We start from the raw sequence: 206,777 nt of genomic DNA on the forward strand, positions 1-206,777 counted from the left end.
AAATATTGCAATATCTCATTGCTCTCTAATACTAATTTTTAACACCATCCCTTAGTCATGCCTTCCTCCACGACAAAATAGTCTCTCTGGGATTCAAAGAACCAGTCCTTCCTTTCCTTTTCCCACGTTTCCTCAACAAATCATGATGATATCAAAATAGCAATGGCCATAGCACTTAGACTTATATACCGTTTCATCATGCTTTATAGCACTCTCTAAGCAGTTTACAAATGTTAGCCTATTCCCCCAACAATCTGGGTCCTAATTTTACTGACCTTGGGAAGGATGGAAGGTCGAGTTAACCTTGAGCGAGTCAGGATTGAACTCCTGGCAGTGGGCAGAGTCAGCCTGCAATACTGCATTCTAACCACAGCGCCACCACAACTCTTGATGGCACATAGGTCATAGTGTCTGCAAGGAATCTTGTGCCTAATTTGATGCAAGTACATAAGTGAGTTGATTTGTATATTGATACCACAATGCATACATTCTCATTTGCTCTCTCTTGCTGCACCACGGATGCCCCTCCCAGTTACAATTCCTACTGGTAGTTGTTTGCAGTTTCTAATCATTCACATTTTTTTTAAAGAACAACTCTTGCAAATGTTGGTTTTGGACCATGCTGATCTCTCTTCTTCAGTGTGAGTCCTGCTGCTCCTCATCCTTCAAACTGGCTTTTAATAGGAATGATTCACATTCCGTGACAATTTTTCACAGTTTATGGTTGCTAATATTATTTGCCAACTCAACTGCTAAAATTTCTGGCTTTCCAATAACATCAGCTATCATGCGGTAGCGAAAACTAGGAGATAGAGGTGAAAGAAGCTGTACATAGCTACTTCTGCTATAGCAATAGCAATAGCACTTAGACTTATATACCGCTTTACAGTGCTTCACAGCCCTCTCTAAGCAGTTTACAAAGTCAGCCTATTGCCCCCAACAATCTGGGTCCTCATTTTACCCACCTCAGCAGGACGGAAGGCTAAGTCAACCTTGAGCCTAGTAAGATTCGAACTGCCAAATTGCAGGCAGCCGGCAGGCAGCAGAGGTAGCCTGCAGTACTGCATTCCAGCCACCGCAGCTCATAGAAGGGATCTTCCTCTGTTGGCCCCGATAGGAACATCTACTCCTAAAATCCAAAACAGTAGAGAAGGCAGGCAAATTCAGCTGAATAACCTCGTCTGCTCCTTAATGCACGAATCGTGTTTTCTAATAAAACAATAAAAACAAAAATGGGAAAGTGCTCAAGTTTTAAAACTTTAAAAGTGTTTTCAAGTATTTTAAGCAACGTGTGTGCTTTCATATAGTACGTACATTTGTCTAGCTATTTTAAGGGTGTGTAACATAATTCTACTACACATATCTGTATAACAAGAAAGCCAAAGTACTCTGAGTAACTTTCTAGCTGCAATTCAAGGCTGAGACAGATTGAAAGTGCTTCTTGGAGTTGAAAGGCTAATGCATCAGTGGTGGGTTCCTCCCGGTTCGGCCCGATTCCGCCAAGCCGGTAGCGGTGACGATATGATATCACTGAACCGGTTCTCCGCCCCCCCATGTTATTCTTACCTTTTATTTGGCCCCACCCCCAATCTATTGCTGCCTCCTGAGTCCCAGCTGATGGGCTATAAGGAAAAACTGTTTAAACTCTTGCCGCGGGGCTTCAAAGGGCCGCCCTACAGCTGATCAGTGGTAAAAGGCAAAAATAAATGGGTAGACCAGTGCCTGCAAAAAATACATGAATAGACCAGTGCCTGCAAAAATAAATGGGTAGACCAGTACAGCTCTGCAAGCAGTTAAAAGCCTGGTAGACCAGTACCTCTGCTAAATCCTAAAGAATTGTCACATGACCATCAAGCCATGCCCACAAAATAAGCCACACCCACAGAACCGGTAGTAAACAAATTTAGAATCTACCCCTGTAATCAAACTCAATTCATTGGTGGCAGGGGGCAGGGCGGGTGTGGCCAGCTCAATATCACTCATGTCGAGGGTGCCTGTGGTGGCCTGAGCACTCTGCCAATTAAAACAGAGCTGGGGAGGGCCACGTGCGGCCCTTCCGAGCTCCATTTTTGCTGGCAGAGGACTGCAGGACCTCTGTTTTCGCTGGCAGAGGAACCGCGGGCCAGTTCTTTGCTGTTTCCAGGACAGCCCCGAGGGCCAGATCTAGGCACCATGTGGGCCACATCCGACCCACAGGCCTTGAGTTTGACACCCCTGGGCTAATGGATATAGAGATGAATATCCAGCCTGGAACGTCCTGATTTGTTGCCTGGATGCACTGCAGTTGTATTGTTGTTAACCTAGGGGACACAAGTATGTAAAAAACATGAATCTGATTTCAAATTTAACTTCAATACCCCACCGTGCATCCGGTACTATTTTCCCTACACGATATCTCTATAGCTTCTGAACATATAATGTATTCTTTATGCAGAATAGACAATTAGAGTCAATCAATCAGTCAACGTAGCCTAATAAACATGTACCCAAATTAACTATATATTCTATTATATTCACACCCAAACCTATACATATATTTTGGTTCAGGAAATGTTTCTTTCTTTCTTTGCTTTCTGGTGACCTATTCTTAAAGCAAAAAGAGAGAAAACCCCTTAAATTCTAGATTCAATTTTCTGAGAGAAAGCCTCATTGGACTTGATGGCGATTTTTCTAAATATACATGATTGCATAGTAGTTTGTATGCTTGGATAAAGCAATTTATGAATAATATACTCAAGTCAAATTAAAATTGTTTTCTTTCATCAGATAATTTTGAGTTATGTGACAGTACATTATTTTGATAACTATGCTTTCATAAAACAATACAATATCCTCCTAGACATGTACACAAACACACACAAAGATACACAAAGATACACACACACACACACACAAACAGACACACACACTGCCTCTATGGTTAAAATAATCCCATTATTCCTAAAATGTAGAAATAAAAGTTATTATAGGAATGCTACTGCAGAAGAAGAAGCAGAACTGATAAAAGACAAACTATGCGTGATAAATTGATAAATATTGTCAAATGAATCTTTAATACTTGTTAATCCCGCTGGAATCACAAAACCTGCTTCTTCATATAATTAGACTGTAAATTATACATATGCCATCTTCACAAGCCTTTGGGTGTTATAGGCATACATTTTCCATTTGCTTTCTGTAAATAAAATATATTGCCGTTTTTTGGAAAAAAAATTAAAAATAGAAATTCCAGAAGAAACTTTGAAGTACAGAAACCAGGTAAAATTATTTTTAATAGACTCAACTAGATAGAAGGCATTTGCTGCATACTGCTCATTCATTGGAAGAGCCATTGAACTGAGTCCATATGCTTTATTCCATTGTCCCCAATGGAGATTTTAGTACAGCAATACACTCAATACACATGCACACACGCATTTGCCTATATCCTACATGCATTTTTTATGTGCAATATTATAATCACCTGCTCAGTCCCACCTTCAGAAGGCTCCTCCTTCCTCTCCTTTTACGCTTTTAAATGTTTATAAGACTTACTGACAAATGGACTGAATATGCATTAGTGAAATGATTAAGTTCTTAACCAATTGACTAATTCATCTATGGATTTTTCAAGAAAGTGCTGTAAGAATTACTCCAAATTAATACTGGTCAACAATGAAAAGCCATAAGAAATTCTGGCCACCAAGTCTCAGAAATAATGAGCATTGCTAATCTGGCTGCCTCTCTTGACAGTATAGATCCGTGATGGCTGTTGCGTCGGCACGCTGCCCTGACGATAGAGCCATCGCGTCCTGATTGGCTGGATCATAACCCTTGTTTTGAATGGGAGTTTCCGCAGTTCCTGATTGGTTAAAGTGATCTGACAGCAGCTATATAAGAGCTGTCAGGGGAATCTTCTTTTGCCGACTGTTACGGAGTTGTGGTTACGGTTATACAATAAAGAGTGTTATCTGCAGCTCCTATCACCTCAATAATTACCACCCTCACCAACATTATAATGGCGAACCTATGGCACATGTGCCACAGCTGGCATGCAGTGGATATTCGATCTTTGTCTCATTCTAACTTATGAAAAAAAAGACGAAACGTGATTCTCCTATCCTTATTCTCTTAGACTGTACAGCTTTAGATTACGTACCATTTCATCATAAAGCTTTTGAATAAAAAAAATGTCCACTATTTTGTGAAAAAAAATAGTGAACATAATGTGAAAAAAGCGGACTGTCCGCTCAAATAGTGGACACCTGGCAACCCTACGACGCAGAGCCCTCTGCAAGCAAACGAACTGTCGTCCAGCTCAGCTCCACTGCGCATGTGCGCACGCACCTCCCGCCAACCAGCTGATTTTCGGGATTTGAGAGGGGCAAGGCGCATGCGGGAGACATGTGGCATGCGCAGAGGGGTCACGCACACATGTGCGGGGTGTGTGTGGCACGCCCCCCGCCACGGTCTGTTTTTGGCCCAGGAGGCTGCAGGGAGGCCTGCTAGGCCCAAAATGGGGTGTGGGAGGGTCATATGCGCATTAATGGGGGGACGTGGTGGGGTTGTGCACACATGCACAGGCGGGGGGGGGTCACATTTCATTATGGGTGCCAGCACATGCGCTCTCTCTCTCTCTCTCTCTCTCTCTCCCTCTCTCTCACTTTCGGCACATGGCAAGAAAAAGGTTAGCCATCACTGGTATAGACACTTTACTCCAGACTTTTGAAAGAAGATTTTGAGTATCAGCCTCCAACAAAAATAAAAACAAAAGATAGTTCTTAACTTATGACCACAATTGTGTCTGGAACTTCCATCACTAAGCAATGAGTCACACCCGATTTTATGGTGTGTGGTTTTTAAGGGAATCATTCAGTCACTAAGCAAATTTGGTTTCTCCTATTGATTTTGCTTGTGTGAAAGCCCTTCGGAAAGTTACAAATGGCCTGGGATACTGCAACAGTCATAAAATTTGGGGCTTGGTAACTACAGGTCAGTTGCCAAGCACCCAAATTTTGATCACGTGGCTGTGGAAATGCTGCAATGATTGTAAATGTGAGATCAGGTCATAAATCACATTTCCCCCCCAAACTGTTGTAACTTCAAATCGTTGCTAAACGATTGATACATTAAAATGTACAGATTTATATATTTATTAATATGAATCTCTATAATTCCATTTCCTAAGGTCCCAGGCCATGTTTTTTAAAAGTAAACTAGGCAGAAGTTAATGTTGGAAGCAGTAAGCAGTTTGAAAAGGGGAAATTCAGAAGTCTTCCTGTTTGCTACTTACATTGTGGACAAAATTATTTCCAGGTTATTAAGTTAATGAAGGATGACTGTCAATTAGTAGGCCTTTCAATCTATTAATGGGAAATGGAGGAACTGATCTGATGTGACGGCACAGTGGTTAGAATGCAGTATTGTAGGCTAATTCTGCTGACTGCCAGAGGTTCGATCCTCACGGGCTCAAGGTTGACTAAGACTTCCATCCTTCCAAGATCAGTAAAATGAGGACCTGGATTATTGGGAGCAATATGCTGACTCTGTAAACCGCTTAGAAAGGGCTGAAAGCACTGTGAAGCAGTATACAAGTCTAAAGGCTATTGCTGTTGCTGTCTTCTAGCCCCAACTCTCATTCCATCAAGAGCTTTCCTCAAAATTAAAGAATGAGCATGGGCATTGGGAGACAGCATTATCAAGAGAAACTGAATATCTCATGCCATATCTATTGTTATTTTTCAAACCGCCATTGCCCATTCCAAAGGGCTCAAATTAGGCTACATTCCTGGGTTGCAAAATTCCAGATTAATACCAGGTGAAAACAAAACGTTAATTATCCCTTTCCTCCTTACTAATAGTCATTGGATTATTTTTTTTAAGCCCAGGTATTTTGGGTTCATATTATCGATCCTGTCAAATGCTACTAAATAATAATATGAAACAAAATAAGCTTTCTTTATGCCTTAATCACCATGCAAGAAAAATGCCCGATGTCTCATTCAAATTATAAATTTATTTTGATGAACTCGTAGAGAGAAGTTGCAGTGGTCCAGGTTTTATGTTCAGAAGATGTCATGCTTGCTACACTTTCCACTTCGCATTAAAAAATAATGAAAATTACTTCACCTCACCTCACTTCCGAGCAATCTGTCGCCAGTTGTCCTCAGGGGTGCTATTCAGCAGGTTCTGATAGGTTCTGGAGAACCAGTAGCGGAAATTTTGAGTAATTCAGAGAACCGGCAAATACCACCTCTGGCTGGCTCCAGAGTGGGGAGGGATTTTGCAATATCCTTCCTGCAGGAGTGGGGAGGGAATGGAGATTTTGCAGTATCCTTCCCCTGCCATGCCCACCAAGCCACACCACGCCCACCAAGCCACGCCCACCGAACCGGTAGTAAAAAATTTTGAATTCCACCACTGGTTGTCCTCTTATTTGTCAGTAGTTTGCTCAATGCTCAGACTTGAGCAAACAGGCCTCTAAAGCAACAGTGGTGATTCTTGTAAAACACTGGAGACCATTTCTGAGTGAAGCAGCTCTGTAGGTAGGTGTGTGGTGACCATAGGTGGGTTTCAGCAGGTTCTGACCAGTTCTGGAGAACCGGTAGCGGAAATTTTGAGTAGTTCAGAGAACCGGTAGTAAAAATTCTGACAGGCCCCACCCCCATCTATTCCCTGCCTCCTGAGTCCCAGCTTATCGGGAGAAAATGGGGATTTTGCAGTAACCTTTCCCTGGATTGGGGAGGGAATGGAGATTTTACAGATTAACAGAGTTGGAAGGAACCTTGCAGGTTATCTAGTCCAACCCCCTGCCCAAGCAGGAGTCTGATGGCTCAGCAGACTGATAGCATTGTGATTAACACCAGCTGTCTGCAATTACTGTAAGTTCGAATCTCCCCAGGCTCAAGGTTGACTCAGCCTTCCATCCTTTCTAAGGTAGGTAAATTGAGGACCCAGTTTGTGGGGGCAATAAGCTGACTTTGTATTAATATACAAAAGTATGAAGGCTATTGCTTAACGCATTGTAAGCTGCCCTGAGTCTCCGGAGAAGGGCGGCATATAAATCAAATTAAAAAAAAAAAAGCAAGAGACCCTACATATGGCTTTACCTAGGATTGAACTCACAACCTCCTGATTATGAGGCAAGAGCTCTACCTCTAGGCCACTGGGTCTTGTATATCCTTTCCCTGGAGTGGAGTAGGAAGTATCCTTCCCATGCCATGCCCACCAAGCCATGCCCACCAAGCCACACCCACAGAACCAGTAGTAAAGATTTTGAAAACCCACCACTGGTGTGACACAGTATCTGCCTGGGGCTCCTTATCCACCTATCCTGCTATTGTAGATAACTTAGGATCTCCCTTAGGGATGTATGGTCAAACTCTCCAGCTGACCATAATGGTCTTTTTGTTGCTTTGTAAGATGGGGGACCTACCTCATGTTGGATTCCTCACCTCCACCCACCAAACTGTTTCTTTAATAGTGTAGACCAGCAAGAAAGGTTACCTTCTTCCTACTTCCATCTCTATGTTGCTGCCATTAAGGACTAAAAAGGGGTTAAGGCTGGAATAACCAAAGACAATAATGCCCTTTGGACCCTGTCCATGCTAAATAGCTCTGCTGAATAGCTCTGGAAAGTTCTTTCCCTTTTGATATACAAATACAGACAATGCAAATTCTTGTCTGTTGTTTCTGCTTCTCCCTGCCAATTAATGTTTGCTGATGTTTAATAAATAAATGTACAATCTATATCAGTGATGGCTAACCTTTTTGCCGTTGTGTGCCAAAAATGGGGAAGCATGGGGGGTCACGCCCTCGTGTGCCCACACCCATAATTCCATGCCTCCCTGTGCCCCTCCATGCATGCATGCTTGACCCCTCCCCACATGCGCATGCGACCCCACTGCGTCCCACTGCGTCCCACTGCCCAGTAGGCCCGTTTTTCGCCCTCCTCTGGCTCCAGAGGCTTTCTTGGAGCCTGGGGAGGGTGAAAACAGCTTTCCCCATTCCCCTGGAGGAAACGGCCCATTTCTCGACTTCCAGTGGACCTGGAAGGCCCGAAAATCAGCTGGCCGGTGCACACATGCATGATGGAGCTGAGCTAGGGCAATGCTCGTGTACCCACAGATATGGCTCTGCGTGCCACCTACGCGTGCCATAGGTTCACCATCATGGGTCTATATCTTTGCTAGCGGTACTGAGTGATGAATGTGTTTCTCCTAATTTGGATAGGGACATTGGCTGCTAGTGAGGCAGAGGCAGGGGAGCAAATACACCTGAAATTATTCAGAATAATATTCCTCTGCTATCATAGATAAATATGGTAGACCAGTGGTGTCAAACTCAAGGCCTGGGGACCGGATGCGGCCCGCTGGTTGCTTAGATCTGGTCCATGGGGCCGCCCGGGAAACAGCAAAGGACCAGCCCGCAGTGCCTCTACCAGCAAAAACTGAGCTCTGTTTCTGCTAGCAGAGGGTTGTAAGCTGCAAACGGGGCTTAGGAGCCCGTTTTCACTGGCAGAGCGCTCGGGTCACCACAGGTGCCATGAGTGATGTCAAGCTGGCCACATCCACCCCGGCCATGCCCCCTGGCCCCCTCAAGGTCAAACACAACTCTGATGCGACCTTCAATGAAATAGAGTTCGACACCCCTGTGGTAGACGGTACTTGGAGAAACGTGACTCCAGACTCACTCCCTCTGGCTGATCCCAGGTCAAATACTGTCTCAGAGAGCACCAAAGACGTCTCATTTCAACCCTGACTTACAAATATTCTCCTTTATTGGCACTGTCCTTAGCACACTCCACAATAGTGATTTGCATAATGAAATGGAAAAATCTATATAAGCTATCAAGTGCACGTGAAACTCCTTGATGGTCCAGATCAAAGGACGAAAACAGATCCAACCGCAGGCCAAATATATCAATAAAGATAACTTTCTGCTGTCAGTGGGATTCTTATATAGCCATGATGGCGAACCTATGGCACGCATGCCAGATGTGGCATGCAGTGCTCTCTCTGTGGGCATGTGAGCTGTTACCCCAGCTCAGCTCCACCGCGCATGCGCACGCGGCTCCCACTGGTCAGCTGGTCTTCGGGTCTCTGCTGTGCATGGGGGGGCAGCGGCCCATGCGGGGGGCCCATGTGCATGCACGAGAGTAGGGCGCATGTGGGGGGCATGCATGCATGGGGTGTCAAGTTTCTGAAAGATGCCCTAATTAATTCATGAGCCATGATCCAAACTTCAAAGGAAATATAGTCATTTATTAGGAGCAACATTCCGGCAATACTGGGATGCAGTTAGGACTGATCCCACGTAGATTTATGTTCCCCTATGACCCTGTCTCTCCCCTCCTCTCTGGCCATGTCATAAATCACATTCTCCAATTACCCACTTTGGCTGGCTGTGAATCCTAACATCCTCCTTCTGATTGCGGTCAGAAAAAATGTATGGAATTTACTTCAGTTCTCCCTCCCTCCTGCTCATGGCAACTTGAAAGCTTTGCAAGTTGATATGGGGTGGGGTGTATGCAGGGGCTTGTACATGCACAGGAGCGGGGTGCATGTGTGGGGGGTGTGCATATGTGGGGGGCAGGGCGCATGTGGGGGGTACAAGTGCATGCGTGGTGGGGCGGGGCGGGGCGTATGTGGTGGGGCTGCACATGCATTGCATTTTGGGGGTTCAGGTGCATGTCTATGCACGCTTTGGCCAATTGGTCCAGAAAAGTTAGCCATCACTGTTATATAGGAATCACCTAATTTAAATTAAATTGGAAGTTAAATTAAATTGTTAAATGTTGCATTGTTCCTCCAGGCATCAAGAACTGAGAACCTCATCCCAAAATTGATTCAAGGGTTTTTTTTTTGCGGGGGAGCTCAAACCTCTCCTAGAGACACAATTTAGTCTCTTGTTGACAAGTATAAGTAGCTAAGAAAGGGAATAGATGCTTATTCACTTGAGTCAGCTTTTCAGAAGTTCCAGACCGTTAAACAAATAGGAATTATGAGTCTCCACCAAATAAGGAAATGATCGGGCTGTCACAGAATTAATACCAATGTTGTCCTTGCAGACAAAGCTTTCTTCATTTTTAAACATGATTCCCCTGATGTTTATTTCCAAAACAATAAGGGATCATATCAATGTCTCATGTAGTAGCAAAGCATTAAGCATAATTATACTTTGAAAGTATAATTCAAAACTGCACGTTCTCTGTATTTAAAGCTGTTTTTCTTTCATGTACATGTGTGTGTATGTGTGTGTTTTCTGACATGGAGGGAAATGGCATTCAATTCACAGTTTGAAAAACTCAGAGGGAATGCGTGTTCAAGAGGAGACAAGCTCCAGAAGATAAATTCTCAACGTATGTCATTGGATGTAAAGGCATAAACAAGTTAATTACAGTGCAACCAATGGTTGCATTTACCTGTTATTTTTAAAAAACAGCAGCAAAGCTATTGGGTAAATCAGATCTACAGCTCAGGTGTCGTAACTTGTTTCTTTTTAGGTACAACAAAAGTGATTGATGTGCTGCCAAAACTTCTCATTCAAAAAGCACGGGGCTCAGGGCTGTTGAGAACATTCCTTCAGGCTTTCAAACAACAAGGATTTTTTTATGAACCATTTCCCAGGGGCAGACAAGATTAGAATGGTTTCTCCAACTTGGATAATGATCACTTTATTCTTTCTCAGACGCAAGCAGCAAAGTGAATATCCCTCTATCTATCCCATGGTCTTTCAAGAAATAACATGGATCGTGTCTTAGTGTTACTGTGAGAATAAAATGGCATCAGTCCTCAAAGAGCAATGAAAGAGGCCAAGAGACTGTATTCTTTGTGCAGGAACCCCAGATTTCATCCTTGCTACCGTATACATTTATGTATTTATTATTTGAACTTTAAAATTTAATAAATGTGTGAAAAATAAATGTACAGAATTAGGACTTCTGCACTTCTTTCCATCAAATAGTTATCAACTTAATCTTTCCCCTCCTTCTTTTTAACATTATAATTCCTTTCCTTTTTCTATTTGCTTTTAACCTGCTTAATCCCCAAATCCTATATAATCAATTCATTGTTTTCTTCTTTCAACAAAAAGTCTGTATAAAATTTCCAGACTTTCGAAAAAGTCTTTGTCATGTGGTCAGCTTCGTTATTTCCACAAGTTCTGCCAATTTTATAATCCAATATGTATTTTATTATCTTTCCATCTTAATGCAAACAGAAATCGTGTCACAGTTACCATATATAGAATTAATTTTTACATATTTCATTTCTAATTCCATGACCATAAGACCCAATAGAAACAATGTTGGTTTCATCGCAATATTATATGCATCAGTGTATGACTTGCACCAAGAATTTCTTTGCTTTTTCACATGCATAATAAAAAGTCCGGTCTTTCTTTTCATTCTTCCAACATTTTTTTGGATAATCCTTTCTAACTTTTTTACAGCTTAAGCTGCTTAACTGTCATATACCAACATCACATCATTTTATAAAATTTTTCTCTTAGATTAAAACAGAATATTACATTTGCTTCTCACATTTTCCCCCATGTATCCATATTTATATTATAATCAAAATCTGCAGTCCCAAATTTTATCTGTGCTGTCTCTAGCTACAGTACTTAGCTGGATGGATTGAGGATCTGATTTGACAGTGCACCTTTCTGTATTCATTTTGGGTGGGTGGGGATTCATAGTACAGAGAATCGTAAGGATAGAAGGGATCTCAGAGGTCTTTTAGCTCAACCCCCAAGGGAAGAGCCCTTATACCATGCCAGTCAAATTGTTGTACAATCTATTCTTGAAAATCTTCAGCCATTGAATATCCACAATCCCGGGAAGCAATCTGTTCCATTAATTAATTGTTCTGTCAGGAAATTTCTCCTTACTTCTAGGTTGGATCTCTCTTTAACAAGCTTCCACTCATTACTTCTTACCCTGCCTTCTGGCACTTTGGAGAATAAGTTGATCCCTCTGTGACAATCCCTCAAGTACTGGAAGACCGCAATCATGTCACCCCCTAATCCTTCTCTTCAATAAGATAAACACATCTATCTTCCTCAACCATTAATCATACGATGAGGCCTCCAAAAACGCCTCATCAGCTTTGTTGCTCTATTTTGCAAATTTTCTAGGGCCTCAGCATCTTTTTTGTATGATGACAACCAGAGCTGGATACAGTATTCCAAGTGTGGCTTCACTATTTATTTTATTTATTTATTTATTAGTTTGATTTATATGCCGCCCTTCTCTGGAGACTCAGGGCGGCTTACAATGCTTATAAGCAATAGCCTTCATACTTTTGTATATACCTGCTTAGTAGGGCTTTTGCCCCCCCCCTCCCCAAGTGGTGTTCTATTTTATACAAAGTCAGCTTATTGCCCCCACAAACTGGGCCCTCATTTTACCTACCTCGGAAGGATGGAAGGCTGAGTCAACCTTGAGCCTGGAATTGAACTCGCAGTAATTGCAGGCAGCTGGCAGCTAAATACTACTTTAACAGTAGTTTAGTCCACTGTACCACCAGGCTCTTTATACTTCACTAGTGAAGTATAAAGGGGTACCATCACTTTTATTGATCTAGATACTATCCTTCTGTTCATGCAGCCTAGGACTGTATTGGCTTTTTTTTTTTTCTTTTTGGCAGCTGCAGCATGCTGCTGAGTCATAGACAAATGGTGGTCCAGTAGAACCAGAGGTAAGTTTCAGCAGGTTCTGACCACTTCTGGAGAACCGTTGGCAGAATTTTTGAGTAGTTCGGAGAACCGGTAAATACCACCTCTGACTGCTCTCTCCCCCCCATCTATTCTCTGCCTCCCGAGTCCCAGCTGATCGTGAGGTGGTAACCTGCCCCTGGAGTGGGGTGGGAATGGAGATTTTACAGTATCCTTCTCCTGCCACGCCCACCAAGCCAAGCCATGTCACACCCATCAAGCCAAGCCATGTCATGCCATGCCACGCCCACCAAGCCACGCCCACAGAACCGGTAGTACAAAATTTTGAATCCCACCACTGCCTAGAACCCTTTCACAGTTACTACTGTTGAGCCAGGTACTGCATATTCTACACCTGTGCATTTGGTTAATTGCAGTAGCCAATGGTCAAATCTGTCAAGATCCTCCTGAATCCTGAGTCTATCCTCCAAGTATTGAACCCAAAACACAACCCTCAGGTACTCCACTGCATGCTTCCTTCCATTAAGGACTACATACTGAGTGTAGTCCAAATCCATCTGGTGGTGCTACTGTCTATTCCACATGGTTTTATCTTATCAAGTAGGCTGTGGTCTATTTTGTCAAAGACTGAAGACCAAGTATATTATGTCCACAACATTTCCCTGATCCAGTAATTTCATCACTTTATCAAAGTGAGTCTTGGTAGTACAGTGGTCTAAAGCACCCTGTTATTAAGACCAGCTGCCTGCAATTACTGCAGGTTCGAATCTCGCCAGGCTCAAGGTTGACTCAGCCTTCCATCCTTTCTAAGGTAGGTAAATTGAGGACCCAGTTTGTGGGGGCAATAAGCTGACTTTGTATAAATACACAAAAAGGATGAAGGCTATTGCTGAGCACATTGTAAGCCGCCCTGAGTCTCCCGAGAAGGGCGGCATATAAATCAAATTTAAAAAAAAATAAGAAGGCAATAAGATTTGGGTGGCATGATCTGTTTTGAACAAATCCATGCTGGCTTCTAGTAATCACCTTGTTTGTTTCTAGGTCTCACAAATGTGCCACTTGGTTACCTTTTCTGAGATTTTCCCAGGCGTTGATGTCAAGCTGATTGGCCTATAATTTCCTTGATCCATATTTCCCCCTTTTGAAAATTACAACCACATCAGTTCTTTTCCAGTTTTCTGGTAATTCTCCTGTGCTACAGGAGCTTTGAAAGATTACATTTAGGGGCTCCAAGGTTATGTCTGCTGTGGCCTAGAGATGGAGCTCTCGCCTCACAATCAGGAGGTTGTGAGTTCGATCCTAGGTAGAAGCAGATGTAGAGTCTCCTGCTTGGGCAGGGGGTTGGACTAGATGACCTGCAAGATCCCTTCCAACTCTGTTAATCTGTTAAATCTGCAGTTCCTTCAGAGCCTTGGGATGTAAACCATCTGATCCAGATGATTTGTACTCATCCAGGGTGGATGGATAGGTATTCTGTTACTAATTCTTTGCCTATTTTGACTTACATTCTTCTTCTATCCCTCTTGGTGCAACAATTATAACTATTTGCTTCCATTCCAAATCTTGAGAGGGTTCCTTGCACTTAATTTCAATCTTTCATATCTTCTTTCCAAACAAATACTCTCTATATCAGTGTTTCTCAACCTTGGTAGCTTGAAGATGGGTGGACTCTGGGAGTTTAAGTCCACCCATCTTCAAGCTACCAAGCTACCAAGGTTGAGAAACACTGCTCTATATTGTCTATAATATTGGTTGTAGCTGCCAGAGTTGATCATAGATTCAATTTAATGAATTGAAATATATTCATTTCATCAAACCCAAGGTAGATTTCGTACAATATGTAGCATTGGCACAGTCCAAATAACTGTACATAATTATTTATAGTGATTTATTTATTTTATTTATATATTATATTTCACATTTTAGGCACCCTGGATGCAGTAAAAATATTAGCACATAAATAAAAATAATAATAATATACAGGCAAACAATAGATACAAACTCAAGGTAAACTGCTCTAAACTCGATTGCAGAAAATACGACTTCAGCAACAGAGTGGTCAATGCCTGGAATGCACTACCCGACTCCATTGTTATATCCTCAAATTCCTTAAAACTTTAACCTTAAATTGTCTACCGTGGACCTCACACCATTTCTAAGAGGTCTGTAAGGGATGTGCATAAGCCTACCAACATGCCTACCATCCAGTGGTGAAATCCAATTTTTTTTACTACTGGTTCTGTGGGCGTGGCTTGGTGGGTGTGGTGTGTCTTAGTGGGCGTGGCAGGAGATGCAAAATCTCCATTCTCTCCCCACTCCTGGGGGAAGGATACTGCAAAATCTCCATTCCCACCCCACTCTGGGGCCAGCCAGAGGTGGTATTTGCAGGTTCTCCAAACTATTCAAAATTTCTGCTACCAGTTCTCCAGAACCTGTCAGAACCTGCTGGATTTCACCCCTGCTACCATCCCTGTCCTACTGTCCCCATTTATTTGTACTCATTTCATGTGCTCATGTCCATGTTTATACTTCTACCCGTTATCTCATACATGTTTGACAAACTAAATAAAATAAAATAAAATCAATGGATATAAAGCCAAAAGAATGACAATAGTTACAACAAAACAAAACAAATTTAATCACACAATGTAGAAATCAGTAGCTTTGCTTCATTCCTTGCTAAATTTATCTAGAAGAGACTCATATACATTCAGTATGTCTGACTTCCAAATAAACATTCATTGAATTCAAACTTTACGTTCAAGTGTGAGATTATGTTTGACTGGTTTTAACAAGAACTAAAGTTTTATTGATGTAAAATGAATCCAAACTCCACCTAAATATGTTTATCTTACATCTTAAGTGGTCCAAGACATGCTCAAACAGTTTTTCTAAGGATTATGCCTGCCAAACATCTGTGATTGAAGTATTATCTATTACTGCAGCTATAAAACAATCCAAAATGCAACCCTAAAATTAAATCAGGATACCTTGGTGGAAAAGCAATTCTCTTATTTGCCCCTGGAGGTCACTATGGCAGTTTAAAACTCATGCAGCATAAAATGCAACTAGAGAAGTCCAAAATGCCGTTTAAAGCATATATTGAATCTAAAAGTTTTCATGCATTTTGTGGAGGTACAAAAATGCAAGAGTTCGACTGAACAACAATTATGTTTCATTGCAATGCTGTGTCATTAGTAATAACATTTTAGATAGCTGTTTGCTGAATTTTAATGTTTTGTAGAAGGATGAAATTAAATCAAAATTTAATTAGAAGAACCTGAGAAAAAAGACCTGGAATCTCAGTACGGGGAGCTAAAGGAAGAATAGATAGAAAAATATTTTAAACATGATCCCAAATCTTGTGCAACGCTCAGTTCCCTAATCTTGTCAAATTAAGGCTGCCGATTCAACTTCTCAATAAATCTGGGCATATATCGCTCTTTTCTGTGTAATATATACCAGTGGCAGGAGCCATGCTCCAAAATGAGGCCATAGCAAAACATTTGCTCTGGCCACTAATTATAGTAGACATTTGGTCACTTTTTCCAGCATTTAAAGTGGTTTGACAGATCTGATCCTTATTGGGTAGAAAGGTTAAGTTTTATTTTATTTTTCTCTCACAAGAAACTGACACTTTAGAGCAGGGCTCTGCAACCTTAAACACTCAAAGAGCCATTTGGACCCATTTCCCACACAAAAGAAAACACCGGGAGCCACAAAACCCTTCCCGTGCCTGACTATTTCTTGAGCAGCCACAAAACTAGCATATGTAGTTGAATTAAACGTTCTGTTTTCTTCTGAAACTTTTTTCTTTTCTTGGATTTATTCATGGTTAGCCTACGGGGGGGGGGGGGGGTGTTTGAAAAACTCAATAAATCGCATGCCAGCGGTTGTTGCATATTGTCGGTTGTGTGATGCATATTTTGAGTGACAGGGAGCGTGAAAGAGCCACATGCAGCTCTAGAGCCACAGGTTGCTAACCCCTGCTTTAGAGTACCATAATTCCTGTTTGAAAATAGCGGGTAATAACATTTTCTGGAAAAGTGAATTCATAATAGAATGATAACTCTCAAATTACATTTGTTGGAAATGTAAACAAGATCAGGGTACTTTCTTCCATACCTGGTGGCTTTGCCCGGCAATCAAGAAATATTGGAGGAAAATAAAAACATGGATAGTAGAAATAATAGACCAAGAAATTGAATTAGAACCAGAAATCTTTTTATTAGGCATGATCAAAGGAACATTAGACAGGATATAAAATACTTAACACTACATATAATTATGGCGGCTAAACTGGCACTAGCACAATTGTGGAAAACAGATCGTTGGCCGACGGATCAAGAGGTAATTAAAAAAATTTATGCATGTGCAGAAATGGATAAATTAACCTTAAAATTAAAAGACAAGGAAGACTCAAAATATTTCAAAGTATGGAATAGATGGTACAAGTGGATAAATCAAAAGAAAAAAGGGTAAAGACAAAATTCAGGGAAAATCAAATGAAATAAGCACCGCTAGGTAGATAGAATAGGTAATAAATTACTGTTTATATATGTAATTATATATATAATTACATATATTTAGTTTGTTTGTGGTGTTGTGTATTGTATATGTAATTTTATGATTGAGAAAAATTTGTATATCTTTTGTTTTTTAATATTTTTAAACTTAATAAAGTTTGTTTATTTTTTAAAAAAGATAACTCTCAATCATCTACTAAGTACTCTTAGAACATTTACCATCAACATTATTCAGCCCTGATGCTTTGTGGCCTCAAAACCCCCCAGAAGTACCACAATCACCTCTTGCCTTCATTTTGCCTTTTGAAGGATCAACATAATCTTGTTCTCTCATTTCTCCTTGTAACTATTAAATGTCCAGATTCTTGCAAGTTCTGGAATTTCCTGCACATGCCCAGTTTTTAGTCTGTTCTGTCCAATTGGGAAAAAAGGCTTTCTGAAATATTGAGTGGTGGTGAATGTGGTCCATGAGGAAGAAGAAGAGCAGTAAGCTATTTCTTGGTCTCAGCTAGTCCCTATTGACACCTGATCCCTGGAAAGAGGTCTTTTAGTCCAACCCCCTGCAGATAACAGAAGTTGGGAGTTAAGGATTTATAAGACTGTTTTTTGTTTCTTCAAGAGAGAACAATTTAAACAGTTATTTAAAGCAGCAAAGACTTGCAAACCAGAAAGTACTAATTTATTCACAAAAACATTTTTTTTAAAATCAGAAATAAAGATCTAAGACAGAAGCTTACCATTTACATACATTTAATTTAGAGAAATTTGATTTTATACCACAAATATCAATGAGTGGCAGAGATTTGCAGTTACAGGTAAGCCCTCAACTAACTGGCAATTAGGATGTCAGGCACAAAGGATCAGGACAATATGTTAAATTGCAGCATGGAAAATTTATTCAAGCCTATACACAACAGGGGTATGTGTATAGGATGTGTCCCTCCCATGTGTATGGGAGGGACACGGTAGCTCAGTGGCTAAGATGCTGAGCTTGTCGATCAAAAGGTCGGCAGTTCAGTGGTTTGAATCCGTAGTGCCGCGTAACGGGGTGAGCTCCCGTTACTTGTCCAAGCTTCTCCTGCCAACATAGCAGTTCGAAAGCACGTAAAAAATGCAAGTAGAAAAATAGGGACCACCTTTGGTGGGAAGGTAACAGCGTTCCGTGCACCTTTGGCGTTTAATCATGCCGGCCACATGACCATGGAGACATCTTTGGGCAGTGCTGGCTCTTCAGCTTAGAAAGGGAGATGAGCACCGCCCCCTAGAGTCAGGAATGACTAGCATATATGTGCGAGGGGAACCTTTACCTTTACCTTGATACATAATAATTTAGTCAATAAAGATAAAGGTCAAAGAAATTCAAGGAGGGACTGCATCTTTTGTGGCAACATAAGGAATCTAAACTGATGACACTTTTAAGTGCCTGCTCTTATCCTACATGGGACCAACAACTATTGCTAAGAAACGCAATCATAAAAAGCAATGTCACATAATTGCACCAACTTACACAGCAGTTGTAGCACTCCCAGTTGCTGTCTTTAGGCAAATCCCACACAATCGCGCCCAATGGCCGCGTGATCACTATTTGCAACCTTCTTGCCAGCTTCCTCATTGACTTTGCTTGTTGGAGGCCAACAATGAAGGCCACAATCACGTGACATGGGAGACTGTGACTGTTGTAATTATAAATTGGTTGCCAAGTACCCAAATCACAATCATGTGACTGCACAGACACCATATTGACTGTAACTACAAGGATCGTAATTTAGCAACATCATAGCTTCAAATGGTTGCTGAACAAGTGAGCATTCAATGAGGATTACCTATACTATCTGGGAATACTAGATACTGGTAGATTTGCTTTTTTTTGGTACCACAAACACTGTGGCCCTTAATGCAAACACTGTGGAAAAGTAAAGATTTACTTTCCAGTACCACAGATACTGCTTTAATGGCCATAGAGCAGTGATGGCAAAGAGTTTGCACTCAGTATGTCAAAAATTCAGAAAATGCCTATCTTGATTATGTTGGCATGTCACACACACACCCTTCCCAGACACAAGAGGCCTCTTCGGATCTCCTCACAAGACTCTCTTCTCCTTTCCTCTCCTGATTCTCCAGAACTTGCACAAGAGAGCTCTCCTCAAATAGGGTCTCTGGCACCTCAGAAATGTGCATGAAAATGCTTGTACAATTTTCTCAGAGGCTGCGTGAGACCAAGGCTTTCTAATGCAGGGGTCTCCAACCTTGGCAACTTTAAGACTTGTGGACTTCAACTCCCAGAATTCCTCAGCCAGCAAAGCTGAGGAATTCTGGGAGTTGAAGTCCACAAGTCTTAAAGTTGCCAAGGTTGGAGACCCCCTGTTCTAGTGAGGATCCAGAACAGAGGTGAAACGCTCCTGGTGTTACTTAACACCAACTGGATAGGAGCCTGGATAGCTCAGCAGACTAATGCATTGTAATTGAACTCCAGCTGTCTGCAATTAGTAAGTTCGAATCTTGCCAGGCTCAAGGTTGACTCAGCCTTCCATCCTTTCTAAGGTAGGTAAATTGAGGACCTGTTTGTGGGGGCAATAAACTGACTTTGTAAAAATATACAAAAGTATGAAGGCTCTTGCTTAACGCACTGTAAGCCGCCCTGAGTCTCTGGAGAAGGGCGGCATATAAATCAATTTTTTTTAAAAAACAGTGCTTTAGTCTGCTGCGCCACCAAGGTTCTTGGTTCTTCCGTAAGATCTCCGATCTCCGGGTGTTCCGCTGTGCACTGAAGACCCTGTTGTTCCGCCAGGCAGGGCTGTCAATATAATAATTTTAAATTGGGGTATTTTAATTTTTGGGGTTTTAAATCGGCCAAATCTATTTAATTATTTTAATTTTTAATTATTGTTGTGTCTTGTGTTTTTAAATTGGCTGTACACCGCCCTGAGTCCTTCGGGAGAAGGGCGGTATAGAAATAAAATAATAATAATAATAATAATAATAATAATAATAATAATAATAATAATAATAATAATAATAATAATAATAATAATTTTCCTTTGAGGGAAATATAATCTTCTGACTCGTTTAATATCCACCAAAGTATTTCATTCTCTGGGGGGGGGGAAGAGAAGGGGAGGCTTCCCACATTACCGTTTGATTGATCGCCACCATCCCTGCCACCAAGCTCGACTTCTGCCCGTCTTTGCAGAAGCCGGGCCAACAGAGAGCGCTCTGTGACCAGCCTCGCCAGAAAAGTTAAAGCGGCATCAGGAAGCCGCTTCTTTCGCCAAGAGGGAGCTCCCGGGCGGCTTGTGCGCTCCTTGAACGCTCCGCTTTGCAGACACTCCCCGTCCCATTCCACCTCGCCAGACACACCTCTCTGCCCCCGCCCTCCAAGCGCCGCCGCCGCCCTGTTTTGGTGTGTGCAGGTTGGGTTGCCCAGGAAGGCAGGCAGGCAGGCAACTTTGGCTGCGCCGCGTCCTCAAGTCCTTTTGGGGACCCATCTGCGGTCTCCATAGAGACTTTTTGAGCAAGCAGATCCTTTCAGGTTTGGTGACAAATAGGCGAGAGAGAGAGCAGAAGGGGAGGAGGAGCCGGAGGGAGAGGCGAAGAAAAAGCAAGCCGCAAGGGAAAACGCAGCTCCCCCGCCGGGCAAACTTTCCCAAAGACGAGGCGCTCCGCGCGCTTCCCGGATCCGTCCCGACTCTCGCCTAAAAAGCCCAACTTTTCTCAGCCCTCCGATTGAGAACCGAGAAGAGCCCGGCCGGGGGAAAAAAAACCCACGCGGGAAAGTTGCGCTCCTTTGGGAAGGCATAACTCTTTGAGCCCCGAGAAGAAGGGACGCGTGCGCCGGGCTTCTGGTCGGGGGAGAAAAGGAAAAGAGGCGCGTCCCCGGAGGGGAGCCGCTGGATCTGCGCCACGCCGGATCTCTCTTCAACCTGCCGTCGGGCTTCGGGGGCATCTGAACTCAGCAGCCTGAGGGGGAGATCGGGCGAAGAAGCCGCGGCGTTCGCAGCGCTATAATGGCGAAGCCGGGATCCGCTTTGGGCAGCTGCCGTCCAGGGTGAGCCTCGGCCAAACGGCCGGTTGGGAAGCCAGCTTGGGTGGCGAGGAGCCATTTTGAGCGCCGTTTCGACGAAACCTCGACGCAGCCAACTTTGGAAGGTGGGCGAAAAGTTCGGCCTCCCCCGCGCCGGAGGGGAAGGGGGGAGCCTCACCCCCCCCTCACGCCCGCCTTTTTCCAGGCTCCCCAACAGCTGCTTGATGGACGAGGCCGGATGAGCAGCTCAGGGGGGTGGATGGATTTTGTAGCCCTTCGGCCGTCCTCCCTGCTTCCTAAGCCTCGGAGATGCTCCGTTTGCCGGGGGCCGCCTGCCTGTCGTGGATCTCGCTGCTGGCGCTCGCGACGGCGGGCTGGGAGCTGCATCTCCTGTGCGGCGGCGGCAACAACGGCAACCGGGGCCGCTTGCTTTTGGACCTGTCGCTGGGGCCGGAGTGGCTCTGCGCTCTGGACGAGACTCGGACGCCCCGTCAGCTGAGGGACGCCGTGGAAGCCACGAGCGACGGGCTGTTGAAGACGACGGAGGCGCCGGTGGAGTGCGCGGGCCTGAGGAGAAATCCGCTCCCCCTCCATTTGCGCCTGGCTTCTCCGGCCGGCGGCGTCTTTCTCGCGCTCCGCCTGCCTGTTTACCTGCACGGCTGGGGCTCCCCCGGCCGTTCCCCCCGCGTTGCCACCCTGCCTCGCCTGGCCGTTTCTCCAGCTCTTCCCCAAGGGCGGCGTTTGGCTTCTCTGCTGTGCTTCCCTCCTCCCTCCGGGCAGCAGGTGCTTCCCAAAGTGAGGGAGGCGAAAGCAGGAGCCCTGCTCTGGGCTCTCATGACCCTGACCAGTTTCCCACAGTGTGTCTGCCCCGACGGTCGGCCTTGGGGGGAAGTTGGGGAGAAACCACTAGACTGCCGTCTTCCCCAAGGCAGCTGCCCCCTGCAGCTTCTTTGTCACTTGAAGATGACCCAACAGAATGTTCTGGTAGATCTGGGAAGGCCTAGGCATTGGGGAGTGGAACAGCCAGTAGGGGGTAAATTGGAGGTGAATAGAAGCAGGCAAGAGGTCTCCCCGCCATTGGTGACTCAGGGTGGTGGCAGTTGGGATTCTGGCCCTCGAGGACCTCGGAGGATGAGGAGTGTGAACAGCCCACCTCAGTTCAAACTGCCCAATTACCAAGTTTCAATTGCTGAGAACCAGCCTGCGGGTACCCCGGTCATCACCCTAGAAGCCCATGACCCAGATGAAGGGGAGGCAGGCCGATTGACCTATTCTATGGAAGCCTTTTTTGACAAGAGATCCAACGATTACTTCTCCGTCGATTCTAAGACGGGAGCAATAGTCACCAGCCGTAAGCTGGATCGAGAGACAAAAGACACCCACGTGCTTCAGGTGACGGCGACGGATCACGGGTCTCCACGGCATCGCTCGGCAATCACCTTCCTGACTGTGACGGTCAGTGACACCAATGACCACGATCCTGTGTTTGAACAGCCGGAGTATCGAGAGACCATTAGAGAGAACCTGGAGGTAGGTTACGAAGTGCTAACTATTCGTGCCACAGATGAGGATGCTCCGGACAATGCTAATTTGCTCTATCGTATCCTAGAACCAGGCTCTGGGGAAGGGATTTTTGAGATTGACCCATATTCTGGTGTTGTGAGAACCTGTGCCACTGTGGATAGAGAGGAAGTCTCAGAATACCATCTTGTGGTCGAAGCCAATGACCAAGGGAAAGATCCAGGTCCACGAAGCGCCACAGTTACGGTGCATATCACAGTGGAAGATGAGAATGACAATTCCCCACAATTCAGCGAGAAACGTTACTTGGTACAAATACCAGAGGATACTCCAATCAACAGTCAAGTTTTGCAAGTAAAAGCCACTGACCGAGACCGGGGCAATAATGCCCAGGTCCATTATAGCATCGTCAGTGGCAACCTGAAAGGCCAATTTTATATCCATTCTTTCTCTGGCTCTATTGACTTGATCAATCCCCTGGACTATGAGAGCATTCGAGAATATACCCTCAGGATCAAGGCACAGGATGGAGGGAGGCCTCCACAGATCAATTCGAGTGGGATGGTGTCCATCCAAGTGTTAGACGTCAACGACAATGCCCCTATTTTTGTGAGCACTCCCTTTCAAGCCACTGTGCTAGAAAATGTCCCCATAGGATATTCCGTGTTACACATTCAGGCAGTAGATGCTGACTCTGGGGACAATGCTCGCTTGGAATACAAAATCTTTGAGCTCTCCCATCTTCCTGCCTTGGCATCTTCGATACAGGGGAATACAGGGTTTCCATTCCAGATCAACAATAGTACAGGTTGGATTACAGTGTCAACTGAGCTCGACCGAGAGACTACAGAGAATTACCATTTTGGGGTGGAGGCCAGAGACCAGGGAGTCCCTGTCATGTCTTCCTCTGCCAGCGTGTCTATCACTGTCCTTGATGTCAACGATAACAGTCCTACTTTCACTGAAAAAGTATATCAACTCAGGCTGAATGAGGATGCGGCAGTAGGCAGCAGCGTCTTGACCCTGACTGCAATGGACAAAGATGTCAACAGTGTAGTAACCTACCAGATCACGAGTGGCAACACAAGGAATCGCTTTTCCATTACTAGTCAGAGCGGTGGTGGTCTGATCACTTTGGCCTTGCCCCTTGATTATAAGCAGGAAAGGCAGTATGTGTTGACCGTCACGGCTTCAGATGGAACTCTGTTTGATACAGTGCAAGTCTTCATCAATGTCACAGACGCCAATACACACCGACCGGTTTTCCAAAGTTCACACTATACCGTGAGTGTCAGTGAGGACAAGCCCATTGGAACGTCCATTGTCACCATCAGTGCCACGGATGAAGATACTGGAGAGAATGCAAGAATTACTTACATCTTGGAAGACAACATCCCTCAGTTCCGCATTGATCCTGACACAGGAACAATCACTACCTTGATGGAATTAGACTACGAGGACCAAGCTTCTTACACATTAGCCATCACGGCCCAGGACAATGGGATCCCCCAGAAGTCTGATACCACCTATGTGGAGATCCTCATTCTAGATGCCAATGACAACGCACCTCGTTTTCTTCGAGATCGGTATCTGGGCTCTGTTTTTGAAGATGTACCTCTGTCCACCAGTGTTTTGCAGGTGTCTGCTGTAGACCGTGACTCGGGTCCCAATGGCCGCCTGGTTTATACTTTCCAGGGTGGGGATGATGGTGATGGAGATTTTTACATTGAAGCCACATCAGGGGTGATACGGACCTTGCGCAAGCTGGATCGTGAAAACGTGGCGGTCTACAGCTTGCGTGCTTTTGCTGTGGATAGGGGTAGCCCACCTCTCAAGGCATCCGTTGATATCCAAGTTACCGTACTGGATATCAATGATAACCCCCCTGTGTTTGAACAAGACGAATTTGACATCTTTATTGAGGAGAACAGTCCTGTTGGTTCAATCGTGGCCAGGATTAGTGCAGTAGATCCTGATGAAGGAACCAATGCGCAGATCATGTATCAGATTGTAGAGGGGAATATTCCGGAGGTCTTCCAGCTTGACCTTCTTAATGGAGACCTTACAGCCCTGATGGACCTGGATTACGAGAGCCAGACAGAGTACGTAATTGTGGTACAAGCTACATCAGCCCCACTTGTGAGCCGAGCTACTGTGCACATACGCCTTCTGGATCAAAACGACAACCCTCCTGTGTTGCATGACTTTCAGATCCTGTTCAACAATTATGTCACCAACAAATCTAATAGCTTTCCTTCTGGAGTGATTGGCAAGATCCCTGCCCATGATCCTGATGTATCTGACCAGCTTGACTATACCTTTGTCCAAGGCAATGAATTAAACCTGCTGGTTTTGGATTCTGCTACTGGAGAACTGAAGCTCAGCCGAGATTTGGATAACAACAGACCCCTTGAGGCCATCATGAAAGTATCCGTTTCTGGTAAGTGTATTTCTTTTGGAGTTTGTGAAGTCAGATAATGGTAGCTGCACTCCATTTATTTATTGGATTGACAACATAGGCAAATGGGAACTTTATACATTTTGATTTTTAATTTTCTGTACTGGCTGAGCAATTCTGGGAGTTAGTTCATGGATCTTAAAACTGCTGAGGTTGAGAAACACAGTTCTATACTCATATGTTTTGGTAAGAAAGCTGAAAGCAGACAAGGAAAACTTCAAAATTGTTGAACGAAGTCATGCTTAGTTTTGATACCCTTTAGGAAGATTTAGCTAGTCATGTTGTGATCCACAGAAACTTGAATAATACAAGGTAAATCAAGGTATAACGGTACTGTCTATTTCTGCTGGTGAGCTGTTACCCATGTTTAAATCATTCAAATGTTGAACATATATTAAAAATAAGCTAATAATAAATCAGTAATAAGTTGGATCCTTCAAAATAAGATGTAGTTTCTGTTTCAGAGCTTAATCCTAAACACTAGTAGTATTAGGAAAATTGTCTTAGTTCAGATGAGTTCTAACTGCCTATATTGGATAATTCTTTATAATTATAATGAATATGTCTGTAGGAGCAAGTGCTCAACAAACACCTTATTTGTGAGACCATAACGATGTATGATGTATTTATCTAGAATATTTAAGTAATTTAACTATTTTACATGCTTAGCATTTTAAGGCCAAAGTTCATTAATGTAAATGCAGGAGATGGCAACAGTAGTATTAATAACCTTAAAGCAAACCAGAAGCCTGAGACTTGGCAAGCCAGGATTCCTTCTTTTTGTATATATCTATTGTCATTATTTCCAGACATATTTTAGTAGGAGTAGAAGACTTTAAGGGCAAATTCCATAGCATCCTGTTTGATGATTAACATAATAGATTTTGCCTAGCCAAGATAAATCCAAATGCATTTGCAGTATTAACAAGGATTAGTTTGATATTGTTGTTGGTGTAGGAAGAACAATGTATCACTTATCTCTAAAGTAGAAAAAAAAAAGATTAATATGATGCTCCAAAAATATGGGGTAATATTTTGGCTGTAAGAGGCAATATTATGGGGGATGTAGTTTTTATGGACTTTTTGTCCACATTTCGTGGACAAATGTTAGGCATGTAAAAGCAGTTTTACAAACCTTCCTCTGAAATTAAAGGAATTTAGGCTGGATTTTATCTTTTAATAAATTTATTTTGGCATCAATTTTCATAGGCAAGACTGGCTCCATCCATTGTATTTGACTCTATGAAGAGTTTAACAAGTTAAAGAGTTTAAAAACACTTGTATTGAATCTGACTAAATGGCTTTAAGTGCTCTTGAATACTATTTCATTATTATTTTGTAAGCAACTTTGAAAAATATTAGGAAATTAAGAATTGTAGAAGCAATCTCATTCATTATACTACATGTCTAGTTGCTGCCTGCAATAGCTAGTTGCACACCAGGTAGTTAGTGTTAAACAAAATTTACACTGGATCTTATTTGGCAAGGTGATTCATATATGTTTAAATGTACCAGGTTTTGTTTTCTAACAAACTTTAATACATTCTACTAGCTATCGCTAATCATTTCTTATGTTAAAATGGCTTTAAAATATTCAAATAGTTTACGTGCTTAATAGATACTGCAGTCAATTTTACTATAGATTTATATCTGAAAAACACACAAGGCACATTTTGTAGGGAATAATCAGCTCTTGCATATGGACTGTCATTCAAACTGTGCCATTGCTCTTTATAATTATAGCATCAGTGTGGCCAAGTCTAGCCTTTTCCAGTTTCATTCTTCTGGGTTTTTTGTTTTTTTGCAAGCCTCTCAACCAGCTGCAACTCTCGTTGACCTTTTGAGCCTTATTGTGAACTGTATCTTGTTAGGGATGCTTTTCACTCCCGATGGTCTTTTCGCTTTTGTGTGAAATGGCTTCAGCGTGTGTATTAAATTTGGAAGGTGTTTTTCCTTGCCCTCTTTGTGCTGAAATGTTACTCAAATTAGTCTGATTCTGTCAGCACTTAATTAGAATGTAGTGCCAAGGAGAGAAGTCAAGTCAGTGCAACAGTAGTGTGCTCTCTCATGCTTACACAACTAGTGCTAACACTCACCCTTAGCCAAAGCATCAATAATAATACTCACTGTTAAAATCGATGACTTTATTCAACTTATCCTTTCTTTATTTCATTAGATTTAGATGCCAGTTTACTCTGGGTGGTTTGCAATTTAAACAAAAGAAAATTATTCCATATGTATTATGGGGGGAAAAAATCAACTTCTGTCAAGACAGTATACTAAGTACCCTTGATAATTGAGTAAGATTTCATCCAGATCTTTACCAGTAATTAATTGCAGTTAACATAGTCATTACTTCTGTGTTAGGTAGAGATTTCCAGAGATAATATCTGAGTTGGCTTGATTATCTTGGCTTGTAGTGACTTGTTTTTGGATTATGCCTATGGTCATAGTCAAGCTGAATCAACTGATAACAGTATAATAATATCTAATGTTGAAAGATAAAAGGACATGTCATAAAACAAACCTCAAACTGTACTACATGATTTGATAAAGTTCAACACAGAAGGAAAGGAGAATCTAAGTTTGGATTTTCACTATAATCATCCTAAAGATTCCAGTGGATGTAATCAGGTTGATTATATCTAAAAAAATGAATTGAACATGTTAACGTTTCAAGTACCATTCTGTGTGTTTATTGTATTCAAGTTATTGTTTGGGGAACTAAGCGTCAATCTAAAACAACTCCTTCTTTCAGACCAAAATTTAAGCTCTTTCAAATATGATAATGACTGCCTTAGTTGAAGGAACAAAACAAAACACATAATTATTTATAAAGTTATACACAGGGGTATTTTGTATGTTTGGGACTTTATAGTGGTATAAGTATTATTTTTACTGTAGCTGTAAATATATTACAGTGTATATTGGTTCTATTGCTTCTGGGCAATTTTAACTCTAGTTAGTTTTTAACTTCTTAATTTTAACTGCGGCTGGATCAAACCTTGATCCTGCGGTGGCATGGTATAAACACAGGTAGTCCTTGACTTATGACCACAACTGAGACTGGAATTTCCATTGCTAAGCGATGCAACCATTAAGTGGGTCACACCAATTTAATTAGCAATAGCACTTAGACTTATATACTGCTTTACAGTGCTTTTACAGCCCTCTTTAAGCGGTTTTCAGAGTCAGCCTATTGCCCCCAACAATCTGGGTCCTCATTTTACCGACCTCGGAAGGATGGAAAGCTGAGTCAACCTTCAGCCTGGTGAGATTTGATCTGGCAAATTGCAGGCAGCCAGCAGGCAGCAGAAGTAACCTGCAGTACTGCATTCTAACCACTGTGCCACCGCAAAAAAAAAAAAGAAGCCTTTTTTGTCATGATCGTTCAGCAAATCATTCCGGTCATTAAATAAATTGGGAAGTCCTTAAGCCAGTTTGGCTTCCTCCTTTGGAAAACCCCTGGAAAGGTTGGAAATGGTAATCACATGACACTAGTATCCTGCAACTGTCATAAATCCATCATGGTTGTCAAGCACCTGAATTTTGGGGGCATAGCAATGGTCATAAGCAGGGGTGAAATCCAGAAGGTTCTGACAGGTTCTGGAGAACTGGTAGCAGAAATTTTGAGTAGTTCAGAGAACCGGCAAATACTACTTCTGGCTGGCCCCAGAGTGGGGTGGGAATGAAGATTTTGCAATATTCTTCCCCCAGGAGTGGGGAGGGAATGGGGATTTTGCAGTATCCTTTCCCTTCCACGTTCACCAAGCCACACCACGCCCACCAAGCCATGCCCACAGAACTGGTAGTAAAAAATTTGGATTTCACTATTGGTCATATGTAAGTGGACTATATGTAAGTCACTTTTTTCAGCACTGTTATTAATTGTTAAATAGTTGTAAGTTGAGGACTATCTGTAGACTTTATGTTTCTTATATTACACCCTCAGTATAAATTTGAAGGGTTAAAATTGTCAGGAAATTTTAAATTGTGAGATATTGAATAGTTTAGACTACAGCAGTTAGTTGTAAAGTGGATATTACCTATAACTGTAAAAAACATTAATTATATGAGAGATGAAATATAAATACATTGGATGAGATTTTGGCCATTGAATTAAAAACTTCATCAAGGTGAAACTTTTCTACAATATTGTTGCAATAATTCAAAATGTAGCCAAATTATGAAGAAGTTACTGAAGATAAAAAGAGGCTGGAAACTAATTTTTTTTAAAAAAGTTTGATATCATCATTACAGATCATATTAATTTATGATATTTTAAATATTCTTGTAATATTTAACTTCCTTACTTGTTTCTTGATTTTAATGGAGGAACCCATTAAACTCATCTACCTGCAGGGAAAAACATACACAAACAGCTGTTTGCTGGATCCATAGTAGAACCTTGAAAGTGGTACTTTAAGTGACAAAGAAAATGTTACGTATCTACAGTATTTGACAAGTAATCTCTTTTTAATTAGAGTAATGCATGGAAAAAAGTAAGATATCTACTGGTAATGCTTGCAGCAGAAACAGTTTATGCTACTATAGAAAATTCAAACTGCATTTTATGAATAGGAATGGAAATTGAAACTTGGTTAAATCGATATTTCAACATCATCTATAAAATAATGTAACACAAAGATAAATATAAGAGGTATATTGTGTTTGCATGCATGGATATTTATGTCTATGCTGAAAGGCAGACATAGTAGACATCACAGCCTATTGATGTAGATATCAGTCAATCCAAAAAAAATATTCAAAATCCTATTTTACAATGGCTTCAGAACTAGGTGTCTCTTCTAGTGGAACAGGTTTTCTGGAAGCACTTTTGCATTCAAGCACACTCTTGAATCTATACTTTAAAAAGTCTGGTTTCTATGCAAATTAGTGGTGGTTGAATTCAAATACTTACTGAATTGCTCTCTGAATACCATTGTAATGTGAAACAACTTAGTTAAGTATGTAAACTTTTCAGAAATGGATTAATATGAATTGAGATAAGACTAGATGTTTTCCTGTTACCCCTGTTCCTACACATGCGGATATCCCTCATATGTTTTTTATAATTGCACTGATTTTTTTTCTTTATAATAGTAAATGTAAAGGTTCCCCACGCACATATGTGCTAGTCGTTCCTGACTCTAGGGGGTGTTGCTCATCTCCGTTTCAAAGCCAAAGAGCCAACGCTGTCCAAAGTCGTCTTCGTGGTCATGTGGCCGGCATGACTAAATGCTAAAGGCACACGGAATGCTGTTACCTTCCCACCAAAGGTGGTCCCTATTTTTCTACTTGCATTTTTTACGTGCTTTCGAACTGCTAGGTTGGCAGAAGCTGGGACAAGTACCGGGAGCTCACCCCGTTACGCGGCACCAGGGATTCGAACCGCTGGACTGCTGACCTTTCTATCGACAAGTTCAGTGTCTTAGCCACTGAGCCACCGCGTCCCTTTTTATACAGTTTTTAATGTTTTTATATAACATTTATAACAGTGGTTCTGCTTTATTTAAGACCTTGCAATTGCAGGCCACTGTCTCATGCAGGTGCTGAATTTTGTTAGAATTATGCAGAGTGAGCTGTTCTTTTATTTACTGCTGTTTTTACATACTTTTGCAAAGGCTTATTTCAAAATTTGGCTGTCACCTTGTTGCACAGGAAAAGAAAGAGCTGCTTTAGTTGCCATCAAAGAATGGATTAAGACATGAACTGTCTTAGTAGCCTCTCCTCTGTCGCTAGGGAATTAAATTCCATTAATGTAAAATGTTGCTGTCATGATATCCTTTTAGGTCAAACAATTATCTGATTGTCCCTTTCTATTGAAAGCAGGATATAATTTATTCTGATTATGAATCACTTGTTTTGATATGATTGTTAGATAAAGTTGTTCTCCGTACAGAAAGAAGCACTCACCTATCATCTGCCATATTCTAAATACAGTAAGAAATAAAAATTTAATGTATTCTGAAATGTGATGAGGCTTGGTGCCTGTACGTGTTAGTTTAAGGATAATCTGAATTACAGAGTGACTTCATATACAACAGCAATTCTTATGAATCCAGTTCTTGGATTCATAAGAACTCTTAGGAAACCATATTGCCTATATAAGAAGAGATTTTCTTCTGAAATAAATTCTACTGAATTGAATTCCACTATGGAGAATTCTTAAACATCAAGTATATGTTCCTAATATGACAGTGAGAAAAGGAAATGAGAAAAGTTGTGCTTTATGAACAAAATTCCATTCAAAATCCTTAGGATTCATAATGTTCTTATTGTGGTTAGAAAGTGTGCTGTTGTGTCTATTCTTGCCTACAAATGTTTCCTTTTTAACCATGATGTTTCATTAGGTTCCTTGATTATGAAAACTATATTTAGGTGTATTCTGGGGGAATAATCTGATTTGCAAAACCAATATAATTAATTGTTATTTATTGAGGACATTGCTGAAAATCTAATTCAGAAGAGGCAAGGCAAAGCGATTTTAGATTAGTGGAATGTTCAAGATATTCCTGTGTCATGTTGGATGTTATGATATACCTTTTCATATTGGCTAGAAAATATATTGATAAATGAATGAATGCCTTTTCTGGAGTTACTTGTATGTTACTGATAAATTGGCTGTGTTTGTGTGTGTGAGAGAGTGTGTTTCACTCTATGTTACTGATTTGATTGCATGGTATAATACAGGGGTCAGCAACCTGCGGCTCTGGAGCCGCATGTGGCTCTTTCATCCCTCTGCTGCGGCTCCCTGTTGCTGATCGGCTCCACAATTGATAGAGTTTTCTGTTAGGACAGGTAGAGGAAAATGGATGCCGCGCTAGGAGGAAACTCTATGGTGGGGAAACCGACTTCTAGTTGGCAGAGGAAAAAGGATGCCGTGCTAGAAGGAGACTCTATGGTAGGGGAACCGGACTTCTGGTCGGCTCCAGAATTGAACAGGGGCTTCCGGTTAGGACCTTTGTGGCTCTTTGAGTGTTTAAGGTTGCCGACCCCGGTATAGTATATGTTCAAGTTTCCATGTGTTGAAGTTTCACTGAAAATAATCCAGTTCATATGCAATAGAATTGTAAATTCCCAAATCTTCCATCCCACCATTGCATCTATTGGGGCTTAGTTCTATATATTAGTTCGTGCCCTGACTATATCTCTTTACATTTTGAGAACTCCATGATTTGTATGTATGTTCAGGACTGCTGGATAAAAGTGCTGATAGCAGCTATAAATGTTTTAACAAGCAGTTACTATTTATCCACATAGAAGAGAAGCCAATGATTCCTGTAAGACTGTGTGTGTTCTGACATTTATATGCACAGTCTAAGGGAGGGGAGGAACATGCAAAGTAAATTTATGCAATATTCAGAATATCATGCTTTTCACTCTTTTTTCTGCCAATTGATTTGAGAAAGAAAAACATTTCACGTTGAACTACATTCAGATGATACCAGCATTTTCAACTAAACTACAAATCAGTCAAGTAGATTTCAACATTTATTTTCAAAGCATTTGCTTGTTCAAGTTTTATTAATTCGGTTGCTCTGAGAGTAGCTAACAATCCATTTGCCTATACAAGGACAGTGAATGTGTGTAAACGAACTTGTTAAGATGTTAAGGTTATAATGACTGTACTTTGTCACTTAAAAAGGCAAGCACTAAATAGCAATGACATGGAAAGTGAGATCTCGCTCACTGCTGACATATGTAATTATAAACATACAGCTCTTATCATCTACAAAGCATGTGATGGGAAGCCAAACTGTTTTCAGCACTGTTTGGGAAAGCCTGATAGATCCCCTTGGTATAGCTTTGAAACTGCAGATAGCAACGGAGAAACTGTCCAAAATATTTCAGCGGTAGAAATAAGAGGATCTGTCAGTGAATAACAGCTGACCAACTGGGTAGTTGTGGTATTCTAGGAAATCTGTTGTGTAAATGGAGTCCCATAACTGTTAGCTGGTTCTCTTGATAAAGGGAGGGAACGAATGACACCCGGAAGAATGAATAGTTGTGGTGTCAACCGTTTGCTTCATTTAAAATCTGTGCTGCATAAATAGAATTACTTTCAGTCCCAATGAAAAGAAATGCTTATATCAGCATTAAAGAAGACATATGCCTGCAACAGGAAGGGTTCCTGCCAACCTAAGAAGATAAAAGAAAACTAAATGATAGATGCATTAACTTATCTAATGTGGGAAGCCCCCCCCCCACCCCGCCACGCCGAAGAATGAAATATTTTGGGAAATATTAAAAAAGGCAGAATACTATATTTCCCCAAAAGGAGAAATGGAGAAACATGGGCTTTTTTTTTTGAGGCAGAAAGCAGCTCCCACTTTTTCTTAATAGCCCACAACAGATGTCAACACTTAAGAGATAAAAGAGCTTATTGAAAGAGGAAGACAGGTATCTAGATAGCTCCATTCATAAGCAAAGCAAATAGGCAGAAATCCATTCAAGACAGGATATTTTGAAGCTCCCTGCAGCAAAGTCTGAACAAAGGCAGAATGGTAGGATTAGAAGCAGCCCCATACCCAAGATCCATCACAGGGCAAAAGTCATTAAGCCATAATAGGAATTGCCCAACACACTTTCAGAAGACAAGCCTCTTCATTGCACCATCCCAGAGCAGGCCAAACTTCAAACCTCAGATAAGCAATAAGCCAGAGGTTGACCAGATTAGCTCAAACAAGCACCTAGGATTTGCATTTCCTCTTTTGCCTATAGAGCCAGCTATGACCCCTGCGTAGCTCCATGGGAGTCAGACAACAACCAATAGAATACATGTTCTTGCACAAGAACAGGAAGCTCAAATACAAAGCCCAAAGAAGGTATAAAAAGCCCTTGTCCTCAACTCCATTTTGTCAGGTGCACCAGAACAATAAATACTGGTGGTTCTGTTCATCATTAAACCATCTTTCCAATCAGCCTCTATGTTTCCAATGTCTTTCTCCCAGCTTGGCACTGAACCAGATGGGTTTTCCTTCCAATACTGATAAATATGTATTTGCATGCATGTATACATACATGCATTGATACCATTTAACGTATGTACAAATTTTTAATTTAGTGGGAAAAAAGGAAAGAAAAAAATCAACGGAAGGAATAACCATTAGTATTAAAATGTTTAATACATACAGAATATGGTACACATTAATAGCCAAGTATTTTTGTGTGTGTGTAGAATAAAATACATATCAATAGTAACATGATCCAGGTGTCTTTTCCTATTAACTTGTCTTTTCTCAGGAGTGGATATAATTTCCTCATTATTCTTATAATTGTTTTATCGCCTGAGCTTTTATGGGAAATTTTTTAAAGCATCAGGTTCCCTCTTTGCAGTATAGTTATCCTCCTCTACTGAAGCAAAATTGCTTCGCTTAGTTTCTAGAGGTCTCTTACTTTGCAAACAAAAGACCATCTGCCTTTTATCCTAATTTAAACTTTGAGAGCAAGTTATACAACCCGACTAAAGCCACTGTGAAGTGTTAAATGTCTATCTCACAATGATCTTTATTAATGAATTTGAATGGTTGTCAATAACTCTGTATTAGTGTTGGTCACAGAAAGCCCTCCATAATTTTATTCAGAGACTACTCATCAGAGTTGGCTTTCTGCCTAATTTATTATTTATAGCAGAAAAATAAACAATTATTTGAAAGACAAAATCTAATAGTTTGATTCACGGTTTGTTACAGAGTGAAAAGGAGGGTTTTTTTCTATTGGTAATCCTTGTCGAAATGGTTGGACTTAAGTAGTTTGCTTTCCACTTCTTGACTTTTTTTAGAACAAACTTGTTTTTAGCAATTTTCCTGCTGATACTTAACGGGTATTAAGAATGCTGAAGATTTCATTTAATATTGACTTAAAAGTAGAAGCATCATAGGGGCAAATGACTAATATGTGGTCACACAAATATTTTAAAATACAGATATAAAGAAATGGTTAAGCTTCATTAAAATGATGAATTGCTTATCCCATTCCTTTGAGGACCTGTTTTATACAAATAGAGCAGAGCACATAAATTGCTCATTCTCTTTCTCTCAGTTAAGCTATTAATATTTTGGCCTTGTTTCCTGCAGGAAAATATGTTTGATAACTAAAGTCTTCTGTCTGAATCAGGGGTGCGTTCTACTTACCTTTACTACCGGTTTGCAATGGGAGCGTCCATGCGTGAAGCTTCTGAGCATGCGCAGAAGCCCCTTGATGACGTCGGGGCAGGTGGGCGGAGCCTCCCGCCGGTTTTACTACTGGTTCTATAGAACCGGACAGAACTGGGAGCAACCCACCAGTGGTCTGAATAGAAAGCTTTACCATTAGTTCAATTATTGAATTTAATGACGAGGCAGCTTATTTTTATTTTATATTAAGTGAAGCAGCTTGCCTTATTGGTTATTGTGATTGTGAACTGAAATCTATTTCAGTGGGCCTTTATAATTTCTTTGAGAATGATAGAAACTTTGACATCAGTAACAAAATGGCCTGTTTCCCTTTTTAAAATATTGACATATGTGATATCTGATATAACTCTATGCATTCTTACTTGTTGTGATTAACTTTGTGCAATATGAAGTTTATTACATGAAGGCAAGAGCATGAAACTTGGTTGTGGGTGATGCTATTGGATACTACTATAAAATGGCAAAATATTCAGGGATTTCTTGAGGAAATGTTTTTTAAAAGTTTAGAAAACAAACCCATAGGGTTTAACCTAGATCAACTGTGGAGTTCTTGAGGCAAGATATAAAGCATTTGAATAATTTTATCTTACTATCAGTAATGGTTTAGCCTCAGTGCCTTTGTTTGTTGTGGTAATTCTTTCATTACAGATAGCATCACTTCTTCTGATGTGGTGTAAATGACTGGTTTATTGTTCCTGCTCTGTGTTGTCAGACTAGACCATAACTTTTCAAAGTCCCAGTTTAAGGCCTCCAGGGCTAGTTAAGTGACAGCATTTCCTGCTGTGTCTGATTTTAAAATCTTACCTCAGGCCTAATTATTACATGTGTTGATACAATAAACATTTCTGGAAATATCTGTAAACCGTTTTTTTCTATAAAATGATAGGACTTGTAGTATTGGAAGATGTTTTTGGTGAATATTTTTTTTAAATAGTTTTTATTGAATATTTTACACTTTTAAAACCAAAAACATAATAGAAAAAGATGAAAAAATGAAAAAAAAAGTCAACCCCCCCAAAAAAACACACACATACACCAAATAGTAAAATACAAAGCATAAATAACAACATTACATAATAATAATATAAATATTTTATAGATGGCATTTAGCACCAGCGAGATTGGCAAAAATGTATTCCAACCTATCACCTAAATGTTGGAGATGTGGCCATAAATTAGGAACATACTACTACATGTGGTGGATGTGCCCAAGTGTTAAAAAATTTTGGTATAAAATCAGAAGGTGGTTAGAAGAGATTACACTCCAAAATACTGATTTCAAACCGGAGTTGTTTCTTCTAGGAATGATTGATAAGAAAAGTTTGTACTACATAACTTTGCATATACTAACGGCGGCCAGAATTGCTCTGGCGCAAAACAATACACATCTGAAAAAATAGTAAAAAAAAGATCCTTGAATGTGCTGAAATGGATAAAATGACAATGGAGATTAAAGAAAGAGATGATTCGGACTACTATAAAAGTGTAGAATAGATTCTATACGTGGCTAGAAAATAGAAATCAAAACAAGAAATAAGAATGTAAATCGAAATTTGATCAATTGGAATCTAAGAGTATTGAATACTGGTAAGGATAAAATATTGACTATGTTAATAAATAGGATGTAAGTATATATAACAATTTAATTTATAAGAATGTTATACAAGAATAAGAGAATGATTAGGATGATTGAATTTAAAAGTAAAGATAATTGTCAATGCAGAAAGTTGTAAAATATTGTATAATGTTGTTGAATATTATTCTATTATAATAATTATCATATTATATTATTCTCATGAATAATAATAGGTGTGCAATATTTCTTTCCCTGGAATTTTAGAAGATTGCGCAAACTGTAACAGTAAATGAATAAAGTATATAGTGATATTCAGAGAAATTAGCGAAAAAATATTATATAGAGTTATGCTTAAATGTGAGATTTTTAGCAAACACGAAATAAGTTAATTCTGAATTGTATGATTGGATCACACTGCATTCTGTTTATAATCGGGTGAAGATATGAATCCATATTTGAGTGGGAAAATATTAACATCAGAAAATAATAATCAATCCCTGGGTGACAAAACATCCTTTCACACAAAGATGGATAAATGTCATTAGCAAGCAATGAAAAAGTATGCTTCAGCTTAATCAATTCTCCCAGTACTACAGTATGTCTTGCATTGTGATCATAGCATTTGGGAGGTAAGCCTGCTCTGGATAGGATTACATAACTCCTTAAGCAACAAGAATTAGAGCTGATGCCAGACAATCATGGAAGTTCAGGAGAACCTTTACCACTTTTACATGATGAAGTAAGGACTTCTGAACAGAAGGGCTTGCATTGGAGCATTGATGTGCTAATTACAGAGGAATTATTGAGTCTGTCATCTGCACCACTATAACTGGTTTGGTTCCGCAACCCAACAAGACAGACACAGACTTCAGAGGATAATTAGAACTGCAGAAAAAACAATTAACTACCAACCTGCCTCCCATTGAGGACCCGTATATTGCACGAGTCAAAAAGAGGGCTGTGAAAATATTTACAAACCCCTCACATCCTGGACATAAACTGTTCCTACTCCTACCCTCAAAACGACGCTATAGAGCACTGCACACCAAGACAACTAGACACAAGAACAGTTTTTGCCCGAACACCATCACTCTGCTTAACAACTAATTCCCATAACACTGTCAAACTAATTACTAAGTCTGCATTACTATTAATCTTCTCATCGTTCCTATCACCCATCTCCTATATGATTTTAACCTTGTTGCTGGTATCCTTAAGATTTATATTGACTGTTTCCCTATGACTATGTATGTGTTGTACCTTATGATTCTTGGCGAACGTATCTTTTCTTTTATGTACTCTGAGAGCATATGCACTAAGAAAAATTCCTTGTGTGTCCAATCACACTTGGCCAATAAAGAATTCTATTCTATTCTATTCTATTCTATTCTATTCTATTCTATTCTATTCTATTCTATTCTATTCTATTCTATTCTATTCTATTCTATTCTCCCATGAGATGTTGTTACAATTTGAATGGATTTACAGTAATGTTTTTGCTGTCCTTTGTAAATTGCTCAAAGCTGTTACCATGTACAATATATAAAATGTGTAAATAATTGTCTGCCAAGTGCATCACTAATATATAACTGTATAGCATACTGGTTCATTTGTCTATTAAACTTAGTCGGGTGATATCTGAGCTGCAAAAATCCAGACAGATGCAGAAAAACTCTTTGCCGATGTCTACCACAGTGTTTAAAATGGGTGGACTTCAACTCCCAGAATTCCCTAACTAGCATGTATGTTAAAGCTGCTATGGTTGACCAACTCTGGTCTTTAAGGAGTTTCTTGGATTTTTGCAATCCAAATCGAAATACATTCACCAGGCTTCCAGTATTAATGTTCTTATTTCAGTGCAAAGCAAGAAGGAATTGAAAGCTGACCCACTCTCAAACTCAGAACATAAACTACCTGTGCTATTCAAGCAAGGTCAAAGATCAAAGCTTTTTTAAAAAATCTGCAGTACTGTAGGGCAATGAACATTTATTAAGCTATCTGCCAGGGAGAGGGGCCTCCAGTTGTAGGATATATGGAACATGTATTCTTTGCTTTGATGCCTTGTTTCAGCAACCAATCTTTGTCAGTCTTGCATAGTGTAGATCACTATAGTCTGAGCTCTAAGCCCAGTAGATGCTTCATTAAAACTGCAGAGTAATTCAATCGTTTTGGGAAAGCAAGATACTCAATAATTGAAAGACACAAACAAAGCAATCTTTTTTCACCCTTTGGGGCATACATTGCATTTTCAAAAACTTAACTGAAATTTTATCCTATTTCATTTGGTTCTTTTAACAGTTTACAGATTAGATTTTTTTTAAAAAAATATTATGTGGCTACCATCTCGGAACTTCCCATTGTCAAATTGCACCAAGAGAAAAATAAGATTTCTGCTTTTGCGTCAGACTTTAAATATTATTAAAAATAAAGACAAATGGAGAAGTTTTAATACTACTTATTTTAATGAAAAAAAAAAGTTTTATGTAGAATCTCTAGGATCCATTGAGGACAGCAAACTTTGAAAGGATGTTTGTAGATAAATAATGAAATTAAAAGATTAATTAAATTTACAGATCACAATTGGAAAGAGGCAGCAATTGGTAACAAGATGTGGATGAAACAATACAAATGTGATAAGGATCTATCGATTCTGAAATGTGATAAAAGAGTGCTATAGATTTCCTTCCCACTTTATTTTTGGAGTTTTGTACTTCAGTTCTCACATAGGAGTGGCAGTCATGCTCTGGCGGTCACATTGAGGAAGAAAAATGGAGAGGGTGAGAATAATAAATCTATCTGAGATTAGAGTAGACTTTTATTTTTCAAACATTTTCAGGTGCACGGTGAATTCCTGGTTTAAGTTAATACCTCATACCTTGTGGTATTTATATTAGCTGATGAGTAAACTTCCTTCTTTTATTTTCAAAAGAAATGGGTGTGCTGTGCTGATAGGTAAATAACAGAATAATCTATTTTAGTATGTTCTGTGATTGGGGTTCGCTTATTTCTGTTGCAACAGGCTGCGTAGATTTATGCTGCCTTTCTGATTAAGTGTGTCTGACTGGAAAGCCTACAAAAGTATGATTTTAAAGGCGAAAGTAATCAAAGCTGTGATGGCACAAATTGTGACTCATGCATTAACAATACTTACAGGAAATTATTAAAGTGTATATGGGTATACTGTACATGTGTATACATGTGATTGAGTGTATAGAGGTTAGTTGGTTAATAATCGTGTTGTATTAAATTAGCCTCCAAGCACTGGCACATTAGAATTTTGTGACAGGGGAAAAAAAAGAGTTGTTTCAGTCCTAAATACTTATAAAATCAAATGAAAAAACTTTCTCATTGATTGGTTTGGTTCAGCATTAGTATAAATTACCTCCTTTAACTTGATGATGTCCATGTATATCCACTTCAGCTCATATAATCCATCTGTTAATTATGCTGCTGCGGGTAATGATTTTTGAAACCATTCATCTGGCCAACATCAGTTTCGGAAGTACTAGCAAGAAATCATTGAGTATATGAAAACTTTTCCTTCTCTTGCTCATCATTTCCTCAAAGATACATTAGGATTGTGCAGTTTCCCAAGAAGTGGGTGGCCATAAAATTGAAGTAATAAAATAATAAACTTCAGATTTGAAAGCAAAAAGAGTTTTCTAAGTACATGGAGGCATTCCTATTGCATCTGTTGGCAATTCTTTAAAGTCATTGTATTATTACTATTTTTTTACAGAGTGCTCAACTACTGTATGCAGGTACAGTGCAAGGAAATGATGTGTTTGGCTTAAGGAGTTGCTGACAAGTGCTAATCTTCATAAGGGTAGCTAAACTGAAGATCCGCTCCCTAAAATAGAATTTGGTTGAAAGAAATAAAGGAAGTCCAAACATTTTATCTTTGCTGCTCAGCGTGGGTAGCATTGTGATGATTTTCCAATAGACAAAGATTCTTCAGTATATGTAATGGAAAAGTGGAGTTCCCAAAATATTTTAGAATGCCTAATGATTGGAAAAGGTAATTTGAAGGAATAATAACCTGCAGGCATTGATACCATCTGGGCAGACGTGTTGAGACAACTGGTGTGAAGGAAAATGAAACATGTTTTGGGATCTTCAAAACAATATAAGATAATGAAGTCAAGTCAGAGGAAATTATAACTAGGAAAGAGAAATCCAGTCCGTTCCTCCACCAAGTCTTCACCTGCAAACCAAATTTCTGCTATCACTGGGATAAAGTGAAACTTTAAACCATGTTTCCTTGGTATTACCCTGCCTGCCTATCAGATGTATTTTGCAATGAAGCTGAGTCCCAAACTTGGTGCCCTTGGATATCTTCCATGGGCATGCCCATCTGATGTTTTGCTTTGTGGTGGCAGTTATTTGTAAATGAGGAAGCATCCATCCCATTATAAACAAAGCATTTACACCATGCTCTCAAAAACAGATTATAAAAATCTGTATTAAATGTTGTATTTAAGATACTGCTAAAATAAACACATAGTATATTCTAAATTAATTATTGGAGTGAAATGTGCTCCTGGGGAGAAAAAAAAAACAATTCAGGTTGATTGAGACTTTGCTAAAGGCATGTCAGTTTTGTTACTTGACAAATCATGACTGATTTTATGTGGAATTTCCAAAGAAAGTTTGACTCAAACTAAACACTATTCATTCCTTGTAAAACGGCTTGTATCTCAACAGACTTTTTCTAGAACAGTAGTACGAATAATTAAAGAATGTGCACAGGGAGAAGATTTATCTTTTCCTGCCAAAATGAGAAAACTTTAGCAAAGCTCAGAGAGGGAAACCTATCACTGTAAAATAGAGTTGTCCAACCTTGGCAACTTTTAAGACTTGTGGACTTCCAGAATTCCCTAGCCACCCCTGCTATAAAAGCTGCTTCATTTCCAAAGCAGTTTACTGTCTGTGATCTTACTAATATGTTCTATCCATTGCAAGAGCTCTCTAGAACGCAAGTCGAGAAACAAATTCTTGCTTTTTTCCACTAATAATACCATGATTGTATGTCACCTTCATAGCTCAGTAATGCCCTTTTCAAATTTGATTTTTCTCTCCATTTCTTGAAGAGTATCTTGTAGCTAAAAATGTGATCAGTGCTAAGAATGCTATAGCATTCAGAGCTTCCCATAACTCACCCCATCTTATTTCTGTTTCCAAATTTTTGCAGAGATATGATGCAAGTTAAGACGTAAGTAGAATGACTGGAGAACATAAAGTCACTTTAAAATAATAGGACTTAGTTTTAAATACTCAGCGGACTATTGTACCAACAGAAATTGATCATAATTTTTCTCTTAACCCTTCATCAGTTGGAGAGTCTTGGTTCTGTTGCAAGGTGATAGTTAATTTTGTAAAATAGTAGTGTTGTTTATTCTAATCTAATTGTTTTAACTTGCAATTCTAAATGTACAAGAATAAGCTCCATTAAAACACTCAAGCTTCCTTATAAACACATATCCTTACTCTATTACAGAACTGAAGTCTGCCTTTGGGAACATTATTTAGTATTGTTTTATAATGCTACAAAAATAATTAAAGAGAATATCATTTTTAAAGAGAATATCAGTTTTAAAGTAGATTAGTAATTATGCTTACTGTTTTTGAATTATTTATTTGGATGATTCCTTCATTATTCAGGATCATTTTCAGCTTGTAAATCTGGACTCTTGACGTGATCAGCCATGGTATTCTTCTGGATCACTTGATGAGTTAAGGACCCTCCGTTTTACAGAAGTTTCATCCTTTCTCTTGGAGCATTTCCAAAAGAGGGTGCTGGTTGCTACAGATTACTTGCTACTAATCAAGTAATCTGTAGTATCCCCAAGAGTTCCATTTTGTCCCAATACCGTTTAACTTCTATGTTAAACTGCTGGAAGTAATCTTCTATATTGGAACTTCACCCTATTTAGTTTTTCTTGTGAACCAAAGAAGCAATTGTTTGAGTGTCGTATAAATTGAGTCATGTCCTGAATGAGGGAGAACAAACTGAAATTAAATCCAGACAAGATGGAGGCACTACTGGGATTCAGGATTTCAAATTCAACTTAGATAATATTTTTTCCTTGGGAAGGAACAGATTTCCAATACAGGTGATCCTCCATTTATGACCACAATTGAGCTCAAAATCTTCTGTTGTTAAGTTTAGACATTTGGTAAGTGAATTTTGCCCCATTTTACGACCTTTATTGCCACAGTGGTTAAGTGCAACATTGCCGTTGATAATTTAGTAACCCGGTTGTTAAGTGAGTCTTGCTTCCCCATTGACTTTGCTTCTCAGAAGGTCGCAAAAGGGGATCACATGATCTTGGGACACAGTGACTGTCATAAACATGAACCAGTTGTCAAGCATATGAATTTTGATCACATGATCATAGGGATGTTGCAAAGGTCATAACTTTGAATGGTCATTAAACAGTTATAAGTCTGTAGGTAAGTATTCCCCAAACTTCTTGGTATTCTCAAATATTTTTTGTTATAGCCACCACCTGTGATTCCAGTTGGTCATTGAATTCATAGATAGTGACTATAACAAAAGAGTGTTTTTACACAATTATGTTCTGCTGGATCAATTCATCTTCATGATCCAGTTGGATCTGTCAGTGATCATCCATGCCTTGGCTACTGTATATCCCAATTTGATTACTATATTCTATCTGTGTCTATCCATGAAAAGTATCCTGAAGTTAAGCTGATGGAAAATGTGGCAGCTGGGCTAATCATTGCTAATCATATGGGGATTATATGGTGTGTGTACTAAAGATATGTATTAGCTGCCTATTCTTTACTAGACACAACTTAAAAGGGTTTTCATTGCCTGTTAAAGCCATAAATATCTTAGGACCTGTCTAAGGCCCTGTCACCTCTTCTCTTAGAATCTGTTAAAATCAATAGAAGCCTTTGCTTCACTTTCTAAAACATTTCTTCTACAATTTTAACATGACTAGTTTTTATTGTAATTTTATTGTTTATAGCTTTGATTTTATTTATAGAATATTGTTAGATTTTTTGATTAGTTAGCAGATGAGGTATAGATATTTTTAAAAATCACCATATAAAAACTAAATTTTGTATAGTTATTACTACACAAAATATGTGGTGTAGACATACTGGGCAAGAATAATTTTCAGAGCAACATTTTTATTTCTTGTTTACTTAGCACGATTAAATTCTTTCTCTAAATTCTTTCTCTTTCTCTAAATGATATATAGTAACTAATATATAAAATATATTGCAGTTATGGTGTCAAACTCAATTTCATTGAGGGCCGCATTAGGGGTGGGCGTGGCCAGCTCAACGTCACTCGTGTCGCGGATGCCCGTGGCTCTGCCAGAAAAAACAGGCTCCCAAAATCCATTTTCAGCTGCACCGGCTTCCTGCAACACTCTGCCAGCGAAAACAGACCTCGGGAGGGCCGTTTTCGCTGGCAGAAGCACCGTGGGCCAGTCCTTCGCTGTTTCCAAGGCAGTTCCGCAGGCCGGATCTAAGTATCCCGTGAGCCAAAACTGACCCCCGGGCCTTGAGTTTGACACCCCGATGTAAATAACGTTGCAGATATTTGTAACAAAATCTGTAACTTGTCTGATGCAAGTACATAAGTCACAGCTTTGGTGTGATATCACCAAGCGTATGTTTTCATTTCCTTCCTGGTTGCCAATCCCATGGATACTAAGGATATTGGGTTTATAGAAATCATTCTTACTCAAAAACATCACACCTTTACATGCTTGCTAAAAAGAGATTATTTATAACTAACAATTAAATACCAGTGTATTGTACAGATCAGTATCCAATGCAATCTCAGCTTTTTCAAAAGCAAATTTCATTTTAATCAGTAGTAGAACCCATTTCCAGGTACATATATGTTAAGGATTTTTTTTTTTTTTTTTTTTTTTTAGTGTGGTAGTGACAATAACAGATACATTTGAGAACTTTTCCTGCAGATAAAAATAATCCTTAGTGGAAACTTTTGCTTGTGTTTTCTGAGACTGCACTTTTTTAAAAAAATCCACTCTATCATTACTTTTTATAAGGCAACCATGACTCTCTCAGCATTAACATTACAGTCAAGATTTGAGTTTTGCCAAATAAGAGACCTCATAGATTCGCTTCTCTTCATAAATGCTTGGAGACCATTTTGGCAGTCTTGTAACATGCTCCTTTTCAAGAAAGAATTGTTTGGGCTAGAAAAAGCGTTGGCGCGAGAAAGAAGTGTTGTCATGGTGACTGAAACCTACACTTAGCTATCCCTCAAGAAAAGTAAGCTGCAAGGCACATGTTTGTTGTGGGCTTTTGAAAGTAAGGGACCCTTTAAATTGAAGAGCCCGTTTTATTGTCCCAATGCAGATTTCTGTCACTCGCAGGAGAATAGAACTCTGGAGTATGGTTTGTGTATCAATGCTTATTTTAATCACTTTTCAAACAGAAATGTTTAATGACAATGAGAGACCCCTTTTTGTAGTTCTGCAAGCCTCAGATGCTGGGGGGACTGAGCTTCAGATCGCAGCTTGGTTTCCTAGAGTTACGGAGAGAGCTCTTAAAAGCTAGCATAGAGCCTTGAATAGCAATGATAAGCTTGAAAAGCACAGCTTGGGAAATCTCCTGGGAAGGGATTTTTTCCCCCAACATTTATGTAACAACACTGCCCGTTAATGGCTGGGGATATTTCTGCTTCTACCCTGTGATATGTGAAATGGTTGTACTGGTTTTTCTGGTACACGTACATTGAAGAAATGCCATTATGGAGAATTGCAGTTGGCACTGGATTCTTAATTGTGTTCCATCATTGTGTTTCATAAGACTTGTAACTGCTTTTTTGTACTATGGGAATGTGTACTATTTTTATTAGATTCCAGTTCTAAATTTTGGACAGTAGCTAACGATGGCATATATACTGCTCTCTTTTCCTCTTTCTTCACTTCAAAAGAACAAGTTAGGTGAGGGTGAGATAAAAGTAACTGACCTCAAAGTCACTTGATAATGACCAAGGGTAGACTAGAACCAAAATTTCTCTGTTCTTAGTTCAGCATCTTAGCCACTAATTCAAAGGCTAGCAAACTATAGGCAACCTCAACTTATAACAGTTCACTTAGTGGACCGTTCGAAGTTACAACAGCACTGGAAAAAGGGACTTATGACCATTTTTCAAACTTACAACTATTGCAACATCCCTGTCATGTGATTTACATTCGGATGCTTGACAACTGACTTAGATTTATGATACTTGCAGTATCCCATCGTTGTATGGCAGAGCCATAAGTCAATGGGGAAACCAAATTCACTTAACAACTAAATTCACTTAACCAAGGATACTAATTTAACACTGCAGTGATTTACTGAACAAATGTGGCAAGAAAAGTTGTAAAATGGGGGCAAACTCAACACATTTCTCACTTCGCAACATAAATTTTGGGCTCAATTGTGGTTGTAAGTTGAGGACTACCTGTACACCCCACAAGTTAAATATGGCCTGCTGTCTGTATTTATGTGGCCCTCAAGCTAAGAACTAGCTGGTGAGCGGGTGGCATATTGCAACACCTGAGCTCCCAAGGCTAGAAATAATGGCCTATCGATGGCCTCTTTGCTAGCAGGTTGGTCCAATGGCTGTCACTCTCCTTGGCTTGCAGACCTACTAATTGTGCTTGCAGAAGTGGTGTCAGCCCTCCGAGTTGGTCTAGCCAAGAAGCCAAACCATGAGTACTAACACTACCGTTAATGTAAGGTTTCAGTAACAGAATCTTGCAAGTCTGAACATGCTTCTCCCCTCCTTTGTGTTTATTTCCCAAAGAAATAGGGAGTGTCCTTTTTGAGATTCTTTCCATGCTCCCATTGCTTCTGTGGGCTGAGATTTCTCTTTTCTGACAGCTGTCTTGTCTGTGGCTCCTCCTCCTATGTCCCAAAGATGCTTTTTTCAGGAGGCAACTGGACTTTCTTGTTTTTTCTGTGAAGACATTTCGCTTCTCATCCAAGAAGCTTCTTCAGCTCTGAGAGGATAGTGGCGAATAGAAGGATTAATATTCCTTGCAGACAGCTGGTCATTTGCAGCTTTTCAGGGCAGGGGTGTTAAACTCATGGCCCGTGGGCTGGATGCGTCACACACTGGCCAAGCCCACCCCCGATTTAGAAAGGGGAAAAAAATCACATGACAACAACATGTCGCCGTGAGTTTTACACCCCTGTTTTATAGGGTCATTGAATGACCAACTGTCTGCAAGGAATATAAATCCTTCCATTCCCCACTATCCAGTCAGAGCTGAAGAAGCTTCTTGGATGACAAGCGAAACATCTTCAAAGAAAAAACAAGAAAGTCTGATTGCCTCCTGAAAAAGCACCTTTGGGATGACGGTGATCTGGATGACTGAGAATCTCTACAGATTCTTCCTACTATACACTAGTAAGTAGGTTATTCTCACAGCCCATAATAGGAGGGATGGGATGAGGCCCTTTACAGAAAAAAAATGCTTACCCTCGTATTATTATTGGTTTTCTGGTGTATTTTTATGTGATCCAATATAATATAAAAAGCTTCTTTCAATTAAAAAGTGTCTATGATGGACATTGTCAGCCACAGAGTATCTTTAGGCCACAATCTGGGATGTTGAGAATTGTCCTCCAATCAATATCATGAAAGAGTTCTTAGGATAGGTCCTACAACATGCAAATCAACATCCGGTGTGCCACAAATTTTGGTGATGGCGGCAGCTGGAGCTCTAATGTAGGCTGTCTTTCAGTATTAGCACCCCAGCGGTACATGCAAATAATTGCATCATCAATGAATATCGAATCGGTTCCTGTATATATGCTAGTTTGAGCTAGCGTTTTACTAAATGCGGTAACTTTCTGTGGACTTCAGCTCCCAGAATTCCCCAGCCAACGTGGGAATGCTGGGAGTTGAAGTCTTAAGGTTACCAAATTTGAATAACTTATATAAAGCAACATAGTGCTTGCTTTTTGCATAACTGTTAAAACAATCTTATTCCAATGGACTTTTGACATGGAAAGTAGACCTTAATAATGAATTTTTGTGGGTTTGATGCTGCCGATCGTTTTATATTGTTAATAGCATAACAGCATTTGACAAATCCAAGTACAATATTCCCTCAGAGATCCAGTTGGCCCTGGCATTATATAACTGGTTATTTTGCCAGGCCTTACATCTGAGAGTGGTATGAGCCACTGGAGGTGGTTTTTCTCAGCACTTTTTGTATTGATATATTTCCATTTTGGTTTATGGTTCTTATGCTTGTATTTTATGTGGTTTTTAAGGAATTTATTGTTATTTGATGATAATACACCACCCTAAGTTGTGTGCTAAACAATCAGTTATATAAATTATGTAAATAAATACTAAATGGTTGCTTGACTAGATATATCCATGGTAAATATTTTGGTCAACTCTCCCACTTAATTCTTGGTATTCAGAGGATGAATCTGTTGCCCTTCATATCATGATGTCTTTTTTTTTTTTTTTACAGTTCAAACCAACTTTGCAATGAGCCACTTAAAATTGTGATCTAAGTTTCACTTTCTCTAGTATTTTGGTATTAAGGACAAATGCTATTTGTTTGTGGGAATGCATTGTTCATACTTTACTTTCCTTGCTATACTTTCCTTTTCTTTTTAAAACACAGCCTAGAATCTTATTTGCCAAACGTTAACTTAAAATGAATGTATACCCACATTAGTACTTCAAGTGTTATTTATTAAGAGAAAAAAAATCAATTATTTGATAAGAGCCGCTGGCATTCTGCAGATAGTACTGAAAGCTTTCTCATCAAATACTATTTTCAACAGGTGCCCAGTAGAAAAAAAGATCTGAATGACTTTACACGGAAAGTCAACTATCCATTTGTTTTTTCTCTAGCGCTTTGAAAAACCTTTCCATGCTGCAGTGTTTATGCCACTTTTTGTGAGATTCTTTATAAATTCAAATAAACAAACAAAAAATAAACAAACAAATAAATAAAACAATTCATTCAGTACGTGGTGAGCCCTGTCTGTTTCCATTTGTGCTTTGCTCAGATGAGAAATGTTTAGAAATAATGCACATCCTATTAAAAGGATCAACCTGCAAGAGATCAGATAGATTCATTTTAACGTAACATTAAAGCTACTATAAGTAGCAGTATTCTAGCCTGTACCTAATATAAACCACCTGCATTCCTATATACTTTTGTCAGCCATCATTCTTTGCTTCCTTTTCTGTTCCCCTTAGCTTGTCTGGCATGTGGTAATTTGAACAAGCATTCAGAGAATATCATTGTTCCCCTTAGTTACTCATAAACAGGCTGACTGGCAGAAGTGTGAAACTCAAAAAGACCAAGTCTTTCAGAGGACTCCCCTTGTTGCCGGGGCAACCAGAGAACTGGGCTTCATTTGTAAATGTGATCTTTGACCATTTTGCATGGATTTTCGCAGCTCCAAGGGACAAAAAATTCCAACAGGAGCAATGTATAAGGTTATCTGATACAAATCAGTGGAAAAAAGTCTCTGAGAACAGCATCTACTTTTTTTTCCCCCCTGTAGTGAGAGAAAGTTTTCTTCTCTTACCTCACCGTCTCGTCGAGTGAGATTTTTTTGTATTTATAACTTGAACAATCAGTTTAAAGCAGTGGGTCTCAACCTTCCTAATGCCGCGACCCTTTAATAAAGTTCCTCATGTTGTGGTGACCCCCAACCATAAAATTATTCCTAAGATCATTGAAAATATGTGTTTTCGGATGGTCTTAGGCGACCCCTGTGAAAGGGTCGTTCGACCCCCAAAGGGGTCCCGACCCACAGGTTGAGAACCACTGGTTTAAAGGATAGAGGGTGCTCTTTGAACTGGTGAGCCAAATATCAAAAGTGTAGAGATAGAAACAGTGGTGGGATCCTGTCGGTTTAACAACCGGTTCGGTGATTGTGTGCTTTGTGCATGTGTGCTGCGCTTTGTATGTGCGCACTGTGCTTTGCGCATGCACACACCTGATGTGCACTGTGCGCATATGCACAGTTTTATGAAAACTTACCTTCTGTGTTACTGCTGGGGAGTAACACAGCTGAGGCACGGCAATCCGCTCTGCCACGCGAATCAGCTGAGAAGGTATAGGTCAGTAAAGCGCAGGGCTGGGCGGGCGGACCCACCTGATCGTCGAAGCGAACTGGTTCATTTCCAGCTGATCGTCGGAGCTACCGGTTTGCCCGAACGGGTCCGAACCAGTAAAATCCCACCCCTGAGTAGAAAATTCTTTCTCTGACTTTTGCCAAGTACCCAGAAACTTAATACATGTGTTCCTATTGATATAAACCGGGTGTACCTTTGCTCTGATAGGAACTATCAAGGCTTCTGTATAATTAACATATCAAATACCATGAATCTGAGAATTGTCTCTCATTCATTGCATACTTAGTTCGCCCTCAGATAAAGTTGATATGCAACGTGTAGTTACTGGAGGGAGGACAACCAAGCTTGATTCCTATCTTCTTTTCTTGGTTTGGATAAAATTAAATGTATCATAAAATCAATAATCTCTACCATGTAATCAGGGTTTTAACAGTATCTAGAAAAGATAACCACAGCACCCCCCCCCAATACAAATTCTAGAACAAACTTTTTATAAACAGACCAGCCAGCAACTTTTATTTTTTGTTGGCTGTTTCCATTTTTCATGTTCCAGTCTGGAAACAACAGCCAAAATAATGGTTTTCCCCCCTTAAAGATTACATCTGGGAAATGCAAACCCGGTTTGAGCTGCCATTGTCCCATTTCAATTTTTCCCCCTGAGCTCAGTGGTGTAAGACTGTACTAGAAATATGCAGTCAGAAATTGCAAAGGGTATCTTGGAGGAATAGTTAAACAAAACAATTCACTTTATAAATCAACTATGTTCCAAAAACGTCATGAAACAGGAGCAAGAGGAACAGATTACTCAAGTAGTTGGAAGAAAGAGGAGAGTAACTGAGAGTTGCAAGCAAGTGCAGAAAGTTATCAAACCACTGAGGCTATTGCACAAGTATTTGACAATGCAGGGGACTTAACTGTGATTTTGGAATATAAATTTGACACCAACAGTACATATTATGAAGAAGGTTTGATTACAAGTCCCTCAGTGAAATTAAAAGAAGAGTTGCAAGTAAAGTCTACAATCCTCAAAGAGATCCCAAACTTGAATGACTGGAAATTGACAATATTGACATATTTGTTTTAAAAATCATATTGAAGAATCTCTGGAGAAAAGAATAGTTTATGATTATTGAGTAGACATTCCAAAGAAGAAGAAAAAACTTATTTTATGAGCTCAAGCTGGAGGGAATGACTTAAATTTAATAATTTAATTGGAGTTAGGATGGGATTTCTATTGGTATGTCATGTATTAAAAGAAAGTTCCAATGCATTGTTTTGTGCTTATAAAGTGGGTTTGAAAATGGATTGGGTTTTTTTTCTTTTTCTTTTCTTTCTTTTTTATATATAATTGGGTAATTTGTAAAGTTGGGAAAAGGTTAAAAATACAAATAAAGAAGAAAAAAATGAAAAGATTAAAAAAACTTGGAAGAGTATAGTGATTTTTGTTAATATAAATAATGATAGATTGTTAATGTCTATAAGCCACTAGTGTCACCCTTGGCGAAATGGGTAGCATGCAAGTTTGATAGATAAATAAATAAATAATTTAGAAAAATTAAGTGTAAATACAAATACATGCCACCACTCACAATAAGAAATAAATGGATTTGGTTAAGATGGCAATGTAAACTGGTTTAAACAAAGAGATTGTGCTTGAAATAGAAAAAAATGAAATTCAGAATTTAGTTTGAAGATTTAATAATTGTGTAGTTAAAACTGGCTTGTAATAATTATAGGTAATGTAAAAAATTGAGGTCATAACAGTATTAGTCAACACCTTTTTCTTTTGTTTGTAGTTATGCGCCCCCTTTTTTTCTTAATCTTTATTTTTATTGTATTTTATGCTATAATAAACTTCAGTAGAAAAAAACCAAAAAAGAAATGCTGTTTTTCCAGTAATGTGTGGCAAAATCTCTCTCTCTCTCTCTTTTCTCTCCTTCCCTCCCTCCCTCTCTTCCATCCATCCATCCATCCATCTATCTATCTATCCCATCCCTACTCATAAGCCAATCTTAGAGCACTACCACATAGCCCAGTTTTCGCTCAGTTTCCATCCCTAATGGAAATCTCTTTGAAGCCAAGCCTCATTGAAGCCAAACTTCAAATCGTTTTCACTTTCTCCATGCCAAGAACAGCCTGAAAACATTAGGAACAAATCTCTTCTCCCTCCAAATGGCCTATAAGAATTTGTTCTTCCATGAGTTGACCAATAGGAATGTTCAACTAATGGTACTCAAACATTTGTTCTGGAGTAAGACAAATTTTCTTATTTAGAGAAAGGAAAGTTATACGGTGAAGATACCCTACTGCAAGGATGTTTGTTTGTTAATTTGTTTATTATTTCAAGGCTAACCAGCTCCATAGCAACTCTGAGTGGCTTACAGATAAAAGTTGAAAGAAAAAAGGAGAGTTGACTGGAAGGTCAAACCCCAAAGCAGCCAATAACAAACTAAACAACCAGGTATTAAGAAGTTTGCAGAAAGTCAGAAGGATAGGACCAGTACACATCTCAGGGGTATCATCCTATATATCTGATAAACTGGAAATATAGCACAATATCATTTTTTAAACCTATAGCTTTTTACAGTAATTCTAACCATGGTTGCAATTTGTAGTGTAAACTTCTATATAGGGTACAGGTCAATGGTGGGTTTCAAATTTTTTTACTACTGGTTCTGTGGGTGTGGCTTGGTGAGCATGGCATGGCTTGGTGGGCGTGGCAGGGGAAGGATACTGTAAAATATCCATTCCCTCCCCAATCCAGGGGGAGATTACTGCAAAATCCCCATTTCCTCCCGATCAGCTGGGACTTGGGAGGCAGAGAATAGGTGGGGGTGGGGCCAGTCAGAATTTTTAATACTGGTTCTCTGAATTACTCAAATTTTCCGGTTCTCCAGAACTGGTCAGAACCTGCTGAAACTCACCTCTGATACAGGTGGGACACTGAAAGTATAATGGCTTACTTGAATCCAGAAGCTGGAAGAGAAGAGCCTTTAGTTTTTCTGCATGAGTCAATCATTTGAGATTTGATTTCCATAAGATAAAAGCATAACAAATGCAAAAGTAGTTGCCAGATTAACAGTTTATACTTTATACCTCTGAAGCGGCCAGGGCCTGTGGCTCTGGAGGTAATAGTTATAAGGAGCATGCTGCTTTATCAAGCTGGGTAGTTTTTATATAGGGATGTGAAACTGATTAGAAACTACAGTATTAAGTTTGGGTTCCCTGTTGATGTTACTTGACCTCTTTCCCTAGTAATTAGGTTGGAATGAGCACTCTGTATTCCATATGTCAAGGCGCTGAGAATGGAATGAAAAATAGGACAGCCAACAGAAAAACAGATTACTCTCAAGCTCTTAGGTTGCCAACATTTTTTGAAGTTCAGTTTTGCTCTGCTTCCAAAAAAACTGGTACAGAGTCAGAAAAATATGGCGATGGATAGATATACAGTCAATCCAGGAGGTGTTTTTAGAAAAAAAATATTGCCAGCTATTTGTTTGGAACTACATTTATCTACCCAGAAAAAAAAAAAAACACCCAAATTTCAGTTTACCCATTGAGCTCCCCAAATTGCCAATAATAACAACAGTTTAATAAAGTAAAAGTCTTAATTGTAACTACTGTTTGCGCTGATATTTTTATACAGTAGTAATGTTATCCTAAGTGCTGGGTGTTTTATACAATGAAATAGAAAAATAATCTTCTTGCCTACAGTTGCTATAGTCATAATCTGTACTCTCTCTAGTGATTTTTTTTAAAGCAGCCCAAATAAGAAGTTACCAAGAAGTTTTTATTATGAAGTACTGAATCAAGAGGACACTTTTTTATTATAAAAATGAAGTGCTTCTTTATACAGCACTTCAAATTCAAATGATAAACGGTGTTTTAGAGTGAGCAGAAATGCGTGGTACCAGTTGTTAATATATATTCTGGCCACAGTATTTTGAATGCAGTGGACTTTTTCATTATTTCATTTCACTACCCAGAATCCCTCTATGTCTATTGCATCTAAAGTCCACCACATGGCTTTCCAATGCTGACAGCCTATGCATTCAGTGTGGAAGAATCCACAGCTTAGTTTGTAAAATATAAACTGTTCAGTATCTAAAACTTACGTGTATTACATTGCTGGTGGCAAAGAAGACAACCATCTATAGCAGGGGTGTCAAACTCGATTTCATTGAGGGCCGCATCAGGGTTGTTTTTGACCTCAGAGGGCCAGGGTGGGCATGGCCATCTCGACGTCACTCGTGTTCGGGGGCGACTGTGCTGGCCCAAGTGCTCTGCCAGCAAAAATGGGCTCCTGAGCTCCATTTTCGGCAGAGATGTCCTCCTGCAGCCCTCTGCCAGTGAAAATGGATCTCGGGGGGGCCACCTGCAGCCCTCCTGAGCTCCATTTTTGGCTGTGATGGCCTCCTGCAACCCTCTGCCAGCGAAAATGGAGCTCCATTTTCGCTGGCAGACATAACGCAGGCCGGCCCTTTGCTGTTTCCAGGGCAGCTCTGTGGGCCAGATCTAAGCATCCTGCAGGCCGGATCCGGCCCCCAGGCCTTGAATTTGACACCCTGATCTATAGTATTTGCCACTTCTAAATAAAATATTTCCTGGCAATCTTCATTAAAAAAATATTCTTATCAAAGAATGCCCTAGCACACCAACTGATTGGCAGCAGTTCTGAACATTAATGGTTTTATTTAATTTCTGTGTTTGCTTATCCTTATAAATCATAGCAAATAGTATTTATGCTCTAATGCTGTTCTTGGCACATTACAATATTTCATTTCCTTTTCTGTGCCCAAGTTAATGTTCAGTTCTTTTCTTTATTCGCCGAATGATAAAAGCAGGGACGGGTCAGTATTTGGAAGTTTTGGAAGCACAGGATGGGCCCTCTCACCAAATGACTGACATGGGGAGAGGTTGCCTATTCACAAGTACAGACATGAAAAGCAGGGTCACTAAAAAAAAATAATAAAAAAACATTTACCAGAAAACAAACAAATGAGATTGCTCGTCTTTTATCACCCTGCAAGATGCAATTAGAATCCAATCAGTGTAACAGAGGCTAAACGTATTAACAAAAATGATGCTGGAAACGCTAAGGTGTTTCAAAAACATTAATGAAGTTGCACAGGGTAAGCAGAGCCAAGTAAATTTCCATTAGTGGGCAGAAGGTCCCACCCAGGTTCAAGATGACTAATTTATGCCTTGCTTTCTGCCTTGGCCCAGGAGTGTTATTTCTTTTGATTGGAAACAGCCTCTGAAGTCTCCACAAAGGTCTGTCCCAAATCTGTGGTCAAATATGCCAGCTTGTCATCAAAAGAAATAAGAGAAATCCTATGAGTGCTGACTAAGTTCAGTATGGTTTATTCCAAAGATATATGCACAGTGTCACCTAAATTTTTTACAGGATCCTTCTTAAATGTAGCAGGCAGAGTCCAGTGTCCAGATTTCTTTTTTTAATAGTGGTTGGATTTTTAACAGATACCAGAGTTGGAAGGAACCTTGTAGGTCATCTAGTCCACCCCCCTGCCCCCCAAGCAGGAGACCCTTCACCAGTGATGGCTAACCTTTTTGCCTCCGCGTCCAAAAGCGGGAGGAGTGCGGGGGGTTCACTCACACGTGCCCACACCCATAATTCAATGCACCCCGCACCCCGCTTTTGGCACGTGCACGCATGTGCGCGTGACCCCCTGCACTCCCCCCCCCCGCTTTTGGCACGTGATGGCAAAAAGGTTACCGGTGGGCCCGTTAGGCCCGTTTTTCGCCCTTTCCAGGCTCCAGAGGCTTTCTTGGAGCCTGGGGAGGGTGAAAATTGCCTCCCCCCCCGAGGCCCTCCGGAGGCCAGAAACAGCCCATTTCCTGACTTTCGGTGGGCCCAGAAGACCCAAAAATCAGCTGGCCGATGCATGCTGGAGCTGACCTAGGGCAACACTTGCGTGCCCACAGATATGGCTCCATGTGTCACCTGTGGCACATGTGCCATAGGTTCGCCATCACGGCCCTACACCATTTCTGACGAATGACACTCCAATCTCTTCTTTTCCTACTTTCTACTTTCCTCTTTCTCTCCTCCCCCCAAAAGAAAGCAAGAATAAAACCTGTCTCTTTTTCTTAACACACGATCTTGAATTCCTTCCATTGGTTCCTAAAGTGGTTTGTGCCTCTGCCTCCTTCTAAGCTTACGTGTCTTTTGCTCTAAAGAAACACATATATTTGTAATTTAACTAAACACTATCATGCTGATCTTCTAGTCTAAGATGAAAATAATTATGTATACATATGATGTTAGATAACTATAATCATGAGGAGACACTAAAGGCCAAATATAGGGTGTGTTACACACTTACAGCTGGCGCACACTTCCTCAGCTTGGTACCCTTCAGTTGTGCTTCCTCTGTCTGAGTGATGTTAGGAATTTTTAAATTAACACATGCAGTTTTTTCACATTCTTCTATTGGTCTCTTATGTTGAAGCATTTTATTTTTCACTGTCTGTCACTTCAATACTCGTTATTCTGTCTAAAATTTATAGGCAAAAAATAAAAATAAAAGGTGACTCTATTGCCTGTGAGCTTGCCATGCCACTATAATGCTTCAATAAATCAATTATTTTTCAGAATTATGCTATAATTCCAAATTATAGCATAATTGCTATAATTTTCCAAATGATGTGACATATAAGCATCTGAATCTGAATATATTGTATTTGTTTTTGATGTCTTCAGTAGTATGTATGTATGTATGTATGTATATATTTATTTATTTATTTTAATCCCACCTTTATTATTTTTATAAATAACTCAAGGCAGCAAACATGCCTAATACTCCTTGGGCCTTCTCTGCTGTTGCTCCTGTCCCTTTGGAACATCTTGTTTGCATTGGTTATTCTCTCTCAGCTGTAACTGACAGTTAAGTATGCTCATTTATTTCAAGACAAGAGTACTCATTTAATTCAGGTTAAACGGAGCTGTATTGAATAAAAACATAGAAACCTGAGTGCAGGAAAAGATCTAGAGGTTCATCGAATTTGCCCTTTGAGTTTATTTTCTCTTTAATCTATATCATTTATAATTTTTATTATAATTTTTATATTTTAATAATGTTTATTTTATTTTTAATTTTTGTCAGATGATATTGCAAGCATTAGGGTTCAATTCAGAATATATAAAATCTTCTTCAAGTTAAACTTGACTTCTGGCAATTTTATCAACACATCCAAGAGGTTTCCTTGCAACAATATAGAAGTGATTTTTTTAAATTGCCTTCTTCTATTATATTGTTGTTGTTTACTTCTCAGTCAAGCCTACCATCCTGGTACTTCTTAAATGATTGATTGTGTAATTTCAAGCTGATGTCATCTCTTAGCAACCATATGGCTAGATTTTCTTCAGGATAGTCTGTACACTAGAACTACTACTATTTCAAACCTCTTTAATTCTGGAAAAGGAAATTCTGTCTAGGAGTTTTCCAAATTGTAGCTTATTTTGTGTGTTCTATTTGCTACTTAAAGTAATATAGCTATGTTTGGGCAAGGTTGCAATGGAGATGTTCAGGAACCCTTAAAATACATACATTTTCATCTTTCTCTGTATCCAAGAGTTGGATACACTCCCAACTTAATTAAAATTTCAAATAATGCCTTGGTATCCCTAGCCTCAGTAAGTATTTTTTTTTCCAATATTTTATTAAGTTTATGAAAATACATTACATTTTCATACATTTCATACATTTACAAAATATATTAAATATCATTTCTAAAATACTCAGTATTTTAATCTTGTTCTAGCCTTCGTTTTTTTTTTTGTATGGTTATCACATTAAGTTGCTTATGTGTTCACATCATAGAAACCTGATGGATTGTATATAAATATGCAAGTATAAAAGAAAAAGAAAACTTTACTTGGATTTGTGCCCAATCTCTAGTCAGGCTTACTTACCTCCATTGACACAGAAATTGTTCTATTGTTATTTTCTGCGCAAAGCAGAAATCCCAAGAGTTATAGGCAATTAAGCAGAGTTCTGGTCATGTTAAATTTCCAACTGATATTTGAAAGCATGTCAGTAAATAAAAGTGCTATTGAATTACAAACAACAGGGTACATTTAAGCACGATAAATTTCAATTCTTTGAAGTCCCCGTTGACCGGTTTAAACGACAAGAGGCATCAGACCAAATATATTTTAATTCAGTGTCTTCCTCTTTATGACAAGACGTAATCCACAAGCAGCATAAATCATTTTAATTTCTGTAATGTCATTTTGAAAAAAATGCAAGTAGGAACATGTCAGATTCAAGAACTTGCAGACTTTTGCAATGTGAACAAGTACAGCAAGCAAATGCACTGAACTGGCTGCTTCTCTCCCCCCCCCCCTCCGAACATACCAAATGTATTGTCCATTTTTTGGCATGCTATACAATTCGTGAATAAATACAGTTCCAAAAATAGCCTTCCTTAATTTCCAAAAACCTTTCAGTTTGGGTTTAAATAACATGACTTGCTTTAAAGTTGATTGGCAACAAATCTTGCAGACTCTTATTGAAGTACTTGTGTGACATGTGCACCTGTTTAACTTGAGGGAAAGATTCCTTCTTCATTGACTTAGTGGGAGGGGAAACTGTTGGCAGTAAACTTTAGAAGCTCAGTATTGTGCAGAGGGGCCCTGTAGAATTGAGTGCTACTTTTCCACCGGGTATTGTGTCTGTGGAATGAAAATGCTGTCTGTGAAAATCGTGGGATCTGATACACCAAGTTGCTTGCTAGCATGACAAAAGGTATTTTGCTTTTTTGGAACGTGTACTGAGGAAATTACAAATGAAGACAAAAAGGATTAACTTTGATTTTGTGGGGAAATGATGAAAAGCTAATTAATGCCTTTAAAAATTGACATTGTATAAGAATAACATTGCTACATTAAGTTTGCAATATTAGCAATATACTGAGTGCTTTAGCAATAACAACAGCACTTAAGATTTATATACCACCTCACAGTGCTTTACAGCCCTCTCTAAGCAGTTAACAGAGTCAGTTCCCAACAATCTGGGTCCTCGTTTTACTGATCTTGGAAGGATGGAAGGCTGAGTCAACCTTGAGCCACTGAGGATCGAACTCCTGGCAGTCAGCAGAATTAGCCTGCAATACTGCATTCTAACCACTTCCAATAGATTAAAAAGGCAAACCTTTCTACGTTTTCTCACTTTAAAACACAATTGATTAGTCTAGGACAGCAAAAAACAATCAATTTGAGAGTGGGATAACACTTTTTGTAGATGTCTTTGCTTATAACTCTGTATGTAAAATGCATCTATTTTATTTCCACAAAAAAGGTAAGATTAGATTTGATGTGTTCATGGCTGAATGTATTATCAAAATTCTCACTTCAATTCAGCCTTGCAACCTGCTTAGTAGATACCAAGCTGTTGGTAACTCAATTCAAGAGAAAGTAAGGTTCTTCCAGAGTTTCTTATTGAAAGAAAACAGTATAAGGTTATGGAAATTTCAGCAACTGGATAGCGTTTAGGTTTTCACCAAGTTTATCTCTCAGATTGTTAGTCTTTTAATATCAACTTCTGTGTAAATTGGAAAGGAGACTAATCTCTGAACTGATAACAGAGATATTTGTGAATCTCTTTCAGCCTGTATGTGAATCTCTTTCAGCCTGTGATCTACTTCAGTAGAAAGCTAGACAATTTGTGCTGCACAGAAGTAAATGCAGGCGTTTATTACAATTGTGGAGCCTGAAGTGGTCCTTGTTGCCTGAAGACCCAGAAGAATTGAGAAAGAAGTTAGCAATCGCCCAGAGAAGGAAGTTGGTGGTGGTGTCCATCAACAGATTGGCAACCATATTTGGTGGCAGGATGGCAATGCAGAGGTTAGAATTTGGCAAGCCTTTGAAACAGACTGGGTACTGTGCTATTTGCCCATCTCTCCTCACATCCCTCATTGCAACAACTCCAACTGGTAGTATTGCTGTTGCAAAGAAAGTCAAATGGCTGTATCTCACAAAAGGGGTTGAAGTTGCTGACAAGCAACTGTCAGGCAAGAAAGCAAATGGACAACTCTAAAAAGAGTCAGTTAAGGGAAAGTAAAAGTAAAAATCTCTTAAGGGACTAATTAGAATAGTGAAGTGGGGGAAAAGGAAAAGAGAAAGGCTTAGAATTAGAATTAAGAGATCAACAAGAAAAATACCAATAAGGAGTAAGGCTGTTGGATGAAAAAGAATAATGACATAACACTACAGCAAAGCAACCTAACATTAGTCGTACAACACAAGAGTAACTTAGGAAATAGTAACAATTAGGATAAAACCAGCTAAGGGAAATAGGTTATGATAAAGAACTAAACAATATTTAAGAGGTGTAATAAAGTCCCTATAAATAACAATTCACACACTAGTTAAAGGTTTAAGCGAAAACATTTTTGTAAATCACCGTTTTGCTAATAAAATACTGAATTGACTGAGGTTATCACTGTCCCAAATCCCATGACAGGAACTAGGGAATGAGACATTAAGCTGCTGAATTTTATTGAATCACAATATTTGCACTAGCCTTATTCGGATTGCAGCTATGGTGATTAGCATCAAATCACTTGGGTTCATAGATCGTGCTAAAGTGGTTTATAATATTGGTTGCTTAATTTTAATTTGGCGTTCATGAAACTAGCCATTGTGATTTGTAAATCATAATTTATGGCTTATTGCTTTTTATGAATAGGATGTGTATGAGTAAATCAAGTAACCTATGACATAAAAGCATTTCTTAGAACCGTGTACAATATTCAGCCTTTATGTACAATACAGTAGTTTAGTCTTAATTATCTGAACTGTAATTATGAAAACTGCTGTATTGTTAATTATTTTGTAAATTAATGCCCACAAATCCTAACTGCCAAACTTACTAAGTTCATTTTCTTTTGTTCTCCAACACAGTTGAATAAACAGGAAATGTAATTTTGGTAGTAAATGATATGTAATTTTCAAAACAAACATTTTAAAACAATATAAGCAGTAATAAATGATCATTACAAAAAAATACTGTTAAGAGATAGCTTTGTTAATTTTGGTACCCTACCGATTGTCATATTTAATTTGGCATAATCTTTTATTAATAAAAATCTACATAATCTGATATATGTAAACATGCACTTTCTTGTAGTTATTATTTTTTGCAGTGCAAAATTCTGCTTAGAGCTATAATTTTGCACTGCTTACAATTTTGAAATGGAAGTATATTCATTTAAATAATTTCTTGATTCCACAATTTGGCCCCACATGCATGTTAGATCTAAAACTACTGAACTATATCAATATTGGAAAGTATTTTTGATTTTTGTGTGTGTATGTAACAGTGGCAATGATAGCCTTTTGCAAGAACTCTGGAATAAAGAATTGGAATATCCCGTATTAACAAATCAAGAGCTTAGAATCTTAAACAATATTAACTACATATTTCTTATTATCTTAAAATGAGACTACAGTTCTATAACCAAAAATGTGTACAGGATTATATAGGATACACAAAAGCTTTATAAGATTGGCTTGAAATCATTATGGGAGTGCAGATAAAAGCACTTGTCTACAGCATCTTAAACTAGTTGTATCTTTCCCTGTGAGGATGTAATATCTGTGGAGGGAAATCATGTGATCCTATAAAAAGATGTTGTTGCATTGTGATCTGGAATTATGTTCTGCTTGATTCAAAATACCTTTGGGGGACTAAACCGAACTGCTAGATAGCTTTGTTGTGAATATTTATCAAATCATTTCTTGAACTGGATATATGATAAATATAACTTATTTGGCAGTATGGCTATATGCATACAATCCTCTTTCCATTTAAAAAAAGATGGATTTTACACAATTTTAAATGACCGTGAGTTTGAAAAATATGCTTTCAAACCAGTTTAATTGTGTTAGCAATTTTTACAGAATTGTTTATCAATGATCTTTGGTGAATAAAAATTGTTTTCCAGTGATTAGGTGAAAAGCTAGGTATGTTTCTTTTCAAAGTTTAGGATTAAAAATGACTCTTTTATACTGTGTGGAAATACATGGATGGTAACATTTTCAGAAGAGTATTGAATGTTACCTTTTTATTTTATTAAGCTAGTCTTCCCCTTTTTACACATAGAAGAAAAGATTCTTTGGATCTGTTTAAAAGTTTGTGCTAGCAGTAAATGGTCAGTCAGGTGTAAAAATAACCATTATATTTACTTTCGTCTTTCTATTATAAGTCAGCAACTGAATTTTCAAAGGTAGCTCTACCTGATACTGGTATTTTATTTTCCTTCTCCCAAGTTCACATGCATGAATGAAATCAAGCTATAATATTACAATGTCGTTTTAATTTCATGCCTTTGTTCTGCAGTCTTTCACTCTGATCTATAGAAACAAGGAAATATTCTCTGAAGTTCATTTCACCTTTAAAATGTAAGACTGTTCATTTTGACCAAAGTAGTCTAATCTGTTGCTAACACTGAATACAAATCTAGAAAGCGGAAAAATTCTTGTTAATAAATGTTTTTTTTGAAGTGGCTTGAGAGACTGACCAAATATTCTTAATAATAATAATAATAATAATAATTTTATTTCTATACCGCCCTTCTCCCGAAGGACTCAGGGCGGTGTACAGCCAATTTAAAAACACAAGACACAACAATAATTAAAAATTAAAATAATTAAATAGATTTGGCCGATTTAAAACCCCAAAAATTTAAAATACCCCAATTTAAAATTATTAAGTTGATAGCCCGGCCTGGCGGAACTTACCTGTATGGTAAGTTAATGTATTTTGTTGTTGTTGTTGTTCTATATAGAAATGATAGTACTTTCAGCTCTCAAAATAGACACAGTTTTAGTTCTATCTAGGAAAGCTCTGAAGTAAGCTTTCTAATGAAATACCCATGATGGTACAACTAAAATTTTCTAATAATAGAGGAGAGATTCTAAAGAAATGTGCAGCCACATATCTAGGTCACTGAATGTCAACTTTGGGCAACTTTCCTGACACCAGTGCCTTTACACGAGTAGCAGTATACTTCCAAATCTCATAGTTATTGATTATGTAGATGGAAATGATGGGAGCTAAAGTCCAGCTCATGTGGAATTTGGGGAAGGAAGGCCTAAAGCCTATCCATTATTAGTATGAACATAAGGCATCTTAAACTTGTCAAGAGTACAGTGATGCTTAAAAGTTTCTGAACTCTTTAGAATTTTCAATATTTCTGCATAAGTAAAGGTAAAGGTTCCCCTTGCATATAATTGCTAGTCGTTCCTGACTCTAGGGCATGGTGCTCATCTCCGTTTCAAAGCTGAAGAGCCAGCGCTGTCCGAAGACGTCACCGTGGTCATGTGGCCGGCATGACTAAATGCCAAAGGTGCACAGAACACTGTTACCTTCCCAACAAAGATGGTCCCTATTTTTCTACTTACATTTTTTTCGTGCTTTCAAACTGCTAGGTTGGCAGAAGCTGGGGCAAGTAATGGGAGTTCATCCCATTACGCGGCACTAGGGATTCGAACTACTGAACTGCCGACCTTTCAATCAACAAGCTCAGCGTCTTAGCCACTGAACCACCATGTCCCCTAATTTCTGCATACATCTGACCTAAGACTAGATAAAAGAAAACTCAGCTAAGCAAAAGATCAGGCATAGCATATATTGTATTTTCTTTTGTTCCCTTGCTGTTGCTTAAAAGTCTGAAGACAGAATGAAAACTCTCAATTGGAATATACTGTTGGAAGGATATGAACTGTTCAAAAGAAACAGACCTAACAAAAGAGGAGGTGTAGTTGCATTATATGTAAAAAAAAATCACTACACCTCTACAGAAATGCATAAAAGCAAAGATGAAAGCCTCCTTGAATGCATACGGGTTAAAATAAAAGGAAAAAAGTATGACACTGCCATAGGGGTTACTATAGGTCACCAGCCATTTAAATATATCACAATGCTTCAAAACAGTATTGTTACAAGGTGCCTTTTAAAAGATAAATTTATTTATTTAGTGTATGGCATATCATACATGGACTAGCAATATATATTAACATTTCACCTAAATTAGTAACACACAATAAAATATAAATGTTTAAAAGATCTATGTTCAAATACCAATGTCCAGACTATCAAACTATTGAAGCGTAGCATCATTTATATGAAAAAAAAAGATATTGGATCAGTATATGCCCTCAATTTACAGCCGATCACGATGTAATTTACAGTTTAATGTGGGACTCTGCACTCACACTGAGGGGAGGATACTATGCCCAATTTATACAGAAACTCTTGGCAGACAACGTGTGAGATGTGAATCCTATTCAGGATTGTCCATAGTTCAAAGTCTGGCCCCCTTTTTGTGAGGTCATTTATATGTCTTCCTATGTCTGGGCATTCAAAAAGAAAGATAAATGTTTTTGGTTTATTACTAGCTTGCATAGATTCCAGTCTCATACTGTGAACATATCATGTTGGCTTAACTAAACACTGACAATCACAAGATTCAAGAAATAATTTACATAGTAGTTGTCATTTAATGTAACTAAAAATAGCAATCTATTTTTAGTAACTCTGTAACATAATAGAGTCATATAAAATAATATGTATAAGTCTTTTTAAAACGTAAGAGATCTATTCAGTTTGTAATAAACCTTCTTTCTATAGCAAAGGGTTGATCTGAGATACAGGAGAAACAATTTATGATTTATGCTCCAGACAGTATGTCAGGGGCATGAGGGAGAACTATTTATCTAGTAAAAAGTTTGCAAATAAAAGAATAAAGAATAAAAGTATTAAAAACTTGAAATAAAAGTTGATCCTGTTCACCCACTCTGAATATTTATATATGGTCCAGGAAAACATCTGGATTTTTTGACTTGAGTCTGTCCATATGACATTTGCTATTCTTCACTTTACAAAAGATCTTATGTCTTAATCTCATTTCAAATTCTTTTCTTAAACATATATGGAACTCAAGAGTTTCCCTGCATGGAAACCAGCGGTCTCTGTTGGCAAGAATTTGTGGACCATTCCATTACTAGATAATAAATCATGCCTTTTGTCTTATTCTTTGGTCTATCACACCAAAAGAAAGCAGTGCACAGTTCAAGTCTCCAGTTTGTACAATGCATATATCTAAAGAAAAGCTTTTGCAGTCAGAGCGCTTGATTGATAAGTATTCAATCGTCTCTATAATATAGGTACTAATAGCGTTTATATTTGTGTGGGCTTGTGCGCATTTATATATACACATGAATATTATCATATGAAGAATTATATAAAAATTTCAGATAATTTCTTGTTGGCTGGCACCTTTGAAATTAGAAGAATTTAGTGTTTCAGTGAGAAAATAAACAGAATACTGTCACTGTGTATTGGTTTTATTCATTTTTATTGTGTACCTCTGATGGATTCTCCTCTCTGTTTTTAAAAGCAAAATAGTCATTATGGGAAAATGATTTCATTGATGTTTCGTTTTCATTAAATTCAGAGGTAGAAATTCATTGTAATTTAAATAAATAGTTTTTACAACCATTGTGTAAACTTGCTAACACGATTGGTGAATTACTTACAATTCTTGGAATGGTAGCCCAAACAATAGTGTATGTAAGAACACAGCAACAAATGCACAAAATGTTCCCAGCCAAATGCTTATTTAAAAAAAGGGATTAATACAGGGCTGTCAAACTCCTGGCCCATGGGTCGGATGCGTCACGCACTGGCCACGCCCACACCAGTTTAGCGAAAGGAAAAAAAGTCCTGATACATCACGGTGACACCACCGTGACAACGTGAGTTTGACACCCTTGGATTAATATGTAGAAGCAGAATTAAATTGAAGATGCTTTAATTTTAATAACTGGACTACCTCTATTATCATGCAGACAGGAAAAGACATTGGAGTAAGGAAGTATAAATTAGTTATTGTTCCATTAGCTCAGGCTGATTTCAGCCATACAAGTGCAAATATACATGCCCAGTAAAGTCCAAATACTTATTTTGGATTTTCATAGATGAAATTGGTAGCTGCTCTATTTTTCTACCATCTGAAATATTAATTGATTAACAAATTGGTTGATTGATTTGATTTTAATCCACTGCAATCAATCAAAGCTCAGCACTTACCATTGATAATTTGTAATAAAACATTAATGGTATAACCCATCAAAGTAAAATTTCCAAAGTTAATATTACAAAATACAAGTTTGCTCTGACAAGAGCAAACAAAAAGGATAAGGAATAAATAAGAGAATGTATGGTAATAAGAAATATAGAATGAATTTTCTGAAATTGCTATTATTACCATTACTTTGTGTTTTCTTTTCCTTCTTGAATTAAGTTGGAACGTGTACGTTCATTCATTGTACAATTGCTGTAGAGAAAATCTGTTTATTTGGTATTTGCTACTTTTCTGTGGTGTATTCATAATGCACTGAGCACTCTTCAAACTGGTGTAGCTCTCAAGTAGGGAATAATTAGTGCTGTCAATCACTTGTATTTGTATAAGTGACTACACTATTTATCTTATCTTTCTCTACTTTGTCTTGTTTTTCCAGCCAATAGTGCTCATGTTCTACCATTTACATTGACTAGGTAGAATTATTATTACAACGTTGTTATTTTCTTTGATAATAGTCTACAAGGATGAAAAAATGTCTTGCACAGATTAAAATTTAATCTTGGATTTGGCACTATTTATAAATCTATTAACATTTGTATATTTCAATTTTCAAAGGCTTCCAATAAGTTAAATTGTAACTATAAACTATTTTTGTTTTGAGGAAATATAACTGATGAAGTTTGAATGTCAGCTTTTTAACAATATATTTGGATCCAGGGAGTACCTTTTAATATGCTCTTTACTCTATACTCTTCTAGATCTGAGCATCTTGTTTAGATATGTTAAGGTGATAAAGCTGCATTTGTATAGTGTTTGTCCAATTGCTTCTTCTTGAAAAATGGGCATTGAAATGGAAATCGGCATTTCCACTTGAAATATACCCATATATGAATTGAGTTCCAGAGTTCTTGGAAACTGTTCCATATATTATAGTTTTTTCTTTCCCTTTGGACACTTCCATCTTATTTTTTTTTTATAAGAAAGCAGAACAAATTTTCCTTGAAATGCAGTCATTTTCTCTAACCATTTATTAAATGTAATTCCAATATCTCATTATTTACACTGTGCATTGTATATTCTCCTATTTAGGTTTATGCTTGGAATGCTGAAGAGATACTAAACTTGAAATAGAGACTTATGCCCCCCTATTTAAATAGATATGTATGTCCCATGAAGAAAGGCCTTCTCCTGTGTTACCCTTCATCTTATGGAATTAATACACTTGGGACTATGCTTAACCTCCACTATTCCTCCATATTTTTAAAAAATAATTCAGCAGACCTTCAAGTAGGCATTTTGAGTTGAACTTGATGGGAGAGGGGATCTGGTGACTGGTTGTAAGTCAAGGACTACCAGTGGTATCTCAAATTCCCTGAGAGGAAAGTTAGGATATAAAAGACATACAAAAAATATATAGTCACAATACACCGAAGAACCTTATATACGTTAGAAAACTGAAGAAATTTAGCTGGTTCATACACAGTTGTTTGTATTACGTATATGAATGTCCCATAGCTAGAGCTTTTATATTACTCATCATTCACTTCTTCTAATAGATGTGATTCCTGTATTACACGGGTGTCAAATTCGATTGCGTCATGTGACATACCGTGTCTTTTTTGTCTTTGCAGATCCGGGGTGGGTGTGGCCCAGGGGTGAAATGCTCCCGGTTCAGACCGGATCGCCTGATCCGGTAGCGATGGAGGCGGGTGGTTCGGAGAACCGGTAGCAAAAATCCCTGCCCCTCCCATGCCCAGCTGAGCCGCGCAATCATCAGAGGCTTTTTTTTTTATTTTTAAAAGCATTTTTTCTATAACCTCTTTGGCCGAAAAAATGCTTTTAAAAGTAAAAAAAAAAGCCTCTGATGATCGCAAGGCTCAGCTGGGATCATCAGAGGCTTTTAAAAGCATTTTTTCTACAACCGAAGTGGTTGTACTTTTCTACTTGGCCGAAGTGGTTATAGAAAAAATGTTTTTAAAAAGAAAAAAAGCCTCTGCCGATCAGGCAAGTCAGCTGGGATTGTCAGAGGCTTTTTTTTTTTTTTTTTAAAAAGCTGCCAATCAGAGAAGTCAGCTGGGATCGTCAGAGGCTTTAAAAAAAAAAAAAAGAAAGTCTCTGTCTATCAGGCAAGTTAGCTGGGATTGTCAGAGACTTTAAAAGCATTTTTTTTTTCAGCTGAAGAGGTTGTAGAAAAAATGGTTTTAAAAGTAAAAAAAAAAAAGTTGGCCACGCCCACTCAGTCATATTACCACCACCACCACCAAGCCACGCCCACAGAACTGGTAGTAACAAATTTTACATTTCACCACTGGCGTGGCCCGTGTATAACACATCCGGCCTCCGGGCCACCAGTTTCACAGGCCTGCTCTATTATATACTGCATATAATAGCTGATCTACAATTTCAGAGTCTAACTTAGTAGTAAATAGATGCTATTACTAATAGTAAAAAATGCATACCAGAAAGAAAACGACTTGTGCTTAGAATGCTCCTGCGGAAAGTCCTATTTGAATGATAATCCCGTACGTCCATGTTCCTCACCCCACGTAGTCCTAGCTAGAAGACCTCCGGCATCTCTGAAGTAATTGCAGATCAAAGGTCAGTCGATGGAAACAGAGGACAGGGCTCTGACAATGAGAAGAGGTTTTAAAGCCTGCACCTTGTTTAACACTCCAGTGAGAAAACTCTTTTGACCGAGTGAGGCGGCTGCTTTCTGACAGGTCAGCAGGAGGCAAAGGCTGTAAACCCAGAATGACAGTGGCTAAAAGAGTTAATGGGAAGGAGCTGTTGTTATGCTGGCAGCTGCAGTTAGAACAGCAACAGAAGGGCTCTGGAATGCTGCCCCTTACAAGCCACTTCTGTATAACCGTAAGAAAGAAATTGGGAGGTCAGGAGAATGAAAACAGCCGAGATATGTTCCTGTTGATAGGATGGGCCTACCCTTATCACCACATGCTTTAGGAGTAGCTAAGGTGGCGAAGAATGCAGCATTGCATTGACCAAGAAAGTATTGTGATATGGCCTGTTGTTACGAGAATAATATCCATGGCATGAATGCTATGAATGTTGTTATTGTTTGCGTGAGTTAGTTTGCACTAGGACAAAGTGAGCAAGGAAAGTGATGTGTAGATAAACCTTTTGCTGTATCTACTCCAATAATACACTGTAGGGAAACCACTAGGTTATTGGTTATTTCTGAATAGCAATCTGATTATCCAGAGGAAAGATGGTTTTTATGAAGGGATGCCTTAATAAGGATAATACTCATCAACTTTGTTCTTGTAGCAAGACTTACTACTTTTAATGTGGTAATGTTTACTCTCCTATTTAGGGGAGAACATTCTTGTTTGGAGATCACAACGTTCAACGTTCATACTAGTAGGATGTGCTTCCAGTAGTTTGATGGACTGCCTAACGCATTTGTCTCAAATACATGTCTTCTTCACCGTAGTGATGTATATAACAACTGTGTCAGGGGTGAAATGTAAAATTTGTTACTACTGGTTCTGTGGGCATAGCTTGGGGGGGGAGTAACGTGACTGGGTGGGCGTGGCCAACTTTTTTAAAAAAAACTTTTCAAAGCATTTTTTCTAATGGTTTGAAAAGCCTCTGCCGATCAGGCAACTCAGCTGGGATCGTCAGAGAGGCTTTTTAAAAAATGCCTCTCTGCCGATCAGGCAACTCAGCTGGGATCATCAGAGACTTTTCAAAGCATTTTTTTTACCACCTCTTCAGCCACGAGGTTGCAGAAAAAAATGCTTTGAAAAGCCTCTGACGATCCCAGCTGAGCTGCGCGATCATCAGAGGCTTTTTTTTTTACTTTTAAAAGCATTTTTTCATCGGAAGAGGTTGTAGAAAAAATGCTTTTAAAAGTAAAAAAAAAAGCCTCTGATGATCCTGCGACTCAGCTGGGCATGGTGGCAGGGGGAGGGCGCAGGGATTTTTGCTACTGGTTCTCCGAACCACCCACTGCCATCGCTACCGGATCAGGTGATCTGGTCCGAACCGGGAACATTTCACCCCTGAACTGTGTCTAACCCTTGCACTGCTTAGTCATTCCCCTTTAGTGTTGAACCCACAATCAGCCACACAGTTTATGGATTGCAATAATTATATAGTCAGACCATGGACACTGGATTTTATTATAGATTTAGCTGTTATTCATTATTTTAAACTAGAAGTCTTAAGTGTGTATATACTGAGTGCTTTTATTTGTTTCTGGTCTAAGACTGTAATAATAAAATTAATGCATTTGTATCAAATGGCCACTCCTGGGGTTCATCAGAAGTATATTTTTAAGATTTGTAGTAGGAGGTTTTTTTTATGAAGTGTGTTTTGTTAACACCGTTAACAATTTTATTGTGTAGTGTAGAACTACAGGATAACTGTAAAGTAAAATGGGATCTAACAATCCTCTAAATCAGCTTTCTGTGGGAACTAGTTTTTCTAGCATGTATGTTTCTAGCAATAAACAGGATATTTAGGCAGATATGCATATATTCACAGAAAAATAAGGGTCAAAAATTATTTTATAGGGCATGAACATTATGCAATATGCCCCAGTTATGTTCTCAGATATAAAAAGGTCTTAGATTAATTATTGATTGAGTGCCATCAAGTTGGTGTCCACTTTTAATGACTACACATAGATTTTCTGCAGGATGATTTACCCTTTGATTGGTCTTCAGGTCCTCCAAAGGTACACATATTCGCATTATAAACAAGCCCTTCCACCTTGCTACCCTAGTACAGGTCTCCTGCGTGAGCAGGGGATTGGACTAGATGACCTCGAAGGTCCTTTCCAACTCTGTTACTGTTACTGTTTGTCAGGACTTAAATATGTTCACTGTTAATTGTAAATTGGTTGCTGTGTCTGGGGTCACTTCGTTTTCTTTCATCTTAGTCCCAATTTGCTCACTGTACTTCTGTACTTTCATTTCTAGAGCTTCCAGATCCTTTGCATTTTAAGTTGTCAAACATGTACCATCAGCATAGTACAAGTTATTGATGTTTCTTCCTCTGATTTTTACAGTCATGCACATCTTCATCCAGCCTCCTTGTAGTGAATAAAGAGGGTGGCCTTGAAAGACAGAGGGGAGGATTCAGTATCAAGGAAACGATCAAATAGATCAGGGGTCTCCAACCTGGGCAACTTTAAGCCTGGCGGACTTCAACTCCCAGAATTCCCCAGCCAGCTTTGAAATAAATAAAACTTGAGCTCAGGGCAAGAAAGTGGCTTGCAAAATTACATGAATACCACGCACACACTTTCCCAGTTCATGAAGATGAAAGAGGGAAGAAAGGAAGCATATTCAGACTTGAAAGATTAAGATACTTCAGTATAGCAGTTTTACCCTATGACTATCATTAAGTGATTCTTGATGAACGTATCTTTTCTTTTATGTGCACTGAGAGCATATGCACCAAGACAAATTCCTTGTGTGTCCAATCACACTTGGCCAATAAAAAATTCTATTCTATTCTATTCATTGGTGAATGAAAATAATGTAAAATCTTTGCAGTGGCATACTGTTCAGTTTAATCGTGGTTTTTTTTTTAAAATTAGATTTATATGCCGCCCTTCTCCGGAGACTCAGGGCGGCTTACAATGCGTTAAGCAATAGCCTTCATACTTTTGTATATTTTATACAAAGTCAGCTTATTGCCCCCACAACTGGGTCGTCAATTTACCTACCTTAGAAAGGATGGAAGGCTGAGTCAACCTTGAGCCTGGGGAGATTCAAACATGCAATAATTGCAGACAGCTGAATGTTAATAGCAGGCTTTTAGTCTGTTGAGCTATCCAGGCTCAATATCAATAGCAGTGGACAGTCCTCTTCACAATCAGTTAAATCGAGTTTCACTTTTAGTAGCAAACTGAGGTTTGCAAAAATGAGGAGAGAAGGGAGGAAATAGAAGGAAGCAAAGGAGCATGAGGTGTAAGCTGCATTAATTAGATTTTGCTTAAGCAAATTTGCCAATTTGCTTAAGCATGGTTTGTCGAGCAATTCATTTAGTTCTCACACATAATGCTAATCAGAATTGTTAAATGCATAAAGAATAAAGCATATGTTTAATACCTAGAAGAAAGTGAAAGCTATTTAAATATCAAAACCAGAATTTAAAATGCATATTCTCTATTCAAGCAACATCATTTTTTTTTCAGATAACAGCTGGAGTAGAATGGGGAGAGATTGTTCTTTTAAATCAAATTCCAAATTTGTAGATAGGTGGACTTTTACATCTATATCTATCTACTCTTCTATATAGATTACATTTTCCAAAGAACATAGTATTCCATTGGTGAAAAGGTGTGTTTATTTTAGTAAAAAAAAGGGTGAGAATGCAGCAGAGACGTAAAAGCAGTGATGATTTTCATGTAGCTTATATTTCCTGTCTATGGCAAAGAAATTGACTTCTGCCCTTTTTTTTCAGAGTTTAGGAAATATAGTTCTTGTTCCAAATATTTTTTTTTCCCCTTAAATGAGGTCATATTCTTAATTTAGTAACATTATTCATGATTCCACAGAGTGGTATCTTTAACAGCTCCAAACAGTTCAAAACTTGTCTCTATTGTAATAAAGGCTTTGTAGATCTCTGCTATAGTCCCTAAAGAGGAAGATAATTTTCTTTTTTAAAACATTATTTAATAGACAGTGCTTGTTACGAATGGTGACAAAATAGCTTCCTTGTGATTTACATAAATGGAACCAAGTATAGAAATGAGATAAACATATTCACAGGGATATATATGTCTGCATTCATAGATAAATATTAAGATAGGATTTGTACACTACTGTTGAATATGTCCCAATAGCTGGGGGGATGCAGATGCAACTTCTACTCAGTGTTGACTTTTGCCTACTGCCTGGACTTGTCCCTGCAGTTTTCTTGGCATGTTTTCCAGAAAAGGTTTGCCACTGCCTTCTTCCTAAAGTTGAGAGAGAACTGGCTCAAAATCACCCAGCTGACTTTATGCCTCAGGCAGGACTAAAACTCATGTCTCCCTGTTTCTAGCTTGGTGCCTTAACCACTGCAGTCATTACAATGTGTACTGCATATTTTATATTTCTGTTCTATTTACTTTGCATTCAGGTATATGTTTTCTATCCCTGAAAACTCAAAAATAGTTAAATTTAGCAAGATCAAACTGTCAGGGGTTTCTGTATTTCACATGTATCAGAATTGTCTCTTTCTTAAATGAAGCTTCAATATTTCCTTTACTTAATGTAACATTAAAATAGGTTACTAAACATAGCACTTGAAAGTCAGCAATCTTTGTAATTTTTCTGCTCTCTCTTTTAAAGAAATTCTGCTTTGAAAGTTTGCTTACCAAAATGCTACCCTGTATTTCTCCCTCCATTAAATCAAACCCACATCACAGAATCGGCTTTTGATTTGGCCTTATGTGGGAAAACACTTTATTTTGGTTGAAGGTCCTGTATTTCAAACTTCTAATTAATCTAAATATGCTGTGCACTATTATTTCAGTACTGCAAACGGAGAATATATTCCTCCAAATATTTGGAGGAGTGAATAAGGTATCTGCTTGCATTAATCAGCTCTTCAAGAAGAATGGGCTTTATTGTCTAAATTTGATACTGATTATTTTTTGAGCATCTAGATCAGGGGTTTCACTCGATTTCAATAAGGGCCACATCAGGGTTGCGTTTGACCTTGGGGGCCAGGGTGGGTGTGGCTGGGGTGGGCATGGCCAGATCGACGTCACTTGTGTAAGGGATGCCTGTGGTGGCCTGAGCGCTCTGCCAGTGAAAACGGGCTCCTGAGCTCCGTTTTCGGCTGCGATGGCCTCCTGCAACCCTCTGCCAGAGAAAATGGAGCTCGAGAGGGCCGCATGCAGCCTTCCCGAGCTCTATTTTCGCTGGCAGAGGCACTGCGGGCTGGTCCTTTGCTGTTTCCAGGGCAGCCCCACGGGCCAGATCTAAGCACCCCGTGGGCTGTACCCCCCCCCCCCCGGGCATTGAATTTGACATTCCTGATCTAGATAGGCAGTGCTAATTGTAATGAGAATAAGGAATCTATCCAGCAGCTATGGAGCACTTTGAAGAATTCAAACTATGCAACTGGTTTGTATTCACATTTCAGAATGTTCAGTGCTAAAACATGTGAAAGGCACTATTGATTACTTGACAAGCTCCTTGATAAGGACCTTTCAAAATAGACCTATCTCTAATGAGTAATAAATATTTAATATTCAAAGTTCCTATCTTAGTCTGAAATGCTTTTCTGAAGGTACTCAGCTTTCAATTTTTAAAACAGTTGCAAAATATAAATAAAATGTTAACTCTGCTTGCATTTAAGGAGACTTAACAGAAAAACAGAATAATGCAGTTGGAAGGGACCTTGGAATTCCTCTAGTCCAAGGGTGTCAAACTCGATTTCATTGAGGGCCACATCAGGGTTGTGTTTGACCTGTGGGGGCGTGGCCAAGTTGACATCACTCGTGTGGGGACGCCTGTGGTGGCCCAAACACTCTGCCAGAAAAAACAGGCTCTTGAGGTCTGTTTTCAGGTGCAACGGCCTCCTGCAACCCTCTGCCAGAGAAAATGGAGCGCGGGAGGTCTGCCCGCAGCCTCCTGTAACCCTCTTCCAGTGAAAACGGAGCTCGGGTGGGCTGTGTGTTTTCACTAGCAGAGGCACCGTGGGCCAGTCCTTCACTGTTTCCAGGGCGGCCCCACCTTGAGTTTGACACCTCTGCTCTAGTCCAACCTCCAGAACAAGCAGGAGACCCTATATGATTCTGGACAAATAACTAGCCCATCTCTTCTTAAAAACCTCTAGTGATGGAGCACATACAACTTCTGAAGACAAGTTGTTCCGCTGGTTAATTTCACTATCAGGAAATTTGGTTCTAGTTCTAGGTTGTTCTTTCCTTAAATAGTTTCCATCCATTGTTTCTTGTCCTGCCTTCTGGTGCTTTGGAAAATAGATGGAAACACCCCCGCCCTTCTTTGTGGCAGCCCCTCAAATATTGGAGTCCGTTGTGATTTTTCTGGATTTTGAGCCTATCTTCTCTGGGGTGTTGGCTATTCCTGCCAGCTTGGTATCATCTGCAAAATTGACGAGTTCCCTTCTATTCACTCATCTACCTTGTCAAATGCTCTACTGAAATCCAAGTATACTATGTCCACAGCATTTCGCTGGTCCATTAATTTAGTCATTTTGTCAAAGAATGAAAAAAAAATTGTTTGGCATGATCTGTTTTTGACAAGCCTGTGTTGGCTTCTAGTTATTACTTTGCTTGCTTCTAGGAGTTTGCAGATGCGTTGCTTGATTATCTTTTCTAGGATCTTCCCAGGTATTGATGTCAGGCTGATTGGTCTGTAGTTTCCTCAATCCATTCCTCCCCCCACCTTTTTTTTTTTTTTTTTTTTGAAGATGGGAACCACATCAGCTCTTTTTCAGTCTTCTGATAGTTGTCCATGTTCCAGGATCTTTGAGAAATACGATACAATGCTTCTGAGATCACGTCTGTCAGCTCCTTCAGACTCTGAGATGTAATCCATCTGGTCCTGGTGATTTGAATTTGTCTAGAGCGGACAGGTGTTCTCTTATCATTTTCTTGCCTATATTAATTTGTTTTCCTAGTCTGTCTTTTATGGTTATGTTTTTGGTACCAAGTTGTGCTATTATTTCTTTTTGTGTGAAAACAGATAAAAAGAATGAATTAAACAGCTCTGCTTTCTCCCTGCTACCTGTCACTTCCTTTCCATCTTCTACCATTAGTAAACCAGTTGTTTTGTTGACTTTTTTCTTGTTTTTTTTACAAAAAAAATTTTGTTTATTATTTTTGACATTTGTACATCCTGAGCCTTAGCTTTCCTGATTTCATTTTTGCAGATTCGGGATATGTGCTGGTTTCTGCCTTACTTAATACTGTCCCTCTTTCCATTTTTTATACTTATCCTTTTTGTCTTTCAGTTTATCAGAGAGTTCTGTATGCAGCCATGCTGGTTTCATCTATTTCTTAGTTGTGTGTCCTGTAGTATATCCCTATGGCAATGTCATTCTTTTTTCCTCTTGTTCCCTATGCAATTGAGGACCCAGTTTGTGGAGGCAATAAGCTGACTTTGTAAAAATATACAAACGTATGAAGGCTATTGCTTAACGCATTGTAAGCCGCCCTGAGTCTCCGGAGAAGGGCGGCATATAAATCAAATTAAAAAAAAAAAATCAAGGAGGCTTTCATCTTTGGTTTTATGCATTTTTGTAGAGGTGTAATGATTTTTTTACTTATAATTCACCTCCACTTTCTCTGTTGTTAGGTCTGTTTCAGTTTATGTCCTTCTGGCAGTACATTCCAGTGGTGAGTTTCATCCCACCATTTAGCAATTACATGCATTCTATGACTCAGGTTTGTACGTAATTTGCATGTAATTTTTCTAAGGTGTTATGTACCAGTATTTCCCCATAGCAGTAGATCAATTATTTTACAAATTTCCCAAATTTGTATTATTCTCTTCTGCTTTTGCATGCTGGAAATGTAATCAGAAAAGCAATAGTTATAATTAAAAACAAGATTGCTTATTTATTTAATGTATTAGAGTAACTTATATTTCACTTTCCACTATGGAATCTAAAGCAATTAAGAATATCCAGAGATGACGCAAAATCAAAATCACTAAACAATTTTTTAAAAAAGTTATATCCATTGAAACATTGGATTTTAAAATAAATAAGTATGAAATTTCAAGAAACATCTTGGATTAGTAATGCAGAGATAAAGCAATGGAGAATTTAAGTAATCCTTGTTTTTAAACATGAACCTCTGATTTATTTACTAATTTTTACTTCCCTATTTGTATATTGGTGTCCATTTGTATGTTTGACAAGAAATGACGACATTCATTACTTCTCAATTTTTATGGGGAAACCCGAAGGTGCTTTTTCAAGAGGCAACTGGACTTCCTTGTTTTTCTTTGAAGATGTTTTGCTTCTTATCTAAGAAGCTTCTTCAGCTCAGAAACAAGAAAGTCCAGTTGCCTCTTGAAAAAGCACCTTTGGGACAATTATGGCCTGGATCAGGGGTCTCCAACCTTGGCAACTTTAAGGCTGGTGGACTTCAACTCCCAGAATTCCCCAGCCAGAAAAGTTGGCTGGGGAATTCTGGAAGTTGAAATCCTCCAGGCTTAAAGTTGCCAAGGTTGGAGACCCCTAGCCTGGATGACTGAGAATCTCCATAGTCATTTTGAGGGGAAAGTTTCAATTTTTCTTTCAACTCCCCTGCCAAAAGAATTGCTCTAGCTGGCATGATAAAAAAAATAGTAAAGATTCCTTAGTTTCTCATATGACACAGGATGCTGCCTTCAAGAATCATTAGGAAAGAAACTCCTGGAAAGACACTTGCAAAGAGATGAAAAAGGTGAAATCACACTTTGTGCAACCCTGGCTAGTGTCAATTTTTGGAGGGATTTTGAAGCAATAAGTACGGTACCTTCAGTGCCTCTTGCTCCTGTTTAGAATCCCCGTTAATTAGTAATAATTATGCTATTGCTTAACACTTCTCTGCAACATCTGGAGTCTTCCTTGTAGTTCTAGTTTCTTGAAATTAAGCCTCCTGCTAATTGTTGTTGAAAGGGATACCATCATAACTTGCATTATAACGTTCTTATGCTATGCTGTATGTGGCTGCTCTTATTTAAAGCTCTAGATCCGTGATGGTGAACCTATGGCATGCATGCCACAGGTGGCATGCGTAGCCATATCTGTGGGCATGCAAGTGTTGCCCTAGCTGAGCTTCAGCATATGCCTGCTGGCCAGCTGATTTTCAGGCCTTCCAGGCCCACCAGAAGTCAGGAAATGGGCTGTTTCCGGCCTCCGGAGGGCCTCCGGGGGGGACGGGGAGGCTGTTTTCACTCTCCCCAGGCTCCAAGAAAGCCTCTGGAGCCTGGGGAGGGTGAAAAATGGGCCTACCGGGTCCACTAGTAACCTTTTTGCCATCGCATGCCAAAAGTGGGGAGAGCGCGGGGGTTGCGCTTGCACGGTGGGGTGGGGAGGCATTGAATTGTGGGTGTGGGCACACGGGTACCCCATGCTCCCCCCGCTTTTGCATGCAACGGCAAAAAGCCATCACTGCTCTAGATGATGATACCAGAATGGAAATGTTGCCTGATCTACTTATTAATTCTGTGGGGGGTTTTTTAAAGAAAAAAAATCTTTCATAGAACAGGGAAAAATAGCACTGAACTTGGAACAAAATTTCAAAATTTAGAAATAGAGCATTCAAAATGTCTGTTTCAAGTTCAAAAAGTTTTATACCCCCCTAGAATGGAGAGTTTCCTGGTTTTTCATATGCCTCTTTGAAAAAGAAGATTTGTGCCACTAAAAGAGAGGACATTGATTAGTGCATTCTAATTTATATTGTTTAGAAATAATGACTAAAAGATACGTATCAGGATAGGCAAACCAGGTAGCATCTACACCATTCAGTTAATTTGTAACCCACCTGAGATCACCTGAAATAGTTTTTACCCACCCATCAGTTCCAACTTCCAAATACCAGTAACATTTTTCATAAATATCCCTTCCAGAGTCATATCATTGTGCCCATACATTAAAAATAGGAAAGATGGAAGGCTGTGAAAATATTTACAGACCCCTCATATCCTGGGCATAAAGTGTTTCAACTCCTACCCTCAAAATGACACTATACAGCACTGCACACCAGAAGAACTAGACACAAGAACAGTTTTTTCCCGAACGCCATCACTCTGCTAAACAAATAATTCCCTCAACACTGTCAAACTATTTATTAAGGCTGCACTACTATTAATCTTCTCATTGTTCCCACCACCCATCTCCGTTTAGGTATAATGTGGTCCTGTGTTAGAGTGTTTTTGTGTGTGTGTATTTCATAGATCACTTTGGAAAATTCTTTGGGTTTTTATAAATGACTACTTTCTTGTTCAAAAAACAGGTTTTGGAAATAAACAGGTTAATGGGAAAGAACATTTCATGCATTTATGTTAGCAAAAAAAATGCTTCAGGGTTACAGGATCTTCTTTTCTATCAGTTGTACAGTGGTCTGAAGAATGCTCTGTCTTTCTATATTTCAATGACTTATTGTTGAAGCTTTACAATAAATCTGGACTATCTGTAGCAGTTTATTTAATTTCTCATTTTTACATACTATTGAACAAACTGACACTTTTAATGAATTTTATGAGTGTGAATGAGATTGGTGTTTATAGTTTTTTCTTCTTTTGCATTTGAAATATTTGCCAATGACATAAAAAATAGAATAAAATAAAATAAATAAATAAAGGGCAAGAAGCAATGGGTAGAAACTAATCCAGGAGAGAAGCAACCTAGAACTAAGGAGAAATTTCCTGACAGTTAGAACAATTAATCAGTGGAACAACTTGCCTCCAGAAATTGTGAATGCTCCAACACTGGAAGTTTTTTAAGATGTTGGATTACCATTTCTCTTAAGTGGTATAGAGTTTCCTGCCTAAGCAGGGGTTAGACTAGAAGACCTCGAAGGTCCCTTCCAACTATTCTATTCTATTCTATTCTATTCTATTCTATTCTATTCTATTCTATTCTATTCTATTCTATATTGCAGTATATGATTGAAATTTGTGTGCTCATTTCAGTACGGAGCAGCCTAAATGACTTTTTAACTTAGCACTCTGTTTACATTACCTGACTGCACACTGCCTGATTTAACAATCATGTATTATAGGGTGTTTAGAAGAAAATGCATGAAGTTGGTTTTGGGATCCTTTTTAATTCTTCTCTCTTTTACCCTATAGACGGTATCCACAGTGTCACAGCATATTGCACCTTAAGGGTTACCATCATCACTGATGACATGCTTACAAACAGTATCACGGTACGGCTGGAAAACATGTCCCAAGAGAAGTTTCTCTCCCCTCTGCTGGCTCTCTTTGTGGAAGGCGTGGCTACTGTACTGTCAACAACCAAGGAGGGCATTTTTGTCTTCAACATTCAAAACGACACAGATGTTAGCTCCAATATCCTGAATGTGACATTTTCTGCCCTACTTCCCGGTGGCATTCGAAACAAATTCTTCCCCTCTGAAGACCTTCAGGAGCAGATATACCTCAACCGGACACTGCTGACGCTGATATCTACTCAACGAGTATTGCCTTTTGATGATAACATTTGCCTGCGGGAACCTTGCGAAAACTACATGAAATGTGTATCTGTACTGAAGTTTGACAGCTCCGCACCGTTTATCAGTTCAAATACTGTGCTTTTCCGACCCATACACCCTATCAACGGCCTGAGGTGTCGCTGCCCCCCTGGGTTTACTGGTGACTATTGTGAAACGGAGATTGACCTCTGCTATTCTAACCCATGTGGAAACAATGGCCTTTGTCGAAGTCGAGAGGGAGGCTATACTTGTGAATGTTATGAAGACTACACTGGTAAGTTATTCCTTGGTGCCTTAAATATTGAGCATGCTTTATGAATTTAGGAAAGGGCACTCTTTTGCTTTCTCAATTAATCATAATTGTCTAATGGTCGTGTAACATTAGATAAATTTGAACTTTATTTATAAATACAATTATAGGAAAGGCCATAGTCAGAAAATACAACTTTCATAGAAACCATGTTGCTTCCATTTGGTCACTCCCAGCCCCACGTCTCGGTAAGGTAAGGAACGACCTCCTCTTGAACTTCTCCTACCTGCTTATCTCTCTTCCCTATCTTTGTCCTTTTGGGTGCAATGGGGGCGTTGCTGAGACTGAAGTAGAAGCTCTGGACTTTCAACAGTCTCAGCTGGCCATGCAATGGTGGCATTGCTCTGCAATGGTGGCATTGCTGAGACTGAAGTAGAAGTTCTGGACCTTCAACAGTCTCAGCTGGCCGTCTATGCCCTGGGCCTCAATGAGGTATCTCATTGTATATAAAATATATGGTGGGGAATCCAGTGTAGCACAGTTCCCAAGGCAAAATATGCTACAGACAAGCTGTAATCCTGGAGATAATTTCTAGGAAGAGCTTTATGTTTAGGTAAAACTTGTCCATGATTGTATTTTAAATATAGAAAGCAAGATTCTGAATGGAAACTCTAGCACAGAGTGTAAGATAAATTGATTTAATCTAAATCCGATCTGCATTTCCCATCTCAAAACTTCCTGAGGTAAAATTCAACTTAACATTCTTTATTCCGAATCACAGTTAATGGAATGCGTTGAAAGTGAGAAATAGAACATTGCAGGTAATTCTCAACTTACAAATGGTCATTTAATGACGGTTTGAAGTTATGGTCTATAAAGCACTTCTGGCCATCATAAAACATCATACCACCCTCACCTCCCTCATGCTCACATGCTCATGATCTGGGTGCTTGGCAACCACTTCATACTTATGACTGGTTGTCAAGCACTTTGCGATCACCATCAAGAGCCGTGGTAGTATAGTAGTTAGAATGCAATATTGCAGGCTAATTCTGCTGACTGCTGACTGCCAGCAGTTTGGCAGTTCGATTCACCAGCTCAAGGTTGACTCACCCTTCCATCCTTCCGAGGTCAGTAAAATGAGGACCCAGATTGTTAGGGGCAATATAAACTGCTCTGTAAACTGCTTAGAGAAGGCTGTAAAGCAGTATATAACTCTAAGTGATATTGCTATTGCCATGTGATTGTCATTTGCAAGCTTCTCTGCCAGCTTCCCCAGAAAGTCAGTGGGGCAGGTAGCAGGAAAGGCTGCAAGTTATTGCCGCCTGCCAAAGGATTTCCACTCTCCTCCATGCATGAGGTAGGGTGGGAGTAGAAAACCTTTGTTGAGTTGCAGAAACAAAGCTAAGGTCTTTAGGATCCCTGCTTCATCTCTCCAGGCCAGCACAGGAGTTCTTTCCCCTCTGTGTGTGGAAGGGAACTTGTGCACTAGACAGAAGAGATAAAGCAGGGATTGCGAAGATTCTTTTCCCATCCAGCACAGCACTTCCTGTCTCCTCCATCAGCAGATCCCTATCTTATCTCTCCATCCCAGCATAGAAGTTCCCTTCTGAAGACAGAGGGGTGCTACCTGCCCTCCTTTGGCAGGCAGCTCTTTCTGCTCCATCTGCTCAACAATCCATGCAGTCAATTAATGATTGCAACTTGGAGAGCCAAGATTGCAATCATTGAGTGAAGCGATCGTGTGAGCATCCCACTCAACGAGCCCATCACTCAAGCCCATCACCTAGGATTCCAGGCCCTATTGTAGTTGTAAATTGAGGACTACCTATGCTTTCCTACTGAATGGTTTCTCTGAACCAAAAATAGATTGACATTTCCTGCTATTGAGTGTGGTCTTACCCCTTGTTGGTATTAATGGTGTAGGAGCAGGCACATTATCTGCTGGATCCAACTTACATTATTTCTTTGAACAAAACTGATTAGGCATGTTACCTACAACAGTCAGGGAAACAGCATGGATTGTCCACCTTCCCTTAAAGAGCCGAGGTGGTGAAGTGGTTAGAGTGCAGTATTGCAGGCTACTTCAGCTGACTGCTAGCTGCAGTTCAGCAGATCAAATTTCATTGGCTCAAGGTTGACATAGAATAGAATAGAATAGAATAGAATAGAATAGAATAGAATAGAATAGAATAGAATAGAATAGAATAGAATAGAATTTTTTATTGGCCAAGTGTGATTGGACACACAAGGAATTTGTCTGGGTGCATTTGCTCTCAGTCTACATAAAAGATACTTCATCAAGAATCATAAGGTACAACACTTAATGATAGTCATAGGGTACACATAAGCAATCAGGAACAATATCAATATAAATCGTAAGGATACAAGCAACAAAGTTACAGTCATACAGTCATAAGTAGGAGGAGATGGGTGGTGGGAACGACGAGAAGGTGAGAAGATTAATAGTAGTGCAGCCTTAGTAAATAGTTTGACAGTGTTGAGGGAATGATTTGTTTAGGAGAGTGATGGCGTTCGGGAAAAAACTGTTCTTGTGTCTAGTTCTTCTGGTGTGCAGTGTTGTATAGTGTCATTTTGAGGGTAGGAGTTGAAACACTTTATGCCCAGGATATGAGGGGTCTGTAAATATTTTCACAGCCTTCCATCCTTCCTAGGTGGGTAAAATGAGCCAGATTGTTGGAGGCAATATGCTCACTCTGTAAATCGTTTAGAGAGGGCTGTAAAAGCACTATGAAGCAGTATATGTGCTATTGCTATTGCTAAATGGTATCAGTTGAGGGAACTGTAAATATGTAGCTCTGCCAGTCCATAATTGTCATTTTTGTCTTGTTGTTTGTCTTCGGGGTTTCTATACTATATAACATCTACCTTTGTAGGTGCTTTATCTTCACTGAGAGATTGAGAGTTTATGTTTAAATATGGGTTATTTGAAGCTGGAAAAGATAACATGGTAATTGAAAGATAGTGCCAAAATAGTAAATAGGGCACATTGTGTAATGAAAAGGCTGTGGCCTTAAAGATTGCTTTTCAGATGATCCCTGCAGATAGAAAAATCTGCCCATGAACCATGCAAACTTACATGTGGATGTGGGGTGAGTGATTCACCGAGGAAGCATAATCTTTGGAAACAGACCAATCTGATGGGCATTGCTCCAGAAATAGTTCACTGTGATTCAATACTTAAATCAGGATTGAGAATCTGAAAAACAGAATTCCGTAGTCTAATAAGAGAAAAGCACAGAGTGCTGTCATTTGTTTCAGAAACATTATGCCTTAATAAGCAGGTAACATATATCACATTTTTGTATGTACTGGTACGTTGATTTTGAACTGCAATCCTGTAAAATCTGGAGTTTTAAATAGCGAGTTTGGGACAGAATGTGATGAAATTTGCAGTGAGAGAGGTCAATGTTGCAGGAACAGCATATAGACTGAAAGAATTTTGTGCAAAAGAAACAGTTGATCATAAGGAATAGTACTATAAACCCTTTTCAAAAATGTGGTGCCGTTGATTCTGGATTTTGAGACAGAAATAAAGAAAGATTTACCTGCTGATCTTTGCCATTTACTCCTGTTGCCATGACATTGTAAGAATTATTTTTTAGAAATTCTATATTAGAGTTGCGCCTAAAGAATATAATAGATTACCGATGTGGATAAATAAAATACCAGTGTAGCAGTGGTGGGTTGCCCCCGGTTTGAACCAGTTCTATAGAACCGGTAGTAAAACCGGCGGGAGGCTCCGCCCACTGACCCTGATGAAGCGATCTGCGCATGCATGCAGAAAGCTTGTGCGCAAGCAGAGCGAGCGCGCATGTGCAATCCCATTGGGAACCCGTAGTAAAGGTAAGTAGAACCCACCCCTGCAGTGTAGGTAGTCCTCGACTTACAACATTTTATTTAGTGACTGTTCAAAGTTACAACGGCACTGAAAAAAGTGACTTATGACCGTTTTTCATATTTACAACCGTTGCAACACCCTCATGATCATGTGATCAAAATTCGGAAGCTTGGCAATAGACTCATTAATGACGGTTGCAATGTCCCGGGGTCATGTGATCCCGTTTTGCGAACTTCTGACAAGCAAAGTCAATGGGGAAGCCAGATTCACTTAACAACCATGTTACTAACTTAACTACTGTGATTCACTTAACAACTCTGGCAAAAACAAAAAGTTGTAAAGTCGCAAAACTCACTTCACAGATGTTTTACTTAGCAACAGAAATTTTGGCCTCAATAGTGGTCGTACATCAAGGACTACCTATATGCGAACATCAGCATAATCTGAGATTTGGCCAAATTTAGTCTATTCCTGTAATATTTAAATATGATGCTCAAAGGCCAAACATTGAGAATGTAAGAAATATGTAATGATATCACATACCAGAGCCTTCCTATTCTTCTTTTTTAATGTTGTCATTGACTTAAAAGATTGAGTTATCCACGTTGAAATGGTACTACACCAAAGAATGCAGCATTTTTTGGAAGATCTAAAATGTCACTTTATCCCTTTAAGAAATGTACTTGACAAATAATCAAAAAAATATTTGATTATTTAGAAAAATATTTCTAAAAATAGAAATAAAAATTTCCAGCTCTTTGCCACGATATAATGCTGACTTATAAAGGAAATATATTTTTCTAACCCTGAACATTTTGAGTTTCTCTAGAATACAATTATGTCCCAATAAAAACCCTCCTTTTCTCTCTTGTTTCCATTTTCGCTAATGGCCTGAAGCTTTTCATTGTTGGATGTAATTTATACATGATGAAAGTTTCTCAGTTTTCAGGATTCTTCTGTTTCAAGGAGTAAAGTATACAGAGGTTTTTACAAGGCTATTTCTGAAATGGAAATACCCCCTAATTATAATTATCTGGAGCAACTGCACTTCCTATGATACAAGGAGGTGAGTGATAAGGACACATAATATTTGTGGGTTTAAATCAGATCTGGAACAACATTTTTTCAACATTTCAGGCACCATCTATCTACGTGCTAAGAAGAACAAGGGAAAATTTCCAGGAGGATGTTTTTTTTTCTGTCTCTTTTAAGTAGAAAGCAAGGCCTAAATTTCTTTAGTTTTGGCTTAATGTGTTCCATGAAAATACTGTATATGCTTTGCTGTAGTATACCCATGAAACATTTAAAATCATGATCTTTGGCTTCATTTTTTTTTCTGATTTCAAGTTAGAACTGTTAACCTGACACATTTTTCTCAAAGATAGCACATGGTCTTTGAAACATGTGCTGGGGCAATATGTTATTAAAAGTACACATAGAGCTGAGACCAACCCCCCCCCCCCACCACCACTTTATTTAATTCCGTTAACAATTTCTTTATTTAAAAGATTTGCATGGCACCCATCTTGAAACATCTTTTTGACTGGTGCAGTATACAGGTCCTCAATGGAAGGCAGGTTGGTAGCCATTGTTTTTTCTGCAGTTCTAATTATCCTCTGAAGTCTGTGTCTGTCTTGTTGGGTTGCAGAACCAAACCAGATAGTTATAGAGGTGCAGATGACAGACTCAATAATTCCTCTGTAGAACTGTATCGGCAGCTCCTTGGGAAGTTTCAGCTTTCTGAGTTGGTGCAGAAAGAACATTCTTTGTTGTGCTTTTTTGATGATGTTTTTGATGTTAGCTGTCCATTTTAGATCTTGCGAAATGGTAGAACCTAGAAATTTGAAGCCAGGTCTTGATGGCCTTCTGCAAGGCAAAGGGGGGGGGGACTGCTGGATCACTGGGGAGGGGGGAAGGTATTCCATAAATTGTGGCAGTCACAGACAAGGCATACTTCCAAGTTCTCCCTAAGCGGCAAAGTTTCATGGAAGCCAATCTCATTGTACACGTGTTGTGCTTTGACAATAAAGGTTGAATTGAATTGAAGGGACTTGGAGTGTGCTTACCCTATCCAAAGTGGTAGGATGGGAAGATACTCTCAGGGAAGAGGTGGTCCCACAAATAATCTGATGATCTTTAAATCTTTAAAGATAATAATCAGCACGTTGAATTACACTTGAAAGGAAACTGGAAGTTTGTGCAAGAGAGGTGTAACATGGGCAAAGCTACAAGTTGCAGGATCCCAATCTGGGTCAGTCACCGGGACCAGGGGTTTTGTCTTCCGAACTTTCGGACTCGTGCTGGTGCCCATCTTCGGAGAACTTATCTCTAGCAGTTGCTGGAGATTGGATCCTGCAACATTATCCCGGGACACCTACATTTGCCTTCATTTGTGAAAGTTCCTAGATTGTGCATGCTGCTAGCTAGCTATTTATTTGTTTGTTTGTTTGTTTGTTTGTTTGTTTGTTTGTTTGTTCAATTTATATGCCGCCCTCCTCCGAAGACTCAGGGCGGCTTACAATGCACTTATAGCAATAGCCTTCATTCTTTTGTATATACCTGCTTATTAGGGCTTTTGGCCCCCATAAATGGTGTTTCTACAAAATCAGCTTATTGCCCCCACAATCCGAGTCCTCAATTTACCTACCTCGGAAGGATGGAAGGCTGAGTCAACCTTGAGCCTGGTGAGATTTGAACTTGCACTAATTGCAGGCAGCTGGCAGCTAAGTGCTACATAACAGCACTTAGTCTGCTGCACCACCAAGGCTACATTCTGGACCAGTTGTAGTTACTACAACTGGTCTTCAAGGGCAGACCTATGTTAAGTGCATAGCAGTAATCCGATAGGAAGTGACTAAGGCATGAGTAACCATAAGAAAGAGTCCTGGAACAATGGCACAATTGGCATCCAAGATACCGTATTTTTTGGAGTATAAGACACACCTTTTTCCCCAAAAAAAGAGGGTGAAAATCTGGGTGCATCTTATACTCTGAATGAAGGAAACAGGATACATGTCTTCCTGGAAGGAGCGCTTTCCATATAAATTTGGTCAATTCCCATGATCCCCCAGCCATATTGGCTGGCAGGCAATAGGAGCTGAAGCCATCATATTGAAGAAAGAAGGTTGGGAAAAATGGTTGTTGAACACTGCTAGATTCTTACCTCTCTACACTCAGTGAGTCAACTTGAGCCAAGGGCTCTCTATAATCTGAGAATTGTTGTGAGAATACACTAAAAAAAAGAACAAGGTGCACTGCCTTAACCTCTGCAGATGAGTCAGGTTTTAAATAAAGGAGTAAACCTATTTCTAATGAGTAAAATAAAACATTTTTTATTTGGAAGCCAAAGTGTTACAGTAACTGAAAAATTAATATATATATATTTTAAATATGTGATAATTTTATAGAACACCTTGTTTCCCCACCATCAGCTTAATGAGAAGTATTTGATTTCGGGGAGTGGGGGGTGAGGGGGTTTGTGTCAAAGGACTGTTAATGGTTTCTCAGAGAGGGCCTCCTCAGGGTGCCGTCGGTCAAGCAATGTCGGCTGGCGGCCCCCAGGGGGAGGGCCTTCTCTGTGGGAGCACCTGCCCTCTGGAACGAGCTACCTCCCGGAATACGGCCGATTCCGGATCTCCGCACTTTCCATAAGGCCCTGAAGACGTTTTTATTTCAGCAATCCGGCCTGGTCTGAATAGGTTTTAGGGGTTTTTAATTGTATTGCTAGGGGTTTTAAATAGGGGGGACCGTTTAATTTAATTTATTCTTAATTATTTTAACTTTTATATTGCATGTTATTTTAATTCTCGGCTGTTCACCGCCCTGAGTCCCTTCGGGGAGAAGGGCGGGATATAAATTTAATAAATAAATAAATAAATAAATAAATTACTCATTCTGCCAAGATATTATTAAGTGAGAGTCAGGGGTGGGTTCTACTTATCTTTACTACCGGTTCGCAATGGGATCGTGCGCACGCGATTGCTTCGCTCACGCACACGCCTTGCTTCTGCACATGCGCAGGTCGCTTCTGGTGACGTCAGGGCCAGTGGGTGGAGCCTCCTGCTGGTTTTACAACCAGTTCTATACAACCAGTCCAAACCGGGGGCAACCCACCACTGGTGAGAGTGTATATCTATGTATCTGTGTGCACAAACATACATATACACACAGAAAGAGAGAGAGAGATTATGGAATGCTGCTATTAAAAAAAACACATATTTTTCCTTTAGTCTCGGCTACTGAATTCTGAGCTGTCTCACTGCTTATATTTGTCTATTACGATCTTCGGAGGCCATCATCAGTTGACCTATTCCTAAGAGCCCCAGGTGCCATGCCATCATCCCAACATCTTCTGCACTCTCCCACCCCTAACCTTCCATCTGGGTTTTTTTGCCTCCAGAAATATTTTCAGAGATCAAAGTCTTGGACTGTCTCTTGAAGTCTAGTCCAGAGATTCAGTGTTCTTGTTTGCTGGTTTTTTTGTTGTTTTTTTTTAAATTAGTTTTCAGGTGGTTTGACAGGATTTCTGATGTTACAAAAGCCGTTTAAAGTGCTGGAATTAAGGAAGCTTTGTGTGTGAAAGTGATACGCCTAATGTCAATATAATCGCCATATTTTCCAATCTTCATCCACAGGACGGATTTTAGTGTTTCGGCTTGGTAACATGCTGCCATCGTGGGCAGGAAAAAGCCATTGCTGTTGAGAACATAATCGTGCGTTTATGATTATGTTCCAGGATAAGGGGGGAAAAATGGCTTTCTGTAACACATTGTGAATACAGATAGGAAAATGAAGACTGTGGGGATAAACATGAATGAAGCAGGGGTGGTATTCACTTACCTTTGCTACCAGTTCGCAAATGCGAGCGCGCGCAGGGCCTTTCTGTGCATGTGCAGATAATAAAAAACGGGACGCGATGACATCCGGGCGGGTGGGCAGAGCCTCCAGCAGCCACCACTACCGGTTTGCCCGAACCAGATAGAACCAGCTGAATACCACCACTGAACCAAGGATTATATTTTCGGAATGCAAAGGGTTCCAGGTATAAGAAGAAAAGGGCTGATTCCATCTCATTCAAAACAAGAACATTGCTACAGTAATCTTATTAACTAAAGGATCTCTGTAAAACTTTGAAGTCCAGTTTATTTGCTCATTTCAGTTTATTCAAATTGCCTTTTAAATGAACTACTGTAGATGACTCCAAAGAACATTATAAATAAATAAATAAATAAATAAATAAATAAATAAATAAATAAATAAATAAATAAATAAATAAATAAATACATACATACATACATACATACATACATACATACATACATACATACATTTATTGTCATTGTACATGTATACACAGTATACCCATACAACAAAATTCACTTAACACCCAAAGACCAGGTCCAACACACAACAATCTCCAAACACACTCCCACCCACTGCAATTCTCCACCCCTAAACCACCCAAACGTCCACACAACAGACCAAGTAATACTGTCCAACAGCTCACTGATGGTGGCCCTTTAGTTCATTGTTGAGTGCAATTATAGTTCTGGGATAATTATCCAATATTGTATTCCACAAAACCCACAAGAAGAAGAATATAACAGTATTATAGTAACAATCCCATACGTACAGTATGTTCATCAACTTTCGAGTGGGAAAGTATGACATAATGTATGGTTGCACCCTTATACTCGCCTGGTTCTCAGTGGCAAAAAAAAACACTACCTTACATCTAATGTTTACACAAAAAAGAAAAAAACAGACAAGCTCTAAAGAAAATGAATAATGTTCCTATTAAATAGTTAAACTAGGAGTTAATAAGTTAGCAGTAATCTGTGCTGCAATACTGCTTTTATCAAATTACACTTTCCCACTCGTGTGAGTAGTAAACAGTAACTCAGCAAGTTAGATTTCTTGCAGTTAAAAAATTTTCAGTTTTCTCAAAGTAACTTTTTCTTATTAGAGGCCAGGTGTTGGTACAGGGCTGTTGCCTTACTTTGGAAATAGGTCTAAAAACCACACACACACACAAATAAAGAGAAGTTTTCAAACACCGCAGAGCCATTCCTCCTCCAGTCTCATTTTTCTTGATGCATTCCTTAAAGAATTCTTTTATGAAGTAGGGAAACAGTGCAGGTTATGAGTGTTCTTCTTATATGATGAAGAGAATTGTTACATAAGACAAGAGTTGTTTAAAGTAGCATGTGTACAGTATTGTTGTGGTCCGCCAGCAACCTGTGGAGCCGGCAGCGGAGTCGGACAGCGATGAGGCTGAGGAAGAACATGGGCCAGTCCTGGAGGCTGGGGAAGCCTGGATGAGGGCTCTACATCGGAGGCGGAGATGGGGCCAGGGCCATCGGGGAGTGATGTGCGGACTCCGGAGCCTCCAGAGGCTGACAGTAGAGAGACAGAGGAACAGGAGGAGCCTGTTCCTAGTGCACGTCTGAGAAGAGCTGCCAGAAGGCAAGAGCAGCTAAAGCAAAGAGGATGTCTCGGGAGTAGGGCCAAGAGATGATTGGTCCCTCCCATAAGTCTTAAAAGACCAGCAACGGTTCTTGGGCTCTTTGTCGGAAAACAACGTTGATAGACTTTTTCTTGTCTTGCTGCATTTATCTCTTGTCAGTGTCTTCTGCTTCTGAACTTTTGCCAAGAAAAGCCTTTGGCAGTTTGCCTAATTATACCAAGGTTGGTGATTAGACTGAAGAATTTGTGTTATGAAGACTTTGTTTTGATTTAGTTTGGACTACGCTGAGAATGAGTTAATTCTCAGCTGTTCTAATAAAGTCTGTTTGTTTTGGAACTGTTGCATAAGTCCCCTACTACAGTATTCTGTAGTCTTTGGAGCTGTAGTCTAGGAAGTATCAGAGGTTTTTTGCTGAGTAGCAGGGGTGCTTATTCAGCAGGTTCTGACAGGTTCTGGAGAACCGGTAGCGGAAATTTTGAGTAGTTCAGAGAACCGGCAAATACCACCTCTGGCTGGCCCTAGGAGTGGGGAGGGAATGGGGATTTTGCAGTATCCTTCCCCTGCCACGCCCACCAAGCTATGCCCACAGAACCGGTAGTAAAAAAAAAATTGACTTCCACCACTGCTGAGTAGTAGTATTATTTACAGTAAACTTCCAGGATATTCTAGAAACAGTCAAATAGGGCCCTATATAGGTCATTCTCATGCTGTCGTCGAGGAATTTCTTGTGACTAATTGCTCACAAAGAAGACTATTTATTGACACGATGGTGCATCAAAGAATTCTGCATATTTTGGGCATTTGTTGCTCTGTAAGAGACAATGTTATGTCTGTAGCAATATATTAAAAACTGAAGGCTTACGAAGTGGTTTAGCTAGACTAAAAATGGCTATTTTGTACACAGCCATATCTGTAGTTTGACTTGTTTCCTGTTTTATATCAAATGCATTTTGGGAATACAGAAGAATTTGGGAGACTATATTAGCAGTACTTCAATGAGGCTGATTTTCTAGATGAAGTATAAACCGTGGGTACGTTTTATTGTTTTAAGCTACCCAGAAGCTAGATTTCTCTTAGCTGCTTATTCTGGCCTGCATTCTTCTTTCCACTGTGACCTTGAAAAGATGGGGAGTTTCCGTCTCCCACCTTTCAGAAGAGAAGTGCAAAAAGGAATAAGAGTTAACTGTCTCCCACCAGGTTCCCTTTGTAGATCAAGGTAGTTTCCCAATAATTTTAGAGAAAAAAAACCATGTTTTTTGAAGTACACTTTCAGCAAAATGTTTGGATTGGAGTACAGAATAATTTATCTGCTTTCAGACCTGGTAACCAAGGGAGATTTGAATGAGGCATTGCTCAAGAGAAAGGGTAACCCCTGATGATTTTTTTTACTCTGTCTTGAACAGTGGTAGATCTTTCTCCAGTCACTAATTTTATTTATCTTTGCTTCTCTTTTTTTATTTTGTTTCTTTTGATAATCTGGTAAATTACTATGACTAGACTGTACCAGTTCACTTCAAGATAAATAGTTATTTAGTTATCCTTGGAAGTTATTTTTTATTATTGTTCAATGACTGAACGTATTTACCCAGAGGCATTCTATAGAGATCAAGGCTATGATTTTCCCTGTTACAATGTATGGCTGTGAAAGTTGGACCATAAGAAAGGCTGAGCGCCAAAGAATGGAGGCCTTTGAACTATGGTGCTGGAGAAGACTCCTGCGAGTCTCTTGGACTGCAAGGCGATCAAACTGGTCAATCCTAGAGGAGATCAACCCTGACTGCTCTTTAGAAGGTGAGATCCTGAAGATGAAACTCAACTACTTTGGCCACCTAATGAGAAGGAAGGACTCACTGGAGAAGAGCCTAATGCTGGGAAAGTTTGAGGGCAAAAGAAGAAGGGGACGACAGAGAATTAGGTGGCTGGATGGAGTCACTGAAGCAGTAGGCGTGAGCTTAAATGGACTCCAGAGGATGGTAGACGACAGGAAAGCCTGGAGGAACGTTGTCCTCCAGGCAATGGGTTGCAATGGGTTGGACACGACTTTGCAACTAGCAACAACACAGTGGCCCCCAACCTTTTTGGGCACCAAGGACTTGTTCCTTTGAGAGACGCTTTTCCATGGACCACAGGTGGCGTGGTTTTGCATGCTGCCTGCATCCTGCGGATGGGGCTTCGCTTGTTTGCGTGGCCAGGTTTCTGGTATGCCACAGCCTGGTGGCGGTCCACAGACCAGGGGTTGGGGACCCCTGCCTTAGTAAATAACATATTATTTATTCAGTGATTTCTCACATTTATGTCCTACTTTATATCTAGGAGTTCAAGATAACTTACAAGGGGGTCTGTCTGAATTTTTTATTTTTTATTTTATTTTATTTTTTTTAATTTGATTTATATGCCGCCCTTCTCCGGAGACTCAGGGCGGCTTACAATGCGTTAAGCAATAGCCTTCATACTTTTGTATATTTACACAAAGTCAGCTTATTGCCCCCACAATCTGGGTCCTCATTTATAACAGTGGCTCTGGGATATTGACTGGATTTAGAGAAAGTAGCAGGCAATGCATTTGCACAATCTGTAGTTGTGCAGTAGTTTTGACTACGAAATCATGCCAAAGTATTGAGATACTCTGACTCAGAAAACTGTATTAAAGATATACTATATGAACAGAAAATGACTTCAAATATACTATATAATCCCCAAAATTATATTTGCTTTCTTTTCTTGAAAGCACACCAAGTTTATTTGTACTCTGAGTTGAGAATAAGCTACAGTTTTTCATTTGCACATTGTTCACAACTTAGAAACAATAGGGTGCTTATTTGCATCAGTTATTAGGAGATGAACATGACTGTAAGCTGCCAAAGGCTAAACAACGTGTATCAACATACTGCATTCCTGGTTCGAAGCACACTCATTTTGTACTTCTGAGAGGTACGGAAGGGTGTGTGCAAATAATTGAGTTACAGTAGGTTTAGTGAGGCTTGGATTTTCTATTATAGCTTCTGGCTAAACTGTTAGCCCCTCTTCCTCGCTCCTCAGATTCATCTTATGCTGTATCCATTTCTTTAGACTTTAGATCACAAGAATTAATAACCCTGAATTTACATACTTACACATATACATACATGAATGGATGAAACAAGAATCCACAAATAAGGAAATAAATAAATAACACATTTTGTAATGCTTTTGTTAGTTCATAACATTAGTTATGATTAAGTTATTAGATTAATAACTTAATCTAATTCATAGATTAAGAATCCTGAACAGCCTTTTTATAATTAGACAATGATTTTGAGAATGTATTTGTAATTTTTGCAGAATGGAAGAGATTCTTTCATGAGCATTTGTGTCCTAAAATCTCCTAACCCTAAGAATGATATTTCGCTTCTTTCATTTTTTTTCTAGTATAAATAAGAAAAAGAAAATCATAGGTGCTTATTCTGTTCTGTGATAATCTAAAATGAGAAGGAAAAGAGAACGGGGAAAAATTTGTGTACCTTTGCTTATTAAGAGAAGCTTGACTACAAGACTTTAAAATTTTTTGTTTTCATTTAAATTCACTAGTATTCACCATGAACTTTCTGTATTAACCACAAAAATGGTTGAACTTAACTGTGATCTGTTTCAAAAGAAAATAACTCCACTGCCCATGGCTTGAAGTGAGCTTTTTTCAAATAAGCCATAAAGATTAATTACAGGTTGGAGATTAACTGTCATGTAAGGATCAGTCAAAAAGTAAACAAAAGATTCCATTCCTCACAACCACACTGGGAAAGAACAAAACTAAGAAATTATTAACTATAGTTTATTGTGATATCTGAACCAGCCATTAAGGTTACCAATCCCCTTTAAACCTCGGGCTGTTTTAAAAACGGTGAGCTAAGCACGAGTTTACTGAATTGAAATGTAAATTTAGCTGGATTCTGAAAATTCTGAGGCAAGCATTTGCTTTAATTAAGGGAATTTATGTGAATTATCAAATGTGAACTGTCTTCTTTGACTGACTGTTCTATTGCTGACATTCATTGTTACATTATTCTATGAGAGAGAGAGAGGGAGGAAGAGAGAGAGAGGGAGAGATAATTTTCCAATTCTGCCTCTTTTTTGAGGCAAGATAAATGTCCCTTCTCCAAACTTAGCTCATATTTCAGTATTTGCAAAGGGTAATCTTTAACATCCTAAACGCTTTCACTAGCTTATCTATCTACAACTCCAGAGTTTCACTCCTGCACCAGTGGCATACCATCACGGTGACACATTCTTTCCAAAGGAGTCATTTGCAAGCCATACCGTCTTATCTGATGATTGAAAAAATAATGCCTTCTGGTATACATGCTTTAGGGTTAGTTCATTGACGACATCTTTGATAAATTTATGTTAGCTTTACTTATAATTTACTTATGTGTTTTACTTGTCTTCCCAGTAAGGCTCAAATTTGTGTGACCACTTTCAGTACTGGAAAAACAACTAAATTCTTACAGTATTTAGTGTAAAACCAAGAACTCGGTGGGATCTTAAGGAACTGTGAAGCTGAATCCACAAGGCTTAATTGTGTCGCTGAAATAGTTTAATGCTCCCCCATGGTATTCTTTAGTACATACCATGAGAAAGTACTGATTCATTCATGGATTCATCATAGTATAAGCGTTTAATTCAAGACCTTAGATTGTTATATGAACTTTTGTGAATTGTAGCCAATTTACATGCCTGTGGATCCAGAGATTATCATGCCATTGTTATCATGAGATAACAAGTCTAGGCCATACCATCAAGGAATCCACATGCTATTGAGTCTCGTAGACTTTTCACAGTTCAGTGTACTCTCCAGTCAATTTAGTGTTCAACCAACCACTTCATCCCAATTATATTGCTTGCAAAGAATGAGCAAAAGTTCTCAAGATAGCTCAGTAAATTGGAGCTTCAGCTGAGGCCAGGAGGTAAAGTTTAAGGATAATTACTGTGTTCCCCCCAAAATAAGACCCTGTCTTATATTTTTTTGACCCTGAAATAAGCGCTTGGCCTTATTGCCGTGCGCTCAAAAGCCCAATTGGGCTTATTATCAGGGGATGTTTTATTTTGGGGGAAACAGGGTATTGTGTAAATGCACCCTCAGCAAAATAAAGCCTGCTTCTTGTTTAATTTATTAGTCCCTTTTCAATTATAATTCAATTACAATTGGATTCATATATCAATATCAGATTAATGACAGTTTAAGTGAAGAAACAATAGTCAGGAAAATGTAGTCTATGTTGCTAAGTTACATGCTGTATTTTTGACGGCTGAAATTTTGCAAACTCACACAAATGATTATTTGCGATTTTTATTAGGGGAAGTATGGCCTTTCACCGAATGGCTAAGGCTTTTAGGTAACTAAGATCTGCATCAAATGTGACAGCGTTTATCGTTGTTTTTTATAGGGTTTTTTTTTTTTTTTGTGGCTTTCAGTCGGTAGTGACTCCTGGCAATCGCCAGGACAAATCTCTGAAGTTTTCTTGGCAAGATTTCAGAAGTATTTATTTATTTATTTATTTTATTTCTATACCGCCCTTCTCCCGAAGGACTCAGGGCGGTGTACAGCCTGATTAAAAGCACAAAGACAGACAAAATTTAAAAATAATTAAAATTATTAAATAATTGGCTCAATTATAAAATCCCAAAATGATTTGCTATTGCCTTCTTCCTACCGTAGGTTGAAAGGAAGTGACTGGTCCAAAGTTACCCAGCTAGCTTTGTGTCTAAGATGAGACTTGAGCTCGCTTCTTCGTTCCTAGCCTGATGCCTTAACCACTACATAAAAAATGGCTGTCTTCTAGTATTGTTATAATGCATTGTACTCTATCTGTATTTTGAATACACTTAGAGTTTTGGGTTTGAGGCCATTTATAAATCTCCTGGCTATCAGCTACAAGCCGTTTAGGAGGCAAACAAAAGATTTCAGCATAAAACTGATTAGATCAGTTAGATCAGGGGTCCCCCAATCTCCAATCTATGGACTGGCACTGGTCTGCGGCATTCCAGAAACCAGGCCATGCAAATAAGCGGAGGCCCATCCACGGGATGCAGGCAGTATACAAAACCATAACCCCTCCGGTCCGCAGAAAAACATCCCTCCGCAGAACTGGTCCCTGATGCTCAAAATGTTGTTGGCCATTGAGTTAGATCACTTAGACAGAAAAACTCAACATGGAACTAAGATGAAAATTTCCTGACCATGAGAACAACTAACCCAGCTTTCCTCCTGGAGTTGTGGGTACTACTACATTGATGGAGGTTTTCAAGAAAAGATTGTACAACCTTCTGTCTGAGCAGGGGAAGATTTCCAAGATCCCTTCAAGCCCTGTGATGTTGTGTCTTAATTTCAGGCCGCAGCTGTGATCCTGGGGAAGGATTCTAATCAACTAATTAAGATCACAGTGCTGAACTTTTTAATTCACAGATGGCACTTTTTAGGGACATGCAGTGCTGTGGTCAAAAAAAGGCAGCTTTTTAAAGGCAATCTCTGTGCTCTGTGGGGTAGGAGAAAAAAAAGTGGCTCAGACACAGAATAATACAAATTAGGTCATACATGTATGGTTGTAAATTCGTACATTGGTCACAAAGTTACTTTTTCATCACTGTCATCGCTGCAAGCAATTGTTCTCCAAGTTGTCACTAATTGAGGACTACTGGTATCTTTTTATTATAATCGTATGATTTTATAATTATTTATAATAGTGTGCCATCTGTCAGAAATGGTGTAGGGCCGTGATGGCGAACCTATGGCACGGGTGCCACAGGTGGCACGCGGAGCCATATCGGTGGGCACGCGAGCTCAGCTCCGGCACCCATGCGTGCGCCAGCCAGCTGATTTTTGGGCCTTCTGGGCCCACCAGAAGTCAGGAAACACACTGTTTCTGGCCTCCGGAGGGCCTCTGTGGGTGGGTGGGTGGGGAAGGCCATTTTTGCCCTCCCCAGGCTCCTAGAAAGGCTCTGGAGCATGGGGAGAGCAAAAAACGGGCCTACCGGGCCCACTGTGCCATCATGTGCCAAAAGCGGGGGGAGCACGGGGGGGCGGGGCGCATAGAATTATGGATGTGGGCACGTGTGTGTGTGACCCCAGCGTGCTCTCCCCACTTTTGGCACGCGATGGCAAAAAGGTTAGCCATCACTGGTGTAGGGTGTCCTGCCTTGGCTGGACTAGATGACCTACAAGGTCCCTTCCAACTCGGTTAATCTGTAATACGGTAATAAAATGTCATTATTTCATATATTTGTAATTTTGATTTTGATTGCAATTTTACAGCCATGCTTTAAGATTGATATTCATTTTGACTTTAAACTATCTTGGTTGGATAGTTACACGACTGGAATGGTGAGATACAAAGCCAATAGTGGTGACGATAGATGTAATAATAATTGCAAATCGTATAAAGCTGTGTTTGTTAAATTCAGATGAATTTATATATTCATTTCTCAAATCATATGTATTTTTATATACTTTTCACTTTTTGCCAGTCATTTTTTTGGCCCTATTTGTGTGTGTGTGTGTGTGTGTGTGTGTGTGTGTGTGTGTATGGTCCTATTCATGTTCTGTTGTCATCAGTTGCCTTTTATAAGACAACTGGAACACATTTCTTCAAACAGAAGCCTGGGTTTTCTCAGTAGACAAGCATTTTCAATTTAACTATGACAACTCTTTACTTAGCCCTTGAATTTAGCTTTAGCTGTCTTCATTGATTCAGAAGATTGCGCAAAAACAAGCTTGAGAGAGACTTACGATGATGACTAGATACCAGTAATATTAGCTCTGATTAGATAACATAACTGAAGCTCTTCTTGAAAGATGTGTAGAAAACCCTTTTGTCATTAAAGGGTTTTAATGATAGTTTTATAAAACTGTTGACTGTTTTGGGGTGGAGGAAATCAATTAAATGTAATTTACATGTTTCTTTTTTGCTTCCTTATTACCATAGGAAGTATTTTTTCTACAACAAGGCCAATTGCTTTCTTAAAAATGAATTATTTTGAAGAACGTGACATAGTGACATCTCCTAGCGTGGAGAAAAGTCTGATTGAAGAATAGAGACATAGTTTTTTTTTTTCCCAGCTGATTCATAAGGCCAGGATTGGCAACATTCTTTAATGGAATTATACATAAACATTTAGCCCACATCCCACTGATAACGTCTGTTTTAGTTCAGCCAAGATTATATTATGAGTTAATTTGATTTTGAATCATTAGCTGTTTTGGAGGTACAGAATTATTTTCTCATAACTGGTGAGTCTTGCTATTTTTACTTTTAGGAGAATATTGTGAAGTGAATGCTCGCTCAGGACGCTGTGCACCCGGAGTCTGCAAGAACGGGGGTACCTGTGTTAACCTGCTCATTGGCGGCTTCAAATGTGAATGCCCTCCTGGTGAATATGAGAGACCTTATTGTGAGATGACCACAAGAAGTTTCCCTCCAGAGTCATTTGTCACCTTCAAGGGATTAAGGCAGCGCTTCCATTTCACTGTATCTCTCATGTAAGTATCGCTCCTTCCAGTGTTGTATGAAAAATTTGCAAGTCGTTGCAAATTTGTATTGACCTCAAAACACAACGTAAGCATCTTGAAACTCATTGTTTTTGCAATGGCTACCTAATAAAAAAGTTTGTTGCCGATTCTTAATACTAAAAGATTCCCTTACTTTTATACTTATTTTTCCACAGTTGGAGAATTGTTTGAGGTTGACCAAGAATTGAGATTGAGGTTGTCAAAGGTTTTAAGAGTATACCTTTATGCTCAAGTTGGCATCTTCTTTTAACTTGACAGTCCCTGGAATATCAGGGGCTTGAAGATTTTATCTAATTAATTGCACCTTTCTTGACTGCAGTTTGTATTTTTTAAAAACATCACATGTCCACAAAATGTAGATAAGTAATAAAATTTTCTAGCTCATGAATTATAAATGGTATACAGATGTCATATAGTTAAAAAAAAACATATTGTAAAAATGTCTGAGAAAAAAGAGACACTAAAGAATCCTGTACTGTCTCATTTCTCTGTTAAGCTACTTATCACATTTATGCATCAACTCTCAAGTTGACTAATGCCTCTTTTAAGTTTTTCTCTCCTCCTTTTCCTTTCTGTCTTCCTTTTACCAAACTTAATTTTAATTTTTAATTTTAATGTCAGCATAAATCTTTCTAGGTGAGATTTCAGTTACATGTCTATGATGGTTAAGGGGTCATTGCAATATATAAGGCAGAGCTTGTTCAAGAAGGTTTTCTTTGTGTGACCAAATTTTAGGTCTACATTACTAAAAAGAGGTTCCTAGGCTCTGTGATTTCAGTTGGAAACCCATTTTCTTTAAGTAAGAACCAGAGATAACACTGAGCGCTATTTTATTTATTTTTAAATGTGTTTTTAGCTCATCTTCAGGAGTGCAATATTCTTAAGGCTGCTCATGTAGTGAAAAAAAAGGAAGCTTTTATTCTTTTGGTATCTACTGGACTTTAGAGCTCTTTAGAGCAGTGATGGTGAACCTTTTCAGCACCAAGTGCCCAAACAGGAATGCGCTCCCGCGCCACAGCCCCAGAAACTCAGAGACCAGCTGGCCAATGCACATGCGCTCACCAGCCACCTTGTTTTCTGGTTTCCGGCGCATGCATGCTTACCAGCCAGCTGCTCTTCACGTGTGCCAGAGCCCTGGAAACCCGAAGACCAGCTGATCGGTGTGCATGCACTGGAAACCAGAAGAATAGCTGGCGACAGCGCACATCAGGGGTGAAATCCAGCAGGTTTTGATAGGTTCTGGAGAACCGGTAGCGGAAATTTTGAGCAGTTCGGAGAACCGGTAGTGGAAATTTTGAGTAGTTCAGAGAACCAGCAAATACCACCTCTGGCTGGCCCCAGAGTGGGGTGGGAATGGAGATTTTGCAGTATCCTTTCCCTGCCATGCCCACCAAGCCATACCATGCCCACCAAGCCATGCCCACAGAACCAGTAGTAAAAAAAAAAAAATTGGATTTCATCACTGGCACACGTGCCCACAGAGAGGGCTCTGTATGCCACCTCTGGCACTCGTGCCATAGGTTCACCATCACAGCTTTAGAGTATGCTGAAAGTAATGCACTCTTAAATGACAGTGCTAGGAAAGTAACATGGATAGGGAACCTGTCTATTTCTCAAAGATGGGCTCTCAAGATTCCATTGCTCAGATAATTCTCTATAAGTAAAGATTCAGGATGGGTCTCCACACATGGGAACATTTCTTTAAAGGCAGTAATGTCACCATGGACCAGAGAAGAGTTTAGTTCACGCAATGGTGAACCATAGTTTAAGGATATAGAACATGATTTCACTGTAGGAAGGTCTATGTTTAAATCTTGGTATCTTCATATCAAAAGATTTAATACAGAGGTCTTCAAACTTGGCAGCTTTAAGACTTGTGGACTTCAACTCCCAGAATTCTCCAGCCAACTATGCTGGCTAGAGAATTCTGGGAGTTGAAGTCCACAAGTCTTAAAGCTGTCAAGTTTGAAGACCTCTGATCTAATAGCTGAAAATGTGAAAGACCCCTGCCTGCGATTCTAGATATTTGGACCTGCTATAATGCTACTTTCAATCATATTTTATTTATATAAATAACAAGGGCAGAGGTGAAGTCACTAGTTAATCCTTTCAACCTGGAAGCGCCTTGATGCTTCTGACATGAGTGCAAAATAAATAAGTAACAAATTGACATTCTCTTTGTTAGATTCTTGGAAGCTGAAATGTTGATGCCACTGGTAAGAGGATCTCCAAGTGAGGCAAATATGAGGAGGAAGGTTCCTCCTCTCCTGTTCCTCAAATACACTATCTACAATAAATATCACACCTTTTGTTAGATACTCTTTCTCTTTCTTTCTTTCTTTCTCTCTTTCCTGTCCCCATATTAGACAGCCAATGACAGTTTGATGTATTGCAGGGGTGTCAAACTTGATTTCATTGACAGCTGCATCAGGGTTGTGTTTGACCTCGGGGGGAGAGGTGGGGAGCATGGCCAGAGTGGGCATGGCCAGCTTGACATCACTCATGCCAGGGGGCGTCTGTGGTGGCCCAGGCAGGGCTGGGGGGGATTCATTGTCTCTAACGGAGAAGGCGAGACCAGGGAGAGAGCCAAATCCTTGTCCACCAGAGGAGCCTTGCCGTCTGCTGGTGGCCAAGTGCTAAGGCAGGATTTCCCTCCCTTCCTCCCTTCCTTCTCTTTTTTCCTTCTCTCTTCATTCATCTTTCTTCTTCCTTCTCTCTTTCCTTCATTTTCCTTCCTTGCTCTCCTCCCATCTTCCCATCTTTTTCTTTGTCTTTCCTTTTTTTTTTTTTTTTTAATTTATATGCCGCCCTTCTCTGGAGACTCAGGGCGGCTTACAATGCGTTAAGCAATAGCCTTCATACTTTTGTATATTTATACAAAGTCAGTTTATTGCCCCTACAATCCGGGTCCTCATTTTACCTACCTTAGAAAGGATGGAAGGCTGAGTCAACCTTGAGCCTGGTGAGATTTGAACTTGCAGTAATTGCAGGCAGCAGATGTTAATAACAGTGCTTTAGTCTGCTGCGCCACCAGGGCTCTTTCCCTTTCTCCTTTCCTGTTCGTTCTTGGATGCTCAAATGCAAAAGGGGAAACATTTCTCCTTTTGTTTTGTTTTGCTTTTAATTTGTTTTGCCAGCCCTCTGCCAGTGAAATCGGAGCGCAGGGGGCTGCACACGATCCCCCGAGCTCCATTTTTGCTGCCAGAGGCACCGCGGGCTGGGCCTTTGCTGCTTCCAGGGCGGCCCCACAGGCCAGATCTAAGCACCCCGTGGGCTGAATCCAGCCTGCGGGCCTTGAGTTTGACACCCCTGATGTAGTAGTTAAGGCACCAGACTAGAATCTGTGACACTGAGTTCTAGTTCTGCCTTAGGCACAAAGCCAGCTGATGACTTGGCACCAGTCATTCTCTCTTAGGCCTCAGAAGGAGAAGGTAAGGGCAAACCACTTCTGAAGATCTTATTAAGAAGACAGCAGGGGCTAGTGCAGGCAGTCATCAGGCATCAGCGCTGACTCAAAAACACATACACACTCAAATCTCCACAATGGTAGCATGTCTAGCAAAACTTACTTAATTTGTTTGACTGGAGAAGGTTTCTGTGTGACATGTTGTTGTTCCTTTCTAACGTAGGTTTGCAACAAGGGAAAGGAATGCTTTACTTCTCTATAATGGACGTTTTAATGAGAAACATGATTTTATTGCTCTTGAGATCATTGACGAACAGATCCAGCTAACATTTTCTGCAGGTAAGATACTTGCAATGACTGGAACTCTTTACTGAATAAAACATATTTCTAAATTTTGAAAAAATATTCATGATGTTCTATCATGATATTCATGATGCAATTTCTTTCCTAAGGCCACCGCCCTGTACATATCCTTGGAGAAAATAAAATTTCATTTCAAGATTCATGTTGTTGGAAATCATGTCTTATGGAGCCTAATATTAAGTGTAATCACTGATTATTCTTTGTTATATTTTTTGAAAAATTAAATATCACTGATCCTATACTGCTAAATTATGGCTCAATTAATCCATGCATACGTGTGCTAGAACAGTGCCATACTTCAGATTACAAAGTAAAAAAATGTTTTGGAATGTGTATGACCACTCAGAAGGCATCTGTCTGCAACTTCTTAAACTAAAGATATATTTACTCGGGGTTATAACAGGCAGCTGTAATGTCATGGGAAAAGATGCTTATACCATCTGCTATGTGATTGTCCCCATATGTTTCAACACTGAATCTGAAATGTGTCCAGTCTCACATTCATGCCCATATTTCTGTTGTCCAGGATGTATCAAAATTACAGATTTGCTATTCACTATTATGGTATTGTTACTCTCTGCTGTTAGGTGGTTAGGTTAGGTTAGGTTAGGATAGGATAGGATAGGATAGGATAGGATAGGATAGGATAGAATAGGATAGAATAGGATAGAATAGAATAGAATAGAATAGAATTTTTTTATTGGCCAAGTGTGATTGGACACACAAGGAATTTGTCTTTGGTGCATATGCTCTCAGTGTACATAAAAAGACAAGATACATTTGTCAATAATCATAAGGTACAACACTTAGTGATAGTCATAGGGTACAAATAAGCAATCAAATCATACTAGGAAACAATCAATATAAATCATAAGGATACAGCAAAAAGTCACAGTCATACAGTCATAAGTGGGAGGAGATAGGTGATAGGAATGATGAGAAGATTAATAGTAGTGCAGACTTAGTAAATAGTTTGACAGTATTGAGGGAGTTATATGTTTAGCAGAGTGATGGCGTTTGGGAAAAAACTGTTCTTGTGTCTAATTGTTCTGGTGTGCAGTACTCTATAGCGTCATTTTGAGGGTAGGAGTTGGAACAATTTATGTCCAGGATGCGAGGGGTCTGTAAATATTTTCAACAGCCTTCTTTTTGACTGGTGCAGTATACAGGTGCTCAATGGAAGGCAGGTTGGTAGCAATTGTTTTTTCTGCAGTTATTGAGTTACAAGTACTCCATTTTGTAAAGTATGGAAACTCCTAGTTTTCTTTAGGAGTCCATTGAAAACTCAAGTGCTTGGAAGGTTCATGTACGTGAACCAGAAGTGTGAATCTTAAATTATTCACTCTGCCTTGAAAAGAGAATGTGTGACAAAACGTAATCTATTTTACTTTATGTGAAAACATAGATAACAGCCTAATTTCGTGCATGTAAATTCAGAACAAACCCTGTTTTGTTTAAGGGCTCAGATTGCAGCTCTGTGGACACTGTCCTATAAATAAACCTTAGATTCACTTTCAAGTAAAAATACATTCATGATAAATTATCCCAAAAGAGAATTTAAAACCTGTTAATACTGAAATTAGTGCTTGACAAAATTATTTAAAGATTCGTGTTTTGTAAATAAAATTACAAATCTCCCTTTGTTAGAGTCCCCCTTTACAATTACATGTATGTTTAATTTAGAAAAGAAGGAAGGGAAGGGGAGAGGGAGTGGGAAAAGAAAAGATAGATAGATAGATAGATAGATGGATGGATGGATGGATGGATGGATGGATGGATGGATGAAAGCAAAAGAGAAAAAAAGAGAAGAAAAAAAGAAAAATGAAAAATTGTTAGAAAATACCGGAACCTGATTCAGGAAAGTAGTTTTCAGATTATTTTTACACCATGAAGCTGAAATGATGTAAATATAGAGAATCTGCCATGTATAAACATTTATGATAAATCCTCAACAGTAAATATGATTATGAATATGATTATATTCTGAATATATTTTTAATAGGACTTTTTTGTGTGATTATTCTGTGGATCATAGCACATTGAAAAGTTCAGAGTTCAAGTCCTTAAATGCAACAGTTAAATTTAGATTTAAAGCTTTTGCCCAAAGCAGTACTTTTCTATTTACTAAGTTTAATTGCAAATCAAGATAAAATATACAGTAGCTGGAGAAGATTTCTGTCTAGATTGTATCAACTGTTTGTTATGTCTGTAACCTGCAAACGCCTTCTTATCTAGAGAAGGAGAAATGCTAAGGTAGAACACTAATCCTGCAAGAACATCTTTGTTTAAAACCTTAGTAGCCAGATGCAATTTGCAAAAGATTTATGGCAAAAAACATCAGAGCAATTGAATATTCCTACACTCATTTTTCTAAATTCTATTGGATCTTCAAGATATTAAATGATATATGTGCATTTACAGTCCACAGAATATATGAGTTCATTGAATAAATGTCTGTTTTATGAAAAATCCTGTTTATGAAATAATACACAAGTTAGAAAAAAAACATACCTACCTCTGGAATGAAATAAATGTTCTGATCAGAAGATAAATTTTAGTAATAATAACCATAGTCCAGAGTTTATATCACATCAAAGTGGTAGCATCTAACTTACTGTGGCTTATTTCAAGAATAAGCCAGCTAGGTCAGATCAGAGAAATTCTTTTGAGACATTGGTATGAAGCAATGGCAAAGTGCTGTTCTACTGTTATCGAGAAAGCAAGTTGAATTTGTCTGTGAAGTTGCCAACAACTGCAATTGAGAGTGTCTTTATTTGACTCTACTACAGTAATACTTTCAGCCATCATAGATGGAGAGGATATTTCCATGCACATTGCAGTATTTGTTCCAGCTGCATTTAATTGCTTTTTTAAAACATGGATACCATTGTTCATACTCACATATCAGCAACTACTATAATCTATTACTTAAGGTGACTTAGGAGTGTTTTTTTTTCTCCTTAATTACTCATTGAGAAAATGTGTGGCATACTGTACATATTTACTTTTAATTTACGTGCAAATATAGATTAAAAATCCAACTCCATGTTTGGTCTTGTTTAGTTTTTGCTAGTTTTTCTTCTGTTGAAGTTTGTATCATAACTTTGGAAATAAAGTAAAATTTATTTTCAAAAAATCCAACTCAGTGGTAATCAAGAGATTATTTGTATGAAAATGGAACATATTTTAGACTCAATTCTGTACAATTCTGACAATCGCTTCTATAGGCTCACAAGTGCAACATGTTGCATTTGAATAATTACAACTGCAAATAGGCATTCAGACATTATAACAGATGTAGGAGAAAGAAACATGTTTTTGTGAGGCAGTATTAAGTGGGACGCGGTGGCTCAGTGGCTAAAACCCTGAGCTTGTCGATTGAAAGGTCGGCAGTTCAGTGGTTCGAATCCCTAGTGCCACATAACGGGGTGAGCTCCCATTACTTGTCCCAAGTTCTGCCAACCTAGCAGTTTGAAAGCACATAAAAAATGCAAGTAGAAAAATAGGGATCACCTTTGGTGGGAAGGTAACAGCGTTCCATGCGCCTTTGGCGTTTAGTCATGCCGGTCACATGACCATGGAGATGTCTCCGGACAGCGCTGGCTCTTCGGCTTTGAAATGGAGATGAGCACCGCCCCCTAGAGTCGTGAACGACTAGCACATATGTGCGTGGGGAACCTTTACCTATTAAGGAATATTAAAGTTTTCTCTTTTGCAAGTAATTTCACTTCTATTCAGATCCAAAATGCTTCTCAAAAAAGAATAGTGGGTGTTCCTCTTGAAATGCTCATAAAAACAACACAGAAGTATATTCACCATCTTTAGAGAAAGGCAATATTTGTGTTCCTTTCTCAGTTGAACACCTTTCTGTATGACCCAAGCAGGTGTGTGTGTCAAACTGAGGTAAATGTTTGCATTTGAATAGAATACTGGGGAAATACAGAGAGGTTTATTGTATACGTTGTTGGTCTTAAGTCTTAACCATTTTTTTTTTCTTATTCTTCTTTAGTGGAAACTTTTGTCCAGCAAGTCACTCATGATAAACCCAACCTGCCCATTTTGACAGGTCCTTGTGTACTTTTCCTGCAGATATTTGTTTTGCTATTACCTCAGAGAAGCAGTGAATAGTCACTGGGCTGGTTGTACTAGTCTGCATAACTTATCTGGCAGTTTGTTCTTTATCAAATCCAATCTTTAAAAGACATTTCAATGTGAAAGAAAGGAAGCCATGACATTCAGGGCAGGGGTAGAACTTCTGTAATTTTCTGGGAAGAAAAATGTTTTCTTTGTTCCCCCAACACCTTATCTGACATTCTTGTTAGATTCCAGCCTGAAGAAAACACACAGAAATTCCTATATCTTTTGTCAGTTTGCAGTTGTTTTCACTTTCTTGGTTTATCCTAAATATTTACTTTTTGCATATGATTTGTTTTCATTCCTTTTCTAAGTGTTTGATGAAGAACAATTGCTACAGCACAAAGACACCTTAGAAACATACAATATACATTTGTATGGATATATACTTATAGTTGCCATAAATTGCTTGTTGTTGCCGTTAACATTGTTTATGCCACTTTACAGCTAATGTTATTGTTGTCATTAATTGTAAGTGACAATTTGAGTGGCAACAAATGCTTTTCTAAATGTAATTTTATATGCTTGCTAATGTCTTGTATTTACATTCCTCCGATTGTAATCAGTATGTAACAGTCCCCTTGGAAAAGAAATTTGCAGGTTGGAAGTACTTCTAAATTCACATTTGATCCTGTAAGCTCTTTTAAGAGCCTCTAATTGTTTTTGTCCAGTTTACGCTAATATACCTGATTTTGTCCATTTAAAAAGAAGTCACAATGTGATATGAGATATGGGACTGTGTTTGAAACTTCAGCAGGAAAGACATATAGCTGCAAAGGTATTAGTATACATTCATTACTGGGAAGTTATTAAATTTCCATTCCAGTACAGATGAATTGGCAGAGTTATGCATATTTAGCTTTATATGGGTTGGTGGCTCCTGGATATCCAAAGCAGGATTTTTCAAACTGTTCCATGAAGTCACTAGTACAGGAGGCGAAAAAACCTTCACTCACAGTCCATTTTCTATCTTTACTAACTTTACCTTCTTCCATTTACCATAGCAGCGTTCATAACTCAAAAAACTTTGAAAACGCCTAAATAATCTCCTATCATGTACAATGCTGTCTGTATCTTCTCTAAATCTTCATTTCTGGAGACACACAACACTTCATTCTCTGTTATTTTGAAAGTGATGGAGATGGCTAGCAGTCAGGAAAAGGTCACACCAAAACTTGAGCTTTCTCTGCTAAATGCCTCTTTTTGTTCCAACAGATCTTTAATCTGCCAGATTCAGCATCGTTTTCAAACTGCTTTTATCTATGTAAATTGTTCTCTTTATTATTATTTTTCTACATACCCTTTCTAATCCAAGTATTTAACTTAATTTAAGTATTTAACCCTAACCCTAATCTTGAAAAACATGGTTCTGTTGAAAGACTTTGTTATATGTTGTCTTAATTCATAACTATATTAAGGGAACAATGTACAGTACAGATAGTCTTCAACTTACAACAGTTCATTTAGTGACCATTCAAAGTTACAACGGCACTGAAAAAAGTGACTTAGGATCGTTTTTCACACTTAGACCATTGCAGCATCCCCATGGTCATGTAATCAAAATTCAGATGCTTGGCACCTGACTTGTATTATGACGGTTGCGATCTTCTGACAAGCAAAGTCAGTGGGGAAGCCAGATTCACTTAACAACTGTGTTATTAATTTAACTGCAATGATTCACTTACCAATGGTAGCAAGAAAAGTTGTAAAATGGGGCAAAACTCACTTAACAGCTATCTCATTTAACAACAGAAATTTTGGGCTCAATTGTGGGTCGTAAGTTGAGGCCTACCTGTATATGCATACATATGTACAATGGATTTATCTTTAAAATCTTTGGTATTAATCTACTTAATATTTTGTTTAATATATTTTGCTGCTGATTGTACCAAATACGATTAACGTCTTTGTTAATTGCAGAAAATGAATGTTTTCAAAAATCGAACTTTTTAGTTGAACACTTTCTTCTTCTCTCTCTCTTCCATGCTATTTCTCAGGAGAAACCACCACAACAGTTGCTCCATTTGTTCCAGGAGGGGTTAGTGATGGGCAGTGGCATTCTGTCCAAGTGCAGTATTATAACAAGGTAAGGAATGCTCTTTTAGTGATATTCTCTATAAGTTCAATGGATTGGACCGGTTTCTCTGTTAACATAAACCAAGGAAGTCCTTATGGTTGAAAGCCATGCAGGAATGGAAAACTTGCTTTGGGGCTGATGCATTTTTTAATATTGCAATAGGTTAATTGGATATATTCCATAATGATGAATGAGTATTTTTGAACCATTTGTGACTATTCTTCACAAAGGCCACACTTGGAATATTGCATTCAGTTTTGGTCGCCATGATGTAAAAAAGATGTTGAGACTCTAGAAAGAGCGCAGAGAAGAGCAACAAAGATGATTAGGGGACTGGAGGCTAAAACATATGAAGAACGGTTGCAGGAACTGGGTATGTCTAGTTTAATATCTAGTTTCAATGTAAACTTAAGAGTTTTTGAATCAGAATGCTTGGAGGATGGACCTTTGCCCACAATAGAGAGACCTGGCTGAAAATAACACTAAATATATATAGTTCAGGATAATAAGGATGAGCCCTCCCCTCCCAAAAAGGCAGAGGGTAATATTTTTATATCATAACAAAACAGTAAATAACTTAATATTCATACCAGAATATTGGGGAACATCTCTTTCTGTTTGTAAATGAAGTTGTCATATGGACCTGGAATATAGGAACGAAAACGTTACTGAAAATTACGATTAAATTAAAATGGAGCTAAATTTCTAAAGTTTCTCACGGCACCATTGTCATCGGAATATGTGAGCCTGAGGCTGACTGCAGCTCATCCTCATAAAGCTTGTCTCTGTTTACTTCTACATGTCATGAGGTCATTGCCCTGAGTTCTTTATGAAAGACATCATTCTTTCTTATTCCTTTATCTTTTATTTTAACATTACTGGGAGAGGATAGCTATTTGCAGCTTATTTAAGTACCTACTTAGTCTTTGCCATAAATTTTCTTGCAATCTGCAGCTTATACCCTTGCATTTGGTTGTTACAGTTCAGTTGCTTTTGTTGAAAAAACACTGATAAAATGACAGATGATAGAGTAATCCATAGTTCTTTTACTGGAGTCGTTGGTTCATGTTGGCCAAGAATCCTGGGAAAAAGCTTATATATCAGCAAAAGTCTGGGTTTCATGGTGTGGTTGTTGGTTTAGAATTTTAAGCAGCTGCCAAAAAGATAACGACTTGACATTGCTCCAGGGTATTCTTTAAAAAGAAAAGTGATCCCGCACATTAGTTAAAAATAAAGTTTCGCCTCACTTCAGGATCCCAAGTTTGTTCAAGTAATAAAGCAGTTTTCAAACAATATGATTATTTACAGACAAGAAAAATCATTTTGTGTATGGATAAGACTGCTTATAAAAACACAAATTCCACCTCTTAGAACTCAGTAAACCAGTTTACTGGTTTAATAATGGCACCGGCATAAGATTTTGCAGGCCTGTTTGCCATCTCAAATCAATAGTTGACTTTTTGCCTTATTTATTCGCTTGTTTAATTTATATTCCACACTTCAGTAGGTTCCCAGAACAGTCTCCAAGAAGTTAAAACTACAGCAAATAGAAATTTAGAAAATGTAAATAAGAACATAAAAATACCATAGCATGAAAGCAATGAAAGAACTTGTACGATAAAGATTCCCTTGAGTCAGGCACAATTCTTAATTATAAGGACACACCCATGTAATTTTCTTGGCAGTAATGTACAAGTGATTTGCCATGGTTGCCTTTTGGGGCAGTTTTTCTATCTCCCTATCTATCCTACAGTCCTGACGTTTTCTGGTAATGTTCTATCCAAATTGAGATTATTGAGATACTGTGATTATACAAGGATATGTAACCAACACTAAGAAACAAAAAAGCCCAAATGGCTAAGCCAGTGTCTGCATTTCCTGCGTCGGATGAGGAGAGCACATCTTTTTCCTTCCGTCCTGGCTACTTTTTACAGAGGCCTGATTGAGAGCATTTTAACAAACGGCATCACTATTTGGTTTGGTGGCAGCAGTGCCTCATATAGAAAGTCCATACAGAGAGTGGTAAGGACAGCCGAGAAGATTATAGGAAGCGCTCTTCCTGTTATTCAGGATACTGCTTATAAGCACTATGTGCTTAGAGCTCAAAACATTGTTAGAGACCCCACACACCCACTTTATGGTCTGTTTCTGTTGTTCCCCTCTGGGAGGAGGTTTCAAAGTATTTCTAGCAGGACTACCAGATTCTGTAACAGCTTTGTTCCCTATGCCATCCGTCTGGTAAACTTGCAAGATTCGTTTTTCTCACCATGTGCATTTATACATCCGAACTTGACTGTGCTGTTTCTCCGTGTCATATAATATATGTGGGTATATGCATATTCATTCATTCATTCATTCATTTGTTTATTTATTTATTCATGTTTATGTCGTGTATATTGGAGGTGGTGACCCTTTGAGAGCTGTGTGCAACAAAAATTCATTTTAATGTATGCCGATTAGTGTACGTTCAAAGTGACAATGAAGTTATTCCTCCTTCTCCTTCTTCTCCTTCTCCTTCTCCTTCTCCTTCTCCTTCTCCTTCTTAAATCTAAAGACATCGTGGTAGGTGACCTAAATGCTACATTGAAAGGAAATTTTTAAACCAGATAAGTATATTACACAGTTTATATTATGCAGTTCACATTTTGGAGGCCCATAAGAAGTATAGATTTCCCCTAAGTGATAGCAGGGTGGAGAAGGATTATATTGAAATAACAGCTTGTGGTATCTAGATAATAACAAGAAACACAACTCCTTTTTCTTTTTGAAATAAGAGAAGCCTCATCAACTCTTAGCACCCAATAAGAAGGGAGACATATTTCTGTTGGGTATCATACCAGAAAAATATAATAAAGGGACTATGTATTTCCTATTACATGTGTTAACAGCAGCCAGAAATGTATTTGCACAACATTGGAAATGTGTGGAGATGAGAAGATAATAATTAAAAAACAAAACAAAACTAGAATGTGCAGAAATGGATAGATTAACACTTGAAATTAAAGAGAAGGAAGATACGGAATATTTTGAAATATGGGATTCATTTTATCTATGGTTAAATAACAGAAACAGAAGTTAGAATATTTAAAATTATAAGCGAAGGATTAATTTTACCATGAGGGTTTATTATGATACGTTTATTATCAATATGATTTAGCATTAACAATTAAGTACCGTGTTTCCCCCAAAATAAGACATCCCCTGATAATAAGCCCAATCAGGCTTTTGAGCGCATGGCAATAAGGCAATATAAAAATGTAAGACAGTGTCTTATTTTCAGGGAAACATGGTATTAATATTATGTGGAGAAAATACTGTTATTATACGATCACTACTAATGAACATTATGATGATGATGAAGAAGAAGAAGACTATAGCTCAAATTAACTGTAACCAGGGGTGGGCTGTTGGGGGTTCGCAGGGGTTCGGGAGAACCTCTAGCTAAGATTCTGTGCAGTTCGGAAAACCCCCAAATCCCACTCCTGGGTGACCCCGCCCCTCCCCTCCCAGGAGTCCCCACACAGCCCATTTTGGATGCAGGTAAGTGCAGGGCATGTGTGGAGGCTCGGGGAGGGTGAAAAATGGGCCTACCGGAAGTTTGGGAAGGGAATGGGAAAGGCCTGTTTCCGGCCTCCAGAGGGCCTCCGGACCCTTGAGAGGCTGTCTTCGCCTTCCCGGATGCTCAAGGAAAGCCTCTGGAGCCCGGGGAGGGCAAAAACACCCCCCCCTTGCAGGAGGCTGACTAGCCCACGCCCACCATGGCCATGCCCACCCCGCAACTGGGCAGAGAACCCCTTGCTAAAATTTTTGAAGCGCACCCCTGACTAACCAGACAACACACTGTTTATATAGACATTGAAATGGTTGCTTTTCCTTTATATAGTAAAAAATAAAAAATATATTTGAGGAAAAAAGAAGGGAGATATTGCACAAGTTCAGCTTAATTTGCCTGTGTTGGATTGTTGGGTACTGCAAGCAAAGCTAAACCACAAGCTTGCCTTGTTGTGCTCCCTTTTCCCTTAAGGCTTCCTTTCCAAATTCTACAGAACTGGAAATCAAGACTTGCCTGTAAGCAATATATGTTCGGAGGCAGTTTATTGGTAAGCTCTTGTTTTAACAAGGTCTTAAAGTACCACAGAGATTTTCTAAGACAAAGGTAATTTAAAAATTTTGGACTGTGCCAATAAATATATGGGATGTTGTGTCTAAACTTGATGCAGCACTGATATGTCAAAATCATCCAGGTGCATTGCATCACTTAAATTACATGCAGGTAGCAGATTTGAAATCAAGGTACTGGCTGTTATGCCAATAGCATATTTTACCACGTTGCTGTGTAGCTGCTGCAAATCAGCCAAGTTTGATACTTTACGATATGAATGCTTGATAATTTTATGACACTTCAAACATCAATCATTCATTGTATAAACTTCTATACATCTCTTATATATTCCTTTATGAATTCCAACTTGTAACCTGGACTTCGCCATATATAAATATAAATGAGAAAATACAGGAATAGATTTTTCCCATGCAATATGAAATGATACCTTTGCTGTTGTCTCTAAAGTGACTCTCTGCCTCCGGCATTCTCCAATATCATTGTTACCTGATATAGTTGCCTGCTTGGTTTGACATTTACAGCAGTGGTCACCAACCAGTGGTCTGTAGACCACTGTTGGTCCACGAGAAAATTTTGGTGATCCGCAGAAAAATTATTTGCATTTTTTTATATTGCACTAAATACTATTTAACTTCATATTAGTGGTCTGCGGGATTTAAAATTATGAATTTAGTGGTCCCTGAGGTCCGAAAGGTTGGTGACCCCTGATCTACAGGATAACTTTGGGTACCCTTGCCTGGATTTGATGTGCATTCCCAACATTCTTCACTCATTCTTACCAGGACCTTCCCCCCACCCCACCCCCGGCACAATAAGGCACCATTAAAAGACTTGGGAGGGAGGCGGACTATTTCTAAGTGATCCTTAATAGTTATAGATAGGCTGATGCTTACATTCAATTTTGTAGTTTCTGTGTGAGACGATATGCATGCTTACTTTCCTGTTTTTTGCTAAAATCCAGATTTCTCAAGTCAATTGGTTTCTCCTAATCTATTTACCAATTGTATTCATGTATCAACATATTTCTTGGGAAGCTTCCTTTACTTTTTGTTTCTTAAACATTTATTTTTTAAAATCTTCAAATGAAAGGTATTTTCACATTTGGCTTCAATTTATTGGGCTTCGTATATACGAGTAAAACTGTATTTATTTATTCATTCTGCAAAACGGCTTTATAAATCAGTTGTCTTTGTGTACATATGTATAACGTATAAACTCCAGTTTATACCTTGGGGAAGGTAGCAGTCGCCTTAATTAATATTTGATTGATAAAAGTAGTAATAGTAATAGTACGATACACACCACTTTCATATTTCTGAAGCTCTTCACAGAGCCTCCAAGACCCTCTTAGTTGTTTTCTATATAATTGTTGTTAGGGAACTAAATCTGAGTGGTTTATATAAGGTCAAGTTATGAATTCAAAGCAGAAAGAAAGAACTAGAGATTTAATTTATAGTTCGTTTTCCAGTTTTTGCCAGAAAATATTTTTTAAAATGTAGAATTGAAAAAAGCTATCTATGGTATTGAATCAGTCCTGAACTACTGCCATTTCAATGAATTAGTGATTCATAGAAGTACATAATTGTTTCAGTAAGAGTGGATGGACGGTGATCCGATAGTTAATGCACCCATGTATTTTGCTCATGTATTCCTAAGAAATAAAATCTTCCAGAACTTAAACATGGATGACACCTCAAATATTTTTCTCAGCAGCAAATTGGGAATTACAGGTAGTCCTTGATTTACAACCATTCAGCTACCGTTCAAAATTGCAAACAGCACTGAAAAAAAGTGACCACTTACAACTGGTCTTCGCACTTACAACTATTGCAACATCCCCACAGTCGTGTGATCAGATTCAGTTGTTTGGGAATCAGCATGTATTTATGAGAGTTGCAATGTCCTATGGTCATGTGTTCACCATTTGTAGCCTTCCCAGCCAGCTTCCAACAAACAAAGTTAATTCGGTAAGCCACATTTGCTTAACAATTGAATGATTCACTTGACAACTGCACAAATTTGCTTAACAACCATGGCAAAAAAGAAAGTAAATCAGATATGATTCTCTTTAACAATTGCCTTGTTTGGCAATGGAAATTCTGGTCCCAATTTTGGTCATAAATCAAGGACCACCTATACTTTCTTCTTCCAGGTTGATTGGTTGGTTGGTTGGTTTTACTTCCCAAGTTTACAGAACTCCCAATGCTTTTAACTCACTATGTCTCTTTTTATCTTTGTAATATTCCGAAGAGAAAATTGTGACATCTTGTTATCCTTCAGGGTGCTTGATGTAGGTAAAATACCATAATTATTAAAGTCCATTAGTCATAAACGCAGCTTCACAAACCCTTGTTTTTTTTTAACAAAGCAATTTTAAAATAGGAATGTATTTCCTTATTAAAGAATAGGAAGTATTTCTAAATTCCAGTTTTATTAGTAGTTTGGATGAGTTATGGGGTACAGTTTTAAGGCTGCATATGTCTTTAACTTATTACACCACCTGTAAAGAGTCTTAAAGGGAAAACAGGATTTTGACTGATTTTATAAAGTTGAGTGTTTTGAAATTAAAATCTTTGAAGCGTTTCCAAGTTCCCTTGCTGTAAAATATGCTATCTTTAATCTACTAATTAAATTACCTTTTTTCTTTAAATATATAATGAAGCTTTATCCAAAATTAAATGAAGCATGTTTTCATGGGAAATGCCAGATCAAGTTACACAATAAAATACTAACGTATTTTACATTTCTAATTCTATATTATGTGTGAGGATCAACAGGATTATTTATCTAGTTTTTCTTTTGTGAATATGTTGAGGAGTAGTTGAAATAGTTTGGCATTGTTTGAAAACAGTATTAAAAATATAACTCTATCTCTGCAATCTCTGATGAACAAATGGAAGCACCATTTGTAGCTGGTTGTCTGCGCAGCTGAAAGATTGATTATCTAATTTCCTGAGGGGAAAACAGGTTTTGTATGATGATAGAAGTCACCTGACATAATCAGCTTTAGGCTGGTGTAAAGCTGTATACCACCGTCTTCCTCTGGAAAACGAAGCTAATTTCCAATTTAATTCTTTCATTTTGTTTCTAGTGCTATTTATACAGATATTCCCATTTTGAAATTAAAATATATTCAAAGAAAAATGGTTTTATTCCAGATAAATAAAATTGTAAAATGTGCAAGGGACATTTCTTTTAAAATTTGGCTCAAAATGTAATAGTAATATTGATTGATTGATTGATTGATTGATTGATTGATTGATTGATTGGTTCGATTTATATGACACCCTTCTCTGGAGACTCAGGGCGGCTTACAATTCGTTAAGCAATAGCCTTCATACTTTAGTATATACCTGCTTAGTAGGGCTTTTGACACCCCCCCCCCAAAGTGGTGTTCTTTTTTATACAAAGTCATCTTATTGCCCTCACAAACTGGGTCATTTTACCTACCTCGGAAAGATGGAAGGCTGAGTCAACCTTGAGCCTGGTGAGATTTGAACTCGCAGTAATTGCAGGCAGCTGGCAGCTAAGTGCTACTTTAACAGCACTTTAGTCCTTTGTACCACCAAGGCTCTTATGTGATCTGAAGTTAGATCTGTGACCAGCCTCTCATAAAACATCATCTTATTTCTTAATATGCACCAGTAGCGATGAAGACAAAACAAGACTGCGGCGCAGGCTTTAACTCAAGGGTGAAATACTACCGGTTTGGGTCTGTTCGCCTGAACTGGTAGTAAAAAATGCTACTGGTTTGCCGAACCGGTAGTAAAAAAATAAGTTCTGACGATCAGCTGAGCGATGCGAGATCGTTGGAACTTTTTTTAAAAAAAATTTTAAAATATTTTTCTAATACCAGTTCGGGTGAATTGGTAGTAAAAAATGCTTTAAAAAAGTAAAAAAAAAAAAAAAGGTTCCGACGATCGTGCGGCACAGTGATTTTTAAAGCATCTGCGCAGAAAATTTTGCACATGCACAGATGATGGCACGCATGCAGATGACAGCTCGCAGGCAAAACGAGCACGCACGCAGCGCGTGCACATCAGCAAACCGATAGGAAAGGTAAGTACATTTCACCCCCTGCCGAGGACTATCTGTAGATTCTTTTGTATGGATATATGCAAGAGTGACTGGTGAAGAGTGGTTTTTACAGAGAACCATAACTGATACCTAGTTAAGAAAGAGAACTTTAGTTGTCAGTTTTTAAAGTATTCATGAAATCTTGGTATTTTGGTGGTGCCAATGAATAGGCATACTTGCAGTTTCCCTGTCATTATGCAGTACCATCCAGACATGATGTCAGCCTCCCACAAACCACAGTAGAATCCAGCCAGCTACCAATATATCGTAGTCAGAAAACAAATCTCTTAATAAATTGAGCCAAAACAGACAATGAGTGAAATCATATATAGCCATCACAAATTTTACTTATTTTGCAGATTAAAAATGCTAACAAAGCAGAAGGATACTTTCTAAATCCATTGTAGAATAATACTACAATCATAGAACAGGTTGCTCAAGAAAATGAGCTAAACCATAGAATTAAGGTCAAGTTATATACATGTAACTTGTGGTTGAAAACTAAATAAAGTGTAGGAAACTACAGATATATTATCTTCTATTGCACATGTATCCACCCAAACAAACATATCCATAGGCTGCTCATCCATTTCCTGCCGATTGGAAAACAGCAGATAATTTGTGAAGAGCATGGCTCACGTTATAAATAACCTGTGGAGAGTTCTTTATTGAGACTGTTTGTAAAAGGGATATATCTTTGCTTTAGTTTGGAAAGTTTAAAGAAGTTGTCTGTAACAGAATTTCAAACCACAGACTGCTTTGATGATTGCCATCATCAAAGCAAAGAATAGCAAGTGTAAATTTGTTGTAATTAGTTCAAAACACACCTTCTCTCAATGTAAATAAGAAGGCTGACACTATCCTAACTTGTGAGTGGACTTCGCCTCCTAGAAAACAGTGTGGTTGTATTCTTATAGTAATTAGAAGTCAAGCTTAATGAGGTCATCTTTAATTTAAATATACTATGGTTTAAAGAGTCTTGACAAATTAAAAAAACAAGCAGGATAAGTATCAGAAAGAAAGTTTGGTTTATATGAGCTGTCAACCAGTGGGATGGGCCACTACATGAAGTGGTGAGTACTCCTTCACTGAAGAACTTCAAATCTAGATCATAATCTGTCAAAGATACTCTAGTGAATCCCACATTGATGTTCAACTGGATCTTCAGACTATGCATCTATGATTCCGTCTGTACACAATGATTAGAAAATTATAGAGCTTAACGTACCTTAATGTATTTCAATAAGTTAACAAAACTACACCAGTTGGTACTATCGTGGACCATGTCCTTTTCCAAAACAGCCTTTCAAATATCTGTCTTGGTTTTTGTATTATTATCTATATATAAAAACGCCAAATATCACTCACTCATCATGAAATCTCCAGAGCGTTAAAGCCTACAAACTTGAAATTGGCACGTATGTTCCTCTTGTTTTCTAGGTGGCTCACTAAGAAAGGATTTTTCGAAATGACCATCAGATCATTAGTATTTCATATACAGTATTATATTCACACACTCTGATGCTAAGGAGTTAGATGTTCTACTCCCCCTCCCCACCTGAAAGGAACTCTGTCCCAACTGCCAGTTGCCTTATATTAACACGTTCTGATGCTACTCCTTTGCTAAACTGGGTGTGGGCGCGGCCAACACGTGACTCATCCGGCCTGCGGGCTGGGACATTCTATTCCCCTTCTCCTCTGTTTCAACTGCCAGTTGCCTTATTCTACATTAAGGCTTTAAGTGTCATTCAGGCTTTAAGTGTCAATTTATTATACCTGATCACATAGTTTTGTAGCGAATCACGGACGTCCAGCTAGTGTAATTATATGACAAGGAATTTAAGGGATTAAAGAGTTATTAGGTATACTGTTCTTAGTCATCTCCTGCAACAACTGCTATCCTAGGTCATTTTTTAAAGAAATAAATTGAAAGGAATTTTCTATTTCTAACGTTTCAATTGAAACATTTGTCATTTTAGTCTTAGTATCCTGCAACCTAAGATACAACCGCAAGCTATTAATAAGTACTTTGTATTTATGCACATCTCATTCACATTTGCATAAAACAGCCAATTCTTATATCTGTTGCTTAATTTAAAGTGGGAATTTTTTTTTAAACAAGAAAGAACATATTTACATTGTTGAATACCGAGATCAAGAAATTTATCATGGTGAATAGTTCCTCATACTCCTATGCCTAGCACTTGAAGAATTCACCATAAGAACTTTCAAGTGTACACTTATCTGTAGCGAATTGTGCAATAAACGTCAAGAACTCAATAGTTCTGTAAATCACATCACATCTGCCTGCAGAGGAGAAAGAAAAGAAAACTGGGAAATGATGTTTTACTGAATATTCATTTGTATCAACACAAGAGATCATGGAGCAGTGATGGCGAACCTTTTCGGCACCGGGTGCCCAAACCGGAACATGCGCGCACTGCCGGAAACCCAAAGACCACCTGGTCACCACCTGGTTTTTGGGTTTCCACATGTGCACTGGCCAGTTGATCTTCGGGTTTCTGGCGCTCCAGCGCGTGTGCAGACCAGCTGGCCAATGCTCATGGGCACATCATTTCCCAGTTTTCTTTACTTTCTCCTCTGCAGGCAGATGTGATGTTATTTACGGAACTATTGAGTTCTTGACGTTTATTGCATGATTCACTACAGATGAGTGTACACTTGAAAGTCCTTATGGTGAATTCTTCAAGTGCTGGACATAGGAGTATGAGGAACTATTCACCGTGATAAATTCTTGATCTCGGTATTCAACAATGTAAATATGTTCTTTCTTGTTTAAAAAAAAAATTCCCACTTTAAATTAAGCGACAGATATAAGAATTGGCTGTTTTATGCCAATGTGAATGAGATGTGCATAAATACAAAGTACTTATTAATAGCTTGCGTTTATATCTTAGGTTGCGGGATCCTAAGACTAAAATGATAAATGTTTCAATTGAAACATTAGAAATAAAAAATTCCTTTCAATTTATTTCTTAAAAAATGACCTAGGATAGCAGTTGTTGCAGGAGTTGACTAAGAACAGTATACCCAATAAGTCTTTTATCCCTTAAATTCCTTGTCGGATAGTCACATAATACAAAAACCAAGGCAGAGATTTGAAAGGCTGTTTTGGAAAAGGACATGGCTCACGATAGTACCAAGTGGTGTAGTTTTGTTAACTTATTGAAATACAGTATGTCACAGAAATGAGTACATCCCCTCACATTTTGTAAATATTTAAATATATCTTTTCATGTGATAACACTGAAGAAGTGATACTTGGCTACAATGTAAAGTAGTGAGTATACAGCTTGTATAACAGTGTAAATGTGCTGTCCTGGTGCACGTATATGCACCGGCCAGTTGGTCCTCATGTTTCCAGCGCTCCAGCGCTCGCGAAGCCCAGGTGACTGGTGTGAATGCGCACACCGCAAACCAGAAAAGCAGCTGGTTGTGGCGTACATGCCCATAGAGGAGGCTCTGTGTGCCACCTTTGGCAAGTGTCCCATAGGTTTGTCATCATGGTCATAGAGGATTCAGAAAGGGGAATCCTTATAAACATTAAATACCGTATTTTCCGGAGTATAAGACGCACCTTAGTTTTTAGGGAGGAAAATAAGAAAAGCAGGTGGATTGGCCTCCGGAATACCCACAATCAGCTGTTCCCAGAGGTGAATTTTAGCAACAGGTTCCTTGGTTGTGAGCTCTGTGCCTTGCTTTTTTTTTTTATTTTTCCTGCTTCTGAAACTTCTGAAACTCTGTTTCAGAAAAAACTTTTTTTCCTGCCTCTGAAAGCCTCTGAAACAGCTTCAGAAAAAAAGCCTCTGAAGCTCTGTTTGGAGGCTTCTTTTCTGAAGCTCTGTTTGGGGGCTTCTTTTCTGAAGCTTCTTTTCTGATGCTTTTTTCAGCCTCTGAAACCTCCGTTTGAGAAGCTGGGCGGGACTACATTCGGAGTATAAGACGCACCCAGATTTTCACCCTCTTTTTTGGGGGGGAAAGGTCCGTCTTATACTCCGAAAAATATGGTAATTATAATTGGAAGTGGGGGAGGCGTAGAAAAAAACACACCTTTGAAAGCACAGTAGATTCACATGTCAAAGAACTAGCCTTGAATTGGCAAAGTTCAGAAGGTATTTCGCCCGAGTTCCCATTTCATTGCCAGGTATGTTTTTCATCTTGCAGGTTTTTCTGTGTTGACATCTGCTACGTGTAGCAATGTAATATACTTTTGGTTACTTACAATCTGACGATTTCTCTCTTAGATGCAACAAATTGGTACAATATTTACTCATGTGAACCAGTAATATTGCTGGGGTTGTCCCAGGTGCTTTTCTTGCCCTTGGGTGGCTTTTTGGGGGATGTCGAGTTAATCCAGAAATTATTTGGCCTGTGGCAACCCAGGAGCTTATTTCAGAAGGTGGTGCCATCTTGGTTCCTCCCTTCCATATCTCTATAGCCATATATTAATTTTTATCTCTTTTATAGGTTTTTTTAGATGTTTGATTTTTATGTGCATTGCTTTTTTAAAATGTTTTTTAAACTTTGTGTATTTCATATTGTTTAGCTTTTAAAATTATTGTTTGTATTAATTGTTGACCCTTCTTATGCTGGTCTGTGATTGTAAAGATTTGATTGATCATGTGAATCAGGCCTAAATCATGTCAGTTATATGCACTGTAATTTTATGCATACTTACTTGAACCCTCATGGATGCAAAGGAATATAGCCAGAGGAAAACATGCACAGAATTGACTTGAAGGTTTCTGAAACTTACCAGATATTTTCCCCTTTAAAATACTTGGAATATACTTGTAATTTATAAGAAGAAGTGGCTGGGATTGGTTTTCCCATGGAACAATATGAGACAGTTCCTTAATAACAACTGTAGCTTTGAAGGCTGATTGATGACTATGTTAATTTATATGAATTTATGCACATGCAAAACTAGATAGTTTAAAATTCGGTTCCTATTTTTCTCCCTTGAGTTTATCTCTCTATTAATACTGAAAAACCTAGAAAAACCTAAATATATATTGCATCAGGAAAAGAAAATAGGTTTTTCTAGGTTTTTAAAGATCTTGGCTCATAGGGTGGAAAATGTCATTATGGGTGTAAATTCTTTTCCATCCCAAAACAAGCACATACAACATCCAGTGTTGTTAATGAGTTGGGAGGGGGGGAAGGGAGCGAATGAGACATCAAAGGAAGAAAGCCTTTATGTTCAGTATTTGTTTTTCCTGTTGGCCATTAGTAGAAAGTGTTTTCCTACCTCAAAATACTGTTCTTTTTGTGGTGGCTTGCTCATAAATGTATTTACCTTTTTTTGTTTTTTTGTTTTGAGTGAAAGAGCCTTAAAATAATTGTCCCCAATTAGATACCCCTTAAATGTGTGGGCATTGAAATTCCTCAGATTCTGAGTTACAAATAGCCAAAGGTTACCTTAGTTGGGAATCCTGAAGTCTCCTCACATCTGATAGATGGCAGATTGGGAAACTATTGCTGACTTTCGTGATATTATTCCAAATTGTGTAGCCTACAAACTCATAGGTCAGGGCAAAAAACCTCTGTCCTATTCACTGAACTCTTCCCTTTAGTTTGCAAATGTCAGAATTTTCTAAACTCTGATGACTTTATTTGCTGAATGTTTACAGACCCTGGTTTTGATGCTTAGTAGGAAACTGTGCCTACTGCAAAACAATTAATGATATTTTTGATCACAGAATCAGCCAAACTTCTGTGAATTCGAAGGCTTTCTCTTCATGTTAGAATATTGGGCATAGGGTAGACCAATAGAAGGAGGGTTTTTGTTTAACTCCGGCAGCGTGCCTAATGAGACTGAACATAATTGAACTGAAAGTGCACCCATGGTGTTTAAACATCTCCTATAGACTACTGCTTCTTGTTCTATTTTTTTATTAAAGGCTGCAAGGTGGAAAAAACTAGACTCCTGTGAGCATGATCCTTTAAAATCATAGTTACTGGTGATTATTTATTTATTTATTTATTCTGCCCACCACATAACTCTGAAAAGAAAACATTCATTTAGTTTTTCAAAGTCAGTAGGAAACAGGTTTTCCTTAACCTTTAGCCACTTGAAACAGTAAATGAATACATGCTACTGATTAACATACGTATAATCTGGCATGGCTTTCAAACTATGTAAAAAAAATTTCCCCTCTTCGTTATGGTTGCATTTCTTATTGTTACTTTCTATGCCTAAAGGATATGTGCGTAACAAATAATAATAATCACGTTTACGTATCATAACGAACAAGGGCATATTCTTAAAAGTAGATGTAAGGTTCAGACCTATATGTTATTTCAACCGCTTGGCACCAAATGAGAGGAGATAAGTAAGGTGCGCTAACTTTTGGAAAGAAACATTTAGAATTTTGAAAACATGTTATGGGCAGTCAGGCCACTGGAGGAAAAGGCTTACCAAATAACAAACTGGCAATAAGTATGCAAATATACAACTGAAACACATTTCTGACTACCTGAGTTATATTAAACCATGCAATTAAAGCAGAAGTTCTGATCAGTTCTGGAGAATCGGTAGCGGAAATTTTGAGTAGTTCGGAGAACCAGTAAATACCACCTCTGACTGGCCCCACCACCATCTATTCTCTGCCTCCTGAGTCCCAGCTGATCGGGAGGAAATGGGGATTTTGCAGTAACCTTCCCCTGGAGTGGGGTGGGAATGGAGATTTTACAGTAACCTTCCTGTGCCATGCCCACCAAGCCATGCCAACAGAACCGGTAGTAAAAAATTTTGAATCCCACCAGTGAATTAAAGTAAGCTCTGCTGTAAGGACAGCATCTTTTCATCACATTTTGTATACAATATCATGTCCAAATTGCATATATTTATTGACAGTTGCTCTCTTTGTCTGACAAAGAAGAAGTTAGACATTTCAAATCATTTAAAAAAAGTTATTTAAAGGAAATATTCACTGACATAAAGTGTGTGTACTGTATAATTAATTTATACATGGTGAGAGAGAATAATATTTCATGGGTATTTATTTGTAGTTTAGTGTGTGGCTGCCATGTATTTTGAAAGCCAAGAAAGTCTACTGCCAACAGTTGCTAGTTCGTTCAGTACACGCTATCGCATTATCCAGAGTGCACCACTAGGAGGAAAATTAGCTTCACACCCCATTTCATGAGTTTAATGCAATAACTCTGAGGAGAAAAGGAAAGGATGGAGGAATAGAGGGGAAAGATGAGAGTCTAATATTCTAAAACAGGAAATAATCATGAAATGTAGATTTTTGCAGCAAACCAAGTTTGAAATATAAAGATGATTTTCAAATATAAAATGTTATTTGGTGTGTCTGTGGATGTGCACATTGCACCTGTTGGCAACCTCCTTATATCAAATTTAATTTTTACCAAATCACGCAATGACTGTTGTGCAATTCAAAGAAAACATTTCATTTCTTTAAGAATTGCTGACAAACGTACTGTGCATGTTAATACATTTTTCAGTCGAGTACTGACTCATACTTCAGACTCCTATCCTAGCGGAAACAACAAGCTAGAGTATGAACTATAGGCTGGCTAACCCATAATCTTTTGAAGGTGAGAATCATAAAGTGATGATTGTGCAAATTGCTCCATAATCTAGTGAAAACGGGGAAGAGAAACGTTTAAGCACTTCATCTAAGATTCCAAACCATTGTAGCCTGGCATTTTTTCAACCTGTGAAAAAAGAATACAAATTATTGTTTATTCTTTAATACCCATAAGTGTCAGCTCTGCCATCTTCACTACCCTTCGCTAAGCTTGCTGGCATTCTGCCATAAGCATGGGGGAGGGGCAGAGTCATTTGGGGAAGATGTGTAGGGGAAAGAAGAAGGAAGGAAAGGGAGGGAGGGAATAGCATTAACGGAAACCAGACGTGTGAAAACCAGACTAATCCAGTTGCCCGAGGATGACTGGCCTGGAAAAGAATGCGAAGCCGTTTCAAGATGCGCCTGACATCAAAGCAGTTCTCAAAACATCGCCCTGGGATGCTATTGGACACTGACGTTCTGATCGAAGGGGGGGGGAACCAGGGAGGGAAAAACCGTGTAAACCTGCACAGGAATACTCAGTTCTATCCTCGTTTTTGCTGCAACCACTAAACCTTACTAAAAGAACCTGTCACTTCAACCAAATGGAGTCGAGGGTCTTTCTTTCCTAGGGACTTAGCTGGAGCAAGACTGACATTATGGGAGAGATATAGTAATATATTCCATTAATGGGATGCTTGTGTGCTTTGTTTCTACCCGCTTGTTTACCATGCACTCTGAGAGGAACTTCAGTAGAATAACTAAATATATGGACTGGTTTGCATGAAAAAAGGAATCTTTCAGAGCTCCTGGGTGTTAAAGGACTTCAAGGTGAAAACTTTGAATTACACTCAAAAAGTTGATCTATAATTAGTGAGGTTGTGAATCACTATAATCTGACTTAAACCATTTGATTCATTGAGTTGAGTAGGAGCACAGTGGTTCACATGGTTAGGACACTAGGTTGGAGGGTAGCAAGCCTATGTTTGAGATTTGAGTGCTGCCGTGAGGCGGGTGAGCTCCCGTCCTTTGCTCCAGCTCCTTTTGGGGACATGAAAGGAGCCCCCAACTGGGTGTCCCCCGGGCAACAGTGATGTCAACGGTTAATGCTTTCAACCTGGAAGCACCTCAGTGCTTTTGCCACGAGTGCAATGTGATTGAGTTGACTCGGTTTGAATTCTTGATTGAATAAATTGTGTTATCAAATCTATTCAATAAAAAGAATGTATGGTCATGCAGACAACTCTATTAGATTATCCAATTCATATTAACTCAGTGGGTGGCTTAATGAAATCCATGGGATCTTCAAAAAGAAAAAAACTTTTGCATGGCCCTTGTGACACGTGCCGTTTCTTGCATACAGATTGCATACATTTGAAAAACATGTGTACAGAAAGTAAGCATTTGAGAAAGATTTATAGGAAACAAGGGTATACGTAGAAAAGCTTTGTACAATCGAGTGTGCTTAAGTGTTCCTTAGCTGGTAGATGTTTCAGACTTGGGTATGGGAATTGAAATCTGTTGTGTTTGCAGGAATCCAGACTCAGGAAGGCTGTATTAGGATATGTTGCAAGCATACATGCACTCATTAACTCAATAAGCATACATGTGCATATCTTAATCAAAAATCTATGCACAGATATTGAAGATAACTGACAATGATTATTGCTTTTTTAAATAATGCTTCCCAGAACAATTGATAGAATGTACTAATACTTGAAGGTCTACCATTCTGATATAAATCAGATTTTTCTCCTTATCTGCTGTTTGTGAGTCTAGGCCTTGTATTACCTGGCAAATGTCAAGCTCTTTATATGAAGCACTGCCAAGTTATGTGATAATAGTAAATATAGCTGGGAGGAAACGAAAAACATTTTCATTGCCATAGCCTAATACCAGGAAATAGCCTTTGAAAAACTTTGCAAAAGTTTAATGTCTGTTAAGTATAATGGCAATGAAAGCTTATCTAAATGCAATGATTTAGTTTAGTTTAAACAAGTTAAATACCAATACTAATTTAACAACTGCAGCGATTCTCTTAACAAATGTGGCAAGAAAAGTCGTAAAATGGGACAAAACTCACTTAACAAATTTCTCAGTTAGGAACATAAATTCTGGGCTCAATTGTGGTCGTATGTCAAGGACTACCTGTAAATATTTGCCCTAGAAGGAAAATGTGTGCGCACATATGCATGCTATTGAAAATATACCAGCATGGGATCATTGTAGGCAGATAGTCCTTGTTTAGCAAGCACAATTGGGACTGGCAATTTGGTCATTAAGCGAACGGTCACTAAGTGAAAATGGCTGTGCTTATGATCTTATTTCAATGGGTGGAAACTAATCAAGGAGAGAAGCAACCTAGAACTAAGGAGAAATTTCCTGACAGTGAGAACAATTAATTGGTGGAACGACTTGCCTTCAGAAGTTGTAAATGCTCCAACGCTGGAAGTTTTTAAGAAGAGGTTGGATAACCATTTGTCTGAAATGGGATAGGGTTTCCTACCTATCCTGCCTAAGCAAGGGTTGGACTAGAAGATCTCCAAGGTCCCTTCCAAACTTATTCTGTTTTCTGTTTCAGCTATCCTTTGCTTTACAGTTCTGCAAACGTTGTGAATATGAGGATTGGTTGCAGTTACTTTTTTGTCACCATAATAACTGACCATTTAGTGACAAAAAGCAAAACAAGGATTATTCCAAAGAATGGCTGCCATTGCAGAAAAACCCGGTCTCATTGTCATTCTCTTGTTTTGATTAGCTTCCTTTAGAAGCCTTACTGTTCTCAAAAGCATGACTATTTCAGTTTTGGAGCAACTCAGAAAATGTAAGATTGCTAAAATCACTATAATGAAATTACTCAGATTTTTACTGCTTAAAAGCAATCGCTTGCTGGCCAAGGATCACAGTCCATATTGGATGGGGTGAGGGTCACAGTGAATGGCCCAATCAAATCACAGACATGTACTACAATGAGCATTTTTTTAAAAAAAAAATGCCATAATGGTAGAATACAGTTAGTTCTCAAATTACGATCACAAATGAGCTCCAAATTTATCTTGCTAAGTGAAACATTTGTTAAGTGAATTTTCCCCATTTTGCGACCTTTCTTGCCATTGTTGTTATGTGAATCACGGCAGCTGTTAAATTAGTAACACGGTTGTTAAATGAATCTGGCTGCCCCGTTGGCTTTGCTTGGCAGGTCGTGAAAAGTGATCATATCACTTCAACCGTCATAAATATGAACCAGTTGCCAAGCAGCTGGATTTTGATCATGTGTCATGGGGATGCAGCAATGGACGTGTAAAAAATGTTCATAAGTCACTTTTTTCGGTGCCATTGTAACTTTGACCAGTCAGTAAACAAATTGTTGTAAGTCAAGAACTACCTGTACTACCCTCACTTTCTAGCAGTCATGGTTAATATGGCTTCTGAGAGGTTCAGTCCTGGGCTTAAAGGGCGCCAGTAGCCTTGGCTGACAGGTTGTCCACCCCTAGCTTAAAGGTAAAGGTAAAGGTTCCCCTCGCACATATGTGCTAGTCGTTCCCGACTCTAGGGGGCGGTGCTCATCTCCATTTCAAAGCCAAAGAGCCACTGCTGTCTGAAGATGTCTCCGTGGTCATGTGGCCAGCATGACTAAATGCCAAAGATGCACAGAACACTGTTACTTTCCCACCAAAGGTGGTCCCTATTTTTCTACTTGCATTTTTTATGTGCTTTCGAACTGCTGGGTTGGCAGAAGCTGGGACAAGTAACAGGAGCTCACCCGTTACGTGGCACTAGGGATTCGAACCGCTGAACTGCCGACCTTTCAATCGACAAGCTCAGCATCTTAACCATTGAGCCACTGCATCCCTATCTTACAGTGAGGCAAATATTGTACAATGCTGGTGCTTGAAATATTTATGAGTTTAAGTTTTTAAAATTTTCGCATTTATTTTCAAGCCCAACATAGGCCAACTTGGCATTCCTCATGGGCCTTCGGGGGAGAAGGTGGCTGTAGTAACCGTGGACGACTGTGATACCGCAGTGGCTGTACGCTTTGGAAGTCTGATTGGAAACTACTCCTGCGCTGCTCAGGGAACACAGTCCGGCTCCAAAAAGTAAGATGTTGATGTTTTTTTATGACATGAATATGTAGTAGAATCAATCTGGCTGACAGAGACTTCGCTACTTTTTTTAGGTATGCCTGCATTTGGTTATTGTCAGATGTAAAGTCATTTTCATACCTGTTTGTATTCAATTAAACTTTACGTTTGTGCATTAAGGACAAAATGGTTGAGTTCAGAGAACCATCATGTAGAAATCTTTGCTAAATTGCCCCTCCTTGTGGCAAGTTACCTATTGCTGCAGATGTTTCTATTTCTTAAGCATCTTTTAATAGGATGGAAAAAGTCAACGCGAAGAAGAAGATGAAAAGTAAGTAAAGGCAAGTGTTCACACTTCCCTTCAAAAACGTTCCCTCAGGTGAGGAAGGAGAAAGCGTCAAAGTGAAAGAAAGACTAATGGAGGAAGAAACAAATCTGATTAGTTTTCCTCTGTGGTCTTTAATCACATTGAACTAAAGAGGCAAAATCCTGAATCCTAAGATTTGCATTAGAATAAATTGATATATTTCAGTTATCATATTTTTCGAAGTATAAGACGCACTTCTCTTCACACACACACAAAAGTGGGTGGAAAAGTCTGTGCGTCTTATACAGCGAATATTGCGGCGGGAGAAGGGGGTGGTCGGTGTGGCGCCAATCAGCTGTTCTAGAACGTGCCATGGCGAATGGGTGGTGGCAAACGGGCCACGGCAAACAGGCCAGATGGATCCTGGAAGCAGAGTCAGATTTTTTTTTCTTGTTTTCCTCCCCAAAAGTTAAGTGCATCTTATAGTCCGAAAATTACAGTAATTGGAAAAGATGCTTGAAAATGTTTGTGTCATTGAGGGCTTTTAATGAATTAATCCTGTTTGGAATATTTTCAGCTTAGTTTTGGATAGGTTTCTCAGGTTAAATCTACATTTACAAGTCAATGTAAGTTTGATTAAATGCAGCATCTTGATTATGTAATTTTTTTTGGGTTTTGCTATGTCTGTTGATTTGAAAAAGCGAAGGAGTGCATAATGAAACTATTAGGATGAAATTTAGAAGTTGGATTTACATACTCCTTTGTAATCATAAAATGTATTGGGCAACATCATCTCTCTAAGTATTTATGTTACAAAAGAATTGCTATAAACGTTATCTATATATCAAGTTTCTTCTCCAGTAACAACCTGATATATAAGAATTACAATGCTTTGTAATTGTAATTCTAAAAACTTGAAAAAATGTTTTTACCATTTGTGGCAATACCTTTTAGTGGTTTAAAAAAAAGAAAAAAAAACCTCTTAAAATAGTTGACTATTGGCTGTAAGTAACATTTATATCATTTTAATACGATCTATTAGAGATAGTTCTCATTTACCAACCACAATTGCGACTGGCACCTCTGTCACTAAGTGAAAAATCATGTGGCTATGCTGGATCGACAGCTTCACTTCTACTTCTGTTGTTAAGTGAACAAGGCTCATTAAGTGAAATACATTACATGACTGCAACTTGCAATTTTACTGCTGGCATTTCCATTGATTGTCAGAAGTTATCAGGGAAGCAATTGAATAGTGATTAAGTGACAGCAGGGATTCATCACAAACCTGTTTTTTTTCTCCCCAACTGTCATAATTTTTAACAGTTCCTAAACAAAGCTTTTGGTAAGCAAGGACTACTTGTAGTATTTCGTTTCAATGTCATGACAAAATCTGTAATAGCAAGAAGGAATAATCTCTAATATCTTAACTCCCAATAATATGGTTATTGTACAAGAGATTACATCTGAACAAAATATTACATTACATATCTGAGTCAAAAACCACTTTATTTCTGATTTCTTTAGGTCATTGGATTTAACCGGCCCTCTGCTGCTTGGAGGTGTTCCCAATTTACCTGAAGATTTTCCTGTACATAACAGGCAGTTCATTGGTTGCATGAGGAATCTATCCATTGACAGCAAGCCCATCGATATGGCCAGTTACATAGCCAATAATGGCACCCTTGCAGGTATAACTTCTTCAAGAATAAAAGTGGAATAAAAAAATACTTTAGGTTCTCTGAAAATTATACGCACAAAGAACTGTGTTTTCATCGGGAAAATGTAAAAAGAAGGAACTAGAGATGTATTCATGGGCTAACTTCTCAAGTTTGCTAATTACATTGTGCATACAGGTGATCCTCATTTAGCAACTATATTTGGGACGCAGTCATTAAGCAAAGTGTTGGCTGAGTCAAAAACTGTGTTATAATCTTACTTCAGCTTTCCTTTGCTTTACAAACCTCAAAGATTATAAATGCAAAGATTGGTCATGAAGTAACCTTTTCATTACCAGTGTAACTATGAAGGAAGACTGCTAAACAAGCAGTTGTTAAACAAGTTTACCTATATAAGAGAATATCTTTCTGCAGATATATTTAAGATAACATCCTATGAAAACCATTTCTGCACAGATATTATTGTGAAACGTATTTCTTGGTAGCCTAGGTCTCTGATACATGTACTAACCACATAGGGGAAATGAAAAGAGTTGAATATCAAAGTCTTTTGCCTTTGTTTTACTATAATATTAGTCTAGTTTTCAATGCCTCCCCTTCACAAAAGAGAACTGTTGAAGGTTGGATATCACCAGGGGTGAAATGCTACCGGTTCGCTCCAGTTCTTCTGAACCAGTAGTAAAAAAATGCTTTAAAAAAAGAAAAAAGAAAAGTTGGCCACCCTCACCCAGTCACATGACAGCCCCCACCAAGCCACACCCATCAAGCCACGCCCAAAGAACCGGTAGCAACAAATTTTACATTTCACCACCGGATATCACAGTATAAAGTATGATAAGCATTATGAACTGCTTTCTAGAAAATTAAGTTGCAGCTGTTCAAAAGCATGACATTGATCTAGAGCACAGCTTGTTACAACTTGAAAGTGTAATTACTGAATGACTTGAGGACAATTTTTTTTTTTTTTGAATTGCAGGTTGCTTAGCTCAGAAGAATTATTGTACCACAAACTGGTGTCAGAATGGTGGTACCTGTGTGACCAAGTGGAATACTTACAGTTGTGATTGCCCCCTGCGATATGGGGGAAAAAACTGTGAGCAAGGTAAACAATGGATCCTGCTTTTGATTGAAATATTCCATTGTGCGTGAACAAATTTTAATGACTATACAGTGCAATAGCCTTATTTATTAAATGTATTATAAATCCTGTCTTCACCCTCTTAAAGCAGGCATTAGCAGGAATCTAATAATCTACTGCATCTTTCTTAGTTTGGTGCCTTCCAAATATTTTGGAACTATAATTCCCAGTATGTGCACACCAATTATTTCCATGCTAGTTGGGAATTTTAAGAGTTGCATATCTGAAGAGTATTAGGTTGGGGAAGTTTGGCTCATTAGCATATCTGGATGGCAATCCATGCCCTTTATGTAGCAATAGCAATAGAACTTAGATTTATATACCACTTCACAGTGCTTTACAGCCCTCTCTAAGCGGTTTACAGAGTCAGCATATTGCCCCCAACAATCTGGGTCCTCATTTTACCCACCTCGGAAGGATGGAAGGCTGAGTCTACCTTGAGCCTGGTGAGATTCGATCTGCCAAACTGCTGGCAGCCGGTGATCAGCAGAAGTAGCCTGCAGTACTGCACTCTAACCACTGCGCCACCGCGGTTCATATGTAGCATATTCTTTAGCTGTACTATATGGCAACTCATTCCAAACACAGAAAATCAATCTTCAGTCGTTTTTAAGCAAAAATGCTTCAGTTTAATATGATCCCTGTCCCATTTAGTTCAGTTGAATAATACCGTTAGTTAACAATGTTGTCTTAATTAAGATTAACCTTTTTAAAAAAATAATCACAGGGGCAGGAAATCACTCAGACATAAAAGAATTCATTAAAATAATGACTTTCTTCAGTCACTTGTACAGTGCATTCAGAAAGTATTCAGACCTCCTTTACCTTTGTCAATTTTGTGATGCTGCAGCCTGATTCTATTATTTATTATTATTGGCATCCTTCAGTCTTAAAAGACTATGGTATCGTGCTCTGGAAAGAGGTCCTAAAACAGCATCTAGTGTGACTAAAAAGGCCAATTCGAGAGTGGCAATCCCTTCCACACTGAGGGCAGATACATTCTGTCCCCTGCCCAGCCCCCAGATTTCGCTGGCTCCGGGACTGCCTCTTTGCCTCAGCCTGCCGAACAAGTGTCTCTTCGAATTGGAGAAGGCCATGATGCATCTTTAGCCTCCAAACTGAACGATCGGAGGTCAAGGTTTCCCAGTTGTTAATGTCCATTCCCAGGGCCTTTAGGTCCCTCTTGCAGATACCCTTATATCGCAGCTGTGGTCTCCCTCTGAGGCACTTTCCCTGCACTTATTCTCCATACAGGAGATCTTTCGGAATCCGACCATCAGCCATTCTCACGACATGCCCCAGCCAGTGTAGACGTTGCTGTTTCAATAGTGTATACATGCTAGAAATTCCAGCATGTTCCAAGACTGCGCTATTTGGAACTTTGTCCTGGCAGGTGATGCCAAGAATACGTCGGAGACAGCGCATAGGAAACGTGTTCAACTTTCTCTCCTGCCGTGCGTAAAGGGTCCAAGACTCACTGCAGTACAAGAGTGTGCTCAGGACGCAGGCTCTATAGACTGCTATGATTCTATTGCACAGTGTTTGAAAATCACTTTTTTTCTCATTAATCTACACTTAGTACCCCATAATGATAAAGTGAAAACAGAATTTTAGAAAAGTCTGTAAATTTATTAAAAAGAAAAAAAAACTGAAATATGTTGGCGTAAATATTCAGAACTTTCACTCACTACTTTGTTTTATTTATTTATTTATTTTTACTTTATTGAATTTGTATACCGCCCTACTCCTGAAGGACTCAGGGCGGTGAACAGCCATAGAATAAAACATACTGATACAAAATTTAAAATAAACTAAAACGAATTAAAGAATTTGGCTGAACAAATTTAAAACCCCAATAACTTAAAACCAAATTTAAAATTTCCATTTAAAAAGGGGAAAGACTTAGGTCAGGCCAGCTTGATGAAATAAGAAAGTCTTGAGCGCGCGACGGAAGGTACGCAGATCCGGGATCCTCCGTATCTCCGGGGGGAGCTCGTTCCAGATAGTAGGTGCCCCCACAGAGAAGGCTCTGCCCCTGGGGGCCGCCAGTCGACATTGTTTGGCCGACGGCACGCGGAAGAGCCCCTCTCTATGGGAGCGTACTGGTCGGTGGGAGGCTATTGGTGGTAGCAGGCGGTCCCGTAAATAACTAGGTCCTAGGCCAAACCAAGACCTTTGGCAACAATTACAGCCTCAGGTCTTTTGGGGTATGATGCAACAAGCTTTGCACACCTGGATTGGGGGATTGTCATTATGGGACACTGAGTGTAGATTAACGAGGGAAAAATGAATTTCAACAAATGTGGAATCAGGCTGCAGCATAACAAAATTGACAAAAGTGAAGGGGGTCTGAATACTTCCTGAATGCACTGTATATCTTAACAGAGAACAACGTTCTCATTCATACTCTTCATTGCAATTCTTTGGTTCCCATTTGGCAGCCTCGGTCTTCAAGATTTTTTTTTTTCATTTGTTCCCAGGTTGGGAATCTGTATTCTGTACTACATCTATGAATCTTTAGCAGATGGCAATGAATGTGAGAGTGTATTTTAAAGTTCATACACATGGAAGATGCTGGCTAGGTTCCTTGAATTTCAGTGTGCCTCCCCTGCCCGAGAATACTTCCTAGATAATACTGTACTGTACAACCAACTCTCTCGTGTTGCAGGAGAAAGTCAGCAATAAGAACAACCTGTAAATATATATTTACAGTGAGAATATCAGCTTTCCACCAATCTTTCTGAGTTGCCTCCATATTGGCTTTAAAAGCAGAAGTTTGAAAATATTAAGTATTTCTAAATATTAAGAGTCGCGGTGGCACAGTGGTTAGAGTGCAGTACTGCAGGCTACTTCTGCTGATCACCGGCTACCAGCAGTTTGGTAGATCGAATCCCACCAGGCTCCAGGTTGACTCAGCCTTCCATCCTTCCGAGGTGGGTAAAATGAGGACCCAGATTGTTGGGGGCAATATGCTGACTTTGTAAACTGCTTAGAGAGGGCTGTAAGACTAAGTGCTATTGTTATTACACTGTACTTCTGCAAACTCCATCTACTTGATGACATTTGGGTACCATAAGGAACAGTGCTCTGAGAACTTGAGTTATCTATTCATAACTTACTAAGTGCATTTAAGAATATAAATGTGAATGCTTTATGCTTCCAAGAAAATGAGAAAATCAGATTGATGAACTGTCTTTCAGAAAACAATTAAAGAATGATTGCTCCCAATATTGCTAATTTGCCTTAATAAGATTCCAAAGAATTATTACTGTGAACAATACTTACGTTCTGCTGTCATTTCTGGTGTACTATGTTTAGAGGATTGGAAAGATCTTTTTCATGCTTTTCTTTCAGCTGATGCAAAATCATTTTGAATCGTTAAGCCGTCATTACTTCTTATTAAGGCTTCTTGTAATAAACTTTGACAGCATGTTAATCTCTAATCACGATTCAAGTCAGAATTTATGTGATGCCTGTTGCAAGCTCTTGTTCCCATTTTGTGATAGAAATTCAGCTAAAGCAAATTCTTAACGCTGTCCTTCTGCATAGCATAATTGTTTTTCTACAGAAATCTACTTTCAAAAACCATTTGATTCATGCTGTTGTCAAGTGTAGGTACATAAATAGGTAAAATCAATTACTTATTTCTTGTAAGATAGATACGTGGACCAGAATGTGCATAAAGAGAAATAAGTAATAAAGGAGAATTTTAACAAATGACCAAATTGAACCAGAAGTAAAAGCACTGAGGGCAATTGCACATTAGGGAACAAAATATATTCATAGGATCAAAGTGCTTTCTGCCTGGGGCATAGGTGACACAGCAGCCACAAATTTGAGCTTGTCAGATCCTTTATAAATGTGTTATTTTGCTGCCTCTTGGGGGCCATAAAACTAACACTGTCAGATTCTTAATAGACAGTAATAAATAGCATGCATCCTTGCTATTACCCAGAAATTGTCAGAACTGCATTCCTACATACATTTTTAAACATTATACTGGATTTTGTTACCTTTTATAAATTCATAACTAAGCTCAATGCCTTTTTATAACTACAGCTGAGAATAACATGCTTGTTATTCAATATATGGTATTGCTCCAATGGGCAGAAACTTTACAGATGAGCTGTACACAGTAAATATTGGTAAAATGTATAAATTCTCATACTTGTTATTAATATTTGTGTAGCATAAATAGCAGTCTCAGTGTTGCCACACAGAGAAGTATGATTCCTGTGGCAGAAGCCTTCAACTTTTCTAGGCTGTATGTGGACAATTGGGCATTCTCTATATATTATACAGAATCTGTAGTCCTTTGCTATCAGTATCTAGAGATTGTCTTTTAATTTTGCTGCTTCTTAATTAAATTGTGTAGGTTTTTCACTTTTTTTTTTGTACTATTGTCTACAAAATCAATAGGCCACAGATTTTTCTGAAGAAACAAGTTTCTACATGTAAAGATAATTTTGCTACCTAAGATAAAGCCACAGTTTATCTGTGCTGCTTGGTTATACAGAGATTCAAAAACATTACTATGAAAGCATAACTGTGGGAACATTGGAATCTATCCAGTAATAAACCCATTTTCATCTACTGCTGTATAGGAGATATTTCCTGTGTCAGCAGCGGGCACAAAATGTGATTGGGATCCACAAGCAAATTGAGGAATTTGGAGATTTCAGATTCTCAGTTGTTTAAAAATAGCAATAGAAAAAAATAAATAAACCCAACATAAAATTATATAGAAGAAATAAAGAAAACTTGAGATTAACCAAAACCAGTATTCTTCTGAAAAGGCTTTATTCTGGACAGAGAGCTCTTTTTTTCTTATTTCCTTTTTTCTTTAGACTTAAGTTAATAACATTTGGATTTATGCCATACGCTAAATAAATAAAGAAAATTGAATTTCTAATGAAAAGGAAGGGAGATCCCAGAAGCTAAAAGTCTCTTGACCTTATTTATCCTTACTGGTATCATGCAGTACTCATTTCTGGTATAATTAAGAATTTTCCTCTCATTCTAAAATACTTGATTAAGTAATCCTGCTTTGTCTCCTCTTTGCCTTGTGTTATAGCAATGCCTTTTCCTCAACGTTTCACTGGGGAAAGCATCATCACCTGGAATAATCTTGATATCACTATTTCTATACCATGGTACATTGGCCTCATGTTTAGAACTCGCAAGGTTAATGGTGTATTAATGCAAGCCGATGCGGGAGTATCATCTAAGATTAATATACAGGTATGTTAGCTTATCAACTCAATCACAACAAGGGAATGTCATTAGATAACAAATGGCAAATGGTAAAATGTCTTTGCTTAGCCATGAAGACAATTCAACAGTACAGTCTTATGCATATTTCATTTACAACCGGCTCTGGGGTGTAGCTTAAAAGCAAAGCAGATTGAACAAACCTGAAGTTGGCCATCCTTGAAGTTGCAGAATATCACAAAACTGTAGAGTTCACTTACCCTATAATCAGAGCTGTCTTAAATAGGGAGTGAGAAGAGTGAAATGCTAGCTTTTCAGTTCCCCCTGTTTGTTTTAGCAGAAGGATAAATACTTTTGCCACAGTGGTGGGATTCAAAATTTTTTTACTACTGGTTCTGTGGGTGTGGCTTGGTGGGTGTAGCAGGGGAAGGATACTGTAAAATCTCCATTCCCTCCCCACTCTAGGGGAAGGTTACTGCAAAGTTCCCATTTCCTCCTGATCAGCTGGGACTCGGGAGGCAGAGAATAGATGGGGGCAGGGCCAGTCAGAGGTGGTGTTTACCAGTTCTCCGAACTACTGAAAATTTCCACTACCGGTTCTCCAGAAGTGGTCAGAACCTGCTGAATCCCACCTCTGCTTTGCCAAATCAAGACTGTTTTAACTATTAATCAACACATATAGATCTAGAAGAGTGGACAATCTTTAATTGAGAGTTGTCACTCATAGTGGTCTTAATACTGAATATAAGTAGAATATTGGTCTACATATTAATTATCTGCTGAAGAATAAATAATAAAGTTGTCAAAATATAACCTGTATTTTATAATCATTTTCCAAGAATTGCATGTATATTTCAATGTATATACAGCATTTTCCCAGCAATTTAAGGTTGTTGTTTTTTCATCAACTAAAGTTATGTTTCAACAGATACTGAATAAATATGTGGTATTTGAGGTCTATGATGGACAGAATCAGGTGGCCAGTTTGAAGATGAGTCAGGTGCGGATCAATGATGGCGAATGGCATCATTTGCTAATAGAGCTGAAGAGCGCAAAAGATGGCAAAGACATCAAGTATCTTGCAGTTGTGTCCTTGGATTATGGCATGTATCAGGTAAATTGACATCGATAACCTTTCATTATCAAAATGAGACAGGAATGGCCAAACTAGGTGTCAGCATGCGAGAATGAAGTAATTTCTCACTGCTTCTATCATAGATTCAGAAATCTATTTTTCTTTAAAAGTTGTGTTATAATCTGCCAGCTATCATATAATATATGATAATATAATCTTAACCTGCTATCATTCAGGTGTCCATATTGAACTCAAGTACATCTGCAGCTGGGGAAAATTCTGGAGGAAACAGATTATTTAGACATGTTTCAATCAGATTTCAGATTAGGATTTAATACTAAGAAAGTTTTGATTGCAGTTATAGATGACTTGTGGTAGAACCAAGATGTCTGGTGGTGCATCAATTCGTGTGCTCCTCAATATCAGTTTTGATATTAATATATTTCTGTCCTGGCCCCTGAGGATCAGAGGATCATTTTTTAATGGTTCTCTTCCTTTCTCTGGAGACATTTCTGATTGGTTGGTGGGCAGAGGGTGCTTCATTCCATTGTGGGATGTTCCAAAGTTCTACTTCCTCTTCCTTTTCAGCATCTCTATAAAATCACAGGATGAGGTCATCTGCCAGTTTGTGGTCAGTGTCATCAATATGCTGATGATACCAAGTTATATCTTTCAACCCCAGTGAGGCTGGCAAGATTCTACCCCAGTGCTGGAGATTGTGAGGGTTTGGATAGGGAAGAATTATTGCTTGACTCAATCCTACCAATATTGAGTAGCTGTAGGTATTCAGGCCACCTAGATCCATCATTAGCCGTGGTGGCGCAGTAGTTAGAATGCAGTTCTGCAGGCTACTTCTGCTGACTGCCAGCTGATTGCAATTTGGCAGATCGAATCTCACCAGGCTCAAGGTTGACTCAGCCTTCTATCCTTCGGAGGTCAGTAAAATGAGGACCCAATACGCTGACTCTGTAAAACCGCTTAGAGAGGGCTATAAAAAGCACTGTGAAGTGGTATATAAGTCTAAGTGCTATTGCTATTGTTAACATTGAATGAGGTTGCATTTGGCCATTTAAAAGTGTGTGTGCAGTCTATATGTCTTCCTGGAAAAACAGGATACAGCGCCATGAGCAGTGATGACAATGGCTCAGTATGCCCACTTAACACAACAGCTTCACCAGCTGCACTGGGGGTGGCCAGTTTGTTTCTGGGTATGATTCAAGGAGCTGGTTGCTACCCATAAAACTCTACATGGTATAGGACATGGTTATACGAGAGACCACATGTCTCCCACAATATCTGTCCAACCAATTTAGTCTGGATTTGTGTGCTCTCAATTCCTTCAATTAACTCCAGCTGTTGGGATCTCAGAAGGATGCCTTCCTTATAGCGGTGCCTCTTTTGTGCAATGAGTTCCCCCCCTCCAAGAATTTGACACCCTCCCCTTTGAGGAAGGTTAGTGAAGTCCTCTTTGGATTTTGTGGGCTTGTTTCTTTTTTGTAACTCCCTTTTTTTGTCATCTTTGCCATTTTTAAAAAAATATTTTGTACTTTTTTCTTGTTTTTTATTCGTGAATTTGTTTATTATTTGTTGGAAGTTGGGTGGCAAACCTTTAATTAATGTTCAAGTCCTTCAAACCTTGCCTAGCAGGACAGGGAAAACCGAACTACATGGGCATATAATTCTATCAAGATGGATTTCATGATATCCAAAGCCTACATAGAGTACACTGGATTCTGTTGGAAGATTTAATACTACTTGACATCTATCTCTTAGTGACAGAAGATTTATTCACTCATGGAGGATTAATTACCATTTTCACTTATTTCTTGAAATTGCGTTGAACAGGGGAAAGCATTGTACTTTTTGGAATGGCTTCCTTATCGGAAGCACAACATGGATAGCTTCTATTACTGCTTTCAGACCTATTCTTGCTTTTTTTAAAAAAAAAATTATCAGTGAAATACTGTAACTAAGAATTTACGGAAAAGCTTTAATCATCTTTCCTCTTTTCCTCTTTTTAGAGCACTGTACAGATCGGAAATCAGTTACCTGGACTAAAAATGAAAAGCATTATTGTAGGAGGGGTCTCTGGAGATCTAGCCTCTGTGCAGCAGGGCTTCTATGGCTGTCTACAGGTGAAAATAGAAAATAGAAAATAAATAACTTTACATTAACTATGAGAAGAAGACAAGAGAAAGGGAAAGAGCTTCGTCAAAGACAAGAGAAGGGAAAGAGCAGAAAGAAAATGAGCAATGTTTTGTTTAAAAGTGCCTAATTATATGAGCTTAAGTACTTAATTATAAGCTTAAATTTCTTTGATTTTAATTGAATTTATTCCGTTGGAATTGCATTCAGATGTTTTAATTACTTGGGAATGTTATTCTGTAAAACATTCAGAAGAGGCTTCTATGCAAAACACATCGATGGAAACTAAGCACTATTTTTGACATATTAAAGCAGCTTTGTCCTCTGGAAGACTCACACAGCCACTTCAAAAAGTGTCTCCAGTTGTCTGCACATCCATGTGTAAATCATAGGCAATAGCAGGGGTGAAATCCAGCAGGTTCTGAACGGTTCTAGAGAACCAGTAGCGGAAATTTTGAGTAGTTCGGGGAATCGCCAAATACCACTTCTGGCTAGCCCCAGAGTGGGGTGGGAATGGGGATTTTGCAGTATCCTTTCCCTGGAGTGAGGTGGGAATGGAGATTTTGCAGTATCCTTCCCCTGCCACGCCCACAAAGCCACGCCCACAAAGTCACACCACGCCTACAAAGCCACACCCACAGAACCAGTAGTAAAAAAGTTTGGATTTCACCCTTGGGCAATAGGTTCTGGGGTTACCAGCAGAGTCAATGTGCATAGAGACAGACCTGCAGACGGTTTTGGAAAGCCTTCAAAGCAATTTTGTGAACCTTTCAAAAGATGCAGCTTCTTTTAGCACTTTGAGGAGGGATGTTCTGTTCATGGTTTATGAAACAACTTTTTTTAAAGATTCTTTGTTCAAATCTACACTTAACAACTTAGTTTTAAGAAAAATGGGGTTTTGATCTAATACTTCTCATTGACTGATTCGATTTTTGGAAAGTCAGAGATCTCATCGCATTAATTATACATCAGGATGGTGTCAGCCATGAATAAACCACAGTGACCATGGATATGGACTCTCAATATTTCCAGCATGGAAAGAGCAAGGGACATACATTAATCTCAATGTGGGCCTTTGTTCTAATCCCAAACTGTAATTTAGTGGAGTTCATAAACTAATGTCTGAAATAGGCTCATTTCTTTTTAAAACATCCACCAAAATCTTTAAATATAAATACCCGGGAATTAAAATGTTTGTATCTTTGGTTCTGGTTGGGGTGGCTATACATAGGGCAGCCCTTGAAGATTATTGGGAAGCTTATGGTGCAGAATACAGTGGCATAGGTATTGCCACTGTATTCTGGTACATCTCATTATGCCCACAAAGAAACCAATAGTCTCTGCACTGACTGGCTCCTGATAGACATATAGGTGGGATTCAAAGTGCTGGTGGTTTTCTTTAAAGACTTAAGTGGCATAAGAACATGTTTCTTCAGGGATTAAAAGTAAAGGTAAAGGTTCCCCTCGCACATATGTGCTAGTTGTTCCTGACTCTAGGGGGCAGTGCTCATCTCGGTTTCAAAGCCAAAGAGCCAGCACTGTCCGAAGACGTCTCCGTGGTCATGTGGCCGGCATGACTAAACGCCAAAGGCGCACGGAACGCTGTTACCTTCCCACCAAAAGTGGTCTCTATTTTTCTACTTGCATTTTTACGTGCTTTCGAACTGCTGGGTTGGCAGAAGCTGGGACAAGTAACAGGAGCTCACCCCATTATGCGGCACTAGGGATTCGAACCGCCAAACTGCCGACCTTTCGATCGACAAGCTCAGTCACTTAGCCACCGAGCCACCGCGTCCTACTTTCTTCAGGGATTACCTTCTCCCAAAAATATCTGCCTGCTCCACACACTTCTACATGGAATGCGTGTTCTGGTTCCCGCTTTTAAATCTTTTCACTTTATGGCAGAATTCCCTAATCTTTCTGGCTTTGTGGGAAGAGGGGATGCTTCTGCACCAGCTGCAGGCAAGTTCGTGCGCATGCATAGCTCAATTTGTGCAAGCAGCAGGCACGCTCACCCACCGCTCACGCAAATGGAATGTGCGCATGTACTTGCCCGCTGCTTGTGCAAGTGGGGTTGCGTATGTGCATACAAGAGTTCACCTACCTCTTCTGAGGCCCGGTAATGGGCCGCAGCCTGGGGGTTGGGGACCCCTGCTCTATGGGACTTAGGAAGTTTGCCTTTCCCTATGTTCTGGGACAATTTCCCTCCTCACCCCAAATACTACAAGCCCCAACTTTGTTTCAGGGAAAGCCCTGAAAACTTAGCTTTTCTCACAGGCGTTTGGGAACAGTTGAATGGGAGTCCCCTATTGGTTGTTTTATTACGGATCCTGTTTGCTATTTTAAAAGTCTTTCCTTCATATTTTTACTTTATGTATGTTTTAATGTTATGGGGGTTGTTTTACTGTTTGTTTTTAGTTGTGGTACACCACCCAGAGATATACTTTTAAAGTTGGGCAGTCTTATAAATCTAGTAAATAAATAGATACCGTATTTTTCGGAATATAAGACGCACCTTTTTCCCCCCTAAAAGGGGGTGAAAATTTATGCGTGTCTTATACACCGAATGTAGCCCCACCCACCCACTGACCCCCACCCTTTGGTCTCTGCCTCGCAGCAGTTTACCTCCTTGTAGTAAGCAGCAAGAAGAAACAGCTCCGTTCAGCATCAGCGCAGCCTAATTAGCACAAGTTGATTGGATTGGCCTCCCTACTCTCAGCTGATTTGCTCTCAGCTGTTTTGTGTAGGGCTCTGCTGCTTGCAGCAAAGAGGTAAATTGCTGGAGCAGATTGTTTTTCCCCCTTGTGCTAATCAAGCTATGCTGAAAACGAAAATGAAAGTAAAGCAGGCTGTTTGTTGTTTGCTGCAAGGAGGCAAAATTGCTGGGAGGCAGAGACAGAGGGAGATTTCTTTTTCTTCCTTTCCTCACCAAAAAAGGTAGGTGCGTCTTATACTCTGAAAAATACGGTAAATAAATGTGTTGGACTTAACCAAGATGCGTTTAAGCAAAAATAGAAGTGAAAGTTTGCCAAAGTCTTTCTGTGATTACAAGAAAGGAGTAAGTAAAATAGTTTCTTCTATAGCAGTTCAACTCTATGCTTTTTATTGGGATATATATTAGTTGGTTATTCCTTTGGTCTCTTTTCTTCTTTTCAGGGAGTGAGGATGGGAGAAACATCTACAAATGTTGCTACATTGAACATGAAACAGGCAGTCAAGATTAATGTCAAGGATGGCTGTGAAATAGACAATCCTTGTGATTCTAATCCTTGTCCCCTTCACAGCTCTTGTAGTGATGACTGGGACAGCTATTCATGTATCTGTGACCCAGGTAATTATGACTTGTAGCAAGTTGATCATAATATCCAGGGTTCTGGACTTTATAGAACTGCATGTTTAAGAATGTTTTCCTATAATTGGGCAGCCGAACAGAAATTCATGTTTATAATCTCATGCAAGAGAATGATGATACTAAGCTGGCAGGAATAGCCAGTACCCTAGATGACAGGCTCAAGATCCAGATGGATCTTGACAGACTTGAACACTGAGCCCTATCTAACAAAATGAAATTCAATGTAGAAAAAAGTAAATTCTTACACTTAGGCAAAAACCAAAAGTACACATATGGACTGGGTGAAACCAGGCTTCATAGCAGTAACTGTGAGAGGGATCTTGGAGTCTTAGTGGACAATTTGCTAAATAGGAGCTAGCAGTGTGCAGAGGCAGCCAAAAAAGCCAATGCAATCCTAAATTGCAATAACAGAGGAATACAATCAAGATCAAGTGAGGTACTAATACCACTCTATAAAGCCTTAGTAAGACCCACACCTAGAATACTGCATCCAGTTTTGGTCACCACGCTATAAAAAAAGATGTTGAGACTCTAGAAAGAGTGCAGAGAAGAGCAACAAAGATGATTAGGGGACTGGAGGCTAAAACATGAAGAACGGTTACAGGAACTGGGCATGGCTAGTTTAGTGAAGAGAAGGACCAGGTGAGACATGATAGCAGTCTTCCAAAATTTGAGGGGCTGCCACAGAGAGGAGGGGGTCAAGCTTATTTTCCAAAGCAAAGGAATAATGGATGGAAACTGAAGAAGGAGAGATTCAACCTGAAAATAAGGAGAAATTTTCTGACAGTGAGAGAAATCAACCAATGGAACAGCTTGCCTTCAGGAGTAATCATCTTCTGCACACACCCTTCTGAATGAGGCTCTGTAGCTCTCTCTCTTATTACTTTCTCAAGCGTCACCATCTTCATTCTTTTGGGGGGAAGTGAAGAAAATGCAACAATATCTATCCAAACTAAACAAAAAATCCAGAATTTCTTACTTATATTTGTAACTGTTTTAATTTGAAGAATTTCCAATGTCCACTTCTTACCCCATAACATGAGTGTTGAAAAAGAAAATAGATAATTTATATACAATTGAATATGATCACAAGATTAAACATGATCGAAATATAAAATGGAATTGTTATTTGCTTAAACTTTAAAACAATATTAGTTTTAAAAAAGTATTTTAACCTGCTTTATATAATTCAGGTTTTTTTTTCCTAGGCTGAGTTTTGTTTTGAGCCTTAAACTGCATAACTGACATGTTAATCCATATTTACTTTAAAAGTAAATCCCAATAATTATGTTTAATGTAAAATTTAATAGGGTTAATACATGCTTCCTATTATGCTACTACACAGCTTATTTCCAAACCCTTTTGTTTTGAGATTATAGCTCCTGAACAACTTCTATTTGTGAGGTACTTGTTAGGCATATCATTAAGCCCTTTTTTAAACATTCAGAAATCAAGGAGCATATTTTAAATTAGTTCCTTTAATATCTTAAGCAGCATAGTACTTAAGTTGCTTCATACGTAACTGCACAATCTTGGATCATTCTGTACTACAGTAGTGGCCAAAATTGTGGAAACCTTTTGGGAAAAGAGTATTTTTGAGGTTTGATGGCTAATAACAACACCACTTTTTTTGGGGAGTTTCAAAATAATCCTATTCCACTGCTGGAATGGCCTGGGAATAGCCCAGACCTTCACCCAATTGAAAATCTATGGAGCCGACTAAAGAAACTTGTTAGTCAGAAGCGACCCAGCAATAAAACCCAGTTAATAGAAGCAATCATTTAATCTTGGTTTCACATTATAACAGCTGCAGAACTAAAAGACTTGGTTCACTCCATGGGAAGATGTTGTAAGGCCGTAATTCATGCTAAAGGTTAGCCAACTAAGTATTAACTGGCGTGATAACTTTTGTATATCTTGTTTTTTTCTATGGTGATAATTTTTGTGTATCTCACTTTTTTCTACGTGTTTCACTTGTCTTCTTTATTCTGCAACTGCTATTCTAATAGCAAATCCTTCATAAAAGCTATTGCATTACAGTCTTGATTAAATTATCTTTCCATTGATATATACTTTTATGGTAGTACTCCAAAAAAAAGTGGTGTTATTGGCTAGTTTTAGAAAATACACTTTTCCTAAATGGTTTCCACAATTTTGGCCACTACTGTATACTGTATGTGGTTTTACCAGTAGTGGGTTGCAATTTCGGTCACTACTGGTTTGCTCGCGCACGCGCGATACTTCTGCTTCTGTCACTTCTGCCCAAGTGGGTGGGCGGAGCCTCCCGCCGCCACCGCTACCAGTTGGCCCAATCTGGAGCGAACCGGTAGCAATCCACCACTGGGTTTCACTCTTTCTAAACAGAAATAACTTTCTGATGACTGTACAAAAGGGTCTTGATAATTCAAGAAGTGTTATCAGTGTCCAATTTTGTTTATTTCTGAGAATTTTAAAACCATTATTAATTTCTCAGTTTTCTGTCTGCCTATAAACTTGTTTTCTCAGGGTACTTTGGGACGGACTGTGTTGATGTTTGTAGTTTGAACCCATGTGAACATGTCTCTACTTGCATTCATAAACCAAGCTCTTCTCATGGATACACCTGTGAATGTGGACAAAGCTATTACGGACAGTACTGCGAAAGCAAGTAAGCAAAGGACTTTAGCTAGTTTTCTTTTCCTTTCTAAATACAGGTAATCCTCAACTTATGGCCACAATTGAGCCCAAAGTTTATATTGCTAACTGAGAAAATCGTTAAGTGAGTTTTGCCCCATTTTACGACCTTTCTTGCCACATTTGTTAAGTGAATCGGTGCAGTTGTTAAATTAGTAACATGGTTGTTAAGTGAATCTGGCTTCCCAATGATCTCTGCTTGTCAGAACGTCACAAAAGGGATCACATGACCCTGGGACACTGCAACCGTCATAAATATGAGTCAGCTGTTAAGCATCCGAATGTAAATCACATGACCATGGGGATGCTGCAATGGTCATAAGTGTGAAAAATGGTAATAAGTTATAAGGTAATAAAGGTAAGGTAGTAAGGTAATAAAATAACTATTTTCAGTGCGGTTGTAACTTTGAATGGTCACTAAATGAACTGTTGTAAGTCGAGGATTACCTATACTCTCCACAATCTCTCTCATACACAAACGTTCATAAAAGTGAACCATTATGTTCCAAACAAAATATGTGAGATAATTTATTTAGTCTTTTAATTTTATTCATACCATTCTATTGTATTTTTTATTGGGAAATTTTCCATGTTGAGTTCAATTCCTAGTGACTTCTTGGCAACAATACAGAAACAGCTTGCTCTTGCCTTCTTCTGGCATGCATGTTTGTCTTCCCAATCTAACTACAATCCTGGGATTTCCTTGTGTTTTTCCATTCAAAGTACTAGCCAGTTCTGACTCTATTCAGCTTCCTGAGATAAGTCATGGTTGGCTAAGTGCCATTACACAATTGATGTTGGAGAGCCTTGGTGGTACAGCAGACTAAAGTGCTGTTAAGTAGCACCAGCTGCCTTCAATTACTGCAAGTTCAAATCTCACCAGGCTCAGCCTTCCATCCTTTCGAGGTAGGTAAAATGAGGACCTGGATTGTGCGGGCAATAAACTCACTGTATAAAAAGGAACATCGCTTGAGGGGGGGGCGAAAGCCCTACTAAGTAGGTTTATACAAAAGTATGAAGGCTATTGCTTAACGCATAGTAAACCGCCCTGAGTCTCCGGAGAAGGGCGGCATATAAATCGAACCAATAAATAAATATTGTCTTTACTTAATTTTGAAAGAAAGTAGCGATTCTTACATCTTTCAACATTCCAATTCCTCTGTAGAATTGATCTACCTTGTCCCAGAGGCTGGTGGGGAAATCCTATTTGTGGGCCATGTAATTGTGAGATCAGTAAAGGATTTGATCCTGACTGCAATAAGACAAATGGAGCCTGTCGATGTAAGGTAAGGAACGAATCATTCTTTCCATCACACTTCAGGCTGGTTAGGCAATTCAGAAATGAATAATATTGATGAGATTTAACTTAAATCTCCATACATCTTCAAAACCTCTAGATTCCTTTTTATATCCTTGCTTTTAACAGTTAAGTTTCAAGAAAAAAAAATAAGGGTAGATTTGGGAGTTGTCTGAATAAGAATTATCATTTTTTATTTCCATGTTACATTTTGAAACTTGAAAAAGTCCAGGTGTTGGACATGAAAAATATATTTTAAGTATCATTTTTCCTGGGGGAAAAAAAGTCAGGATTTGTGAGTTTTTTTATAATCCTAGGTTCAAAACATTTCATTTCTGGTAGCCTTGACTGACTGATGGGTTTTCCTCTTTCCAGATAAACTATTACCGACCACAGAAAAATGACTCCTGCTATCCATGTGATTGTTTCCCTTCTGGTTCCCATACTCGCACTTGTGACATGGAAACTGGACAATGTCCCTGCAAATCAGGAGTGATTGGACGACAATGCAATCGCTGTGATAATCCCTTTGCTGAAGTTACGCCTCATGGATGCGAAGGTATTTTCTTGGTTTGCCATTCGCTGCATTTGAAAATTTGCCCCCCATTTGGAGCAGTGTTGACTGCCATAGATGTAAATAAAACCTAGATATAGCCCCTTACGGATAGTCCTCAACGTATGACTACAAATGAACCCAAAATTTCTATTCTTAAGTGAGACATTTGTTAAGTGAATTTTGTCTCATTTTACGACCTTTCTTGCCTTAGTTGTTAAGTGAATCACTGCAGTTGATAAGTTAGTAACCCGGTTGTTAAGGGATTCTGGCTTCTCCACTGACTTTGCTTGTCAGAAGGTTGCAAAATGGGATCACATGACCCCGGGAAACAGCAACGGTCATAAATATGAACCAGTTGCCAAGCATCCGGATTTTGATCACATGATCACGGAGATGCTAGAAAGGTGGTAACTCGGAAAAACGGTCATAAGTCACTTTTTTCAGTGCCGTTGTAACTTTGAATGGCCACTAAGCTGTTGAAAGTTGACGATTACCTGTATCTATTTTTGGTCATCTACTGGTGAAGAATTTGAACTTGAGGATTAAATTGTTTCATGGAATTGGTTACCTCTGGGGCCTCTGGAAAATAAGATTGGTAGGCGCAAATGTTCTTCCTGGCACAAAAATAGGGAGAGGATCCTTCTGTTGTCTAGACACCAGCAGCTTGTGCCCTGCTGTGATTCATCTTTCATGCTGTGCCATTGGAATAAATAACAGTTCTATGGAGAAAATCCAAACCAAGCTACATTGGTATTGATTGAGAGCTAATGAATCAGTTGAGAGTGAAAAGGCTGGACTCTGAGCAGTGAGCTTGTCATCCTTTTTCCGTTCTGTACATCAGTGGTGGGATTCAATATTTTTTACTACCGGTTCTGTGGGCGTGGCATGGTGGGCGTGGCAGGGGAAGGATACTGTAAAATCTCCATTCCCTCCCCACTCCAGGGGAAGGTTACTGCAAAATCCCCATTTCCTCCTGATCAGCTGGGACTCAGGAGGCAGAGAATAGATGGGGGCGGGGCCAGGTAGAGGCGATATTTACCGGTTCTCCGAACTACTCAAAATTTCTGCTACCGGTTCTCCAGAACTGGTCAGAACCTGCTGAATCCCACCTCTGCTGTACATGCTCTACAGCTTTCGTATTTAAAAGCTTCAGTAGTCCATGTATTTCTTCTGATATTGGATTCTTTGAATCCTCCCTTCCACTTGCTCCCATCAAGACTTTTGTGGTTGGTTTTAGAAATATCCAAAGGACAAACACAGCTGTCATAGTTTTATATTTAAAGCATCTAAGCATATAACTAGTGAACCTGAAGCATTTTTTGCATCCATATATGACTATACTTGTATTGTATACATATATGATTATACTTGTATACTTGCAACCAAGAACTAAGGAGGAATTTCCTGACAGTTAGAACAATTAACCAGTGGAACAAGTTGCCTCCGGAAGTTGTGAATGCTCCAACACTGGAAGTTTTTAAGAAGATGTTGGATAATCATTTGTCTGAAATAACGTAGGGTTTCCTGCTTAAGCAGGGGGTTGGATTAGAAGACCTCCAAGGTCCCTTCCAACTCTGTTATCCTATTCTATTATATTAGCATATTTTGTGAATGGTTTTCTGTAAATTTTCTTTTATGTACTCCAAGAGCATATGCACCAAGAGAAATTCTTTGTGTGTCCAATTACACGTGGCCAATAAAGAATTCTATTCTATTCTATTCTATTCTATTCTATTCTATTCTATTCTATTCTATTCTATTCTATTCTATTCTATTCTATTCTATATGAAGTAGAAAGCTACTAGAAATAGCAGATTAGATTTGGTAGAATTTAGATTCCTTCTAATTAGAGATGGCTCATTATAGAATATCCTTCCTAGACTGGTTTGAATAATTTGTATTCCCAGTGCCAAAAAGACATTATTTTATCTACCATTCAGGATTAATGTTAGCCCTGTGATTGTTTTACTTGTCTGTTAATGTGTTGGAGGTTTTTTATTCTCCTTAGCAATTTTACTGAAGGATAGTTGATTCAGGAGTTGGTTCTGAAGCACCTTTTTTCCCCACTTGAGAAAAGCATAGTTTTGCCAAGCTTTTAATTTCGCATTCTTGTTTTAATCTGGGGTTTAAATTTCTTAGTATTTTAATCATTGTTCGCTATCTTCAATTCTCAATGAAGCAGCAAGGAAGAAGATAAATCAATTTTATAGAAAGGAATTAAATTTCAGGATAAATATAGGCTGATCGTCCTTGAGAGATCTGCTTTGATTAAATACTATCATGGTAAACTCAATTTAAGCAATATAACAATAAATTATAAATAATGGTACTTTTTGGTTGGAACCCTTGCAGAAAAAAAGTTTTTGGTTTGTTCTTTATTTCTTTTTCAATCCTTTCAATCAAATGGTGTTAATAACTTAAGAGTATAAACATTACACTACAAAATTATATACACTAATGCAAGTGGTCACCAACTGGTGGTCCATGGACCACTAGTGGTCTGTTAGAAAATTTTGGTGGTCCGCAGAAAAATTATTTGCATTTTTTATATTGCACTAAATCAGGAGTCCTCAAACTACAGCTCCTGGGACGGATACATGCAATGAACATTTGTGTTGCTGCAGAGAGTCTCCCCCTTCAGGGTTTTTTTGTGTCGGTTGGAGGAGGGCAGAAATTCCAACTTGGGGTCTGCTTTTTTTTTTTTTATTTGATTTATATGCCTCCCTTCTCCGGAGACTCAGGGCGGCTTACAATGCGTTAAGCAATAGCCTTCATACTTTTGTATATTTATACAAAGTCAGCTTATTGCCCCCACAACTGGGTCCTCAATTTACCTACCTTAGAAAGGATGGAAGGCTGAGTCAACCTTGAGCCTGGTGGGATTCGATCTTACTTTAATTGCAGACAGCTGGTGTTAAATTACAGAGCTCTGTCTGTTGAGCTATCCAGGCTCAAGCCTCTTGGTGCAGGGCTTTGGGCAAAGGCTGGAGGGAAGTGCCTCTGGTGGCAAAGAGCCGGAGGGCCTTGTTCTAGTGGGACTCCATCATGGCCTGGAACTGGCTGACCATCTCAGTCCGCTGAGCCTCCAGGCACCGGTATCTGACCATGCACTCCTGCAGGTCTTCCCTCTGCTTGGAAAGCCTATGCTCGTAGTCCTCAGTGAGGTGCTTCTGCTGAGCCTTCTTCTTGATCAGATCCAATTTGAACTGAGCTGTTTTGCCAACTCTTTCTCATGGTGGCTGCTTAACTCCAGCAAGTGCTTCCTGTTGGGGCTCTAAGGAGCCCGGGCAGGGAGGCAAGGAGTGGCTGGGAGAGGAGGTGCGAGTAGAGGCTGGCGAGGCACCCCTCGACAGAAGTGACATTGAGTTGGCCACGCCCACCCAGTCACATGACCACCTAGCCACGCCCACCCAGTCGATCATTAGGCAGATCATATTAGTGGTCCGTGGGATTTAAAATTACGAATTTAGTGGTCCCTGAGGTCCGAAAGGTTGGTGACCCCTGCACTAATGAGTCTTCTCATCTTTCTAAAACAAGACAAGAATAGTGATTATTTTTATTTCTTCTTTCTGCTATTGTTTTATATTGTTGATCTTTCTGTCTCTCTGTGTGTCCCTCCCTCCCTCCACCCCCACCTCTCTCTTTCTTATAAAATGTATACAAATATATATAACTTTTGCTTCAATCTCATGTAGTGGTCTACAATGGATGTCCCAAAGCTTTTGAGGCTGGCATTTGGTGGCCACAAACCAAGTTTGGGCAACCTGCTGCTGTTCCGTGTCCTAAGGGATCAGTGGGTAAGTAATTGTTATTATATATATAAAGTGTAATTCTAGGTCTGTGATGGCGAACCTGTGGCACACGTGCCCAAAGTGGCATGCGGAGCCATGTTGCCTGGCACCAGTGGTGGGTTTCAAATTTTTTTACTACCAGTTCTGTGGGCGGGCATGGCGTGGCATGGTGGGCGTGGCAGGGGAAGTATACTGTAAAATCTCCATTCCCACCCCACTCCAGGGGAAGGATACTACAAAATCCTCATTTCCTCCCGATCAGCTGGGACTTGGGAGGCAGAGAATAGATGGGGGCGGGCCCAGTAAGAATTTTTACTACCGGTTCTCCGAAGTACTCAAAATTTCCGCTACCAGTTCTCCAGAACTGGGCAGAACCTGCTGAAACCCACCTCTGCATGGGACACGCGGCGTTGCCTGTTCCTCTTCTGGGTTTCTGGCACCCATGCGCGCGTGACAATCAGCTGGCCTTCGTGTGTGTGGCAGTGCTGGAAACTGGAAAAGCTGGCCTTATGTGTTCTGGCATGAGCATGCACGCCAGTCAGCTGATCATCACGTGTGGATGCGCGCCAGTAACCAGAAGACTAGCTGGCCACTGCATATGCATATGCTGGAAACCGGAAGTTCATTTTTCAGTGTGCACATGCCCCCTAGGCAGCTCCCCTTCCGGGTTGCTTCCCAGATGAGTGCGTGCACGCGCTCCCTTTTCAGCACTTGGTGCCAAAAAGCTTCGCCATCACTGTTCTAGGTTAAGTGTTGGGAAAAATAAAAATTCAAAAAGGTTGGTTGACATACGGAAGAAAGTTGTCTACGAAAGCCTGAAGATGGAAGTCTGTTTTGCCAAAGCCAGAACCTGTTAAGAACATATTAAAAAATCTCATTTAGACAAAGCAATCAAAATATAAATTTGATAGTTGAAACGTAAGAGTGAGGAGAAAAACAAAACTTTTGAAAACATAATCGGAATCGTCTCTTTTATTCTGCAGCATAATGACGTATTTATAATGACATATATAGAAAATCAATTGACCAGTGAAACAGCTTGCTTCCAAAAATTATGGGCGCTCCATCCCTGGAGATTTTTAAGAAGAGACTGGACAGTCACTTGTCTGAGATGGTATAGGGCAGTGATGGCTAACCTTTTTGACGTCGCGTGCCAAAAGCGGGGGGAGCGCAGCGAGGTCGCCCACATGTGTGCCCACACCCATAATTCAATGCGCCCCACCCCTGCGCATGCGCCCCACCACTTTTAGCACATGATGGCACAGTGGGCCCGGTAGACCTGTTTTTCACCCTCCCCAAGCTCCAGAGGCTTTCTAGGAGCCTGGGGAGGGCAAAAACGGCCTTCCCCACTCCCCCGGAGGCCCTCCGGAGGCCGGAAACAGCCCATTTCCCAACTTCTGGTAGGACTGAAAGGTCCAAAAATCAGGCGGCCGGCGTACACATGCGCGCTGGAGCTGAGCTACAGCAATGCTCGCGTGCCCACTGATACGGCTCCATGTGCCACCTGTGGCACCCGTGCCATAAGTTCGCCATCACGGGTATAGGGTCTTCTGCTTGAGCAGGGGGCTGGACTAAAAGACCTCCAAGATCCCTTCCAGCTCTGTTCCATTCTGTTTGATGATTTAATTATTTCTTCATTCATTTACTTATATCCAACCTGTATAATTTTCACAAATAACTCAAGGTGGCAAACATATCCAACACACCTTCACCCACCTACTTTACCCACAACAATAGCCCTGTGAGGTGAGTTGGATGGAGAGACGATAACTTGTCCAAAGTCCCCCAGCTGACTTTCTCAAGGCTAAGCGGGACTTGAAGTCACTCTCGCTTGCTTTCTAACCTGTTGGCTTAACCACTAGACCCGTGATGGCGAACCTATGGCACGCGTGCCATAGGTGGCACGTGGAGCCATATCTTTGGGCACATGAGTGGTGCCCTATCTCAGCTTGGCCTTCTGGGCCCATGGGCCATTTCCTGCCTCTGGAGAGCCTCCTGGGGGAGAGGCCGTTTTCGCTCTCCCCAGACTCCTAGAAAGCCTCTGGAGCTTGGGGAGGGCGGAAAACGGGCCTTCCGGTCTCACACTGGAAGTTGGGAAAAGGGCCATTTCCGGCCTCCAGAGGGCCTCCGGGGGTGGGTGGGGAAGGCCGTTTTCACCCTCCCCAGGCTCCAAGAAAGCTTCTGGCAAAAAACGGACCTACCGGTCCCACTGTGCCATCGCATGCCAAAAGTGGGGGTCAAATGGGGGGGTCGCACATGCATGCGTGAGGGGCAGGGCGTATTGAATTATGGATGTGGGCATGCACATGTGTGACCCCCATGTTCCCCCCGCTTTTGGCACGTGACGACAAAAAGGTTAGCCATCACTGCACTAAACCAAACTGACTCTCATTTAACCGGTTAAACTGCCACCAATACCACCACCACCAAACTCCATCAACCTAGGATTCTGTTGTAAAATGCCCTTTTAAAAAAATTATCATTAGAAGTGCTTCTCACATATAACTGTACATAATCGTTAAGTATCTCTTTGTGTAAGGTAAAAAGTTACAAAAAGATAATTTACTTCTAAATGAAACAAGATGGTAAAACTTTTGAATTTCTCACCAATTGATTTTCTTTTTAAAGGGAACGCTGTTCGGCATTGTAGCAGTGAGAAAGGCTGGCTGTCCCCTGAACTTTTTAACTGTACCACCGTTGACTTTGTGACTCTTAAAATCATGGTAAGAGTGGGGTACCTACTGAACACGGTATTAATTGTTCCATAGAAACTGGTAATATTTTTGGAGGATGTGTCATTTACAAGTAGTCCTTGACTTAACAAACATTTGCTTAGTGTACTATTCAAAGGTACAACAGCACTGAAAAAAAGTTGCTTATGACCAGTCCTCACACTTATGACCGTCGCAGCATCCCCACAGTCGCGTGGTCAAACTTTGGGCATTTGGCAATCTACATGTATTTATGATGATTATAGAGTTCAAGAGTCAAATTATCTCCATTTCTGATTTTCCCAGCCAGCTTTCGACAATCACAGTCAATTTTCCCAGCCATCTTTCAACAATCACAGTCAATGACCATATGAGTCATGTAACAACTGAAGTGATTCTCTTAATAACCAGGCCAAAAAAGATCACAAAATCAAATGTGACTCCTTTCATAACTGCCTTGCTTAGCCATGGAAATTCTAGTCCCAGTTGTGGACATACCATATTTTTCGGACTATAAGACACACCTTTTTCCCCCCTAAAAGGGAGGAAAATATACCGATTGTAGCCCCGCCCACCCACTGGCCCCCACTTTGGCCTCTGCTTCCCAGCAGTTTATCTTCTTGCAGCAAGCAGCAAGAAAAAACAGCTCCTTTCAGCTTCAGCACAGCCTAATTAGCACAAGTTGATTGGATCAGCCTCCCGACTCTCAGCTCTTTCGCTCTCAGCTGTTTTGCGCAGGCCTCTGCTGCTTGCTGCAAGAGGGTAAATTGCTGGGAGCAGATTTTTTTTCTTGTGCTAATCAAGCTATGCTGAAAACGAAAATGAAAGTAAAGCAGGCTGTTTGCTGTTTGCTGCCACGAGGCAAAATTGCTGGGAGGCAGAGGCAGATTTCTTTTTCTTGTTTTCCTCACCAAAAAAGGTAGGTGCGTCTTATAGCCCAGTGCGTCTTATACTATGAAAAATACAGTAAGTTGAGGACTAGCTGTACAGGTAGTCCTCATCTTACAACACAATTGAGCCCAAAATTTATGTTGTTCAGTGAGAAATTTCTTAAGTGAGTTTTGACCCATTTTATGACTTTTCTTGCCACATTTTTAAAGTAAATTATTGCAGTTTTTAAATTAGTCACACGGTTTTTAAGTGACTCTGGGACACTACAAACATCATAAATGTGAGTCAGTGAGTCAAGCATCCAAATGTAAATCACGTGACCACGGGGATGCTACAAGGGTCATAAGTGTGAAAAATGGTCATAAGCCACTTTTTTCAGCACCGTTGTAACTTTAAACGAACTGTTATAAGTCAAGGACTGCCTGTAAATTGCTCACTCAAATCTCTTATGTGGGATTACCCTGTTATAATTTTGCTGAACCCCAAAAAAGTACCAGTACCCAGGAGCTTTCAGTGCAAACTGTCCCAAAGGTGCTTTTTCAGGAGGCAGCTGGACTTTCTAGTTTTTTCTTTGAAGATGTTTTACTTCTCATCCAAGAAGCTTCTTTAGCTATGACTGGATGGTGGGGAATGGAAGGATTTACCGTATTTTTCGGAGTATAAGACGCACCTACCTTTTTTGGTGAGGAAAAGAAGAAAAAGAAATCTCCTTTTGCCCCTGCCACTGAGCAATTTTGCCTCGTTACAGCAAACAGCCTGCTTTACTTTCATTTTCGTTTTCAGCATAGCTTGATTAGCACAAGGGGGAAAAAAATCTGCTCCAGCAATTTACCTCTTTGCAGCAAGCAGCAGACCCCTGCGCAAAACAGCTGAGAGCAAATCAGCTGAGAATCGGGAGGCCGATCTAATCAACTTGTGCTAATTAGACTGTGCTGAAGCTGAAAGGAGCTGTTTCTTCTTGCTGCTTGCTGCAAGGAGGTAAACTGCCGGGAGGCAGAGGCCAAAGGGTGGGGGCCAGTGGGTGGGCGGGGCTACATTCGGTGTATAAGACGCACCTAAATGTTCACCCCCTTTTAGGGGGGGAAAAGGTGTGTCTTATACTCCGAAAAATACGGTATATTCCTTGCAGGAATTGTATAGCTTTTTAGCTATACAATTTGGGAAGAACACCCTTTGAATGGTGTGGGAGTAGGAATGGATTTCCAGAGGGGAAAAAAATGCAGACTACAGGAACCAGGAGCAATACTCAGGTGACCCTGAGGACACGGATAAACCTCCAAGTTCTTCAAGGACCCTCTAAAAGAATAAGAGTATAAATCCTTCCATTCCCCACCATCCACTCAGAGCTGAAGAAACTTCTTGGATGAGAAGCGAACCGTCTTCAAAGAAAAAAACAAGACAAATTGAATCTAAAGGGATGAATCAAATGATTTTAAAAAAGAACAAATTAAATCTGTTTCCTAACATTTTGCCTTATTTTTCTGTTTCGGTCAGAATGAGAAGTTTCTCCATAACGAGACAAAAATGGACAGCGATAAGTCGGTGCAGATAGCGAAAGTGCTTCAGAATGCCACAAACCACACAAATTCCTTCTATGGAAATGATGTGCGGATAGCCTACCAGATGATGATCAGGGTACTGCAGTATGAGAGCCAGCAACAGGGGTTTGATTTGGCTGCAACAAGAGATGTGGAATTTAATGAGGTAAGAAATGTTGAACTGATAGTGAGAAAGCACAAGGATGTGACCCTTAGGGACAACCAGTTGCCCAAAATGTGGGAATGCAGTTCTTTTTTGGAGAACACTGTGAAGAGAGGCATAAGATTGCACATTATTTATCTAGTGGTCCTTTTCAGTTCTTTGACTACATGAAAGGGAAGCCTTGCTAGAGGCTTAATGAAAGCATAGAAGGCCTAAATCAGGGGTCTGTAACCTTAAACATTCAAAGAGCCATTTGGACCTGTTTCCCACAGAAAAAAAAAACACCGGGAGCCACAAAACGCTTCCCGTGCCTGACTATTTCTTGAGCGGCCACAAAACTAGCTGAAGTTGAATTAAATATTATTTTTTCTTCTGAAACTTTTCTTTTCTTGGATTTATCCATCGTTGGCCTACCGAGGGTTGAAAAGCTCAATAAATCGCGTGCCAGCGGGTGTCGCACATTGGCTGTTGTGACGCATATTTTGAGTGACAGGGAGCCACAGCAGAGGGGTAAAAAAGCCACATGCGGCTCCAGAGCCGCAGATTGCTGACCTCTGGCCTAAATAGATCTTTTGTTTCATTATGCAGAAATGCCACATACCGTAACTGATAAAGCTTTCTAAAGCAGTTGAACTAAAAATAACTGCTGATAAAAATCGTTATATCTTAAAAAGTTATACGCAGCAGGGATGTCAAACTCAAGGCCCGTGGGCTGGATCCGGTCTGCGGGGTGCTTAAATCTGGCTTGTGGGGCTGGCCTGGAAACAGCAACGGACTGGCCCGTGGTGCTTCTGCCAGTGAAAATGTAGCTAGCTCGGGGGACTGCACACGGGCTCTGTTTTTGTTGGCAGAGGGCTAGCAGAACAAACTAAAAACAAAAGAAAAGGAGAAATGTTTCCCCTTTTGCATTTGAGCATGCAAGAAGGGACAGGAAAGAAGAAAGGGAAAGAGGAAAATCAAAAAGATGGGAAGAGAGCAAGGAAGAAAAAATAAGGAGAGGGGAAGGAAGAAGGAAGCAGAATGAAGAGGGAAGGAAAAAGAAGAAAAGGAGGGAAGGGAAGGAAAGAAGGTTTAGGTTTAGGTTTATTAAATTTGTATACCGCCCTTCTCCCGAAGGACTCAGGGCGGTGAACAGCCAAAATTAAAATACATACAGTAGAAAAATTAAAATAAATTAAAACAGAATTAAATTGGTTTGGTTTCCCTAAATTTTTAAAACCCTTTACCCATAAAATAGCCCATTAAAATTTTAAGCCACCCCGGCTTGCTGGAATAAGAAGGTCTTCAACGCTCGGCGGAAAGTACGGAGGTCCGGGATCAGTCGTATTCCTGGGGGTAGCTCGTTCCAGAGGGCGGGTGGCCCCACAGAGAAGGCTCTCCCCCTGGGGGTTGTCAGTTGACATTGCTTGACTGACGGCACCCTGAGGAGACCCTCTCTGTGGGAGCAGATTGGCCGGTGGGAGGTTATGGGTGGCAGAAGGTGGTCTTGTAAATATCCGGGCCCTAAGTCATGGAGCGCTTTAAAGATGAGAACCAATATCTTGAAGTGCACCCGGAAGACCACTGGGATCCAGTGCAGCTCGCGCAGGAGAGGTGTTACATGGGAGTGCCATGTCGCCCCCATAACTACCCACGCGGCTGCATTCTGGACCAGCTGGAGCCTCCGGGTGCTCCTCAAGGGGAGCCCCATGTAGAGAGCATTGCAGTAGTCCAGGCAAGAGGTGACCAGGGCGTGAGTGACCGTGCATAAGGAGTTCCGATCCAGAAAGGGACGCAACTGGCGTATCAGGCGAACCTGATAAAAAGGAAGAAGGAAGAAAGGAAGGAAGGAGATTATAATGAGAGTGGGGGAGGGTCTCAGGGAAGTCTTGCCTTAGCACTTGACTACCACAAGTGCCCCCAACACAAGTCCCGTGTCACACCCACCATGGCAACGCCTCCCCCCCTCGTCCCTCCGAGGTCAAACACAACCCTGATGCATCCCTCAATGAAATCGAGTTTGACATCTGCAGGATTTGGTTTGGTTTTTTTTCTAGTGTTGCTTTTAATGATGAATCCCTGTTATAACCTCTTTAGCACAATGGAGCAATATATTCATATTTTTAGCCGTGTTTCCTGGGCTGAAGTAGCATTTCTGATAAATTGGTCCTGAAAAAAAGGTCAGGAAAAAAGGATAGACCTGTGATTGGGAGGTGGGTGTCAGAATCATTTCCTTCTTTCACCTGGTAAGACCCTGTTAGCACCAAAACAAAACAATTTTTTAATGAGCCCTAGATTATGTGGCTTTGTGCAAAAGTGTTTTGCAAGGTGTTACTTTATAAGAGCTCCAGCATAATGAAAGTGAGATATAACACTGAATGATGTCTGCATGTTTGAAGGAAGACAGCAGATTGAAAATAGACTGTTCGCACATTTTTCTGGCACTGCTGCCAATATTCAGCATTAAAATGTTCTAGTGATTTCCACAGAGCATAGAGATTACGTTTTTGAAATCTAAGAATGTGCTTTAGATTCATCAAAAAGTAATCAAATAATCCTCCAAAGAACCAAGTCACTATGTAATGTGAAGTTTATTTAAACTCATTGTGAATCAATAATCATATGATTATAGCTCCAGTACTGATCTCTCTACGCTTTTATAAACTGTGCAAAATGAAAGCCCTTTCCATTATCAGATTGCCATAAAAAGAACCATTTTTTCTGAAGAAACTGTATTTACTTTAGCTGTATTTTTCTGAATTCCCTTAATATTAATCTTGAGGGATATCCCTTAATATCCCTTAATATCCCTCAAGACCTTTTTATTTCAACGGGCTGGGCTGGCCTAACTTCCTTTTAATTGTTAATTTTAAATTTGTTTTAAAACAATAGGGGTGTTTTAATTTGTTTGGGCCAAATTATTTAATGTGTTTTTACATTGTTTTTTAAATTTTGTATTATGTATGTTTTATCTTTTGGCTGTTCACCGCCCTGAGTCCTTCAGGAGTAGGGCGGTATATAAATCCAAAATAAAGTAAAGTAAAAAAGTAAAGTAATATTAAATAACCACTTTTAAATAGTAAAAAAAAAAAAAAATAGCCCAAATGATGGCTGTGTAACAAAGACAAAAGATTAAATCTGCCTTTTTACAGAAATCAAGTACCAAACAGTGAAAAATAGCTTGTGTTCCAATTACACAGCTTATAATTTTGCATGAATGCCAACAAACATTACGTATTATAGTTTCCATGCTAAGGTCAGGAAAAAGTACCTCTTAGTCCATGCAGTTTTTCAACGCTATGCAGGAATAACTGCATTGGTAGAGAGATCTGTAGTTTTATGAAGAGATGCTGTATCGTTCATGCCAATACATAAGAAAGAAGAGTTTTATTCTTCTATATGTTCACTATATTGCATGCTATTCTTGGGAAATATGAATCCACCTGAATCTAATACACATTTTCTTTCATGGTTACTCAGCTATGCTAGCTAAGAATGATTTCTTCCTCAATTCTCAACACAAAAATTAGTGCTCTTTTAGGTTTCTCTCTGCTGATGTTTTATGGATTTCCAAAAGTAAGCTTTCCATTTTAAAGGTAGTCCTCACTTAATGAGGAGCACTTAACAACCATCTGAAATTAGGACAGCCTTGCAAAGGGTGTTTTATAGCCTGTAAAACACATTTTGACCATCTTAAAATGTCCACCCCCAGCACAGTCATATGACCACATGTTGGGCACTTGGCAACTAACTCACATTTAGGATCAGTTGTAGCATCCTATGGTCATATGATTGTGATTTGCAACTTATAACTATCATAAAGTTGGTTGTAAAATCTTGTCAGGTCACATGGTGATCTACTGACCAACTGCCTCAACGTACAACCAAACTTCCGGGCCCACTTCAGTGGTGGGTTCCTCCCAGTTCCGCCGAGCCGGTAGCGGTGACGATATGATGTCATCGAACTGGTTCGTGCCCCCTCGCGTTATTCTTACCTTTTATTTGGCCCCACCCCCATCTATTGCTGCCTCCTGAGTCCCAGCTTGATGGGCTATAAGGAAAAACTATTTAAACTCTTGCCGCAGGGCTTCAAAGGGCCACCCTACAGCTGATCAGTGGTAAAAGGCAGTTTGGTGGTAGACCGGTGCCTCCAAAAACAAATGAGTAGACCAGTGCCTGCAAAAATAAATGGGTAGACCAGTGCCTGCAAAAATACATCAGTAGACCAGTACAGCTCTGCAAGCAGTTAAAAGCCTGGTAGACCAGTACCTCTGCTAAATCCTAAAGAATTGTCACATGACAATCAAGCCACGCCCACAAAATAAACCACACCCACAGAACCGATAGTAAAAAAAATTAGAACCCACCCCTGGCCCACTTGTGATTGTAAATTGAAAACTATCTGTAATGATTGATTGATTATGTGCCATCAAGTTGATGTCGACTTTTAGAAACTATAGATCAGGGACCCTCAACCTGTGGGCCATAGCCCACTACTAGGCCATGGCCTATTTGCGACCAGGCTTCATGAGTGGTGAGCCGGCATGAACGGCGTGCCTGCCCCTCACACAAAACATTCCCCTCCTTCTCCTCCCAGCACTGGACCACCAATCTGGAAAAGTTGGGGAATGCCTCCATAGATAGATTTTATCTGCATGACAATCTGCCCTCAATCTGGCATCTCAGATCTTCCAACAGTGCATCCATCACTGCTCTACTTGAGTCCATCCATCTTACTAGTGGTCATCCTCTTCTCTTTCCTTCCCCGCAGTAGAGCCTTCTCCAGAGAGAGAGGTCTTCACATAAAGTGACTGAAATGAGATAATTAAGCCTGGTCATTTTTTTTTTTTTTAATTTTGATTTATATGCCGCCCTCCTCCGGAGACTCAGGGCGGCTTACAATGCGCTAAGCAATAACCTTCATTCTTTTGTATATTTATACAAAGTCAGCTTATCGCCCCCACAAACTGGGTCCTCAATTTACCTACTTTAGAAAGGATGGAAGGCTGAGTCAACCTTGAGCCTTGGCGAGATTCGAACCTGCAGTAATTGCAGGCAGCTGGTCTTAATAACCAGCTTAATAACAGGGTGCCTTAGACCACTGTACCACCAAGGCTCTTATTTGTGCCTCGAGTGAGAACTTTGGGTTCATTTATTTGATAATCCATTTGTTTGCTTTCTTGGCTGTTTATTGCATTCTCAGGAGCATTTTCCAACAGCCATTCTAATGACAGGTGGTTTATTTATTGTTTGCTTGTTTGAGACCACATAGCATGTGTCTGTCTTGTTGGGTTGCAGAGCCAAACCAGACAGTTATGGAGGTGCAGATGACAGACTCAATAATTCCTCTGTAGAACTGAATCAGCAGCTCTTTGGGCAGTATTATATTATATACTATAAAATATATATACTATAAATATATATATAATATAAAAAATACTATATTTTTAAATAAAATTATAAACTTTGAAAAACCAAATTACCATATATATTAAAAAGATACAAGTCACTGAAGAGCAAAATGCTGAAAATAAAATAATCATAGTTTATGTTTGTTTAAGGAAAGCTTCATTAGACTGCATAAAGAATTTTGGTTATTGATTGATTGATTGGTTGGTTGGTTCGATTTATATGCCGCCTTTCTCCGGAGACTCTTCTTTTTTGTACAAAGTCATCTTATTGCCCCCACAATCCGGGTCCTCATTTTACCTACCTCGGAAGGATGGAAGGCTGAGTCAACCTTGAGCCTGGTGAGATTTGAACTTGCAGTAATTGCAGGCAGCTGGAGCTAGTTAACAGCACTTTAGTCTGCTGCGCCACCAAGGCTCTTGGTTAGGGGTTAGGTTCAGCTTCAGTGTGATATTGTTACATTTTTTTCCCTTAGTCTACTTTTCTTCTTCTTCTAGAATATCATAAAAACAGGTAGTGCCTTACTGGATCCTCGCACAGAAGACCTTTGGGAACACATCCAGAGGACCGAAGGGGGTACAGCTCACTTACTGAAACACTATGAAGATTACTTTCACAATCTGGCAAAGAACATGAAAAGAACCTACATGAAACCTTTTGTTATCATTGCTGCAAACATGAGTAAGTTCTTGCCTCTACTAGTCATTTTCCGATCGGATATGACTTTTTAAATAGCACTTAGCAATAGCACTTAGACTTATATACCACTTCATAGTGCTTTTACAGCCCTCTCTAAGCGGTTTACAGAGTCAGCATATTGCCCCCAACAATCTGGGTCCTCATTTTACCCACCTCGGAAAGATGGAAAAATGAGTCAACCTTGAGCCTGGTGAGATTTCAGCAGTCAGCTGAAGTAGCCTGCAGTACTGCACTCTAACCAATGCACCACCCTAGTCTTGAGAAAAGCAGTTTTTCTCAAACATGACAATAGTGCTGGCTGAGGAATTGTGGGAGTTGAAGTCCACATGTCTTAAATTTGCCAAGTTTGAGAATCACTGTCTTAAAGCATCTTTTCAGTGCCTGAAGCCTTCCAAGGACCTGGGCTATAATTATCAAAATTAACACTAAGTGTAGCAATAGCAATAGCACTTAGACCTATATACCGCTTCACAGAGCTTTTACAGCCCTCTCTAAGCAATTTACAGAGTCAGCATTCCTCATTTTATTGACCTTGGAAGGATGGAAGGCTGAGTCAACCAAGTGTTACTAGAATTAGAGCAGAAATTGACAGATTGGTATTAAAAATTAAATATCAATTTCAAAAATGTCTGCACAGATAGTGGTTGAATTATCTGTAGCATCCCTGCAATCACGTGACCACATTTTACAATGGTTTTGCTGAAAACTGGCATTTACTTCCGGTTGTCAGCAAAACTGGTCTCACCCTTGGTTCGCTTAACAACCACTGCAAAAAAACATTCATAGAATTGAGTCAGTCACATGGGTGACCTGATTTACAACTGTCACAAATTACTATTGTCGTGGTTAGGCCCTATTACAATTGTAACTCGAGGACTGTAGTTCATATCCTGCTTTGAGACCAGGAAGCAATTTAAAAAAGCATTTCCGTTTTCTTTCTCTCATGAGGCAAAATGACTATTCCAAAAATAAATCTGTTATCTGTATGTATATACCGTATTTTTCGGAGTATAAGACGCATTGGGCTATAAAACACACCTACCTTTTTTGGTCAGGAAAACAAGAAAAAGAAATCTGCCTCTGCCTCTCAGCAATTGTGCCTCCTTGAGGAAAACAGCAAACAGCCTGCTTTGCTTTCATTTTCGTTTTCAACATAGCTTGATTAGCACAAGGGGAAAAAAATCTGCTCCAGCAATTTACTTCCTTGCAGCAAGCAGCAGAGGCCTGCGCAAAACAGCTGAGAGCAAAGTAGCTGAGAGTCAGAGGCCGATCCAATCAACTTGTGCTAATTAGGCTGTGCTGAAGCTGAAATGGGCTGTTTCTTCTTGCTGCTTGCTGCAAGGAGGTAAACTGCTGGGAGGCAGAGGCCAAAGGGTGGGGGCCAGTGGGTGGGGCTACATTCGGTGTATAAGATGCACCTAAATGTTCACCCCCTTTTAGGGGGGGAAAGGTGCGTCTTATACTCCGAAAAATACGGTAAGTGCGTGTATAATATATAATATATATTATATACATTATATATATATATATATATATATATATATATATATATATATATATACACACATTATATATATATATATATATATATATATATATATATATATATATATACACATTATATATATATATATATATATATATATACACACATTATATATATATATATATATATATATATATATATATATATATATATATATATATATATATATATATATATTTGTGTGTGCGTGTGTATACCACACTTGAAAAAGGAACAGGAGGGCTGGCTATAGGACAGATACAGCTGTACATTCAATTTCTCCATATGAATCCAGACACTTTGTCATGACAAAATGTAAAAAGTAAGTAAAGTAAATAAAAAGAAAAAAAGCAATAAAATAAAAATATAAATGAGCAGATTTGTAAAGCAAAGGAAAACTGAAGTTAAATCATAAGCACATTCACAATTTTGCTTAGCGATTGCTTTGCTTAACAGTCAACTTTCTGAAACCAAGTGTGGTAGCTTAATGAAGATTATTTGTACCCAGTGGTCCAAGTGGGGAGGAAAAAACGGATTAATGTTGGTGTTTCAAAATCACTCAGCCCTTTTGTCAAACTCAACAGCTCTCCGGGATTCCTTACCTGTTGGACTCTTCCACGCCATCACTATTTCCACCCTAGCATCTGTGGACCATGGTGTGGAAATGAAAGAGACAAAAATAGAAAAGGAAGATAATAGGAGATAGACATGTCATTCTCTAAATTCAATAAGCAAAGAATTGCCTCACTGACAGGGAATTCAGCAACTGCTGAAGAATTTGACAGGGAGATTAAATGAGACGAGAAAAAAAGAACCGGAGAAAATATTTAGGGCTAGTTTTGACATTAAATTTCTGTATTTGTACACCAAGACAAATAAGAGGGCTGGGTGAATGCCACAGTCAACAGATAATTGGCTCCATTTAATGTCATAAAATTGCCAGTTATTTTGAGAATGTAGTTAGGAATGTTTAGTCAGGAACTTAGTTTTAATGAATTGAGGGGGATTCCTTCTGTCTAAGTACACTTTTATTCCTCTCATCTAGTGGCTTCAATTAGTATGTGATCTTGTACTAAATTGATCTGTAGAATATATTGTGTTATAAATCTAATTTGTATCCTCAAGACAAGGGTTCTACTATTTTCCATGTGAAGGTAGAAGAATGACTGTTTGCATTCAGTGAAAATGAAATGGCTGAAATAGGATTTAAACCCTAGTTTTCCTAAATCTCATTTAATTCTAACCAGTACATTTCAGATACTGGTACTTTATTTTAATACGAAGCGGCATTTTCAAGAGGACAGTTGCAATTTGTAATCAACAAATGCACTGTTGCATTATTTTAGTTGACAGAAAGAAAATTTCTGGCTAGAATTGTGAAATTAAAATGGCCCCGATTCCTGTGGGTGTGTAACTTGTGATTTAGAAACAGCATACAATCCTCCCATTTGCAGCCTCCACGATTCAGTAAAAATGTTTCTGGGTTTTATCAGAATGATTTGTGATATTTTTCATGGAAGAAAGGCAAAATTAAAAGTGTTGAGCCTTTATGAGTTTGGATTCTTAAAATTACCACTTATCTCCCCCCAAAAACCTGTGACATTCATCTTGGAACTTTTAGAGGCAGTCATCCATCATAATCACTTCAAAGTGCAGCCCCCAGGCCAAAAGAAGACACCTGCTCTTGAAGTATATTTATTTTTCTACATCCCTATTGCAAAAGACATTTCTCACTGACATCACTGCTCTACAAAAACGCTTAATAGTATTTCAAGATGCGCTGAAGCCCAATGGTAGAGCCTCTCCATTGCCTGCAGAAGCTTTGGGGGTCAATCCCTGACCTATTCAAGTAGGGGTGGGAAAGTCTCCAGTTCTGAGAACCTTGCTGAAAACATGAATTAAATGAATAAGTGGTCTGAACTGATACAGCAACTTATTCATACTTCTATGCTAGAATATGGGGCTGATTTTCTGAGAAATCAGTTAAAGTTGTCAAATATCCAATGCATTATTAAAAGTGCTTAACTATGTTTCTGTTGTGGAATATGGCACCACCAAAATGGGCAGGTGTGTTAATGTCTTCACACATTTATTTGCAGCTTGGACTCCTTCCTTCCTGAAAAAAAAATCCTATAAATATCATGAAACTTTCCCCCAATATCTCTATGGTTTAAAAAGCTAATAAAGCATTAAATTTACTAAACTGTTACTTGATTATTTAAGTGTTATGTGAAAGAAGTAAATTGTACTATGACTTTTTTTGTTTATATCGCTTGTTACATTGCTTATATCATTTCTTTTTAGTTATTGCTGTTGACATATTTGAAAAGTCAAATTTTACGGGAACTAGAGTACCACATTTTAATACGATCAAAGAAGATTACCCAAAAGATTTGGAATCATCTGTTTTGTTTCCTGAAACTTTGCTCAAAACATCTGTCAGAAAAGGTATGATGCTGTTTTAGAGTAGCTCTTCCCAATCTTCTACTATCTTCTCCATATCTATTAGGATTGCAACTTTTATTTCCAAGACAGAATAACTTTCTGAACTTTTTGAAATTCTCTAAGAATTTCAATAGAAGCACATTTAGAAATCCTGAGATTGAGAAGGCTTATCTAAGTATTTTCGGAATGGAATAATAAGAATGTTCAGATCTACTATTAAATTGTTGCTTGAGAAAGATTAACTATGATTTAGAGGAGACAAAGTTCACGACGCTAATACTTGATAACAGAATGCATTTCCTAACATTTCCATCTGCAAAATTTGACTTCATACTTAAGAATGATGAAAAAGAAAAAGAACTAAAGTTGAAACCATACTGACCAGAGCAGATCCTGTAGTATCTTCTTTCTCATTTCGCTCAACAGGTGTACCAAAAATCAGAATTTTTAATTTGCATGGTTCTTTTTTCTTCTTTTTATTGGTCTCATAATGATTAATTTTGAATATATTATTTTGTCAATACTGTTGAATCTACATTTTTCTGTTAGTTAGTTTAGAGTATTTTTTTAAAAAAAACAAAAAAACTCTAGGTTGTAAACCATTATGGGATAGTGGGAAAAACGAGGAGAATACAGATGAAATTTTGATTTTCAATTACAAATTCTCTTAATCTATTTAATCTTAATCTCATTGCTGCTTTAAGTATGAATCCACATCTTGGATGATAGCCTATAATTTGGCATCATGTTTTTTTCTTCAGTGGGTCCTACAACAAAACCTTCAAACTATGGACTTTTATTGAACATGGAGGATGAGATTGTAAATAATAAAAATATACATGCCAAAAGACAGCGTCGGCATCCAGAGAATTCCAGCCAGCATGCCGTTGCCATGGTAATTATATATCGAACCTTGGGATGTTTTCTGCCTAAGAACTATGATCCTGATCGAAGGAGTTTAAGGTAAAATTTATACTTTTAACATGCTTGCATAATAATTCTGGGTTGGGCGATTGTGCCATGATATGACCAAATCATGTATTGTACATTTAAACTTAGGTTTACTGAGAAATTAGTTGCTGACATTTCTCTTGGTTGTTCTGGATCCTAGAAACTAATCCACAATAAAATAGATATAAGTTTGGGGAAAAAAAATAGGATTTATTTACTTAAAATTTTTATATTAGAATTAGAACCTCAAGGACTCAATTCAGAACTCAGTTGCCTTCTCATGCTCTTTTGGCTCACAGTTAAATGTGTGAACTGACTCATTATGTTGAGGATATTATGCATGTTCTGTCAGGGCTTTTAAAAAAATCTGATGACTCGCTAATACATAAAATCCATCGCTCATTTGCTAGAGCTAATGGGCAATAAATGTGCTTGCTTAAACTGTCCCTTTACATGTCTTCACACAGAAGAGAATTCAGTACTGAGTCCTGTCTAAATCTAAATCGGGGTCTCCAATCTTGGCAACGTTAAGACTTGTGGACTTTAACTTCAGTTTTGCTGGCTGAGGAATTCTGGGAGTTGAAGTCCACAAGTCTTAAAGTTGCCAAGATTGGAGACCCCTGACCTAAAGCAATATACTCTTTTGAAAACAATAAACTATTTCATTGTACATCTGTAATGATAATGTTGTTTTATTTTGCCAGGTTACCCAACCGCCCCACCATTAATACCCCAGTAATCAGCGTAATCATTTACAGAGATGGAAATTATTTGCCTAATCTAGTGGACAGCCCAATTATGATTGAGCATGTTATGCTGGAAACGATGGAGAGGACAAAGCCCGTGTGTGTCTTCTGGAACCATTCAATCACGTATGTTTTCCAATCTGCACTCTTTCCATGGGCAGCTATTGTGGGTGGGCATTTTAAAATAGAATAGAATGAATGAGCTGGAAGGGACCTTGGAGGTCTTCTAGTCCAGCCCTCTGCTCAAGCATGAGAACCTATACCCGTGATGGCGAACCTATGGCACACGTGCCAGAGGTGGCATGCAGAGCCCTCTCTGTGGGCACATGCGCCATCGCCAGTTGCTCTTTATGGGCGCCGGAGCGCTGGAAAACAGCCTGAAAAAACGGCCAAAAAGAAAGCAATTTTTCCATGCCATTTTCATTCCGTTTTCTGTGCCATTTTCCAGGCCATTTTGGGCCAAAAATGACCCAAAAAACAGCCTGAAAACGGCCCCAAAAATGGCCTGAAAATGCCCCCCAAAACGGCCCAAAAACTGGCATGCGCATTGGCCAGCTGGTTTTTGGGTTTCCGACACTCCGGCATGCACATATGGACATGCGTACCAGTTTGGGCACTCGGTGCCGAAAAGGTTCGCCATCACTGACCTATACTGTTTTTATATTATTTCAGATACCATTTCAGATTTTAAGGATAATAATAATTGATCAATCGATTATGTGCCATCAACTCTAAGTCAGCTCTCAGCAAACACATACATACATTTTCTCAACAACAACAACAATTCGGTCTTTTTTATATAGACTACATAGTATAAACAGCAGTGGCAGCTTCATTGGCTGTTATTTATTGCTGATTAGGAATAAAAGCAAGGTAACAAGTTTTTAATAAAGTATTCCAGTATCCAAACAGACAGATGGCTGTTTTAGACAAATTCACACAACATATTTATTTGAGAACAGTTTCTAGACAGAAGTTAGCTGTTTAAATGGAAAGAAGTTCAATTTAAAAAAAAAAAGAACTATTTCAACTTTAACAGAACATAAATTACTTTTGGATGTACTTTTGGAAGCGGCATCAAATTGCCTCAAAGACAATTCTGTTAATTATCAGTAGCCTTCTGTCACTCTATTAGTCATTTTTACTGTTTGTACTGAAAAACAGAAAGGATATGATTGTGGGTATAAAAGTAATTTCACTGAACCTCTGACTTCTTTTCATTCTGGTCGCGATTTGCTCCGTTCCCAGGCGCCCCATAAGCACCCATCCGGACGGAGAAATGATGGAGACTGGAAGCTTTGTCTGCTTGCAAATGGGACAGTTTGAAAGGAAGCAATTAGCAATTAGCTCCATTTCAAAGCGTCCCATTTGCAAGCAGATGAAACTTCATCTCCCTCTGGGCGAAAAGTGCATGGTGGAACCAGAGGCATGGAGGGGAGGCAGGCAATCCCAATATGCTGCCCACTCTGTCCCACTATCTCTCAGATTGCTTGTGGCCATGCCGTGCAGTTGCAGGATTGCCTGCCTCTCCCTTCCCCTGTGCCTCTACCTGCTGCTGATGCTGCCACTCAAGCTTCCTGCGAGTTTCCTGTTTTTTTTTGTTGTTGTTGTTGTTTAATTTGATTTATATGCCGCCCTTCTCCGGAGACTCAGGGCGGCTTACAATGCGTTAAGCAATAGCCTTCATACTTTTGTATATTTATACAAAGTCAGCTTATTGCCCCCACAAACTGGGTCCTCATTTCACCTACCTTAGAAAGGATGGAAGGCTGAGTCAACCTTGAGCCTTGGAGAGATTCGAACCAGCAGTAAATTGCAGGCAGCTGTGTTAATAACAGGGTGCTTAGACCACTGTACCAGCAAGGCTCTGTGAGCCAGGCAGCCACGCAGCACATCCGGATCCCCTATCTCTCCCTCCCCTCCACGCTCGGACTTATTTGCCCTCCACCAGGGGGCTGGCAGGCCGTGGCCAGACACGATAGGGCCCCCCACACACTCACCGCCTCTTGTGCTGGCCATGCCCATCCCCCTGGGCATATTTTTGGGATAGGGCTTATATTAGGCCAGGGCTTATTTTTTGGGGTGGGTCTTATCTTCGGGGAAACACATTTTGAATTTCACTCAGGAACAGAATCAGTTTATCAAATGTTCTAGGTAGCTTCTGTGCTTCTTTTTCAATGGATGATGACATTATTATTATTTATTTATTTTTGCAAAATTTGCTGTTATAAGAAGTATATGAGCCATCAAAATAACATCTTGGAGAATGTGGGAAACACTGCACCCATATCTTGAAACCAATGCTAGGAATAAAAATAGATACATACCAAATAATCTGAGAGATTTAGAATAATGGATTTTATTATAGCTTTCCAGTGAGTCTTCCAGGAGAAGACTCACTATTACTTAAAGATCAAAGAGATAGCTAAGTGATAATCATGGGTTACTTGCACTGCTCATCCTACCTGTGTGTAATTTTGTCATTGGTCATGAGGAAGCAAAGTTGAAAGAAAAAACAGTCGTTGCAAACATTGAATTCAATTGCCAGACAGTGCATTAATGAGCCTGATGTTCCTGAACATGAGTGCTGTTCTTGAGAAATGGGGATTAATAATGAAAACACTGGTTTTTAAAAATCTGTTACGTTTTGTCAGGGGTGGGCTTCAAAAATTTTAGCAAGGAGTTATCTGCCTGGTTGCTGAGTGGGCGTGGCCATGGTGGGCATGGCCTCGTTGGTCTCCTGCACAGTGGGGGGCGTTTTTGCCCTCCCGGGGCTCGAGGGGCTTTCTTTGAGCCTCCGGGAGAGCAAAAACGGCCTCCCCAGGCTCCGGACACCCTCCGGTAGGCCCGTTTTTCACCCTCCTCAAGCTTCCATGCGTGCCCTGCACTTACCTGCATCCAAAACAGGTCGTGTGGGGACTCTTGGGAGGGCTGGGGTGGGCGGGGCCAGCCAGGAGTGGGATTTGGGGGTTCTCCAAACTGCCCAGAATCTTAGCTAGAGGTTCTCCCGAACCCCTGCAAACCCCCAGCAGCCCACCCCTGCATTTTGTGAGTTGCACTGTTAATTATTTAGAGGAGGGACGGCAATGAGTTCCAATCCATCACTGAAACAGTTTGGGTTGCGAGATAACAAATATAATTGGAATTGGATTTTTTTTTTTTCCTTTTTATTGACCAGAACTAGAGAAACAGCAGGAGGCTGGTCTTCAAAAGGATGTGAACTGTTTTCTCGGCGCCAGAACCGTATTATTTGTCAATGTAACCACATGACCAGTTTTGCAGTCCTAATGGATATGTCAAATCGTGAAGTAAGCAGTTCCCTTGTGATTATTTTGTTTATTATGGTAATGAAACGGTGTTTGATGAGAGTTAAAAAGCAAATGAGATCATTTTAAATTAGTATTTTATTTTTACTTAAAAGCTACCTTCCAGTTTATCAAAGGAGTCTGCTTTAACCCACAGTGCTCTGTTTCGGCTACAAAGTGCTTACAGAGGGGAAAATTTTATTTTTTGGTTCATTTCCTTTTGTTTTCTCACCACCATACGATGAACATTTTTAGAAAAAGAAGTTACTATCATTTTTTTAAAAAAAATCAGGAAGGTGGTAGCACCTCTTTTGATTAATAAATATTATTAAAAGACATAAGTTGCTCTGAACTGCAGCCTTAGCTAGTCTGAAAAAGTGCTATAAAATTTTTGATTATTGGCCACCATGAATAATACAGGATTCCTGCTACAATGTCATTTTTAATGAATTCCTGTATTTCTTGCCAGCTTTAAATTTGATATAAGGTGTCAAGAGAGCTATTTAAAAAAAAAAAGTTTGCTGATTATTTGTTTATTTAGTAGTTTATATTTCGTCTGTTAATGACTCAAGGAAAGCAGGACACTGATTGGCCCAGGGGCTTCCATGGGGTGGGGGTAGGGGCAAAAAAATTCAAGATGGCATCCACCTGATTAACCGTTTTTATAGACATGGCAAACACATGAAAAGGGTGCTCCTTCCATCTTGAATCTTTTGCTTGGTCCTCACACAGATGCCCTTAGCCTAACCCCAAGCCATCAGTAGCTTGCATCTCAATCTACCGTATTTTTCGGACTGTAAGACGCACCGGTGTATAAAATGCACCAAGATTTCGAAGAGGTAAGAAAGAAAAAAAAGGTTTTTGCCCTCCCTGGCCCTCAGGAGCACTCTGCAGGCCTCCCAAACCCTCTGCGTGCCCCATTTTTTGCAAAAATGGGAGTGTTTTTGCCCTCCCCCAGCCCCCAGGAGCACTCTGCAGGCCTCCCAAGCCCTCTGCGCCAGGGGTGAAATGCTCCCGGTTCGGACTGGATTGCCCAGTCCAGTAGTGATGGCAGTGGGTGGGTCTGAGAACTGGTAGCAAAAATCCCTCCACTCCCCCCCCCCATGCCCAGCTGAGCTGCGTGATCATCAGAGGCTGTTTTTTATTACTTTTAAAAGCATTTTTTCTACAACCTCTTCGGCCGAAGAGGTTGTAGGAAAAAAAATTGCTTTTAAAAGCCTCTGGCGATCCCAGCTGAGTTGCCTGATCATCAGAAGCTTTTAAAAGCATTTTTTTTCTGCAACCTCTTAAGGTCACATTACCCCCCCAACAAGCCATGCCCATAGAACCGGTAGTAACAAATGTTAGATTTCACCCCTGCTCTGCGCGCCCTGTTTTTGCGAAAAATGGGGCACACAGAGGATTTGGGAAGCCTGCAGAGTGCTCCTGAGGGCTGGGGGAGGGCAAAAACACCCCCGTTTTTGCAAAAGTGGACGAAAAATGGGCCTGTTTTTTGCAAAAATGGAACGAGCGGGGCGGGGCTTCAGGAGGCCAAAAATAGCTGTATTCGGTGTATAAGACGCACCAACATTTCCACCCTCTTTTAGGGGGGAAAAAGGTGCGTCTTAGACTCCGAAAAATACAGTATGTTTTGCAAAGCAAAGTATGGATTCAGAACTGCCCATGTTTAATCCTTTGTATTATGCTTTGGGTTTGCAAATTTCTGTGTTGCTTAATGTATTTACCCTTGCTATATAAGATGACAAAGTAAGTTGTTGCAATTCCCATTTCAAAGATGTGGACTTGCCAAAGTCAGGCATCCCTTTTTAAGGAAATTGAGGGTGGATTTCCAGGGAAGGATGTAGGGAAAGAAATGCTGATTTCATTTCATGGGCACAGCTTAATACGTCTCGGAGTGGGGGTTCCTGCAGGAATTTAATAGCTTGACCTATGAGCAGTCTGTGTGCTTTAAAAAGAATGTCTTACCTTCCCTGCTATCTATTTTTTTTTTAATTCTTATTTATACATGCACTTTGAGAAACATAGATCTCTGGAAGTCTCTTCACTGTACTTCATCTTGAGGCTTTTCTTTCTGGCATAGAGTAGCCTCTTATTAATGTGGATATACTTCAGGCAGCAGTGAATTAGAAATGAAAATGTAAACACTGAATAAAAGGAATGAAATCCATTTAACTGTGGTCTTTTTTCACTACAAAAACTTGTCAGTGAATTAATTCACTGTTTGACATATTCCCTGAAGTGTTTTTTTTTAAAAACTAAATCACTCTGAGAAACTGACAGCCCTTCATACCGCTTAAAAGAATGTGGATTTGAGATAGAACAGCGTTTATTTAGTCAAATGAATATACTATTCATGCTGATTTTAAAAGTATAATAACTGAGCGTTTAGAAGGGGAATAAAGACAAATGAAGACTATTTTTTTTATCAGTTCATGCCTGTAACAAACAAACTGATAATTTTATTTTACAGTATGATGACGTGCTTCCTCTCAGGATCATCACTTACACGACAGTTTCCATCTCACTGGTAGCTTTGTTGCTGACCTTCATACTTTTGATCTTGATCCGAACTTTGCGGTCCAATCTGCACAGCATTCACAAAAACTTGGTGGCTGCTCTGTTCTGCTCGGAGCTAGTCTTCCTGATAGGAATCAATCAGACAGAAAATCAAGTAAGATTTAATGTTCAGTGGCTTTTGTCTAACATGCCTTTTCTCGCAGTGATATACCTCAAACAAAAATGTCTGCCATGACTCAAAGGTGTGAATGCATTTCTATCAGTTTTGCTACCAAAGAACAAAGCAGCTTTGTTCTATTTGGAATACACAATTTGAGTGAAAGAGATGGTTGAGCTTAAGGTGGATCCCACAGAAACACTGTTTCTTTAAGTATCTAGACCAGAGCTGTCAAATTCGCGGCCTGCGGGCCAGATGCGTCACGAGCTGGCCACGCCCACACCCAGGGCGGAAGTCTCAATACATCATATGACACCGCCATGACGACACGAGTTTGACACCCCTGACCTAGACCTTCACAATTTTTAATTTTGCAACTTGTTGTAGCCTGGGTGCATCTGGACAGCATCAGCTAGGGAAAGACTGGTGTGGAAACCATAGTTTATCAACCTGCTTTTGTCAAGAGAATCGATGGAATTTAGCCGGATGCAAGATGCTTATTGATTGTTGCTGTGGTCTCATGCACACTTTCTTGGAGAAGGATGTCTAATAAACAAAGTGCCCCTACTGCCCCTCACAAAGCTTTGGAGAAATGGGGTGCAGCAACAATTGGAACAAGTGACAAGGAAAGGTCTCTAAATCTGCCTGATCTAGCCATTCCCTCACTCTTGTAGATTTTGTAGAGTAGTGACGGATAAAGTTAAGAGGGCATGAAGGGTGTAATTTTGCCTCCCAGGCTGTTAGCATCACTGAAAAAGGCAAGATTTGGCAAGCAGGCTTAGGAGTGGAAGATCTCTGGGAGTTTACACTGCTCCATTTCCACCCTTAATATCTCCCACTCTCCCCAAACATCCAGAAATAAAATAAGCTATGCCAGCACCAATAAGTAGACCAGCCCAGGAAATCATCTTAACAGGAAAGCTAAAACTACTTCTATTGAGTTAACTATAATGTCAATCTTGAAGTCTGATTATGTTGGATCTCTTCCTCCTCCTCCTCCTCCTCCTTGTTTAGTGAGTTAGAGAGGTCACATCCTGATCCACTTCCAAATTTTATCTTCTTCTGGATTTAAAAATACTTCACGCCCTTTGATCTAGGGAACAGGTCCTGCAAATCTCTGTCAAGGCCTTGTTCCTTATTCTCTACAGCCCTTGACTTTCAAGTGCCTCGTCCCTGATATGTGGCTTGTTGCACCAGAAGCAGGATCTAAAGAAATTTGAAGATATAGTAAATGCTGTATCAACCCAACCTCATTTTCCCTTTCAGGCTTTTAATATTATTTTTGGGGGGGGGGGAAAATCAACAAAAAGAAGGATAGAGTCAGAGGACCGACATTTTCCCTTGATGCATATGATAGTTGGCTTGGGAATTGTCTTCTGAAAACATAAGTTTAAGATGGGGATGGGTATCACTCCATACCTACATGGCAGATAGAAAACTGAGCACAAGCATTTTCTTTCAATGGCTTAAAGGCCACACAAAGCTTTACAAGGCATATCAGGGCTGTACTTAAAAAATGAGTAATAATAATAATAATAATAATAATAATAATAATAATAATAATAATAATAATAATAATAATAATAATTTTATTTCTATACCGCCCTTCTCCCGAAGGACTCAGGGCGGTGTACAGCCAATTTAAAAACACAAGACACAACAATGATTAAAAATTAAAATAATTAAATAGATTTGGCCGGTTTAAAACCCCAAAAATTTAAAATACCCCAATTTAAAATTATGTTGATAGTCCGGCCTGGCGGAACAACGGGGTCTTCAGTGCGCAGCGAAACACCCGGAGGTCGGAGATCTTACGTATTTCCGGGGGCAGTTCATTCCACAGGGCTGGGGCTCCCACAGAGAAGGCCCTCTCCCTGGGTGTCGCCAGCCGACATAACTTGTAGAGTAGATCAGGACCTTGGGTGAGGGCAGAGTAGTGGTGAAGAACTGAGTTGGGCTTGCTGTTAAATCTTTTAACCATTCTGAGAGGACTTTGAGGACTTTATCTCAATAAAATGTATTAACTCTTTAGCTCTCCTTCTTTAGATTGTACTAGCAGCCTTTGCACTTCTAAGGAGCTTGTGATAAGAATATTTTTTTTCAAATTAATGTCCTTTTAAATTTGTCCCATACCAAATCCACTAAATTGTTCATTTAATAATTCAGAGCATTTGTTCAGAAATGTATGTCTTTTATAAGCTTGAAAGCAAGAGATAATCATGAGTTAATTAATAAAAATATCCTGCCCCATCTTAAGCCATTTCTTAAAACATTTTACCTGAGCAAGCCGGAAACCATACAGAAAGGGCCACTCCTTGCATTGTAGTGAGATCTGCTGTGAATGTCTTTCAGACGGTTTTCGAACCTTCCTTGCAGAATAAGAATAATCTCAGCAGTCACACACGAACGAGCATGAAAAGTCCAAGAATTTAGGGAAACAATTGACACACTCGACATTTCATTTCACTTTTATTAATTTCTGCAAGGCAGGGATCACATGACTGGGGTGAGGTTTCAGGCACCCTTGAATGATTGATTGACAAAATTCTCTATTTTCATTGTTGCATATCTGAAATAAGCCAGTTTGCATTATTATGACCCATGCAAAGACCCACGCAAAATAAATACTCAGAATTATGAAAGTAAAAGACTTTACAGGGAGGTTTAAAGTTGCCAAGTTTTTAAATTGTGAGTATAAAACTGCCAGCTCGTTCCTGAAGTCTTGATTAAATGAACAAATTATCCTTCTTTAGTAATTTAACATAGGAGTGTGAGTAGGGGTGGTATTCACTTACCTTCACTACCGGTTTGCAAACGTGAGCATGTGCGCCTCCTCCACACATGCACAGAGCCCTCTGCGCATGTGCAGAGGGTCACAAATGGGATGTGATGACGGGCAAGTGGGCAGAGCCTCCCGCCGCCGCTTCTGTTGGATTACGTGATCCGGATAGATTCCGTTGTGAACCGGTAGTAAAGGTAAGTAGAACCCACCCCTGGATAGAACTGGCTAAATTTCACCGCTGAGTGTGAAGCTGTGTTCTGATACAAAAACAGATCTTGTGGGGCCATAAGTAGACGAAAAATTACCATTTCCATTTCCTATTAACCAGTGTAGGGTCAGGTAAAATCTTGAAACTGCACTTAATCTTAATCATGATTTTTCAATCCATGTAGTCCTCAATTTACAACCACAATTGAGCCCAAAATGTATGTTGTTAAGTGAGTTTTGGCCCATTTTACTTTTCTTGCCACAGTTGTTAAATGAATCACTGCCGTTGTTAAATTAGTAACACGGTTGTTAAGTGAATCTAGTTTCCCCCGTTGACTTTGCTTGTCAGAAGGTCGCAAAAGGGGATCACATGACCTTGGGACACTGCAACCGTCATAAATGTGAATCAGTTGTCAAGCATCCTAATGTAAATCACGTGACCATGGGGATGCTGCAACGGTTGTACGTGTGAAAAATAGTCATAACTTACTTTTTCCAGTGTGGTTGTAACTTTGAACGGTCACTAAATGAACGTAAGTTGAGAACTACCTGTACAAGTTAGTTTTATTGTCTTGTTTGACATTAGGTTGCTTTAATGCATCATGGTTAAGACTGATCACATGTTGCCCCAGGAGTTCCTAAAGGGGTTTTGGGCAGGGGTGAAATGTACTTACCTTTCCTATTGGCTCACTGATGTGAACACACCACATGCGTGTGCATGCTTCGCTCACATGTGCATCATTGTCTGTGCATGTGCCATCATCTGTGCATGCCCAAAGCCAAGACGTGACAACATCCTGGTTTGGGAGGGTGGAGCCTCCCACCGCCGGCACTACCAGTTCGCCAAACTGCCCACCGCCGGCACTACTGGCTCCCGCGAGCCGGATAGAGCCAGCAGCATTTCACCCCTGGTGTGGGGTTGTTCTTGTTTTTTGTTTTTCTGGGAAATTCTTAGAGATCTTAGCTTTCCAAAATTATGAATGTACAGATGACTATAGGTTGCTATAAATTAAGAGAAAATATCAGGGGTGAAATGCTCCCGGTTTGGACCGGATCGGGCAATCCAGTAGCGATCATGGCGGGTGGTTCGGAGCAAGGCTCCGCCCACCCGCCCAGGTGTCGTTACTTCCTGGTTAAAACCAGGAATGTGTTTTTTACCCTCTGCACATGCGCAGAAGGTTTTGCACATGTGCAGAGGGTCTGCGTGTGCATGTGACTCATATGTGAGCGAAGGGAGTGTGCGCGCATGCCACATGCACTTCCAAACCGGTAAGGAAGGTAAGTAGATTTCACCTCTGGAAAATATGTTTCTGGATAACAACAAATAAGATGATGACTCTCCTAACTTTTCTTTGGAGACTCAGAAACATCTGAGTAGACATGTTTAAAATGAGATGCTGGACCACATTCACATTTGATCTAGTGTAGAATGACTTAGTATTACAGAAGATAGTCAGGGGGAAAAAAGATTGGCTGTCATGCATAAAACAGTAAATTTAGAATGCAGCCCTTATGAAAGTTCTCTTACATATAACCAAACATTAATAGTTGTGCTAAAAAGAATGGTGACTTAGTAGAGGCAGTTCTAATGTATCTGGATTCTTTTTTTTTTTTCTAGTTTGTGTGCACCGTAATAGCCATTCTTTTGCACTACTTCTACATGAGCACGTTTGCTTGGATGTTTGTTGAGCAGCTTCATATCTACCGCATGCTGACTGAAGTGAGAAACATCAATTTTGGGCACATGAGGTTCTATTACGTTATGGGTTGGGGGATTCCTGCCATTATAACAGGTAAGAAAGGGGCATTCTTGCCCTATGAACTTAGGTTTATTCTTATGACTGCCATAACTTCCTCCCAGGAATTCTTGGGTAACTGAAAATTGGGGAAAGTTTTATATATTCTGAGCAAAATACAGGCAGACATATCAAAGATTTCTACTTGAAGTTGTGAAAATACTACCTAGAGAAAAGCATACTGGTTTTAAATGCTGCTTATTTTTGGCAGCAAAAAAAAACAAAAACAAAAAACACCATTACCATCAAATGTATATTAAACTAGAAGTTAAACGTAGTGACTTTAAAATATTTGAATGGGAAAATATTTAAACGTGATGATCCAAAGCTATTCTGAATAAATAGTGTCTCAAATGAATGAAAATATATTCAGTACCAGATCCAAAGTATTTTCCATCACAGTTCTATATTCCAATTGTTACCAGCTGGTAAGTAATGATACTTTTGGAAGTGACATGATGATACGGTTGTGAATGATTCAAGTAACATCTGAAGGATCATAACTTTTTTGCCTTGATGTTTGCATCAGAAACTCAGTTTCTCCAGTCTTAAATATTAGCAGCCTAATAATCAAGGCTATCTTATAAACGTTATTAAAGAATAGAGTGGATTGTAAGTGGGACCATTCCATCACTCCTGGACTAAATAAATACTGACTGAAATGATGTACAGCAAATAGAAACTCACAGACTTGAGGAATGGATGTGAGAAGATGCTGTTCTAGAAAAAATAGTTATGCTTGCCAAGGTTGAAGAAAGTAGGAGGGAAAACTGGAGATAACAGTAGATGGAGAGGATCAAAGCAGGGGTGAAATCTACTTACCTTCCCAACCGGTTCAGAAGAGCACACACTGCACATGTCATGTGCGCGCAAGATCCTCTGCGTATGCACAGAGGATAAAAACAGGTTGCTTCCTGGTTAAAACCAGGAAGTAATGATGACCGGGTGGGTGGGCGAATCCTCGCACCGCCATCGCTACCAGTTCTCCGAACCACCAGCCGCCATTGCTACCAGTTTGGCCAAATTGGTCCGAACCGGGAGCAGTTCACCCCTGGATCAAAGAGATTACTCAACTAACTTTGGAAGAACTATGTGATGGTGAACATTTGCCCATATAGTCACTATTTTGATCCCAGCTTAATGAGACTTGCTAAATTTAAAAAGTGAAAGCAAAAAATGCAATCGATACTTCCTTGATTGTAGCCAAACATCTGTTGTATTTTCATCCACTTATATTGTACAGAAGTATTCCTTCTATTACACTCTGTGTAGAGAAAGAATGAAGGGTTCTTCATAATATTTTATGTAGTGAGAAATAGCAGTCATCGTACAGTATGCCATGAAGAAATCTTTTTTCTTGAAACTATAGTTGAAAGTTAGCTGAACATGAACTTATCAACTTTTCACCTCCAGAACATCTGCATATTAAAAAAGGATTATAATTGTTTGCGCAGGAATTAGAATGCCTCACTCTATATGTTTGTTTGAATAATATTTAATAGTGAGAAACAGAATATATACTAAAAAATAACATGAAGCATTATGGCATGGCATAGCATGGCTATGTGTTCTGGGGACACGGTGGCTCAGTGGCTAAGATGTTGAGCTTGTCGATCAAAAGTTCGGCAGTTCAGCAGTTTGAATCCCTAGTGCCATGTAACGGGGTGAGCTCCCATTACTTGTCCCAGCTTCTGCCAACCGAGTACTTCGAAAGCACGTAAAAAATGCAAGTAGAAAAATAGGGACCACCTTTGGTGGGAAGGTAACAGCGTTCCGTGCACCTTTGGCATTTAGTCATGCCGGCCACATAACCACGGAGACGTCTTTGGACAGCGCTGGCTCTTCGGGTCGGGAATGACTAGAACATATGTGCGAGGGGAACCTTTACCTTTACCTCAGCATGGCATGGAGTGAGATACAAGTTATGTGCCTCAGGCATGATATTGAGAGAAGGACCATTATTCCTCTTGAAAATTGTTCTTTTTGTAGCGGACATGCTAGAAAAACAGTCCTAACATGTGAGAAGGAGAGAGATTTCTCCCCACCAATTTTCATACTATAATACCAAGGTTGTTTTGTAAATCACATTTTCAACAACAAAAACAACTAAGAATGAGGATGGTTATTTCCCACAAATACGTTGAAAATACAGTTGTTTTTTTTACAAAGATGAACAGTTCCATGACAAAACATATAGCATAAGATTTAGACAGCTTCTCCCAAAAAACCCAACAAAAACAGGGAATCCTCTTGCTCTTCTTAGATAATTTTTTAAAAAATATTTCTTGGCCTGAATTAATGCTTCAAAGGACTCCATACATTGAGTTTCTGTCTGTCTTTTGTATTGCAATGCAGGTCTTGCTGTTGGTTTAGATCCTCAGGGATATGGGAACCAAGATTTTTGCTGGCTCTCTGTTTATGACACCCTGATTTGGAGCTTTGCTGGTCCAATTGTAATAGTTGTGGCTGTAAGTATTGTTGATTTTGCAATGGTATAGCCCAGGGGTGGGTTCTACTTACCTTTACTACCGGTTTGCATCGCACCCGTGCATGTGTGCTCACTTTGCTCGCATGCATGCACTCTTCTGCGCATGCACAGAAGCTTCTGCACATGTGCAGATCACCTATGATGACGTCCAGGTCAGTGGGCGGAGCCTCCTGCCGGTTTTACTATTGGTTTTTGCAAACCGGTCCAAACCGGGGGGGGGGGCAACCCACCACTGGTATAGCCCTGTAATAGAACAAGGTAACTGACAGCATAGAGAGAATGAACAACTAAGTGAATGTGAGGAAGCCTTCCCTTTAGATTCATATACAAAATATAAATAAGAATTTATATCTAACAGCTGTTTAAAATTATAAAATATCTCAATGGTGATTTGTTTAAGTGATTGATTGATTATATGCCATCAAGTAGTTTTCAACTCTCAGTAGCCCCATAGATAGATTTTCTTCAAGAAGATCTATCCCTAATCTGGTCTTTCAGGTTTTCTAACGTGTTCTTATTGGTACTATAACTGAGTCCATCCACCTTCCCAGGAGCAATGTGATTAATGGCAAATTTCCTTTTATTTCCCCAAACATTACTATTGTTTGTTAAAAGACAGCTCTTCCTGAGTTGAATTATGTGCATTTCTTTTACCGACAAGAATACAAATGTGATTTTAAATAAAATGAAACCTGAAGGTTATACACTCTTTAAAATTGTAATATGGCCAAATTTGTCTGTATAAAATTCTAATAAATATTTTGACATATTTAAGAGATACGTACCCTCCTTTTGAATTTTATTTTCCCCTTGTCTCACTGAAATCAGAACTTTTAAAAACTGTAAGCTTTTGAAGTTTAAAAAGTATTGAGTTAAAAAAAAGTTTTCCCTATAGTTATAACTAATGAATTCTCTCCAAAAACGCATAAATGCTGGATGAGCTGTATATAAATGTCTTAAAACAAGATGGTTATACTTGTTTCTTTTTTTTTTGATTTATACCCATCTTTGTACTCTGGTGAGTACTCAAACTTTAAAAAGAGAACTATAAAAAGTTAAAGCCTCATATTACTTTTAACAATAAAAGTGATAACATTTTTCACTACCAATTACAAACCTGATGGAAGAAACACATGGATGCTCCATCACTGGAGTTTTTTAAGAAGAGATTGGACAGGCATTTGTCTGAAATAGTATAGGATCTCCTGCTTGAGCAGGTTGGACTACAAGACCTCCAAGGTCTCTTCCATCTGTGTTATTTTGTATTTTGATGGTGGGGGTGTCTTCAAAAGGGTCTCTCACCTCTAAATTTTATTTAGGATTGCAACAAGAGGCTGGCCCTACAGATAGTTAGACCAGTGGTGAAATCCAATTTTTTTTACTACTGGTTCTGTGGGCGTGGCCTGGTGGGCATGGTGTAGCTTGGTGGGCATGGCAGGGGAAGGATACTGCAAAATTCCCATTCCCTCCCCACCCCTGGGGAAAGGATATTGCAAAATCTCCATTCCCACCCCACTCTGGAACCAGCCAGAGGCGGTATTTGCCAGTTCGCTGAACTACTCAAAATTTCCGCTACCGGTTCTCCAGAACCTGTCAGAACCTGCTGGATTTCACCCCTGAGTTAGACCCTCAACTATTTAAGGCTTTAATGGTCAATACCAATCTCTTACATTGGGTATCCATAAACTTACTTTAGTACTACATAATTCTTTAGCTCATTATCAATACAGTCTTTCTCATTTGCCTTCCTAACAACTTCCATCCCATTCTATACATTTTCAGAGAGCTTTCCATGTATAATTTTTCTTGCTTCTTAAATACTTGACAAATTCTGTTTGTTGCTGTTATATTATTCTGTTCCTCTTTGGGGGTTTTATATTTCTGTCTTCTATGCTAATGCTTTTATTGTTAGTTTATGGGAGCTATTTAGAACTCTGTGGAGGAAAAATAGAATTTACAAATATAAATACGAAAAGATTCCCAGAAGTGTAATTTTTTTTTTTTTTGCTCATGCCCCCACAGATACACAGTATATTTATAAAATAGAAATTGTGTCTGATCTTTGTGTATTTTTCCCTTCAAGATCAACATTGTGATCTTCATCTTAGCCGTGAAAGCATCATGCAAACGAAGGCAGCGTTCACTGGAGAAAACTGGTGTCATGTAAGTTTATAACTGGATAGAAAGGAAGCGATTTTGAGCAGAGATAATGTGACATATTTGTTAAAACAATAATTCTTAGCAGTTTACTGAAACTTAGGTGTTTTTTCAAGAGGCAACTGAACTTTCTGATTTTTCTTCGAAGACGTTTCACTTCCGATCCAAGAAAGTCCAGTTGCCTCTTGAAAAAACACCTTTGGGACAACCATGACCTAAATGATTAAGAATCTCTATAGATACTTGAGAAGATGGTATCAAGCAGTGGTGGGTTTCAAAAAAATTTTATTACCGGTTCTGTGGGTGTGGCTTGGCGGGCATGGCATGGCTTGGTGGGCGTGGCAAGGGAAGGATACTGTAAAATCTCCATTTCCTCCCGATCAACTTGGGAGTCAGAGAATAGATGGAAGCGGGGCCAGTCATAATTTTTACTACCAGTTCTCCGAACTATTAAACATTTCTGCTACCAGTTCTCCAGAACTGGTCAGAACCTGCGGAAAGCCACCTCTGTATCAAGACTGGAGAAGCTCTATTTGTGTGCCATTTAATCTCATTTACATTACTTCCTTCACATCTCATTTCTACATTCCAGTTTTTCATTATTTTATTTATTTTTGTTTTGTTTTTTTATTCATAAAATAGCATTTTGCATAGTTTTAGTGAACTGCTAGGTAAAACAGATGTATGAAAGATATAAAGATTAAGGATTTTCTTTAGACCTGGACTCCCTCCTGTGGGTTATTTTGTCGACTCTTATAGGATTTTGGAGCTGAAGAAACAGACAGATTCTGTTGGATAAAGATACCAACACACACACATGTAGCTCTTTGGTTGTTATTCTAGGTTTTCTTTCTGACAGTTGGCATCAATATATCCCTTTCTCATTTATTCTGAAGGTCGTGCCAATTTTAGTCAATTTAGGATACGTCCTCAGATACTATACATAGAAGCTGCCTTCTGCTGAGTTCCATTTTACTTTCCATTGTACTGAGTCCATATGGACCAACTCAGCAGTGAAATGCACTTACCTTCGCTACCGGTTCGGAAATGTGAGCGTGCACGCCTCTTCTGCGCATGTGCAAAGCCTTCTGTGAATGCGCAGAGGGTCAAAAACGGGACGTAATGACGTCCCGGTGGGTAGGCAGAGCCTACCATCTCTGGCCCTACCGGTTCGCGCGAGCCGGATAGATCCAGCCGGATTTCACCACTGGACCAACTCCAGCTTTCCAGCAGGAGTTTTCCTAGTCCTGTCTGGACTTTCCAGAGATTGAATCTGGGACTTTCCAAACCGAAGGCGAGACTCTTTATCATACTGCTATACCCCCTTCCTCAATATACACCAATAGATGGAGAAATAGTTAGTGGTACCATACAACAGGTTATTCCACCATTCTCTTCTTTTAGCTAACATACTGCTGTTACCTTATGATGCAGTAAGAAGTCAAAGGAGGGAACTTACTTTGTTCTTGAAAGATTATTGCAAGTCTCTGAATTCATCCATTCAGACAGGCAGGGCTGATGTGCTCAGTATGTCTGTGAAGAGCATTTAAGGCATTGCTTTGCAATGAGTCCCTCAAAATATGGAGAACAAAGCATGTCCCCCAAAAGACTCATGGTTACTTCAAAAGTTTTTGCAGATTGTCTCTTCATGTATATGCACATTGGAACACACTGGAAGTATATTTGCCTGCACATGTATACAAAGTCAATTTCAAAAACAAGAGGTCCAAATCTTAATAGGTCCGCCTCATAGATTCAAGAAGGGATGGTATGAAGTGTTCTTTCCAATGCTTTGCTCAAGCCTAGTGCCTTGTATCAAGGATGGCTAACCTTTTTGCTGCCATGTGCCAAAAGCAGGGGGAGCGTGCACACGTGCACGCACCCATAATTCAATGCGCCCCCCGTGCATGCGCCCCAGAACTTCCCAGTCCCACTGGAAGTTGGCAAATGGGCCGTTTCTGGCCTCTGGAGGGCCTCGGGGGAGGTAGGGAAGGCGGTTTTTGCCCTCCCCAGGTTCCTAGAAAACCTCTGGAGCCTGGGGACAGCAAAAAATGGGCCTTCGCCACCTCCCACCCGCCCAGGCCCTCCAGAGGCTGTAAACAGCATGTTTCCCGACTTGCAGTTGGCCTGGAAGGCCCGAAAATCAGCTGGCTGGCACGCGCATGCACACTGGAGCTGAGCTTGGCCAACACTCGCGTGCCCACCAATATGGCTGCGCCTGCCACCTGTGGCATGCGTGCCATAGGTTCGCCATCACGGCCTTATATAGTACATATTGCTGTCCGTGTTATATCGGGAGAAAGACAGCATGGGAATGGATTTGGGATAGTAGATTCATGCAGCCTGATAAGGAAAGACCCTGTTTCCAAGTGATATAATCAGCACTGTTAGGAAGAGCTGGTACTTATAGCTGCTTAAGAAATTATTATTTAGACCAGGGGTCCCCAACCCCCGGTCTGTGGACTAGCACCTGGCCACAGCATGCCAGAAACCGGGCTAGCAAATAAGCGAAGCCCCATCCGTGGGATGCAGGCAGCACACAAAACTGTACCCTCTCTGGTCCGTGGAAAAAACCTCTCTCCACGGAACTGGTCCCTGGTGCCCAAACGTTTGTGGGCCACTGATTTAGAAGTCACGGTTCAGTTACTGACATTTGTTTGGACAAGGCTGGACAAGGTTTATGTGCAGGGGTGGTATTCACTTAAATTCCCTACTGGTTCGCAAATGTGAGCGCGCACGCGCACGCCACCTCCACGCATGTGTGTGGCCTTCCATGCATGCGCTGTGCTCATGTGTGCGGCTTGCATGCATGCGTGCGGCTTCAAAATGTGCCTAAATACAATGGTATAGTGCCGTGGCGGGTGGACGGGCCCACCTGCAGTTTCCGCTACCGGTTCGAGTGAATCAGTCCGAACCGGCTGAATACCACCTCTGTTTATATGCCAAAAAAACCCTATTTTGACAGCATCACTGAGTAGAGTGAAAACTTTTTTGTTTCTCATTTTAGTTAGGGATCTTCCAGAATGCTTTGCTTCGCAGGACGGATTGGAAATAGAAGTCTGCACAGGAGGCAGCTATATTTGATGCCTTAAAACAATTGTCTTAATTGTGCTTTTTATCTAGCGCTGTACTGAGGACTGCCTTCCTGCTCCTCCTGTTGGTCAGTGCAACTTGGTTACTGGGTCTGATGGCAGTAAATAGTGGCATAATGACCTTTCACTACTTGTTTGCTATCTTTAGCTGCTTACAGGTAGGTGATATCATTTGGTCTTAATGGCAAGCTTTTTGATTTGTTTCAAGGGCCTTGATAATTTATTTGAAGTTTTTTTTAAAGATAGCAATAGTACTTAGACTTATATACCACTTCACAGTGCTTTACAGGCCCTCTCTAAGCAGTTTACAGAGTCAGCATATTGCCCCCAACAATCTGTGTTGTTGGGGGCAATCCTCATTTTTACCAACCTCAAAGGAGGAAGGAAGGCTGAGTCAACCTTGAGCCGGTTAGAGCTGAACTGCCGAATTGCTGGCAACTAAGAGCCTTGGTACTACAGTGGTTTAAAGCACCCTGTTATTAACCCAGCTGCCTGCAATTTACTGCTGGTTCGAATCTCTCCAAGGCTCAAGGTTGACTCAGCCTTCCATCCTTTCTAAGGTAGGTTAAATGAGGACCCAGTTTGTGGGGGCAATAAGCTGACTTTGTATAAATATACAAAAGTATGAAGGCTATTGCTTAACGCACTGTAAGCCGCCCTGAGTCTCCGGAGAAGGGCGGCATATAAATCAAATTAAAAAAAAAAACAAAAAACTGGCAGTCAGCAGAAGTAGCCTGTAGTACTGCATTCTAACCACTGCGCCACCACGGCTCTGGTGATGACCTCACAATGAAAATGGCAAACCAAGATGTCTTTCATTTTACTTGATTCCGTGTAAAGTAGGTAATTTTATCGAGGCAGCCTCCAGTAAATGAGCTGCCTGCTTTGAAATGCACAGCTGTTTCAGAGTAATGAAGGAATTGTTTTGATGCCTGCTTTTGCTCTAATGCTTCCCCAATTTTTAATGAACAAAACAAGCCTGTGTTGTTTTCTTAGAAAAAGTACAGAACTGGTTTGCCATTATCTTCTTTTAGGTTATTTTTTTTCCAGCTTTCCAATATAGACTAGAAGTCATCAGTTAACTTGCTAACTGCAGAGTCAGAAAACACAGACCCCTGAAAGCTGATCACTATGAGAAAGATGCTACTGCATCCACATATTTCTTTAAGTCTTTTTCATGTTTCCCTTTTTTTTCCTTCTTTTTAAGTTAGTTTTGCCTAGGTTTTTCCTTTAATGCAGGTGCATTTCCTATAATAAGATCACACTTTGCATGTTGGTTTCTTAGTACATGTTATATACCATCATAACGTCTTTATAAAATGTCTTTACAGAATCATCATCTAATAACTTTGTTTGTCATTACTGAAAGAATGACACATTCTTTTATTCTTCTCCTCTCTCGTAACAATCCAGGGCCTGTTCATCTTTTTCTTCCACTGTATATTCAACAAGGAAGTGAGGAAGCATTTGAAGAATACATTCACTGGGAAGAAGTCGTTTCCAGATGACTCCACAACAACTAGAGCCACTCTGTTAACTGTGAGAAATCATTTTGCATAAGCATTTCCCTACCAATGGGTTGGCTTGGAATTCTCTTTCATATGTTTCTTTTTTCCTCCTCTAAAATCCTTCATCTTTGGTAATGGTTCGATTTGGGACTCGGGTATTTTTAATTGAAATTGCAACTAAGGACAGTGGCCTTCGAATGGGCCTGCCAGGCACTCAGAAGGTCTTGATTTCTCTGGGATTTTGAATTCCAAGCAAAAGGGGATCACATGACCCTGGGAGACTGTCACCATCATAAATATGAGTGAGTTGCCAAGTGTCTGCATTGTGATCATATGACCATGGGGATGCAGCAACAGTCATAAGTGTGAAAAATGGTCATAAGTCACTTTTTCAGTGCCGTTGTAACTTCCAACGGTCACTAAATGAACTGTTGTAAGTTGAGGACTACCTTTACTATAGCAGTAAAACAGAATCAGCCCGTATCCAAGGCGTATCTGCTATCTCCTGTATTTTGCTGTATTTCTTTAAAATGAGCCTCTTAGTTTTTGAACTTCCCTCGGCTAATTGAATTTTGGCTTGTATTAAATACAACCTGCTATTAATTTATAATTTGTCCTAAATCAAATATTGCACTATTCAAAGTCACACCAATCACAACCTACCTGTATGCATAACTTTTTTTTAAAAATAGAATCTATTTACCGGTAATCTACTTTTAGTAACCTTGCTTTCCAGCTAATTTCTTCCTTTTTCTTTCTCCCTCTTCCCCTCTCTCTCTCTTAGCGGTCTCTGAATTGCAATGATACGTATATTGAAGAACCAAACATGTATCGAACCACGATTGGGGAATCCACCGTCTCCTTAGAAAGCAGCATCAGGTCAGCCAACAATCACAATAACTTAAGTTGCTTGTATCCTCATGCACCATGCACCACGGTGCATGGTTTTCCAGATTTTTTTTTCTATTTTTCTTTTTTTTTTTTTAATGAATAAAATGATTCCTTGGCCATTTAGCAAACAAAATAATGTGCTCCCCCTTTTTGCACAAATTTGTCCTTGTCTCCTTTCTTTGCAAACTCTGCAAAGAAAGATTTGTTCTTATGGAGTATCTTTTCTTCGTACCCTTTGCAAGTGCCATGCAGTTTGAACTGTAATGAACAATGATTCTCTTATTCCGTTTTCTACATTACTACCATTTAACGCCGAGAGGGAAATGACAAAATATACTATAATTTCTAGTTTTGTTTAATGTTTTAAAGCATTGATTGGGAAAGGTTTATTTATATACTTATCTGATTTAGTAGAGATGAAGCTGCCCAGAAACACAGCATATCAAGCCCAGCAAGAGCTGCTAATACAGAAGGAGATTCTTCCATCTTCCAAAGGAAGCCATCAAAATCCAATGGTAAGAAAAATACAAAATCCAAGGATTTAAATAATACTTTTTTTTTTCTATTTCTCAGCGCCATATTTCCTATTTCGGTTTTATTAAGATAAAGATAAAGGTTTCCCCGCATATGCGTGCTAGTCATTTCTGGCTCTAAATGCCGAAGGCACATGGAGCACTGTTACCTTCCCACCAAAGGTGGTCCCTATTTTTCTACTTGCATTTTTTACATGCTTTCGAACTGCTAGGTTGGCAGAAGCTGGGACAAGTAACGGGAGGTCACTCCGTTATGCGGCGCTAGGGATTCGAACCGCTGAACTGCCGACTTTCTGATTGACAAGCTTAGCATCTTAGCCACTGAGCCATCGTGTCCCTTTCGGTTTTATTAACCTGATGCAAAACAAACCAAAAAGCACAGGATGATGGTTTAATTATCGAGTACCATTGTTCAGAATAGACCCATGGAGTAGAAATAGCTTACATTTGTTTTGGATCTGTTTTGGCTATCTTAGCAAATCAGAGATTTTAACAGTAGGAAAGGTAAGGCCGATCAGGAAAGCAGAAGCAGACCATTGCTTTCAAAGGAGAAAAAAAATAATTAAAATACTCATTGAAAATCCTAGAGTTTGGACCATGTATTTTAAGTCAGTGATCGTGATTTGGCAGGCATTGAACCTGGCTCTCCCTGGTCTTTTAACTGTTATTTCCAAGCACAGGTTGGAAGGCATTCTTCCAGCCAGTGAACTGTACATTACACTAATTTACATCTTCTGTCATCACCATTATTAGAAGAAGAGAAAAAATGCAAAGCATTTGGATTAAGGTTATAGACAGCTGAGTTTTTATTTGGTATAGTTGTTAAGATGATGGAATAGACTAGGACAGACCAGATCTAAGTCTCCCCTCAGCAGTGGAAGCTCACAATAGGTGGGTCTCCTGTGTCTTCATGACAATATGGTGGCTGAAGCAGGGGTGAAATGCTCCCGGTTCGGACCGGATCGAGTGATCCGGTAGCGATTGTGGCAGGTGGTTGGGAAAACCGGTAGCAATGGTGGCGCGAGGCTCCGCCCCCCCACCCAGGTGCCGTTATTTCCTGCTTTTAAAAGTAAAAACAAGGCTCTGACGATCGCGCGCCACAGCTGTGATCGTCAGAGCCTTTTTTTAACCTTTTAAAAGCATTTTTTACAACCTATTCGGCCGAATAGATTGTAAAAAAAATGCTTTTAAAAGGTAAAAAAAGGCTCTGACAATCTCACACCACAGCTGTGATCGTCAGAGCCTTTTTTTAACCTTTTAAAAGCATTTTTTTACAACCTATTTGCCCAAATAGGTTGTAAAAAAATGCTTTTAAAAAGTTTTAAAAAAAAGTTGGCTACACAGTCACATTACCCACCATCACCACCAAGCCACGCCCACGGAACCGGTAGTAACAAATTTTACATTTCACCACTGGGCTGAAAGTTTACATGTCAGCTGTCCACATCCACCCTGCCACAAATGCTTATTACTGCCACTCTCAAACAAAAGTGATGGCTAATGGAGTCCAAGAATTATCTCTTTTCTTGGAAAAAACAGGCAATTGTGCAGAAAGAGAAATTGCAGGTAGTCCTCAACTTCCGACCACAATTGAGTCCAAAATGTATGCTGTTAAATGGGAAGTTTGCTGTTAATTAAATTTGTCTTTCCTTGCCACATTTGTTAAGCGAATCACTGCAGTTGTTAAATTAGTAACATGGTTGTTAAATGAATCTGGGTTCTCCATTGACTTTGCTTGTCAGAAGGTCGCAAAGTGCCTCCTGAACACTGCAACCGTCATAAATATGAGTCAGTTGTCAGGCATCTGGATGTAAATCACGTGACCATGGGGATGCTGCAACGATCATGTGAAAAATGGTCATACATCACTATTTTCACTGCCGTCGTAACTTTGAACTGTCACTAAATGAACTCTTTTAAGTCGTGGACTACCTGCAGTTACAGAGGTTAGCTTTTACTCACACTGCAGCTTCCCGGTATCATATCTTATCTCTGATGAATCCCGCCTATCCGTATTGCTGCATATAGTAAAAAGCTCACCCCAGTGTAGTTGCAGAAAATCGATGGCAACATTCAATTTTATTTGTCACAGCTCGTTTCGCTGGCTGAGTGGTTATTTTTATCCACAGAGCGTGATTCCGATTCTGACAGTGAACTGTCCCTTGATGAACACAGCAGTTCTTACGCTTCCTCTCACTCGTCAGATAGTGAGGAAGACGTGATAGACGTGGAGAAGAAATGGAACACGGGCACTTTGAAAAACAATGAGCGGATTCCAGTCCACAGCACTCCTAAAGGTAAAGAGTATAAGTCAACGGTGTCAAATTCAAGGCCCACAGGCCAGATCCAGCCGGCGGAGTGCTTAGATCTGACCCACAGGCCCACCCTGGAAAAAGCAAAAAACCGGCCCGCGGTGCCTCTGCCAATGAAAATGGAGCCTGGGAGGACCATGTGGCTCCATTTTTGGCCACAACAGCCTCATGAAACGCTCTGCCAGAGAAAACAGAGCTCAGGGAGGCTGCATGCGGCCTCCCTGAGCTCCGTTTTTGCTGGCAGAGGGCTGCAGGAGGCTGTCATGGCTGAAAACGGAGCCCACGTGGGCTGAAAACGGAGCCTCGATGACTGACGTCAAGCTAGCCACAGCCACCTTGGCTATGCCCTCTTCCCCGCCCCCCCGCCTCCCGAGGTCAAACACAACCCTGATGTGGCCCTCAATGAAGTCGAGTGGTATAAGCACTTGGGCTTCCCCCTTGAAAAAAAGGAGACTCGAGGCCAAGAAAGCCAGTCAGTGTATGATTCTTTGAGGACAATATGTCCCAAAGGTGATTTTTTTCAGGAGGCAACTGGCATCCTTGTTTTTTCCTTTGAAGACATTTCGCTTCTCATCCAAGAAGCTTCTTCAGCTCTGACAGTGGATGGTGGGGAATGGAAGGATTTATATTCCTTTCCCCGCCATCCAATCAGAGCGGAAGAAACTTCTTGGATGAGAAGCGAAGCCTCTTCAAAGAAAAACAAGGAAAGGCATCTTTGGGGAAACCATGACCTGGATGATTGAGAATCTCCATAGACATTGATGACAATATGTTGCTTACTTGAAAACCCCATCTGTACAATTCAGATACTCATAACCTCAGTCTCCTTGTAAAGACAGTGCATTATTTAAAATATTTTTAAAAATCCTACAGAAATTCCATTAGTGATTCTACAGGGCAATGTAAGAATTATTCCACCGAAATCTAGTTTAAGCCCATGAAGGAAAGGAGTTGTTGAAGTCGTTAGGGATCTCTTGTCTATTTTATCCTGATACTTGCCACAAGCTGTTAACTCCCACATTTAATTGCATTTCCTCATCATTCTGATCTGTTTTATTTACAAATTTGACTTTCAATTTCAAGTGATTATTACAGTATTTCTTCACTTGTGGCAAATTCTGTCCTGTAATATGAGACATGCTCAGCAGCTTGATTGGCATGCTTACCTCATTAACTAAGCAATGAATTTTATGTGTGCAATGTGTTTGATGGGCTGATCATTGACTATCATAAAGACTTTACCCGGGGATGGGCTCCTGGGGGTTCAACAGGGTTGGGGCGATCCTCTAGCCAAGGATTGCCAGGGTTCGGCAAACCACCAAATGCCACCCCTGGCTGGCCACGCCTATCCCTCCCCTCTCCTCCTCTCCCAGGAGTCTCCATGTGACCCATTCATCATTCCACGTAAGTGCAGGGGCCTCGTGGAGGGTGTGGGAGGGCAAAAAACGGGCCTACCGGAGGTACCGGAAGTCCGGAACAGGCCTGTTTCCAGCCTCCGGAGGGCCTCCGGACTCCGGGGGAAGCTCTTTTCGCCCTCCTGGAGGCTCGAGGAAAGCCCCCAGAGCCTGGGGAGGGTGAAACCCCCCCCCCGGTGATGCAGGCGGCCGACTAGGCCAAGTCCACCCAGCAACGGGGCAGCGAACCTGTTGCTAAAGGATCTGAAGCCCACTTTGACTCTACCTATCTGTGAACAGTGAGCAATAGAAAGGTCTTTCCTTGCTGGTGGATTTTTTTCACTTTAAGTTGAAGATAATTGTAGAAATCTGAAGAGTTGCTCGTTTAAATCTTAGTTCAAAAGTTTGTATGTTTGTGTATTGTGTTTTAAATATTTTGCATCCTGCAGTTGATACCGTGCCCAATCATGTAAAACCCTACTGGCCATCTGAAGGCATCGACGCAAGTGATGAGGAGGAGCCAAATGCAAAACAGAAACTGAAGGTGGAAACCAAAGTTAATGTAGAACTGCACCAGGAAAATCAAGTGAATCACAGCAGTGAAATACCTCAGGAAAAAGAGGACGAGGGACAGCAAAAGGAGAATAAACCCCTCACTCATCAAAACCATCAGCCACCAGAACAGAGGAAAGGTATTCGAGAAGGTTTAAAATATGAAATCCACTACTGAAAATAGGCTGAACACTATTTAATTAGGTGTCTTTAATAGGAGAGAAGATACATTCATGGAGTATAGTATCAACCTTTATTAATGATGTGATGCCTTCAGGATCAGATTTATCATGTATATTGATTGCTAAGGAACAATTCTAAAAGGAATTTGCTTCCCTTGTGAGCTGTCTAGAGAGCTCTGTGTGGCCACCGCGAGAAACAAGTTGTTGAACATTCAGCATCACCTAATATAGTTCTTGTTATGCTCTTAATGCAAGTTGCATTGCAATGAAAAATAAGGGCTCTCAGAACTAAATTGTTCAATGCTATAGCTTAAAGCTATTTCACATACTGGTAAGTACTGTATTTTTCAGTGTATAAGACGTTCCGGACTATAAGACGCATCTACCTTTTTTGGGGAGGAAAACAAGGAAAAAAAATCTGCCTCTGCCTCCCAGCAATTTGTCTCCTCGCAGCAAACAGCCAGTTTCAGTTTCAGTTTCAGCACAGCCCGATTAGCACAAGGGGGAAAAAAAATCTGCCTCCCAGGAATTTGCCTCCTTGCACCAAACAGCAAACAGTGGAGGCCCGCGCAGCAATAGGCAATGGCAATCCCTGCAGCCTGAAACAGCTGATGGCCGGGAAGCCGATCCCAGCTGCTTGTGCTAATCAGGCTGTGCTGAAGTGAAACGGGCTTTTTGCTGCAAGGAGGCAAATTGCTGGGAGGCAGAGGCCAAAGGGTGGGGGCTGGCAGGTGGGCAGGGCTACATTTGGTGTATAAGACACACCCAAATTTTCACCCTCTTTGGGGGTGGGGAAAGTGTATCTTATATTCCGAAAAATATGGTATACTTCTAAGACATTGTATTTGTAATCTGAAATTATACATATGCTGGCTGGATATTAAGAACTGTTACATTGATTTGTGTGAGGGAAAGACATTCTGGCCAACCTCTATTTCCCTTAGCTTCACGTGTGAAGTGGCAGAAATCCCAATACCTTTACAGGAAGCCTTTGTAAACATAGGGGACTTCCTTCGGTGCTTTAATTCTACTTCCTTACTAAAATAGTCTGCACCATAAACTACGATTAAATGGTAATGTTTTCCTATTGACCCTGCATTTTCTTGGTGGGGCAGGTCATATCCAGTTGGGTATCAGGTATGTCAAGTGAAGAGTATTATAGAAGTTGAAACAGAAAGTTTCTTCGTGTCAGACATAAATATGCATAAAGCCTTTTACTAAATGAACCTTTTGGGGGTTTTTTTGTCTTACTGTATTAATATGATGGCCATATCCTCTTCTTCCCTGTGTTAGGCATATTGAAAAATAAAATCACCTACCCTCCTCCATTAGTGGACAAAAATATGAAGAATCGACTACGAGAAAAATTGTCAGACTATCATCAAACTGCAATCTCGCCTAAAACAACTTCTGTTGGGACTAACAATGGCATTCGCTCCACTTCAGACTCTGGAGTAACAATAAAAAACCCAAGAAGAGAAAATCCTCCAGAACAGATGAATGGCTTAGCCATGAATGTCCACATGGCGACAATAACGGCTGAGAATAACTCAGATTCTGAGTGAGTGCCAAGTCTGCATGTTTACCGTGATACTTCTCTTGAGTTTCTGGTGCTTATTTCTTTCCAAAGACTTACCATTTAATTCTTTCAGTGGCTTCTTTTGGACATTCATTCAGGAATCAGCATCAGAACCATCTGCTCTTCCCTCGCTTCATCTCCTTCCCTATTTCCCTTTCATGTCCTTCAACACTTTCCACATTACTAGCTTGAAACACTTTTTGTGACCTCTGAGTCACAAAATCTGTAAGGTTTCGTATAATCTCTATGATCTAATCAGATAAACTCGATTTGTGTTCTCAAACTTAGCTTCTGTCTTTCTGTCCCAAAATGTTTCCTTTGGCAGTTACCTTCATCTAAGATCCTGCACCCCCTCCCCAATATTACTTATCAAGAATTTTCTGTTACTTTGGTCTTTTTCGCTGACAATTTATCTGCTGAAGCATGGCTTTTCTTCTGCATATTAACATAACCATGATAATCTAATAGTTTCACTTGCAATTGTCAGCTTGGCACTATTTAACCCTAAATTGCATGGTTACTTCTTCTCGTGAACAGAGGCAGTAATGAAACTTCAATTTGAATCATCAGGAAATAGTGAAGACTGTTGCCTTGGAGAATTACTCTACTGTAACATTGTGGTCGGCACCAGTCAGGTCTGGATTTGAGTCTGCGTTCATTTGCCATTTGCCATGGAGTGAGGATGCCAAGAATGTCACCTTGGAAAACTGCACCTACTTGTGACAATTCCACAATTTCCTGTGAGTTGCTCACTGACGTTACGGTTAGAGTCCTTCCAAGTACTTGCCTGACTGCATCATTTGTGCCATATGGAGACCAATAAATGGAATTCATTATTGGAGGGAAAATGCCTTTGAAATATGGTCTCAGCCATAGCAATGCTGCAAGGAGTCAAGAGCAGGAGAAATCCATCTGAACAAATCCATCTGAACCTTTGAGGAATAACTCGTCAATAATACACATGATGTGTCATTAGTCCCCCATCTGATTTTATGCTGGGGTTTTACTCAATTTCAGCAAGACTGCAGAACTCAAGAGGAGGATGTATCTCATCAAGTTCTTCTCTAGTTTCTATCCCAACATGAGGAGGACACCTTGCCTTAAAATACATTGTTTTATATAAATATATATAAATAATTCTCTCTCTATATATAGCTGTAGATAATTTTATACATTTTATATGGCAATTCTTTTGTACATTTCATATATTTGCTGTTGTTGTTGTTTTCAAATTTGATAGCAGGAGAGCAAAGAACTTTGATATTTTTTATATTAAAAAAGAATTGCATGAGTTTACTTGTATTTGGCATTTCAGCGGAGAGGGAAAGGGAGAAGAATCTAAGCTTGATTTGTGAGTCTTTTTAAAAAAGACTGACATGTTAGGGTATCTAAATTCATTCATTTATGATATGAATCTGAAATGTTTTTAAGGCTGCAGTGTGTACTTTTATGGCCTCAGGACAATATTTTTGCATAAGCTCAGAGTCTCATTGGATTTCTTCATCACATTAAGTTACAAAAGAGGGCTTGTTAATTTGTGCCTTAACATGTCAATTGTGGGTTGTAAATCACTGCTTATAGCTAGGCACAGTGTAGGAATCTATCTCATAAATGTACTGTGGTAGGTTTCTAAGGCAGTTTGGTCTTCTTTGCATCCTTCAGCATATTTAGACTCTTCCTCCCCCTTGGGTGGAGCCCATAGCCAATCGTCAGCTGTTTTGAAATTACTTTTAAATTGTTATTATTGTAATCTAATTCTGCTGAAATTTATTTAACTTTTGAAGCTTGCCTCCTGTTCATTTTACTCTTTTAAAAAACAAAATTACACTCTGTTCCCCTACTTCCCACTTTAGAAAAAGTCTAAGAATATTTTAATCACTCCATCTTTTAGCAAAGTTTGAGAGAGTTTTTAAAATAAATGAAACCTCTTGTCAAGCGAACTAAATATCTTGACAGCATTTTGTTCAAAACAGTTGGGAGAAAGGAGCAGCTCTGTCGGTTTTTTCATTTCTGTCGTCTTTATAAATTAGGGTATATTTGGAAAAAATGACTATTTTGGAATGTTTCAGGCATGATTAGACCCACAATTAATTCTTCTCAGTCAACGGGTAAAATACACAGGGATTTTCATTAACTCAAGCCACTTTAGAATTAATCAAACTACTGTATATTAGGGGGAAAAAAGATTATATAAAATAGGGAATCTGTAGGCCATAAATCCCGAAACACATGTAAATTGATGTGAAATTTATCCCCATGGATAAAAGTGATGATTTCACTGGGTTTAGCATTGGACAAAAAAATATACCACCTTTATCATTTATTTCTAACCTGCATCTCGCTGGAATTCTCAAACTTTTGGTACTACAACTGCCCCTTGGGCTTGCATGGATAAAGCAAGAAGCTTTGAGAACATTCTCAAGGACAATTTGCTTGTTTCTTTGTCTTTAATTGTAAAATCCCTTCCCTGGATTCCTGACTTAGTTTCAGAACTGCTATAGTTCAAATAATTTTGCCTTAGCTGTGTATTTCCTAGTGGCCTCAGTCAGCTGTGATCTTTTAGCCAAAGTGCCTTTTTCCTCAGCTCTGGAATATCAGGATAAGAGTGGACCACTCTTAGTATGATGATGATTGATAATTTACAAATTGATAATTTACATACAAGGTTTAAAATATTACTAGAAGTACCTATATGAAAGCTCAGCGTTTACTTCTGAACTCATTTTCATTTTTATGATTTTGCATCTCCAATTAAAAAAAGCATCAGGAAGGGAAAATGTTTTGGATGCTCAGGAAGATCCAATAATCTTTTTTCTTTTCAAGAAATCTGTCATCTACTCTAAATTTAGATTTATAGATTCAGAATTTGATCTGAGGAAGGTTATTCTTCTTCAATGAAATGGACCTCTGTAGGGAAAAAAAAATGAAGTCAGAACGTCTTTTAAGACCTCTCTGAATTTTGCTTTCAGGAAGTTTTATTAATCAGAAGAATGGGGTAGGTGGGTAGTAGGCACTATTTTACACATTCAAATTGAATCAAAGTTTCATAATTTAGCCTCTCATATTGGCTCGTTGACTTCCCTCTGCTATCAGAGGACAGTGCTAGGAGACATTCCTCCTTAATTGTGATTAATATGAAAGCATTTACAGTGGTTCTCAACCTTCCTAATACCACGACCCTTTAATACAGTTCCTCATGTTGTGGTGACCCCCAACCATAAAATTATTCCTAAAACCATTGAAAATATGTGTTTTCCGATGGTCTTAGGCGACCCCTGTGAAAGGGTCGTTTGACCCCCAAAGGGGTCCCGACCCACAGGTTGAGAACCACTGATTTAGATCAATCATTTCCAGTTTTATTTGTGGTGTAGTTTATACTCAGCATTACTTCTAACTGCAGAAACACATCCTTTTCAATTGTGTGACATTCTAGAAGGAATGCTGTGTTACTTATGGTAGGAGTAACATTAGGAGTCTGATAGCACCTTTTCTGAATAACAGCCATTCACAAAAGTGTGTTCCTGTTCATAAAATATATTAGTTGATACTACCAGACTATTTCACTTTGTGTGAATGTGTAAGAAAATAAGCAGATGCATGCCAGGTATGATTTAATGAATGAACCTGCCCAAAATCTAAAATGTTTCTTATGTAGATTTGAATCATTCGATCATTTATTTTGCTCGGAAAACAGTCCAGCTTATATTGATTCAAATCAAGATTGAACTTTTTGAATTCCTGTAAATCCTGAGAAAACATGCGTATTCCTTGGTGGGTGGTCTAAAAGTTAAAATACTTCACTTTGCAGCTAAACATCTCTTATATTATCAAGCAACGTAATTTATAGACTTTGACAATGCATGCATAGGTACCCACATGCACAAACATTATCCAAAATAACCCAAGTGCCCAGAATTGCCTCATGAGAAAGAATGTTTCTTGTACTATAGAGCAGTGGTTCCCAACCCTTCTCACTCTGCGGACCAGCGGCAGAGGGGGGGGTTAGGGTGCGACTTCGCGTGTTTGCCTGCTCTTGTGTGGCCCGCTTCTGGGCCACGGATTGGGGGTTGGAGACCTCTGCTGTAGAGAAGTGTTTCTAAACCTTGGTAGCTTGAAGATGCGTGGACTTCAACTCCCAGAATTCCTGAGCCAACATAGGAATTGAAGTCCACAGGTCTTCAAGTTGCCAAAATTGAGAAATGCTGATATAGAGAATAACGTTAATAGAGAGAACAGATGTTCTTGTTTTGAACATCAGCTGTGTTTCATATTTATATTTCTCCGAACTCTTGCTGCTTCCCCCCCCCCTTTTCATATAGAAAAGCAGGTATTAACTGACACAGTCCAACTAAGTTAGAGACTTTTACACCCATTTCTTTCAGTGGGAGAATTAAGAATCTACCTAAATTAATTTACCCTGTGAATTGTAAAAGTGTTTAATGTGGATTGCAGGTTTGGTTATTCTGTTTTTAAAGACTGCGTACAAATTTTCCTTTTTTTCAAACCTAGACAAAAGTCCCATATATAATGAATGTTTGCTAAATTATTTTTTTAATCAACCTTGATTCCATGAGGCCTTTTTAGAAGAGGGGAAGAGTCATGCTCTTTAAATATATATATATATATATTGCTTTCATGCTGCATAAAACTTTGATGTAAAAAAAATTGAATGTGTAACTATTTGCCTATCATTCGTCAATATGTGCTAAATGAAGTTACATCTGTGTGTATATTTTGCCCAATGAGATGTAGCGAGTTATTTTTGATCAGAACAGCAGCTGTCTGTGCTAACCACAGAGGAAAATAAGGACCTATTTTTTACAATTTATGACAGATTTTAGACACTGGAGAATTTTAAAAATGTATATTTATTAAAGTTCAAAACACTGGAATTTGAGCACAGTTGAGAAAATGTAACAGTAAATTAAAGTTTTGAATTTGTTTGTATTTTTATGACAACCATTTCTTTCCATAAAATGATGCCTTGTGAATTTATTATTTTCACAGTGTGGTTTTATATAAAATCAAAACTTACCTACGGACTGCTATGAAAACCAAGAACAAAATGACACTAAAACAAGCATCCTAGGAATAAAGAGCATTCTAGAAAAAAATAATTTTAATTTTAGTGACCGAAAGAAGTGATTCTGAGTCAGCCTTTTTCAGCGGCTGGCATTGCTGCCTGCAGCCTTCAGAAAAGTTCAACAGCAAGTGAAAACGAAAAAAACATTTTCTCCCATGGCAGACATCTGTTTCTGAATCAAATATTTTACTCTTTAATTAGCTCTAAGCCATATTTGGGATTCTCAAGGAAATAATCAGCACATTCACATTTATACAGTATTATTTTTCCCTCCATTACATTCGATGTGCATCTTCCCAATTTAAAGATCAACAATATTGTTAATTCATCCGCAGCTGAAGACAGGGAGTCCTCGACTTACAATCACAATCGAGACCAAAATTTCTGTTAAGAGAAATGTCTGTTAAATGAATTTTGTCCCATTGTACAACCTTTCTTGCCACCGTTGTTAAATGAATCACTTCAATTGATAAATTAGTAACCTGGTTGTTAAGTGAATCTGGCTTCCCCGTTGATTTTGCTTAAAAGGTCGCCCAAAGGGATCACATGACCTTGGTCATAAGTATGAACCAGTTGCCGAGCATCTAGATTTTGATCACATGATCATGGGAATACTACAAAGGTTGAAAAATGAAAAATGGTCCTAAGCTAATTTTTTCAATGTCGTCGTAACTTTGAACAGTCACTAAATGAGTAAGTTGAGGATTACCTGTATTTGACTGTTTCTGCCCACTCCACTCCACTCCAACAGCAAAAACTTTGCAGGTGCCATTAAATTGAAATTTTCAGAATTCCTTCTGAAATTAATTTCAAAGTTAAATTTAGTTTAAGAATTAAAGTAAAACTGTTCAGATTATTCTTACTGTATTCTTTTTAATCGCCTTACAGAGAGAATAAGGTAAAGAAAACCAAAAACACTTTATAGAAAAAAAATCATCTCTGCCTGATCCTACTTTAGTTTCTGAGCCTAAACAAGTGGGGACCTGTAATTTTACAAAAGAAATTTGTATCCATCACGGTTAAGAGGACAAAAGATCCATTAAAAATCTTTTATCTCAGGAAAACGTCCAAAACATGTACACGTTCTCATGCATGACATTACAAAATTTCCAATGGTATTCAAATGTGGGATGTTTCTAATAAGAATTCATCTATAGTACTATAGTACTTTCTTTAGTACTACAGTACTAAAATTCTTGGTGCCATGACAGGGCAAAACCATGCTTTTTATGGCAACTGTTTTTGAACCAGGTATCTCGAATGGATTAACCTACACCAGTGATGGCTAATCTTTTTGCCATCGTGTGCCAGGAGGGGAGACGAGGGAGGTTTGCGCACGTGCGTGCCCACACCCATAATTCTTTGCGTCCCGCCCTGCGTATGCGCGCGCGACCACCCCTCCCCCGAGCTCTTGGCACGCGATGGCCTTGTAGGCCCGTTTTTCTTTCTCACCTGGCTCCAGATCCTCTCTATGCATCTGGGGAGGGCGAAAACAGCCTTCCCCACCCCCTCGGAGGCCCGAAACGGCCCATTTCCCAACTTCCGGTTGGACAGGAAGTGACTTTTTTGCTATCCCCAGCCTCCAAAGCCTCTCTAGGAGCTGAGCTGGCGTGCCCACTGATATGGCTATGCGTGCCACACCATAGGTTCACCATCACGGATCTACACAATGCATCCAAAATCCAGGAGCCATGACTCCTGTGAAACTGAAATTGGCAGAGATAAAATTCTATTACATAAAAATTATCAAAATCTTTTATGACATAATACAAAGTGTCACATAACAGTTCCTGTGATTCACTCCTGATGTTTTTGTTCTACAGTTCGCAATACTGATTATTTTCAAGGCAGATACATCTCTGGATGTATCCCAACTTTTCCAAGGCAGTACAGGCAGTTCTTGACTTACAACAGTTCATTTAGTGACCATTTGAAGTCACAACGGCACTGAAAAAAGTGACATGACCATTTTTCACACATATGACCATTGAAGCATCTCCATGGTTGCATGATTTACATCTGAATGCTTGACAGCTGGTTCATGACTTATGACGGTTGTACTGTCCCAGAGTCACGTGATCCATTTTCGCGACCTTCTGACAAGCAAAGTTAATGGGGAAGCCAGATTCACTTAATAACCATGTTACCAATTTAACAACTGCAGCGATTCACTTAACAAATGTGCCAAGAAAAGTCGTAAAATGGGACAAAACTCACTTAACAAATTTTTCAATTAACAACACAAGTTCTGGGCTCAATTTTTTTTATTTTTTTTATTTTTTTTTTATTTTTAATTTGATTTATATGCCGCCCTTCTCCGGAGACTCAGGGCGGCTTACAGTGCGTTAAGCAATAGCCTTCATACTTTTGTATATTTATACAAAGTCAGCTTAGTCATAAGTTACAAAGTCAGCAATTGTAGTCATAAGTTGAGGAGTACCTGTATATTAGAAGCTCTGTCACTCTTGAAGGCATTGAGGAATCTGGTAAAGAAGTATCTCTGAAACAATCCAACAGATCATGGCTTGTTTAGTCTATCATATTTATGATACTATTTTATGGGTCGCATTGACTCGAACATATTTATTAAGAGATGACTCACTAGGTCACCCTACACAGTGTAGAAAAGAAGCCTGAAAGTGTAAGATCTATCATCAAGAAGATTTACGAAGGAAATCGGATTATACCCAGCGGTATCCCGGGAGACTGACAGAAAGATAATTACTGTAGTGTTAAAAGATGAAATCTGATAATTATTTATCACAAATACAAACATTGCAAAACCAGCAATGCAACTCTCATAGTTCAGTAAGTCTTGATGGGATCATTTTACATAAAATAATAGTCAAAGCGTATTTTCCATGTATGATGATTCATGAAACTTTACAAAGGGTTCTTTTTTGCCCCGGACTATCTTGAATTCCAAGTTAATATATATGTGAAAAAGATAATTTTTGCAACAAAAAAAAGTATACTTTCATTCTTCTAAGCATGTCTCACAGAACACACAAGGCAGGGTTTGTCATTCTGTAAAGGGATTTGCTGAGGAGAAAGGGGGGCTTAGAATCATATAATTGTATCTTTGTGAATCGTTTTGTTCTGCAACTGCTCTTAATTACTATCACTAAACCCAGGATTATTCTTGGTTCCAATATGCTTCTTCATAACAAAAAGTAACATCTGGCTTGTACCAGACCTATCTGCCTAAATGTTTGTAATCTTAAACAAAATGCAAGCAGGTCTTGTTAGCCTATTTTCAGGATCAAGATCATAGCACAGGGCTGATTCTTGGCACGTGTAAATATATACACCCACTGCTACACCTTGTCTGCTGAGAGGACACCCTTCTCCATTTCCACACTAGAGGTAGTCTATACTGCGTGATAGAGGGGACTACCTTGATCTAGTACACTTAATGGCCTCCCAATAGTATGGCCTTCCAGAAAACCCCACCTTGGCTTAAGCAACTGTGTGGAAATCAACACACCTGTTGGGGCTTGGTAGGTGTAGTGGAGTGTGTATTTCAGCTTGTTCATTCAGTGTTCCAGAACTGTTTGGTTCATTGCAGTCCTGTTCTGAAATTTATGCTAGACAAGCTACTTAAAAGGTAAAGGTTCCCCTTGCACACATGTGCTAGTCGTTCCTGACTCTAGGGGGCAGTGCTCATCTCTGTTTCAAAGCCAAAGAGCCAGCGCTGTCCGAAGACGTCTCCGTGGTCATGTGGCCAGCATGACTAAACGCCAAAGGCGCACGGAACGCTGTTACCTTCCCACCAATAGGTGGTCCCTATTTTTCTACTTGCATTTTTTACCTGCTTTCGAACTGCTAGGTTGGCAAAAGCTGGGACAAGTAACAGAAGCTCACCCCGTTATGCGGCACTAGGGATTTGAACCGCTGAACTGCCGACCTTTCGATCGACAAGCTCAGCGTCTTAGCCACTGAGCCACCGCTACTAAGTAACTTACTTAAATTACTTACTATGTAGCCACAAGCTACTTAGACTTACTTCATTTTATACACTAAAATAAATACCAGCTATTTTAGCTCGAAGTTGCTCCAATTGGCAGTGCCACAACAAAGCCAGCAGCCGAGGGGTCCACAGGGTGTGGTTTAAAAAGTTAAGATGGCACATGATGGAGATTAAAAAAAAAAAACCAGGTGAAGCTTCATCAATTGTGTTTTTGTAGCAGCCATCTTGACTTCAACCCTGTGGATACCCTAAACCTGCAGCTATAGAAATAACTGGATCAGTCAATCTGAGGAATGGTGGAAGAAAAATTGGTCCCACTGTTATCATTTCCAATAATTTCACTTATTTATTTATTTATTTTTTAAATTTTTATACCGCCCCCTCTCCCGAAGGACTCGGGACGGTGAACAGCCAAAATTAAAAACACACAATACAAACATTAAAATACTATAAAAACGAAATTAAATTTATCTTTGGCTTCCCCAATTTAAAACCCCTTGCCCATAAAATTCCCCAATTAAAAGATTTTTAACCCAGCCCGGCTTGCTGAAATAAAAAAGTCTTCAGGGCCCGGCGGAAGGTCCGGAGGTCCGGGATCAGTCGTATCCCTGGGGGTAGCTCGTTCCATAAGGCAGAAGCCCCCACAGAGAAGGCTCTTCCCCGGGGGATCGCCAGCCGACATTGCCTGACCGACGGCACCCTGAGGAGGCCCTCTCTGTGGGAGCGTATTGGCCGGT

General features: G+C 39.4%; 1 protein-coding gene across 4 annotated transcripts; it reads left to right on the forward strand.

Annotated features, from left to right (window-relative positions):
- The first annotated feature begins 20,575 nt into the window (after nucleotides 1-20,575).
- Nucleotides 20,576-199,415, forward strand: CELSR1 (cadherin EGF LAG seven-pass G-type receptor 1). Of its 4 annotated transcripts, none has more exons than XM_034442075.3 (35): nucleotides 20,576-25,165; nucleotides 79,949-80,587; nucleotides 99,178-99,400; nucleotides 103,060-103,175; nucleotides 109,331-109,419; nucleotides 129,112-129,269; nucleotides 131,089-131,252; nucleotides 132,217-132,342; nucleotides 137,453-137,619; nucleotides 138,518-138,703; nucleotides 140,686-140,799; nucleotides 143,966-144,140; nucleotides 146,667-146,808; nucleotides 148,000-148,120; nucleotides 148,507-148,690; nucleotides 152,383-152,484; nucleotides 155,107-155,201; nucleotides 157,575-157,784; nucleotides 163,667-163,850; nucleotides 167,698-167,841; nucleotides 168,600-168,801; nucleotides 169,494-169,661; nucleotides 172,714-172,843; nucleotides 175,311-175,511; nucleotides 180,122-180,296; nucleotides 182,655-182,767; nucleotides 184,871-184,950; nucleotides 188,068-188,194; nucleotides 189,450-189,575; nucleotides 190,329-190,423; nucleotides 190,847-190,950; nucleotides 193,098-193,265; nucleotides 195,124-195,366; nucleotides 196,702-196,969; nucleotides 197,525-199,415. In XM_034442075.3, exons 1-35 carry the CDS (start codon nucleotides 21,514-21,516, stop codon nucleotides 197,547-197,549), a joined length of 9,216 nt encoding a protein of 3,071 aa, XP_034297966.2. In that variant the 5' UTR covers nucleotides 20,576-21,513; the 3' UTR covers nucleotides 197,550-199,415. The 4 variants fall into 4 exon arrangements, with proteins under 4 accessions (XP_034297966.2, XP_034297968.2, XP_034297970.2 ...); XM_034442077.3 differs by having other exon boundaries at nucleotides 190,850-190,950; XM_034442079.3 differs by having other exon boundaries at nucleotides 197,558-198,932.
- Nucleotides 199,416-206,777: the final 7,362 nt, after the last annotated feature.

Source organism: Pantherophis guttatus, chromosome 7 (genome assembly GCF_059756535.1).
Source record: "Pantherophis guttatus breed Tessera chromosome 7, ASM5975653v1, whole genome shotgun sequence".
NCBI lineage: Eukaryota > Metazoa > Chordata > Lepidosauria > Squamata > Colubridae > Pantherophis > Pantherophis guttatus.

What these genes read in the sequence shown, in the direction of transcription:
- CELSR1 (XM_034442075.3), top strand. Translation starts at nt 21,514, where the DNA reads ATGCTCCGTTTGCCGGGGGCCGCCTGCCTGTCGTGGATCTCGCTGCTG. An exon ending in CCTGATCGAAGGAGTTTAAG is followed by an intron (nt 168,802 to 169,493) that starts GTAAAATTTATA and finishes TTATTTTGCCAG; the next exon opens with GTTACCCAACCGCCCCACCA. An exon ending in CAATTGTAATAGTTGTGGCT is followed by an intron (nt 182,768 to 184,870) that starts GTAAGTATTGTT and finishes TTTCCCTTCAAG; the next exon opens with ATCAACATTGTGATCTTCAT.